Source organism: Labeo rohita, chromosome 10 (genome assembly GCF_022985175.1).
Source record: "Labeo rohita strain BAU-BD-2019 chromosome 10, IGBB_LRoh.1.0, whole genome shotgun sequence".
NCBI classification, from domain to species: Eukaryota; Metazoa; Chordata; class Actinopteri; order Cypriniformes; family Cyprinidae; genus Labeo; species Labeo rohita.
This window is the reverse complement of record NC_066878.1, coordinates 142,501-386,226: the sequence shown is the minus strand read 5'-3', so window position 1 is coordinate 386,226 and position 243,726 is coordinate 142,501. Positions and strand designations below refer to the sequence as shown.

At 35.0% G+C, this 243,726-nt stretch overlaps 13 protein-coding genes and 1 long non-coding RNA gene across 19 annotated transcripts; 7 read left to right on the top strand and 7 right to left on the bottom strand.

Moving 5' to 3' along the window:
* Nucleotides 1-366: 366 nt before the first annotated feature.
* dgcr2 (DiGeorge syndrome critical region gene 2) lies at nt 367-20,846 on the bottom strand. The gene is made up of 11 exons (XM_051121522.1): nt 20,406-20,846; nt 14,420-14,452; nt 14,030-14,152; nt 9,452-9,538; nt 8,758-8,968; nt 8,592-8,668; nt 6,641-6,823; nt 6,337-6,540; nt 4,168-4,320; nt 3,854-4,090; nt 367-1,948 (listed from the first exon to the last, which is right to left on the bottom strand). The coding sequence occupies exons 1-11, from the start codon at nt 20,479-20,481 to the stop codon at nt 1,710-1,712; spliced, it is 1,623 nt and encodes a 540-aa protein (XP_050977479.1). The 5' UTR covers nt 20,482-20,846; the 3' UTR covers nt 367-1,709.
* A 3,514-nt stretch (nt 20,847-24,360) lies between these two features.
* ess2 (ess-2 splicing factor homolog) lies at nt 24,361-31,664 on the bottom strand. The gene is made up of 10 exons (XM_051121319.1): nt 31,235-31,664; nt 30,740-30,908; nt 29,923-30,012; nt 28,510-28,679; nt 28,306-28,423; nt 28,042-28,172; nt 27,841-27,943; nt 27,518-27,627; nt 27,211-27,326; nt 24,361-25,018 (listed from the first exon to the last, which is right to left on the bottom strand). Exons 1-10 carry the CDS (start codon nt 31,358-31,360, stop codon nt 24,736-24,738), a joined length of 1,416 nt encoding a protein of 471 aa, XP_050977276.1. The 5' UTR covers nt 31,361-31,664; the 3' UTR covers nt 24,361-24,735.
* A 132-nt stretch (nt 31,665-31,796) lies between these two features.
* Nucleotides 31,797-43,203, bottom strand: stambpa (STAM binding protein a). The gene is made up of 10 exons (XM_051121320.1): nt 43,056-43,203; nt 42,340-42,554; nt 39,296-39,371; nt 39,092-39,187; nt 38,643-39,006; nt 38,423-38,547; nt 36,515-36,652; nt 36,309-36,421; nt 36,118-36,217; nt 31,797-33,790 (listed from the first exon to the last, which is right to left on the bottom strand). Exons 2-10 carry the CDS (start codon nt 42,540-42,542, stop codon nt 33,734-33,736), a joined length of 1,272 nt encoding a protein of 423 aa, XP_050977277.1. The 5' UTR covers nt 42,543-42,554; nt 43,056-43,203; the 3' UTR covers nt 31,797-33,733.
* Nucleotides 43,204-45,352: 2,149 nt separating this feature from the next.
* On the bottom strand, nt 45,353-48,971 carry dusp11 (dual specificity phosphatase 11 (RNA/RNP complex 1-interacting)). The gene is made up of 10 exons (XM_051120298.1): nt 48,876-48,971; nt 48,524-48,581; nt 48,359-48,434; nt 48,152-48,283; nt 47,851-47,974; nt 46,813-46,873; nt 46,652-46,698; nt 46,495-46,570; nt 46,125-46,289; nt 45,353-46,042 (listed from the first exon to the last, which is right to left on the bottom strand). The coding sequence occupies exons 2-10, from the start codon at nt 48,556-48,558 to the stop codon at nt 45,745-45,747; spliced, it is 1,014 nt and encodes a 337-aa protein (XP_050976255.1). The 5' UTR covers nt 48,559-48,581; nt 48,876-48,971; the 3' UTR covers nt 45,353-45,744.
* A 4,958-nt stretch (nt 48,972-53,929) lies between these two features.
* Nucleotides 53,930-56,770, top strand: LOC127171575 (caspase-3-like). The gene is made up of 4 exons (XM_051120299.1): nt 53,930-54,194; nt 54,570-54,733; nt 55,959-56,091; nt 56,182-56,770. The coding sequence occupies exons 1-4, from the start codon at nt 53,975-53,977 to the stop codon at nt 56,499-56,501; spliced, it is 837 nt and encodes a 278-aa protein (XP_050976256.1). The 5' UTR covers nt 53,930-53,974; the 3' UTR covers nt 56,502-56,770.
* Nucleotides 56,771-63,955: 7,185 nt separating this feature from the next.
* On the top strand, nt 63,956-68,092 carry LOC127171577 (caspase-7-like). Of its 2 annotated transcripts, XM_051120301.1 has the most exons (5): nt 63,956-64,302; nt 64,401-64,592; nt 65,388-65,551; nt 66,444-66,576; nt 66,667-68,092. In XM_051120301.1, the coding sequence occupies exons 2-5, from the start codon at nt 64,412-64,414 to the stop codon at nt 66,984-66,986; spliced, it is 798 nt and encodes a 265-aa protein (XP_050976258.1). In that variant the 5' UTR covers nt 63,956-64,302; nt 64,401-64,411; the 3' UTR covers nt 66,987-68,092. The 2 variants fall into 2 exon arrangements, with proteins under 2 accessions (XP_050976258.1, XP_050976257.1); XM_051120300.1 differs by having other exon boundaries at nt 63,956-64,592.
* A 4,931-nt stretch (nt 68,093-73,023) lies between these two features.
* Nucleotides 73,024-108,369, bottom strand: tcf7l1a (transcription factor 7 like 1a). The gene is made up of 12 exons (XM_051121724.1): nt 107,614-108,369; nt 107,447-107,519; nt 107,235-107,362; nt 87,018-87,101; nt 80,029-80,164; nt 79,717-79,819; nt 79,487-79,570; nt 76,769-76,912; nt 76,519-76,678; nt 75,954-76,061; nt 75,771-75,822; nt 73,024-73,942 (listed from the first exon to the last, which is right to left on the bottom strand). Exons 1-12 carry the CDS (start codon nt 107,797-107,799, stop codon nt 73,482-73,484), a joined length of 1,719 nt encoding a protein of 572 aa, XP_050977681.1. The 5' UTR covers nt 107,800-108,369; the 3' UTR covers nt 73,024-73,481.
* A 13,317-nt stretch (nt 108,370-121,686) lies between these two features.
* On the bottom strand, nt 121,687-141,715 carry LOC127172334 (uncharacterized). The gene is made up of 3 exons (XR_007828620.1): nt 141,305-141,715; nt 140,184-140,412; nt 121,687-122,198 (listed from the first exon to the last, which is right to left on the bottom strand). It is a non-coding gene; the product is annotated as an uncharacterized LOC127172334 (long non-coding RNA).
* A 2,029-nt stretch (nt 141,716-143,744) lies between these two features.
* dbnla (drebrin-like a) lies at nt 143,745-151,907 on the top strand. The gene is made up of 15 exons (XM_051121875.1): nt 143,745-144,034; nt 144,358-144,413; nt 144,563-144,675; nt 145,695-145,769; nt 145,847-145,993; nt 146,079-146,156; nt 146,248-146,399; nt 147,275-147,329; nt 147,413-147,487; nt 149,375-149,480; nt 149,601-149,777; nt 149,888-149,950; nt 150,037-150,149; nt 150,237-150,321; nt 151,452-151,907. The coding sequence occupies exons 1-15, from the start codon at nt 143,952-143,954 to the stop codon at nt 151,586-151,588; spliced, it is 1,515 nt and encodes a 504-aa protein (XP_050977832.1). The 5' UTR covers nt 143,745-143,951; the 3' UTR covers nt 151,589-151,907.
* A 1,224-nt stretch (nt 151,908-153,131) lies between these two features.
* LOC127172557 (cytochrome c oxidase subunit 5B, mitochondrial) lies at nt 153,132-156,104 on the top strand. The gene is made up of 4 exons (XM_051121876.1): nt 153,132-153,288; nt 153,631-153,701; nt 155,586-155,685; nt 155,772-156,104. Exons 1-4 carry the CDS (start codon nt 153,192-153,194, stop codon nt 155,882-155,884), a joined length of 381 nt encoding a protein of 126 aa, XP_050977833.1. The 5' UTR covers nt 153,132-153,191; the 3' UTR covers nt 155,885-156,104.
* Nucleotides 156,105-181,175: 25,071 nt separating this feature from the next.
* npy8ar (neuropeptide Y receptor Y8a) lies at nt 181,176-195,216 on the top strand. Of its 3 annotated transcripts, XM_051120259.1 has the most exons (4): nt 181,176-181,241; nt 182,169-182,486; nt 182,583-182,647; nt 193,279-195,216. In XM_051120259.1, the coding sequence occupies exon 4, from the start codon at nt 193,387-193,389 to the stop codon at nt 194,521-194,523; it is 1,137 nt and encodes a 378-aa protein (XP_050976216.1). In that variant the 5' UTR covers nt 181,176-181,241; nt 182,169-182,486; nt 182,583-182,647; nt 193,279-193,386; the 3' UTR covers nt 194,524-195,216. The 3 variants fall into 3 exon arrangements, 2 of the variants coding, with proteins under 2 accessions (XP_050976216.1, XP_050976217.1); XM_051120260.1 differs by lacking the exon at nt 182,583-182,647; XR_007828530.1 differs by lacking the exons at nt 181,176-181,241; nt 193,279-195,216 and adding an exon at nt 185,328-185,964 and having other exon boundaries at nt 182,182-182,486.
* A 9,638-nt stretch (nt 195,217-204,854) lies between these two features.
* marchf5l (membrane-associated ring finger (C3HC4) 5, like) lies at nt 204,855-212,521 on the bottom strand. Of its 3 annotated transcripts, none has more exons than XM_051121874.1 (7): nt 212,408-212,521; nt 210,270-210,369; nt 209,987-210,189; nt 208,351-208,481; nt 208,093-208,276; nt 205,555-205,721; nt 204,855-205,480 (listed from the first exon to the last, which is right to left on the bottom strand). In XM_051121874.1, exons 2-7 carry the CDS (start codon nt 210,296-210,298, stop codon nt 205,319-205,321), a joined length of 876 nt encoding a protein of 291 aa, XP_050977831.1. In that variant the 5' UTR covers nt 210,299-210,369; nt 212,408-212,521; the 3' UTR covers nt 204,855-205,318. The 3 variants fall into 3 exon arrangements, with proteins under 3 accessions (XP_050977831.1, XP_050977829.1, XP_050977830.1); XM_051121872.1 differs by having other exon boundaries at nt 204,856-205,480; nt 210,270-210,388; XM_051121873.1 differs by having other exon boundaries at nt 204,856-205,480; nt 210,270-210,385.
* A 402-nt stretch (nt 212,522-212,923) lies between these two features.
* On the top strand, nt 212,924-220,598 carry actr1b (actin related protein 1B). The gene is made up of 11 exons (XM_051121061.1): nt 212,924-213,131; nt 214,013-214,077; nt 214,478-214,553; nt 214,775-214,900; nt 216,370-216,494; nt 216,580-216,796; nt 216,904-216,996; nt 217,276-217,450; nt 217,533-217,594; nt 217,676-217,716; nt 218,965-220,598. Exons 1-11 carry the CDS (start codon nt 213,084-213,086, stop codon nt 219,065-219,067), a joined length of 1,131 nt encoding a protein of 376 aa, XP_050977018.1. The 5' UTR covers nt 212,924-213,083; the 3' UTR covers nt 219,068-220,598.
* Nucleotides 220,599-222,278: 1,680 nt separating this feature from the next.
* On the top strand, nt 222,279-229,475 carry kctd9b (potassium channel tetramerization domain containing 9b). The gene is made up of 12 exons (XM_051120231.1): nt 222,279-222,491; nt 222,593-222,714; nt 222,810-222,853; nt 222,944-223,043; nt 224,449-224,504; nt 224,613-224,741; nt 226,250-226,317; nt 226,412-226,507; nt 226,579-226,728; nt 228,475-228,580; nt 228,662-228,795; nt 228,888-229,475. Exons 1-12 carry the CDS (start codon nt 222,444-222,446, stop codon nt 229,002-229,004), a joined length of 1,170 nt encoding a protein of 389 aa, XP_050976188.1. The 5' UTR covers nt 222,279-222,443; the 3' UTR covers nt 229,005-229,475.
* The last annotated feature ends 14,251 nt before the right edge of the window (nt 229,476-243,726 follow it).

Sequence of the window (243,726 nt, the reverse complement as noted above, 5' to 3'; positions counted from 1 at the left end):
TTCTTTGATGAATAGAAAGTTCAGAAGAACAGCATTTATCTGAAATAAAAATCTTTTGCAACATTATAAATGCCTTTATCATCCCTTGTGATCAATTTAAAGCATCCTTGCAAAATAAAAGTATTCATTTCTAAAATTTCTTTTCTTAAAAGAAGTAGTAAAAATTACACGACTCCAAGCTTTTAAATCGTATAGTGTATAATGAAAAAAAAAAAAATTAATTAATTAAAAAAACAACTATACATATATATATATATATATATATATATATATATATATATATATATATTTTTTTTTATATAACCCATCAAATCGTATAGAATAATGAAAAAAAAAATTAATTAAAAAAACAACTGAAAAAAAAAAAATCAAAGAATCCTGAAAAAAAAAAAAATGTACTCACCTGTTTTAAATATTGATAATAATTTAAATGTTTATTGAACAGCAAATCAGCATATTAGAATGATTTTTGAAGGATCATGTGACACTGAAGACTGGAGTAATGATGCTGAAAATTCAGCTTTGATCACAGAAATAAATTACATTTTCAAATATATCCAAATAGAAAGCAGTTATTTTAAATAGTAAAAATATTTCACAATATTACTGCTTTTGCTGTATTTGGATCAAATAAATACAGGCTTGGTGAGCAGAAAAGACTTCTTTAAAATCCATTAAAAAATCTCACTGTTCAAAAACTTTTGACTGGTAGTGTATGCAAGTCATTTTTGTAATGATTTTATTTATTTTCAGCATTAAGGGCATGAATAAATGAGATTTTGAGGTTTGAAATATTGTGGACCACTGAACATTTTTGTAGTTTTGGTATATTTGAGTTACATGAAAGTAATGTCATGATGCAAAAAAATACATGGTTCAATAAGCTTCTAAGCAAAATATAATATAATTTTTTTTTCTGTTGGTGAAAATGGGTCAATTCTTCACAGCTTTTCAGAGATTCACCCTTTTAGACTTGAGCAAATGTGACACTGATCACCAAAATGAGTTTTCGACAAAGTTCACCTCCCAAAAGAACCTCAAACGCTTTTAGGTTGGTGATGACATTCTTTTCCAAAAAACGAGGCGATGGATTAGCATCGCCGTACCACAGCAGGACGCTTAAAAACGGCTGAAACAAACTCGTACCTCCATCTAAAAGAATCAAATGTTTTTTTTCTTCGTTTTTTTGAGTTTGTGCTACTGATCCGACAGACAGAAAATGTAAAAACCAGACATCACAGAACTCCAGATAGTAACATCGTACCGCTCGCGTCCAAACGGATCCGACAGGTGGACGGCCACCCGAGAAAGGACCCTGAAGGGTCAGTTTGGACAGAGCAGTAATGAGTCAAGGAAAAATTGCTTCTTTGTGCCAGGAAACACAATTCCAGTGAGAGAACGTCAGGTTGTCTTGATTACACCACTAAGGCCTAAAAAGTCTTTTCATCAACCGCTTCATTCGTTCAGAGTGTGGTGATCGACACATGCCAGTGTAAACCTCTGAGAGAGGTGCTCTATCGGCCCAGTCGATGGCCGACGCAAGTATTTACATGTGACGCTCGAGCTGAAAAACCGCTGAATAAAAACCCAAAACAAGCGTCTTTTCGTTCGTGTCTGAAGTCTTTGCTCTGAACAGGAAACCGTCCTCGAGTCCAACATTTAGTAAAGCGCTCAGTCTGGACACGTACCCTAGGATCCTATGATGTGCCCTACACCACGGTGCTCAGCGAGGGGCCGCTGCAGTCTGCGGTGGAGCTCTGCATGATGCTGCTCTCTGATTCGCTGGGGGTGTCCGGAGACACAAGAAGGGTGCTGCTGTCGATGGAGTCCTCGCGCTCTTCTAGGGGCGGCGGTGGCGGGGCGGGGAGCGCCGGCTCGGGGAAATCCCTCTGGAGAGAGTCGGACGTCCCGCTCATGTGACCAGTCGCGAGCGAAACCCCGGTCCGTCCTGGAGGGAGAACAGGAGGTAAATGAAGGGTCGTCCAAAACCTTTTTTGGATTTGTGCTGATGTCCAGTGTTTTCTATTATTAACAAACTAAAACTATAAAAAATTGTTTTTGTTAATGTAAAAGTAAAATTCTAAAATAATTTTAAGTTGAAGTACCAAAATCATTAAAAGTAAAAAAAAAAAAAAAAAAAAAAAAAAAAAAAAAATATATATATATATATATATATATATATATATATATATATATATATATATATATATATATATATATATATAAACATATAAAATGTATAAATAAATAAATAAAATAAAAAAAATATTATATTATATATATATATATATATATATATATATATATATATGTATTTTTTTATTTTATTTATTTATACATTTATATGTATATATATGTATATATATATATATATATATATATATATATATATAAAGGAAAATATATATAAAATATAAAAGAGAGAGAGAGTAGTTTAATTAATAGTACTAAAAGAAAGAAAAGATATACATTTATTTACAAATACATATAATTTATTAATAAACAGTAATTGTAAAATTCAAAAAAATTATTTTATGTAAAATTATTTTATTAAAAAAAAAATATATATATATATAGACACACACACACACACACACATATATATATATATATATATATATATATATATATATATATATATATATATATATATATATATATATATATATATATATATATACATACACATATATATACATATATATATATATACATATATACATACATATATACACACACACACATATATATATAGAGAGAGAGAGAGAGAAAAAAGAAAAATACAATATAACAACTAAAAATTCTAAATGATGCCCTGCCAACAAACTGAAGTTAATTAGTTTATTTACCCATAACTAAAAAAAGAAAACATATATAATTTATTTATTTATATATATATATGCATGCGTGCATGTATGTATAAATATATAAGATAAAAGAAGAAAAAGATATATAAAATCTAAAAAATATAAAAATTTAAATTTCACAATTTTTATTTTAATTATAAATGTTGCCTTGCCAAAAAAATAAAATTAATTTCTTTAATTACTAAAATAAAAATAAATCAAAGCTAAATAGAAATATATAAAAAACATTTTTAACAAAATATGCATATATGCATATATATATATATATATATATATATATATATATATATATATATACACACATACATATACATACATATATATATATATAAAATTTAATTATGTATATTTTATATATTTATTTTAAGTTTTTATTTTAATTTTAGTTTTAAGTTTTACTTATTTATGTTATCTGTTATTTATGTGTTATGTTATTCAAAATGTTGCCTTGCCAAAAAACAGAAATTAATTACTTTATTTACTAAAACTGAAAAGACTAACAAACATTTTTAAAATAATTTTCATAAAAAAGGTAATTCATTTTTAATTATTAAAATGAGCAATATTCGAGCACTCAAGATATTTACATTCAATTTCAATAGTTTGATCAATAGTTTATCAACACTTTTTAAGTACTGAATGCAATATAGTATTTGCAATTGATATTCCTCTCGACCTTTATCACCACATAGTATTTTGGGGGGAAAACACTGCAGAATCCATTCTGATTTTGCTTTATTTTCAAAAGCTCCATATGAAGTTTCCTTACAATTTGGGCATAAGTGGGAATATCTGAATGTAGGATGAACATAATATCCTTGTCTATATAAGCAGCTCACCAGGTTATGGATCAGAGCTCTACAATGCGATCCATAAAGACTTTAAAAATATTAACCGAAGATTATAAATGAATAAATTACATGCATATTTTATAAAAAGGATCTAAAAACACAGCGTCACTGTTATGAATCTTTGTAAAGACATACCAAGGTCCATGTAGAGGATGCTGTCTGGATTAATGGAGGCCTCATATGGAGGAGGAGGGTCATCGGGGTGGTGGATATCTGGGTATTTGTAAGCAGCATAAGGGGGCGGAGGCTCCTGGAAGTGGAACGCTCCACCTTCACCATCATCAGAGAGGTGCAGAGGCGTCAGGCCCGTCCCGAACGCATCCGGCCCGTAGTCAAAGCCAGGGACCCTCCGACCCAGATTAAAATGATGCACTGTGAAAGACAGCGATGATTCAGAAAAACATAACTTTAATATGTGATAATAACCAGATGATTGCACAGGGCCTTACGGTTTCCTCCAATGAGCGTTTCGATGCGTTCCCGTCGCCGCTGCCTCAGTCTGTGCACCATGAAGAGCAGCAGCGAGAGGATGAGGAAGGATGAGATGCAGCTCACGATGAGCCTCATGCCGCTGGCCATAGAGTCAAACAGGCTGCTGCCGTCTGAAAACAACACAAATGAGATTTACCTCCATCAGATCACAACCTGACACTAGAGATGTGTGAGATTGAAATTATACTGTTGACTGCACACTGACAAGTATAAATGTGACCCTGGACCACAAAACCAGTCTTAAGTAGCACGGGTGTATTTGTAGCAATAGCCAACAATACACTGCATTGGTCAAAATGATCGATTTTTCTTTTATGCCAAAAATCATTAGGATATTAAGCAAAGATCATGTTCCATGAAGATATTTTGTAAATTTCCTACCGTAAATATATCAAAACTTAAATTTTGATTAGTAATATGCATTGCTAAGAACTTCATTTGGACCACTTTAAAGGCGATTTTCTCAATATTTAGATTTTTTTGCACCATCAGATTCAAGATTTTCAAATAGTCTCGGCCAAATATTTTTCTATACTAACAAACCATACATCGATGGAAAGCTTATTTATTCAGTTTTCAGATGATGTATAAACCTCAATTTAAAAAAATTGATCCTTATGAGTTTTGTGGTCCAGGGTCACATATTACTGACAATTTATTAAAATATATATATTTTTTATAAAATAAAATTAATCTGACAAACAAGTTTAAGCTAAAGTACTAAAAATAAAAAAAATTGCTTTAAAATAAAATGGAAAAAATACCATATAAAAGCTAATTCAATATATTAATAAATACTATAATAGCATAGAAATAATACTTAAAATAATACAATTCTATTTTCTTAAATCATTTAGAACTGAGCATAACTACAAAAACAAATGCATTACTAAAAAAAATCCCTTGTTTCCCAGGCCTTTAAAAAAATATTATTATTATTATTATTATTTCTTTTATATTTTAAATTTCCGGGAATTTGCCACACAAATTAGCAACACACGGGTGAAGTGCTCAAGAGATTCACAATTGATTTAAATAGTTGATTTTAGAATTTGTTCATTTTTAACCTTAAATTTAGAACTAAATGTTGGCAACTTTCAGTTGAAAATAAGTTAAATTTGAAGTATTAAAAAATAAAAAATATTAGGTGAAGTATTGAAAGTATGAAAAACTAAAACAGAAATAATAATTCAAAGCACATAGTAATAATGAAAAAAGTAAAAATTACAATTAAAAAAAGAAATAAAAATTACAATTACTAAACCTTAAACTAAATTAAAATAAAAACAGGAAATACAAAATAAAAGCCAACTTTGCAGAACTAAAATAAAATATAAACGTTACATGTATTTAAAAAAAAAAACTTTTTGTAAAAAATTTTTGCCTCTACAACTAATAAAATTTTATATAAAATAAAAATAAAATTTCAAATAACAATAGGTTGAAATACAATTAAAACTGAAAAATATAAATTAAAGTACATAAAAAGTACTAAAATATAAAATAAAGACAAACTACAAAAACAAAAGTTATTTTATAAGATTTGCCAAACAAAGCTCAAATACTCAAATCAAGTGCTCAACAGATTCACAACTTTCAATAGTTTGTAGCATTTATAAGCTAATGATGTTGTTCTCTAATGTAAAATGGTTATAAGTAATTTGACTACCTGTAGCAATACATGCAATATTGAATGAAATATAGGACAAAAATAATACAATTATAGCACTACTATGTGTGTGTTTGCACGCTGTATTGCTAATTAAATCGTATTAGTCTATATACATATCTACATTATACTGATTATACTAACTAATGACAACCACACTTTCAACATTACAATTAAAAAAAAACACTATGGGAAAAAAAAACTGTAAATAATCTAAGAAACAAATATATTTTGTGCTAAAATTTGTATAAAAATGTAAAATAATGGTAGTTTGTCGTCCAAATATATCAGGAGACTCTAACTTTACAATAAGATAAAGCAGAGTAGCTCCACCTAGTGTTGAGATTTGGGTACTTCACATATCTGTCCACTTATCTTTAACTGTAATACAGGTTACATTCAATACACAAAACGCACAAACAGTTCACACTATGATTTGGAGAGACTGTGACAGTACCGGGATCCAAGCAGGTGAACTTGCAGCACTCTTTAGGGTCCTTGCGGAAATGCTGGCAGCCCTGCGGTCGCTCACACAGGGCGGCCACACACATCTCCGGCTCGCCGTCGTGGCACGTGCAGCTCAGACACGGGTCGTCCCCTTTAGGTGTGAAATAATAGCCCTCGTTCACCACGTTGTCTTTGATGTCCACACACGTTTGTCCTGTGGAAGAAACGTATGAGTTTATTAGTACTAACCTAAACAAAACTCGAGACTGCTGTCAAACAGGGCTCTTCTGTTAATATCATGCTGCTGGACGTACTTCTCTTGCAGAGGAAGGGGAATTTTTTGTAGCAGTTTTCAGCATGCCAGCTGTGCAAGCCCCGCTCGTTCATGCTTTTGATCTGAAAGCGCTGCAGCTGGGCGCAGAACACGTTATCCTGGGTTGGGTTCGCCTCGCCAAAACTAGCCAGACCCTCTGGAGGCAAAAACACCTGCATGGATCCTGTGAGGATCAGACAGACGGATGAGGAAACAGTTCAAAACGCCCACAGATGTGACAAATAAATATAAAAATGTAAATGATTAAGTTAAAGAAACAGTTAAAGTAAGTTAAAAGTTCTTTTGTTATTTGAAATCAGTATTATTTTTAACTGAAACTAGAAGTAAACTATTAAAAATCATTTTTGTTCATTTTTAACATTGAACTTTAACATAAAAATGATTAAAAAATATATTTTTTAAAACTTCTAAATAAAGTTTAATTTACAAAAACCACTGGACTTACAAACATACTTAAAAACACAAGACGTTTCAGTGTTCATCCAAACACCTTCATCGGTTGTTTGGTGTACAGGAAGTAACTCTGGCAATTTATAAACACAAAGAAGTCACATGATCTAAACCACATGACAGATGTTAGTCCAATTGTGTGCCAGAGAAGATGGTGCTCCAGCAGCTTAAACTGGTGTCCAGTTTAAACTGGTTTATTCAAAGAAGAATCTTCACAGACATATTTTTTTAAAAGAACAAAATTACCTTAAACTAAATTAAAATGAAAATTGAAAATACAAAATAAAAGCCAACTTAGCAGAACTAAAAGAAAATATAAATATTAGATTAAAATTAGCTTGAAAAAGTAGAACGTTTTGTAAAATTCAGAAATGTTGCCTGTGCAACTAATAGCAACACAATAAGTTTAAGTAATACAGTTATTAAAACTGAAAAATAAACATTAAAAGTACATAATATATTTCTAAAATATAAACAAAATAATATATAAAATTATATAATATATAAAAAAATATAAAAAGGTATATACATCTTTTTTCAAAATATGAAAAACAAAAGTATTAAAAGTATGAAGTGTTAAAACTAAAACAGAAACAAAAACATTTCTAAAAAACAAAATAATTTTAAATTAGAAAGTAGAAAGTTTTGTAAAATTCAGAAATGTTGCCTCTGCAAGTAAAAGCAATACAATAAGTTATATATTTCCAAAATATAAATATAATATAGTATATCAAATAAAATTATAATATATAAATTATAATTAAAATTAATATATAAAATAAACTTAAGACTGAAAATATAAAATAAAAGGTATATATATTTTTCCAAAATATTAATAAAAACAAAAGTTAAAACTAAAACAGAAAGCAAAATTTAAGAATAGTAATAATGATAAAAAATAAAATAAAAATTACAATAAAAATTCTTTAAAATGACAACTAAACCTTAAACTAAAAAATGAAAACTGAAAATACAAAATAAAAGCCAACTTAGCAGAACTAAAATAAAATATAAATATTAAAGTAAAACGGTTAAAATTCTGTAAAAAAAAATGTATATTCATATATTCCTTACAGAAAGAGTTATGTTGAATTAATGAATCGATCTATCCATTTCATAAAACTAGTCTGAATGATTCGTTCATGGTTTTTGAGTCACTGATTCAATTCACTGATTCAAAGATCCAGTCACAATTAACAGCCTACTAGATCATTTTCAGTGAATAACAACTTCAAATTCACTCTGTTCTTCACACTAAAGCCTGGAATATACTACATGACTTTCCCCCCGATTTTCCAATGATTTACAGTCTGGAAAAGATTTTACAAGTCATGTAGTGTATTCCAGCCTTAAGTTACGATAAGACTTTGTCAGACCTAAAATACAGCAAAAAACTTAATAGGACTACTTCTTCTTTGACATTAGGGTGAGTTTCTTAGTTCCCTGTTTTTCTTAAAAAAATTATGAGATTAAAAACCAACCTTTATACGCCACTTCCCAACGGCCCTCGAGCGAATGATTCTGGTTGGTAATCACATACTGATATCCCACCCAGAACCTGCAACCACAGGTGAAGAACATTCACAGCGTTGAGAACTCAAAAATGTAAAACCAAATCACTTCCTCAGAAAACCGATTCACACTCACTTGCACTGGTCCTTTCGCTCGCACACTTTCTCGTCAAAGTCCACCTCGATCTTGAGGATGAACTGCAGCTCTTCATTGGTGCCGAACGTCGCGAGTGAACCGTTGACTTTCTGACAGGTTTCCACCGCCTGCCAGTAGTTCTCACTCCTCAGGTAGACTTTATAACAGCTGGCTGTCTTTTCATAGTGGTGCCAGCCGCTCGGACACTTCCCTGTGTTTGGAGTGGGAATTATATTATTTGAAAACATCATAATTTAACCATAATAAGCTTTTTGAATGGTATTTTCTTTCTCACACCACCCTACTGTTGTGTTCTATTACATCCATTCCAAATAAATAAATTAAAAAATAAATCAATTAATTAATATTTATTTTACAATTAAAAAAAAACACCAGTAAAAACAGTAATGTTGTGAAATATTATTGCAATTGAAAATAACTATTTTACATTTCAATATATTTTAAAATGTAATTTATTCCTGTGATGCAAAGCTGAATTTTCAGCATCATTACTCCAGTCTTCAGTCACATGATTCTTCAGAAGTCATTCTAATATACTGATTTGAGTGTCGATTTTGTAACGTTTTATGTGATTGCACATGGAAGGAAAATGTTGACATAGTAATGCAATATGAGCACATCTTCACAGCATATTAAGAGTGTGAGTGTTTTAAGAGATCAGGAAGGCTCTTACTATTAAAGCGCACTGGTTGAGCAACTCCCATGACGTCCTCCACCGGCTCAAAACCGTTGCTGTAACGATACCGTTCCTCCTTTATTGCTGCAAGAGAGCGAAACAAGGAATATCTTGAATATGGCCAAAATATACTAGACTGAAGCATAAATCATCAGTGCAAATGCGGAATTTGCAACCCTGGACCACAAAACCAGTCATAAGTAGCATAGGTATATTTGTAGCAACAGCCAAAAATACATTGTATGGGTCAAAATTATTGATTTTATGCCACAGATCATTAGGATATTAAGTAAAGATCATGTTCCATGAAGATATTTTGTAAATTTCCTACCATAAATATATCAAAAGTTAATTTTTGATTAGTAATGTGCGTTAAGAACTTTTCATTTTTAACGAAGTCTCTTCTGCTCACCAAGCCTGCATTTATTTGATCAAAGTACAGCAAAAACAGTAGAAAATGTGAAATATTTTACTATTTAAAATAGCTGCTTTCTATCTGAATATATTAATTTATTCCTGTGATTTCAAAGCTGAATTTTTAGCATCATTACTCCAGACACATGATCCTTCAGAAATCATTCTAATATTCTGATTTGCTGCTCAAAAAACATTTATTATTATTATTATTATGTTGAAAACAGCTGAGTAGCATTTACTTAAAAAGAAAGTTTAGATGAACAGCATTTATCTGAAACAGAAATCTTTTGTAACATTATAAAAGTCACTTTTGATCAAATTTAAAGCATCCTCGCCAAATAAAATGATTAATTTCTATAATTAGATAGATTATAGAGATCCAGGATAGATAGATAAAATTATTCATTCCCCCAATTATAGTGTATAATATTACAAAAGCTTTTCATTTCAGATAAAGGCTGATCTTTGGATCTGTCTGTTCATCAAAGAACCCTGAAAAATGTGCTTAACTGTTTTAAATATTGCTAATAATAACAATCATAATAAAAATGTTTCTTGAACAGCAAATCAGCATATTAGAATGATTTCTGAAGGATCATGTGACACTGATGCTGAATGACGCTGAAATTCTCGCTTTGATCACAGGAATAAATTACATTTTAAAATATAATCGAATGAAAAGCAGTTCTTTTAAACAGTAAAATATTTCAAAATTTTACTGTTTTTGCTGTATTTTGAAGAAAAAAAAAATGCAGGCTTGGTGAGCAGGAAAGTCTTTTTTAAAAATCTTACTGTTCAAAAACACCTTTGACTGGTAGTGAGATATAATACATATATATTTTTTCATAAACCTTTTTGGTATTTTATCCACATTTGATGTCTAATATAAAATCTGGGCCCTGAACCAAAAGCAGTTGAGTATCACTGTAAGCTGTGTAAGTAAAACAACATGCTTTCAAGGAAATAATGACACTAAAACCCTAATCCACAGTGGACAGAAGGGAAACGGAGTGGCAGCAGGTCTGCTAACATAAAAACAGTTTCTAAGAATCTTATTAAACCACGTTCTCATTTCCTGAAAGGAGGAGCACTAAATCCGACAACCAAACAAGAATTAAAGTAAGACTGCATATCCGTCAAGAAATGTGCCAACACCTCCTGAGAACATCGGCTCGATTACAGCGATGTCAGCAAGGGGCAGTGCAATTACAAGCATGAAATGAGTATAAAGCCCTGCAGTGTTTTGTGTCCACTAGTGATTACAGCTTCAGTGAACATGGCAGGGGCTAGACAAAGAGTTCCAGGTAATATAGCTTAAAAAAAAAAAAAAAAAAAAAACAGATAGCTTAATTTTTTTTTTTTTGGATTTTGATGATATGTAATCTTGATATTTTTGTGTTATGCTCTGAAATGGCTTAAAATGTGATATTTTTCAGTCAGAAGAACCGTCATTTTTAACGACCCACTGAACAGCCACAAAAATTGCTCCATAACATTAACAAGAATTATAACACTGTTTTAAAAAAAACAACAACAAGAACATAAAAATGAAAAAGAACAAAAAAATTACTAAAATGTAAACTAAAGAAAAAATTAAAATAAATAAATAATAAATAAAAGCAAATTTATACTTAAATACTATAATAATTTTTATTATAAATACTATAATAAAAAAAAACTTTAAAAAAAAAAAGTTTTTGGTTCTCATCTTAATAATGGGATGGACTTGGAATATATTTATGTGCATGTGTGTTTTTAATATTCTAATAAAATATTAGTAAGAATACCAATGTAACTACAAAAAATTATTATATTTTAAAAATATTTTTACAACAAAAACAACAACTACATAATAATATTTTAATTATTTATTATATAAATAATAAATAATTATTATTATATATAATAATTAATTTATTATTTATTATATATAATAATATTTTTATATATTTTTATTAATAATATGTTTAATATTTATTATTATTATTATTATTATTATTATTATTATTATTATTATTACTTACAATTATTATAATTATTATTACTACTACTACTACTAATAATAATTACATTATTATTATTATTATTATTATTATTTATTATTTCAATATTATTCAATTTCAATTATTTACTTCAAGATATCAATACATACCATAATAAAACCTAAAAATAAAATCTTAGTTCTCATTTTAAATAGTAATGGGATGGACTTGGTATACATGTATGTATGTGTGTGTGTGTGTGTGTGTGTGTTTTGTTTAATATTTTAATATAATAATAGTAATAATACCAATATTACTACTAAAAATAATTATTATATTTAAAAAATGTTTTAACAACAAAAATAACAACAACTACATAATAAAATAATAATTATTAATAATTATATTATTATTATTATTAATAGTATTATTATATTTACTTCAATTATTTAATTCAAAATATCAATAAATATCAAATCAAAAAACCTAAAAAACATATTTTTAAATAATAATGGGATGGACTCGGTGTGTGTCTGTGTGTGTGTGTGTGTTTTAATATTATATTCTAATAATAATAGTAATAACAATGTTACTATTAAAATAAATTATTATATTTAAAAAATATTTTTACAACAAAAACAACAACTACATAATAAAATAATAATAATAATAATAATTATTATTATTATTATTATTATTATTACTATTATTATTATTTCAATATTATTTAATTTCAATTTTTTAATTCAAAATATCAAAAAATACTATCATGAAACCTAAATCTTAGTTCTCATTTTAAATAATAATAGGATGGACTTGTACATGTATACATATGTATGTATGCGTGTGTGTGTTTAATATTTTAATATAATTATAGTAATAATACCAATGTTGCAACTAAAAATAATTATTATATTTAAAAATATTTTTACAACAAAAACAACAGCTACTACATAATCAAATAATTATTATTAATAATTATATAATAATAATAATTATTATTATTATTATTTCAATATTATTTCATTTTAAATGTAATAAATACCATCATAAAACCTAAAAAACTTCTTCGTCCTCATTTTAAATAATAATGGGATGGACTAAGAATATATGTATGTGAGTGTGTTTTTAATATTTTAATATAATAATATTAATAATAATACCAATGTTACTACTACAAATAATAATAATTATATATATATATATATATATATATTTTTTTTTTTTTTTTTTGTATTATTATTTTTTTTAATATATATATTTTTACAACAACAACAACAACATAACTATTATTATAAATAATTATTATTGTTATTGTTATTATTATTATTATCGTTATTATTTTTTCAATATTATTCAACTTCTATATTTATATAATTATTAATACACGTATTTGTTTTATAGATGTGTATCAAAACAAGTTCATTTTTGCTACAGAATGACATGGCTTTAGTTGAACAATGTTTTTATTTAACTTCAGTCACGTATTCAGCATACATTCATCAGCCCTACTGGACAACGCAGAAGAAATATGAAATGGCACCTTGCCAAAAGTTTACTTATTTTATCTCCTGCTACTGAAAGTGTCACTGAAAAGTTTATGAGACTGCGAAGCACATAATAAATTAGAGGATAAGATACGAAGACCAATCATTTGATAAAAACCGACAAGATTAAAATCATGTCACCATCTCAAAAAAAAAAAAAAAAAAAAAAAAAATATCCCAGCTTACAGGCTGACATACAACCGCTTCCTGATTAACAAACAACCACTTCCTGATTAACATACAACTACTTCCTGATTGTCTGCCAACACGACCAACACAAAGCCACTTATCCTTAGCATTTATGGGTATTTTCTCCAACATTCATGTGCTCGGGGTGTGATTCTGATCAGCAGTGCTTGAAGGAGCTCCAAGACACAGATCACATGCTCAGAAAATCCGCTCTGTAATGCCTGTTATCCTGTTCAGGAAGCAGACTCTGAGCACCGTGTCTCACTCTGAGGTTAAGACACTGAAACGACAGCACACAGGCAAAACAAAGCAAAATCTAGCTGGCAAAGTCACAGCACAAAACTAAAAAAGTCGGAAGTGAAACCGTTCCTCATAAGCACAAGTGTGTTTTTAAAGTGTATTGCACAAGAATGTGGCTGTGTGTGTGTGTGCGAACTTACTAGGGCAATCTATCTCATCGCTTTTGTCATCACACGCCGTCCATCCATCGCACTGCCAGGACAGAGGGATGCACTGCATTTTTCCGCTCCGGCAGGCAAACTGGCCAGGACTGCAGCGCAGATCTGAAACACAGACAACGCACTGAGTCAAACTAATCTAGAAAAGAACCTGCAGCTTAGGCTCCATTATGTGTGATTACATACAATCACGATTTATTATGCAACAGGAAAAGTCTCCAAATTTAGATGAAGAGCCGTTCCACAGCATCAAGGACATCAGTGTCAATGTCAGGCTTAGCTAAATGAGACTCCAACAGGGTCAAAGTGTCAAACCAAACCAGCTGGAAACCCTCAAGATAATTGGTAAGAATTCCAAGGATCGCAGCTTACCTGACAACAGTCTGGCCAGAGCGAGCCGTGGACCTGCGGGGGGGAGAGACGGGGAGATTTAGTGATTTCAGTAATATAACATTACCTAATCTCTTAAAGGCTCAAGAGACAGTCTGTCTCCCTGTTATCTGGGTATAAATAACAACAGATAGCACAGGTACACCTACATTTGCAAACAAAAGCCAAAGTAAGTGACCAGAAAGTCCTTGTGGATTTATTTTGTTCAAATGCGATCTTTGCTAAGGGTCTAAAACTTTTACATCAAGAAAGCAAAGCTGATTTTAGGAATAGTAAAAATGCAGACAAAATATAAATTCATATTAATGTTCAGGTACAAAAACAAAAACTAACAAAAAGTATAATAATACATACTATGCTATGTTAAATTAAACATGTAAAATAACACACACATTAATAATACACATACTAAAACTAACAATAATAAAATTTGCATTAAACCATAAAAAGATTCCAATATTTTATTCAATTTAATAACAATAACTTGATATATTAATTACATTTATATGATACATTGCATATACAGTATTACAAATAATGCTAATTTACTACATTTATATTGTAAAATAAATTATATAATAATAATAAAGTAAATGTACAATGCATTTAATGCAATGCAAATAAATGTATATTTAATAACAATAATACATACATCATAAAAAATTCTAATATTTAATTCAATTTAATAACAATAATTTGAAATATTTATTACATTAATATGATACATTACATTAAATATATAAAATAATAATTATTATTATTATAATTAATATTACGTAATGCTCATTTATTACATTTATATTATACAACAAACTTTATAATAATTGTAGAATGCATTTAATATATAATAAATATACAAATAAATATATTTATTAATAATAATAATAATAATAATAATAATAATAATAATAATACATATTTCTTTATATATTACATTATATTTCATATACATAAAATTTGTATTAAAAGATAAAAGGATTAATATTTAATAATATATAAAATTGAAATTTTTTATATATTTCTTACATTTATGATTCACTACAATAAATATATAAAATATTAATAATAATAATAATAATTACTATTATAAATAATAATTTATTACATTTATATTATACAATAATTTCAATGATTTCAATTTAATAACAATAATTTGCTATATTTATCATTGTTTATACAAATAAAAATTACATTATGCTACATTACAGTAAATTTATAAAATAATAATTATATTATTATTATTATATTAATACTCATTTATTACATGTATATTACACATATACAGTATATAATAATAATAATTAAATTTGTATTAAACCATAAAGACTAATATTTCATTAAATTTAATAATATATTTAATATATTTACTACATTTATGATACATTACATTAAATATATCAAACACTGATAATAATAATAATTATTATTATAAATAATTTATTACATTTATATTATACAATAAACTATATAATAATGATAAATGTATAATATATTTAGTGCATTATAATAAATATAAAATAAATGTACATTTAATAATAACAACAACAACAATAATAATAATAATAATACATTTAACTTTATATTTTATGTAATAAATGATATATACATAATTTATTGCATTATACTTCATATACATTAGAATTGTTTTAAATATAAATTATTTATTTAATACAAATTTGATTAATTACTTCGGCCTGTATATGTGTGTGTGACCCAGGTATTCCCTATGTTGGATAATAAAACCTGAAATATTTTACAATGTGGAGACAAAATTTTGGTCCCCGTGAGCAATCTTGTTTAAGGGTTAAGGTTTAGGGAACAGAATATATGGTTTACAGTATAAAAACCATTATGTATATGGAGAATCCTCATTAAAACACATAAACCTGGCACCTGTGTGTTTGTGTGTGTATCCTTTTATACATAAATAAAAGCCATCTAATATATATAGTATAAAATAATGTCTGTTATTTCTCAATTAGCTCAATCTTCCAATCTCTTGAGAAGACGAGGCAAGCTACAAACAAACTAATTATATTTTTGAAGAGTGCTTCTTGGGAGGTCCAGACATTCAGACATTCAATCAATCACCTGCCCAACCCTTGAGTCTAAAGTTATCCTTAAACAAACACACCAACACTGAGATGCATTCAGTGTGTTCTCTACTGGTCTGCACGATCTGCACCACATTCACCACTACAGACAGAAAGACCATTGTGAACAGGTGAACACCCATTTGACTGCTAAAAACCTTCCAGTGATCACCAAAATAGTGCAAATAACCCATTTGGGTAGTTAACAAATACTTAAACTTTTCAACATTAAGATTTTAGGTTAAAATGCACATGTAGAGGAATATACACGGTTCGCTGTCCTACTTTTGTACATGTTTTTCTACTTTTGTACTGTTCTAATTTTGCACACGTGTCTGTTGCATGCATCACTCTGAGTTTGTCATGTAGTAAAAAGACTTCTAGGTCAATATTAAAGATATGCAAGAGCCTCCTTTAATGCTAACATCACAGCGATCGTGTGTAATATTATGCACTTTTAACAAGAGCACACACTGAGATTAAACACCAGCTGTGGGTTTATTCAATGAGATTCCACATGGAGACAGACCAACCCATCCTGCCCTCAAAAACAAGTGCAGACGGGGCACATAACCTGGGCTTCCCCATGGAAATTAAACACAGAAAAGCACATCACAGACCATTAACCCAAATACTGCCCTATTTATTTGATCCACTGGGTTTCTATGCATCACCTTATATCAATAGGATTAATAACCTCCCGTCAAACAGAGAATATCACAACAGACACCACCAGGACGCCAGCGCTCTAATGTTTCTCCTTCCAGAGCTTCTGCTTGATCTGTCTGCTCCCGTATCGAACTGTGGCCTACCAGAAACACTACATTGACTGCAAATGGTTGGAATGTATGGCAAGTTGTTTAAAAATGTATTCCTTAAACCTACAAGCATCTATTTTAATGTACTTGTATTTTTTATTACCAGAAATCAAGTGGTGACCCGTAACTTTAGATTTTCGAAAACCTACACACATCTTTCAGTTCCACTAGCAACTACTGTTGTCAAAAGTGCCGACTTCGGTACCAATTGGTACTGAAATTTTTAAAATGTGATGATACCAGCATTTCCAGTGAGCATTTTGAGCGTTGTTGAGCGGATCGTAGCCAATCACAGACATAGCTGTTGAACATGTGAACACAATGGCCAATCAGATGTATTTAAGAATCTGCTCAGCAGCGCTCAAAATGCTTGCAGGAAATGCTGGTATCATCACTTTTTTAAATTTCAGTATGACTGGTACCGAAGTTGGTATTTTTGACAAGTAACTAGTAACCTTTTATTGCATACGAGTACTTGTTTTATTGCTATTAGTCACTATCCCAACAGTTACAAGTAACAATTACACTGCTACTAGTAATGAGTAACTAATATTATTATTTACTGTATCGGAGTCTGTGAATCTGTCATATCAATGATTCACTTCGAACTAGCATTTTAATAGTTATTAACAGTGTTGGGGCTAACGCATTACAAGTAACGCGGGTTACGTAATAATATTACTTTTTTCAAGTAACTAGTAAAGTAACGCATTACCTTTGAATTTCTAAGAAAATATCTGAGTTACTTTTTTCCCCATTTATTGACTGACAAGTCTCCTGTCGGGAAATTGGAAGTAAACATGATATTACTGTATTCTAGACTAAATGTGAACATGCATTAATTCATTTCACTCATAAAAAAACAGATTCAGTTTTCCTCAAAATGAATAAAAACAGTGAAATGCAAACTCAGAATATGACGCAACCCTGCAATTATTAAATATGTTAAATAAAACAAATATCCTTTATGTATTTAATCCCATTTTATTAACCTGTGTCTTTGCTGCTGATCTTCGATGATGCAATTCAACCATAGTAATAAGCAAAAATTACTTTAGATAAAACTAACATTTGCTTTATTATTTTTTTTTTTAATAGCTGAAGAGTTATCTCCTGCATAAATTAACTTTTCTTTCAGCCTGAGGTTGACTTTTGGTGTAAAAGGGCTTTTACATTAAAATTGTTTTATATTAAAAACAAAGAAGCAAGCCCTGCCCAGATTTAAAAAGTAACGCAAAAGTAACGTAACACATTACTTTCCATAAAAAGTAACTAAGTAATGTGATTAGTTACTTTTTTCAGGGAGTAACGCAAAATTGTAATGCAATACTTTTAAAAGAAACATTCCCCAACACTGGTTATTAATACTTATTTCAGCTTTAATATAGCACTTATTTAGGGGGTGCTTACAACACCATTTTCATCTAAAACAGAATATTTTTATTTACACGACAATGGCATTTTGGGGGACTGAATTGTAAACTTTTTAAAACAGGTTTTAAAGTGCAAGTTTTGAAAACAATAATGTTACCATCTCCATATATACTACAAAAATACAAATCGGTATATACAGTGACATCATTCGCATTACATATTTACACATGCGTTCAGATGCACACTGTTTCTTTACACAGCAACATCGCCAACTACTGGCCTGGCATACGCAATGCAGAACTTCTAGTTGTTTTTGTGGATTTGTGTAAACAGGGATTGGTTTGACAACAGTGTCATCTGTTAGTTTTTAAAAATGTTTTTAGTGCATTGTTAGATATTATTAGATACTTGGTAGACACTAGAACCCATTCCTGAGACCCTGTATCTAATGTTACTAGTAACACTTTTTATTCCACTAGTATTTCATATGTACTGACTTGTCAGAATGGCTGCTGTGTAGTGAAATTACTATACTTGCTAGTAAGATTAAAAATATAACTAGTAGCAACTAGAATACACACTAGAAATGTAATATATAGGTACTAGTGGCTGTTTAACAGAGTTTGGGATAACAAAGTGCGACAATGCCTGGCAACTTTTGTAGGAGCTTTGGTTCCGTAAGTATTTTTCCCATTTAATTTTTCCATAGAGATTTTTTTAAGTCTTTGTTAAGAGTTATAAGCCCTGAACCAAACTAACCACCAACGAGGTTAATCACAACATTACAAACTTTGATTTGAAGCAAAAAGTACTTGAAAATCAGACAAAAGGACAAAGTCTCAAGACTGCGTACTTAACGGCTTTAATGAGGTAAACAACTACAATCCCATGAAGCATTGCGAATGGGAAACGAAATGAAAAAACAATAAAGAAATTAGGTGCTTTTGATTTCAAGATGCTTATAAAGAAAGAGAAAGAGAAAGAGAGAAGGGCATCTCTGATTGGTCTCAGAATCATGACTAATATAGCTTTTCCATCAGGAATTTATTTTAAAAACAAGCTGAAATAATGTGGGTTAATGGAATATGCTTTTGTTAAAGCCATCAGTTAACAACCAAGATGTGTTTTTCAATTTAATGTTAAGTGAATTTTTCTATCAGGACTAGTAAAACTGGAATAGGCACGAGCAACACATACCAGCTGTAAGTAAACAATTGGGTTCACCACAGATAGGAAAACATTGCAATTTGTTACAACTAACAGTGTAATAGACAGTGGGATTTAGTGACTAGAAGCATGGGAATATGTAAACAAGTAATGCATAACAAACATATACTATATAGTTTTAAAGAATAAATATAAATCCAGCTTGCCACATGGTATGCAATATAAAAGGCTTAAAGCTAGTAACAGATATAGATACTATGTATCTTTCGGGAGTAAATGTTATAAAAGCTTGCCTTATGGAACGTAATAAAAGGCGTAAAGCTTCATAAGACACAATAATAAACGATAACACAGTTAAAGTTACAGGCCCCGACGGCCTGCGAAAGAGCCTCTGCAGCTCAGCGCCTGTTCATCCCCCTCATGACCGAATATAAGCCAAGCTGCAAGCCTTTACCAGCCCAGACTGCAGCAAAGACACCGTTTTAGCAAATGCATTAATTAAAGCAATAGCATTACCTGTCCGTGATGGATCTGTTATTGTCAGAATGAAGAGGAGAAGCACAAAACCACCGCTGTCAGCCTTCGGCAACATTTATCCTCCATTCATAGTATCTTACACCGGAGAAAATGTGCGAGAGAAAATGCAGTTAAAGCACCAGCCGCCGATGTTGAGAGATAAATCACACCGAACCGCCGATTTCCGTTTGCCGTTTGTATTCCGTCGATCAGAAATAAGCTTTGACACTCGGATGTGTTGATTTCAGTTGGCTAAGATCAGGATATAGTGTCATATTCCATGGCTGTTTCCTCTGGCTCGGGCTTAGGACGGATATAAAACAAGATGGCTCCGCCACCGTCCCATCAAAACAATCCCAACCATGTTCTCCAGCCCACAGACTGGAGGAGGAGGCGCTTAATCAGCCCCTCATAATAATACATGCATGACATTTCCTTCATATTTCACTGTTCACACGGATGTGTCATGGAATATTACACGCTGCTAAGTAAAAGCGTTTTGAGCGTCACATGACTAAGATATAAAATCTAGTTAATACGATATGGTATATATATATATAATTTACAACATTAAATTGACAGTAAAGACATTTATAATGCTGCATCTCTGTTGTTCTCTGAGCATCCTAACGGAAGTTAGAATCCATCATGACGGCGCTCATAAGTTATACAAATGAAATGGAATAGTAAATAAAACAAGGATTACTACAGTGCACTTTATGAGAAGATACTACTTAAGTATTTACAAAATTTGCAAAATGTTTGGGTTTGCACTTACATAACGATTTGGTCAGTTACCCGGATGCGCGGCCATATTGGCGATACTCGGATGTAAACAGCAGCATGGATTGCTCAGTTAATGTGCTACTGAATATGTTGTTCTGCTAATTTATGCTGTCTAAACCATTGGAAAATGCGTGGAAGCTGGCAAATCATTTAGATAAGGCATCACAGACATAAATGTTGAACATGTGAACACAATGGCCAATCAGATGTATTTAAGAATCTGCTCAGCAGCGCTCAAAATGCTTGCAGGAAATGCTGGTATCGTCACCTTTTATAAATTTCAGTACGACTGGTACCGAAGTTGGTATTTTTGACAAGTAGCTAGTAACCTTTTATTGCATACGAGTACTTGTTTTATTGCTATTAGTCACTATCCCAACAGTTGCAAGTAACAATTACACTGCTACTAGTAATGAGTAACTAATATTATTATTTACTGTATCGGAGTCTGTGGGCATATCAATGATTCACTTCGAACTAGCATTACAAGTAACGTGAGTTACGTAATAATATTACTTTTTTCAAGAAACTAGTAAAGTAACGCATTACTTTTGAATTTCTAAGAAAATATCTGAATTACTTAGATATTGCCAGTTACTTTTTTCCCCATTTATTAACTGACAAGACTCCTGTCGGGAAATTGGGAGTAAACATGATGTTATATATATATATATATAATTTACAACATTAAATTGAACTAAAGTGACAGTAAAGACATTTATAATGCTCCATCTCTGTTCTCTGAGCATCCTAATGGAAGTTAGAATCCATCATGGCGGCGCTCATAAGTTACTTCGGAAAAACAGACATACAAATGAAATGGAATAGTAAATAAAACAAGGATTACTACAGTGCACTTTATAAGAAGATACTACTTAAGTATTTACAAAATGTCATGTTTGGGTTTGCACTTACATAACGATTTGGTGAGTTACCCGGATGCGCGGCCATACTGGCGATACTCGGATGTAAACAACAGCATGGATTGCTCAGTTAATCTGCTACTGAATACATTGTTCTGCTAATTTATGCTGTCTAAACCATTGGAAAATGTGTGGAAGCTGGTAAATCATTTAGAGAAGGACTTAATAGACAGGAAAGGGTGCAATATTTTGACAAACTAAAGTTAATAGGTTGTAAAGATACATACGTGCAGTTTTAATTAAGATATTAGCCTAATATTTCACCTACCTGACCGGATATTATAAGAACAAACTTGAATGTTGTCAAGATTCTTGCCCTGGAAATCCTGCTTCAGTTTGGCCAACTTCAAATGTTTTTTTGTTCCTCGGCTTTTTGCACTCTTCTTCTTGATTTGTTATGACTTTTGGCAGTCTATAGTACTCCAAATATTTTTTCCAGGTCCCATCAATTAGCACAACCTCAAACATGACAATAATTGACCATTTTTAGCAGCAATAATCAGCAAAATATGCAAGTTTTGTTTGGTTCAGCAGCATTGTTTACATTCAGTGCCGCCAATATGGCCAACTGATGACACACAGTTAAAAGAAAGCACTTTATTGCCGTTTCTTTGTAATTATTTGTGAAATTTACTAGTGATTTGTAAATGAAAACTGTTCCAAAGTAAATCCTACACCGTTTTTTTTTTTCTTTTCAGTTTAACATCCTGCAGCAAACAAGGTATTCAGTTGACTTAACACAAATTGAGCACACCTTGTTGTCATACTCTGGTAAATTGTCACAAAACTTTCATTTATGGGTTTTTCTGAAAATGTAAATAGTAAAACAATTATGAAACACTTGTTTTGTTTTGGCCAACATGGATTTTATACAATGACAACATATAAAAATTGCAATTGAAAAACAGAAATTACAAAAATTATATATATATGTATATATATATAATTTACAACATTAAATTGAACTAAAGTGACAGTAAAGACATTTATAATGCTCCATCTCTGTTCTCTGAGCATCCTAACGGAAGTTAGAATCCATCATGGCGGCGCTCATAAGTTACTTCGGAAAAACAGACATACAAATGAAATGGAATAGTAAATAAAACAAGGATTACTAGAGCGCGCTTTATGAGAAGATACTACTTAAGTATTTAGAAAATGTCATGTTTGGGTTTGCACTCACATAACGATTTGGTCAGTTACCCGGATGCGCAGCCATACTGGCGATACTCGGATGTAAACAACAGCATGGATTGCACAGTTAATGTGCTACTGAATACATTGTTCTGGTAATTTATACTGTCTAAACCATTGGAAAATGTGTGGAAGCCGGTAAATCATTTAGAGAAGGACTTAATAAACAGGAAAGGGTGCAATATTTTGACAAACTAAAGTTAATAGGTGGTAAAGATACATACGTGCAGTATTAAGATATTTCACCTACCTGACCGGATATCATAAGAACAAACTTGAATATTGTCAAGATTCTTGCCCTGGAAATCCTGCTTCAGTTTGGCCAACTTCAAATGCTTTTTTGTTCCTCAGACAGTTTTTTCCACTCTTCTCCTTGATTTGTTATGACTTTTGGTAGTTTATAGTACTCCAAATATTTTTCCAGGTCCCATCAATTAGCACAACCTCAAACATGACAATAATTTACTATTTTTAGCAGACAATAATCAGCAAAATATGCAAGTTTTGTTTTGGTTAAGCGCCATTGTTTACATTCATATGGCCAACTGATGACACACAGTTAAAAGAAAGCACTTTATTGCCATTTCTTTGTAATTATTTGTGAAATTTACTAGTGATTTGTAAATGAAAACTGTTCCAAAGTAAATCCTACACTGTTTTTTTTTTTTTTTTTTTTTCAGTTTAACATCTTGCAGCAAGCAAGGTATTCAGTTGACTTAACACAAATTGAGCACACCTTGTTGTCATACTAAGTGGTAAACTGTCACAGAACTTTCACACAAATGTAAATAGTAAAACAATTATGAAACACTTGTTTTGTTTTGGCCAACATGGATTTTATACAATGACAACATAAAAATTGTGATTGAAAAACAGAAATGACAAAAATATGTCCAACAATTATGCAGAAGTGTTTCTACATCATATAATGTGTGAGTCCAGTCTTGACAAAATGAAATTATTTCCTTGTGTCAAACACTGCAATCATAGATTGTGTAGAGTAAGTATTCTGTGAGTCCATCCTTCAATCCAAAGATTGATTCAACAATTGAATTGGGTAAAATATGGATAGTGAAATAATACACACAAATCTGTAGAACTCCTTTTTATTGGGCTCATGAGATCTTGCAAGATGTCTTCAACATCATAAAAGATGCTCAAGCTTTAGGAGGACTGAATCAGCTTTGTTCAAAACAAATCAAGAGTAGGACAGATCTGAATGGATCAAATGATTCACCTGATTTTATCAGCTGATATGCATGAAGCTGAAAAGCTACATATATCTTACCTAAATTAAAAACATAAAATAAAAAGTAAAAAAAAAAAAAAGATAACTAGTCCAGTTTCACAGATGTAGAAAAACTGTAATTACAAAAAATAAATATCTGACCGTGCCCATGTTAAGAGTTTTTGTGAAGTCTTTAGTTTCAGAAGTAATCTGAGGCTTTCCTCCTCTTGGGCAGCTGGAGGAGGTTGTCTGTGATGGAGGCCGGGTCCTGTGTGGCCGGTGTTCTGGCTTTCCCGGGTGTTGGTGTGCTGGAGGGAGTGGCGGGGCCTCCGAGAGGCGTTTTAGAGCCCATGCTTCTGTGCGCAGGCGACGGGGTATAGCTCGCCCTCAGGGCTTTATCTGTGTATTTGCTGGATGATCTGTTTACTAGACGCTGAAGGGCAGGAGACAGCGCCGCAGGACTCAGTCCCTTTGGAGTGAGGCTGCAATACACAGAAATAATCAGTTAGTACACAACATAAATGCAGTTCTGAATAACACTTTGAAAACTATTATCAAAATAAAGATATTTTGGTTTCTAATTTTCATGTTTAAACCAAACTTTTTTCTTTTTTTAAGGTACAGAGATGAACATGGCTATTTTTTCAAACTGTCAATGTCAACACACTGTTTTATAGTAAAAATTCAGTGGATCTCAGAAGTCTGAAATAGAGGTCGACCAATATTTTCACAAATAAAGAAATTGGTAACAATGTAGGAAGTTATTACTGAAACCACCAGTGAGCTCAGTAATCATGTGCTTAGGCACTGACATTCTCAGCTGTCCAAAACAGAACAGAAAAAATTAACGCCCAATGGCAATATTTAAAAATATGCCAAATAACAACCAATATAATTAGCTTGGCAATATATCAGTCAGCGCAATGGCGCTGATTAATAGAAAGTTCACAAGAACAGCATTTATCTGGAATAGAAATCTTTTGTAACATTATAAATGTCTTTATCATCACTTTTGATCAATTTAAAGGAGAAGTCCACTTCCAGAACAACAATTTACAAATAATTCACTCACTCCCCTGTCATCCAAGATGTTCATGTCTTTCTGTCTTCAGTCATAACAAAATTATGGTTTTTGAGGAAAACATTTCAGGATTTTTCTCCATATAATGGACTTCATTGGTGCCCTGATTTTGAACTTCCAAAATGTAGTTTAAATGCAGCTTCAAAGGGCTCTAAACGATCCCAGCTGAGGAAGAAGGATCTTATCTAGCAAAACGATTTGTCATTTTTTTCAGAAAAAAAGATCTGTATACTTCAAGCACAAAAGCTCGCGTAGCACAGGCTCTGGGATGCGTGTCCACACCGCTACGTAATATTGAATCACGCTGAAAGGTCACGTGGAACGTAAGCGGAACTACAGACCCAGTGTTTACAAAGCGAACGACTAAGCAAAGACTAAGGAAGTGCAAGTAAGTCAAACGCTGTTTACAAACAAAAAGGTACAATGGCGTCAGACAATTCTGAAGTTGTAGAAGAAAATGAGTTTTTCGCCATACTCTACCTTTTAGAGTCGGAGTACACAGACGATGAACTTAGACGTGATTCGTAGTGTCGTGGACGCGCATCCCAGAGCCTGTGCTACACCAGCTTTTGTGCTTAAAGTATACAAATTAAAAAAAAAAAAAATGACCGATTGTTTGGCTAGATAAGATCCTTCTTCCTCGGCTGGGATCATTTAGAGCCCTTTAAAGCTGCATTTAAACTACATTTTGGAAGTTCAAATTCGGGGCACCAATGAAGTCCATTATATGGAGAAAAATCCTGAAATGTTTTCCTCAAAAACCATAATTTCTTTATGACTGAAGACAGAAAGACATGAACATCTTGGATGACAAGGGGGTGAGTACATTATTTGTAAATTGTTGTTATAGAAAGGACTTTCTCCTTTAAAGCAACCTTGTTAAATAAAAGTATTAATTTCTATACTTTCTTTCTCAAAAAAAAAAACAAAAAAACTAACAAGCTTTTGAATGGTATAGTGTATAATTACACCATTTTTATTTTATTTCAGATAAATGCTGATATTTGGATCTTTCTACTCACTTTCTATTCATCAAATCCTGAAAAAAGTTCAACTGTTTTCAATATTGATAATAATAACAATTATAATGTTTCTTCAACAGCAAATCATTAGAATGATTTCTGAAGGATCATGTGACACTAAAAACTGAATGATGCTGAAAACTCAGCTTTGATCACATGAATAAATTATATTTTAAAATATATTTAAATAGAAAGCAGTTATTTTAAATAAGACAAATATTTCAAAATATTACCGCTTTTGCTGTATTTTGGTTTAAATAAATGCAGGCTTAGTGAGCAGAGGAGACTACTTTAAAAACATTAAAAATCTTACTGTTCAAAAACTTTTGACTGGTAGTGTATTAACACTTTAAAATACTTTTATATAAATACGTTGAGTGCTGCAGTTATTAAACCAAAATAACCAAAAAATTTTTTTTCAATTCAACTTTTCACTTAAATTGGTATCCTGATAATATATTTAAAATGCTTATATACAGCATTTTTATTATTAATTATAACAATGCTGTTTAACCTAGAAACAAATGTGAAATACAAGCATATTTCATAATCTCAAACTCCTTTTCTTTACCTTGCGAGGTTTTCAGTGACTTTGCGCAGCGCCTCCTGTTTCTTAGCTCTGTTTTTTGCTGCAGCCTCATTGGCCATTTTCAATCCCAGTCGCTCTCTTCTCCCAGGCTCTGGAATCTGGAAAACATCAATAAAAATAGCCATTCATTATTTTTATTGAAATGCTAGACAATAAATGTTACACACAGCACACACTACCATGTAACGCACATTAGATTTTTTTTTATTATATAAAATTGGGTATCAATAAAACACAAATATACTGTGTGAATGAAACCATTGACATGCTAATTAGAAATAAACTGGACCTTGAATGATGGGCCGTGACTTCTCTCCACAAGTGGTGTATCCGAGCCATCCAGACGAAACGGAGTGCTTTCGATCTCACCCCACGTCATCAGAGGAGACTCTGCAACACCTTAAAAACAAACAAGCCACTCAGGAAAACATGTCTCCAAACTGTTCTTCCTTACATTTTAAAAAATATATTATATCGTTTTTTTCACACAAATATAAATTGCACAACAATTATAATAAAAGGTATGAATTTCTTTCTAAAACTAAAACTCTTTTTTTTTTCTTCCCCTCAATGAGCAAATATCAATAAATCAATAAAAACAGTGGCACTCACCAGGAGCAGGGGAGGCTTCTCCTTCAAATCCGTAGCCATTTACTTTAGGGGATTCGTGAGGCAAGAGCTCTTTGCCATCTGGACCAACTTTGCCTTGTTTAAACTAAACAGGAGGCAGAGCAGAAAAATATGCAGTTAGTTTTATCATATTTCATAAAAGTTAATTATATCTGACCAATAAGATGCAGAGGTCAGGGTTACCTGTGCATTGAGTGCAGCAGCTTGCTGGATTTGCGATTTGTTTAGGGCTTTACAGAAGGGGTCAGCATTAAACCGTGTGTTCTTGTACAGGACCTCCCGTGGCTTCTTGAACAGAGTGTCATCTTTTTCACCTTTTGGGGAAAAAAAATACGCAATTCAAATAATTACCCTTCTCTATTCATAATCAAGTTATTAACAGTTTACATGCCTCAGAAAGTATTATGTAATAATACATAGCTGTAGATCGTCAGGGGGAAACTTTACCTTCAGGGTAGTACATGAGAGCATTTTTGGCCTTGTATTGCCACGTTTCCACTCCTGCCTTGGTGCACTCAAGTGCCTGTTTCTCTGTGGATGGCAGAGCGAGGTTCTGCTCATGCCTCTTTAAATGATAGAACAATAAACATTGTCAGAACTCAAAGCAAAACAAAAACTCAATAATATGCAGAAGCTATTATTGTACTATACCTCTTTGAATTCATTTTCTGCCTCATAGAGCCACGCATGCCTCAGCTTGTCCTTGTCCTCAGCAAGCTCCATTATCTGCTCAAAGGATGCGTTGTCCTCACTCGTGTTTTTAGCGAGAAAGCGGTCCAGGGATGGAAGATCCTTCTCCTCTGCTTTTTCACCATCTTTTCCTGAAACATAACAGAATGCATGTAGCATCTTTCAAATTCCAAAAATGAGATTTAAAGATCCAAAATCCCCCCTGTAGAAAACTGTGAAAACTAATAAGAAAGAAAAATTAAACAAGAATTTTGAAATGCTAATACGCACATTTTTGCATACACTAGCAGTCAAAACTTTTTGAACAGTAAGATTTTTGATGTTTTTTTTTTAAAGATGTCTCTTCTGCTCACAAAGCCTGCATTTATTTGATCCAAAGTACAGCAAAAACAGTGACCTTTTGAAATATTTTTACTATTTTTTAAAATGTAATTTATTAATGTGATCAAAGCTAAATTTTCAGCATCATTACTCCAGTCTTCAGTGTCATATGATCCTTAAGAAATTATTCTATTATGCTCATATCAAGAAACATTTTTTTAAATTATTATCAATATTTAAAACAGTTCAGTACATTTTTTCAGGATTCTTTGATGAATAGAAAGATCAGCATTTATCTGAAATAAAAAGCGTTTGTATAATTACACAAGTTTACAGTATAATTTATTTATTTTTTTTGATAATGATTACAATCCTTTAAATTTATCAAAAGTTATGATAAAGACATTTATCATTTCAATTTTAAAACTGATTGTTTATAATGTTACAAAATATTTCTATTTCAGATAAATGCTGTTCTTAACTTTCTATTCATCAAAGAAACCTGAAAAATTCTACTCTTTCTACTGTTTTTAACATGATAATAAAAATAATAATAATAATAATAATAATAATGTTTTTTTTTTATAATATATTCTAATAGTACGCAGTTATTTTAAATAGTAAAAATATTTCACAATTTTACATTTTTTTCTGTACTTTAGATCAAATAAATGCTGGCTTGGTGAGCAGAAGAGACTAAGGATTTTTCTAAAGCAAGCAGTGCCATCTGCTGTCCAAAACTAAGCTCAGAATTAATTTGAGAAAGAATCTCGATGTGTTCGGAAAATCTCGAAACAATGCTGAATCATTTCTCGATCTTGAATCATTTCACATTGCAACGATTTATCATCCCATCCCTAGTGTGTAATTAGTGCCTTGTTTGCATATTTAAATTAAAAAAATACAATAATACAAAACAACTTTCATAATATACTTTCATTAATCAAATGCGTATGTGATGATATCTACTAGTTACATTTTTATTCCTTCATCACCTCTGGTGTCTTGCCATAAGGACTTATACTGGAACAAAATTTAGCAGCGGTCACTTACCATCCTCTTTCGCTGCTCTGTGTTTGCTCTGTGAACACGAGGGAGATGCACTTCGACCATCTGGGGTCTCAAATGTTGAGGGAGTCGTGTCTTAATGAGAACAAAATGATGTAAAAAAACATTCAAGATGTAGATGAAAAATTTAGCATTACATTTAGCATTACATCACTACCTCACCAACAGATCCTCTGATGGGTGCCAAGAGAATGAGTCCAAACAGCTGATAAAAACATCACAATAATCCTGAAGTAATTAATGTCCAGTGAAGTGAAAAGCTATATGTAGCAAATACATTACAAAGGCGGTTTAACTTTAAACCATCGCTTCTGGACAAAATACCAGTGCATAATCCATACTAATGCTTCCTCCATTAAAACAAAAAAATCCATCCTCTGTTGTTCTCTCACATCAAAACCCACTGGCACATTTGTTTAGAACTGTTTTAGATCATTTTTGCTTGTAAACAGTGATTGATCTGTGCATGTTTCTTTCCTGATTCAGACAAGGTGACTTTTTCACTGGAGAAATCAACATGGTCTTGCATTTTAGCCAGAAGCAAGAGTTTGAAGTTTAAACTGTCTTAATGATAGATTTGTTTCTTACAAACATACAGCTTTTTCGCTTCACAAGACATTAACTGATGGAGTTGTGTGGATTACTTGTGGATCATTGTGATGTATTTATCAGCTATTTGGACTCTCATTCTGACGGCACCCATTCACCACAAATCCATCCATTATAAATTTTCAGTAAATTTTCATTTTTGCTAAATTATGCCTTTACATATTAATCACAAATAGTAAGAAACATCACTCACAGGGAACATAGGTGCGTGGGGTGTATTTAGCCATCGCAGACCCGTATTTGATGGCGATCTCCCTCATCCGCTCCAGATCTCCATTCTCCTCCGCCTCCAGATAATCCTTCTGCGCTTGAAGTTTGGAGACATCTGGGAAAAAGTCCCTCTGGATGATCTTCTCCAAACTCTTTGTTTGATAAAATTGTGACAGGCATGTTTGTCATTAGCAAATCAAGACAGAAGAAATTAAGCATATACAAGCGTGTTGTTTACAGGTGACACATGAAACTCAATCAGCTGTTTCTGTGTAACACACTATGTTGAAAAACGGAGGTTTGGTATTTTGTGTAAACTCTGTGTTGTACAAAGCCAAAATCAAACAAGTGTATTCAAAGAACACATTTCAAAACACATGAGCATTGAAACTTAATTAAGATAATGATTAAGTAAAGTACAATGAATTATATCAGGGAAACCCTGTTGTAAATAGCACATAGGTAAATAGTACATTACCTCTATATATTCTTCTTCATCGAGAATCTTCCTCTTCGGTTTCTTAGTGTCATTCACATGATTGCTGACAGCAACTGTAGTATCATCAGATTTCACAATCAAAGCTTTCTCTTTGGACTCTGTCATATTTCTATTTTAATGTGACAAAACTGTTTATACAGTGATTTCAAGTCCAATTGCGTAAGACGTTGTTTACGTTAGCTTGTACGCTAAGTACTCTTTTTTTCTCTAACGAAATCCCATTAAGATGTGTTTAAACGTATTTCTGGCCTATTTTAATGATATCTCGCGATAAATGTTAATTTTAACCACCACTTAGTTAAAAATAATGACCGAAAATCCATGTAGCAACAGCAGCTGAACGCAGCTGTATCGCACGCAGGAACAACGTCGTCTTCTTCGCATCATTTCCGCTGTGAACCAGAGTGACTCTCCATCGCCACCTATTGACTAGCGATCGACTTTGGCAATTGTTTTGGCACTGTACATGAACTTTAATGACTTAATCAGCTTAACGTTTCTAGTACACGTAAACACTCAAATAGCACATCACCTCAGTGAACATGGTAAGCAATAAACACATTGTTTATTTGCAGTCCATAAGTGCCATGAAAGAAATGCTAGCCTTTAACAATTAAAACAAGACACCACAGGTGAACAAGGTACGCATTGAAACTAATAGATGCTTAAATGTGTATTTTGGAAGTCTGAAAGAAGACTTAGGGGTCTTAAAAGGAATGGTTTTCCCTGTAGTGTCTTGCCTTAGCAGATAAAATTCAAGTGAGGATATGTTTGCATTTAACTATGTATTAAAAGCTTCAGAGTCTGCAAAAATGAACCATGTGATTACAGAAAATTCTATACATTAAGTCTAACAACACTTTTAATGTTATATAAATCATCAGAGATCAGTTTGGCTGAAAGAACGTTAAAATTAATATGTCTTTGCTCCCTATAATCTTCATGATAACAGTCTGATACATATCAAAGTAGCTATTTTTTGTAAGAGATTAACAAAATCAGTCAGATGTAAAGAACTAGTAATTGCACTGTGACGTGCTATGCTAAATACAGAAGCCAGTTTGTTTGAAACTGGTTGTAATGGCGTACAATGATGTTTTAGTCAATATAAAGATGTGAAACATCTTTAGTATGAGCAGAAACAGAGATAAAAACGACTGCATATTTAAATAAAATATAACAGCAGTGTAGTATTAAGAGGATGGCTTATGTGATCCTGCACATGAACCATATTATTAAGCCTTGAGTGTTTTAAAACAGCAAAACATGGAATGGCAAAAGACAACGTTGCAAAGAATCATTTTCTTGTTAGTATTGGAAAATCTTTTTTTTTTTTTTAACAGTAAACTGAAATATTTATAGGCATTTATACACTACCAGTCAAAAGTTTTTGAACATTAAGATTTTTAATGTTTTTAAAGAAGTCTCTTCTGCTCACCAAGCCTGCATTTATTTGATCCAAGGTGAAAACAGTAAAATGTTTAAATATTTTTACTATTTAAAATAACGTTTTTCTATTTGAATATATTTTAAAATGTAATTTATTCCTGATTTAAAAGCTGAATTTTTAGCATCATTACTCCAGCTACATGATCCTTCAGAAATCATTCTAATGTTCTGATTCAACATCACTTTTGATCAAACCTTGCTAGATAAAAGTGTTAATTTCTTTAATTTTATTTAATCAATTTTCTCCCCCAAAAACTACTGACTCTACGCTTTTAAATGGTATAGTGTATAATGTTACAAAAGCTTTATATTTCAAATAAATGCTGATCTTTGGCTCTTTCTATTCATCAAAGAATCCTGGAAAAAATGTACTCAACTGTTTTAAATATTGATAATAATAATCAGCATATTAGAATGATTTCTGAAGGATCATGTGACACTGAAGACTGGAGTAATGATGCTGAAAATGTAGCTTTGATCACAAGAATAAATTACACTTTCAAATATATTCAAATAGAAAACAGTTATTTTAAATAGTAAAAATATTTAATTTTTTTTCCGTTTTTGCTTTGGATCAAATAAATCCAGGACTGGTGAGCAGAAAAGACTTCTTTAAAAAACATTAAAAATTGTACTGTTCAAAAACTTATGACTGGTAGAGTAGATGAAGTGTGTAATTTCTGCAACATCAAATAGAATTAACTTGGTTTAAACAAATGGATGCTCACAGAAGCCATGCATTTCTATTTTTCCATTATGCTTTCTTGAGGTTACAACTTTTATTTTTGCAAATCCATTTGATGCTGCTAGAGCTAGAAACTACACACCTCAACTTTAAGTGCCTATTGGTCACATTTGGATATTACAGAATTAAACTAATAAATATAGACTGCTAAATTGCGATAACAGAGGCCCAGTGTCTTTGTAGCAATGTTCAGCACAGAACCTTTTCGGACCATTAGGAGCTTCTTGGCAAGTCGCTGTGAGGTCAGGAGCAAAGGCACGTATTTTGAAGCAGCAGCGATTAAATCACCGCAAATCCATCATGGTCACACTTCCGTCTGTGATGGTAACGTGTTGACTAGCCTGAGCACAAAACACAGATGCAAAACCTTCATTATTGTGCATGTAAGGTTAAAGGACACAGCAGATCATTCACATGCTGGCCATTCAAGATGTAGGTGAGTTTGCTTCTTCATCAAAATACACTACCGTTCAAAAGTTTGGGGTCAGTACATTTTTATTGTTTCTTTTTTTTTTTCCTTTTTTTTTTTTAAGAAATTAATACTTTTATTCACCAAGGATGTATTAAGTTAATAATTAAAAGTTTATTAAAAGTTAATAATAAATAATTTACATTGTCATAAAATATTTATATTTTGAATAAACACTGTACTTTTTAAACTTGTTATTCATGAAAGAATCCTGAAAAAAAATATATATATATATATATATATATATATATATATTTGGCAGCACAACTGTTGATATTATCCAACATGGATCATTCTAATAATAAATCCGCATATTAGAATGATTTCTGAAGGATCATGTGACACTTAAGACTGGAGTAACAGCTGATAAAAATTCAGCTTTTCATCACAGGAATAAATTCTATTTTAAAGTATGTTAAAATAAAAAACATTATTTTATATTGTAAAAACATTTTGCAATATTACTGGGTTTTTTTCTATATTTTTAATCAAACAAATGCAGCCTTGATGAGCATAAGAGACTTCTTTAAAGACTATTACAAGTCTTACTGACCCCAAACTTTTGAACGGTAGTGTAGATTTGGAGAAATGTAGCATTCTATCACTTGCTCACCAGTGGGTCCTCTGCAGTGAATGGGTGCCGTCAGAATGAGAGTCCAAACAGCTGATAAAAACATCACAATAATCCACAAATAATTCACACCACTCCAGTCCATCAATTAACATTTCATGACATGAAAAACTGCCTGTTTGTAAGAAACAAATCCATCATTAAGTCCTCTATAACATTGCTTTCTCCAGTAAAAAAAAAGTAATCTAATCTGAATCAGGAGAGAAATATGCACAAATCAAGCCCCGTTTACAATCAAAAATCAATCAAATACAGCTCTAAACAAATTTCTCTGTGGATTTTGATGTGAAAGGACAATAGAAGGTGGACTTTTTTACTAGAGGAAGCATTATTATGGTTATTTTGGTCACTGTTTAAAGTTAGAACACCCTAACGATGGATTTGTTTACAAACATGCTTGTACAAACAAGTTTTTGCTTCATGAGACACTAACTGATGGACTTGAGCTGTGTGGATTACTTGTGGATTATTGTGATGTTTTTATCAGCTGTCTGGACTCTCATTCTGATGGCACCCATTCACTGCAGAAGATGTAAGAGCAAGTGATGTAATGCTAAATTTCTCCAAATCTGTTCCAATAAAGAAACAAACTTATCTTAACTACCAGTCAAAAGTTTTTGAACAGTAAGATTTTTAATGTTTTTTTTAAAAGAGGTCTCTTCTGCTCACCAAGCCTGCATTTATTTGATCCGAAGTACAGCAAAAACAGTAAAATTTTGAAATATTTTAACTCTTTAAAATAACTGTTTTCTTTTTAAATATATTTTAAAGTGTAATTTATTTATTTCTTATTTATTTCTGTGATTAAAGCTACATTTTCAGCATCATTACTCTAGTCTTTAGTGCCAGATGATCCTTCAGAAATCAGTCTAATATGCTGATTTGCTGTTCAAAAAAACATTTTTTCTATTTTTATTATTATCAATATTTTGAACAGTTGAGTACTTTTTTACATTTGATGATTAGAAAGATCCAAAGACCAACATGAAATAAAAAGTTTTTGTAACACTACACACTATAGTATTCAAAAGCTATAACACTTTTATTTGGCAAGTAAGTTTTACACTGATCAAAAGTGATGATAAAGACATTTATAATGTTACAAAAGATTTCTATTTCAGATTTCGGATAGTCCTTCTGAACTGTCTATTCATCAAAGAAACCTGAAAATTAAACCGTTTTCAACATAATAACAATAATAAATGTTTTTTGAGCATCAAATCAGAATATTAGAATGATTTCTAAAAGATCATGTGACTGGAGTAATGTTGCTAAAAATTCAGCTTTGAAATCAAAGGAATAAATCACATTTTAAAATATTCAAAAAGAAAGCAGGTATTTTAAATGGTAAAAACATTTCGCAATATTACTGCTTTTGCTGTACTTTAAATCAAATAAATGCAGGCTTGGTGAGCAGAAGAGACTTCTTTAAAAAACATTAAAAATCTTACTGTTCAAAAACTTTTGACTGGTGGTGTATACCTTTTAATTTTTTTGGCTAAGCTATTCTTTTAAGTATTTAAGTTTAATATTTAGAGTTCACAAATCACTGACAAAGCATCACTCACAGAGAAGAGTGGCGGCTCCCTTGGATGTGGGTGGAATCCTCTTTGTTTACAGGAACAGATCTCGTCCATCCCATAGTCTGTCAGCCGAAAGTAGCCAGTCCTGAAGCATAAGTTATCACACTGTTATTGTTCCGTTTTACCTCCTAACTATCACTTAAACTAAATAACACAGTGTATAGCTAAAAACATACTCATTAAATTTAGGTGAGCACACAATGGCTATGGACTCTGGAAGCATGATTTGATAAGAGCAATGTGTGTGCAGGTCCACACTGGATAAAAAGGCCGTCTGCGTCGGGTGGGTCTTATAGAGAAAAAGAGAGACTGATTATTCTCTAGGTACGTAATTACAGTGATACTATTAATAAAGGCATGAAAAAGGCAGAAAAGATCATACATGAATCCAGCCCAGTGTAATGAGATCATTCTGATCCTGGATTAGGAAAAGTTCCTCCTCGTTCTCGGTGTCACAGTAATCGGGTCCCCCACACTGCTTGGGCACAATCACGTGTGTCACTGTGAAGGCGTTCTTCATCTGTGGACGAAAACAAACAAACTGTTTTGTGATTTCCTCATCATAATACAAATTTACTACAAATCTGTGTTATTAAGGTTGCACAAGTTATAGTCAAGAGGTAGTAAGTGAGATTTACATACACTTCCATTTAAATGTTTGGGAAGATTTTTTTAAAAAAAGAAATTAATATTTTTAATCAGCAGGAATGAATTAAATCGAACTAAAATTACAGTTAAGTTAATCAACCATTATAATGTTCTAAAGATTTCATTTCAAATAAATGCTTTTCTTTTGAACTTTCTATTCATTAGAGAATCCTGAATTTTTTTATCATGGTTTTTACAAAAACATCAAGCAGCAAAAACTGTTTTTTAACCTTGATAATAATAAGAACGATTATTAATAATTGAGCGCCAGTCATAATAGAGCAGCAAATCAGCATATTAGAATGATTTCTGAAGGATCATGTGATGATGCTGAAAATGACATTAATAATTCACATAGAAAACAGTTATTTTAAATGTGATATTTCAGAAGATTACTGTTTTTACTTTATTTTTGATCAAATAAATGGAGCCTTACTGAGCATAAGAGACATTTAAAAAAAATTCTAACAGCCCCAATTTTATTTTATTATTACTTTATAAAGGTAGTACAACACCTACTACCTTATGTATAAAAACTAATAAAAATTCAATTCTTTAAATGAATTATATTATAATAAACTAGTGCTAACTTATATTGTTATTAGTAAATTATTGAAACATTATGACAGTATCTTTTGTATTATCTCTAATTTATGTTATTAAAAATTATGGTATTAAGTAATTTTTTTCTCTGAATTAAAATATCCAGATTAGTACATAAACCATCCAAAGGCATTATGTGAATGACAAATTGGGGGTACAATCTGCTTTTTGTTTTGGGGAGAAAAAAACTTTTAAAAATGTATTGGTCGAAAAATAGGCTTTATTTTCTTCACGCAAAATATAAATACAATTCTTTATTTTCATAACAGTAAAGTCTTTATTTTCTTCACGCAAAACACAAATATACACTACCAGTCAAAAGTTTTTTGATTGATTGAAAAGATTTATGTTTTTTAAAGAAGTCTCTTCTGCTCACTAAGCCTGCATTTATTTGATCCAGAATACAGCAAAATCAGTAATATTGTGATATATTTTTACTATTTAAAATAACTGTTTTCTATTTGAATATATTTTTAAATATAATTTATTCTTGTGATCAAAGCTAAATTTTCAGCATCATTATTCCAGTCACATGATCCTTCAAAAATCATTCTAAAATTCTGATTTGCGGCTCAAAAGACATTTATTATTATTATTATTATTGTTATTATTATTATTATTATTATTATTATTATTATTATGTTGAAAACAGCGGAGTAGAATTCTTTGATGAATACAAAGTTCAGAAGAACAGCATTTATCTGAAATAGAATTTTTTTGTAACATTACATAAACAGATAAATACACAAAAAATTAATATAAATACATAAAAAGTTATTATAATATCAGTTTTGATCAATTTAAAGCATCCTTGCTAAATAAAAAATATTAATTTCTATAACCTTTTTGTATTGTAAAAAAAAAAAAATGGTGAAAAAATAGGCTTTATTTTCTTCAGAATTCTTTATTTTCTTAATAAAATCTAATTGTTATGAAAAAAAATGAATGAAATATAAACAGGTTTTATTTTCTTTTTTCTTTAGATTTCGACTGAAATATAGTCTCAGTCTGCTTATGTCTGAAAATGTTTTGCACGTACCAGCTTGCCACAGAGAATCCCACAGGTCTCCACAGCCCGTGCTGTGTTGGCATCTGCTAGTTTTAAAAACCTTTGGCACAGCTCGGCGGGCACAAAGAGCTGCCGCAAGCCGTTTACCAACGCACCTAGGAAAACACATATAATCTCAGCTTAATGACTGGACAATAGTAATGCTTGTAGGTCAGCAATTAATAAGTTAGTGGAAACTGAGAGGCCTTACTGTGTCCTGCACTGACTGAAACACTCGGCTTCAGTGAGCGGTCAAACGCTGGGAGGGATGAAGGTTGAGAGACATGGTTCGGGGTTCCTCCGGGGGTCGTCGGCGGTGAAAATGAGGCCTGTGGAGGTCCTTGTACATCAGGCACCAGGAGATCTCTGGGAGAGGTGGGCGACACGGGGACGCTGAACTCCTGCACGATGCGCTGGCGCTCCTTCTCCAGCGCCTGTCTGCGGATCATCTCCTCGAAGGCGCTTAACTGCTCTTGCTCGCGCTGACGCTGCTGCTGCTCGGCCAGTCTTTGCTTCTCGGCCTCCAGCTCCCGCTGCTTGGCCACTTCTCGAGCCTGGGCCTCATCCTCCACTCGCTGCCAGAAGTCACACATCGTCAGTAAATACATACACCAACACTTGAATTAGTTTGTAGGAACCATTTAAGAAAAATGTGCCCACCTTTCGAACGAGATATTCGGCGTGGTCTTTGTCGTACTGCTTGAGAAGCAGCTTTTTCAGTTCCTCAGCTTTCGGAAAAGCAACTTCTTTTAATTTCTAACATGGAAAAATAAGGTATATATATTAGCTTGAGATATTCGCTCATATTTTGCATGCTTCATGAAGCTTTTAGCTTTCTTCAGGCAGAGGAAAATCACAACTTACCCTCATCGTTTCTTTCTTCTCAGGAATGTTGGCGGTTTTATATTCACGGTGTCTAGGAAGTTTTTCAATAAACAACCTAAAAGGAAGTAAAATGCAGGAACGTTATGTATTATTTTCAAAATATTATCTTTTAATAATAATATTTTAAACATACGCTACCAGTCAAAAGTGTTTGAATAGTAAGATTTAAAATTTTTTTTTAAGAAGTCTCTTTTGCTCAGCAAGCCTGCATTTATTCGATCCAAAATAAAGAAAAAACATTAACATTTTGAATTATTTTTACTATTTAATATAACTGTTTTCTATTTGAATATATTTTAAAATGGAATTTATTCTTGTGATTTCAAAGCTGAATCATTACTCCAGTCACATGATCCTTTTGAAATCATTCTAATATTCTGATTTGCTGCTCAAAAAACATTTATTATTATGTTGAAAACAGCTGAGTAGGATTTTTTCAGGTTTCTTTGATGAATAGAAAGTTCAGAAGAACAGCATTTATCCTAACATTATAAATGTCTTTATCATCACTTTTAATCAATTTAAAGCATCCTTAATGTATTAATTTCTATCATTTCTCCCCAAATATTGATAATAATAATAATAAGCATATTAGAATGATTTCTGAAGGATCATGTGACACTGAAGACTGGAGTAATGATGCAGAAAATTTAGCTTTGATCACAGGAATAAATTACATTTTAAAATATATTCCAATAGAAAGCAGTTAATTTAAATAGTAAAAATATTTCAGAAAAACTGTATTTTGGATCAAATAAATACAGGCTTGGTGAGCAGAAGAGACTTCTTTAAAAAACATTACAAATCTCACTGTTCAAAAACTTTTGTAGTGTAGTGTGGTAGTGTATTAATTACTTCTATATTATAATATATAATATTATTATATTAAATTATTTCAATTTTTATTCAGATTATTTTTATTACATTTAGTCTTGATTTTAATAAATGTTTAATTTATTATCATATACATAATAATTTATTTTTTAATCATTTAATTTTGATGTGTATTTAATGTTTATTTCTAATAAATGAATAAATAGCAAAATCACTCATTTACACGTCATCAATCTTGTTTTGAATTAGGGTTGCAAAAATTGCAAATCTCATAAAATAAACAGAAATACTGTAAACATAAAACATTTCGTTTGACTCCTGACATTAACGATCAATATTCTATAACGGTTAAGCACCTCTTTTCACTTATCAGTAGCTTAAAAGAAAAAAAAAAAATTTATATATATATATATATATATATATATACAGTGGGTACGGAAAGTATTCAGACCCCCTTAAATTTTTCACTCTTTGTTATATTGCAGCCATTTGCTAAAATCATTTAAGTTCATTTTTTTTCCTCATTAATGTACACACAGCAGCCAATATTGACAGAAAAACACAGAATTGTTGACATTTTTGCAGATTTATTAAAAAAGAAAAACTGAAATATCACATGGTCCTAAGTATTCAGACCCTTTGCTGTGACACTCATATATTTAACTCAGGTGCTGTCCATTTCTTCTGATCATCCTTGAGATGGTTCTACACCTTCATTTGAGTCCAGCTGTGTTTGATTATACTGATTGGACTTGATTAGGAAAGCCACACACCTGTCTATATAAGACCTTACAGCTCACAGTGCATGTCAGAGCAAATGAGAATCATGAGGTCAAAGGAACTGCCTGAAGAGCTCAGAGACAGAATTGTGGCAAGGCACAGATCTGGCCAAGGTTACAAAAAAATTTCTGCTGCACTTAAGGTTCCTAAGAGCACAGTGGCCTCCATAATCCTTAAATGGAAGACGTTTGGGACGACCAGAACCCTTCCTAGAGCTGGCCGTCCGGCCAAACTGAGCTACCGGGGGAGAAAAGCCTTGGTGAGAGAGGTAAAGAAGAACCAAAGATCACTGTGGCTGGGCTCCAGAGATGCAGTCGGGAGATGGGAGAAAGCTGTAGAAAGTCAACCATCACTGCAGCCCTCCACCAGTCAGGGCTTTATGGCAGAGTGGCCCGACGGAAGCCTCTCCTCAGTGCAAGACACATGAAAGCCCGCATGGAGTTTGCTAAAAAACACCTGAAGGACTCCAAGATGGTGAGAAATAAGATTCTCTGGTCTGATGAGACCAAGATAGAACTTTTTGGCCTTAATTCTAAGCGGTATGTGTGGAGAAAACCAGGCACTGCTCATCACCTGTCCAATACAGTCCCAACAGTGAAGCATGGTGGTGGCAGCATCATGCTGTGGGGGTGTTTTTCAGCTGCAGGGACAGGACGACTGGTTGCAATCGAGGAAAGATGAATGCGGCCAAGTACAGGGATATCCTGGACGAAAACCTTCTCCAGAGTGCTCAGGACCTCAGACTGGGCCGAAGGTTTACCTTCCAACAAGACAATGACCCTAAGCACACAGCTAAAATAACGAAGGAGTGGCTTCACAACAACTCCGTGACTGTTCTTGAATGGCCCAGCCAGAGCCCTGACTTAAACCCAATTGAGCATCTCTGGAGAGACCTAAAAATGGCTGTCCACCAATGTTTACCATCCAACCTGACAGAACTGGAGAGGATCTGCAAGGAGGAATGGCAGAGGATTCCCAAATCCAGGTGTGAAAAACTTGTTGCATCTTTCCCAAAAAGACTCATGGCTGTATTAGATCAAAAGGGTGCTTCTACTAAATACTGAGCAAAGGGTCTGAATACTTAGGACCATGTGATATTTCAGTGTTTCTTTTTTAATAAATCTGCAAAAATGTCAACAATTTTGTGTTTTTCTGTCAATATGGGGTGCTGTGTGTACATTAATAAGGAAAAAAAATGAACTTAAATGATTTTAGCAAATGGCTGCATAATTTAAGGGGGTCTGAGTACTTTCCGTACCCACTGTATATATTGACTTTAATAGGCCCTATTTTGTACTCCACTAATGGAAATTTTCCATCAGGAAAGTGAACATGTGAATCTGATATGTGCAATCAATAAGCAACCTGCCAAGCATTTGGCACTTCCAGGCTGTTCTTGCTGTACTTACGTGATGTACTTATTGTATAGAATAAACGCATGCTCGACATTCCCCTCCTCTGCATAGATGTTGGCCATTCGGATGATTTCCATCCCCGAGCGGAAGTACCGGCGGGGCGGCACGTCCTCGCTGACGTCCACAGAGCTGCCCAGCTTGGTGAGAGCACGGACCCTCTCCTCAGACGACAGACTGCAGTCATTGTGGTCAGACATGATGTCTCCTGCCTGCAAATGAATAATAAAACACTTTCAATGCTGAGTTTACACTGTCTGTATGCTGACTACAAAAACTCCTACTTTGGGTGGTGCTATTTCTATGTAAGGTTAATGACATCACATGGACACTTTAAAATGTCTTAAGTCACTGCATTAGACATCAAAAGATGAAATGAAGTGTGAGCTAATGTAAAATGCAAATGGCCTTTTCTCAGAACTGGAACAGTTAAAACAAATGTTACTTGATAAAACAAATGTTACTTGGTTTGACACTTTTTGATTTTTAGACATTGCTAAAAAGTCCAAATACTTGTTAAGGCCTTATGTAATTTATATATGTGTACAGTTATACAATAATATGCATTATATGTAAATAAGCAGTCGAGATTTTTACTCGACTTTAACATTTAACTTTAAATGAGTGTGGTGACACCCACTATTGACAGGCCAACCAGCAACAAACAATGTTGGCAAGATAACTCTCGCGTTAAGGTTAAATAACTTTCCTACCTGATTTCACCGCACTCCTTTACGCTTTCAATGACGCTTTGATGTTTTTATTTCATATGTTTTCGTCATATTTTGACATTGTGAAAACAAAGCTTGGTGTGTTCACATTAACTGTAATATCATAACACTTCCTGCATCGTATGGAAAGACCCCGCCCACTATAGTCAGCTGACGGTGAAGTCATGCCTCGGATTGACCAATCGCGAAGCACTTCTAAGTATATTTTTAGAGATCCGTGCTTCTATCACTATGTTAAAACGTATATTTTCCGTCAGCATGAAACAACTCGAATTTATGTACCGTTACAATAATATTAATGCTGTTGCTTTGTTTTATATTTTTACACCGAAAGGCATTGTTTTGTATCTATTAAATCAAATATTCCCTCATATTTGTTGTTTGATTTTTAAATAAAGATAAAAAAATGGAAGATTAAATTACACCAGTGTTACAAATCCTAGTTGTAGATGTTAGAAATGTTTTTTTTAAAGAAGTCTCTTCTGCTCACCAAGCCTGCATTTATTTGATCCAAAATACAGCAAAAACAGTAATATTGTGAAATATTTTTACTATTTAAAATAACTGCTTTCTATTTGAATATATTTTAAAATGTAATTTATTCCTGTGATCAAATCTAGATTTTTAGCACCATTATTCCAGTCTTCAGTGTCACATGATCCTTCAGAAATCATTCTGATATGCTGATTTGCTGTTCAAGGAACATTTTTATTATTATTATCAATATTTAAAACAGTTGATTAATTTTTTTTCCAGGACTACTTGATGAAGATCCAAAGATCAGCATTCATCTGAAATAAAAAGCTTTTGTAACATTATACACTAGGACTATACCATTTAAAAGCTTAGAGTCAGTATTTTTATTTTATTTTAGCAGGATGCTTTAAATTGATCAAATGTGATGATAAAGACATTTATAATGTTACAAAAGAGTTCTATTTCAGATAAATGCTGTTCTTTAGAACTCTCAAAGAAACCTGAAAAAATTCTACTCAGCTGTTTTCAACATAATAATAAATGTTTTTTGAGTCGCAAATCAGAATATTAGATTGTTTTCTGAAGGATCATGTGACTGGAGTAATGATGCCAAAAATTCAGCTTTGAAATCACAGGAATAAATTACATTTTAAAATATATTTAAATAGAAAACAGTTATTTTAAATAGTAAAAAAAAACACACACACACACACACATATACATATACACACACACACACACACACATATATACATATGTGTGTGTGTGTGTGTGTGTGTGTGTGTGACCCTGGACACAAAACCAGTCCTAAGTCGCTGGGGTATATTTGTAGCAATAGCCAAATATACACTGTATGGGACAAAATGATTGATTTTTCTTTTATGCCAAAAATCATTAGCATATTAAGTCAAGATCATGTTCCATGAAGACATTTTGTAAAATTCCTACTGTAAATACTGTAAATATATCAATACTTAATTTTTGATTAGTAAGAACTTCATTTGGACACCTTTAAAGGTGATTTTCTCAATCTTTAGATTTTTTGCACCATCAGATTCCAGATTTTAAATAGTTGTGTCTCGGCCAAATATTGTTCAATCATAGCAAGCTTATTTATTCAGCTTTCAGATGATGTATAAATCTCAATGTCGAAAAATTGACCCTTATGACTAGTTTTGTGGTCCATATATATATATATATATATATATATATATACACACAAACATATATATATATAATATATATATATATATAACTTTGGGGTGGGTTCACAAATCTTTTGAACTTTGTAGCATGAATCGCAAATCATTTGATTTAGATCGGAACTTCAGACCAGGTTCGCGAATCTTTTGAACTTTGGACTGTGAATTGTGAATCATTTGATTTAGATCGGAACTTTAGCGTGTATCCGAAAACTTATTTTCTGATTTCTTTCCTTTTTTAATTAAACAGTACAGTTCATCAAACCATTAAGGCGGTACAGTTATAAAAACTAAAGAAAGAAAGTTAAAAGGAAAAAAAAAAAAAAGTAGTCTAATAAATTTTCACCTTAAGAGAACACATAGAATGAATATAGTTTTCATTGCTATAGGATTAACAGACCTTTAGATAGTTTCCATATACTTGTGTAGATCAACTTTGAATAAAGAAAAGAAAGATTTAGAGCCAGCAAAATTCTGTTCATGTATGTGAAATCTGCCCTTTCACAGTTGTGGTGACCAGACATCTGCTACTTATTAATAGATAGTTTTCTGAAACCACAAAAAAGTTAGCATAATTACAAGCGATTGTGCAGATAAACCTTTTATTTCAGTTGATCTCAACCTTGGTTCTCTCAGATCACCAAGAATATAAGTAGACTGGTAGCCTAAATAATAGACTATACATCAGCCAGAATATTTCAACTGATAAAAAAAGAAATAAAAAATGTTTAAAATAGATAATAAAACAACTGTAATTGCACTTGCAATGGTGTTTAGTATTTCACTTCATTTAAAACTAAAGGCATGATAGATCAGCAGCACTTATGTGTGAGAATTATGTTTTGCTGGATAAAATGACCTAATAACAGATACCCATCACAAAACGTAGTAGTACCATTGTCAGCCAGCAAAGTCTAATAAAACAGTCAACCTCTGTAGGAGACCAAATCCATTTATTCCACCAAAGGAAAAGTCCAGAGGTCTCCTCTGTCTCAGCGAGGAGTCCTATCATGTGGACCTCTCCTATGTCTATATCGATGTTTTCGGTGAGACCCCGGCGGTCTTGTGAATCCCTCTGGAGGAGCGCGTGGCTTGTGGTATGGCTCACCAAACCTGTATGAGGGAAGTGGAGGTGGATAATGCCCGAAGTGGAATCCTCTGACACCCTGGTTGGGAAAGCAGGGTCCCACTGGTCTCATTTCCTGTGGTGGATGAGGAATCAAGGGCGGACGGAAAAACTGGGGCTCAGGTGGTCCGAACCAAGTCATAATGTTCTTCTGTTGAAACGGTCTGAGAAGAAATTGGGAGAATGTGTAAAGAAACAGCTTTCATCCACTAAGAAAGACCATTTTGACTAATGATTTGATCTTACAGAAACTGATTCTGGGGTTCCCTGTGCCATTGGTGAGGTCCTTGTCCATTTAAAGGAGGATCATGGTTATGCTGTTCCCTTCGATGATGAGGAGGAGCATCATCTCGTGGCTCGTTTGCAAGTCCCTGGGTTGGTTCTTGGTCTGGTTCCTCCATTCCCTCATTACTGCATGCAAAATTGTTATTAAAAGTTATTCTTATGTCTACGTTCTAAAAATCAGCAGTGTACCACAACCTGAATGGGGTCACACTGAAAAGGTATAAACTGTCAATCTATCAAACAGGGTTTTCAGCAGCTTCGATCATTGGTAATTTCTGAAATATGACACAGTTGGCTTTACAGGGCTCTGATGACGTATAGAAGAGCTCACCTTCTCTTGGGCCCCTTCGTCAGGTCGTCAAGATAGTTTTGCCTCTCAATTGAATGTCCCCTTGACTCATTGAATACTTGGAAGAAATCAGAGCATTCAAATAAACATACCTAAAAGCATGCAAATACATATGATAAGTATAAGCGAATATACTTACAATTTATTGCATTTTGGGGGTTCATCCCATCAACATCGATTAGGTATCTATGACACAGTATTTAACAGTGACAACTGCTGGATGCACTAGCTTATTAAAAGACAAAATTAATGGATCATGAATGTGGAAAACAAGCAAATAAAAAAAGTAATTTTACTCACCGACATATTAAATATCCTGTGCGGTTCAAACCATGCGTGCAATGAACACCAATCAGCTTCTCTGTTACAAAAAAGCCAGTATTTTTATTAAACAAACTCCAGCTGAACTTAATATGAAACACTGTTTGCAACCTAATTTACTTCTGTAATGACATATTCTCAAGGAAATAGGATATTCAAAATTAGGATGGGACATTGTCTTTTGAATAACATGCACTGATGAATTGTTCGCGAATCATTTGCTTTCAAACAGCACTTTGGAATTTCGGAAATTTGAACTTTGGAGCATGAATCGCAAATTATTTGATTTAAATCGGAACTTCAGAACTTCAAAATCATTTGATTTTGATTGGAATATCAGGGCGGTGTGTGAATCTTTTGATTCCTATCTGAAGTGTGGAGTGGGTGCGCAAATTTTTCAAATCAGAACTTCACAAATTTGAACTTTAGAGCACGAATTGCGAACCATTTGATTTAGACTAGAAATTAAGAGCAGGTTCTCAAATGCTTAGAACTTTGAAGTGCATATATCATAAACCATTTCATTTAGATTGGAACTTCGGAGTGGGTTTTAAACAGTACAACACACCAAACCTTTAAGCTTACCATTACAGTACTAAAAACTAAATAAACAATACAGACAATAAAGAAAGTATACACACATAAATGTGTTGCCAGGTTAAAAAAAAAAAAACATATTTAAATAAATTCACACCAATATACATCCTAATTAACCAGGAACATGTACATTACTGCCTACAAATTTTTGGGGTCAAAAAAAAAAATTAAAACTTTTATTCATCAAGGATGCTTTAAAGCAATCAAAAGTGCCATTTATAATGTTACATAATGTTAAGCTTTCTATTTCTAATAAATGCTGTTCTTTTGAATGATCTACTCATCAAGGAATTGCATCATTGTAATATTTCACAATTTGTCCATTTTTACTGGATCTTTTATCTAATTTATTTGCCTTGATGAGCATAAAAAAACTTCTTTCAGGTAGGTTTCACATTAATTTGATTAACTATAACTCACCGTTGTTTTCATTGTCACGCAGAAAATGTCTGACGGCCTTCTTGAAGCTGAGAATCGTGGCATCGTTCGGCACTTCATGCCCTGCTGTGAAGATCTTCAGGTGGTACAATGTGTTTGGCAAATCCTGACACAAACACAGTCACACATTATTAGGCAATCAGTACCACAACTTCCCCTCCGCCCTGATAAAAACTCATCAAGCTCTAATCTTGTCAAGCTGGATTCTCCAGTAGGGAGGAGAGGTTTAAACATTCATTAAGAAAAAAAATGATTAGCTATTTATTTATGCTTTAATTCCTACCTCTACTTTGTAGTAGCGAGTTGTGAAGGTCAGATCGATGATGAGACCCAGTTCTTGTCCTTCCTTCTCCAACATGCCCACAAGATCAAACGGTCCAAAGGCTTCAGACTGGGTTAAATGATATCTGAAAGACTACAACAGAAAGTACTGGAATTAAATCAAAGCTCACATGCACAACAGGTGGAGGATTTGTGAATGTCTTCAAACCTGTTTTAAGGGAACTTTAAAGGCAATGAAGCGAGTTCCAGGGATCCGTTTACCAAGTGGTGTATAGTCTGTCCATCTAAAGGAAGACATACAACTTTAGCAAACAATCTTTAGAGCTTTACTTCAGTTAATGAACCTTATGAAGTCAAACAGAACAAAACTAACCTGTCAGGAACGGCATTTTTCTTTTTTGCAGGCATGTCTTCACAGCAGCTGCTTTGGCCTTTGCAAAACACAGAATAACGTTGACATTAACTCTGACAGTAAGCAGAATTCGTACAAATACTAAATATGAACTATTTATTAATTAGTCTGATCACGTGTCAGTTATGAAAGTTACATATATCAGAATCAGACACTGGTTTCACTTTCAGCTATTACCAAAACCAATTTTTATTAACAGGTTTAGCCTTAAACAGTCAATTTAAACGTGTTCACGCCCCGCGTTCCGTCACAACAGATATTATAAATAAACATAATAAAGAAAGAAACATTTCAGTGAAAAGTAGACCGGTACCTCAGGGAGAGTCTCCCACTTCCACGTTACCGACAACAAATGCGTGCCCGGTTCCTCTGACGTAATTCATCTCCACGGGAACTGCGGGCTTTGCTGCGGCCCTCAGGCCGGGAGGTAAAACAGCAACCTAACCACAACTGAAGCGCTCTATACGGAGTGCGTATTGCCTTTGAAATATTTTTGTGTAACAGCCGCTAACTATATAACATGACAGTTGTCTACCAGTTATTAAAATGTCAAGCGGTGTTTACACCAAGTACAATAAATCCGGTCTTACCCGCGCCCAGCTATTTTAGCTGTACAAAACATTTCGTTTTGTTGCTTGATATTTTGCAAATTAGTGTGTCTTACCATATTATTTAATGTATTATCTTAATTATGAGCACACTGGTTTGTAGTGCAAACCGTTTTACTGGCTACTGCACGTTGTTATTGTTCTCGTTAACGGACCGGAAGTCTCACCCATTACTTTGGCGCTGAAGAAAATAATCGAAAAGTAAAGATAATCGTTCTAATAAGAGTCCAAAAGAAACAGAACAATGTCACTGACATCACATTTAGAACTAGATAAAAAAGTTTGTCAAGAACAGAAAAAAGCTGGAACAGAAAATTTAAAAACGTTTGAAAAGTTTGAAAAGTTTATAAAGTTTAAAAAGTTTAAGAAGTTTTAAAAAGTTTTAAGTTTGATGGTTTTCAGTCTAAAATATTTTGAATTCTAAAGTAGTTTTAAAAGGTTAACGTTTGGATGTTTTGAAGGCAATACAGTCTGTCAGAGATAGATAGATAGAATGTTTTTAGCATGTTATTAACATGATTAACATGTGACTAGCATGATGTTATAATGATTAGCAAGGTACTAGCATGTTGTTAGCATGCTTATAGGATTATTAGCAAGTTACTAGCGTTTTACTAGCATGGTGCTAACATAATTAGCAAGTTACTAGCATGTTGTTAGCATGATTAGCAAGTTACTAGCATGATTAGCAAGTTGCTAGCATGTTTCTAGCAAGATTAGCAAGTTAGTAGCATGTTGCTAGCATGATTGTAGCATGATTAGCATGTTGTTATCATGTTATTAGCATGATTAGCAAGTTACTAGCATGTTACTAGCATGATTAGCAAGTTACTAGCATGCTGGTAGCATGTTTCTAGCATGACTAACAAGTTACTAACATGTTGTTAGCATGATTAGCAAGTTACTAGCATGATTAGCAAGTTGCTAGCATGTTTCTAGCATGATTAGCAAAGTTGCTAGCATGTTTCTAGCAAGATTAGCAAGTTAGTAGCATGTTGCTAGCATGACTAGCAAGTTACTAGCATGTTGCTTGCATGATTAGCAAGTTACTAGCATGATTCTGGTTGCTAGGCATAGATAGAGTTTGAATGAGTTTAAATGGATTAGAAATACAGTACATAGAAGGGAAGTTTGATTGAGTCTCAAAGGATTCTGGCAGTTTTGACAGTTGGAATTTGAAAAGTGTTGGCTCATTTGAACATTCCGTCAATGTAAGTCTATGGGATTTTTCCCAGTTTTCATCGTCATTTTTAGGAAAACTGTAAGTCCGATCAGTTAGAAAAGATATAGCACACTCGGTCGGATCAGTCTGAAGATCTGGGCTGAGTTTGGAGTTTGTAGAGTTAAAGCTCTAGGAGGAGTTAGTGTCGACAGATTTAGTCTCAGAAGAAAATAGCATATCAGTAAGTTGGCTTTCTCAAGCCAACTTAATGATAGAAACACTGACAGACAATCATACATTTAAAGCGGCAGATGGCATAGAACTGCCAAAGAACTACCGCTGGTGTAAACAGGCTTTTTATACATAAAACAAAAAACAAATAAAACATGTTTAAGTGTATAAAAGCTTATACCACACACTTTATCTCTCAAATGCTTTCAATGGACTAATAAATGAATCATTATATTAATATAACTAAATTTACTTTCACACTGTTTAGAATGCAAACATGGAGTAGCTAAATGACTTTGAACATTATTTTGAGTACTTAAAAATTAGTAAACACTAGCCTGAGTAAGCTTTAACTATTTGAATACTGTCAATAGAGGGTTTGCACTTACGTCACGGTTTGGTCAGTTACCCGGATGGGCGGCCATATTGGTGATACTCAGATGTAAACAACAGCATGGATTGTACGGTTAATGTAGTATTGAATATGTTGTTCTGCTAATTCATGCCATCTAAACCATTGGAAAATGTGTGGAAGCTGCTAAATCATATAGAGAAGGACTTAGTAAGCCAGAAAGGTGCAATATTTTGACAAACTAAAGTTAATATGTGGTAAAAGATACGTACAAGCAGTATTAATTAAGATATTAGCATGTGGAGAACATTTCACCTGCCTGAGCGGAAATGATAAGAACAAACAAATGTTGTCAGTATTCTTGCCCTGGAGATCCTAGTTCAGTTTGGTCAACCACAAATGCCTTTTGCACTCTTCTCCTTGATTTGTTATAACTTTTGGCAGTCTATAGTACTCCAAATGTTTTTCCTGGTCCGACCGATTAGTACAGCCCAAAACATGACAATAATTGACCATTTTTAGCAGCAATAATCAGCAAAATATGCTAATTTTGTTCGGTTCAGTGGCACTGTTTACGTTCAGTGCCACCAATATGGCCGACAGGTGACAAACTGAACAATATCACTGACGTCAATTTTTTCTAGGTGACAAATGATAAAAACACTGACAGACAATCATGCATAGAACTGCATAAAAGAAACCGAATAAAAAAGAAACTGGACGTTTAACATTGATGTGGACATGAATAAAGTTATCATTGATGTGAATGGGCTTTTCTTATACATAATAACAAATAAAAATATTTAAAGGGGTGTAAATGAGATTCCAGACATATCGTTATCATAATAGCTTATACTGCTCAATTTATGTCTTGAATGCTTTTAATTGAGTAATGAATAATTCATATATATTAATATAGGCCTACCTACATTTTTCACAACGCAAACATGAATGTACACAGTAGCCTAAGTAAACTTTTAACTATTTGAAAGCTGTCTTTGAATGGCAGACAAACCAGGAATTGAACTCTTACACACCAGGAAACACTTTGGTATTTCTTAGGTAGACAGACATGTAAAGTACGGACCTAGATTTTATGAGGAAAGGAATGTTTCTTTGGAGCTGTCCATAATTCCACATGTAAACTTATGACTAGCCTATTTGCCTATAGATGTAATAATTTTTTTTTTTTTTTTTTTGACTTTGGTTGGTTTCAAATCTCATAGGCCTACACTTTATTTGTTATAGGCCTAATATCTGTTGGCCAATACAATGCTTATTTTTGCATATTCACTTTTGATAACTGTTCAGTTCAGATGAGTTGTTCTGAAGTTGTTCTGAACATTATATAACAACTGCAATGCAAAATGAAACCCACAGACAGTAGGAATTAGATTCCTTTATAGCTACCAGGAAAGATTTGTGTAGATGTTAGATAAGAGTAAGGAAGTCTGAGACAAGGAGAATGCAGTGTGAAATTATCAAATTACCATACGTTCTTCTAAAGATAGGCTATGTGTGCCAGCAAACCACACATAGCCATTTTATTCTAGTTGCAAACTCCAGATTATGTCTTTCAGTTGGACTAAATCTAATATTTAAAAAAAAAAATTGAGCTAAGATAAAAATGAGAGTGGGACTAGTAGTCAGACACAATGACTTTTTTAACATCACATTTTTGTCATATCTGTTACAGTTTTTTGTCATATTTTACTTAACTAAGTTGTCATGTGTTTTGTATGTTGTAAATTCATGTATTCTAAGTTGGCCAAATCAAAACAAAGTAAAAGTGTTTTATATAATTATTTTTAAATGGTCAAAAACCACATAATTAATCAATTAATATATGTAATTTATATATATAATATATAATAGTTTAATGCAACTCCCCACACTGTAAAAAACTATTTGTTTAGTCTATTTAAAATAATGTGTTACCTGGCTGCCTTAAAATTTAAAGTTTAGTCAACTCAAAAACGTTTAGTCAACTTGAAATGTTAAGTTGTACTAAGTGACAACTTGGATATTTGAGTTGACTCAACCTAAATTTAAAAAGTCAGAATCAGAATCAGAATTAGCTTTATTTGCCAAGTGTGCGCAAACACACAAGGAATTTGTTGTGGTTTTTTAAAGTGCTTCTGGTACATACATGCATATCTGACATGAGAACAGAGAAAACATTTAAATAAAATAAAAACTTAAAATAAATAATAATGTGTATGAATCTGGAACAGAAGATTTATGTACAGATTAGTGCATTATTACTCTATATAGTGCATTATTACTCTATATAGCCGTATACATAAGAGATGTGCATGTGTATTTACATAATAATACTACAGAAAGAGACAATAATTAAGATGGAGAAAGAAATACAGAAATGAAAGTCCAGCTTTTAAGTTTAACAAACCAAATTTTTTTGATTAATTAATTAAAATATCTAAGTTGTCACTTAGTACAACTTGACATTTCAAGTTAACTGAACTTATTTGAATTAACTTAAAATTTAAGGCAGCAGGGTAACAAATTATGTTACGTTGACTCAACAAATTGTTTTTGTTTTGTTTTTTTCAGTGCATTGTGACAGTTTACCCTATATAGAGTTATAATATGTTTTGGTCAGTAAAATTAGAAATTGCTAGTCATTTTCACGAATAATTACAAAGAAAATGGTTTTAACAGTGAATTAAACATAAAAGGACTTAAATTATATTTTCTTGTAAAACATACTCCAATAATCTATTATTGATTTGAACTGAAATTCACCTGACTGCTTCCTCACAAAAAAACTTTTAGAGGAAAAAGCACCTGAAAGGTTTATGGCCTTTTAGGTTAGCAGACATCAAAGTATTTGAGAGTCTGGAGGTTGTATAATCACAAACGTGATGACACAAAGGTATTGCCTAAGTGCAATATTCTCCACAAAGGGGAAGTGACTTTATGCAAATAAGGGCTGGTCTAGAGTATATATGCAGGCAGGTTCCTTAGAGAGCTTATTCCAGCTTATGCTGATACAATCTGATCACACTGAAATTCAGAGTTTGACTAAAGAGAAGATCATGTCTTTTTGTAAATTGCCTTTCACAGCTGACAAGACTGTGAAGAACAGGGCGTTGATAGTGTCTGTGGAGAACTTCTATAAAGATGCAGGTCTGAGGAAGAGGAACGGGGTGAAGAGAGACACTCGAAGACTTCACAAAATCCTCAGCAAGCTCGGCTTCTCTGTGCAAATCAGAATGGACATTGAAGCGGATGAGATCTATAAAGCATTTAAAGCAGGTATGAGCGATATACTGATGTTTTCTCTAGTAAAATCAAAATTTGTTGTTTTATATCTGCAGTGACATTTTCATGTTATCTATTAAGAGCACATCTAAAAACATTACTTAAAGTAATGTTTAACAGCAACCACAGATTAAAATGCAATTTGACCTCTTATTTTAACCCAGTTATTTTATTATTTATTTTTTTTTATAGTTTGATTCCATGAGTCAATGGGTTTGCATGGAAATTGTTTGCACGCCATTATGAATCAGTCCTGACGTTATAATGACTGCAGATAATTACAGTAGCCTACATTTTTTATAGAAACGGCAGAAATGAAACTTGCCCAATCCATTCAAACTACTCACTAATGCTGTTCTCCATCCTTAGAGAGCAAGAAGACGGTCAAAGACTGTTTTGTGGGCATCATATCCAGTCATGGTGAGGAGGGTGTTGTGTTTGGCGCTGACGGATGTGCTGTGAAACTAGCCGAGATCTACAGCTACTTTGGAGGCCCTTCAATGGCAGACAAGAGCAAACTCTTCCTGATTCAGGTACATTTTTTTGAAAACTTCATCAGAAAAAAGTCATCAGAATGGTACTAAACTACAGTTGAGGTCAAACATTTATATACATCTTGCAGAATCTGCAAAATGTTAATTATTTTACCAAAATAAGAGGGATCTTACATAATACATGTTATTTTTATTTAGTACTGACCTGAATAATATACTTCACATGAAAGACAAAAAATAATAGTTGAATTTATAAAAATTACCCATTTGAAAGTTTACATACACTTGATTCTTAATTCTATTGTTGCCTGAATGATCCACAGCTGTGTTTTTATTTAGTAATAGTTGATCATGAGTCCCTTGTTTGTCCTGAACAGTTAAACTGCCTGCTGTTCTTCAGAAAACTCCTTCGGGTCCCACAAATACTTAGGTTTTTCAGCATTTTTGTGTATTTGAACCCTTTCCAATAATAACCGTATGATTTTGAGATCCATCTTTTCACAACCGAGGGACTCGTATGCAACTATTACAGAAGGTTCAAACATCACTGATGCTTCAGAAGGAAACACAATGCATTAAGAGCCAGGGATGAAAACTTTTGAACAGAGTGAAAATGTGTACATTTTGCTTATTTTGCCTAAATATCTTTTTTGCCCTTCAGAAGCTACAGAAGATACTTTCATGTTTGCCAGAAGACAAAATAAGTTAAATTTACCCTGTTCTTCAAATTTAAAAAGTTGTCACCCCTCTTAACAAATATCACTGAACCGCAAAAAAAAAAAAAAAAAAAAAAAACACTGGATCATTAAGGTAACAACACAAGCGTATGTAAACTTTTGAAACATTTTTTGGTGAAATATCTTATTCAGGTCAGTACTAAATAAACAATAACATGCATTTTTTGTGATCCCTCTTATTTTGGTAAAATATTTAACATTTTCTAGATTCTAAAAGGGGGGGTGTAAACTTTTGACCTCAACTGTAATAACCCTGGTGAACCAACAAAAAAATCAGACATTATTTGAAAAATGTCTAAAAAATGGTTTCACTTGTACTTGTCATCAAAAATGACCACCCTAGAAAACTAAGGAGAAATATGACAATATAACAATTTTTAGGTTTTCTCCCACAGTTGTAATAAACTTACTGAACATGTACTCATCAAAAAAATACATGCATTGAGTTGACATTATTAAGTCATTTCACCTCTATATTATCTTAAAGCTAGTGATTTGTTATTGAATGTTAACTTTCTTCTCTTTAGGCTTGTCGTGGACATGAGTTGGATGGAGGTGTGGAGGTGGAGGCAGACTCTTCATTCTCAGAGGAAGACGACGGCATGTCTGAGCTGTTTTCCATTCCTAATGACACAGCAGTCATGTACGCCACATCTCCAGGTGTGATTTACAACCTCCATCACATTATTTGCATAGTTTGTAAAGTCACAAAAACTTCAGTTTCCTCACTCCCACTCATTTGTTTGACAGGTTACGGTGCATTCATGCATCCTCTGGGCTCGGTGTTGATTCAAACCCTTTGCGATTTGCTAGAAAATGAAGGAGGTCCAGATCTGGAGATCACAAGACTTCTGACTCGACTAAACTATAAGGTGGCCTACAACTTTGAATCGAGAGGGAAAGCTTTGGGTGGCAAAAAGCAGATGCCGTGTTTTGTGACCCGCTTTACCAGAGAGGTTTACCCGTTCATGGACAGAAAGATGGCAGCAGCAGAAGATTTGAGCTTGAGTTTTGCAGCAACGCAGCTTATCGATGAACCCAGAAGGACACGGACGAGCTCCATCAGCTGAAGATCACTGAACAGAGACTGACTGCAAAGAATATGTGAAAACTGATTGATGTTAGATATCATATCATCTCATTTGATGAGATAACATAGCAACACGAAAAGTTGCAATGGTAATAGGAAGTGAGGTGTGAGGAAACATAAGGAATTTTCTTGCGTTTACTACTTCCTTTTATTTATTTTCCTAAAGTAAAACAGCATATTAATATTTTGTTTTATTTGAAAATTGAAAACATTTAGTATTAAAAAATATATGAAAAAATCTAAATAAAGTGTTTGTTTGTATTATATGTGATATTCAAATAAAAACTAAATTGGACAATTCTCGAGGCTCAGTCTCTTACCAGGGTTGTAAATTAACGAGGGCTTGTGGCAAAAATGCCACGAAAATGAACTTCAGTGCCCCTTAAAAAAAGCTGTTTTGTGCAGTGTTGAGCTTTACAAACAATCAAACGCATTTCTGTTGGATTTAGGAATGCATTGGCCAATCAGAGGCGCTTAGATTTGCCAGAGCGGAAAACGCAAATTCCCTCATCATAAACAACCCAAACAACATGATGTAAATAAAAGATTAATTTCGTAGCTTCAGTGATTATAACAGGAGTTTTTGCTAAACTTGTGCTAGACTATGCTAACATCATGGTCTGACATGAACGGGTTGTCTGTGAAGCCAGATTGTGACGTGCCCAAAACAAAACAGTTTTATACTGTTTTCTATATCGATATCAATAACCATTATTACAACATAAAGAGCAGTAATCTACAATAATGATTTCTGTCATAATATTGCAGTCCTATGAGCTCCTGCTTTTTACATGTAAAATTTAGATACAATTTTAGTATTGTTAACAACAGTTTAAAAATACTGATTCAAATAATTCGGGAAATATAAGTATTTGACATTAATGACATCAAAGTATGGTTTTATAATTAAAAAATGCCCTTACTAATGTAAAAAATGCTCCTGGAAATCATTTTCAGGAGGCAAATATTGCCCCTTACTGGAAAAATTTATTTATGACCACGATATGAACTCTGTAGCAACAGCAATTTAATGAAATTTCTGAGAAACACTTGCATTATGATACTCCTAATCCTGCTGAACATACTTAAAACGAAAGTCAAACCCTTTCTATGACTCTGGTTACGTCATATTCATACTTTGCCTCTGATATATTTACTGCACTCCAAGGTGTGAGTGTTTATTACACACTCTGTACTTTTGCAAGTTCTCATATGATGTTAGTTGACTGCCAATCCAGACATGCAGGATTTCAACATGGCCTGTTGGTCACAAACACTAATGCCAGGTTTCATTTAACTCTGTGTAGAGTGATGACTATTATTCGTACTTGTTAGCTGTTCGGTATGTTAACTGCATGGCTTAAAATAGTTTTTAGTCATACTTTACACTCAGATGCTCTTTTACTAATTTATAATGACTGAAAAACAAGTTTGAACATTTCGGCTCCTCATGATGAGACACAGAAGTTGTTGAAAATTGTACAGTAATCTGAACTAATAAAAGTAAGAGTGAAAATGAGATACTACATAAATGAAAGAATCATTGGGAAACAGTAAATGAACATCTGGTATGTGAATAACACAGACCGATATGCAGAAAAGTGTCTGGTGATTCTCTACCTACCGGAACTTCCAGAATGACACTGCAGTGCTTATCTATGAGCATCTTTACCTGAGCGACGTGCAGATTTTTACAGTACTGAAGTACTGTTGACGTGAAGGATCAGAATGTGCTGCACCAAGAGGACTTTATCAACAGTAACAGACATCACAGCTAACAAAAAGTCTGCATGAAGTCTACCTACAGTTTTACAATCATAAAGGATAAGCAAGTACTGATAAACATCTAAAGGCCAACAAAGTTCAGCAGACATCAAAATAATGTTTATTGCATCATAAAATTAACACTTTTTGATGACAGTTTAAATAATGCAGTGAGGAAAAAATAGCTATAAATTAGTCTAGAAATTAGGCGTAAAATGCGTAAGGGACATTCTGGGTGAAATCGCTCAATTAGAAGTGCCAGTACTTACGTAGAAACTTATTCATAGGAGCCTGAGAAAAATGCTTATTTTAAAGAAAAATGTCAGATGGATTTAGAGGCTTTTGCATCTGAAATGATATATATATATATATATAATCAATCATATATATAAATATATACATACAGTGTTGGGGAAAGATACTTTTAAAAGTAATGCATTACAATTTTGCGTTACTCCCTGAAAAAGTAACTAATTACATTACTTAGTTACTTTTTATGGAAAGTAATGTGTTACGTTACTTTTGCGTTACTTTTTAAATCTGGGTGGGGCTTGCTTCTTTGTTTTTAATATAAAACAATTCCAGTGTAAAAGCCCTTTTACACCGAAAGTGAAATGAATTCACATCAGGCTAAAAGAAAAGTTAATTTATGCAGGAGATCACTCTTCAGATATAAAAAAAAATGGAGCACAAATGTTAGTTTATCTAAAGTAATTTTTGCTCATTACTATGGTTGAATTGCATCATCGAAGGGCAGTAGCAAAGACACTGGTTAATAAAATGTGATTCAGTACATAAAGGATATTTGTATTGTTTAACATATTTAATTATTGCAGGGTTGCCTCATATTCTGAGTTTGCATTTCACTGTTTTATTAATTTTGAGGAATACTGAATCTGTTTTTTTGTGAGTGAGATGAATTAATGCATGTTCACATTTAGTCTAGAATACAGTAATATCATGTTTACTCCCAATTTACCGACAGGAGACTTGTCAATCAGTAAATGGGGAAAAAAGTAACTGGCATTACTTATTTGAAAAAGTAACTCAGATATCTTCTTAGAAATTCAAAAGTAATGCGTTACTTTACTAGTACTTTTTATGGAAAGTAATGTGTTACGTTACTTTTGCGTTACTTTTTAAATCTGGGCAGAGCTTGCTTCTTTGTTTTTAATATAAAACAGTTCTAATGTAAAAGCCCTTTCACACCAAAAGTGAAATGAATTCACCTCAGACTGATAGAAAAGTTAATTGATGCAGGAGATCACTCTTCAGCTATAAAAAAAATGAAGCACAAATGTTAGTTTATCTAAAGTAATTTTTGCTCATTAGTATGGTTGAATTGCATCATCGAAGTGCAGTAGCAAAGACACTGGTTAATAAAGTGGGACTAAATACATAAAGGATATCTGTATTGTTTAACATATTTAATTATTGCAGGGTTGAGTCATATTCTGAGTTTGCATTTGTCACGCTAGTATGCAAATGGTGTGGTGGTAGATCCAGGGAGAGGCCAGGAAACGGAAGTGCAAACAAAACACTTTATTTAACGAAAGGCAACCACAAAAACCAGGAGCAAAACAAACACGAAGTAACGTTAACGACGGACAATGGGAGTGAGCAAACACAGACTATAAATACAAGGAAACAGGGGAGTGGTCACAAACGAGATAATGAGGGGAAGTACAAATATGGGCAGGACAATACCAAAAGAACTAAAACCTAAGGGGGGAAAACCTAGACTAAACCAAAAACACAAGAAACACAAGGGAAAAACACTAGGAAAACCAAGACAAAACAGAACACAAGCCTGACATTACCCCCCCCTCTTACAAGGCGCGACTCGCGCCGTAGCACACACTGGGGTGGGAGGGTGGGCGCTCTGGAGGCCGGTAGGTAGGGACACAGGAGACACCGGATATAGGGACGGCCTCCAGGGCGGATCAGGGAGCTCAGGGGGCCATGGCCAAGCACACAGTTCATTTGGCCATGGCGGGTCTGGGGATTCAGGGAGCCATGGCCAAGCACACAGTCCTTGTGGCCATGGCGGGTCCAGGGGTTCGGGAAGCCATGGCCGGGTAAACAGTTCAGGAGGCCATGGCTGAACCGGGAAGTAGCCCCCCAAAAAATTTTCTTAGGGGATTTTATGGTTCTGACAGCCCTAGGGAGTGCTGGATAAGGTGCTGGCTCAGGAGGGCGCGCTGGAGGAAGAGCGCGCGCAGACTCTGGAGGGCGCGCTGGAGGAGGAGCGCGCGCAGACTCTGGAGGGCGCGCTGGAGGAGGAGCGCGCGCAGACGCTGGAGGGCGCGCTGGAGGAGGAGCGCGCGCAGACGCTGGAGGGCGCGCTGACGGAGGAGCCGACTCAGGAGGGCCCGCTGACTCAGGAGGGCGCGCTGACTCAGGAGGGCGCGCAAGAGGATGCTCAGGCACATGAGATGCACCAAGAACTAGACTTGACTCGGCCAACGCAGCTGCAGTGTGACTTTGCTCAGGAATCACAGCTGTAACTTGACCTGACTCAGAAACTTGACTTGATTCGGGAAACACAGCTGCAGCTTGACTTGATTCGGGAAACACAGCCGCAGCTTGACTTGATTCGGGAAACACAGCCGCAGCTTGACTTGATTCGGGAAACACAGCCGCAGCTTGACTTGATTCGGGAAAAACACAGCCGCCGTTTGACTTGATTCGGGAAACACAGCCGCCGCTTGACTTGATTCGGGAAACACAGCCGCCGTTTGACTTGATTCGGGAAACACAGCCGCCGCTTGACTTGATTCGGGAAACACAGCCGCCGTTTGACTTGATTCGGGAAACAGCCGCCGCTTGACTTGATTCGGGAAACACAGCCGCCGCTTGACTTGATTCGGGAAACACAGCCGCCGCTTGACTTGATTCGGGAAACACAGCCGCCGCTTGACTTGATTCGGGAAACACAGCCGCCGCTTGACTTGATTCAGCCGCTTGACTTGATTCAGCCGCTTGACTTGATTCAGCCGCTTGACTTGATTCAGCCGCTTGACTTGATTCAGCCGCTTGACTTGATTCAGCCGCTTGACTTGATTCAGCCGCTTGACTTGATTCAGCCGCTTGACTTGATTCAGCCGCTTGACTTGATTCAGCCGCTTGACTTGATTCAGCCGCTTGACTTGATTCAGCCGCTTGACTTGATTCAGCCGCTTGACTTGACTCAGCCGCTTGACTTGACTCAGCCGCTTGACTTGACTCAGCCGCTTGACTTGACTCAGCCGCTTGACTTGACTCAGCCGCTTGACTTGACTCAGCCGCTTGACTTGACTCAGCCGCTCTTGACTCAGCCGCTTGACTTGACTCAGCCGCTTGACTTGACTCAGGAAGTGCCAAAGGAGACGTGGGCTCTGAAGGAAGCTCTTGAGGTGAGGGCCCTGGACGGCTGGACGACCCCAGCGGAGACTCTGGAGGGCTGGGCGTCTCCAGTGGAGACACTGGATGAGCAGGCTCTGTGCGAGTGGTCGCTTGAGGGCGCTCTGGCGGGTCAGTGAGCTTGGGTGCGGCGGCCATCTTGGCCAGGAGCTCAGTCTTGGCGGCCATCTTGGCCGGAGGCTCAGTCTTGGCGGCCATCTTGGCCGGGGGCTCAGTCTTGGCGGCCATCTTGGCCGGGGGCTCAGTCTTGGCGGCCATCTTGCGTGCAGACTCTGGCGTGGCGACAGCCATCTTGCATGCAGACCCTGGAAGCGTAGCTGCAACTTGACTTGACTCAGGAATAACAGCCGTAACGTGCTTGAGCGCCCTTTTAGCTGCCCATACAGTCATTAGGGGAGAATCCAACAGGTGGGTCCTCAAGACCACAGTAGGCATCCGAGCGCTGGCCGCGGGAGGCGGCGTCCGAGCGCTGGCCGCGACCGCGGCTGGAAGGGGGTGGTGAGGCAGGCGGTCCGAATCGTTAGTGCGGCATGTGGGGGCTCCCGGCATGGTGTTTACTGACACGACGCGGCGTGCTTGCGAGTGAGTTGGATGATGGAACCCCGGAGATTGTTCGACTTCAAAGTCGGATCCATTTAAATAAAGTACTACATTAACCAGTTCGATCAGGGGATAATCACCAGCATGGAGATCGCAACGGATAATGCCTTCATCCAACCCCATCAAAAAACAAGCACCCAAAGCTGCGTCGTGCCAGCTTAGCTGGTTTGCTAACTCTAGGAATTCCTCCACATACCGCTCTAACTCTCGTCCGCCTTGCCTCAAACGCCATAGCTTATCCTCCGAATTCATGCTTTTAGGTCCGTCGTTCTGTCACGCTAGTATGCAAATGGTGTGGTGGTAGATCCAGGGAGAGGCCAGGAAACGGAAGTGCAAACAAAACACTTTATTTAATGAAAGGCAACCACAAAAACCAGGAGCAAAACAAACACGAAGTAACGTTAACGACGGACAATGGGAGTGAGCAAACACAGACTATAAATACAAGGAAACAGGGGAGTGGTCACAAACGAGATAATGAGGGGAAGTACAAATATGGGCAGGACAATACCAAAAGAACTAAAACCTAAGGGGGGAAAACCTAGACTAAACCAAAAACACAAGAAACACAAGGGAAAAACACTAGGAAAACCAAGACAAAACAGAACACAAGCCTGACAGCATTTTACTGTTTTATTCATTTCAAGGAATACTGAATCTGTTTTTTCGTGAGTGAGATGAATTGTTCATGTTCACATTTAGTCTAGAATACAGAAATATCATGTTTACTCCCAATTTCCTGACAGGAGACTTGTCAATCAATAAATGGGGAAAAAAGTAACTGCTGTTACTTATTTGAAAAAGTAACTCAGATATCTTCTTAGAAATTCAAAAGTAATGCGTTACTTTACTAGTTAAAAAGTAATATTATTATGTAACTCGCGTTACTTGTAATGCGTTACCCCCAACACTATATATATAAAATGAAAATGAAAATCTTGATGAGCTCTTTCTACTGGCAAAAGTATCCTGTCGTCCGTGACTGTACAAATTCTTATTATGAACGATTAAAATCAGTACACAATATCAGATCAAATATGGTAATTTTTTTGTTTTGGCCCTCCTGTAAAGTTGGTGAAATGTCGGTTACGCCGTACTGGTTCTCACCCCCCGAATAATAATTTTTTATAATTTCACTAGGAGGCGCATGTGAGAAATTAAACTCTGAGACCATCAAATTTCATTTCTCTATTTTTTCCCTCTTGCTCTGTTTTTTTTTAAATATTTAAATCTGCTGATGACAAAAAGCGGCTCCTAACAAAAAAACTAGAACGTCCGCTTTTTATAAAATATTTAAAATCGCCAAATAACGTAACACGTACCACGTGACAGCACCATTTACACTATGTTCTTCTTTAGCAGTGGTCTAAACAACAATTAACATTTTAATATGAAAACTGGCACTGAGAAATTTGAAAAGCTATTGACACAAAGAAAACACAAAATACGAAAAGCACGTCATCCTTTTTTATGCTTAATATCACCGTGTCCTTTAGGCTTCCCAGTAGTACAGTAGCTGCAGTACAGAAATTCTGTGGAAAGCACGTGATTGCAGAACTAATTTGTTGCTGACAGTGTGCTGAGTTGTAAATCATGCTGTCTGTTCAATCTTACTCGGAACAAATAAAGGTGTGTGATCTCACCCAAAAAGCTTTTGTCATCTATCTTAAAAGGTAAAGCAAGTAGAAACTAATATTCAGCTTATATTATTTGGCAGAGATTTACAAATCAGATGTGTGTATTTTTATCACTTATCAATTTCAACTTATATCCTCAGTTACTGACACACCACTGCTGGTAAATTGGAACATAAACTCACCTACAAATGCAGTACATTACCTTTTTATTTGCTCAAGTTGCAGCTTCTGATTTGTCAGGGAGCTGCCAGTGTTGCCTACACCAGACTGACGACAGAAAACGCTGGGAGGAAACTCCATATATGACCTAACAGACGTGCAATAAGCCTCATAAAAGCTGAACTCACCTATTATATGACGTTCAGACAAACTCATAATGTAGGCTCTCCTTATTCTCACACAGATTGTATTGCATTAGACCTCTGTGTTAGACATAAGAGAGGTAAAGATGTTTTCTTGTAAAATTCCTTTCACAGCAAACAAGAGAATGAAGAACAGGGCGTTGATAGTGTCTGTGGAGAACTTCTATCCAGGTGCAGGTCTGGGCAAGAGGAAAGGTGCGAAGAAAGACACTCAAAGACTTCACAAAATCCTTAGCAAGCTCGGTTTCTCTGTGGACATCAGAATGGACATCGAGGCAGAAGAGATCTATGAAGCATTTAAAGCAGGTAATGATATTGTTTAGACTAATAAGGAAAAAAGTTCAAGATGCTTTCTTTCTCTCAAATTTCTTAAAAACACATTACATAAGGTTATTTATTGGTGTCAAAGTACTATGCTTGTTAATAGCACTGTCCCAATTTATCAGCAAGCACAGATTAAACATTTTATCTCTGGCACAAGCTCTAACTTGATGAAAAACAACTTCATTTTAATACATAAACTTTGCAGAATCTGCAAAATGCAATTATTTTACCTGTTCAAAAGTTTACATATTCTTAATACTGTGTTGTTACCTGAATGATCCACAGCTGTGTTTTTGTTTAGTGATAGTTGTTCATGAGTCCCTTGTTTGTCCTGACTATTTAAACTGCCCGCTGAAAAATCCTTCAGGATTCACAATTTTTTTGGTTTTTCAGCATTTTTTATGTATTTGAACCCTTTCCAGCAATGACTGTATGATTTTGAGATACATCTTTTCACACCGAGGACAACTGAGGGACTCATATGCAACTATTACAGAAGGTTCAAATGCTCACTGAAGCTCCAGAAGGAAAAAAACAGGCATTAAGAGTTGGGGGGGTGAAAACTTTTGAACAGAATAAAGATGTGTACATTTTTCTTTTTTTGCCTAAATATCTTTTTTCATTTAGTAGTGCCCTTTAAATGCTACGGTAGATACTTACGTTTCCCAAAAGACAAAATCAGACGTTCCGTTGAATTATTAGGACATAATGCACACCTGAGGTGGTGATTACTTTCACATCACTAACTTTAACTAATTCTTTATTCTTCATCCTTAGAGAGCAAGAAAACAGTCAAAGACTGTTTTGTGGGCATCATATCCAGTCATGGTGAGGAGGGTGTTGTGTTTGGCGCTGATGGATGTGCTGTTAAACTGGCTGAGATCTACACCTGCTTTGGAGGCCCTTCAATGGCAGACAAGAGCAAACTCTTCCTGATTCAGGTACATTTTGTGAAAAGTTTCTCACAGACAAACTCCTGTGACCTTTTTTTACTTCTATTCTTGCATAAGAGCCTGAGCTTCACTACTTTAGAATTCCTTTGACTCTCTGATACTGTTTGGTCATTTTATGCCTAAAAAGAATTTGTGTTTTGAATTTTACTTTTTTTTTTTTAACTTTGTGATGTTTGTGATGACTGTCATGAACACACAAAAAATTTGAAGACAAGACTTTAAAAAAAACAGTCACACTTTAAAGTTCACGAGTGCCTTAGGAAATAAAAGGAAAATAGAGGGTTTGCACTTACGTCACGATTTGGTCAGTTACCCGGATGCATGGCCATATTGGTGATACTTAGATGTAAACAACGGCATGGGTTGTACAGTTAATGTACTACTGAATACGTTGTTCTGCTAATTTATGCTGCCTAAACCATGGAAAATGTGTGGAAGCTGCTAAATCATATAGAGAAGAACTTAGCAAGCAGGAAAGGATGCAATATTTTGACTGTTTTGTTGCACTCTTCTTCATTTGTTATAACTTTTGGCAGTCTATAGTATTATAAATGTTTTTTCTGCTCCGACAGATTAGTACAGCCCAAAATATGACAATAATTGACCATTTTCAGCAGCAATAATCAGCAAAATATGAGTTTTGTTCGGTTCAGTGGCATTGTTTACATTTAGTACCACCAATATGGATTGATTAACACTATAGGAAATATACAGCATTTTTGGATTTCTCTCTGCTTATTGCATGACTGTTCACCAAATAAATACATGCATGGTTGTAAAATGTTGATTTGAGTTATTTAATTTTACCTGTACACTTTTCTCAAAGCTTGTAACTTGTTGCAGATTATAACTGAATGATTATCATAACTCTGGTGTTCAGGCTTGTCGTGGACATGAGTTGGATGGAGGTGTGGAGGTGGAGGCAGACTCTTCATTCTCAGAGAAAGACGACGGCATGTCTGAGCTGTTTTCCATTCCTAATGACACAGCAGTCATGTACGCCACATCTCCAGGTGTGATTTATTAACTCCATCACATTATTTGCATAGTTTGTAAAGTCACAAAAACTTCAGTTTCCTCACTCCCACTCATTTGTTTGACAGGTTACGGTGCATTCATGCATCCTGCGGGGTCGGAGATGATTCAAACTTTTTGTGATTTGCTAGAAGAGGAAGGAGGTCCAGATCTGGAGATCACAAGACTTCTGACTCGACTAAACTATAAGGTGGCCTACAACTTTGAAGCGAGAGGGAAACTGTTTGGTGGCAAAAAGCAGATGCCGTGTTTTGTGACCCGCTTTACCAGAGAGGTTTACCCGTTCATGGACAGAAAGATGGCAGCAGCAGAAGATTTGAGCTTGAGTTTTGCAGCAACGCAGCTTATCGATGAACCCAGAAGGACACGGACGAGCTCCATCAGCTGAAGATCACTGAACAGAGACTGACTGCAAAGAATATGTGGAGAAACTGCTTCATCTTAACTCTTTTATAACATCTCTCAAAGTATCTCACAGGAGACTGATAATAAATCAAGTGACGTCATGTCACGTAAAGTTGCATGTCCAGCAGGAAGTGAGTGGTTGGGAAAGTTGCATGTGACATGTTGTCTTAGCACTCCATTTATGTGTCATGTGTTTTTGTTATTGCTACCTCATTTTATATATATATATAAATATATATATATATATATACGTATGTATATATATATAGTTTACTTACTCTCAATATACAATACTGTTCAAAAGTGTGAGGTCATTACAAGTTTTTACTGCGTTTGAAATATTCTATATATATATATATATATATATATATATATATATGTCAAACGATTAATCGTGATTAATCACATGCAAAATAAAAGTTTGAGTTTGCCTAACTAATATATGTGTGTGTACTGTGTGTAATTATTATGTATATATAAATACACACAAATTAATGTATATATTTAAGAGAAATATGTTATGCACAAAATATTTTTATTTGTACATAATACAAATTATAATAAATGCATGTACATGAATGTGTTAGTATTTATATACATAATAATTACAAACAGTGCACATATATGTCAGGCAAACTCTAACTTTCATTTTGTATGCGATGAATCAGGATTAATCGTTTGACAGCCCTAAAAAAAAAAAATGAATATATACATAATTTTTTTTTTTTTGTTGTTGTCACATGAATCTTCAGAAATCATTCTAATATCCTGCTTTAGTGTTCAAGAGTCATCTTTTATTATTATCAACCATGATACTTTTTTTCAGGATTCTTTGATGAGTGGAAAATTCAAAATGATAGTATTTATTCGAAACAGAAATCTTTTGTAACATAATTGACGTCTTCACTGTCACTTTTTATCTATTCAGTGTGTGCTTGCTAAAAAAAAGTATTAATTTCTGTCAAAATAACAAATTCAAATGTACATTCAAATGTTTGAGTCTAAAATAAAACTGGAAGAAAGGTTAGCTGTCTGTGACTCAGACTGTGTAATCATCATCACCCTTTGCCCCTGCTATATTTACTGTAACTGAAGGGTGTGTACAGGATATTTCTAAATAAATGAATGAATGAAATCACATGAATTAACGTGAAGTGACAGCAGGCCCACACATGCAGGATTTCATCAGCGCACACGGCCTGGTGAGCACAAATGCTGATCCAGAATCTGTATGAATGTATTAACCTGAACTGACTGTTGTAGGTGCCCATTGTGACAATTCACCTCGTGACAACATGCCACGCTACACCGAAAGTAAAAATGTTTTCAGTTAACTGTATATTTCGCTGGATAACCTCGATGAAAATGCCAAGACTTCAAAATAAAACCTACCGTGACAAACACGCCCAGGAGTGTGTGACAACTAGCCCCGGTTACCTCTAAATATGTCAGGCTTCATTTCAGTGAATCAGAGCAAGTGTGTTATAAAGACAACATCGCCCTCTAGTGACAGAACGCCGTTACCTGTACTGATCGACACCAATATGATACTTATATCAGCCACTAGAGGGCAGTGTCGTTGTACTCTAATATTCATTTCCCAATCAAGTTACCACTTAAAAGAACGCATTGTCCAAATGTAACGTTTTTTTCTTGTTGGATATCTATCTATCTATCTATCTATCTATCTATCTATCTATCTATCTATCTATCTATCTATCTATCTATCTATCTATCTATCTATCTATTTTGCTGGATCCACCCTAGTAAAAAAGCAATAGATTTAACATGCATTTATTTTATACTCAGTATAGTTTAAGTCTAACATATTTACTGACATATCACTTAAGACTTACTGATATAAAAATGGTAAAACTGCATTTGGAGTACTATTTGTGCACAATGCACATTTCTTAATATTAAGCCTAAAATATGTTTTAATGTCACTATTTATGAGTGTTGTATGATCTTTAAATAACATCAGTCTCTAAATGCAAAACATGTAAAGTAAAATATACCTGCAATAGTTCCACTTAAGTATACTTTTAGTATCTTTAGTTGGATCTAAGAACTAATTCCGCACAATTAAAGTGCATTAAATACAAAATTTGTGGTTCCAATTTAACAGACTTAAAATATACCAGTTTAGTATAGCCTACAAAAAGCACAGTTGCAGGGTTTTTTTGTTAAGTACATAATATGTAAATGTATTTATAGTATACTTAACATGAAATAAATGTATTTTACATTTTAGCATATTTATTATTCACTAAGGCAACCATTCATTTATTCATTAATTAAGTTGGCTTGAAAAAGCCAACTTACTGATATTGTGTTTAAACTTCTTCTTCTTCTTCTTCTTCTTCTTCTGAGACCCTTTTTTAAAAAGTATCTCCTCCTAGAGCTTTTAAGCTACAGCCACCAAACTCGGCCCAGACCTGCAGACTGGTCTGACTCGGTTGCTATATCTTTTCTAACTGATCCAGCTTACTTACCTTGCTAATCATGCTAGAATCATGCTAGTGACATGCTAATCATGTTAGAAACATGATAACAACATGCTAATCATGCTAGCAACTTGCTAATCATGCTAGAATCATGCTAGTAACATGCTAATCATATTAGAAACATGCTAGTAACATGCTAGTAACATGTTAAACATGCTAGCAACATGCTAATAACTTGCTAATCATGGTAACAACATGATAGTAACACCATAGCAATCACCCTGAGTACCCTAGCAACCGCCTAGCAACACCTTAGCAACCACCCTGGGTACCCTAGCAACCGCCTAGCAACACCTTAGCAACCACCCCCGGGTACCCCAGCAACCGCATAGCAACACCCTAGCAAACACCCTGAGTACCCTAGCAACCGCCTAGCAACAACTTAGTAACCATCCCAGGAAGCAGAGGAACTGCATAGCAACACCCTAGCAACCACCCTGAATACCTTAGCAACCGCCTAACAACACATTAGCAACCACCCCAGGTAGCATAGCAACCACCTAGCAACTTAAATAGCAACCACCCTGAGTACTCTAGCAACCGCTTAGCAACACCTTAGCAACCAGCCTGAGTACCCTAGCAACCTCCTAGCAACACCCTAGCAACCGCCCTGGATACCCTAGTAACCACATAGCAACACCCTAGCAACCACGCTGAGTACCCTAGCAACCACATAGTAACACCTTAGCAACCAGCCTGAGTACCCTAGCAACCGCCTAGCAACACCATAGCAACCGCCCTGGATACCCTAGCAACCGCTTGGCAACATCTTAGCAACCAGCCTGATTACCCTAGCAACCGCCTAGCAACACCCTAGCAACCGCCTAGCAACACCTTAGCAACCACCCTGGGTACCCTAGCAACCGCCTAGCAACACCTTAGCAACTACCCCGGGTACCCTAGCAACCACATAGTAACACTTTGGCAACCACCCTGCGTACCCTAGTAACTGCCTAGCAACACCTTAGCAACCACCACAGGTACCCTAGCAACCACCCTTTGTAACCTAGCAACCACACAGCAACACCATATCTGTTTTTCTAATAGACTATTGCCTTCAAAACATTCAGACTTTAATCTTTCAAACTATTTTAAACTGAAAACAGTCAAACTTAACTTAAAACTTTTAAAACTTTCTGACTAGGCTTTTTCAAGCCAACGTAAAGTTTGTCTACGAACTTTACTATCTAGTTCATCCATTTAAGTAGATCGTAGCGCAAACGCTACATCGCATATATATTATAGTTTATTGACACTGTGGATTTGTTATTTAATATCTAATGTTCGTTCATATGTGGCACGCATTAACTTATGAAGTTAGATAATGAAATAAATTAAACGATACGTCTTGGTTTTACCATCTGATCATTGGATCACATAACTACCTACAAAACAAAATTAAGGAGCCAATTTCATAACACAAAACGCAGCTTTGCAAAACACTGACTGTATGCAACTTAAAGCCATTCTTAGCACCTCAAGTGTTTCCTGGTCAACTGTCCATTCGTCTGGAATGTCATTTTTACTCACCACAACAACCACAAATGAACTGTCATGGTCATCTCGTAATTATGGACTTCAGCAGTTTCCTTGAGAGAGCGGGCTCAAATAAGCAATGCTAAGGCATTCTTACATAGTTAAGGCTGCTGTACCTGCTCTAAATGTTGTGTAAAGATATGCTTCACAACAGCCAAAAAAAATTATGCCTGCTCTGACCCACCTCAGCCTCTAGTATAAATATCCAGTTAAAATTGCAGTGTACATTTATTTCAGTCCGAGCTGCCACTTATGAAGCGGTTCTTTTCCACATTTGCCGTGTAAATTTGATACTGAGTGACGAGAAGATCATATAGGACACCATCAGTTAAAAGATTAATGATATAGAGAGGGTTTGCACTTACGTCGCGATTTGGTCAGTTACCCGGATGCGCGGCCGTACTGGCGATACTCGGATGTAAACAACAGCATGGATTGTACGATTACTGTACTACTGAATACGTTTTTCTGCTAATTTATGCTGTCTAAAACACGGAGAAACGCGTGGAAGCTGATAAATCATATGAAGAAGGACTTAGTAACAGAAAAAGGTGCAATAATTTGACAAACTAAAGTTAATATTTGGTAAACATACATACAATTAGTATTAATTAAGATATTAATATTTCACCTACCTGACTGATAAGAACAAATGATAAGAACAAACACGAATGTTATCAAAATTCTTGGCTTGGAAATCCTGGTTCAGTTTGGCCAACCACAAACGCCTTTTGTTCCCCACTCTTCTCCTTGATGTGTTATAACTTGTGGCAGTCTATAGTATGCCAAAATGTCTTTCAGCCCAAAACATGACAATCATTGACTATTTTCAGCAGCAAAAATCAGCTAAATATGCAGGTTTCATTCAGTTCTGTGGCATTGTTTACGTTCTGTGCCGCCAACATGGCCGATTGATGACTATTCTCATCATGTTCACTTACCATTCACATTTTAAGACCTAAAATTCGACATTTAATGAACTGAGAAGATTCTGCAAATTGGTCTCCAGATATCTAGACGGTGAAAGTGAAGTTAACGTCTATATGCTCAAGCTAACACACACTTAGCTTTACGTTTGCCATCCCTGGAACGCGTTTATGTGTGTTAAGCTGAATTAGTGGGTCACTCCGTCTCCTCCGTGAGACCTAATTGCTCCTTCCTGGCAGCCGTCGGCATCCCAGGGGCCACCGAATCCCGTAACCTACCTTCCATGCCGTTTGCTAATTGAAATAGCTAATGAGATCTCACAGGACTGACTTTCCAAGCCTCTTCGTTAAAAAACAGTGGCAGAGTGTCAAAACACATATAATTGTGCTGTAAACGTGTGGAAATATTTAATTCTGGACGCGGCTTTTACAATTTTGTGACCGAGTTTGCAATCTTGCTTATTTACGGCCTTCTGAAAACAATATGTTCCCGTGTCCTCATCATCATCACAAAGCTCACTTTAAATCATTAGAACATTTGGTTACATTTTCATCTTACAAGCCTGTCAATAAAGAAAACCACAGAGTAATCAAATAACGTCTGTTTTAAACACCATTTGCCAGATAACCACAGTATTAAAAAAAGTCATTTCTAGTTTTCAATTTTTTCTTTGCAGTGAGCACAGTAAAATCAAAAACATAATTTAAAAAAGGTGAATTTTGATTTCATCTTTAATGTTTTTCATTATTCTGTTCTCCCAGAGTATTTTAACCATAGTGTGCAACAACACTTTGAGAACATTTTTCTTTGAGAAGCTGCATTTTACGCAACAATGAATTATGTAATTTAGTTTGTGCACATCATGAGTGCCAGCATTTCACACACACACACACACACACACACACACACCACTTGACGAGCTCTAATTAGATAAATGAACACTGTCATTGTGTGATACTGGCTCTATTCAGAAGATCTATGTTGGATTATTCAGCCAGTCATCACATGCAGCATCTTCACCCCCACAAAAAACACAAAACAGTCTTTAGAAATAACTTGAGGTTTATTAGCTATGGAGTCTTAGGAGAGTCACACACACAAGGTTAGGAACAGGGTGAGGTGGTACCAAAAGAAAGAAAAATAAAAGAAAAAAGGGAGAGAATGCAGTAATGAAAAATCAAACTCCTAACTACCATTAGATTGAATTGAACTAAAACTACGAATTGTATTTTGTCAAGTACGGCTTAAAAAAACAAAGAGAAACCTTTATACATTTGTCTTTTATACAAGTAGCAACATTGGAGAATCACGTTGGAAAAAGGCAATTTACAAAAAATACATTTTTGTTTCAAAGAGAAAAGCAAAATAGAGGGGTGGTCAAATATTGACCAATAATTATTCCTTTTCATTCTATCTTAAAAACTTGGTCTAGTATCTATAAAAATGTAAAAAAAACAAAAAAACAAAGCAATATACAGGTGTAAAAAGTTCGTTGTTTTGTTTTCCATTCACTCCACTGATTTGGTGACCAGAGAGAGAGGTTGTGTCTGCAGCAAGGCGTGATGGGAATGTAGGGCTGCCTGGTGAAAAGGCGAAGACGGAGAGAGCAGGGAAGGAGGCAGGGTGGTGAACGGGATGGGGCGGGACAGGAGGGCCGCCGACTGGCTGTGGAGAGAGATGCTCGGATGGGTGGAGGTGGACGAGGACGAGGAAGTGGAGCTGGAGCCCGAGGCTTTCCCTGGCAGGGGGAAGTGGGGGTGGTGGGCTCTGCCTTCCGGTTTGGTGGTGAGGGACAGGGGTTGAGCCTGCTCTGAGTGAGTGGCCGCAGGGGCTGCCGGCGATGCCAGGGCTGCGGACGGCGTGGCGGGAGAGTCCAGCATGCTGCCGTGAGAGGAGGTAGGGCTGTCACACATTTTCTCGGACGGCAGGTACGGCATGCACTGCTTCTTGGGCTGGGGCGAGAAGTTACCTGCAGATGAGGGTGAAACAGGGTTAAATAAATTCCCAAACAGTCTGTTAACAAACAGGGAATGAAAACCCAATATCCATTATGATGATAATTACACTATTGTAATTAAATTGAACTGCGTTATGACGTTCATAAAAGTGAAATGTTGATACATGTTAAAATAAGTGTTACTGTTAACTAAATTAAAAATGTTTTTATTAATTGAAATAGATGACAGATAGATAGATAGATAGAGATAGATAAAATAAAACAACGACAAACTAAAAGAATGACAGAATGAATGACAGAACAACATAATGAATGAATGATAGATAGATGATAGATAGATAGATAGAAAGAATGAAAGAATGGCAGAACGATAGATACACTGACAGAACCACATAATGAAAGATGATGATAGATGATAGATAGATAAGATAGATAAAATAAAAGAACGATAAACTGAAAGAACGACAGCATGAAAGAACGACAGAACAATAGATAGAATGATAGAACGACATAATGAAAGAATGATGGATAGAATGAAAGAACAATAGAATGAAATAACGACAGAATGAAAGAACGACAGATCAATAGATAAAATGACAGAACCACATAATGAAAGATAGATAGATACATACATGGATATAGATAGACAAAATAAAAGAACAATAAATTGAAAGAACGACAGAATGAAAAGGACAGTACAACAGATAAAATGACAGAACAACAACAATGAAGGAATAACAGATGATAGATAGATAGATAGATAGATAGAATGATTGAAAGAACAACAGAACAGTAGATAAAATGACAGAACCACAATGATAGATAGATAGATAGAATGAAACAACGATAGACTAAAAAAAAAGACAGAATGAAAGAAAGAGAACATAAAGAATGATAGATAGATGAAAGATAGATAGATAGAATGAAAGAACAGAACGATAGATAAAATGACAGAACCACATAATGAAAGATGATAGATAGATAGATAGATAGATAGATAAAAAATAACAATAAATTGAAAGAACGATAAATTGAAAAAAATGACAAAATAGATAAAATGACAGAACAACATAAAAGAATGACAGACAGATAGATAGAATGAAAGAACGACAGACTGAAATAACAGAATGAAAGAACAACAGAACAATAGATAAAAAGACAGAACCACATAATGAAAGATAGATAGACAGATAGAGATAGATAAAAGAATGATACAAAATAAAAGAATGATAAATTGAAAGAACAACAGAATGAAAACGAAAGAACACATAAAATGACAGAACAACAATGAAAGAATAATAGATAGATAGACAGACTAAAAGAATGACAGAATAATAGATAAAACAACAAAACGACAAAGAAAGACAGATTGAAAGAACAGAATGACAGATAGAATGAAAAAGCAATAGATTAAAAGAATGATAGAATGAAAGAACGACAGAATGAAACTGACTGAAAGAATGATAGATAGATATATAGACAGACAGAAAGGTTTTTATAGAAATACAAAAACAATGACTAAAAAAAAAATCTACTAAAAGTAACTCCCATTTTCTCCCAAAATACTTCAAACACACACACACAGAAAAAAGAAAGCCATGCCGATTTGGCAAAACAGAGTAAGTAAATTGCTTGAAAAACAACAAAAAACTTCCAGTTAAGAAGAAAAAAAAGCCAAAATGTTCATCATCTAGCTTCTAATGTCAAAATGTAACTGAACACGATCCATGAGCTGAGTGATCGGACCAACAGGGATGGTGGGGGGAAAAGAAGCTTAAGTTCAGTGAAAGATCATGCATATAGAAAATTAGAAGAAATACAGATGGCCAGTGACACTTACTCTCTTGTGGGGAATCAGGTTTATTGTCTCTCTTCCGTTTCTTTCTCTTTCCCTGCAGACAGACATGATTTGGAGCAAATTAGATGTGTTTGATTAAGCAAAACCCCCCTGGCTGCCAAAAACAATGGAGGAATCCAAACCCCACATGATTTGCGTTAAACTCTACGTTCTTGGCTCACTTACGTAGTTGTCTCGCGCAGACCAGCCCGGATAAAGCTGAGAGTGCAGCTGCCGTTCTTTCCTGGCGAGTTCGTAGTATTTGGCCTGTTCCTCACGTGAAAGAGAGTGCCACTGCGGAATAAAAGAACATACGGTCAAATTTCCCTTCTTTTCTCATTCCTTTCTTTTTTTCATTCCTTAAAGGGATAGCTCACCCAAAAATGCACATTTTGGTCATTTACTCACCCTCATGTCATTTCAAACCCAAATGAGTTTATTTCTCATGGACAAAAGAAAATAATTTCAGGAGCATGTAAGTCATTTGGACCACTTTTATTATGCTTTGCATCCTTTTTTGATGCTTGATAGCTTCAATGAGTATTTGTTGTAATTGCACGGAATAGAGCGCTATCTTTAGCACTATCTTCAGAATATCTCCCTTTTGTGCTTCATATGGCTTTGGAATGACATGAGGGTGAGTAAATGATGCCAATTTCTCATTTTTGCCGAACTGTTCCTTTAAGACAAGATGAAGAGAAACACACTAATGCGTCTCAGCTCCTTTCGTAATGGAGTTGTAAGCGCTCACCCTCCTGCCCAGGATCTGGTTGATGGCTGCGCTCTCTTTCAGGGTGCATTCGGCCACTACTTTGGCCCTCATTTCCTTCATGTAGAGCATAAAGGCATTTAGGGGCTTCTTGATGTGAGGCTTCTTCTCTTCCTCTTTCTTCACAGGCACAGAGGGCTTTCTGTATGAAGGCAGATGGATGTAAAGACGACGTCAGTCAGAGAAGAGTAGAGAAATGGCTGTGAGAGAGTAATGGAGGAGAGAGACTCACCCGTGTGTCGAGTTGCTGCCGTTGTCGGCGCTGGGCTCCTGTTTGATGGCAGGCGACACAATGGCAGGGTGAGGGATGCCCGTCTGGTGCAGGCCATGAGGAGGATGAGGCACCATGTGAGGAGAGAAACGACTGGATACCAGACTAGAGAGAGAGAAAGACAGATTCACAGTCAGTAATAGGCAGTAATTAAAAAAACGATACATCAGGTATTGAAGGTATAGATACGGATAGAATGGTAGATGGATCAGTAGACAGATACAATGATAGACAAAACAAGAGATGATAAAAACAAGAGGTAGAAAATGACAAACAGAGACAGAGACTGAGAAAAAAAGAATGATAGACAAATAGAGCAACAGACAGAAAGACAGAAGGATAAATGGAATGATAGAAGGATAGAATAAGGGATAGACAAAGATAGAACAAAGGAAAGACGGATAAAAGGATAGACAGCATGATAAATGCATAGGAACTTTAAAAAGAATGAAATAACAGCAGATGGAACAGACAGAACAATAGATAGAACAATAGATAGAAAGAACGACAGAATGACAGAGAGATAGATAGATAGATGATGGATAGAAAGATAGATGATAGATATATAGATAAAATGAATGACAGACTGAACGACAGAATGATAGATAGATAGACAGTAAATAATGATAGAAAGAACGATAGATATAGAAATGATAGAATGATAGAAAGATAATGATAAGGCGATAGACAGAACGATAGACAAAATGAAAGACTTAACAGAATGATAGAACGATAGAATAATAGATAGAACAGAACGATAGAACGATAGAATAATAGAACGACAGAATAATAGATAGAACGATAGAATGATAGATAGATGACAGATAGATAGATCAATATCTAGACAGGCAGAACGACAATGATAGATAGATATCTAGACAGAACGACAATGACAGAACGATAGAAAGAATGATAGATAGATACAGAATGATAGAAAGATAAAATGAACGACAGACAAAATGACAGACTGAATGACAGAATAATATAGATAGATAGATAGATATCTAGACAGAACGTCAGAATGATAGAACGATAGAAGGATAGAAAGAATGATAGATAGATAGATATAGAATGATAGATAGATACAGAATGACAGAAAGATAAAATGAACGATAGACAAAATGACAGACTGAAAGACAGAATTACAGATAGATAGATAAACAGGAGGATAAAACGAACAAACAACTGATAGAATGATAGAATGACAGAACAATAGATAAACAGGAGGATAAAATGAACAAACAACTGATAGAATGATAGAATGACAGAACAATAGATAGTTAATATGAACGACAGAATGATAGAACAGAATGACAGATAGACAGATGGAATGAAAGAATGATAGATATATAGAATGATAGAATGACAGATAGATAAAATGAACCATAGAATGATAGACAGAATGACATATATAGATAGATAGATAGATAGATACATAGAACAATATCCGACAGAATGATAGAATGATAGAACGACAGTAAGAATGATTGATAGATAGATGACAGATAAAATGAAAAATGATAGATGGAACAAACGATAGAACAACAGATTGACAGACTGATAGATAAAAAAAAAATGTATAGAACGATAGAATCAAGGATAGACAGAATGAAGGACAGAAATAAGGACAAACTGAAGGATAGGAAAGGATAGAACAAAGGATAGACAGAGCTATAGAAAGAAGGAAAGATGGATAAACAGAGAATGATAGAATGACAGAACGAAAGATAGATAGATAGATGGATATATATAAACAGAATGACAGACAGATAGACTGATGACACTGTGTAGGAGCAACTATCCTAGCAAGAAAAATCTTCTACTCTAGGCTTTCAGATTCATAACTGCTAACACAATAGCTGTATTGTCATTTTCACAGATGAGGGGGGAAAAAAAACAGGGTTCCAATCTGTGATTTGCACACTCTTGTTAAACGCATACTTCCACTGGACTACAGCACTTCACTGTGCCACAAAATGCAAAGGCAGAAAAAGATCTCTCTCTTACTACAGACCAACAAAAGGTGCACAGTCATAAGATAACCATTAAAAAGCAGCCGTGGGAGATTAGAAGACAGCAAGATTTCATGCTGACATGCGAAAACTGAACTCATCCAGCAAACTAAGGAAATTTTAAAGTATTATCTGAATGGAAAGAATAAGATAAAATCATGCATTAGAGAAGTTTCTATTCAGCAAGAGTTTCAGGAAGTGCTACTTTCATATAATAGCGAGCAAATCTAAAGTGATACGGTACAAAGTGGATGGAAAAAATAAAGGTATAGCATGGAATAACTAACACTGTAGGTGCATAGAGGTTTTATTTAACGGGAATAAGCTTGGTTGGATTCTCGTTCAGAAGGGATGTTTGCATAATTTCACAATTATTGCAATTATTTTATCTAAACGAGATAAACCAAACTGTGTTGCACTTAAAAAAAAAAAAAAAAAAAAAAAAAAAAAATACTTCCTCTCTGGAACATGGCACAAGGTTGAAAGAGAGGTATCGAGGCACCATTATTGGGCAAAAACATACATCAGCCATTTCCTGTACTAACTCTTCTCTGAGCCTTCTGGGAGGATTTGCGCTGTCTGCATCTCACGTCTATTAATAGATACGAGTCTAGCTTCAAATCAGCATGTTGGTGCAGAAAGGAAGGTCTTGCCCTCTGTTACATACCTAGACATGGAGGCGTTCATGGCGAGTGCAGGGTAGGGGTGTCTGAAGCCCCCAGGAGGGATGGAGTACATATGTTGGCCTTGCCTGGAGATAGAAGCAAAATCAGGGACACGCAGATGCTCTTTTAGCTAGAAGAGCTTTTAAAAATAGCAACAAACTTCATTAAGCCATCTGCATGGGTAAAATAAGGCTGATGTTATGTATTTTAAGGCCACAGGGTTCAGACTTACTGAGGAACCAGCCATCCTAGAGGGTGAGGGATCTGTCCAACTGCCCCAGGAGAAAGAGGGTAATACGGGGACAGCTCTGAAGGGTGAGGGGTCCTTGGTATGCCTGAAGAAACAATAATCGATTATGAAAACTGAAGACAAATATTAACACAGACTGCAGTTCCATTTAGTGCCACTAGTGGTGCCAAAATGACATGCTTCGTTTGCAACTACGTCTATCCCCATATTATTGCAAGAAACCCCATCTAAACAAGTCATGACTCAGAGATTCTGAATTGTACTACTTCCTTGTAGTTTGCTGGTGGCGCTTACCTGTCTTTGGGTCAAGAATTTCTGGTGAGAGGTGGGAAGGAGGCGTCCCAGGGGAGAAGTGTTCATTGCTGTAGGTGATCAGTGGCGTAAGGGGATGAACATGATGGGGGTGTTGTACGACTGGCACCTTATTGGACTGAAAAACAAAATGAGAACAAGAGGTAAGGGAGTGGGGACTGAAACGAGTGCATGTTTAAACAACCAAAAAGCCAACCGAAAGAAGAAAATATCCATTAGGCCTCATTACTTGTGAATGGCGCCAGGGAGTTTTAAAGAACAATGGGTCTCGGCAGCAGAGTTTACTTTTCCCTACTTCTCCCAAAGGAAAATAAACACCAGTTGGGCATTTGACCGGCAGCATGGAGAGTGGGAGAAATCACACCTAACACCCCTAGCAGAAAGCATTTCTCTCGCTTAGCATACTAGCAACAAGGAGATGATGTTTCCAGCTGCCACTCGCCATTAACTGGCCTGACATGTGAAGGGAAGTGTCAAGGATCTTGTTTGCTACACCTGCCACAAGAGGCGGCCAAAGGTGGCACACCTGTTGTAACAAACCTTTTAGTGCATCTCTTGGCAAGGTGGGAATAGTTTAACAGATCAGGACGAATTTTGAGAGAGCTAAGGCAGCACAATTTTGGAAACCTCCTAGAAAAGCTACCATTCTACAGAGCTTAGCACCAACTCTAAATAAACACACTTTAACCAGCTAATCTGGGTCTTCAGGATTGCTTAAAATCTTGTTGGATCAAGATTGGAACTGAACTTTTAAGGAAGGCAACCCTCCATGAGCAGGGTTGGCTACCCCAGCGCTAGGCTAACGTGATTACCCTTGAGTTATAACCTGATGATTTGGAGTGTTGCAAAGACATGAATGCAAATGCTAAGCAAAACAAGCTCAATTCCATGTTTTTGAGTTCCCGCAAGCGGCACGTTACAATAAGCATTAGCAAATCTCTAGAGATGGTCCTCAGTGCAGAACACAAGATCCAGGGGGCGACATTGGATCCACATCCAACTCCTTCCACCTTACATATCCGTAAGCCTACCCATCTCCACCCCTAAAACTACCCGTCTCCACTCCCTGATGCCTAAACCTACCAATCTCCACCCCTAAATCGACTTGTCTCCACTCCCTGATGCCTAAACCTACCTATCTTCACCCCTAAAACTACCCGTCTCCACTCCCTGATGCCTAAACATACCCATCTCCACCCCTAAACCTACCTGTCTCCACTCCCTGATGCCTAAACCTACATGTCTCCACTCCCTGATGCCTAAACCTACCCATCTCCACCCCTAAACTCACTCGTCTCCACTCCTTGAAGACTAAACCTACCCATCTTCACCCCTAAACCTACCCGTCTCCACTCCCTGATGCCTAAACCTACCCATCTTCACTCCCTAATGCCTAAACCTACCAATCTCCACCCCTAAATCCACTTGTCTCCACTCCCTGATGCCTAAACCTACCCATCTCCACCCCTAAACCTACTAGTCCCCACTCCCTGATGCCTAAACCTACCCATCTCCACCCCTTGGATGTGGATGTAACCTCGCCCCCTGGATCTTGTGTACTGCAATGAGGGGCTACTGAATCTCTACGTTGGTTAACCTGAAAGAGAAAACTGAAATGTCAAGTTTGAAGAGAATTTCTACCATCCCGCTGAATACTGGAGGAACCTATATTAGCATATAATTTATTCTACCATCCCGCTGAATACTGGAGGAACCAGAACCCTGACCACATAAATACACCAGTAGGACTATAATAATATCAGAAGCAGGACTGCTGTGATGTGTACACAAGCCAATGCAAGGTGGTGAGCCGTAGACTGAATGGGGCACTTGTTGGCCCAGGACGTCACAAGGGAGCGAGAGTGGAGAATGCCGTCTTGTTTCCTCCATGCTAACCTTCCCCCCACCTCTATGTAGGCAGTGGGTTTGACCTCTGCTCCAACCAGCACTCTGTGAACATGAACAAGGCTTGTATTGAGACAAGACTGGCTCTCGTTTCCCACAGTCCAAACACATCCAGATCTCTGGGTTGCCTCTCTATTCCTTGCCTTCCATCTATCTGTCTGACTGTCCGTTTCTGTGTTTGTACATAATTTAGCATTGCATTAGCCAAGACAAGCTGCGTTTGACTTCTGGAAACCCTGCAAGGTGCATCGAATGATTATTTTAAAGATCTGTCAGCAGGTTGACTGAGAAAGAAAGGTAGAGGACAACTAGCACCGTTCCTCTAAGTTGGTGTTTGTCCACTGCACTTTGATATTAGCTGTTGAGGCTCATGATCTCTCTCTGCTGTGCCAAGAATTTCCGCTGTGTCAACACACCAGCCGTTTTGCATCCGACACCAACATTTTAAGCGTAGACTGCCGCCAGATTGGGCCCCTCACCCATTACAATCGGACTGGATGGGACCAGTTGACTCCAAGCATCCCAAGGATCCATATCAACACTTGGTCAAGTCCTCCTGTTTGTTATTTAAGTGGGCTCTTTCCTTCTTTCTAGGAGAAAGGAAGTGTCCACCAGATTAAGGACTGGGGAGAACACAGTATCACCAGAGTCACTGGGTTCAGTAACATTAGGACAACGACACAGCAACAACAGCACTTTCTCAGTCTAGCGTTCAGGTTGCAATATGCAGGAATCCACCTTTAGATGGCAGACCTGGGTTGTGTTGTCTGTCAACAAGTACCTGGATCTTTTTACCTTTTGTTCAAACAAGTCCTGCAGTTCATCAAGGGCGAAGCCTGCTAAATCTCCTTAAATCCACTTTTGTAAATTGGTCTGTAGGAGGGGAAGATGCCTGACCAGCGCAACAGTGAAAAACAGCTGACAAAACACCTCACCAAACAGAAAAAGTGAGTCATTGTGTAAACATTGTTCCACCTTTTGTATCACACAGTAAAATTACTGGGACTCTGGAGTTCTCAAGCACATATTTACCAATTGTGCTAGGTCAGTCTTTCATTCAACAGCTATTAAGTTCTAGCTAAAGTTAAAACAATGTTAGCCAAACATTGCACCTTTTTGAACTAGTTCTTTGGAGCGACTCTCCACAAGGAAGTGTTGCAGCCATTTGAAAATGACACAACTGTACAAAACAAAGTGCAGGGTCAGCGGTCTACACCTGCTGATTAATCTGTTGCTCTTCTCCACCCGCTAGCAAAGGAACCCGCCCAAAGACGACTTCTGGTGCCACCACATGGAGCTGTTAAAACTGGAGCTCTGCTAAAACAAGCACATTGTGGAGTAAGAAGCAAATGTGGCCTGTTGTTTTTTTTTCTTTTGGCTTCACCTCCTTCATCTCTTACTTGAGTTACTGAGCAAACAGGCGTTTGAGCAAGAGGGATCAAGACACAATGAACTGCTTTAGCAGTGGAAGAATAAGAGGCTAAATACGGATTCAAATGAAGGATAATAGTGCAGAGGAAAGGACAAGCCAAAACTAGCAGTACGAGCCTAACAGTATGATCCCTAACAATAAGGCGCAATTTACAATTATCGCCATCTCCGTTTACAGATACATGCCTTTGAATTAAATTTTAGCATCGTTGACAACTATTTTCTGGGTTTTTAGCAATCAGCATTTTTACATCCAGACAATGTAAATGGAGGCCACAACAGCATTAATAAAAAAAACTTAAAATCACATGATGCAACCATCTGGTTTTTGCATGAACAATCAACACGCATTGCGCTTTTCCCATCATGTCTTGACTAAGACACATCAATTGTCAATGTCATTAAGCAGGCAATTTAAATGGAATTTCCATTTGTAATCTAATTTTTGAAAACAATTTAGAAAATGGCTTGTGAACTCATGACTAATGCCTGGTAAGACTTTATTAGTTTATAATAAATTATTTAAACCATAATTTCTTGACTAGACCTAATGTGCAAGCATGCTTTCAAAACAGACACTAGCTAAAGTACTGGCTAGCCAAGTGTGACTGCTGCGTCGGCTGTTGCTAATATAAGTGTTTGCTAAACACGGTGACTTAAATGTAGGTTTTAAGAGCCAGGTTTTGCACTTGTGATATCATTGTGAGATTATTTTGTATCAGATACAAGACTCTAAGTGCATACAACTTAACTTGCCATGTTTTTTTATACTGTGAAGTCTGAGGATTGGCATCAAATTTCAGAAAAATCAAAAAAGCTACAGAACATTTAGTTAATACCTAGAGATCAAACTTATTTGCTACTATGTTACAGCACCATGATATATATGAATATGGAAATTGAATCGTACCATGGTATTGCCATTTGATACATGAGTCACGGTAGTGACTTTTTCTGTATGATTCTGACTGAAAAAAACAAATCTCACACACCGCTTACAAAGGGCTTGACAAGTCTGAAGTTCCCACAATGCCTCTCACATCACCTGCCCCTGTGTTCTGGTTTGATGTATTATTCATGCGGCCTGGGTCCAGATGCATTGTATGGAAGGCGATGTGAAGAGGTGGGCTCGGTGCTGCAATATCACACTTGCACACATTCAGAGGGATGCCAATGGAATGCTAAACAAACCTGGTTTCTGAATAATTGAGCCTTTCGGACCGCTCTGGCTCACCCTATTAGCATGTGTGCCTTCTGGACCCAATCTGTGCAGCCACAGAAATGGTTTCCACAGGTCACTCACGCCCTCTCGGCAGCCTGGTGCGATTTCAACAGCCCCTGCCATTCATTAGAAACACAATAAACCCTCTAGCATGTCACCTAAATTATTTACTGACTCTAATTAATCCTCCGATCACAAGAGATTCACCCAGATCTGCATGCCAGAAATTAATCCCTGATGCCAATATCTAATGAGGAAGCGAAGTCTGTTTTCCTAACGGGAGAACAGTAGCATTCAGTATTTCTACATTCTCTAAAGCCAACACAATACTGAGTGTTAAAGCAAAGTCAGCATCAACAGGCTTCAGTGGTCAACTCATCTCCGTATAATTGGATTGAAATCCCCCCGCTACATATTTGCAGTCTGTCTAGAGTCCCCAAGCTTGATAATAGGTGCTTTATGAAACACATGCTAAGTAAATAAAGACAAAACACCAGACACAACAGGCCCAGTGTACCGGTATTATTACCAGGTCATCGTAATCTTTGCCCTGAGAACTTTAAATTGGATTCTCGTTTAGACAAGACTGACCCAAAGGTCTGTTTGGGAATCTCTTGGGCAAACGCTCTAATCTTTCAGCTCGGACCACAGTCAGTGATCACTTTGTCACCGTGGCAGAACCTCAATCGTTCTGAGCTGACAATCTCCATGTTTGGAGGGTGAAAAAAAAAAAAAAAACGTGTCTCCGGAATGGATTAGCTGCCATTTGGAGCGAGCATTCCTGAGGTTCTCCGCCATGGTGTCTGGAAAGGGTGAAGCAGGTCAAAAGTTGGGTCGCATGAGTGGCCGGAGGGGGTGGAACGGCATGAAAATAAGTCTGTTGCTTGTTGACACTTAGAACGACAAGCTTAAGCCCTTGGCCTAAGCCAGGCTTCGGCTAAAAGCTAGTCATGCTTGTGTGGGAAAGATGTTTCCAGTTGTTCGTAGCGAAAGAAGTTATGCAGGACACCAATGTACCTTTGCTCTTAAAGAATTAGTTCACTTCCAGAATTAAAACTTTCTGATAATTCATTCACCCAAATGTCATCCAAGATGTTCACAACTTGCTTTCTTCAGTCAAAAAGAAATGAAGGTTTTTGAGGAAAACACTCCAGGATTTTTCTCCATATAGTGGACTTCAATGTGGACCAACGAGTTGAAGATCCAAATCTCAGTTTTAATGCAGCTTCTACACGATCTCAGATGAGGAACAAGGGTCCGATCTAGCAAAACACATCATGTAGTCACGTTGGAAAGGTCATGCATGACGTAGGTGGAAATACCAACCCAGTGTTTACAAACCAAACGCCCTTTACAAAAAAAGGTAAAACAAACATGTCGGACGATTATGAGTTGGAGGAGAAAATAAGATGGAGTTTTTCACCCTAAACTATCTTTCTGAACCAAAGTATAAAGACAAAGAACTAACTGCATGTGAACGTTCCAACGTGATTACGTAATGCATGCAGTCACAGACGTGCATCGCAGAGCTAGTGCAAGATGAGCATTTGTGACCCTGGACCACAAAACCCCTCAAAAGGGTCAAGTTTTTTTTAATTGAGATTTATACATCATCTTAAAGCTGAATAAATAATTCCATTGATATATGGTTTGTTAGGATAGGACAATATTTGGCTGTGATACAACTATTTAAAAATCTGGAATTAAAAAATTTAAATATTGAGAAAATCACTTTTAAAGTTGTCCAAATGAAGTTCTTATGCATATTACTAATCAAAAATGAAAAGTTTGATATATTTACGGTAGGAAATTTACAAAATATCTTCATGGAACATGATCTTTACTTAATATCCTAATGATTTTTGCCATTAAAGAAAAATCGATAATGTTGACCCATACAACGTATTGTTGGCTTTTGCTACAAATATACTTGTGTGACTTATGACTGGTTTTGTGGTCCAGGATTACATTTGTGGTTAAAAAGCATTATTACTTGGCTGGGATCATGTAGAGCCCTTTGAAGCTGCATTGTAACTGCAACTTGAACCTTCAAGCCATTGGCTCCCATTGAAGTCCACTACATGGAGAAAAATCCTGGAAAGTTTTCCTCAAAAACCTCTCTTTTCGACTGAAGAAAGAAAGACATGAACATCTTATTCTGGAAGTAAACTAACCCTTTAACCCAAGTCAAACCAACCTATTCAGTTAAATACCAATATATACATTTTATTGTTGGCTTAATGGTTTCAGAACAAAATGTTCAAAGCATTTGCCTTCTAAAGATGCATATCATACAAGAGCACAACATAAGAATGGACAATTTTAGTCAAGGTTAGTCTAAACCCAACTTGTCATATGATCTTCTTGATTGCATTGTGAACTACATAGAATATGAAGATGCTGATGAACTTACTAAGTGCCCTGGTGTTGGTGATCTGGAGTCCTTAAGGGCTGCCGTCCCGGGAACATCAAGAAGCGGCCATTTCATTTGTAGATACTGCAAGAGACAAAAGAGAAAGTCAAAAACAAGAAAACAAAAAAAGCTGCATAACCAAAAGCAAGTCTTTGAATTAAAGGAATATTTGAAGTTAAATAAACGTTTGCCACTTGCACCTTCATGTTAAACACTTGGATGAAAAGTATATGAAGCTACAATCCTAAAAATAAAGGTGCTTTAAAAGGTTCTTCACAGCGATGCCATAGCATAGAAGAACCATTTTGCTTCCACAAAGAACAATTCAGTCAAAGGTTCTTTAAAAAACCACCTCTTATCTTTTTATAATCTGAAGAACCTTCTTTCGCCAAAAAGAACCTTTTGTGAAACAGAAAGGTTCTTCAGATGTGAAAAGTTCTTAATGGAACCATTTAGACAAAAAAAAGAATCTATGGCATGGTGAAGCACCTATATTTACAGTTATGTACAGTTGACCGAAGTATTTCTGTAGACATGCATTTAACCTGGAATATTCATTTAAAACAGAACGGAATGGAAGAAATCAATTAAATGGACCTCTGAGTCATCCACAGATTCCAGCGATCCAGCTGTTCTTTGTCTTAATTCATTTGAAAGCTGTGGAGATGAACTCAGAGTGCTGTTTAGCACCTGGGAGCATTAGCTGGAACAGTTTGGGGGGGCCGAGACAGGAGCAGTCGGGCCCAAGGGAGGGGGCGAAACGTGAAAGTTAAATATGATTTGGACTGCAGGCCCCAGCATAGTAAATGCCCAGCTGGATGGATAATATGTGTGTATGTTAGTAAGAGCAACAGCTGGGAGGAAGTCCCATAACGCACTGGAAGAGGCCTTACAGAATGCACAGAGCAGAGATCTGCCTCTCTCTAATTCTGCCCCTTTATAAATCAATGGAGAACGAAAATGCAACGCAGGGCGAGCGTGGTATGCAATGATGAATGACTGAACTTCCTATACAGAGGGAGACGTTTATTGTGAAAGGCCTCGTAGCTCAGTGCGCGCGTGTCAAAGTTTGATGCCTTTCAGCTTTTCTGGGGCCCCTCGCATTCAGCGCTTATGATTTTCAGGAGCAATTTATAAAATGTAGTTTTTTTATCCCTTCGCGGAGCTTCCCCGCCTGGCTCGGTCATCTGGTTTGTGTAGAAGTCAAACCGTATCAGATGTTCCTGTGGAGTCATCGTTCGCGTATCTAAGCTCTTGAGTCTAGGGGCTGAAAGCATCTGCGGTTATAGTGAACACATATACCTCAAGAACTCTTTTCACAAACCAAATTTATAGTTCTACTTAAGGGCCAACACAAATGTAGGCAAATCCTTATACATCAATGTCCAAGCATATATACTACGGGTGGGCTACATGATCAAAATCTTACAATCGTGGTAACAGAATATCAAAATAAGGGTATTTTCGCCTGAAATACGATTCCCTGATGCAGAAAACGCAGACGGAAACGCGGAATCCAGTCATAAAAATGGAATTTACAGTTTACCGTGGAATGTCACGGAATTTATCAAAGTTTGGACTAATCTATAAAAGGCAGGTCATTACACTTAAACCAAAGCATGGTGTGGACCAGTATCTGTAAATATCAAGTCGCAAAAAGACTAATTAAATATGAATCCCGCATGTTCTGCGTGTCTACCGGTCTGAATGAATGAATAAACGGAACAGAAGCTCGCGGTGATTTCAGCGTCTGCCGTCTCATCAAATGAGGACATAAATACATGAACAATATCTACAAAACTGCTTTGTGAGTCACTATATTAACATTTTCGCCGTTTCATTTGACTGAAACTAGCATCATATCATATACAGACAGAAACACATGACAAACTGTCAAAATAAACGTTTGTTTAACTTGAAGCCCTTGTGCCAGAAATAGGTCTATATTACTATTATTTAGTAGAATGTACTCGATAAAGAAATAAAGAAATAATCACATAATATTTCTTCCATATTTAAATTGGAATAGTAAATCCCATTTATTTGCCAAAAATAAAATGTGTTTAATTTTCATTAATTAAAAGAGAAATTAAATCAATATTTTATGCCTTTCATCTAATAATCAAGAAAAAAAAAATGTAGATACACAAAATAATTTCTAAGGGGGAAAAACATTTTATAACACTATTATAAGAATAAATGCAAGTTTTTTATGCATTCAAATAATTAGACATGCTAAAACAATTAACAATAAAACATAAAGTGAGAAAAATTTTTAAATGTAATTTTTGTTAAACTTTTAATAAACCTATGTTAAATTGTATAAGTTTCATGATTTTAATTAATTAGACATGATTTCTGATTAATAAAATTCAGCCTAACAATTAAAAAAGGAGTCCAGAAAAATTAAAACAGAAAAAAAAAGTCAACACTAAACAACAAAATCTCATTTTGCACAACCCAAATGTGTTCTAAAATCAACCTTTATGGCACATTTGGGGTTAATAAGGCTTTGTTTCTCCCTTTTTAACTTCATTCATCACAAGCGGAATTGTTGTGAGGAAGTTTGGATAAGACAGTGGGCTAAAAATGGAAAAGACATTATGGTCCGGCGGACGGGGTTGCTGGGTTTGGTGGTGCGGAAAACAAAAGTAGTTTATGAGCAGGGACTGGTACGGTTTCCTTACAGCTGGCAGGATGAGCCGAGACCTTGTGGCCTGTTTAGTAAAGATGTTGGGTTCACTTTCACCTTCCATTGTTTGTAGTAGAGTTGATAAATGACAACTGCAAGTTGGTCAGACAATCAAAATGAATGTGCTTAAAGGGACAGTTCACCCAAACATAAACTCACCCTACCTAATGTTGTTGCTCCACTGACAAAAACTCACTCATGCAGCTTTGATATGAGGGTGAGTAGCCTAAATAATGACATCTTCAGGTGAACGATCCCTTTAAGTCTGTGGTCGGGCTTTTTAGAGGGCATCTGCGAATGGTTTTTGAGAGGAGCCACTCTGAGGAACGTCTAGTTCTTGTCGGGAGGCCTTACCCTGTTTCTGGTATTTGCAGCTGCAGTTAAAGTGGACGGATGACTGAAAAAATACAATCTACCTTCCTGATCGTAACCGCCATCACCTGACTGAAAACTTAACATACTATCTTGAAATATAATCTCAGTTTTGCCTTCCCACACAAACTCACAGACTACCGGGCTGCAGGGACCTGTGCCCTGCTTTTTTGGAGACACAAAGGGAGATCGGCCAAAGTAAACAGTCTTGGGGTCGGGGGATTTGTATTTGAAAGCCATAACTCTAGGAGCAGATGCTTAGCAATATGCAACATTGACGTCTTGTGGAGAGGAGAAAAGAAATGGTGCACAGACACGAAAGCCTCAAAACGCATGTCAAATTTCAGAGATGACCTGCTAAGCATAATGGTAAATCAAAGCTTCACTAAGAAAATCAACAAAAACACACACACACAAAAAAAAATACTATGTAAAAAAGGCAATGTCGTCTTTATTTGTTTTTAAAATGCATTTTTAAATTGTATCAATATTTAAATTTTCTTAATATTGACATTCACAGAAAAAAAAAAAAAAAAAGAAACTGTTTATTCATGACACCAGTAAAAAAAATTTATCTGTCTGGAATAAAGTAATAAAATAATAAAATTAAATAAAAAAATAAAATAAAGTAATAAATGTTTACCTAAAATGGCCAAGCATTAGTAGATTAACATGTCTTGCTAATATTAAAATATAAAATAAAAAAAAGTTTTTTTCTGACACCAATCATCTTAAAACAGCCAAATATTAGCAGATTAATATGTCTGGCTAACATTAAAAAATAAAATAAAATAAAATAAAAATGTTTATTCTTGATAGTAATAAAATAAATAAAAGAAAAGAAAAAAAAAATAAAATAAAATAAATATAAAATAAAAGCTTTACTTAAAATGGCCAAACATTAGCAGATTAATATGTGTGGTTAATATTAATATATAAAATTAAAAAAAGTTGATTAATACCAATAATCTTAAAACGGCCAATTATTAGCAGATTATGATGTCTGGTTAATATTAAAAAATAAAATAAAATAAAAAACATAAAATAAAATAATTAAATTAATGTTTACTTAAAATAGCCAAACATTAGCAGATTAATATGTCTGGCTAATATTAATATATAAAATAAAACAAAAGTTTATTTTTAATAACAATAATCGTAAAACAGCCAAATATTATCAGATTAATATGTCAGGTTAATATATATAAAAAAAATAATAATAATAAAATAAAATAACAAAATCAAAATGTTTATTCTTGATACCAATAACCTTAAACTGGCCAAACATTAAAATATTAATCTGTCTTGATAAAATAAAACTAAATAAAATAAAAATTAAAATTAAATTAAATTAAATGTTTATTTTTGATATCAATAATATTAAAATGGTCAAATATGAGCAAATTAAGATATCTGGGAAATAGCAAAACAAAACACAAAACAAAATATTTAAAATATTTAAAATACAATGAATTATGAAAACAAATATTGAATTATAAAAAATGAGTGCCATATTGCCTTGGGCAGGCTAAGACAGAAAACATACTTTAAACCAACTTCATAAATACACCTGGAGTGAGTTTGTAGCTGTCTACCTGCTGTCAAGAGGTCACAGAGAAAGACTGAAATGTTGCTTAAATGCTTTCTGCGCAGCCGAGCGTAGATGATGGGAATCTCTAACAGCATTATGACAACTTAAAACTTCATGAATATCAATCCTGACAGTCATACACTAGACGAAATGAAGCCTTCTGTCAAAACAAACAGAAGAAGACACCTCTTTAAGGAGATATCTGGAAGCCTCAACATGTGTTGCAGCAACCGCAAGCCTCGTTCTGGATCGCGGGGATTCGAAGCGTTGCACCTCAAACCACAAAATAGCACAACGTTCTTGAAAAAGGAAAAGAAAAAACAAATCCGGAGTGGGGCGGAGCCAAGTAGGTCATGTCAATCATTCAAAGCATGGCCTACATTTCTGCCTGATGTTTCCACCATTCACACACACCCTCCAGTAGAATGGAGCAGAAAGCTGGTGGTGCACAAAGGAATCCATTACATCTCAGCATCAGAACAGTTAAGCCAGACAAAAGGGTCAGGATTACGAGCATGTATGCCTATAGGGCAGCGGCCTGATGCGGCCAGAGGGGTCTGACATCACCTGACTCATTTATTTATGCGAACGACACCTCTCGCTGCTCTTTTCACTGCCGCCAGCGGGAAAGACAATAGAGGCGGCGGTTTCCAGCCCTCCCTCACCGCAGGTCGGCATTCAGGCCTATTGTTTGTTTAAGAGCCACGAGAGTTTCCGATAATTAAGTGAACAATTCATAGGCAAACGACACCGCTATCTGTGCTAATTGGAAATTAATTTGCGGGGAAAGGACGGGGATTGTCGACCGCCTCCAAATATGAACGGGAGATCAAGATGAGAAGAAAACAACAACTTTGAACAACAAAAACAAACAATGTTAATAAGCAAAAAATGAAGTCATTATGAACTCTGATTTACGAGATTAAACTCGGAGGAGGAGGAGAGGCTCATTAAAGGAGACTTATCTTATTACAGAAACAAAAAGCGATTGGACTGCAGAAATGTAACCAACAAATCACCTATTCATCCACCGATCACATTAGGAAGTAATTCAACAAGGTTCTGGGAACTTCTAGGTACAACGGATCAGCAGACGCTCATTTTGTTACAGGAATTGGATACACACAGCCACAGCATAAAACTAATTTGACCCCAATTATAGAAATCCCTTGAAAGAAAATAGTAGTCATTTTAGGACAAAAAAAAAATCATTGGTATTGAGGGTGCACAATATTATTATTGTTATGATGTATTACTATCAGAATATATTATTCAGTTTGATCATTTACGGGTTTTCTGTGTTGATAAATAAGATGGTTAGAACTGGAAATAATCTTAAATATTAAATAAAAGTATAAAAACAGAAATATTCCTGTCATCAGTCTCATTTGTTCAACATAGGAGATTAATTCAAAAGATTAATGAACATTAAACAAACAGACAAAAAATATATAATATTAGTCACTATAATGATTATACAACCCATTTTTTTTAATTAAATATGAAGAATCAGTGTAGAATTTAAACTGTATCCTATTTTTCATTTTCATTTACAATCCATTCACTGAAAATTTTGTTGGAAATTCAACAATTTAAAGGAAAAGTTAGGTTACAAAATTACTATTAAAATAAAAAGTTACCAAAAACTATTCTATTTAAAGAATGTAAATTCTAAATTAACATTAATAAAAACACATTTATAATACTAGTCACTATAATGATTATACAGTCCATATTTTTAATTAAATACCAAATGTTAAATTAATTATGAACTCTTAAAAAGTGTAGAATTTAAACAGTATGCTATTTTTCTATGCCATTTACAATCCATTAAATTCTCTGCTATTGGTACTGAACATTTAGTGCATTCCTACAATTTAAAGGAATGGTTAGGTTACAAAATTACTATTAAAGTAATTTTTACTTTAATACTAAGCAAAAAGTCAAAAGAGAATGTAATTTCAAGATTGACTTAAAAAAAAAAAATTAAGAAACATTAAACAAACAAACAAACAAAAAATGTATAATATGAGTCAATATAACTATGATACAGTCTGTTTTATTAATTAAATATCAACTGCCAAATTAATTATTTATTTAATATTTATTTAATAATTAATTTTTTTTATTAAACATTAATAAAAAAAAAAAAAACGCATTTATAATATTAGTCACCATAATGATTATACAGTCCATATTTTTAATTAAATATCAACTTTCAAATTAATTATCAATTATAGAATTTAAACAGTATCCTATTTTTCTATGCCATTTATAATCCATTAAATTCTCTGCTGCTGGTATTGAAAATGTAAAAATTAAATGCATCTCCACATAATTTAAACGAATAGTTAGGCCAAGTAAAAAGTCACCAAAACCTATTTTATTTAAAGAAAGTAAATTCTAGATTGACTTTTAAAAAGATTAAGAAACATTAAACAGACAAAAAAAATGTATAATATGAGTCACTATAACTATGATTTGACTTTTGAAAAGATTAATAAACATTAATTAAAAAGAAAAAAACACATTTATAATATTAGTCACTATAATGATTATACAGTCCATATTTTTAGTTAAATACCAACTGTCAAATGAATTATCAACTTTTAAATAGTATAGAATTTAAATCGTATCCTATTTTTCTATGCCATTTATAATCCAATAAATTATCTGCTATTGGTATTGAAAATTTAGAAATTCTCATTCCTACAATTTACTGAAGTAGAAAGTCACCAAAAACTATTTTATTTACAGAATGTAAATTCTAGATTGACTTACAGATTAATACAAAAAAAAAAAATCCATTAAATTATCTGCTATTGGTACTGGAAATTCTGCATCCATACAATTTAATTAATATTGAACAATTTTATTTACAGAATGTAAATTCTAGATTGATGTTTGAAAAGATTCATAGTTATTAAACATTATAGCACAATAAAAAACACTTATAATATTAGTCACTACAATGATTATACAGTCCATGTGTTTAAATTAAATATCACTGCCAAATTAATTATCAACACTTAAATAGTGTAGAATTAAATGGCATAGAAAAATAGGATACTGTTTAAATTACTTGCTATTGATATTGAAAATTTAGTTAGAAATTCAATGCACCCTTACAACTTAAAGGAATAGTTACAAAAGTACCATTTAAGTAAAAAGTCACCAAAATCTACTTTATTTAAAGAATTCAAGATTCATAAAGATTAATAAACACTAAACATTAATAAAAAAAAAAAAAAAATTTTCAAAATTAGTCACTATAATGATCAACAATAAATAAATAACAACTGTAAATAATCAACTAATCAAATATCAACTGTCAAATTAATCAACAGTGTAGAATTTAAACAGTATTCTATTTTTCTATGCCATTTCCTATTATCTTCTATTAGTATGGAAAATATAGGTCGGAATTCAGTGCATCCTTACAATTTCAAGGAATAGTTCACCCAAAATGTGTCATTATTTACTCACCCTCAAAACCCTTATGCTGAACAAAAAAGATGATTTTTTTAAGAACCAGTTGTTGGGTCACCACTGACTTCCATAATACAACAGAGACCATCAACTGTTTGATTACCAGCATTCTTCAAAATATCTTCTTTTTTGTTCAACATACAGAAACTCATGCAGGTTTGGAACGCCATGAGGGTGAGTAAATGATGACAAACCTTTCATTTTTGGGTGAACTATCCCTTTAAAACTAACGAAACCTTCCCAATCGACCGCAAATCATCCTAATGCAATGAAGCGCTTATTTGTGGTTTGTTCCTGTAGTTCAGCAGCGCTGGCTGACCTGCCTACATTAGCTGCGTTAAAGTGCCTCTTTTCATCAAGCCAGTGGCTTCCACACAGAACCGGGCTTCAGCCTCAACAGGAAAGACTCATGACTGACAGTTGCTCTCCGAGTTCCCATGGATACTATTGTGACCTCACTGATAACACTACTCCCTCCATTCACTGCCTACTTAAAGAACTGGTTCAGAGGTCAGCCATCCGGAGACCAGGGGTTTCCATGGCAATGCGGCTCATTTAGGGACGGCAACAGAGACCAAGTTTGCATTCACCAACCGTCCCGGTTGCAGGAAAGGAAAACTACCTTCGGGAGACACCTTCACTTTCTGATTTTTCATGAAACACGCTTTAGATGTGCGTAACACGTTGATGTCTTTTTAATAATCTCAACAGAAAGGCACAAACAAAGTTTGACAATGCGAGGAATAAGAGTGTTATTGTGGCGCAGGACAAAACAGTAGGTCAAATAAAACCCAACACATAATTACGACCACGAGAAAGTAATAAGCTGTCTGTTGGGAGCTCTGTTTTTCTGCAAAGGCAAAATGCAGCCACCCTCCTTAAAGTCAATTACAAGTCAGTTATGCGGTTTCCAGTATTTCGGTATCTGGTTACAACACTGCAGTCCAAACTATACCCAGGTTTACGATGAACAGCCTGGGCTTGTTAACCCACAAGCAGCCAAGAGGGATAACAAAGCCACTTTATAACCCAAAAGAGCTTGCTGTAGTAATCCACAACTTTGTAGGCATCCAGTTTGTGATAATAACTATATTTTGCAGTAATAAGTAAACTGAGCAACAACAGTGCAGGCTGTAAATATTTGAATAGACTAAATGATACATAGCATATGCATATAAAATCAGTGAATGGTGCATTGGTCCTAAAGATAAAGTAAAATAAAGAAACCTTCATCCTTTTCTCAAATGCTAAGTGCATAATGAAGACAAAGAGCTTATTGTGTTCTCTTGGTAGACTACCTCCCCCCAGCGCACACACACGCACACACCAACTCAAACTTCACCCCTTCCCCAATATACCCCTCCTGCTAAAACACAAGTCTAACTGGCGTCAAAAAAAATCATGTCACCCGATTGCAACAGAACTGGAAAATCTTTAAACAGCAGCCATCTTTAAACAGCGGATTTGTTGACAAGCTCTCCTTCGTATGGAGAACTTGAGGCACAACACATAAACAGGGTTATTTTTTATAACCTGTTGGCTGTTAAGTATAAAACTTGAATCTACCACAGAGAGGCCTGGGGGAACGTCGTGCATAGCTCTCTGCAATTAAACGCAGGAGAGGAAATAATGCAAATGCTTGCGAAATTGCACTAAATGGCTAAAGCGTTATCTTTAGCTCATTAACAACTGCTGTTGTGCAATAACAGTCCAGGGGGGCGATACGGAGGCATGACACGCCGTACCTGCGACGTACAGCCCTGACTTACAACTGTGACCGCCCTGCCTAATTTTGAAAACTCTCTGCCTTGTCAAACCAGTTCCCTCCTGCAAACAATTAGTGCCGGACCACGTACCGCCGGAGCGTGTGTGCGCGTCTGGAAGCGCAGGAGGCGAAGGAGTGAAAGACGGAGAGGGAAAGAAGGGGGGAGAGAAAGAGTGAGGAGAGTGGAAGGGGGCTTGGAGTGCAATTATAGTGGGAATTTATGGCCTGAGAAACAATTTATAAATCACAGTGCATGGGCTAACACAATCCAGATTTCACTGCTTGCAGCTGTAACCAGTTCTAAAGTACACACAGCGTGTTTGTGTGGTTTTTCACGAGGCTGGGTCTAGGAGCCGGGCGGCTAGGGGAACGCACCGTCGACTTTGGCCGTGACAAACTGTGGGAGTGTTTCAGAGAGAGTGAGATGCGATGCTAGGAATTGTTTACAATTGCAAGAGAACAGTATAAAACCTAAACAACGTGCTAACCGGCGCCTGCGTTGCAAATTGAAAACATGAATATTGAATATGAGCGTCATACTGTAACTTAATGTCACCAAATGGAAGAGGAGTTGTGGTTGACAACAATGTCAACAATGTCAACACTTACGCCCCCAGACTTCAACATTTTACCAAACCAAAACTCATTCTCTATATTGAGTTTCCTATAAACTTGCTGATTTTGGTAACCACTGCAACTTCCATGTCACTCATTTCCACTAACTGAGGAGTGCAACATCAACAATGGTAGAGGACATAATTGTTGGAAAGGTTACCACTTTCAACAAGTCTCCTACAGTCCGTCCTCAAAACTTTCAAACATTTATATCCCATAATTTTGGTGACATTATAGTAAAAAAAAACTCATTCTCCATTTTGGGCTACTTGTCAAAAGTAATTACCTTTTCAACAGTTACTTCTTCTAACGAGTTTTGGTTAGAGGGTGTAACAGTTTGAAAAGTTACCAAAGTTCTAATAGATAGAGTGACGTAACCGTTGGGAAAGTTACCAAAATTCTAATAGTTAGAGGGCATAACCGTTGGAAAAGTTACCAAAGTTAGAATGTAATTAGAGGACGTAACCGTCAGAAAAGTGTCCAAAGTTATAATAATTAGAGGATGTAATCTTGGAAAAGTTACCAAAGTTATAACAGTTACAGGATGTAATCTTGAAAAAGTTCTAACAGTTATAGGATGTAACAGCTGGAAAAGTTAGCAAAGTTCTGATAGTTAGAGGATGTAACTGTTGGAAAAGTTACCAAAGTTATAATAGTTAGAGGACGTAATTTTGGAAAAGTTACCAAAGTTCTAACAGTTAGAGGACATAACTGTTGGTAAAGTTACCACAGTTCTAAAAGTTATAGGATGTAAAAGCTGGAAAAGTTACCAAAGTTCTGACAGTTTGAGGATGTAACCATTAGAAAAGTTACCTGAGTTATAATAGCTAAAGGACACAACCACTGGAAAAGTTACCAAAGTTCTTATATTTAGAGGGCGTAACAGTTGGAAAAGATTCCAAAGTTCTAAGAGTTATAGGACGTAACAGCCAAAAAAAGTTAGTCCTCTAACTATTAGAAAAGATACCAAAGTTCTAATAGTTAGAGGACACAACCACAGGAAAAGTTACCAAAATTCTAATATTTAAAAGACGTAACAGTTGGAAAACTTACCGTAGTTCTGACAGTTAGAGGATGGAACAGCTGGAAAAGTTACCAAAGTTACAGTTACAACTTTTCCAACCTTTTTCCCCAACCCAAACAGGGACCACCTGGTAACAATTACAATTGCTGTGTCACCAATTTCCACAAGGTTATAAGAAACCCAAATTGGAGTACGAGTTTTGGTTGACTGCAACAACAAAGGTAGAGGATGTAACTGTTAACCATTTTTGACAATTCTTTAAGTAATGACCAATTTGAAATGTTATAGATTCAGAAAATCTAATGGAAACCTACAGTTACGTTGGACAGAAAGTGTATATCCCCTAACTTAAAAATAAGGCTTGAAACTGTTGAAATGGTAATCCCTTTTAAAGAGTTTACAAGAAAGCTAAAACCTAGAATGAGTTTTGGTCAACATAAAGGAACTAAAAGACGTAACCGTTGGACAAGTTTATAAGTCACACAAAAGTAAAAAGTCCAGAAAAGAAAAAAAATAAGTGCACTCCTGTTCAGTCGATTACAATGAGGTACTCATCTGGAGAAATGAGGAAGGCTCAGGGGGTTTTCACAAGCCCTCAACTGCGCCTCTGGGTCCAAACTGCAGCTGTGCGCGGGGAGGGGCGGCCCATGCCCTGACCGACAAGGCCCAGCTGGATAAGACATACACTCTCACGTACAAACAAAAAAGCATGCGCGCACACACACAAAAGCTTGTGGTCCAGTGTGAACATGTCATGTGACAATAGAGCCGCTCTCAACCTTGTGGTCAGGGTGAGAGCTGTAGAAGCGCCGTGTCTGTGACGGACCCCCCAACGGCACACAATACGCATTCTCCTCCAATCACACGGCTGCTCTTTTGTGCCAGCGGTTATGTCACTTCCACTCCACCAATCTGAATGAGCCAGACTGTGGCGGGCCAATGAATGTCTGGAGCCAAAAGAACTGGAGCAAGGTTTTGTTTTGTTCTTCTTTTCTAATTAATCATCACGCCACGGACCATCGTTTTTGGGAGGAAGTGAGCGGCAGGGTGTGTGCGAGACGCTACATGTTGTCTGACAGCTCTGACTAACTCCTAATGGAGAGTTTAGAGGGGAAAGGGAGGGAAAAAGCTGCCAGGCCCGGAGTGCGACCACGACCCCCCTACTGGAATCTGGGAACTTTGGTGCCCACTCAACTGTGAGTCACGTCAACAGGCTGTGAACCTTGACCTCTCACCCCTAACTGAAACAATGTGAAGATGTATCTCACTGTCAAACGCACTGGAAAAACGACCCATCTCCATTTAGGAGCCAGGGAAACAACTTCCCACAAAATTTCAGCAGCCGTCGTGTTTGAATAAGATTCCCAGACCGACAACAAATCCAGCATTTTGACAACCATAAGCCTGGCCAATTGAACGCCAATTATGGCGTTAAACTTCTCGAAGATTTGTCAGCCGTCCACTTTGTTTACGTGACATTTCTTGAATGCGTGCGCTTGCAATGGCTGATGTCTTAGGGATTACGACTACGCCGCTGCAAAGTGAAGTGTTTTGTGGATCTACCGTGTAGCTCTCAGTCGCCACCCTCTAGGCTTTTGTTCAGCCTTTCAGAGCCATACTGAACGACTGAAAGGCCCCTATTCATAAAAGCTCCCATACACTCCCTGCCGCCTCGGCCAAGAGTCACTATAGAACATCCCTCATTTCACACGAGAATCGGGGCCGCCTGCCCACCCCCAAGCCCCTGCCCACAAAGAGCTTCTCCACCGATGACTCCCAAGATGGGGAAAGGCGCTCAATATGGGCGAAGCTTACGGCTGACACCATCACAATAATACATACACTCACTGCTAATGCCAGCAACGCCCTTCAGTGTTTGGACAATTATTTGTGGGCTTAACTGCTGTTTTGAAGATACTGAACTTAAATCTTTTTTTGGAACATGTCGATACTAGCAAATCCCTAAAATTTTGACACTTGTCAGGTCCTTGTCAGGTCCGTCCACCAATAAGCATTGTCAAGAGATAAAAAAAAGATGCACTCTTCCTGATAAAACCATAATTACAATTTGTATATTGTGACTTATAAACAATGCAAATGAAAATCTATTCAATTTTGTCTAAATAAATTCAATTGTTCGCTTGTGTACTGGCTTTACGCCATGTCAGTAACAAGGTAAATAATAAGATATAAAATTTACAAAATTATATAAGACATTTATATAATTTAATACAAAACTAAAATTCTAAAATGTGTTCAGATGCTATATTTAAATGCTACAAGTGATTTGAATATCACAACATTTGTTAAAGTTTACATTTAACACTTATCAAATTATTCACATTTTTAAAATTAACTTAAAAATAAATTTAAGTAAGCATTGCATGACAAAATGTGAAAATAAGACAAGCACTATTAAATCAGCAATATACATAAAATAAATAAATAAATATCTCATGATGGTAATCAAAATGTTAAAAGACATGACCAATATATGGCTCAAAAAAAAGGTTTAGGCATAAAAACGGTAAGCGTAACACTAACTTGTTAAAAAAAAAAAAAAAGAGTTTTCAGTTTAATTTAATTGCATTTTGCTTTTGTTTTTCTGAGCAAAAAATAAATATCATATTTTGCCCTAACTTTCAGAAGACACCCACTAAAATGTCAACATAATAAAATTGAATATTTTAATAATACAAATAATTTTTATATATTTTAATATTTATATTTATATAGTGCATACCTAAAATTATTTGCATTATAAAAATTGCATAAAATAAGGCCAGAAACATACTTTAAGCAAACATGTGAACGCAGATGCTTCTAGCTACGCATGTGAATTTCACAAAGCATGACAGTGTTTGAATCAGCCCTTAAAAACTCCACACCAGCCAGTCTCTTATTTATCAGGTTTTGTAAGTCAGAAGACACACATTCTTTGTGCTAAAGGTAACATTAGGTGGAAAAAGACAGCAGTAATTAAAAGCACGCCACGATAACCATATCACAAGCAACTGATCACATAAGGAATTAGCAGAAAACACACCTCACCCTACAAGAAAATCCTGATGCTGCTGATATCAGATCTCCCGTGGCCTTTTCAGCCTGGCATGAAGCAGCGGGCACAACAAGGCCATGTGAGACCGTCGAGGGCTGCGATGAGATAACGCGTTATCGCTGTGTTCACGTGCTCCAACTAAGCCAACAGGACGAGCAAACACACACACACACACACACACACACACACACACACACTACCTGGCCGCATGCCCACTTTCTCACCCACCTGGCACCCTCATCCCCACAGCTCGCTTGGTTTCTTTCCCATAATGCTTTACCCCTAACTACCCCCCTGCACCCCGCTCTCTCCCGCCCTCCCTCCCCCTCCCGAGGCCCCAGGAAGCTCTGACTGCGAGGTAATAACTGAAAACAGCTGTTAAAAATACCAGACTGATGAAGCCTGAAGCCCCCCCACCCCCTTAAACTTTATCCCCGGCACAATCAAGTTTTATTAGCATAGAGTGATGCATGAAGTCAGTACGCAGCTCTGAGCGAGAGCTCGCTGGTTTTTGTGACCAAAACAGGGAGGCGGGGGTGAAATTCACTGCAGGACATGCAAGCAAACATGAAGTGGGTTTTGATGAGCATTGACCACTGCCAGCACAATCTTATCAATGGAGAATGACGTCAGCAACTCACACACACTCACTAAAACCAACACTCCAATGAGGCTTCAGTCTGTTTTGCCTCAGACAAAAAACGTTATATTGCTCCCAACGGAGCAAGTCCATAAAAGATCAGGCTAACTGCATCCATTTTAGATTCCTGATTTGTCTTCGGACACTTGAAATCATTTTGATTCACAGCCCAGAGTTTCCTAAATACTTTCAAGTCCCACAAGGACAAAGGAAAAGATTACTTCACAACGAAGAAAAAATAAACACATCTATATATTGAGATGTATATAAAAAAGAAAACATAATGGCCTGCCATTGGTTATTAAAATAAAAAGCCCTGCCCTAAAACTCACGCCATTGGCTGAAGCTGTGCTGCTATGTCGGGCTGGTCAAAATGTTTAACAAACAAGCCAATGTTTTTGATAGTGCCACCGTGTTTACACATTTCATTAATTTAAAAACTGCTTATTTACGATCTTTTAAATAATAATAATAATAATAATAATAATAATAATAATAAAATAAATAAAATTGTTGTTTCCAGGACTTTTTAAGCATAAGTAACAGGCAAATTATTATAAAAAACAGTAATAAAATAAATCACAGATGCATTACGATACGGAGCAGTTCCGCTTCATTTCAATAAAAAAACAAAATAATTAAAACCACTGTGTAATGACGGCGCTCTTGCTATCTACACCATTCTGTAAACACCATGCCATACGAAGATAATTGGCCAAAGAGATAAAACTATTGCAAAATACTGCAAATTCAGAATGATTCCATGCAGCCAGCGCAGGACGTGATATGATCAACAGGAAAGAGATCTGCGTTACGGCCTTGGGAACAGCTCCCTGCATTCCTTTATCTACTTCCTGTAGCATTTCTTCAGCCCCTGTGGTTCGCCCTCACGTACAGATTCATAAACCGCTCTCCTTTCAGGAGGAACGTCCGTAAATTAAGTCTTTATTTTGCCTTGTTCGAAGAAAAAAAAACAAAACAGACGTCTAGAACGACGCCAAGCTTGTGTGGAAAACCAGAAGAGGAAAATAATGTTTGGCTTGACATTTCTTTCTTTCTCAGTCAATAATCAAGTTACCAGAAAGGGTCTTCGGTGGAACGCGTCCAACGGCGGGAAGGTTTTTTTAAACGGTCGCCTCTTGATGAAGTAGTAACATTAAAAGGGGAAAAAGGAGAATTGGTTTACGTCTCATGCAATTCCTGGCTTCCTAACAAGACGCAGCATTCATAGTGCACGCAGCAGAAGAGAGACCGAAATATTTCTAAATTAATTTGGATTTGTTTAGTTTATCCTTACAGAAGGAAATAAAAAAAAAACATAACACATTAAGTCGGGATAAAATTGTAAAGCTGTGTTTATTTGGTCATTTGCGCAAACATTCGTACACCGGTTTTCAGGTTTCCTGAACCGTCTTGCTCTACAGGAATGCTGTCTTAACTTAAAGGCCTGGACAATGTCCCCTCTGTAGCTGAAGACGGGGAGGTGGGACAGGCCGGAGGGGGGTGCCTGGTTTCTCTCTCACCATCTACCCCCACCCCGTCTCTGAGTGCTGAGTGTGTGGAAAAGGCTTGGGCTGTTGACAGGGCCGCTCTCCTGAGCACTGTTTGTTTATGTAAAATGAGGCCCTCTCGTATGCAGGACAATTCCTCTGTTTACTTTATATTGTCCCGTAGGTCTTAAAATACCATCGTAAGGCAGAGAGTTTAAAGAGTGGAAGAAAGATAGAGGGGAAGAGAATGCCAGTCAAAAAGAGACGACGTGCTGCAACAGCGCAGCTATGCGATCGAGGGCTTGCCACTTACTCGCTAGTACGACTTCGTGCAATAAGTGCACTTAAGTTTAATTAATTTCGCAGGTTAGCTTGGCTTGACCCCAAAGGAAGTGGATACACAAGTGTGAAGTGCTTCAACAATGACACTTTGCTTTCAAACTGTGCAGATTCGCACCTTTTTTGCATTGTTGCTGTTTGCGGCACCTAGATTTCCAAGGACAATAAGATTAAAGTTTTAATAATTGTTCTAATTCTATGTTAATGTTTCCGGAATCACCTTCAGAACTTTTTTTGTCCGGTTGAAGAATGACATAAACATGGGTAGCCAATCAAAAACCACCCACTGGCCACTCTGCAAACAGAGCTATCTGTATTGAGAAAGCCAACTTACTGAAACGCTATTTAAACTTATTATTATTCATCAGTGACTACATTCATTTTCTGACTCTAATTCCTCCTTAGAGCTTTAATTTTACAACCACCAAACTCAGCCCAGATCTTCAGACTGATCTGACTTAATGTGCTATATCTTTTCTAACTGATTGCATTTACGGATATCATAAAACTGAAGATTAAAAATCATAAAAGAAATGTTTAGATGCCCCAAGACTATTCAAACCCTAACTGTCCAAATTCACATTTAAACTCCCAGAAGAGGATTCAAAATCATAAACATTCCACAGGCTTACACTGATGGAATGTTCAGAAGAGCTGAGACTTTTCAAACTCCAACTGTTGAAATTCAAATTTAAACTCCCAAACAAGATTTAAAAAAAAATCATAAACATTCCATAGACTTACATAAACGGAATGCTCGGATGAGCAGAGGCTTTTCAAACTCCAACTGTCAAAATTCAAATTTAAACTCCCAGAAGAAGAACAAAATTCATAAAAATTCCATGGACTTCCACTGACGGAATGTTCAGATGAGTGAAGACTTTCAAACTCATGTCAAAATTCTAATTTAAACTCCCATCCAAACTCCAATAAGTTAGTAGTTTGTAACTTTTAAAACTTTTTTAAAACATTCTTGTCCTGCTTTCTCAAGTCAACTTCTTTATTTAGTTATAATTATCGTTCTTGGTGTGAACAGACCTTAACAACTTGATTTTTGCAACAGTAATTTTATCAATGATTAAAGAATAGGCATTCAGAATCCATCCGTTAGCCAACCTGCTAATATAGCTATTATAGCTGCTAGTCTTGCAAAGTCAGCTTTACATGGATTAAGCTAGCAAAAAATGTTAGCAACAGCACCTAAAAAACATTATCAGACCAAGTTAATAAACAAAACACAGTCACACCAACAAAACCAAGTAAGAAAATCAAACAAGATTAGCCTCACAGCGCTAACAACAATATACTGACTCATCTAGATACAAAAGCACTGGACTTTTACCCTGCTGTTTACACTGACAAGAACATAATTAAATCAATTAAGAACCATTATTAAATAAGGAAGTGATAATTAGCAAACAAAGAGCAATAGGGACGTTGAAGACTACAAAAGTGCTGAATTAGCATTTGCGAAAAGAGGACATTGTGGAAGATAAAACCTTAAGCAACTTTAACCTGAGGTCAAAGCAAACCTTGTTAAACTGACTAACTCATTTAAGGAAAAGTATCTAAAGGTTCTTTATAACAGAAAGAAGGAAGCAAAACCCTCTAAAAGAAGACCTTTTCCAAACTAAAACAAAAAATAAAGAAAATAAAGCTCCCTCAAAAAAAAAATCGTAGCATAGCAGGTTGTGTTTACATTGAAAATCCTGTGCCAACAGTTACTGTAAACAATTTTCAGCTTCGGTTCAGTAACATTACATGTTTTTTTCCCCCCCCCTCATAGACTGAGTGGCGCTTCACAAACTTTTGTGCGCTAAAACTATACACAACCTTGCTATTGTACACGGCTGAATCAGTTGCCTTCGGGCTCACTCACACACACACTAGCAAACCAGAAGTCAGATGTTATTATCCATCTTATCTACTAGAATCACAGTCACTCTTTGTTACAGCTGTTAAAGGTAACCTGTTTTCCTTAGTCAAACCACTCATGCGACAGCAGCCATTCTCTGGCTAATGCTATTTGACAAGTTGAAAAAAACCATTGTGCTGGAAACAAGCAAACCTAATACCACATCTAATATCCAAGTGTATGACCAAGAGATTCATGCATTCTCATGAGTTAGCAGCACAATGAACACAATGAACAAATGTTTATCGCCACAGGCTCGCTGAAATTTTTCCACAATGACATGTTAGCCTGCGTTCGCATGCCTCATCACTTATACATTGACACGGCGACTTTAGAAAGCAACAGGCAAACACTGTGCGAAAAAAAACACACTCCAGATATCCTTCAATGGAGCTAAATGGAGGAAGGCAAACATATGCAGCAATTTGCCTGCGATTCAGACACCTCGGTGGGGGCCTGCTGCTCAGGTAGCCAAACCGCCCCCCTAGGTGAAGATGTCATTAAGATAATGGGCATCCAGTAGAGACCTCCGATAGGGCCGTCAAGCGGTAACTAATGATAACAATAGTCGCCTAACAGCCCTCTAATTGAAAGACAGTTTCACTGATGGGGAAGAACTTATCTAGAAAATCTCGATGTGCCTCGAATGAACTCAAAGGTCTGTATGACATAAGCCATAAAACCATGCAATCAGAACCCTCCTGCTTCGATATCTATGCGCCCAGTCGTAAATTCGACTCTCTAACCGGGCAACATCCTATCACGCAACAACAAAAGGAGTGAAGACACATTCCTGACACCAAAAGCTGGATGAATCCTATCTGCCTGGGCTTGCCTCCAGTTTGTCGCCTGTTATGATAATACAAAATTAATTGTGCAGACATCTCACTGCGAAAAGTCCATTTTCGTGCCATTGGAGGCAGCGAATAAAGGCTTCTTTTGTGCTCGGGTGAGCCCAAGTAAATGACTTATTGTGCAATGCATCAGAATGGCCTCCTAATACATGCATGCTCAAGACTCAACAAGTGGTAACAAACAACGGTAAACTCCTGGAACACAAAGCTTGGCTAGTTTTTGAGGCTTAAAAGAGACTCTTAACGCAAAAAGTCAAACAAAGAGGAGAATGTGGCGCATTGAAACGCGAGTTTTTTTGCAGCCGAAAAATTTACGGAGCGCGGCGTGACGTCATGAGGGTGATAGTTGCGTTTAAAGTGAAATGGCACGTACCGTTCGTGTGCTGGGAGATAGCGATCCGTTGGAGAGGTATGGATTCGTAATATCTGGGATCATAAGAAACGGATAACCAGCGTAAGGGGGTCCCTTGAAAAATCCTCCATCTTGTTGTCGTCTCAAAGCTTTAGGGGCGACAACAAATGAATTATTACTATGCACAAATCACTAACACAAACACAAGGAATACATCTCCGCTGTTTTTTTACCTTCCGCAAAGTGTTCTCTTTGTTTCTCATAACTTTCTAGTTCTGGTCTGGCTCGAGGACGCCTGTCTGTTTGCTTGCATTTAGGAAATAAAGCATCGGTTTAGTTTTACACACTTACATGCATGCATCAGTGTACTAAAATGATAGCACGGAGTTGTTTTGCTTACTTCGGAGTCTGACGAGCTGCTGTTGTTCTCGGACTCGTTCACTAGGGAAGATTTCACCTCGTCCAGATCTCTCTCCGACGACACATTCTCTGATATTTTCTCCTCTTGCTCACCCTCATCTTTGAAGGAAATAAGTTCATCATTTGCTCCTAGGTCATCTCCACCTCCTCCGTTTAACTGAGGCATGTTGGCACTTCAAAAACCCAAAAGTCTGATTAAAACGAAACTTTCTTCTCTCAGCAAGAGCTGTAATCCGAACTAACCCCAAATCTTACAAGCGCGATTGTGCCGAGGCTAGAAAAAACAAGACGTTCCCAGTTTTCCCATGATCAGATCAGCAAGCCTGTGTGGGTTGTTGTGGATTGGGGTTTTCTTCCTACAAAACCACACTGAACTAAACCCCCAAAACAGTCCACGGGCATCATTTAATATCCATTCGCGTGGCTGGAATCTTCCGATAGTCCTGCAGAGATCGGAAAGTCATGCACGAAAAAAGTTTCGCGAAACAAAGGTGTGGAGACAAAGTTTCAGCCAGTCCAGTTGCTTGAGAGTTTCTCTTCCAAACGCGCAAATCTCTCCGTGTCAGCGTGTCAATCCCATGGTTTGATTGAAGGCCCACAACCGTCCCGACTGTATGTTTAATATTTATAATTCGGCTCCGGTGACAGACTCGAATGTGGATAAAGAAACATTTGTATCCCTGGATGATAGAAGTGGACTGGGGCAGAAGGAAGGAACACCCTCATCAGAACGAAGGAGGAGGAGTCTGAGATGTAAACCGACACTCTATTCAGACGACAAACCCCCTTAAAGAGACAGTCAACTCTTCTCAAAGAGAGACCTCCAGGATTCAAACAAATAAACTTTATTACAACAACAGCAACCACATACTACTACTACTACTACTATTATTATGATACATATACATCTATCTTTCTATCTATATAACGCATACATCTATGTATATTTTTATCTATCTATCTATCTATCTATCTAATGTATATATTTTTATCTATTGAATATATTATCATCTATGTAATGTATATATTTTCTTCTATCTATCATATGCATATATATTCTATCTATATAACATATTTCATCTATCATATGCATATATATTCTATCTATATAACATATGTATATATTTTATCTATCTATTTATGTAATATATATATTTTTATCTATTGAATATATTATCATCTATGTTATGTATATATTTTCATCTATCTATCATATACATATATATTCTATCTATATAACATGTATATATTTCATCTATCTATCATATACATATATATTCTATCTATATAACATGTATATATTTCATCTATCTATCCACTGTATGTATATACTTTATCTATATAACATATGTATACATTTTATCTATCTATCTATCTATCATATACATATATATTCTATCTATATAACATGTATTTCATCTATCTATCCAATGTATGTATATACTTTATCTATCTATATAACATATGTATATATTTATCTATCTATCTATCATATGCATATATATTCTATCTATATAACGTATATACTTTATCTATCATATGCATATATATTATATCTATATAACATATATTTCATCTATCTATCTATCTATCATATACATATATATTCTATCTATATAACATGTATATATTTCATCTATCCAATGTATGTATATACTTTATCTATCTATATAACATGTATATATTTTATCTATCTTTCTATCTATATATCTATCTGTCATATACATATATATTCTATCTATATAACATGTATATATTTCATCTATCTATATAATGTATATACTTTATCTATCTATCTATCTATCTATCATAAGCATATATATTCGATCTATATAACGTATATATTTTATCTATCATATGCATATATATTCTATCTATATAACATGTATATATTTCATCTAATGTATGTATATATTTTATCTATCTATATAACATGTATATATTTTTATCTATCATCTATCATATGCAAATATATTCTATCTATATAACATGTATATATTTTATCTATCTAATGTATGTATATATTTTATCTATCTATATAACATGTATATATTTTTGTATCTATCTATATCGTATGCATATACATTCTATCTATAACATGTATACATTTCATTTATCTATATAACATATGTATATATTTTTATCTAAAGTATGTATTTTTATATCGTATATATTTTTGTATCTATCTATATCATATGCAAATATATTCTATCTATCTGCCCAGTATCTACCCAATATCAAGACTCAATAATAATTATGAAAATCAATAGTTTAAATGTTTATTATTTAAAATATTTGTAATCAGATGATCTCAGATGTAGTCTGATTATAAAAATCATTTGTTCAGATGTTGCAGGAACTCAAAGGCCACCTCAGCCCACGTCTTGTTTTGTGCGGGTAGATTACAATATGGGACATTTTCCATGTTGGAGGATAAATAGGGGAGGAGGTGGTTGTTGGAAATAGACAACAAAACTTCATATAGAAACATACAGTTTTACCAAGCTTGATCTGATTTAAAACTGGTTGAACTACTTGATGGTTGAGCTAAACCTGCATGTACTTCAGAGACTTTCAGACTTAAAACAGTGATTCTTTTAAAGGTTTGCTTTAAACCAAATCAGGTTTTGAACAGACTGTTTTTTTAAGGGTCTCAGTCCAGGTTCACCTGTGGATTCTCTCTCCCACAGGTGGTTTAAGACTATATTGTGAGCCAAACGTCTCTTTATCTGAACATGCAATCTACAATCTTTGTTGGTTTGTCTCCTATTGAACTCTATTAAGCTTCTATTTTTCACTCTTGTGTGGTTTTCTATATCCTCCTGCACATCCAGAGCATTCACTGCCTCTGGTGCTCCTCTCAAGGGGCCGCTGGTGAGAGCAGCGCAAAAACTCCGGACTGTGTCCATGTTTGTTTTTTCCATCAACACGGATGGCCTTTTACATGTAGTGCATGGCCAAGTCAGCCGTCCATAAATCATTCAGCGGCAGTCCGATTGAAATGAATATGAAAGTGCTGGGAGAGTCAGATGTAGATTCTCAGGTGGAGAGAGAGAGAAACCAAGAGAATGAATAATTCAAATGCTGATATATTAAATCATATGAGCAATGAATTATTGACATGTTGACTTTGTGGTTATCAGCGACATGGGAATTTCACTCCCAGATTTCCTCTCTGTTGGCCAAGGATAAATAACACATCTTCAGCGCCATCTCTGCATCCAACCAAAAAATTTGAATAGATTTGAAACCAAATAAATAAAACGAGAGGGGTTAATCAAATCGAGCACTGGGAACAGGTGCGTGTAGAACAGTTTTGTGAGTCTTGAATGACTGGCAGAACTTCAGAATATAATATACTGGCTCCTATATACCCACTGAAAAAAATATTTCAAAATATGCACACTGAATAAAGGTGAAAATATTAATATTGAATGTTTTAATTTCCAAATGATAAATATATTTTTAAATACAACCTTAAACAAATATGTATATGTATATATATATGTGTGTGTGTGTGTGTATTAAACATTATTAAATGATTTAATAAGATTTAGAGATAAGATTTAAGATTTAGTTTCCCTTCCCAAATATACATATTTTTAAAATTCAAAATATATATACATAAATTAATACCATAATGATTTAAAATTATATTTACATGCATATATTTTCACTACATCGTAAGTTCTGCACTTATATTTCCTTATATATATATATATATATAGAGAGAGAGAGAGAGAGAGAGAGGAAGTTATTTACTTATATGTCCTTATTTATACATATCTAGACATATTTCAATTGCCAAGATTAAAATTGCTAGTAAATTTCATAAAAAAGCCACAATTAAATGTGAAGTTATTTCCCTTCCCAAGATAAATATTTAAGAAAAATCTAAAATAATAATACTAGCCTAATAATAATAAATAAATAAATAAATAAATACATACATACATAAAAAAATATTGATTTAAAACATATTTACATTAATATATTTTCAGTACATTTTAGGTTAAAACTTTACTTACATTTTCTTTTTTTCTTACATTGTTCTATGTAAGTTTTTATTAAATATATATTGCTAGATTTCTGTATGTATATGTGTGTGTGTATATATATATATATATATATACTACAATATTTCCTTAATTATAGATAACTACACATATTTAAATTAAAATTGTCCTAAGACTGAAATTGCTAGTAAATTTAATAAAAAAGCCACATAACACATTAAATGTGAAAAGTTATTTCCCTTTCCCAAGAGATATATATATATATATATATATATAAATAAAAAATAATAATAAATAGATAAATAAAAATATTGATTTAAAATGTATTTACATTAAATATATATATATATATATATATATATATAATATATACCTAATTATTCTCCATTATTTTCTATATATTTATTTAAACAAATTGTATGTATGCATGTATATATATATATATATATATATATATAATGTTTTAGTTAGTAATATTTCCTTATTTATAGATATCTACACATATTTATATTGTCCTAATACTGAAATTGCTAGTAAATTTCACAAAAAAAGGCACATTAAACGTGAAATTATCAAGCAGAAAGTGTGAAATAGTATCTTGTAAAACATCCTCCACTAATCTTGATTTACAACTTTAGAAATATCTTTTTTTTTTTTTTTTTTTTTTTTGCATTTGCATGCATTTTGTTGTCACAATTTGCACTATTTCATACACTGGTGCTGATCTCATCTGAAACTATCCAACACAATGAACATCCAATATTCTCCGGACAATACGGTGGCGTGTCGTTCCGTGCGCTTTAAAGGCAATGTGGTAATATCAATTACGTTTGATGATCAAAGATGAGTGCATTAGTGCAAAGCAAGAAAGCACTTCATTTCAAGATCAAATATGTTCCTCATTTCAATCAGGGTCACATCTCTTTTTCGAGAGAAGCTGGACTCCCCCTGATACAGCGCCACCACGGCACCATCGCTTTCATCATCTCAGGCTTAAAAGAGAAATACTCTGCCACTGCACACTCAGGGTTAACCGTGGACGTCTTTTCACAACATCAAAGAGCAGGGGAAGGAGAAGTGCATCTCCTTGATTAAGCCACATCTTCTCTCGTCTCTGAAAGTACCAAAAAAAATAACAACTTGCCATTAATGCATCCGTCCTCTAAGAAGACGGGCCGGGCGAAGATTTCCCTCCTCTAATCACGAGAACTAAAGGCAAATCTGCCTCATGCGCATGAATATTGCATTACCTGCCATTTCTTCTCCCTCTCATCCTACCCTACTTTTTTTGTGCCACAAAATTCGGTCGCTTTCATGTTTTAACACCTTATTTCTGTCCTTTTGTTGTGTAATCAAAGCAAAATGAGAAGTGATGAGCCGAATCAGCACTGTATTAAATCAACCAAAGACGTGAGAGAGATTCTCGGTTTTGTAGGGCCGGCAAAATTCATTTCCCACCAGCAAACTGTTGACTGTTATATTCTGAATAATCCAGGAGAAAAATGAGGAACTAGTTCCTATTTTAAGACAATCTGAAACAAAGCTTTCCCTCATTCTGCACATGTGAGAGGTCAATCCTGGGTTCACCGCTAGCTTCTTCTGCTTTCATCTTCTGTGACCCGTCCTGAGAATGACATTCGCAGACAATTCATAATCAACTTTCACATGATATAACGTTGTAGCATTATTAGTGGTCTTTGTTAAGAGAAGCATAACTATTTTTTGCTTATACTAAGGGTTAGTGATTTCAACAAACCACTAACCCTAAGTTTCCCATGTGTATAGATATATGAAGAACTCATCGGCCAAAAACACATAACTCAGTTTTTAAAAATAATGTTTTCTCATTCTGCATTCCAATTAATCTCAATCAAACTGCAGTTGGGTTATCTGAATTAAGTAAAAAAACAAAACAAAAACAAAACAGCTAACACAATAAAACAATAAAAACATGATAACATAGATTCATGATTTTTGAAAATTAATATATATATATATATCACTGAAAATATATTTACGCAAATCTGTTTATTTCTATATATCTTTTAAAAAAACTACCCAATATTTTAAGATCTAAAATTTAAAATAATAACAAATATATATTGTTATACATTTCTATATTTTTAATACATTTTAGTTGCTTACATTTGCTCATTTTATATATATTTATTAAATCTAAATATACTTATATCCTCCATTTGCTTAAAAAAATTAAGATTATTATAAAATTTAACAGGTATATTTATGCTAATTTATTTATTTCTATACATCTTAAAAAAGTACCCTATATTTTAAGATTTAAAATGTATCTCCTTCCCCAGATATATTTTCAAAAAAATTCTAAATACACCCCCCCCCCCCAAAAAAGAACTAATAATAATTTTAAAATATATTTACATAAAAATATATTTTCAATACATTTTGGTGGTTTAAATTTCCTTCTTTTATATATATTTATTAAATGTAAATATACTTATATTGTCCATTTCCTTAAAAAATTAAGACTATTATAAAATTTAACAGGTATTTTCTTGCCACAGAAAATATACACTGACCAAAATTATAAACACAACGCTTTTGTTTTTGCCCCCATTTTTCATTAGCTGAACTCAAAGATCTAAGACTTTTTCTATGTACACAAAAGACCAATTTCTCTCAAATATTGCTCACAAATCTGTCTAAATCTGTGTTAGTGAGCACTTCTCCTTTGCCGAGATAATCCATCCACCTCACAGGTGTGGCATATCAAGATGCTGATTAGACAGCGTGATTATTGCACAGGTGTGCCTTAGGCTGGCCACAATAAAAGGCCACAATGTGCAGTTTTATCACACAGCACAATGCCACAGATGTCGCAAGTTTTGAGGGAGCGTGCAATTGGCATGCTGACTGCAGGAATGTCCATCAGAGCTGTTGCCCATGAATTGAATGTTCATTTCTCTACCATAAGCTGTCTTCAAAGACGTTTCAGAGAATTTGGCAGTACATCCGACCGGCCTCACAACCGCAGACCACGTGTAACCACACCAGCCCAGGACCTCCACATCCAGCATCTTCACCTCCAAGACCATCTGAGACCAGCCACCCGGACAGCTGCTACAATAATCGGTTTACATAACCAAAGAATTTCTGCACAAACTGTCAGAAACCATCTCAGGGAAGCTCATCTGCATGCTCGTTGTCCTCATCGGGGTCTCGACCTGACTGCGTTCGACTGCAGTAACTGACTTGAGTGGGCAAATGCTCACATTCGATGGCGTCTGGCACTTTGGAGAGGTGTTCTCTTCACGGATGAATCCTGGTTTTCACTCTACAGGGCAGATGGCAGACAGCGTGTATGGGGTTGTGTGGGTGAGCGGTTTGCTGATGTCAACATTGTGGATCGAGTGGCCCATGGTGGTGGTGGGGTTATGGTATGGGCAGGTGTATGTTATGGACAACGAACACAAGTGCATTTTATTGATGGCACTTTGAATGATATGAGATACCGTGACAAGATCCTGAGGCCCATTGTTTTGCCATTCATCCACGACCATCACCTCATGCTGCAGCATGATAATGCACGGAGCCATGTTGCAAGAATCTGTACACAATTCCTGGAAGCTGAAAACATCCCAGTTCTGGCATGGCCAGCATACTCACCGGACACATCGCCCATTGAGCATGTTTGGGATGCTCTGGATCGGCGTATACGACAGCACGTTCCAGTTACTGACAATATCCAGCAACTTTGCACAGCCATTGAAGAGTAGTGGACCAACATTCCACAGGCCACAATCAACAACCTGATCAACTCTATGCAAAGGAGATGTGTTGCACTGCGTGAGGCAAATGGTGGTCACACCAGATACTGACTGGTTTTCAGACCCCCCTGGACCCTCCCAATACAGGAAAACTGCACATTTTAGAGTGGCCTTTTATTGTGGCCAGCCTAAGGCACACCTGTGCAATAATCATGCTGTCTAATCAGCATCCTGATATGCCACACCTGAGAGGTGGATGGATTATCTCGGCAAAGGAGAAGTGCTCACTAACACAGATTTAGACAGATTTGTGAACAATATTTGAGAGAAATAGGCCTTTTGTGTACATAGAAAAAGTCTTAGATCTTTGAGTTCAGCTCATGAAAAATGGGAGCAAAAACAAAAGTGTTACGTTAATAATTTTGGTCAGTGTATTTATGCAAATCAATTATTTCTACATCTTAAAACATTTACCCTATATTTTAAGATTTAAAATGTATATCCTTCTCCAGATATATTTTCAAAAAAATTCAATATACTAAATAACTAATAAACTGCTAATATTAATTTTAAGATATATTTACATAAATATCTTTTTTTTTAAATATATTTTAGGTGCTTATATTTCCTCATTTTTATATTTATTAAATATACATTTATATTGTCCATTTGCGAAAAAAATAAGATTATTATAAAATATAAAACGGTTATTTTCTTGTCACAGATATATATATTTTAAAAATGTATAACTTTTTTAAAAATATATATATTTACATATTTTAAAAACTACGTTTTGCATTTTATTTTTGAATGGTAGTGTATATAATGGGTACAAATTGTACGTACAGGCAAGAATAGAGACTTTCTGACTTGGCTGTGTTTTCAAATGGATTACATTGGAGTTACACTGCTGTTTTGTTTTCTGCTTGGTTTTTTGCTGTTTATGGCCATTGATTCCTACTACTGAAAGTACAGATTCAATAGTTTAAACAGAGACATTGTGTACCCATTAAAACATCATTACCACCAATGAGAGCTGTTTGTCACTCAGGACATGTCCCGTCATGCAAAATCCATGAAAGCAACTGTAAAAGACAGCAGAAAAAGATGCAAATGCTCTGGGCGTGAGCTAAAGCCCTCACACACGTGTTGAACCTCCCTTTTGACACAATTACCTTCACTTTCTAAGCAGGCCTCCAGACTCCGGGCCAATGTATAATTAACACAATAAAACTTTCAACAGCACGTGGGAACAGGCACATTTTTATACGAGCCATAAATAATAGAGTGCCGTTTCACCTGGACAGGATGTAAAAAGCTTAAGCTGTAAAACACACAAAAACAGCTAGGATGCAAAAGGGAACTATATTCATACCATCTGTGGATGCCGCAGTATAATAGTATAATATTTTACGGTTACGACACATTCTCGCTTTGCAAGGAAGATGTAGGTGTTTGCGTAATCACAGAGTATTTAGGTAACACTATTTTGAGATGTTTAGAGGCTCTGAATGGCACGCCAGACATGACGACATTAGTTGCAAAAGTATGAACGTGGCGTTTTTCTAAGAAAAGTTTGCCAACCAACCGATTGCAGGTTAGTTAAAATTTAAAAGTCCCTTTTCAAAAACCATTTCACTTTCATAAGACAGAACATAATTTCATATAAAACAGCATACTTAATTTCATATTAAATTTTAAAATTAAGTGATGTTAGTGCTTTTACATCTCTGTGAATTGGTCATAGCTTTAAAAAATGTCATGTGGTGCGACCATGATTTATATTGAAAGTAATTTGTTTTCTAAACATGCTTAATATTTTTTTAGATGTTCTCAGTAATTAAAGTGATTAGTAAATAATGGTCTCATATTTTTGTTTTATAATTTCAGTTGCCTTCTTAAATGTAGTTAGCTGACTATTTTTTTTTGTAAATTGCATAAAACTGATAAAAATGTTTTTAAAAAAACCATTCACTTAAGCATGCTGTAGCAGTGTTTCATATTTCAACCACTGAAATTATATATTTTATTTTAATACAGTTATTCCTATTATTGGTCGCTACATATGATGAGTGGTCGCTCCAAATGATGCAAAGGCCTTATATCATTAAAAATCTATTTAGAGATGTGTGAAAAGTGTACCACATGGCATTAGCTGTAGGCATTTCTTTAGCCCCAGTTATTTCTGAACTTTGCTCAATCTTGGCTGCTCAGTTGACCCTTCGCTACCTGGGAGTTTAATTAACAGGCGATCTGACCAATCATAACACCAAATACGCCGTTTTGTCCATCCAACAAACCAGACAGGAGAGTAGAAAATATTTGAACGTGAAAAATGGTGTGTACTGACATCTTTTCACGGGTGAAACAAGATACCTTCTGATGTTCATTAATGTTTATTTCGTGTTATAACTAGTAAAGATGAAAAGATGATCGATTCAGGTGCCGCTTGACCTGAGGAGCTACAGCGATCCGTCAGGACACATTAAAGAGCCACAAAACAGTATTTGTTGTTTGAATTTTAAAATTTGAACACGTACACTTTGTTTCATACCAAAAGTAACCAGCTCTGTTTTGTATGTTGTCGTGTTGTCAGTGTCCTCTTTGCTTTTTGATGTATTTTTCACTGCATGAGAACATGATGTGTGGCATAAAAGTGCCATGGTTTGTCGGACATAGCAACAGTAACTGAGGGGGGCGGGTTTTTGCGATGGGTCAATTTAAAGTAGCGGGCGGTTGCTGGCTTAGGTTCTGAGATGAAAGCATGAAAATCTTTCTTACAGTAGAAAATGAAATCTGAAGTTTGTGCTTGAATGCAGGATCAGAATTGGCGAGCATTTATTTTACTTAGCTTGGCAGTGGAATCTGATAAAATATCTTAAAATAGTTATTAATGATAAATTATATAATATTTTATTATTTTATTACGCAATTGCATAATTACCAAACTAAAATTATATGCTCGAAATTCTTTTTTTTTTCATATTGTACAAAGATTAAACATAAACTGTCTAAAATGATCCAAACTGCATAAAAATCTGTTCCACATTATACTAAAATAAAGTATTTTATGTATATAAACCATCAGTTGAATATAAAAGCACAAAACTTGCCAATCTGGGACATAAATCTATAATGGAAAACACTTTGAAGTGGTCACACCACATGGTATTTGGTCACACCACATGATACTTCAAATTCAGTCAAAATTTACAAGCACAGAATTGGCCACCTAAACAGAACAAGCTAGCTTCTCACAAAAGATCACTATGAAATTTATAATAAAAATGAATACTTGTAGAAATAGCTCAATATTCATTGTTTTCATTTTTTTTGAAGTCATACTACATGATATCCTAATGTGGTCACTACATACCAGCTGTTAAAAAGGTTTTTTTTTTTCCCTAAATTTGAAAGAGAGTTACAAACCTGCTTGAAAACCTTCAAATTGCTATATGATGCAAAGTCTTATCTTTAAATTAATTTACATAGAAGTCCCAAAAAGGTAGTTTCTTGATGGTCGCACCACATGATCATCGGACAAAGTTTGTTTGTATATTATGATGGAAATATAAATACAAATTCTTAGCAATTTTATACAAGGTTACAAAGCACTTTGGAAATCATGCCAAATAGTGCAGAAAATTAATCTAAATAAATTCAGATTATACAACAGTTACAGTTAAACTGATAAAACAGCAGTTATGGCTGGACAGTCGCACCAAATGATATTTTGACGCTTTTGAATAGCAGAAAAATTACAAATAACTAATCTTTTTTGAAAAGTTAAAATGGGTCCATACATAAGAGAGGTACTTCATATATATGGCATCTTTGTACCATTTTAAACATTTTTCAACTAAAAAAAAATTCAATCGGACAGAAAATGTAGGCGTCACGTCACTCACCCATATATATATATATATATATATATATATATATATATATATATATACACACACACACACACACAGGTAAATAGATATTTATAAAATAAATTAACAATATTACTAAATATATTGTACTTGTTATTTAATCACTTGTTATTTTTGTTTCAGTAATTAATAGAAAATTATATCAAATATCTTTAAATATTTTAACTAAATGTCATTTTATTTATTAAATATAAATATAAAGATAATAAATATATAGAAAAAATAAATATATAGATCAATTTGCTGAACATTTTCTGAATCTGTGGGTTAAAGTTGAATTTTACAGTGGTCTGTTTCTCATGTGGTCTACTTTGAATTGGATTATAATGTTTTTGGAATGCTAAGCCTTATTAAAACAATTAGTCATGATATCAGATTGTTTTCGCTTCAGTACTCTTTACTAAACCCATGTACCACTTGGTGCCTTTTTAACTGTGCCCGACTCTACAGATACCCACAAAAACTCATCTCCATGCTAGTCTAAGATGGTTTATGCTGGTCTAGTTGGTGAATCAGCATATTAAAAGCTTACACTATTCAACCAGGATGGCAAAAGTACTGTCATGCTGGCTAAACTAGTTAGTATGCTGGTGTAAAGAGTATTGGTCAGCAGTTAAAGTGCACTGCAATGGCTTCATTTTAATCCACTTGTACAGAGGTGGGTAAAGTCCAAATTGGTTGTTGAAAGTAGATTAAAACCTTTCTTTTTAGAGGAACTGGGTTAGCATAAACCCTCATACACCCCTGTTCTGGCAGAAAAATCCAGAATACAAGGAGAATATGCAAATTTACATTATATTTAATTACATATTTAAAAATGTTCTAAATATTCTAAATATTCAAATATAATAACAGAATTCAAATAAAATTGCAAAATGTATTAATTATTTTTTATGTATTAATAATTTTTTATGTACTCATTTAAATTACCTTCACAAATATATTATATAATTTATATTAATATTAAATATATGTATATGTATATGTATATATATATATATATATATATATATATATATATATATATGTATGTATATATATATATATATATATATATGTATATATATATGTATATATATATATATATATATATACGGTATATATTTTAAATGTAAAAAATAATTACACAGTTTAATTTAAATTTAATTTTTTAAACTATTGCAAATAGTTTTAGAGATTTAAGTGTTTTAAGTAGTTAAAAAATTCATTTAATAAAAATTAAAGCTAAATACATTATACATATACATATGAAATATTACAGTTTATTTACATATTTTGATTATAAGTTAAATGTAAATCCTTTTTTTTACCATTTATTATTGAAATATTTTAATTTATATTTATTAACATATATTTAGAAAATATTTTATAGATTATGTAAGTGTATTAACTATTTAAAACAAACATTTATTTTATTACAACTCTATTGAAAATACTTATATAAGTATTTAAAAATGTAAAAATTAAGATAAAAATAAGTACACACACACACACACACACACACACACACACACACACACACACACACACACACACATCTACCTAAAATACTTACATATCTAAGTATTTTCAATGTAGTTTCAATGTATATATATATATACATATAAAAATATTAAACTTAATAGAATTTAAATGTAAATGATTTTTTTTTTTACCATTTATTATTGGAAATATTTTAATTTATATTCATATATATAAATGTATATTTATAAAATAATATTTTTATAGATTATATAAGTAATATTAACTATTTAAAACAAACCTTTTTATTGAAACTCTATTGAAAATAAGTACATTATATATACACACATATATAGAAACTACTGAAAATACTTATATATGCATTTTAAATTTTAAAAATGAATTTCACTAAAATTAAAAATATGTACATTATATATACACACACACACACACATATATATAAACTACCTAAAATACTTAAGTATAAGTATTTTCAATAGTTTCAATGTATATATAAAGTATTTAACTTTATAGAATTTAAATGTAAATGATTGTTTTTACATGTATTATTTAAATATTGCAATCTATATTTATAAAATATTTCTGTTTATAGATTATATTTTAAATTATAATAATTGAAATTATTTTACTCTACTGAAAGTACCTTAATATATGTATTTTAAGTCGTTTAGAAACTAATTTTACTTTTTTAACATTTATTATTTAAAATTTGTGATTTATATTTATAAATATATATAATTATAAACTGTTTAATTTTTATATATGCACAGTAAATAATGATTTAAAGCAAACTTTAGTTATATTACACAATGTATTTTAATTCAATTTCAATATATAATTAGAGAGAATTGTAATTAAACAGAAGTGAACATTAAACACCATCAAGCCTCTTCCTTTTCTCATAATGACGCATAATTTCAATATTTTTACTCTCCTGTCAACGTCACTGCAGCCATTCAAAAATATATTTGCATAATATGTTTTGGTTCACACACTCTGCTTTCAGTTATGCACAGTTTTGTGCACAGCAGAAGTATGTGCGACCAGCTGGTGGAAACTCGAACCCACACTCAGTTATCTCCACTGGCATCTGCACTACTTCCTCTAGCCACGCTCGGCCGGGGAAGAATTCACCCTTTGTCCTCACCGATGTGGGCCTCACATGAATCCAGCGTCTCCAGTGGTAGATATCCTCATTAAAGATCCTGAGATGGATGTCATGTTGTGGCTTGGAGACTTTCCTCATCTGGGCCGTAGACAGAAACATTCTCCAGCGAAGAGAGAAGCGCTGTAGGTGCCTCGATTCAACAGATGTGTTTGCCTTAAACGTCCATTACCATGACCAGATGATATGGCTGCTTTCAAGCGATGGTGGTCTGTTTGGTGTAACTGTGAAAAAATAATGAGATTACAATATGATTACATCTGTTTTACATAAGTGTTAGGACAAAAATAGATTACAAATCCAGGTTATTTTGGCTATTCCTGTATTATTTTTATGTGCTAGCTCATAAAACGCACAAAAATAAAACTGCAATACAATCTGCATTAAACATCCATGAAAAGCCCCCTCCTGTTCACACCGCAGCACACTTCTGGGCGTGGAGGAGACGCGAACATTATTTCAGCTTTTCTGTACAGGCACTAGTAAAAACTCTAATGAGACGGAGCAAGTCAGCACAATATGACTTCCATTGTTCCGTTTTATTTTAGCTGTTAAAACATTAGGGCGTTGCACACATAAAAACGCAACATAAATCTGAAATACTATCCTTTGGTCCAAAATGACAGTTGTGGTCATGAAAGGAACATTATGTATTTCAAAATGAGATCTTCTTAATGTATCAACTGTTTCTTCACACACTATTTCTTTTAGTTAGTTGTGTGTGTTTGATTTACTAAAAAGTTCCAGTTCATGAGGGTCATTTGTTTGGGAATCAAACTACACTGCTTGCACTGTATGTTTTTGATTCAGTAAAAAGAACTGATTCATTAGAGTCATTCATTCGTAAGTCTGGTTTTGCTGTATTTTTTGATTCACTGAAAAGAACCGGTTCATAAGTGTCATTCATTTGGGAATCAGACTACACTGCTTGGCCTGCATTTTTTTCATTTTCTAAAAAGAACTGATTCATTAGAGTCATTCATTTGAGAATTGGACTACACAGGTTTTACTCTCTATTCTTTATTCACTGAAAAGAACCTGTTCATAAGAGTCATTTGTTCAGGGAGTCAGACTACACTGGTTGCACAGTATGTTTTTGATTCAGTAAAAAGAACGGATTCATTAGAGTCATTCATTCAGGAGTCAGTCTGGTTTTGCTGTAGTTTTTGATTCACTTAAAAGAACCAGTTCATAAAAGTAATTCGTTTTGGAACCAGACTACACTGGTTGTCCTGTATGTTTTTGATTCAGTAAAAAGCACTGATTCATTGAAGACATTCATTTGTCAGTCAGCCTGGTTTTGTTGTATTTTTTGATTTACTGAAAAGAGTCGGCTCATAAGAGTCATTTGTTTGGGAATCAGACTACACTGGTTGCGCTGTATGCTTTTGATTCAGTAAAAAAGAACGGATTCATTAGAGTCATTCACTGGGAAGTCAGCCTGGTTTCGTTGTATTTTTTGATTCACAGAAAATAACTGGTTCATAAGCGTCATTCGTTTGGGAATCAGACTACACTGCTTGCGCTGTATGCTTTTGACTCATTAAAAAGAACTGATTCATTAGAGTCATTCATTTGGGAGTCGGCCTGGTTTTGCTGTATTTTTTTATTCATTTTAAAAGAATTGGTTCATAAGAGTCATTTGTATGGGAATCAGACTACATGGTTTGTGCTGTACGTTTTTGATTCAGTAAAAAGAACCGATTCATTACAATCATTCATTTGGGAGTCAGTCTGGTTTAACTGTTCTTTTTAAATCACTGAAAATAGTCAGCTCATAAGAGTCATTCGTTTGGGAATCAGACTACACTGGTTGTGCTATATGTTTCTGATTCAGTAAAAAAAAAAATATTAGAGTCATTAATTTGGGAGTCAGCCTGGTTTTGCTGTATTTTTTTTAAAAGAACTGTTTCATAAGAGTAATTCCTGCAGGAATCTGACTATGTTGGTTGTGCTGTTTGTTTTTGATTCAGTAAAAAAAAAAAAAAAAACAGTTTAATTAATTCAGGAATTAGACTATACTGATTTTACTCTATGCTGTTTATTAATTGAAAAGAACCAGTTCATAAGAGTCATTTGTTTGGGAATAAGGCTAGATTGGTTGCACAGTATGTTTTTAATTTAGTAAAAAGAACGGATTCATTAGAGTCATGCATTTGGGAGTCAGACCCGTTTTGCTGTATTTTTCTGATTCACTGAAAAGAACCGGTTCAGAAGAGTCATTCGTTTGGGAATCAGACTACACTGGTTGCACTCTATGTTTTTAATTCGGCAAAAAGAACCAATTCATTAGAGTCATTCATTTTGGGAATCACGCGGGTTTTGCTGTATTTTTTCATTCAGTGAAAAGCGCTGGCTCACAAACAGGTGCAAGTCAGCACAATATGACTTCCATTGTTCCGTTTTATTTTAGCTGTTAAACCATTAGGGCGTTGCACACATAAAAACGCAACATAAATCTGAAATACTATCCTTTGGTCCAAAACGACAGTTGTGGTCATGAAAGGAACATTATGTATTTCAAAATGAGATCTTCTTAATATATCATCTGTTTCTTCTTGGGAATCAGACTACACTGCTTGGCCTGCATTTTTTTCATTTTCTAAAAAGAACTGATTCATTAGAGTCATTGATTTGAGACTTGGACTACACTGGTTTTACTCTCTATTCCTTATTCACTGAAAAGAACCTGTTCATAAGAGTCATTTGTTCAGGGAGTCAGACTACACTGGTTGCACAGTATGTTTTTGATTCAGTAAAAAGAACGGATTCATTAGAGTCATTCATTCGGGAGTCAGTCTGGTTTAACCAGACTGACTCATAAACATCACTGATTTGGGAATCAGACACTGGTTGCACTGTACATTTTTGAGTCACTAAAAAGAACCGATTCATTAGAGTCGTTTATTTGAGAACTGGACTACTCTGGTAGTGAATGACTCCGTTCGTGTCATTTATTCAGGAATCAGACTACATTGATAGTCTTGTAAAAAGAACCAATTCATTTGAGTCAGAACCAGCTCATAAGAGTCATTCATTGAGGAATCGAGCTACATACGCAGTATATTTTTGATCCAGTAAAAAGAATCATTAATTAGAGTCACTTGTTTGAGAATTGGACTACACTGTCCGTTTCATGCAGTATATTCAGTGGTGGTGTTGCAGGGTTGTTGAATAAGTATTGCAGGAATCAGAGTGTTTTGTCATCTTACAATGCACATTTGAAAATCATTAACTGAACCAAATATTAAAAAATTGAACAGATTCTGAAAACTCATGAATTATATAAGAGCAACCACTGAGAAAACAATCATGCATAATGTATGAAGACAACAACGCTTGATTTATTATCTTAAGTACTTGGGAATTTGCAACATATTTCTTGATAGAAATTGTCCTAAAGCTCTCAAATGCTTGTCAGATTAGAACAGATGACATTTTGCAATCCCAAAAGCACATTAATATATGCACCAGAGTAGATCTGACTGGTTATCATCGCATGTGCCCCACTGGGAAAATTATGTTCTCTAGCATGAGATGCATCTCTAGACAGATTGGCACCATGCAACCGACACTTGACATTCAAATAATGCTCTTCAGGCATATTCATGTTGCCACAACATCACACAAATATTGCAAAAGCGCCACATGTGGAGTCCTTATGCCCGATAAATTCAGAGCACTGATTTTAATAATAGCTGCTAACACATCGCTCACTCAGGCCTGGGCCGAGAATCATTAACTACACCTGATCAAATGTGTTTGCAGAAGCAGACATGCTTTTCCTGTTCAGGAGACAGCAGTGCTGATAGTATGACATATCAGATTGCTTATCACACACTTAGTTGAGTAACATCTAATCAAAGGTATGGATCTGTGTTTTTAGGAACCATTAAAGTATGCAAGTCATGCAAACGGTCTGTTTCATATTATTGTAGATATTTCTGTACTTGTACGAACACAGAGGATCCGTGCACAGCCAATGCAGCTGCAGTTCGCCGCTTTAACACAAACCCACAGCTGCTTAGAAACATTGTGAGAAGAGAATGTTAATCCTTAAGGGTATTTTTTCCTCACAATCTTTCTGCAGCCTACGAGAAGATGGAATAACATGGGGTGATTAATTTATACAGAGTCATAATGTCCTTTTTCCTGGTTTGGCCAGGAGATTTTCATATTCCGGGTTGTTTTCCAATATCTGTGAGACAGGAATAGCATGCAGACTTTTTTTAACCCACATTTTAGGGGAAAATCTATTAAATTATGTGCACTGAAGTCATTCACCCAACATAATTGCACAATAAACACTTTCAAGTCTCCTTATTTTATCAGCTTGTTCAAAAGTATAAAAATAACACTTAATTTCAACACTTAATACTTCATTTTTACTCTCCCCATGAGTGAGAAAGAGTAAACCAGTCAAAAGTAAGATTTTTCATGTTTTTTTTTTAAAGGAGAAGTCCACTTCCAGAACAACAATTTACTAATAATTTACTCACCCCCTTGTCAACCAAGATGTTCATGTCTTTCTGTCTTCAGTTGTAAAGAAATTATGGTTTTTGAGGAAAACATTCCAGCATTTTTCTCCATATAATGGACTTCAATTGTGCCCCCGATTTTGAACTTCCAAAATGTAGTTTAAACGCAGCTTCAAAGAGCTCTAAATGATCCCTGCCGAGGAAGAAGGGTCTTATCTAGCGAAACGATCTGGCCGTTTTTTTCGAAAAATAAAAATTTGTATACTTTTTAAGCACAAAAGCATGTGTAGCACAGGCTCTCGGATGCGCTCCCACGGGTCGTTCTTGAACGATTCGTTCATTTTGAACGAATCTTTAATGTGACTCGCGAAGAACGAGTCGTCTCGGTGAGTGATTTGTTCAATTGCACATGCACAACATCCTATTAGGTTCTGTACTGGAATTAGTTCACCTGTTTCGTTTTTCGTTTCTATTTCCTTTTCGGGTTTTTCGAGTCGTTCGTTCATCTTATGGGGCTGTCACGTGATGCTGTATGTAATGACTCGGAAAAAGATTTGTTCATTTTGCTGAACAAGACTCAAAGGTCCGAGTCGGTAAAATGATACGAACTTCCCATCACTACTACGAATCACGTCTAAGTTCACTGACTGTGTACTCTGGCTAAAAAAGGTAGAGAATGGCGAAAAACTCCATCTTATTTTCTCTTACAACTTCAGAATCGACATTGTTGTACCTTTTTGTTTGTAAACAGCGTTTGACTTACTTGCACTTTCTTAGTCTTTGCACGTTTGCTTTGTAAACACTGGGTCTGTGGTTCCGCCTACATTCGGCGTGACCTTTCGACAAGATTCAATAGTACGTAGCGTCGTGAACGCGCATCCCAGAACCTGTGCTGCATGACCTTTTGTGATTAAAAAGTATACACATTTTTATTTTCGGAAAAAAATGACAGATCATTTCGCTAGATAAGACCCTTCTTCCTCGGCTGGGATCGTTTAAAGACCTTTGAAGCTGCATTTAAACTACATTTTGGAAGTTCAAAATCGGGGGCACAATTGAAGTCCATTATATGAAGAAAAATCCTGAAATGCTTTAGTCAAAAAACAATTTCTTTACGACTAAAGACAGAAAGACATGAACATCGTGGATGACAAGGGGGTGAGTAAATTATTAGTAAATTGTTGTTCTGGAAGTGGACTTCTCCTTTAAGTCTCTTCTGCTCACCAAGCCTGCATTTATTTGATCCAAAGTACAGCAAAAACAGTAAAATGTTGAAATGCATTTACTATTTAAAATAACTGTTTTCTATATGCACATTTCAAAATGTAATTTATTCCTGTCATTTTAAAGCTGATTTTTTGGCATCATTACTCCAGTCACATGATCCTTCAGATATTATTATAATATTGTAATTTGCTGCGCATAAAACATTTATTATTATTATTATTATTATGTTGAAAAAAGCAGAGTAGAATTTTGCCAGGTTTAAAAAAAAAAAAAAAAAAAAAAAAAGAATCTGAAGGATCATGTGACACTGAAGACTGGAGTAATAATGCTGAAAATTTAGCTTTGATCACAGGATTTTAAACATATCATTTTAAAATATATTCAAATAGAAATCAGTGATTTTAAACAGTAAAAATATTTCACAATATTATTGCTTTTGCTGTATTTTGGATCAATTAAATGCAGGCTTGGTGAGCAGATGACAATTCTTTAAAAATCTTACTGTTCAGAAACTTTTGACTGGTAGTGTATATGCATTATAAATAAAATATTTTTATTTTAAATGTAAAAAAATGTAATAAATGGAAAAATATGTTTGTTTTGATAACTTTTATAGCTACACTAGCATATAGATGACATTAAAGCTAAAGATGTGGACTAAAGGGCACAAAACTAATTTAAACATGGTCAAAAGTGATAAATGGAGCTGAGAGTATACACTTACACTGCTAGCTAAAAGCATTAACACATTAGCTTAAATATTTAAAGTCGCCATGAAATTAAAATTAACCCTGTTTTCTAAATACATTAAAAATCTAATTATGAACAAATAATCTGTGTGTGTGTTTATTTGTGCTTTAAATATGTTTAATCTCCAACCTCCAATCATTTCGTCTGCTTAAACCCAGCCCCTGCAAGTTTACATTCACTTGCCTCCACCTAAATGCCACGCCCACATCTTAACATCCAATCAACAATTGGAACTTTGTAAATTATGACCATTCAAATACTCTGGAAATCTTTATTCTGATTTCTTTATTTATTTTGCCCAAGAGATCCAGTAATGTTGAGTTTCCAGGGCCCCAATGAGCATTTACAGATAAGATAAAATGTGCAACCCCAAACGCAACACAGAATCCCAGAATCAACGCTAAAACTTTGCATTTTTGCAGTTAGAGGCATCATGCAGTTTGGCAGCAATGATTAATTGTTTTCTGCAACGTCTGTTGTGCTAATTTCTCGGCGGTCGTATATCTTGAGAGCCAAAGTGTCAAATCCGTGTGAGTTTTAGGCACTGGAAGCGCACAGGCATATGGAAATTTTGACAAAACTCACATCTGGAATGTTACATTGAGTAATTCGCTCGCTGTCACAAAAAGTGCATCCAAATAGGGAGGATAACCACATACCAAAACAGGCAGTGACATTAACCTAGACTCCAAGCCAACAGCGAAAGACAAAGATTGATGGAACATTTTGGAGCTATTAAAATCTTTGTGGTTTCACTCGTTGATGACTAAACACAGAAGGAAGAGCCCACTTGGGCAAAAAAAAATTTGGTTCCTAAAAGCAAATATAAGACAAAGCCTTTATCATAGACTCATTTGCTCAACGAAAAGGAAGGTGCTAATTACGGCAGGCACCGACAGCGATACCAATCTCTAAATCCGAGTAAGGAAGGGTGTAGAGCAAAGAGCGACTTATTTGTTGACATGACATGGCTGCAATTAGGTTGAATAATTAGCTCGGCACAGCCCAGTTTTCAATAGCTTTAATATATGTGACCATTAAACTAAAATTAGCCATTTTATGCAGCCTGTACGCAGCTGATCTTGACTAATGACTGTTCATTGACTAATAAATTATTTTAAGATCAGCCTACGCAGTGGCGTCATTACAATTTCTTTTGCCATTTCTATACTGCACACATTTTTATAGTTGATTTCAGGAAATGAAAACTCAAATGAGCTATAGGAGATATGACTGTAAAGCCATAACATCTTGCTTTAGGCATACAATTAATCATAGAGTTGCACATGGAAGAGTCACAGCTAGAGCATGTCAGCTTATGTTCAGCATAACTGCGATCAAATCTGTTGTATGCATCTTTAAAGCCATCACAACCAAAAAGCAGTGCTGGGTAGTAACTGATTACATGTAACCTGGATTATATAATTAGATTCCAAATGCTAAGTACTTAGATTACATTTTAATACTCATAATCAGATTACTAACTAATTCATCATGTAATATCTGTAACAGACTACAATTTGTAAGTAATCTACCCAGCACCAGTACACACAAAAAAAGGCCCATTAAAGCACAGGTTATTCCTTTCTAACTTAAAACTATCTGAATTTAGTGAAACTTTGGACCCGTTTGTCTTTATCTCCCTATTGTGACCTCTCACCCGTGCTCTATCCATGTAACTCCAAGAGGCTATTAACCTTTAACCCCATGCAGTGGTGAAAGCTCTCAGTCCCAGCGTGCAGCGGCTGCTGAGTGCCCATTGTATATAAATACAAACCCTCTGTTTCCCCGTTTATCCCAGCGGAGGTCATAGTCATATCCCTTTCTCTCCATTTGCTGACCTTACGTTCCAGTGGGCTAAACTTGTGGCACTAGCAGAGAGACGACTCAAACTAGCTTAACTGCAATGTCTGGCTTATAATGATGTGCATTTTGATACGAAGATTAAAACCGGTCTCAAAAATGGAAATACAAGTTTCCCATGTGCCACAACTGTAAATGAATCTGAAACTAGTTACAAACTTTTTTAAAGTGATTGGCTTAATTGGTTCCTTACTGGTCATTCCTGTGTCTAAAATAATAGATAATTAACTCTTGCAAAACTAAGGTTGTGTGTTTAATTCCCAGAAAATGCACAAACTGCTTTGGATTAAAAATGTATATTTGCAAAGTACATTAATGTAAACATATCGAAATGGCAACTATGAGAGCAACATCATCTAAACCACTCAAAATGCCTTAAAGGGGTCATCGGATGCCCATTTTCCACAAGTTGATATAATTCTTTAGGGTCCTAATGAAAAGTCTATAACATACTTTGGTTAAAAATTCTCAATGGTTGTGTAAAACAACACCCTTTTTACCTTGCCAAAATCAGCTCTGCAAATATCATCCTGTTCTAGTCGAGGCTGCTTTAAATGTTAATGAGCTCTGCTTGCCCAGCCCCTCTCTTCTCTCTGTGGAGTGACGAGCCTGTTTACTTTAGCCGCATTTAGCCATGTTTACCCGCTAAACTTGCTAACTAGCATGTTATTAGGAAAGGTGATTTCAGATATTCATAAAAAACCCTTATACTCACTTCTGCTGTAGGTGAAGCCGGATCACGAATGATTCGCGCGAACATAGACGCATTTATGTAGATCGGGAGGCGCATTCCATTCACAAACAAATGTAATCCACTGCATCTTTAGCAGCTCAGATATCAGGAGTAAATGATGACCACTATGTTCATTATTACATCCAGCAACACAACACCTCAATCACTCAATCAGAGATATTCTTGTCTAACTTACATCCCTGCTCTAGCATCGAAACAATAGAGGTTGGACTGTTACAGCTGATCTGAGGTAAGATACTCATGTCAATTAACTATCATATGAGCGGCCTCTCTCGGTGTGACGCCACACCGACAGGCATCTGAGAATGGCTTGATCTCTCAGAAATGCCTCAATAACAGCATAGCAACGCACTAAACTACTCAGAATGCCTCAGTAACGGCATAGCAACGCACTAAACCACTCGGAATGCCTCAGTAACGGCATAGCAACAGACTAAACCACTCGGAATGCCTCAGTAACGGCATAGCAACAGACTAAACCACTCGGAATGCCTCAGTAACAACATAGCAACAGACTAAACCACTCGGAATGCCTCAGTAACAACATAGCAACAGACTAAACCACTCAGAATGCCTCAGTAACAGCATAGCAACAGACTAAACCACTCGGAATGCCTCAGTAACAACATAGCAACAGACTAAACCACTCAGAATGCCTCAGTAACAGCATAGCAACAGACTAAACCACTCAGAATGCCTCAGTAAATACATAGCAATAGACTAAACCACTCAGAATGCCTCAGTAACAGCATAGCAACAGACTAAACCACTGAGAATGCCTCAGTAACAGCATAGCAACAGACTAAACCACTCAGAATGCCTCAGTAACAGCATAGCAACAGACTAAACCACTGAGAATGCCTCAGTAACAGCATAGCAACGCACTAAACAACTCAGAATGCCTCAGTAACAACATAGCAGCAGACTAAACCACTGAGAATGCCTCAGTAACAGCATAGCAACGCACTAAACAACTCAGAATGCCTCAGTAACAGCATCAAAAACAAGCTTTTTTTAACAGCATTTGGACATAAGAAACAAGTTTTAAGAGCCTGTTGTTGTCAAACTTCATTGGTGTTTTTTTTAAATATGAAATTTAATCGTGAGCTTAGTGAACAGTTTTGGAGAATGCCTTAGCTAAACCATTCAGAATGCCTTAGCAATGGCATAGCAATGCACTAAACCACTCAGAATGCTTTAGCAATGGCATAGTAATGAACTAAGCTACTCAGAATGCCTTAGCAACGGCATAGCAATACACTAAACCACTCAGAATGCAGCTAGCTCCTGCTTAGCACCAGCAAATGACCAGCTTAAACCAGCTCACGACCAGCACGTGACCAGCTAAGGACCATCTTAATCCAGCTCAAACCATGAGCCATGATTCAAAACATACCTAACCAACATTTGCTGTTTTTTTCAACAGGGTAGCAATACACTACAACCACTCAGAATGTCACAGCAACAAATTTAAACCATTCAGTATGTCTTAGCATCAGCATAGTAACCACTAAATTCACTCAGAATGCCATAGCTACATCTTAACAACACAGTTTAAAAAGAACATGAAAAACCTTAATATTGATCATAAATCACTTATATATGCAAGAAAATCTAGTTTCGATTCTAGTTAATTTGAAACTAGTCACTAACTTTCACATAGACAGGCTCTAACAGACATATTTTATTGTAGTAGCATCACTGCAGTTGACATGTAAAACTTTAATAACTGGCTGCAGCCAAATATTAATAATAATAATAAATGGCATCTGTCTAGCAATATATTTGCAGACATCAGTTCCCAGGAGAATATTTATAAGCCTGTTAGTGTACAAGCCAGTGTCTGTGTGATGACCGCCCACCCCTCGCAAACAGGAAGTGAAAACCGGATTGGAATTATGTGGACTGTAGCAGTTGGTTGGAACGCCTGAGTCTGGGGCCCCACGAGCTCCACGGGCTCTTTGTGTGCATATTCAGCTCTTCCATTCGGCCTTCAGACTGGCAGTGAACAAGGAAAGACTAAACCAGTCACAAAGCTTTTAATTCGTCAAGGACTTTTGGGATACGAGATTGAATCACACAGTTAGATTACGAATTGGATGATCTCATCCAATCAGTACTGGATAGTACCCGATTACATGTAATCTAAATTACGTAATCAGATTCCAGAAATTACGTACTTTATTTTACAGTATTTTATTTTGCTCATAATCGGACTAGCTTAATGGTTAGTTTTATAGCAAGTTATGTAAAAAAGTAATCTGAATGTAATCTAAAAAGTAGTCAGAATACATTATCTAAAATGAGTAACCTAGATTTCAATACTAACTATATTTTCAATTGTAATCTTAAAAAGACTACACTTTGCAAGTAATCTGCCCAGCCCTGCAGCCAATCCTGACAAAGAAAGATAAAAAAAAAAAATCGGAATAAATCCCCATCGTTGTCTCTCATTTTTGTCTGTCAGCAATCAGCGGGCTAATTTGATGAGACAAGCATATAGCGCAAAGACATTCTATCTCCCATTATAACTCTCGACGTTTCTCTCCAACCACGCCATATATCAGTCCAAAAGGAAATCCCTCTTTTGTTCCTCAAGGAAACCGAGAGAAGGGGTGAGGCGGAAGGATGTGTCACAGTATTTCAAACAGCTGGAGAGCGCCTGCCGAAACTGCTGTGTGATAAACCTGTTTGGATAGCACCGGCCACTTGTTGTGTCAGATCTCCTGAAGAAAGCCACCGATCAAGTGGGTTCCTCACGATGTCGTAAAGGAACAAATGCTCTCCAGAAAGACTGTAGAGTGGATTTAGGCCGCTAAACAGTCTTGTCTAATGGAAGTATAGGATCTGACTTTGATTTCTGTTTGAACCAGAGGCTAATGATTAAGGGAACGGAGGAGTCCTGGTGTGCTGGATGCTGTTTGCACTGACTAATGGATGGGAGGGGAAAGGTTCAGACTAATTGCCACCATGTTGAGCTCCCTGGGGAATCAATGGGTCAGTCCAACAATGGACAAGAGGTCTGACCACCAGCACACTTAAGACTTGATTTGATTTATCCCCACATTAGATTATGCCCTCTGAGACCAGAAAAAAATGTCCCTCTGGACAATAATCACTAACCAGAACCACATTACACCACAATTATGAGTCAGACCTTTTCTTTTCTAAGTCTAATATGTGACCCTGGACCACAAAACCAGTCATAAGTCGCATCGGGTATATTTGTAGCAATAGCCAACAATACATTGTATGGGTCAAAATGATAGATTTCTCTTTTATGCAAAAAATCATTAGGAAATTAAGTAAAGATCATATTCCATGAAGATATTTTGTACGTTTCCTAATGTAAATATATCAAAACTTAATTTTGGATTTGTAATATGCATTGCTAAAAACTTCTTCGGACAACTTTAAAGGTGATTTTCTCAATCTTTTGATTTTTTTGCACCCTCAGATTTTCAAATAGCTGTATCTCAGCCAAATATTATCCTATCCTAACAAACCAGTCATCAGTGGAAAGCTTTACCAAAATTGACCCTTATGCCTGGTTTTGTGGTCCAAGGTCACAAATATGACTTCGTCATTACTTTGTTAAAACATAAAGAATCTGAAGTAACTATTAATACTATTTGTTAAATACTATTGAATTAAATGTTAGATGTAATTCTTTCATTTCATTCATTATTTTCCATTAAAATTACATTTTTAACATTTATCAGAGCCATTTTTGCAGGATACCTCGAAATTAACAGTCCTCTCGTGTAGGACATGTGGACAGCAGAGGTGTTATCTGAGGTGTTTGGCTTTACCGTGCCATCAGTTTGCTTCTGTTTTGGCCAGCCTAGTGTGGAAAGGAAATGAGGTACTATTAGGACACAAACTCTCACCGTAAAAAGCAGTCACTCTGTCAAAAAAAGCCTCTTCTCAGCACACTAAATAGACCATTAAACGGTGTGGGGACCGTGCTAACCACAGTCAAAGCAAACAATGTCGTTTAGACCACCGCAACCCACAGGTTGTAAAAGTCCCCTGTGAAATGTGTCAGAGCGAATCGAGGTGAAGTTTACACCTCAGGAGTGCACATCAAAATTGTGTGATACAGTCACAGCTGAAGGCCTCCTCAGTGACCTCTCACAATGTCTGATTACAGGCAAATCATAGTAGCTGAACAATAATACTGCCAGTGGAAGAAAAACTATTAGTTATATTCACAATGCATTCTCTGAAAAGAGTTGAGGTCATAAGTTTACATACACCTTGCAGAATCTGCAAAATGTTAATTATTTTACCAAAGTAAGAGGGATCATACAAAATGCATGTTATTTTTTTATTTAGTACTGACTTGAACAAGATATTTCACATAAAAGACGTTTACGTATAGTACACAAAAACAGTACACAGAAAGTTTACTTACACTTGATTCTTAATACTGTGTTGTTACCTGAATGATTCACAGCTGTTTTTTTTTTTTGAACAGTTGTTCATGAGTCCCTTGTTTGTCCTGAAAGTTAAACTGTCTGCTGTTCTTCAGAAAAAATCTTCAGGTCCCACAAATTCTTTGGTTTTTCAGCATTTTTGTGTATTTGAACCCTTTCCAACAATGACTGTATGATTTTGAGATCCATCTTTTCACACTGAGGACAACTGAGGGACTCATATGCAACTATTACAGAAGGTTTAAATGCTCACTGATGCTCCAGAAGGAAAAACAAAACATTAAGAGCCAGGGGTGAAAACTTTTGAACAGAATGAAGATATGTACATTTTTCATATTTTGGCTAAATATCTTTTTTTTTTTTTAATTTAGTACTGCCCTTCAGAAACTACAGAACTACAGATACTTTAATGTTTCCCAGAAGACAAAAAAGTTAAATTTACCCTAATCTTCAAATTCAAAAAGTTTTCACCCCCTGGCTCTTAATGCATAGTTTTTACTTCCGAAGCATCAGTGAATGTTTGAATCTTCTGTAATAGTTGCATATTGAGTCCCTCAGTTGTCCTCAGTGTGAAAAGATGGGTCTCAAAATCATAGTCATTGTTGGAAAGGTTTCAAATACACAAAAAAGCTGAAAAACCAAATAATTTGTGGGACTGGGACCTGTAGGATTTTTATATAATATATTTATATTAGCAGTACAACAAATTCATAATATATACAAACGTTAAAGTTTAAATAAGTGATATTTTTTCACATTTTATGAGAATGAGTTTTTTGGGTTTAATTGTGATGAAAAAAAATGTCAAAAAGGATTTCATACATATAGTAGTTAACATTTGAAGTAGATCAAAACCTTTCATCAAAGTTGTTCTAAAACAAAAACAATACCCGTTCTTGTCTTGGGATGAACTTTTTCGATCCACTTCAAATGTTGACTATTGCATGTATATATATCTATATCTATATATATTTATGTATCTTTATATATATATATTTACAACAATTTACAACACAATTTACAAATAAGATGGTTTTACTTTTTAATTAATTATTTACCAAATACATGACGCATGTGTTGTTGAATGAAATCTAAATTTTCAAAATAAAATATGAACATGTAAATAAATGAAATAATAATTATAAAATAAATAATTTTTTTACAAAATAAAAAATTGTTTTCATAGCATTTTAAGCATTTCATAACCAACTCACTAACTCACATAATTTACTTCAATATAACTTACAGCAAGTAGCCTACAACAAATACTAATATAATCAAAATATAAAAAAAAACTTTCCTATTTAAGTAATAAAACAATATTTTTTCACATTTAAATGACAATAAGACTTAGTTTTGCATTAGAATAAAGTGAAATAGGTGTAAATGTGCTTAATTACCATGAAAATAATGTCACATTATGCCAAAATAATGTACATGAATGACTTCTTAAGTGCAATTTACATTTTCACCATGAATTAAAAATATTTGTATAGCATTTTTAGCCTTTTACAAGGCTGTCTTATTAAAGCATTTTTTTTTTTACTGTATACGGTAAGTTAACTCACTAAACTTAAAATCAAAACCAATATAACTTAATGGCAACAAATACTATCATAATATACAAAACTTTACTTAAATAATTTTTAATAATGATTAATTATTGAAAATATAGTCAGTAAGTTTTTTATGCTAAATGTAATAAATTATTTAACATACACATAAATTAAATACATGTATTTTTAAAGCATTTTTAGCATTTAAAATGCTGTCGTGTTAAGCATGTAATTTACTTTATTGTGAATAAACCAACTCACTAATGCATTTTTAAACATTTCCATTAAAATTACTAACAAATTCTATTATTTGTCTAGTAGAAATGGGCACGTGTGCACGATCATTAACAACGACGGACAGATTACATGCTCAATGCAAACGCACGCTATGCACTTGACTCCAATGAATTTATGTGCAGGAAGCAGCGTGAACTCCAGATGAAGTGCTACACGCCACATTATCAATAACTCACTCTGAAGCCCGTCTCACTGTTTCCTGCTGAATGGTTTACATTTTTCTCAGATGACCAGCTCACGGCCGAGGTAATTAGAGCAGGCCAGCTGTATTGTGCTACGAAGCGCTAGCAGCTGTCCCGGAGCAATGGACACTCATTACCGCCAGCCTTCATCATCTGTCAAAAAGCAATATTAAGACAGGCTTTACTGGCATGATAAACAAAGGTTTACATGGCCGAAGCATTAATAAACATTACATGCCCACAATGTACACAATCAAGCGCCTCTCTCGCTGTGTTTGGGCTGCACGTGCGGGTGGGACGGGGGTCTGGCACCATCCGGCTCAGGGCCAGCATGCTGCGCTCCGGCCTGTGAATAAATGTGCGCATTGCTCATTCAAGCCTGACAGCAAGGGGTCTGGAACCCACCGAGCCGCTCGGCTGAAAGGAAGGTGTGAGAAAGAATGTTAATGGCTCTTAATTAAGGATGGCTCTGATAAGGAGGTGCGCTGAGCTTGGGGGTTTGATTACCGGGCCTGGAGAGATGTTTGCACCTGAGGAGCATTTCATCGATTGGCCTGGCAGGGGGGACTCACTAGTTTGCCATTCATTTACTAACATGATGTGTATCAAATCAGATGCTAATGGGACTGTGTGCGTGTCCGTGGGAGAAGTTAACAGTTAGAGGGGGTGGGCGATTATTTATTCTAAACGTTTGAGTGGGGAACAGGCACAAACAATCACACATTAAACCAAAAAAAGCCCTCAGGCCATGAGGCCGTTGTACGTTTACAGCGACACGCTGATGAAAATTCAAACTAAAAGTCCCAAAAGAGCCAGTCTGACATCAGGCAGGACTAAAAGTGGGAAAAATGTGATTGAAAAACATTTCAATTAGGCTTCTTTCTCAGTTGTATGTTATACGATCCAGCAGTTGACTGCTAATGTTGACTCACAGTCTTAAACCAGTCTGGAGGAAATGGACCGCAAAGCTGTGTTTGCACAGCAGATAATGCAAGTCCTAATTTAGAAAATCCCAAAAAAGGGTTATAAGGGCAAAACACGTCTCGACATGAGCAATATTTAGGACAATCTAATCAAAACAGGAGGATCTGAACAGAAAATGTTGGAATCATTACTTAAAAAAAAACAAAAACATTGTTTAAGCATTACTTTAACAAACAAAAAATAATAATAATTGATTTAATAACATAATTTTCTCATTTTATACTAGTTTCCTATTTTTATTTTTCATTTCATTTTGAGGTGAAACTGGGGTGATTTGCAAAAGCATTTTGTAAGAAATTGTAAAAAATAAATAAATAAATAAATAAATAAATTTCACGTATAAATTAAAAGGACAGAGAGAAATATATGTGTATATATATAAAATAAAATATTATAATTAAATATTATGTATATAACAAAATATTATATATTAATTTTTTAATTATATATATATATATATATATATATATAAAAAAAAGAAAGAAAATTGAAAAATTATATATATAATTTTTCAATTTTCTTTCTTTTTATATATATATATATATATATATATATATATATATATTTAGAAAAGAACCAGTTGTCACTCAGAAATGCTAGTAAATGTCACTTCATTTCAATGACACAGCAAGTGTCACATTTAATTAAATGCCAAATTTTTAAGTAAAAAGTAGAAACAGTATTTTCTTGTAAAATGTACTCCAATATATACTTTTATTTAATACTTAAAAAATCCACAGTAATTGTGTATATAATATAATATAATAATATCTACCTTTTTTAAAATAATATAACAGCTAAATATGACCTGGATAGTTTTTAACAAGATCTTTTGTTAAAATACAGATTATAATATAATATAATATAATATAATATAATATAATATAATATAATATAATATAATATAATATAATACCTTCCTTTTTTTAACAGCAAAATATTTATTTTAGGGTGAAATATGACCTGTATAGTAGAAATATAGACAGTAAAAATTAATATAATATAATATAATATAATATAACATAATATAATGTAATATAATATAATATAATAATGCCTACCTTTTTTTTAATAATATAATATAGCAGCAAAATATGTCTTCTGGGGAGAAATACGACCTGGATAGTTTTTTCACAAGATCTTCTGTAAGACTACAGACAGTAAAAATGATAGACAGTAAAGCTATTTTATCATGTTATCAAATATCACCATGCTACCAAATCACATCCTTTACAAGTTTTATGAGATTCACTCATGCAAAACATTTGCATTCGTGCAAGCATCCAGTATTTGCTTTAAACTGACAATAATCACAATGTGTATGCAATATTTGAGCCTGTTGAGCTCAAAAGTGAAAAAGTGAGAAAGTGAAACCCGATTACAGTTTCAAGGACAGGCAATTAATTTTGATTATGAGGGATTGGCCTCAAGGGAGAAATCTCAGAGATCTGTGAGGCACATGGCTTAGTAATGCTGAGTGTGTGTGTGGAGAGAAAGAGAGAAAGACTGGGGGTTGATCGTAAACTCAAACCTTGACACTAGCCTAACCATGACACAGGAGCTGCGGCCCTCCCAGCCCCACGGCCGAGCCCTCGGGGCCCCGCTCCCATTACGATCTCGCACTCAATTGTCTGCTGTGTGTGAGAGGGCTCAGGGGGCAGATGCACTCTATATCATACCTGTCAACAGGCGCGCTTAGCACAGACCTGCGTGCACGTACACACACATACACACTCTCGCACGGCCGGGACTGCAACACGACACCGACTGCGAAACTGGGTCATCTTAGCCAGAGACAAAGACTCTGGAGCTGACAGCGGGAGTTGAAATCTGCCCAAAAGGCATTGGTAGTGCCATATCACGAACAGCCGGACGCTGGGAGGGGACATTATGATACCAGTGACCGCTCTGTGAAAGAAAAAAAACAGTGTGTTACTCAAATCACGTAAATGGGAATCTGCTATTGAAACTCTCAGTGTATGCTGACGTTATAGAGAGGCGCAGGTTCCCCTTTCACATCAAACTCAGCGTTGTTAATCATCTGTTTTTTGCCTTCGTGTGAGAAAATCTGCGTCTAATTCATTCAAATATGATCTTGGCTCAAACTGCACATGCGGTCACAGAAAATAGCGGGATTTAATTGCACACATATGATTTTCTCTGGCAGATTAATTAATGTGGTTGAAATTGCGAGGTATATACTGATTCAAATCCTTCGAGAAGACTGAACACTGAAGTTAATTTGTTTCAAATGTAGTGTAAACTAATAGATTTGAAGACCTAATGAGTAAAACATGTGGGTTTCCCTTAAATTTCTTTTCATAATGTGGCTGAAGATTTTCCCTCTACAAACTATTCCCATTTTTTTCTCTCTATTTTGTTACAATAAGCCAACCATTGCATAACAAGTCTTGTAGCATTATCAAATGAGGGGCCAAAAGTTATGAGAATGGCGACATCCTGCGGTCAAACTAATAACTGCAGCTATTGTTTCAGAGCCAAGATACACTAAACAAATTAATAAATAAATAATTACATGTACAAATAACACTAATACAATGACATACAACTATACTTTCTCAAATACCTATTACAATATATACTGAGGAATTTAACGTTCACTTCAATGGTATGGGGAGACTGTACGGTTTCAAATGATTTCATATTGAAGTCACAAACTAAATTGCAGTAGTCAAGCTATCTAAAAGATACAGACTTGATCATAATCCACAATGTTTCCAGCTAGCATATATTTTGAGGTCCAGCTTGTCGTATTAATGGTGTTTACTAGTTGGCTCACCTGAATATGCCCGTAGATTTGTGTTGGAGGTCTTCGACGTGAAAAACAGTTATCCTTAGACTGGAAATATGGATAATTTATTTGTGGACGTCATACTTTTTTCGCTCTTTTCAGTTAATCTCATCAAACTAGCGAGCTAAACCAGCTAACAGTGCCATGTAAACAAGGTACAACACGCTGGAACCGATCCGAGTGATTCAAACTCAAACTTTTCACTTCATTCACTTTAAGTGTTCACTAGCAAAAACCAGTTAAAAAAAAAGCTATTCATTTTAAAATTTCTGACATCGCTTGTCATGATTTTAAGAAGCAGTTAGTGACGGGTGAAACGGAGCTTGAAACTTCGCTGCATGATTCACTGTTTCGAAGCGCTCCGAACGGATCATTTTATTAAGATCGGGACTTGAAAGCCCATATCGCGAATCATTTGATTATTTAGATCGGAACTTCGGAGCGGAATCGCAAATCATTTGATTCTGAACGAAGCTTCGTATACGGCATCGCGAATCATTTGATTTAGATCGGAACTTCTGAGCGGGTTCGCGAATTTTTTGTTTCAAATCGGAACGTCGAGCCAGTGAACAACAGGACAGTACAATTACAGACAATTACAAAAAAAAAAAAAAAAAAAAAAAAAAAATATATATATATATATATATATACACACACACACAGATTTGTTGCCGGGGTAACAAACAAAGAAAAAAACAGGGTTATACAATTACGTCTTAGGATGACACAAAGGATGAATACAGAGATACAGTTTTCATAGCTTTCAAATTAGCAGAACTTTGGATAGTTTCTATATACTTATCCAAGTCCACTTTGAACACAGAAAAAAGAGGTTTAGAGCCAGTAAACTTTTGTTTATGAATGTAAAATTTAGCTAACAGAAAACATAAATTAATTATGTAATATTTTCCTGTATTCTCCTTAGAATATTCAAATAATCCAAACAAAGCATCTTTAAAACAAAATGAGAAGTCACTTACAAAATAAGATTGGATAAACACCAAAAAGTCAGACCAAAATTTCTCTGTGTGGGTGCATTGCCAAAACAAATGAATTAAGACAAAAACTGCAGTTCACTTCAATGTCAGGCTTATATTTCCTAAGAAAGACTTTAGTCGGGTAACATTTGCGAATCAGCTTAAATGTCATCTCTTTTACTTTATTGGTAAGCAGATACTTATGAGGCAAGGTCCATACTTTCTCCCAAGGCGTATAAAAACCAGTAGTTTTTATGTAAAATTTAGCTAGCAGGAAACACAGATTAAGTGATATTTTCCATATTCTTATTCGAGCGGTAAAAAATCTGCCAACATTTCTGTGTGGGTACATTGCCAAAACAAGTGATCGGAATGACATTACTCCAATGTCTGACTTATAATAAACTTTTCGTGAAATTTTCGTGAAAGATTAATCTGTTGCGTGACCTCTTCAACTGTTTAGTTTCCAAAGCGCTCGAAACGTTATGCTGGCGACACCTGCTGGTCAAAACTCTGCAAATGCAACGAAAACAAAGTTTAAACATGTACAGTGTCATCTTTTACAAATGAAAAATGCTTGTAACAAATCACCAAACACCAATAAATATGCAATGCATGCATAAAGGTTAATAAACAAAATTTGATTTACATCATTCACGAAATGTTTTATTTCTGAAACGTTTTAGTTATACGTTTATACATTTTTGGAATGTGACAAAAACCCAACCTTTCATTCAAGTAAGAGAAACGAAAATGGGGGAAATCTTATTATGAATGTAATGTTTTTGACACCGTTTTATTCAATAGGGCCTACTTTTTCAGTTTGTCAAGATGACAGCTATAAAGCCTAATGATATGTTGAATTTTGCACTCAATTCACTTTTGCAAGCTTAAATGAATGTTTACCATGACACTGGTCACTATTTCAGACCGTCCTGTTTCTCTTGTTCTGTCAGTCTATACTCTGAAGGAAAGCTGAAGCTTTGCCTTAGCCTATGCTTAAAGTGACTGCAAAAAATGTGATTTTACTAGTTCAACTAGTTCCCGTCTAAGGGCTGTGCGGACCGCCCTTACACTGATCAACAGCTACGAACGTGCGATTCGCGAACAAACGGTTCTTTTGAACAGTGATTCAGTCCAAACGATTGTTTACAAAATTACTTTTGGTTCAGTAAAGCTGTGATGTCTTAACAACACTACTGCTCATACTGTTAACAATAGGCTAATGGAGGAACATGTCACAACGACACCAAAAAATGAAACAAAATGTCGCGTTTGGAATATTTTTAACTAAAAAGTATCTGTGAATCATTTTAACTGATTCAATGAAACCGATTCGCTAAAACGATTCACAATGCTGATATATTTATGCTAGAAAGACAGAAGTATTTTCTCAGTAATATATTATATCTAACAACATAAAATATATTCTATTTTTGCTTCCTTAACAAATATTTAAGGGATATTTGACTGCGTGGAAAATACTCGTTCTCTCCCTTCCTCGTTTCAATTCCCAAAAAAACTCGCTAAACCAGATTTCACGGGACAGGTGCGTTTTTTAAACGGCAGAAGACGGTCCACTGAAAGAGGAAGACAGTGTTATGATTATATCTCCATTAAAAGTTCTCCACAAGTTTGTGCAAGTTTCATGACCCACTATGGCAGTAAACTTGAGTAAAAACGGACCCGCGCTTACAAACGCATATAATGAGGTGGTGAACGGGAAAACGGGCACAGACTGGTAAGTCTTACTACAGCATAGCCTACTATCGAAACTGGATGAATGAATGATATTTTCTAACGTGCTAATGACATTTTAACATGATAAATTCCTATAGTGTAGCTTTAAATTGAGGTTCTTTAGGATAACATGCAAATTACTTTTTAAGAAATCCGAGTGTTACATAACTAGTGCTCTAAAGGAATTATTGGTTACTTATTGTGTAATTTTTGTATGATTTTCCATGTTATAAATGTTTGTCGTCATTTGCAGTGATTATCTTAAGTCATTTTTTTGTAACAGAAGGATCCTGCATACAAATAAACCATGTTTGTTGATTATAGGGTGTTGTTCACCTATGAAGGAAACAGTAATGACATTCGGGTTGCAGGCAAGGGAGGTGAGTGAATTTGTTTTAATAAGACTTAAAAGAATGCAGGTACGAATGCCAATAGAGTGATGTCATTCTTTTTTTTTTTGTCTTATTTGATGAGTCAGCAGCGCTTGGCGATTACAAATGCTTGTGTGTTTTCTCTGAATGTGCCACAGATGGTGGGCTTGAAGAAATGGTGGATGAACTGAACAGCGGTAAAGTCATGTACGCCTTCTGTAGAGTGTTGGACCCCAGCTCTGGAGTTCCCAAGTTTGTGCTCATCAACTGGGTACGAAAAAAAAAAATGTCCAAAACTAAATGTATTGATGAGAACTAGCCTACTTTATTATGTAAAGTGAAAAAACAAAAATTCTGTCATCATCGATTACTCACGTTCCAAAGTAGACTTTGGTTAATCTTCACAACACAAATTAAGATTTGAAAGAAACCCGAGAAGTTTCTGTTCCTCCCTTGAAATTCCAGGGAACTAAAACCAAGATCCAAAAAGGTCATAAAGGCACCATCAAATAAAAATTAGGTATATAAATTTTATACAGTTGAGGTTAAAAGTTTACATCCCCCTTTCAGAATCTGCAACATGTTAATTATTTCACCAAAACAAGGATTGCAAAATGCATGTTATTAAGTACTGACTTAATAAACTTTTTTCCATATAAAAGATGTTTAAATATAGCCCAGAAGAGGAAATAATAGTTGGATTTATAAAATTGACCTCTTCAAAAGTTTACATCCCCTTGATTCTTAATACTGTGTTGTTACCTGAATGATCCACAGTTGTATTTTTTTGTTTAGTGATAGTTGTTCATGAGTCTCTAGTTTGTCCTGAACAGTTAAACTACCCCACAATTTTTTTGGTTTTCCAGCATTTTTGTGTATTTGAACCCTTTCCAACAATGACTATGACTTATTAAATTTGAAGATCAAAATTGAACTTATTTTGTCTTCTGGGAAACATGTAACTATCATCTGTAGTCTCTGAAGGTCAGTACTAAATGAAAAAAAAAGATAATTAGGTAAAATAAGAAAAATGTACACATCTCCATTTTTTTTCAAAAGTTTTCACCCCCCCGGCTCTTAATGCATTGTTTTGTCTTCTGGAGCATCAGTGAGTGTTTGAACCTTCTGTAATAGTTTCATATGAGTCCCTAAGTTGTCCTCAGTGTGAAAAAGATGGATCTCAAAATCATACAGTCATTGTTGGAAAAGGTTCAAATACACAAACATGCTGAAAATCCAAATACTCTGTGGGAAAATAATTTTCATCTTTGTGTTTTTATTTGGTTTCAGACCGGCGAGGGAGTCAAGGATATTAGAAAGGGTGTTTGCGCCAATCATGTTCACTCAATGGCCAATTTTCTGAGGGTGAGTGTAAGATGCAGCTATTATAATTCTCAATTTTCATTTTGTAGTAGGGTCATGTAATGTGTATTTTCTTAAAGGGTGCCCATGTGACTATCAACGCTCGATCGGATGATGATGTTGAACCCGCTGCCATCATGGAGAAGGTGGCCAAGGGCTCAGGCGCCAACTACCATGTCCACAAAGAATCAAAGCAGAACAATAATTATGAGCCTCCTGGACGTGTGGTGAGTAAAGCGATGCGTCCTTATTTCATATTTATAGAGGCTTTAAATGTCTGCTTGTTTGCCTACTCCAGTGTGTTTGTTCCAGGGTTCTGTTTATAAAAAGGTCAGCGCATTACATGAAATCCAAGGAACGGAAAGAGAAAACTTCTGGGCTCAGGCTGAGGTGAGGAAACGCCAAGGTAAAACACAATGCCTTTTATCTGCTCGTCTGCTCTTTGTTGTCTTGACATGTTCTCTACCATCTCCATTATCAGCAAGATGAAAAGAACCGCCGACAGGAGGAGCGCAGGAAGGCAAATGAGGAGAGGCAGCGTGTGGAGAAAGAACGGAGGGAGCAGGAAGCTCGAGAGGCAGAAGAACGAGAACGAAGGCGGAGGGAGAGAGAGAAAGAGATCGACCAACAGAGGCGAGTGATTTTCTGATATTATCAAATAGTATATACACTACCGTTCAAAAGTTTGGGACCAGAAATATATTTACATTCTTATTCAGCAAGGACACATTAATCTGATCAAAAGTGACAGCAAAGACCTTTATAATGTTACAAAAGATTTGTATTTTAAATAATGCTGTTCTTTTGAACTTTCAAAAAATGATTTTCCACAAAAATATTAAGCAGCACAGCTGTTTTCACCATATGTTTTCAGCAAATCAGCATATTAGAATGATTTCTGAAATATCATGTGACACTGAAGACTGGAGTAATGATGCTGAAAATTCAGCTTTTTTAAGTAGAAAGAGTGGAAGCTTAAATGAGTCTAAATTGATTAGAAATAGTACATAGAAGGGAAGCTTGATTGAGCCTCAAGGGATTCTGGGAGTTTGAAAAGTGTTGGCTCATTTGAACAGTCCGTCAATGTAAGTCTATGGGATTTTTGGTGGTTTTGATAGTCTGGTTTACGAAAACTGTAAGCCGGATCAGTCTGAAAAGATATAGCACACTGAGACAGACCAGTCTGAAGGTCTGGGCCGAGTTTGGTGGTTCTAGCTTGAAAGCTCTAGGAGGAGATAGATACCGAAATTTGGCTCAGAAGAAGAATAATAATCTTAAATAGTAGATCAGTAAATTGGCTTTCTCAAGCCAACTTAATAATATAATAATAATATTTTACAGTTTTACCATATTTCAGATTAAATAAATGCAGCCTTACTGCTCTTTCAAAAACATGAATAAATCATACTGACCTCAAACTTTTGAACGGTAGTGTATATAGTTTACAAAAATGGACAAGCTTTGGTTTTATGTGCTGGCTAAATAACTTCCTATTTGGTGTCTCACAGGGTTTTTGAAAAGAAACAAGAGGCAGACAATAAAGAACAGGAGCAGAGGAAATGGGTAAAAATATGATTTTTTAACATTATAAGATCACATTTAATATATCATGTTAGTCACTCTTGATTACCTCACTTGTTGTTAAGGAGAAAGAGCAGGAGGAACACCAGTCTCCAGTCAAAGCAGGAATATTGCGATCTCAGTCTGTGCAGAAGGCCAACGTGAGTTCACCTTTGATGAATCTAAATAAATACAGCACAACTGTGAGCGCCCACACTAAGAGTGTGTCCTTGGATCTCAAAGTATATTTCCTATTGATTTTCTCCGAAAAAACTCTTTAGTAAAGTGTTCTAAGCAATGTACAAAACCTCAGAGATGAATCACTGGTTTGACGCAAAAAGTGCCAAAAATTAATCACTGATGAAAATCAGACCATTTTTAATAATCGAATGAACTAAACTTCCCACAAAGCATTGTAAATTATCGTTCAAAAAATATATATTTTAAAGTTTTAATGTGAAAGAGTCATGCTTATCAGGTATACCATATAATGAAAGTACAGTAAAAATGTAATATTTTGAAATATTACATTTTTTTCTATTTTAATATTTCTGAATATTTATTCAATCTTGTGTCACATGATTCTTCAGAAATCATTCCAATATTCTGATTTGCTGCTCATGAAACATTTAAACAGTTGTGCTGTTTCATATTTTTCTAGTACATTCAAATTAGATTATTTTTAAAAACCGTGATGCATTTTTTCAGGATTCTTTGATGAATAAAAAATTCTAAGAACATTTGAAATAATTAGTGACAGACATTATAAATGTCTTTACTGTCACTTTTGATCAATTTATCACATCCTTCCTGGATTAAAGTATTAATTTCTTACACATTATCATTAAAAAACAAGTTTTTTAAGGCATTAGTTCACTTCCGGAATAAAAAATTCCGGATAATTTACTCACCTCCATGTCTTCCAAGATGTTCATGTCTTTCTTCAGTCGAGAAGAAATTAAGGTTTTTGAGGAAAACATTTCAGGATTTTTCTCCATATAGTGGACTTGTGTGGTGGCCAATGGTTTGAAACATCAAAATTGCAGTTTCAGTGCAGCTTAAAATGGCTCTACACAATCCCAGCCAAGAAATAAGGGTCTTATCTAGTGAAAACAGTTGGTTGTTTTCTTAAAAAAACAATATTTAACCACAAATACTCATCTTGCACTAGCTCTGCAATGCACATGTGCGTCTTCACGCATTATGTAATCAAGTTGGAAAAGTCACGCGTGGTAAGTTCTTCGCCTAGGGATGGGCGATATCTTATCATTTGCGATATACCGGTAAAAATTTTCTCCACAATAAGAGTTAGTCTTTCCACAGTTTTGCATGTGTATGAGCCTGTTTATAAATCTGTTGTCCAACAAAGATATCATTTATTGATATGCTTTTCTCCAAATTAACTTACAAAGAAGTCCACTTATAGAACAAAAATTGACAGATAATGTACTCACCCCTTGTCATCCAAGATGTTCATGTCTTTCTTTCTTCAGCTGTAAAGAAATTATGTTTTTTGAAGGAAACATTTCAGGATTTTTCTCCTTATAATGGTCTGATATGGTGCCCCGAGTTTGAACTTCCAAAATCCAGTTTAAATGCGGCTTCAAACGATCCCAAATGCGGTTGTAAACGATCCCAGCCGAGGAAGAAGGGTCTTATCTAGCGAAACGATCTGTTATTTTCATAAAAATAATACAATTTATATACTTTTTAATGTTTTTCTTGCTCTGCCTGAACTCTGTGTATTCTGGCTCAAGACAGTTAGGGTATGTCGAAAAACTATCGTATTTTCTCCCTCAACTTCAAAAATCATTTCAAAATCATCCTACATCACTGCAGAAGTAGCGACTCAGTCGTTGCAAAGTGAACATGCAAAGAAGATCAAACACCCTTTAAAAATGAGTAAATTATCAGGACATTTTTATTCTGGAAGTGAACTAATGCTTCATGGAAAACGAATGGGATTTTACTTGTTGAAGTGTAAGTAAGTAGGAAAGACCATAAAAGAAATGAAAGACATAAAAATAGCATATTCTACCTTTTCTTAGGAGGCGGCCTCCATCATCTCTCAGCGCTCCATCAATCCCAGGGAGCTGTTCTTGCAGAAGGAGAGAAGTTTTGACAACAGTGCACCTTCTTCCACCTCCAGACCTGGTAAAGAAAACTGTCCAACAACTCATCAGAAGAACTTCTGACAAAACCTCATATATAAAACATGCACCCAGTCCTGAGCCTTTTATCCTAAAATTCAGAAATTCATGCCTATTCCTTCAGGTCAGCTGAGAAGCCCATTTTTATCCCAGCAAGCAGTCAGTGCAGAGTACCCTCCCAATGAAAGCAGGTCTCAGCCCTTATCTCCAGTTCGCCCTGCGGCAGCTGCCTCGGTGTCACATGTACCAGCTCCAGTCTCTCCTGTGCACGAAACTTCGACTTTCTCTGTAAAGAAAGAAGGTGAATAAAAGCAACAATCATTTTCCTTGTTTTTTACTATTTTAATATTAATTTAAGTATTAACATTATATAACAGTTAAATAATAAATTGCATTATTTCTGTCTTTTAGACCCCTTCTCTTATGATCCATTTGAATCTCAACAAGCCGAGGGTTCGGAGGATGAATGGGATGGTGTGTGTTCTCTCTATAATGCTTATTAATGTCAGTCAGTGTTATAATTATATCTGAAATCTGATTTACTACATATCCTGGTGCAGATTCAGGTGAGGAGGGATCGAGCCCTAATCCTGGGAAGCAGCAAAGTTATGATGTAAACAACATCTACACAAACGTCCCAACGCATGAAAGTCTCTATGAGAATGTTAGCCAGGTTTGTTCCTTGTCTTGTCATCTAAAATCTTGCTTCCATGACATAAGAATGTCACATAAATGCCATTATTTATCCTATAATTTGAAGGATTTCCAAACCCATGCTGATGAAGAAGAAGAGACAGGCGAAAATCAGAACATCTGTGCAAGAGCACTTTATGACTACCAAGCTTGTGAGTGGTGATATTACCGAAGGAGTTTATTTTAATAATAAATTAATTATATATAAATATTTAAAAAAATGTTTTTTTGCATTATTTAAATATTATTTAATTTTATACAGTACCAGTCAAAAGTTTTTGAACAGTAAGATTTTTAATGTTTTTTAAAGAAGTCTCCTGTGCTCACCAAGCCTGCATTTATTTCATCCAAAGTACAGCAAATTTTTGAAATATTTTTACTATTTAAAATAACTGCTTTCTATTTGAATATTTTTTAAATTGTAATTTATTCCTGTGATCAAAGCTTAATTTTCAGCATCATTACTCCAGTCTTCAGTGTCACATGATCCTTCAGAAATCATTCTAATATGCTGACTTGCTGTTCAAGAAACTTTTATCATCAATTACTGTCAATTACTATTATCATCATCAATATTTAAAACTGTTGAGTACTTTTTTTAAGGATTCTTTGATGAATAGAAAGATCCAAAGATCAGCATTTATCTGAAATAAAAAGGTATTTAGACTTTTATCTGCTTTAATTAGATCAAAAGTGATGATTAAGACATTTATAATATTACAAAAGATTTCTATTTTAGATAAATGCTGTTCTTCTGAACTTTCTATTCTTTAAAGAAACCTGAAAAAATTCTGCTCAGCTGTTTTCAACATAATAATACTAATACTAATAATAATAATAATGTTTTTTTGAGCAGCAAATCAGAATATTAGAATGATTTCTGAAGGATCATGTGACTGGAGTAATGATGCTAAAAATGCAGCTTTGAAATCACAGGAATAAATTACATTTTAAAATATATTCAAATAGAAAATAGTTATTTTAAATAGTAAAAATATTTTAAAATGTTACTGTTTTTGCTGTACTCTGGATTAAATAAATGCAGGCTTGGTGAGCAAAAGAGACTTCTTTAAAAAACATAAAAAACTTTTGACTAGTAATGTATATATAAAATATTCTGTATATTTATAAAATTCAAATTGACAGTACAGCAAGGCTTGATTAACACGTTTGTAAATTTTAAAAATGAATGATTTTACATTATTTCATACACTCTTATTATGAAGATGTGGCATTAAAAACGTATCAATTCATGCACTGTATTTTCTTCTTTCCCATTTAGCGGATGACACAGAGATCACCTTTGACCCGGATGATATTATCTCAGGGATCGAGATGATAGATGAGGGCTGGTGGAGGGGTTATGGTCCTGACGGTCACTACGGAATGTTTCCTGCTAATTATGTTGAGCTTCTTTAAGTCTGCAGTAACCAATCAGATGAAATATCATGTGGAAAAATTGATTGTGATTTGTTAGTGCGCTAGAATGATATTACTGGGTGTTTGGAAAATCTGCTTTTTTACTTGCTCCAAATTATTTTCAATAAAAGTTTGTTCTTTTCATGTTGATTCAAATAAGGCAGTCAAACAAAGCACAGAAAATAAAATCCAGCATTGTAATAAAATGAAAACATTCACAAAAACGTATTTGCTAGTTTTTTAACAAACACGTACCATGGTACAGTTAATAAAAGGAAAGTACTGAGAAAGTACCATGGTATAGTTAGCCTACAGACTTACACTACCAGTCAACATTTATTTAACGGTAAGATTTTTTATGTGTTTTAAACTGTAAAATTTTGAAATATTTTTACAATTTAAAATAACTGTTTTCTATTTGAATATTATTTTTTATGTAATTCATTCCTGTGATTTCAAAGCTAGATTTTTAGCATCCACTCACATGATCCTTCAGAAATCATTCTAATATTCTGATTTGTGGCTCAAAAAACATTTATTATTATGTATATTATTTTTTTTCAGGTTTCTTTGATAAATAGAAAGTTCAGAAAAACAGCATTTATCTGAAATAGCAGTTTTTTGTAACATTATAAATGTCTTCATCACCACTTTTGACCAATTTAAAGCATCCTTGCTAAATAAAATTATTAATTTAATATTTCACACTATAACAGCGTTTGCTGTATATTGGATCATAGAAATGCTGGCTTGGTGAGCAGAAGAGAATTCTTTGAAAAAATCTTAAAATCTAATTTCTTTGACTGGTAGTGTACATATGTGACCCTGGACCACAAAACCAGTCTTAATTCGCTGGGGTATATTTGTAGCAATAGCCAAAAAAACATCGTATAGGTCAAAATTATTGATTTTTCTTTTACACCAAAAATCATTAGGAAATTAAGTAAAGATCATGTTTCATGAAGATATTTAGTAAAATTCGTACTGTAAATATATCAAAACTTAATTTTTGATTAGTAATATGCATTAGTAAGAGCTTCATTTTGACAACTTTAAAGGTGATTATCTCAATATTTAGATTTTTTTGCACCCTCAGATTCCATTTATTCAAATAGTTGTATCTCGGCCAAATATTGTCCTATAACAAACATCAATGAAAAGCTTGTTTATTCAGCTTTCAGATGATGTATAAAGCTCAATTTCAAAAAATTGATCCTTGTGACTGGTTTTGTGGTCCAGGGTCACATATCAGATAATAAGATACGAATGAATACTATTAATAATTAATGGTTTTTACAAGGTATTCTGTACTAAGAATTTGGCTTCAAATAAACAAATAACATTTACTGTAAAATGTTTTTTTTTTTTAAGATTTTACAGCAGTAATAGCAATTGTACTTACTGTGGCCAAAATAACAATTACAACAGAACATTTTTGTAAGAATAAGGCCTTTTCTGTCCAAAATCCATCGTCATTCACTTCACATCGGAGGGTATGGAATACATAAGTTGCTGACGTCTAACTCACGCGACGCGATGGTTACATAAACGCCTCTTCGACGTCATCAGCCCGATTCTGGTAGTTTTTGGGGAAGAGGAAGACATGGCCGCAAGGTTACTGCTGAGAAGCGCCGTCCGGGCCGCAACGACTTGCAGGGCCTCTCCAGCAGTCGCTCTGAGCCGAGGAATGGCAGCGGGAGGTCAGTCTTTTATCTCGGGGTGTTTTTAATAACCGAAACGCGCCGCAGCATCATTTGTGAGGCAGTTTGAACGCGTGCCAAGGACGCGATGCCTTCCGCGGAGGTCGATGCGTTTACCGCGTCGGAAGTCAAAATGGGAAAACATTGTTTAGTTATTATTTCTCGTGTGAAATTTTAAGAGATTGTGTTTATTTATTATTTCAATGTGTATTGTTGCGATATAGCCTATTGGTTTAATTTTAAAGAGAAAATACAAATGCGTTATATCGACTATTAGCAGTGTACAGAAATGGACAGATGTGGTCAAAATGAGAAATCATAATAAAAAGTTTATTCATGCAGGTATTCCCACTGACGAGGAGCAAGCAACTGGACTGGAGAAGAAGATTATGAATGCTATGAAAACAGGCACAGTATGTATTATGATATGTTGCATCAAACTTGCATCAAATATTGGTTACATTGCAAGAAAAAAAATTCACCCAAAAATGAAATTCTGTCTTTATTTACTCACCCTCAAGTTACATGTAATGTAATGTTGTGTAATTTAATTACAAAATAAATGCAACTGTCATCTGTTACTGAGAAAAAAAAAAGTGTAATTAAATTAGTTATTAAACGTTAACAGTTACAAAGTGGGTTACATATAAGTACTACTTGTATTAATATTTACTATTTTTTGTTACAATTTTAAAGATGTACTACTGGTTTAAATGTTTAAATATGATTAAAAGTTTAAAACATTTGTTAGAAATTTAGGTGCTTAAACTTCTTGAAGTACTTGAATTTGTCTTTTCAAATTTAAGGCCTGGAAAACCCTTAAAATAGCAATATTTGTAAAGAGGTACTTGGAAAAAGTGCTTGAATCATTGAAAGACAGTATGAAATGTTTTGTAGAAATGATTTTTTTTTTTTTTTTTTTTTTTTTTTTTTTTTTAAGCATAAGCATATATCTTTTCACACAGTTAAAAAAAAATATACTTTTTTTGCTTATTTCAGTTCGTGTCATAAAAATAGTGAGCTAATGTTGTGTAAACATGGCGGAAGATTTAAAAAGAGGAACCGATGAACTGAATCAATTGAGTCATTTACACTGCAACCGCTCTGATTGATTCAAACTCGTGACTTTGATTGTCACTTCCAGCGATTCACTAGCAAAAGCCAGATCAAATTAAAAGAGCCATTCGTTTTTGAATTTCGACATCACTTGTAATGATTTAAAAAGCATGTGGGTGAAACGGAGCTATTCGAAACTCTGAATCAGTTAAATCATTGTGTCGCAAAATGATTCAGTGTTTTGAAGCGCTCCAATCGCATAGCATATCACGAGTCACTCGTTTCAGATCAGGACTTTAAGTCTTGTACAGCGAATCATTTGATTCAGATGGACCTTTGGAGTGGGTTCGCAAATCATTTGACTTTTGGGACTTTGAATCGTGAATCATTTGATTCAGATCGGAATGCGTATCAAATGATTCTAAATATGCAAAGTTCCGATCTAAGTTAAATGATTCGCGATTCGTGCTCCCGAGTCGTGATCTGAAATGATGGTTCGAAATGATTGTTGAGGTTAGGACTTTGGAGTATGGATCGCGAATAATTTGATTCAGATCGGGATTTCAGAGGGGTTTTGTGAATCTTTTTTTATTTTCGTAAACCGTAGAAAACATCAAACAATTAAGGCAGAACAGTTATACAAACAAGACAAAGAAAAAGGAAAAAAAGTATTAACTAATACAAATCCATTTTGTTATAGTAAAAGTGTAGTATACTTTGTAACACTTCAGTACTAATACTTTGCATGTGCTTTTTATCAGTATATTTTTTATTTATTTTTAAAGAAGACTTTTTTTTAATAAGTGAGATCTCTGTAACTGCAACATAATTGCAATAGTTACACTACTTGTTGTACAGAGATTCTAGTCCTATAAAGGACATTTCAAATGAATTTCAGGGTATACATTTTAATACCTCATGATCTCCTTGAGAATCGAACCCATGACCTTGTTGTTGCCAATGACATGCTCTACATAGGTTCTAGTCCTTTAAAGGACATTGCAAACAAATTCCAGGGTATACATTCTATAAGGTCATTGTTTTTCTTCCCAGGGATTTAAACCCATGACCTTGCCAATAACATGCTATACAGGGTTTCTAGGGCTTTAAAGGACATTTCAAACAAATCCCAGGATATATGTTGCATGAGGTCATGAACCTATGACCTTGGTGTTACAGGGATTCTAGTCCTTTAAACAGACTCTATAAATTGACTGATTTCATGTTCTTCTGTCTCCCAGGATCCTTACAGCGTGCTGAAGCCCAAGAAGTATGCCGGGTCAAAGTCAGACCCCCATCTTGTACCTTCCATCACCAACAAAAGAATCGTTGGCTGTGTCTGTAAGTCAAAACTCTTGAGTCCACGTACTTAATTTTACAGTTTTAGTTAGAGGTTGTGTTAAACGTGTGTATGTGTGTCTGTCCAGGTGAGGAGGACAACACCGCTATCGTGTGGTTCTGGCTCCATGAGGGTGAAGCCCAGCGTTGTCCTTCATGCGGCTCTCATTACAAGCTAGTGCCTCATGATCTTCCTCACTGATCCCGCTGCCTCCACCACAGCGTCGTATCCTAAAATTCCAGAGACGTTGTGACCTCATTCATGTTTGTCTTTTTGCAAAGAAGTACAGGAGCTGTAACCTGTCCTCCTGGTGTGGGACACAATCATTTAACAATTCCAAAAAAATAACAGTTTACTTAAATTATTGGAGTGTACTTTTTGCGTTTGGTCAGGTTACACCTAATAAACATGCTTACTCTGACTTTGACTCTTGTGTTTTAATTCAAGTTCATTAAATTCTGATTAAAAGTCTGGATTTTACTAAATTTGTTTCTCATGATCTTAATATTTTAATTCAATGATTGAAATTAGTTTTGAAGACAAACATAAATTGTGCTATGTGTATGAATTTCTTTACAAAATAATATTTTAATTTGAATAATAGGTAAATTAATAATAGTAAAAAAATAGTAGTAATAAAAGTGTGTCCAAGCCAGTGTTATTTTAGTATTATATATGTACTATTATAGTGTAAATTAATTTTGAGTTGGCTTTTATTTTAATTTTTTCACTTTTCATTCTAATTTTAGTTAAGCAATTTTGTAGCAATGTAATTTCACTCTGTGCTTTTGTCAACTTTATTATTATTTTTTTTATATATATATTGCTATAATTTAGATTTAATTAATTTTCCAGTTTAAGTCATTTTAAAACTTCAACCTTTTTAATTTGAGTTAGTTGCCAAGGCATAATTTCTAATTTTTTAAATAAATAACATTTCTCCATTTTGTATTTTATTTCAATAAATAGGATGTTTTATTTTATTATTATTATTAAAAACCACATGGTTTATAACTGGCATTTTAATCAATTTTATATAAAATGTCTTTTTTGGCCTTGGCTTCTTATTGGTTAATGGTGTTTTTTTTATTTTATTTGTATTGCACTTTTATTATTTGCAAAGGTTGTTGTTGTTTCGTGACTTATAGCTTTCATTTATTTTTGTGTTTTTATTAAACAGCCCAAATCCTTTCATATATGGTTTGCCATAAAGGTGTCCGAACTCCCAATAGTAAGTTCGCCTGGTTGTTACTGTATTTGTACTTTCTTCCTGTGTCCACAAGGGGTCATTTGTTTGTAAAAATAAGAAAAAAGCCTTTGGGAAGAAAGCAAACATAGGCGTCATAAAACCAGATTATTATCACACTTTATTATTTCTGTATTGCTTCAAATGTCTAACATACAACTACAGTATTTTATTAAATAATCTGTTTATGAGTTTAATAATATTATGAAGTGTCTATATAATTTACGTATTATTTCATACAGTGTTACGTCTTACAATCTGCTACCGCACAACACATTTTCAATATATTGTATTTCAAGCGTTATATTTCAATGTTATTTATATATTAGTGTTAATTATTCTGGTCATTAAAATGCAGATTGCACATTATTAATTTGTGATACAGCTGTAAGTCAAGGCTAATATTCTGTCTTTCAGAATGGCTGAGCAAATTGGCTTTTATGTCTGCTCTTCATATGACAAAAAAACACAACATTTTAGTGTTGATTGCCTAATGGTTATTAGCATAATGGAATTCATCAACATGATTTCCAAGCTGCCGTTTCAGCCTCTCTCCTGTTTACCGCACCTACCTACAGTATGTTAATCGTTTCATAAGCATTGCAGGCACACGTCACTTTGTTTATCGCTTTGAAAGTCATTATAATCAATGCATCAAGAGATTTTTTTCACAAATGTGAAAAATGCCCTTAGTGGGTCATTTATGCCTCTTGTTTTTTCATTTCACTGACAAGAAAAACTGAAAGTGAGATGCTATGTGCAATTTGCACATAATTGCCAACATTTGCTGAGGCAGACTGTGAAAGCGAGGAAATGCAACACAGAGACATTTGAGGGAGATATTATATCCTGTGAATTGCTCTATTGAGCTGTTAAACATTGTGCCACTGTGAAGAAAAATTTTACTGCATATATTTTGCTTTTTTCCCCACAAGAGTGTCTTCCAGAACTGGTAGTCATTTATATTTGCAGTTTAAAGGTACAGTTCACACAAAAATAAAGGTTTGCTGAAAATGTTCTCACCCCCAGGCCATCCAAGATGTAGATGAGTTTGTTTCTATCAGAACAGATTCAGAGAAATTTAACATTACATCACTTGCTCACCAATGGATCCTCTGCAGTGAATGGGTGCCGTCAGAATGAGAGTCCAAACAGTTAAAAAAAAAAACATCACAATAATCCAGTAGTAATGTAACCACTCCAGTCCATCAGTTAAGGGAGAAGTCCACTTCCAGAACAACAATTTACAAATAATGTACTCACCCCCTTGTCATCCAAGATGTTCATATCTTTCTTTCTTCAGTTGTAAAGAAATTATGGTTTTTGAGGAAAACATTTCAGAATTTTTCTTCATATAATGGACTTCAATTGTGCCCCCGATTTTGAACTTCCAAAATGTAGTTTAAATGCAGCTTTAAAAGGCTCTAAACAATCCCAGCTGAGGAAGAAGGGTCTTATCTAGCGAAACGATCAGTCCTTTTTTTTTTTGAAAAATAAACATTTGTATACTTTTTAAGCACAAAAGCTCGTGTAGCACAGGCTCTGGGATACGCGTTCACAACGCTACGTACTATTGAATCACATCGAAAGGTCACATGGAACTACAGACCCAGTGTTTACAATGCGAACGCGCAAAGACTAACAAAGTGCAAGTAAGTCAAACGCTGTTTACAAACAAAAAGCTACAATGATGTCGGACGATTCTGATGGGAAGTTCAGATCATTTTACCGACTCGTACATTTGAGTCTCGTTCAGCAAAAAAAAAAAAAAAAAAAAATCTTTTTTCGAGTCATTTCAGCAAAATATAATAAAAATGTTACACGTTACTTCCCTAACACATCTACTGCTTACACAAATGTTAATCACACTACAAACAAGACAAAACTCTAATGCTATAAAAAAAAAAAAAAAATAAGATTAATTCATTGTTTACCTGGTCTTTAGTCTATGATTAGCTCACCTCACCTCTTATCTGACAAGTTTTTGGGTTTGTCGTTCGTTCATCACGTGACAGCACCATAAGATGAACAAACGACTCGAAAAACCCGAACACTCTAAACAGGTGAACTAATTTCAGTACAGAACCTAATAGGATGTTGTGCATGCACGACTGAACAAATCACTCCCCGAGACGACTTGTTCTTCCCGAGTCACATTAAAGATCCGTTCAAAATGAACAAATCATTCAAGAATGCGCATCCCAGAGCCTGTGCTACAAAAACTTTTGTGCTTACAAAGTATACAAATTTTTATTTTTCAAAAAAAATGACTGATCGTTTTGCTAGATAAGACCCTTCTTCCTCAGCTGGGATTGTTTAGAGCCTTTTGAAGCTGCATTTAAACTACATTTTGGAAGTTCAAAATCAGGGGCACAATTGAAGTCCATTATATGAAGAAAAATTCTGAAATGTTTTCCTCAAAAACCATAATTTCTTTACAACTGAAGACAGAAAGACATGAACATCTTGGATGACCAGTGGGTGAGTAAATTATTTGTAAATTGTTGTCCTGGAAGTGGACTTCTCCTTTAATGTCTTAATGTAAATGACGCAAAAAGATGCACTTTTGTTAGAAACAAATCCATCATTAAGATGTTTTTAACTTCAAACCACTGCTTCTGGCCAAAATATGAGTCTATATTCCATGATAACACTTCATTCAGTGAAAAAGTCCATCTCCTGTCATCCTCTCATTAAAATTAAAATCCACCAAGATATTTGATTAGAACTGTTGTGTACTGTTTTCACTGTTTTAAACAGTGCCTGGTCTGTGCATATTTCTCTCCTAATTCAGATGAGACAACCTTATCACTGTAAAAAGCAATCTTATGGATAGAGAACTCACAAACAATTGTTTAAAGTTAAAAATGCCATTATGATGGTTTTGTATCTTACAAACGTGCTGGTTTCACTTCAGAAGACAGTAACTGATGGACTGGAGTGGTGTGGATTATTGTGATGTTTTTATCAGATGTCTGGACTCTCATTCTGACGGCACCCATTCACTGCAGAGGATCCACTGGTGAGTAAGTGATGTGATGCTACATTTCTCCAAATCTGTTCTGATGAACAAACAAACTCATCTACATCTTAGATGGCCTGAAAGTGAGTAATTTTCAGCAAATTATCATTTTTGGGTAGACTATCCCTTTAAATAAGTTTAAAAACGTGCTTACTTTTGCACATAACAGAATTCTACTTATGTTAGGGTGAAAGGTAACAGTGTCGCTGAACTGTACAAAAAGGGGCTGTTGAGAAAAGTTAAAAGGCAAGGCAACATGATGCGCTGAGATTTTTCAGTTCACTCAACAACTGTCTTAATAAATTATTCATGCTGCAATGCACGCTGGGTGCTCACAAACCCTCAGCAAACCAGCAACTGTTTTGTTTGTTCAGATCTCGCAGACAACAACCAGACTTGTTAGAACAATATTTGGTAGAACATGTGTTTTTATGTAGATTGTATGCAAAGTAAATCCTGGGCTGTGTTGGAATATTTGCTACATACTGTGCAGTATTCAGTGCAGTAAATAAAACAGCATCCATTATTTCACACTAAATGTTTTTATTAGTAGCATGATAAATTGACCGTGACCACACTACATTTGTCACATGACCTCATCGTATTGCATGCAATTAATTCAGCGACTGATGGTCAGTTATTATTTTATTTTGTATTTTTTTGTGTAAATGCTGTAAAATTGGTGGTCCAATGTAAAAATGACAAGAAAGGTCAATGGAAACGGAAGGTAAAGTCAAGCACAAAAAAATGGGCGTGGGCATTAGTACATTTTGTGGGTCTGGCTTTCGGTCTCATCTGCGTCCAGCTATTTTTAGCTGTATGAAACAGCTCGTTTTGCTGCTTGGTATTGCAAACTGGTGTCTTACCTAGGGGTGTGTGATATATACTGTCTGCGATAATATCGTAATTGTTGTTTTAACGATGTTCATTTTGACATTATCAAGTATTTTGCAAAAACTATTCAAAACATCTACAGTGAGTGCATGCATTACGTGAAGTCTAGTGCACATTAGTGTGTTCACTGCATGATTCAGTCTATTAAAAAATACAATTAGAATGATCACAAATTCAAGACATGGGGACATAAAATGTATAGATTTATTCCACTTCATATAGTTAATCAATATCACATGAAGAGTGCCGTTTTCCTCTCCCAAAAGAATTAAGAGACTTAAGTTTTAGACACCATATTGCCTGTTTTTGCTCTATTTCACTAACAAAAATCATTCCAAACACAGCCACACCACTGTTTTGCGTCTCTGAGCAACATGACGGTGTTTCGTTACTGAATGATTCAACCGTTTATAAATGATTCGGTTAAATCTCAATGGCTCACTTATTAACTGTGACTTACTGACACCTACTGGTGGTTTAAAGTGTCTTTTTTATTATCTAAATAACTTCAAATATCAGTATTGACCGTTTTATGTTTAAAATATCAAAACATTATTTATGCATTTGTAACTGCAGCTGAAATGCATTCATGGCCTGCATTAAACAGTGTGTAAATACATCTTAATGCCACTTCAGGGTCGAACTCTGCGCTCAAGCCGAGCCTCGGGTTCGAGCCTCCATTAAGGACAGCAAGCCAAGTTTGTTTACCATTGCCCATTAGGACTGGATAGGCAGGTGAACTCGTGAAATGCCCATAAAAGGTAAAAATCTGTTTAAACTTATTAGAAAAGACCCATTTCTATCAGTGTGAAGTGACCACTATATAGAATATGAAGAATATAAAAAAAGTTGTCAGTTGAGTCAGTTGTCGATGGTAGTCCTTAAAACACCAGTACAATAACACACTCAGCAAATTAATGTCTAATTATCGTTATTGATAAAATCCCAGAAAATATTGAGATATTTTTGTCAATATCGTACACCCCTAGTCTTACCATATTATTTTAATGTATAACATTGAACACACTGGTTAGTGGTGCAAACAGTTTTAGCGTTTACTGTGCATTGTTATTCTTGTTATTTCCCTATAGTGGATAATGCACAAGAAGTCTCACCCATAGGCTTACTTCTGTGTTGGCGAAAATGTGGATAACAGTGGCTTCCAACCACATTCCTGGAGCCCCCCCAACACTGCACATTTTGCATCTCTCCTTTGTCTGACACACCCATTTCCGGTCTTGGAGTCTCTACTAATGAGCTGAGGAGCTGAATCAGGTGTGTTTGATTAAGGAGACATGGAAAACATGCAGTGCTAAGGGGGCTCCAGGAATGTAAGTACATTCACGCCATGTCGAAATTACCATAATTACGAAGTTTCAACTTGTAAAAAGGGTTCACGTCCTCGTAGAACCCGTAATTACACCTGATAAACTGGGAATTCTCTGAGAGTTATTGCTGCGTTCACGCCATATCGTAATTACCGCAATTTCGAGATGACAACATGTGACATTCTACTCTGAGCTGTTCACGTCCTCAGACTCGGAATTATGCTTTTCTATGGCAACACTATCAACGCCTAAACAGAGCCTACATTGGTCAGGTGGTACAGCGGTCATGTTGTACTGTTACTGTTTCCAAGATTCTTAAGTTCTGAATGGATCTGATGGATACTTTACTGTCCCATGAGGCTACAGAAGCGGAATTGTGAATTTCAGTGAATCGAAACAACTGACACTGGTCACATGACAATGACAACATGATGAATGGATGTATGTCACTCATTCATATTATATAGAACATACGCTGCATCTGAAATCCATCTGAAATCAAATACATCCCCATTATAAAGTATCCAAAAATAGTATGCCAACAGTGTAGTTGTGTCGGAATTCTTAGTTTTCGAAAAATAGTAGACAAAAATTATTCACAATCCAAACCAGTAAGGCCTTCATTCATCTTCAGAATCCAAATTAAGATATTTTCTATGAAATCTGACAGCAATGCAACTGACACGTTCAAGACCCAGAAAGGTAGTAAGGACATCATTAAAATAGTCCATGTGACCATGTGAACGTTTTCGAAGACTGAAACGGAAGAGAAGAAATTGTTGAATAAAGTCGTGTGTTGTGAATTTTCCTCTGGAGCTCAAATTTTTCAACTTGCGTGGAAGATGGGATTGAGGCAAATATTGTTCGTTTGCGGCAAACGCGTCACGCATTTCATGTCATTCTCACCACCTGCCATGATTTACGCATCTGCAAAATGTCTGTTAACCCAGATAGCACACATACATCTGCAAGATGTCTGTTAAAGATCTCTTGATCTGGAAAGCATCTGCTGTGTACAAACATTTGACAGACGTTTGTAAGACGTCAGTTTTACATACATTCTAAATCATAAACATCTTAAAGATATCTAATAGACGTCTATTTGACATCTGATAGGAAACATTCTATAGATGTATTACAGATGAGCAAACACACTAAAAAAAATGTATCTTCCAGATGTAAATACAGACGTCAAATAGACATCTCTGTGATGTCTGTGTTTGTATGTAATCTACTTGCATGAATAATTAAATTCACTTTTTGGTATTAACACACCAGACTTTTTTTTTTAAACTTTTTTAATCACCATGAACAGAAGAACCTGAAACAGAATGTGATTTTCTAGCTGTCGCAAAGCACACTTCGCATATGGAAAATGTAATACCCAGATAGCACATGTACGACTGCAGGATGTCCGTTAAAGATCACCTGATCTGGAGGGCATCATCATAAACTCATATAATCATAAACATCTTAAAGACATCTAATAGATGTCTATTTGACATCTGATAGGAAACATCCTAAAGACGTATTGCAGATGAGCAAACACTGTAAAAAAAATACATCTTCCAGATGTAAATGCAGACGTCAAATAGATATCTCTGTGATGTATGTGTGCTATCAGAGTAGGTTACGTGAGTATTTTGTGTCGTAATATCCAACTATGCACAATGCACAGCACGCAGAATTTACGTAAAACAGTATGGTCAAAATCTAATTCCTAATTACAGTGTACTAGCATTTTTACAATCTTTTCAATTTCCCATGCAACTTAAGTTAAAGTTATGCTTATGTTTTTTAATGGATGAAAGGATCTCGAGGTCAGAAGTGAACTATCTTCCGTTTATCCTTTTAGTGGCGTCATCTACATAATGTGACCGTCCTTGCAGTGTCTACTCGTTGAATAGAGTTCCAATGACGGGCGACCCGTGACACGTAATGAAAGTGACGAGAGATGTAATGAGATAAATGAGGACGTTTTGCCCCCTCTAACGGGTTGCCTATCACATCTGGCTGAAGATGATTGAATAATACCGCTCAGTACTCTTGAAGGACCCGGTATGTTCCCACAAAATAACTGAAAAAGCCAAAGCTCCGGGCGGTCCGCGCATGTTGTGAGATTACAGAGAGATGAAGATGAAATTATGTGAATGTCGAGTGGATGTACGTTTAATGTCCTTCCCTTCTCTTTTAAATGTTTTTAACATCTCTTCTTGACTTGTTAGAGTATAAGAGCTTGTCTTTAAATATTCTCTGAGAAAGTGTTGAGCGATATTGGCATTCTAACAAGTGAAAAAGACGATTTCAGGAAGACAAGGAAGCATTAGTCATGTCTAGCGTTTCACAAGTGCATCAACAAGGTTGTTCTTTGTGATTCGAGCAACTGCGTTCAATATGATGACGGTAATGTTATATAATAGTGCTTCCAGAGCCATGCTAACAACAGGTGCACAGTCTCACAGAGAATACATGTGTTTCCTGAGGATATACTGCGACTGGATGTTTCATATCCTCGGATGTACATCGTTTTTGATAGGCTAGACTTCTCTGAGTTATTAATATTTTAATAGCTGTATTGTTTTCAAGCCAAAAATGGCTCTTAGTCTAGTCATCTCTGCTGTTCAGTTCTCCACTCCTGTTCTGCATTTCTCAGCGGGCCGAGAAAACAACTGTGGAAGGGGAGAATTTTAAGGAAGGATGGATTTGAATGTACCCGAGGAGACCAGCCAAAGACATTTGGCAGGCGGGGTCCGTCACACAAGGGCACGAGAGACACACAACGCATCTCAGGACAATAGTCTATGATTAGCACTGTGCTTATCTGCGCAACGCCGCCTGCCATTAGTGTGCTGCAGGGGCGCTGTCTCCATAGCAACCAATCTGCCTGAAGTCCAGACCCCAGTTGTGTTTGTCAAAGATCCACTCAGAAACCTCTATTCACTGTTTTCTGCCTTGAAAGCCCATTTAAGGTTATTATGACCGTTGTAGGTGGTGGGGGTGATCGCATAGATCTCAGCATGGCTGTAAAACCTCACATTGACGCAGAAGATTAATTAACCGGTGTGACCCGCGCGCGAACACTTGGACGTGAACCTCACTTGTAGTCAGACACCTGCCACTTGATGTTTTCTGACCCGGCGATGAACGGAAGGTGGAATTGTGTGCGCATTTCTGCACTGACGCATGTTATCGACAAAATAAAAAAAGGCAAAAGGTCTATTAGCTGGGATAATTCAGTTACCGCATTTGCTATTGCTAATAGCAGTTAGTTAGAGACCCTTAAGCACAAGTGTTAAACTTTGGCATGTAGCTCAACCCACAACATTTATGCAATCCACCTTATTTTTCCCGTAAGATCAGGAACAACCATTTGTAAATTTTATGAGTCTGGGTTTCGGTCTTACCTGCATCCAGCTATTTTTAGCTATACAAAACAGCTCATTTTGCTGCTTGATAATAAAATTTTTACAGTTTACTGCATGTTGTTGTTGTTCTTGCTATTTTCCTAAAGCGGCTAATGAACCGGAAGTCTTTTAAACCACTTAGATGTATGATTTTAACCTGGCAGATGATACAATGAAAAATCCCATAGCCTTAGGGACCTGAGGCATATCTGGAGAACAGATATCATAGAGATTTCGGCATAATGAGCAAGTACTCAGAACACCATAGCAACTGCAACTGCAAAATGTTATAATCACACAGAACATGTACGTAACCATGTTGCAACACACTGAAACCCATTTAGTTCACCTTAGCAACTACATAGAAGCAGTGCGTTTAGAAAAGGGGCCTGTCGAAATATACCCCAAAGCCTAGAAAGCCTAAATGAAAATTCAAAACTTCTCAAAACCTGGTCAGCACATGTGACAGACGATTCTAAACAAGCATGCAAAGTTTTAGGGACATTGGACCACAGCTGGTGCTTTAACAGTCATAAACATTAAAACTGAGATGTTTTTGATGAAATCTGAGAGCCTTCTGACCCTGCATAGACACAACGCAACTGACACATTTAAGGCCCAGAAAAGTAGTAAGGGCATCGTTAAAATAGTCCACCGAGATACGGAAGAGAAGAAATTGTTGAATAAAGTCGTTTATTAGTCATTTATTATTAGGGTTCAAGCACGTAACACTGAAACCCTGTTATAATTGTTAGAATGGCCAAGGATGGGCAAACCCAATGTAAAACTGATTGCGCAGACCAATCCGTTAGTCATAGAGACTTGAAATTTGGAGGGATGGTAGTACTCACACCGTCTACAACGCCACCAAGACTCGCTACAATGATCAAAAGTACAAAATCACTCATAACTCCTAAACCCCTTGTCGCAGGCTCCAGTGTGCAAAATTTTGGGGTATTTAGCTTTTTTTTGAAAACCTAGTTTTGCTAACTAGTCCTAGGTTTTTCACCTGATCGGAACCAAACCAGTGCAGGAAGATTCCAATAATGAATATCAATAATTGTTGCAAAGGGATGCTAAAACATTCGAAAAGGGTAGTGCTGCCTTTACTAAAATGCTGTAACTTTTGATCAGATTGAGGTATCTTTGCCAAACTCACAACTTGTATGTAAGAGCTGAATCTGAGGTCACGTGAAAAAAGTCGCAGAGCTTGGCCACTTGATGGTGCTATAAAAGGGAAAAAACATAAAAACGGCCGTAACTACGCAACTGTTTGTTATATCGACATGAAAATTAGTACGCACAGTCTTGGTCCAAAGTCCCACAAGTGCCTATAAGGACATTTGTGTATCTCACAAATAAAAGGGCCGCCATAGGCTGGTGAACTTGCATGTATTAAGACAAGCATGTATTAGACAAGGTTGATCAAAGGGTAAATCGGAATGAAACTTGGTGGGCCTATTTGACTTATGGCCCTAAAGGTATGTGAGAAAATGTAAAGAAATCGCCCACTGGAGGGCAATATCGCATTTTTTAAGGCCGTACTTTTGCAAACTAGTCCTGGGTTTTTCACTCAATCTGGTAAAAACAACTGCAGTACAATTCTCTGAATTCTCTAGGTCAATAAATTTTTAAAAAAGGTTGAAATTTACCCTTTGGGAAGCTATAACAGGGTCATTTAGAAAAGGGGCCTGTCCAAATATACCCAAAAGCCTATAAAGCATAAACAAAAACTCAAAACTTCACAAAACTTGGTGAGCACATGCGACAGGTGATTCTAAACAAGCATGCACTGTTTTAGGGAGATCGAACCACAGCTGGTGCTATAACAGTCATAAACATTAAATAACATCATATTTCTATTTGCCAAAAATAGCTTTGAACATGTCAGTTGTGTTGCTGTCTATGCTGGGACAGAAAGCTCTCGGATTTCATCTTAATTTGTGTTCTGAAGATGAACAGAGGTCTTACAGGTTTGGAATGACATGAGGGTGAGTAATTAATGACAGAATTTACATTTTTGGGTGAACTATCCCTTTAATTCAATTATATCATAAGTAACTAATTAGATTACAAAAAATTAAAAGTAATCTCTTACTTTTTCAAGAGAAAAGTAATTAAATTACAGTCATTAATTACTTAGTATTGCATTGCACCCTGCACTATTTTAGCTAATGCTGTTTTGAAAAGTGCATGGTCATCACACACCATTCATGTCTTCTCTTGCTGTGCATTGATTGTTTCGTCTCTTCATATTCTCACCCAGATCTCGACAGCACAGCTGCGGTGCTGGCTGGTGCTTGACTTGCACCCTGGTTGAGTCATCTCAAATTAAAGCACATTCTGCTCGGATGCTCCAAAAATGAGGATTATCAAATGCAGACTCACAGCCTGTCTCCTGCTCTGAGGGCACCTGGGTCTTTTTGCAAACAACTTTGCTTAGGGAGAGCCTATTCAGACACATCTGGTCTGCTGAGGAGTTCTGATAAAGACCAGTGTGATTTCAAAGGGAGATAAAACCCCTGAGAATTGCAGTGCGCTGAAAGACTCGGCAGCTCTCTTTACCCCCGGGGTGACTTCAGCCCGGGCACCCGCTGCCACACCATTATGACAGGAGATTCTTTATAATTGCCCATTCCAGAAATGGCAGATAAGGTGTGTGATACGAATTGATCGGACAACTTGAAATTTGATTGGAAAACTTGCTAGAAAAAGAATTTTGTCACATTTGATAGAAGACATTTTTAAGCCAATCATCACATCACAATGTGAATCTATTCAGAATTTTGCACCTCAACTTCTTGATATTTTTTTTCTCTTCTTTAATTGGCATTTTAAAAAATCCTAAATCTAATGAGAAGTCATTCTTTTTAATTATCTGCAATATTTTATTTTGACTTTTTAATATGATCGCTTAAATAAATCTTTCATAGTGGTCACATGAGATTCGCAAGAAGGATTTTATAAAAACCTGTAACTGATTGATTTATGTTAAAGCATTTTACTTTAAATGTAAAAAAGAAAAAAAAAAATATTATGAGTTTATCATATAATTTTCTCGACAATTGCTTTCATAAGAATAAAAACTTGTGGTAAAATATTAATTGATGGTAAAATATCAGTATTATCTTATGGTAAAATATAAATTTGTCGACTAATTATATTAACAAACAAAATTATATTATTATACGAATTACTAAAAACAGAAATAGAAATACTAAAAGTCAGCCCTGTTACCATCATATTTTCCCTTTTTTTAAAAAAAATGAAATATTCCATAAATAAAAAAAATATCATAATGACATAATTCTCTGTAGTTTTACAATTTAAGGTCTCATCTTTTACTGATATATAGTTTTTTAAAGAAAGAAGATTATGCTTGCCAAGACTACATTTATTTGATCAAAAATAAAGTAAAAACAGTCATATTTAATATATTTTAAAATTTAAATTATTCTTGTAAATTATATTTTAAATGCAATCTTGTGATGGAAAGAAATTAGCAGCATTTAAATGTAATTAAAAAAAATACTAACTCAAAATGCATTTTTTTTATTATAAATAATAATAAATATTATATTATATATATATATATTTTTTCTTTACATTTATCATTTCATTTTCCCCACAACTGCTTAAATAAAACATATTAACTTATGTTAAAATATTAACTTAATGGTCTTGTTGACTAAACATGACTAGAATTTAGCTTGTAAAACTTGGACGATGTCATTATGATTTTATGATATGATTTATTTATAGAACATTAAATTACTTTTAAAGGGGAAATATGATGGTAACAGGGTTGACTTTTAGTCTATTTAATAATATATTGTTCTAGCTAAAATCTAAATATATACAGAGATAGAGTAAAGACAGAATACATGGCAATGCATTTTTACAGATTTTGTTAAAAATGGTAAAAAAAAAAAAATATTCATGGTAAAACATTTTACTTTAAATGTGAAGTGTGTACTGTGAATTCATCATTTAATTAGTTAAAATATTAACTAATATTAACTTGTTGATTAAATCTGCAATTTTTAACCCTTCAAAATGAGTCTTTTTTTAACTTTACATATTTAAAATCTCTTTTTAGAAGTTTGCTTCATCATGACATCCAAGAAGTAAAAAACGTGCTCACTGAGCTGAGAAAAATATCAGCCTTATAATTTCATTTTTGCTGTCAGATAGGGGTCAACAGAATGACCATTTCTTTGTGGCTAATTTGAATGCTACATTTTTATCGAAAGCACACTCGAGCACTTGCTGACCTTTTCTTTGAAGAGGTTAAATGGATTCTACATGAATGATCACATTAGGAGGGAAATAAAAAGGGAATTACCTTTTAAAGAGATAGTTCACACAAAAATGAAAATTCTGTAATCATTTACTCACCCTCATGTCATTCCAAAACCGCATGACTTTTTTTTAGTCTCCAGAACATAAGGGGGGAAAAAAAAGGTTTTTCTACCCATACAGCAGAAGTCAATGGGTGCCAAAACTGTCTGGTTACATACGTGACCATGGACCACAAAACCAGTCATAAGGGTCAATTTTATGAAATTGAGATTTACACATTATCTGAAAGCTGAATAAATAAGCTTTCCATTGAAGTATGTTTGTTAGGACAGGACAATATTTGGCCAAGATACAACAGTTTGAAAACCTGGAATCTGAGGGTGCAAAAAAAAAAAAAAATCAAAATATTGAGAAAACCGCCTTTAAATTTTTTGAGTACTTTGTAAAATAAAAGTCCATAATCCATAAAAATTGACTGTTTTTTCTTGAAAATTGTGCTTGATCTGTGCATATTTCTCTCCTGATTCAAACGAAAAACAACCTTTTCACTGGAGAAAGCAATGGATAGAGGACTCATTTAAAGTTAAAAATGTCTTAATGATGGATTTGTTTCTTACAAACATCATACTGATTGCTTCTGTAATATTCTGATGTTTTTATCAGCTGTCTGGACTCTCATTCTGACAGCACCTATTCACTGCAGAGGATGCATTGGTGAGCAAGTGATGTAATGCTAAATGTCTCCAAATCTGTTCTGATGAAAAAACTCATCTACATTTTGCATGGCCTGAGGGTAAGTAAATTCTTATCAAATTTTAATTTTTGGGTGCACTGTTCCTTTAAGGCTACAGTACACTTTTGAAATGTGGCTTTAAAAACAGCCGGTCAAATATTGTACAGTTGTGACCTCATCCGCTGGCACCGTGGGGCAGTGTTGGTTGCTAATGTCGTATTTGTGTCGGTGTGACACCATGGGACCAGTGTGCCAGGGCTGGATCCCCTCCCACTCCACTGGCAAGCAGTCCTCCATCATCTTCTGCCATCTGGCCTTTGATTAGATCACCACAGTTATTTTTTTTTATTACAGTCTTTGCTTTCCTACTGAGCCTGAATGCAACTACCATCTTTTTTATATCCCCTTTCAGATGATATTGTCCAGCACCGCGGGACTGTTAATCTACTGGCTGGGCTTGTGTATAAAACCCGTGAAATAAATCATGTGGCTTAATGTGACATCTGACAGGATGCAAGCGACTCTGAATGCTCTTGGTTTTCGGCAGTGCAAAGACTTTTGAAAGGTTGAAATTTACACAGGCTGCCCAGTATGTGAATAAAATGGACAACATTCATACAAATGTTTAGGGGTAAACACACATAAACTGTTCATCTGAAGTGACACAGCAGGGGCAAAAGTGATCTCTGATTAATTATGCGGCTTGTATTGAGCTTGTAGCAGAAATGACAATGCATGAGAGGACTGCACACAGTCTGTCAGACTCAATACATCTCAGCTCTAGTGCTTATTACATTTATTCATAGTGGAAAGACATAAGGGTCATTACACAACATTACACAACGGGTGCCATCCTTCCCCAACTTCTCTTTACTGTATCAACATTTTAAACAAAATATGTAGAAATGTTGTCTTCGTCTGTATTTTAGGTTTTAGCTAGAATAATATATTATTTAAAAAACAACAACAACAACAACAACAAACACTAAAAGTCAACCCTGCTATCATTTTTGCCCCTTTTAAATTTATGAAATATTTTAATAAAAAAAAAAATAAATGAAAAAAAAACAAAAACAAAAACAAAACAAAACAAAAACAAACAAAAAAAAAAAAAACACTTGACATCATGCTCTCTTCAGGTTTTACAATTTAAAGTCTCCTCTTTTATATATTATGCTTATCAACTTTTAACGTGTTGTTAACATGTTTTAGCATTATGTGCGCAGTTGGGTGGTTGGAACTCAGCTGGCCTAATTCTTCGGTTAGAAAGAACTGGAGCTACTCCAGAGTGAACCTATCCAATCTCTATGTTTATTAATTTGTGTGGATATGTACAAAATGTGGTTTCTGTCAGATAACAAAATAAATATGATAAATATACATGTAATATTATGCAATGACATAGACAAAAAGATAAAACAGTACAATCTATATAAACTATATAATTGTCTGAGGCAATAGGAAACAAAACTAAACAAGAGCTTTTTTCACCTATGAGCACAAAATGCAGCTTTAATAAACAGACCGGGGCTGCTGCTGCTTGCCAGCGGTGTCAAATTACATTATGTGCGTGTTGTTTTAGCGCTCCCGTGTGCTCGTTATAATAGTTATTAATATGCCGATAAAAGCCTGAATAAGTATTTACATCAACACACATGACAAGCAAGGCTCTTATAAAAAATCAATTAGCATCTTAATTTACAAACAACTGAATTATTCGTCAAATACGTGAGCATTACGGCTACTGTATTGTTACTGACGCAATAATTTTCCTGAGGTAAAATAAACTGAATTACGCTATGACACGCTCTGAAACACATCAATGATAAGAAATATTGTTACTTATGGAGTTATTAACGCACAGCAATACCACACAAGAAAAAAAAAAAACTTTAAAGGAATAAACAAATCCAGGGAAGCTCCGTGTTGCTCTTCTATGCTGGATCTGACGAAACTGAAAACTTTTTGCATACAGGAGACAAGTCTGGACAAGTTCGACTCGCGCATGCCTAAGGCAGGGAATTTTGTACACATTATTAGCATGTTGTTAGCATGATTAGCAAACATGTTTTAATGTGATTAGCGTGTTTTTAACGTAATTAGCACATTGCTAACACATTTAAACAAGATTAGCATGTTGCTAGCATGTTTTTAGCATGATTAGCTCATTACTAGCATGTTTTAGCATGATTATATGTTGTTTTTATTGTGATTAGTAAGTTGTTAGATTGTTTTAGCATAATTAGCATGTCTAGAATGTCGTTAGCATATTTTTGGCATGATTAGCATGTTGTTAGCATGATTAGCAAACATGTTTTAATGTGATTAGCATGTTTTTAAGGTAATTAGCACATTTTTAACACGTTTAAACAAGATTAGCATGTCGCTAGCATGTTTTTAGCATGATTAGCTCATTACTAGCATGTTTTAGCATGATTATATGTTGTTTTTATTGTGATTAGTAAGTTGTTAGATTGTTTTAGCATAATTAGCATGTCTAGAATGTCGTTAGCATATTTTTTAGCATGATTAGCATGTTGCTAACACGTTTTAACGTGATTACCATGTTTTAACATTATCAGCATGTTGTTTAGCATGTTTTTAGCATGATTAACACATTGCTAACTTTTTTTATCATGATTAGCATGTTGTAGGCATGTTTTTGTAACGATTAGCATGTTAACATGTCTTAGCATGATGAGCATGTTGTTAACATGTCTTAGCATGTTGTTAACATGTCTTAGCATGTTGTTAACATCATGCTAGCAGGTTTTAGTAAGATTCTAGTATGTTTACATGCTAATACAGTTAACATGCTATAAGCATGATGTTACCATGCAATTATCTTGTCTTAACACTTAGGTCACCATTAATGTTTTAACACTTAGCTAGGTGATGCTAACATGACATAGCATGTTAAACATGTTGTTCACATGTTGTAAGCATGTTTTAACTTTAGCAAGTTGTTAATGTGTTAAAATGTTTTAGCATGATTAGCATGTTGCTATCATGTTTTTAATGGAATTAGCATATTTGCTAGTATGTTAGCATGATTAGCATGTTGCTAACATTTTAACATGACTAACGTGTTGTTAACACGATTAGCATGTTGCTAGCTTTATTTTAGTATTATTAGCATATTATTAGCATTTAGTAAAGAACAGTAAAGAAATAGCTAAAAAACATTTTCAGTTCATTCATACTTAAATAATCATATTAACATGCTGATTTGCTGCTAAAGAAACATTTTATTTTTATTTTTATCTATTCATATTTTTAACGATGACAACAGTTGTGCTGCTTAATGTTTTTCCCGATTTTTTGAGGATTATGAAATAAAAATAAAAGCATTAAAATAGATTTTTTCCCTATTAATGTACTGTCACTTTTAATCAGTTTAATGCATCCTTAGTGAATAAAACTATTGCTTATATTTTAGATTAGAAAAAAAAAAAATCAACCCTGTTACAATCATGTTTTCACCTTTTAAAAAACGAAATATTCCATAAATTAAAAAAAAAAGAAGAAAGAAATCTCCTCTTTTTTTTATTAGTCTATATATATATTTTTTTTAAATGTTTGTTAGTAGGGAGCGACCTTAAATGTCATCCCTGATACTGTTTTATATATATATAACTGCACAATAATGTCCCAACATATATTGAAATGTACTTTTTTTTTTTTAGCTTAAACTGGCACAGTGCAATGTATTATTAACACAGTGGCAGGTTTACAATCACACAAAAATGTACTTTACTGAAATACAGCTGGAAAAGACGTGACGTGTGGCTGAGTATGGTGACCCATACTCATAAATTTAAATTTGTGCTCTGCATTTAACCCATCCAAATGCACAACACGCAACAGTGAGTAGTGAACAAACATGCACACACACACCATGAACACACACCTGTGGGCAGCCAATGCCAATTCACTCCCCCACCTACAATCCCTGCCAGACCTGAGACCCGAACCCGCGACCTTCGGGCTACAAGTTTGACTCTCTAACCATTAGGCCCAGCTGGGCCCGACTGCTGTGTGTCATTAAAGGGGTCAGCGGATGCAAAGTTCACTTTTACAAGTTGTTTGAACATTAATGTGTGTTGGCAGTGTATGTACACATCTGCACTATAATGATGAAAATACATGCAGTGGTTTTTAATGAATTTAATGTAAAAATAATATCCCCTTTTTCAAATTGAGCCATTCTCAGATGCCTGTCTGTGTGGCGTCACACCAACAGAGGCTGCTTCCACGATAGTTGATTGACATGAGCGTCCTACCTCAGATCAGCTGTAACAGTCCCACCTCCATTGTTTCGATGCCAAAGCAGGGATGTAAGTTAGACAACAATATCTCCGATTGAGCGATTGAGGTGTTGTGTTGCTGGATGTAATAATGAACATAGTGGTCGTCATTTACTCCCGACATCTGAGCTGCTGAAGATGCAGTGGATTTGTTTGTGAAGAGAATGCGCCTCCCGATCTACAGAAATGTGTCTATGTTTCTGCAAATCATTCGTGATCCAGCTTCACCTACAGCAGAAGTGAGTATAAGGTTTTTTTTTAAATGAATCTCTGCAATCACCTTTCCTAATAACGTGCTAGTTAGCAAATTTTACCGCTAAACACGCTAAATGCAGATAAAGTAAACAGGCTCATCACCCCACAGAGAGGAGAGAGGGGTGGGGCGAGCAGAGCTTATTAACATTTAAAGGAACAATCCATGAATGGGTTGATTTTTGCAGAGCTCATTTTGACAAGGTAAAAATGGTGTCGTTTTACACTACCATTGAGAATTTTTAAGCAAAGTATATTAGAGACTTTTCATTAAGACCCTAAGGAATAATATCAACTTGTGGAAAATAGGCATCCAATGACCCATTTAAGACCCCGTTGTGCTGTCGTTCTGCATTATCGTTCTCCATTTAGGATTTCCTCACCCAAACATAGGCCTCTACAAACCAAATGTAGTACAAACAGTGAAGCGCATGCTGAGGAAGAATGAGAGAGCCACTCAGGGATTCTTATGTAAATGTCAGAGACACTCTGTACTTATCATCAGGTCACAATACTAGGCTAGGTGACGTATAGGGATACTCCAGTGAAATGCCATCCCACATTATGGCTCCACATACTAAACTACTGACCATTTGAAATCATTCAGTGTGGTATTGCTTCCAGCGTTCATGCAAAATGCAGGAATGGGTGATTTTTTGTTTTAGTGTTTGGCCAAGCAATTTTTTGACCATGCGGTCAAAGAAAGCACAAGAAGCTTACAGATCGGTTCACTCACCAAAATGTGTTTTCAGTGGAAGACCCTTGAGAGAGCCGCAAATGTCACATTTATGCATTTTTTAAGAGGCTTTTCTTACATGTTGTTTTCTCTTGAGTTTTATTCTTATACATGCAGCAGAGAAAAAACAATACCAAAAGACTTCTTCTTCTTTACAACAGATATTTAGATGTGTTGTGAATGTATGATCTGGTCGTATCTTTCAGTGATGATTACTAAAATGAAAAAACGAGCACTGGATGTCATCAGAGGCTTAGTGAGCTCATTTCAGCAGAGTCACAGAGAGATTTTCCCGGGATTTCCTCAAGAAGTGTTTATGGCTTTTAAGCTTTTCATCACTTAAGGCTCAAAATTGGGATGCTTTCAATTCTCAAGTGCCAAATGAAGGCACTATAAGCTTCAACAAAATATAAGTGGCATCCTTTCACTTGATCACATAACTATTTAAATGAATAATAAATTAGCTGACAAACATATTTTGTCTTCATTATTCTAACAGTTAATTGTACGTAACCGGGGCTAGTTGTCACATAAAGATCCAGCCAACAGGGTATATTTTCAAAATGTTCTGGAAAGGTTCTCTCAAAATTCTGAACAAATATTCTTTCAGTAATGTTAACAGAGTGTGTTTTGGTCTTTTTTAATAACGTTTTTATATGTTACTACTTGTTGCAGAATGTTCGGAACATTCAAAGAACATTCAAAAGTAACGTTTCAATACTGTTTGGAAAATTATAAAAAAGAATGTTCCCTCAACGCTCGCATAATGAAAAAACACTTTTGAAACATTTGTGAGAAACTGGACTTTTCTTGTTCAGTGGTTTAATTTGTATGCTGAGTTCAAACACTTATACTCCAAACTAAATAACATAACAGCTTTCCAAATGTAGTTAATATGAGTTTATCAGCATTTGTCTTCGTTATTTTTTCTGTCACAGAACCGCGGGGCTAGTTGTCATACGAATAAGGGCTGAATCCCATTAACGTTTTAGTGAAACGTTACTTTTTGTGTTGGTTTCAAACACCTAAACTGACGTCCTCTAAACTAATGTTACAATATTATTAAATAAGATGTTAGATTAAAAACCTGAACACAATTAAGCAACATATTAAAGCAAACGTATGTCGTTTTGTGCATTTTTGCGACTATGGAGCCCTCTGCAGTTGAGTGAATGGAATTCACTGTTGTATAAATATCATTAAATATCTGTACACGTCTGTTTGTTGCTAAAGTAAAGCAAATTGCCCTTTTTGCGGAATTTCATACCTGCTCACCAAACCTACAGACTCCCAGAACCGACCTTTACCATCAGAATGATTTATAAGATGATATTTCAAATATATATATATATATATTTTCATATATATATAGGCCTACAGTTAGCAAGATCCAACCATAAAATTAACATTACAATGAAATTTTAAGGTTTGAAATGTTGTAGTACAGTTTATTCTGTTGACCAAAATAACTACTTTTTGTGTTACCTTTACATTTTTGCTCCTTTTATTCATTATTTTGTGCGTTATCCACCTTTTTTTTCTCGACGCAAAAGTATATGGGGGATACTTACGGTTCATTGGCTAAATAAGAAGAATAACAACGTGCAGTAAATGTTAAAACTGTTTGTGACTGTGACTAATTGTGACTACGTCCCATAAGGGCATTTTTCCATAGAAATGATGAATGAAACATAGCTTTCGTTGCTGCTAAGACTTACGTGTCTATACAGAAAATAAACCTACTCTGAGACATATTCCCTAGATTAAATATCTACTTTCAAAGATGAGAAGAAAACAACACCTTGAACATCCTTTGCTCAAAACAGTGGCGTCGCCTGCTTTTCTAGTGCACACTGCTCGGGTTCTGCACTTTAAAGTGCCTTTTGCTCCTTTAGTACCTCTGAAAGTAGTAGCGAGAACCTTATTTGCATTTCAACAGCATGGGTTGAGTATCTTAAAGACCAAAAACCAAGTAAAACATTTCGTCCCCCTGCATGGTTTCTTGTATATGACGCTCTTTATGTCCCGAATATGCCCAAAATAGCATAGACCTCTGCAGTAAATCATAGGCAAGAACCAGTGAAGTGAGTTTAATATTTTCCATGCTCGGTTCACACGTCAAGGTCTAGCCATCATCACCGACTGCAACGCACCTGCCACCGCAGTGACTCAAACTCCCACCGCACATCTAATCAAACATTCGGTTAGGCAGCAGACAGCCTGCTCGTTGTGATTTCTCTTTCTATTTTTCCTGAGATGAAAAAGCGTTATTCGTAATGACAGCTTCTTCTCTGTCCTGCCTTCGTTGTCTTGCGTGCTCTGCTCCTTTTATTATCTTCTGTCTGCAGTCCTTTTCCCAGGGCCTGAAAACTCATTATACACCCAAATTGATGTGATTACCAGTTCTCAACAATACACCGGTGGAAATTCCTTGGATTTCATTTGTTTTTAAATCATACTGTCATGTTCGAATGGAGCCTGTGGAATTAATTTTGACCTTTAATTGTGTCAAGGAACAAAACGTCAAAAAAAACAATAATCTAGTCCGCATAGTACATGTGTTTGACTACCTAATCTTTGACGAATTCACTTCTACTAAAGCTTCAACTACTGGAGACGTAGTGAGTGAAGGTTATATTTTGTGTGGATGGTTATGACATTCTCACTGAACATTCAGTGGACTAAAAATACTTTTCATCTCCCCAGCTTCCTTTCTCAAAGATTTCTGTACAGTATTTTTCTTTTTCTTAATGGCAATTGCAGGTCTCATGGTTGAATGAAAAACAGTTTCATTATAACTGTAAAATAACCTTAAATTGTATTTTTTATTTTTTGAAAAACGTCTGGTTGGAGAAAATCTACAGTCCTACAATTTTTTTTTTTACCTAATCTTAAAATGACTGTTGCTTAAAAGGAGAAGTCCACTTCCAGAACAACAATTCACAAATAATTTACTCACACCCTTGTCATCTAAGATGTTCATGTCTTTCTGTCTTCAGTTGTGAAGAAATAATGGACTTCATTGGTGCCCCAATTTTTAACTTCCAAAATGTAGTTTAAATGCAGCTTCAAAGGGCTCTAAACGATCCCAGCCATGGAAGAAGGGTCTTATCTAGCGAAATGATTGGTCATTTTTTTGGAAAATGAAAATTTGTATACATTTAAGCACAAAAGCTCATGTAGCACAGGCTCTGGGATGCACGTTCACGTACTATTGAATCACGTCGAAAGGTCATGCGGACCGTAGGCGGAACCACAGACCCAGTGTTTAAAAAGCGAATGCGCAAAGACTAAGAAAGTGCAAGTAAGTTTGGATATAAAACTTTCAGGTGACACTCAACTCATTTCTCCGTCACTGTAAGTTACCGAAACCACAAATTAAAGAACGCAGCACACGGTAGACGCACATTTGTGGCTCTCTCATACTGTATGACGTGATGGACAACTAGTTCTCCAGTCCTGTTCCGTTCACACAGCGCGAGTGTGCCAAGAATGCGGTTGTGAGTCCTGAAAATTTACAGGTGTGAGTTTGGTTATAGAATACGGTTGTCACACCTGTAAATAACCATACTGTGTGTGTAACCATATTAAGGACTCAGGCCACATTCACACAGCAACAGAATACGATTGTCGACACCGTATTTGAGTCCTTAATACAATAATATCAATATACGGTTAATATCAAGCAGCAAAACAAGTGGTTTTGTACAGCTAAAAATAGCTGGACACAGACTGGAAGCCTGACCCATAAAATTTACAAATGGCTGCGCCCATTCTCACGGGAACTGAAAATGTTTGTCAAAACAAAAGCAGCTGGAAGCAGCCATCATGTAGGACGCCATTTTCTTTCTATGGTAGGAAAAAAAAAACATAAGCCCAACGTAATAACGTATAGAGGGTTTGCACTTACGTCATAGTTTGGTCAGTTACTCGAGATGATACTCGAATGTAAACAACAGCATGGATTGCATAGTTAATGGACTACTGAATACATTGTTCTGCTAATTTATGCTCTCTAAACCATGAAAAAATGTGTGGATCATATAAAATCATATAGTGAAGGGCTTAGTAAGCAGGATAGGGCACAATATTTTGACAAACTAAAGTTAATAGATGGTAAAGATACATATGAGCAGTATTAATTAAGATATTAGTCTATATTTCACCTACCTGACCAGAAATGATAAAAACAAACACGAATGTTGTCAAGATTCTTGCCCTGGAGATCCTGGTTCACTTTGCCAACCACAAACGCCTTTTGTTCCTCAGACAGTTTTTTTGCACTCTTCTCCTTGATTTGTTATAACTTTTGGCAGTCTATAGTAGTCCATATGTTTTTCTTGATCCGACCTATTAGTACAGCCCAAAACATGTGTAACATGGTGTTTGGGTTTTGTTTCATGTTCATGTTTTCATGTCTTTTATTTTGTATTTGATTCTTGCTGTTTGTGTCTTGCTTCCCTTGCCCTCTTGTATTCCTGCTATTGGTTCCTTGGTTCAATGAGTCATGTTCTCATTGGTTGTTCTAGTCATGTGTCTGTTTGCGCATTGGTTGGTTTGTGTCATGTGACCTTCATTGTTTGCTATAAGTAGCCCTCATGTTCTCTTGTATTGATGTTGTAACCTGTTGTTGGTGAGTCTGTGTTTCTGTTTCAAGCCAAGTCTGTTTATGTCAAGTTTGTCAAGTCAAGTCACATCTATGTTTGGATTATGTTTGCATTTTGGATTTCACGTCTGCGTAAATAAAGCTGCACTTGGGTTTATTCACAACTCGCCTTTAGTGGATCACTCTTTACAACATGACAGTAATTTTCAGCAGCAATCCCTGGTGAAAAAACCAGCATATGCTGGTAGGATTTGATGCTGGTTTGAGCTGGTCCTTAACTGGTTCATGCTGGTCCTTGACCAGCAACATGACCAGCTTAAACCAGCTAAGGACCAGCATAGACCAGCAAAGGACCAGTTTAAACGAGCATCAAAACCTACCTAACCAGCATATGCTGTTTTTTTCACCAGGGATAATCAGGGATAAGTTCTGTTTCCTTTAGTTTTGCCATTTGTTTATGTTCAGTGCCGCCAAAATTGATGGCGCGTTGTGAAAACACTCTATTGATATTCATAATCTTGTTTTAGACATTGTTTCTGAATGCGGAAATAATGCCTGACTTTTAACCAGACGGATGCTTTGTGTTTCCGGTCTCCAGTGTTTCTAATCAAATTAGCATATATTCCAAGCTGATAATCAAATGTTAAACCTATAGAGTATGGGAACGTGATGTCAGCAACGCACGGCATTCTGGGACTTTTGGACACGGACACTACAGTCTACACTAGGTAATAGTGGAGGCAGATGTTCAAATTTATATTGTACATTTAAAAACACATTAGAATTTAAGTCCAGGAAAACTTATTGCACTTCATCCCTTAATGAAATTAGGGCGATATGATATATGAATATATACAATTCGTAATGGCGGCACTCATTGTTTACTCAGGGAAAAAAAAGTCTATGGACCTTTCTCACATTTCCTGGTTTCTCATAGCGGAAGTCGTCATAGTGGGGTAAAATCCGAGAGCAGTGAATGGGAGAGTACCACAAATATATTTTTAGCATTCCCATTTGCTCAAATAGCAAAAGACAAACTAAACGATAGTGTCTTCACGACGTTCAATCAAAGGAAAAAAATTGAGCTAGACTGATATCGGCAATCAGAAGAGAGAACAATGTCAAATTTACCGTCTCTCTCATAGACACGGCATTAAACGCCTAGTTTTTTTTGTAACTTGATGAAAAGGTGATACAATACAAAGTATAGTGTTATAAATGTACATGCATGTTTTTAAAAATCAAAATATAAATAACTTTAAAGGATTTATGATGATGATAACCGTTGAAACGCGTCATCACAGGCTTGGGAAAAAGGTCCATACAAAAAAAAAAAAAAAACGTTAGAACGCTTTTTGAAAAGCTGCATAATCACGCGAAGTGTTCTGTTTACTTGACAGTTACACTAACATAATAAATAAACTATTTGTAGAAATAATATAGGCGCTTTTTTAAACACGTGAAAACAACGTTTATTCTGAGAGTCGTTATGTATCCTTTTTACAGGTAATTTCAGACATCATTATTTATTAGTGCTACAGCCATGTAGGCTAAATTTCAAAATCTAAATGCACTTATTTTAATGAATAAATAATTTCACTGTGACTTATCAATTAGCCCTAATTAACAGTTTTATTAATTAACCTTTCTTACAGCATGCTTCGCTATCAAGCCCTTTTTCTGAGAGCTCCAAACAACAACCAATCGAGTGATGAGCCAAAGGTGCCCGTGAAATCTGCGAGCGAGGGGGAGGATGACACCAGTATTCACATCCACGCAAAGTTTCCCAGCATTTCATCTCGACACTTTCTGCCCATCTGTACGGCTGAAGTCCCATCCAGAGAATCAGACAGCTGCTGCTGCTGCTGATGTTAGAACTGGGAGTTTCAGCATCCTTCTCCTCCGTCATTATTTGAGTTCGGGCTCTCCACTGCACTGTCGGCATCAGCGCCGGAGAAAACACAGCTTTACTGGTAAGATCGCCTTGTAGATGGTGAAAATGTCGTGCTGTTCAGGGTTAGAAATAACATAAACTGTGTTTTGTCTATGTTGTGTGAACATCTGAGCAGATTTGTGACGTGAACACAGTTTAAAGGCGTCTAAAGGAATTTCTAGGATTCCTCGCATTTCTGTGGTGAGTAGTTATGCAACTGATTTTCATAATCTGAATCTTGGCATGTGATATAAAATATGTTAGCTAAAAAAATAACCCTAAAAAAGCTGAATCCTTAAGATATTTTAAAGAAACTTATGCTTATTAAAAAGTCAAGTATCTGAGCATAAAGTCAGCTGGTGCTTATGGTGATATCCGTTGATGAAAATTATAACTGAAAGGAGGTCAGAGTGTTTTCACCTTTTCCACCAAGTTGGATTTTGAGACTTGATAGAATGATCTAGTTGACAGCTGAACGTGATGTGGAAATGGTAATTCTGGGAAAGAATAATCAGAAAATGCACCCGAGATTTCCTCAAGTGGGATTTAAGATATGTGATTGTCAGTGTGCATTGAAATTCTGTAATCTCTGAAGATAATGTCTGCTTCTTGTCAAGACTAGACACAAGGGTTGTTCGGTTATGCAGCCTGAGAGACACATGATTAAGGATAAATGTGAGGATGAGAGGTAGGCTATGTTATTGCACTTTATATAGATTTATACGATTTCCGCCCTTGTGGAGCATTTATTGCAGTGTCTCCCTCCTGGCGGTTTGATCGACAGGTGTGAAAGGATCTCAAGGTAATGGTGATTATGGTTTCCTTTTCTCTTAAAGCAGACCATTACTTATTTCCAGGAGACTATATCTTGATTCAGATAGACCCTTCAGACATAGTGGGGTGCAGATGTCATCTAGTAATAAGTCCTTCTAAGATTAGTTTTGAGACATCACTACCCCTTGCATTATTCAGGACTGGGTTCAAGGGTTTGTACTTGACCATAGGGATTGTTCGGTTGTAATCTTAGTTGTTATATGAGCAATACATAGTATTAAGCTGCATTTTGTAGAAGATTTCATACACAGGATGGAAGACCGGTAATTATTGTAACCTATTTAGAAATAAAAATCTGCATAATAGCAACAGATGGGCATAGATGTTTAAGTTTATGTAGTTTCAAATGGAAGTCTGGGTCTGGTGGTGATTCTGAGCAACTGGTGAACTGTTGAACCAGGTTGTGTGTGTGTGTGTGTGTGTGTGTGTGTGTGTATGTGTGTATATATATATATATATATATATATATATATATATATATATATATATATATATATATATATATATATATATATATATATATATATATATATATACACACACACACACACACACACACACACGTGAAGGGGATCATCATCTGTACTGACCGTAAAAATGACCTGGCAGCCAAGTTACAGAAAAACTACTCAGCACCTGGGTAACAAATAATATATATTAACCCAATAAATATATATAACCCAATAAAATGACCCAACAAGCTGAACCCAGCATTTGGGTTAAAAAAAAAAAAATAACCCAGCATTTTTAGAGTGCACAAAACTACCCAGCACCTGGGTAAAAATGTTAAAAATTACCCAATAAAATGCCCCAACAAGCTGAACCCAGCATTTGGGTTAAAAAAAATAACCCAGCAATATTTTTAGAGTGCACAAAAACTACAAAGGACCTGGGTAAAAATGTTAAATAACCCAATAAAATGACCCAACAAGCTAAACCCAGCATTTGGGTTAAAAAATAACCCAGCGTTTTTTGAGTGCACAAAAATGACCCAGCGGCTGGACAAAAATATAAAAAATAAACAAAGTGACCCAGCAAGCTGAACCCAGCATTTGGGTTAAAAAAAATAACCCAGCATTTTTAGACTGCACAAAAACTACCCAGCACCTGGGTAAAAATCTTAAAAATAACCCAATAAAATGACCCAACAAGCTGAACCCAGCATTTGGGTTAAAAAATAACCCAGCATTTTTATACTGCACAAAAACTACCCAGCACCTGGGTAAAAATCTTAAAAATAACCCAATAAAATGACCCAACAAGCTGAACCCAGCATTTGGGTTAAAAAATAACCCAGCATTTTTATACTGCACAAAAACTACCCAGCACCTGGGTAAAAATCTTAAAAATAACCCAATAAAATGACCCAACAAGCTGAACCCAGCATTTGGGTTAAAAAATAACCCAGCATTTTTATACTGCACAAAAACTACCCAGCAGCTGGGCAAACATTTTAAAAATAACCCAATAAAATGGCCCAACAAGATGAACATAACATTTGGGTTAAAAAAAAATAACCCAGCATTTTTTAGAGTGCACAAAAACTACCCAGCAGCTGGCTAAAAATCTCAAAAATGACCCAATAAAATGATCCAACAGGCTGAACCCAGCATTTGGGTTCAAAAATAAACCATCATTTTTAGACTGTAACATTTTTAGACTGCATATCAGTGGAAAAAATAATGCTAAATGCAAAATTGAGATAAAATTGATGCTTAAATTGAGGTAGCAAAATAAATGGCCATGTCAGCTTTTAAAAGGGAGAAGAAATACCTTGAATATCTTTTGCTCTTGACGCCAAAGGCTCCACTTTGTGTCATTTAGAAGAAGTTAGTCAAACTAAGTTTTGCATTATAATTATATTATATAAGATTATATTACATGTGTCGTACAAAGTGATTTCAAGTTCGGTTCATTTGTGTTCAATTTGAAATCTGCATCTTGCAACAAAACCATTCGAGAACCGTTGCAATATACATTATAACATGTATTTCTGCAGACCTTTCTGTAGCTCATTGATTGTTCATGTGCCTTTCATATTTTCCAGCAGAGGATGAGGAGGTTCAAGGTGAAAAGACAAGTCTTTACGTGCACAGTGTTGAGGGAGTTCTCAACGGGCAGAGATCATACATATGTCTGTCTGATGTGAAACCGCATTAGCCTGTGAGGGGAAGCTTCCCAACCTAAAAAGGTGCTGATGAAAACATCAAAGGTCACTGGATGGATGTAATACATTTTGATGGATTGTCAAACTTCATCAGTCGGATGAAGATGACGTGTCTAGAAAGCACTAGTTTTTTTATGACTCTTGTGTTATGCTTATCGGTCCCCCGGTGCATTTTGAACACCCGTCTCCTAAGGAGCGAGGTGACACCGTGAGATTCTTTAAAGGACACCCCGCGGCAATTACACAGAGGACGGGCTGAAGTTTGAGATGGTGGCTGGTGTGAGTTTTTACTACAGCCCCGTGGCTCAAAATCTGACATTTTAACAATGTTCCGAAAAGCTTGCCACAGATTTTTAGTCTTTATGATTCCTTTTGGTGAAAGATACACAGCAAAAATGCATCTTAAACTGAAAAGATTCAGTCAAAAATGAAAATCCAGTCATTTACTCACTCTCATGTCATTTCAAACCTTTATTTGCTTTCAGCTGTGGGTGAATGCTGATACTGTTCTTTTCAATATGTAATGGAATACATATATATATATATATATATATATATATATATATATATATATATATATATATATATATATATATATATATATATATATATATATATATGTGTGTGTGTGTGTATATATGTATGTATATGTATATGTATGGTGACTTTCTTAAATCAAAATACAATAATAATAAAATGTAATTTATTCCTGTGATGCAAAGCTGAAGTTCCAGCATCATTAATTTAGTCTTTAGTGTCACGTGATCCTTCAGAAATCATTTTAATACGCTGAAAACAGTTGTGCGTTTTTTCAGGATTATTTTATGAAAAAAAAACAATTAAAAGAACAACATTTATTTCAAATATTTTTTTGCATTTTTTTTATTAACATTAAAATGTCTTTACTGTCACTTTAGATCAATTGAAGAGATCCACTGAATGCATCAACTGAGTGCAGTTACTTATCCCAAAATTTGAATGGTGGTTTATATACACACACAAACTTAGTTTCGTGTGCATATGTACACACATTTTAAGGATATATAGTGAAAGTAAATAGTGACTTGGTTTGTGGGCGAGTAAATGGCAGAATTTTCATTTTTGTGAACTGGAACTGAAATATTTTAGCATAGCTTTATACTTTCTTTCCTGCTCTTTTCATGTCCTCCCACATAATAGACTACACTGGAGCCGTAGAGCAGCTGTTATACAGCCCTGATTTTCCGATAAATTGACTTGTCTCTGTGTAGCTGGTCTGCCCAGATGGATTTGAACCACATCGCCTCGGGCCACTTTGAGGTATTTCAGCAGGGCTATTACCTTTGGTGTGCATCCTGTGTAGTGAATTGCCCTTCCACCATCCTATAGGGAGACTCATAATTATGGTAACTCGGCAGTGTACTTCAGAACTGATGTAAATCCACTACAGCAGAGAGCCATGCTTTTCCTCTTTAGTCAGAGATGCTGAGGACTTCTCTGGCCATGAACCTGCATCCATAACACTGTCTTTCAGCTGCCATATGCAGCATTTCATTGTCCCTTTGCCGAAGGTCAAAAGAGAGAGCTCATTCCAAAGAAAGGGAGAGATAATTTCCAGCTATCCAAGGTTGTTGAAATGTGTAATTGCTGTTTGTGTAAAGAACAGCATCAGTGGAAATGGGTTTGTGTGGTTATCAGAATAGCTCAGGGATATACTACTCAATCAGAATGTGATTCCATCCCTGACAGCTAGAGTAGATTTATTATTTACAAAGATTACAGTGGAAAATATTAGATTTTTTTTTTTTTAAATCTAGATGTCTCTAGGTAGAGACCAGAGTTCTCAATGAATGCAAATCTGAGGGATTTCTTAATTCGTATTACCATCAATCAGGTGAAAATTGAGCAATTTGTCATAAGTTCTGAAGGCATAGCACAGTGTGGGTGTTTTGGGCCAGTTGGGATGTTCAGATAAAAAGATCAATGTTTTTATATGCTATTTGAGAAAATCAACCTGCAACTGGTGTTAAAATAGTTTTCACTCAGAAATGGTTAGTAAATTTCACAAATAATTACAAAGAAACAGCATGCGACACACTGAATTAAATATGAAATTTGAAGTATTTTCTTTTAAAACATACTTCAATATTCTTTTTGTTCATGACTTAGAAAAATCATTTTTATAGCATAGATGTCACTCATGTCATTCCAAACCTCTCGGACTGTTTTTGTTCTGCGAAACACAAAAGATATTTTCAAAGCCATTGGACACCATTGACATTGTATGAAAAACATTGTACCCAAAATCATCAAATGATAACAGAATATTTATATTTCGCAAGCTATTCCTTTAAAGGTGCTGTATGTAGTTGTTTGACTGTACTAAAGTGTAAAAACACCATAATATATTTGCGGATATTCAGAAAACATGTTAAGTTCACATACTTGTATCTCTGTAGGGCCCTATTTTTTCCCAAATTCCGTTTGTTTTTTCTGTTTACATTTTTATGGTTTTTTTTTTTTTTTTTTTTTTACAACAGAAAATCATGTCTAATTAATTTAAATCATGAAACTTACACAATTTAACAGCATTTTTTTAAGAGTTTAAGAAAAATTACAATTTGTATGGCCCAGTGAAATACATTTTTTTTTTTTTTTTTTTTTCTTCTCCAATTCAGTGTTGTTTTTACCAAATTCTGTCTTCCTTTAATTTTCTTGATTCCATTTGAATGGTTTCTTTAAATTTAAATTTATTTATATATATATATATATATATATATATATATATATATATATATATATATATATATATATATATATCATTATATATCATTATTTTATTTTGTTCTTTCCCCCCCCCAGAAATACTGTGTGGTGTATTTACACTTCTAGTAAATAAATTCTGGTAAATAATTTTTCTTGGAAATTATCCCTAAAAAATAATGTTGTAATAATAGTTTTAGTAGTAGTAGTAGTATCATTAGATTAAGTAGTATATTTCTGTCACAGTTTCTTCAAGTTAAACTGAACTTTTATTTTGATGGGTTGCTGTAAAGACCTTTAAGTTTTTGTTTGTATATGATATGATGAAACCGCACATCTTTGTCATTCATTCACTAAATAGTCTTTTTGTGGCTTAATATTCACAGACAATAGTCCATATTGAGTTTTAATTTAAGTGTACTGTAAATTACATTTTTATGACTGGATTCTGCAATTCCGTCTGCGTTTTCTGCATCGCGGAAATCATAGCTCCCTATATCTCCGAAAAACAATGCTAAGGCCAGTTATTGTAATTTGAAATGTGGGTTCTGTGTCGGAAAGTCTATTTTTGTTTTGGTCTGTGTGACTCCGCCCACTTACAGATTACCCAATACAGCCTGGGTTGCCAGTTTGCAGAAAACACAGCTCTGCAGCAGTGGAAGCCAGCAAAGCAACTAGGTCGGAGAGTGCAGATTCCACCCAACCTAAAAAGCCTCAGCATCCATCTAAAAAGCTTTATGATCACAGGTATATTAAAACGCAGATAAATCAAGGTTTGTCGCCTTCCAGTGTCACTTGCACTCGTGTTGCGTGTCCTCAATCTGGCAACCCGCGTGGGCGCTGAGTCTGAGGTACATACTGCACCTTTAAGATTAGATTGGAGTATTTTAAAAGAGAAAAAAATTAAACACTTCAAGAAGACATTCATCTTAAGACCGAAGGAAAGGTTTGATTAGGTTTGATTGCGCACATTATTTGTTGACTCAACAGTACCATCAAGAGTCTGTTTAATCAGAGGTTGTGATAAGCCTGGCATATCTCAAGGTCATTATAAAGCTGTCAATTATCCAAGTGACTCACAGCCGCTAATATGAGTCAAATAGCATTCTAATGTCTGCGAGCACAATAAAGTACCAATAAAAAGGTTGCCGAAAAAGCATTAATATTCTCCTGGAGAAGCACGATTCTTCTCTCAGTAATACTAGTTGTCTGACCAAAGTGTTTGATAGCGGTAGTTGCTCTCAGCTTATTAGCTGCCTGTCAAGAAACTTCCAGCAACAGTGAGAATGACAGGATCCAAATCATGAGCAACAAGCTAATGAACTACTGGGGCTTCTGTCAAAAGAGTCAAACTCTTCAAGGTTAATGGAAGAAGAAAGCACTTTGGCACAATTTACTCGTTGTTTTCTGACCTGTCTATTGGATCTGACCTTGCTGACTAATTCAGCAGCTTACAAATAATGATAAATGCCCCGTTGCATATTTTGGCTTCCTGTGAGAAGAGTTTTACATAAGCTTCAAACAAAAATGGCTTGAAAAATTGGCTTAATTTTTCACCATTTTATGCTATATTTCAGGTCTTCTTGTTTAGCATGGGAGGTTGCCATTCAGTTTTATTATATGAAGAAGACCAGCTTTGAATTTCTTTTCGTGTTTGACAGAAGAAAAAAATTCCAGAGGTTTGCAAATGACATGAAGCTGAATAATGACGGAATCTTCTCTTTCCTTAAAATGTTCTTTTTGACCTCAGCTTGATTTAAATATCTGCTGGAAACGCTGAAATTCATTTGCCTTCGTTTTTGTCTTTTCGGTTTATTCATTTCCTCAGTTCTTTTTATCTCAAATGACAATGAGCATTTGATTTGCACAAGGAGTGAATCTCTGTGAGCGGTTATGAAAGCATGTCGCTCAGACTTGTCTCTGTGATATGAAAATTAGATGATTAATTTAGTTCTGCCTTATATAATTTCACACACTCCCTTAAATTCTTGAGTCACCCTCCCTCACCACACACACAAACCTCCAATGCTGCTGCCTCTGATATATGCCATTATATCTCAGCGTGTCAGTGCTGTGGTAATGTGATACTTTGTATCCTCTGAAGGACACATCTATCAGAGCTATCGTATATCAGATGTATTATGTTCCATATATGACCTCTTAGAATCTTAGAATGCTTTTTTGTGTTAGTGACTTCTTCTGCACATTTTATTTTGCATTTGCATACGCATTTTTAACAATAGTTTTAATGGTTTAGCCAGTTTAAACAGTTGAACAGATCTAGATAAATAGAAAAAATATTTAAATTCTCACTGCCAGTTATGATGTCAAATTTGCATACATTGCATTTTAATATATGTGCATATTCAATATACTGAATTGTGATGGCTTATTAATGTGAAACATTATTCTTATCCCATAGACTTGCATTACATGCGAGATCCAAGCCATATTTCGGGTCCAAAATAGACATTTGGGGGTGGATTCTTTAGACGGACCACCTAGAAACACCCTAGCAACCACTCAGAACACTTCAGCAACTGCATTGTGACACCCTGTCATCCAGTAACCACCTGTCAACCATCCAAAGCATCTAGCAATGGCCTAGCATTCAGTCAGAACACTTCAGCTACTGCATAACAGTGCCCTGGCAACCACTCCAAACATCCAGCAGACACATAGCAACACCTTAGCAACCACTTAGAACACAATAGTTACCACATACAATGCTCTGGCAACCACTCAAAACATCCAGATACCACAGAGTAACACCTTAGCAACCCCTTAGAACACATTAGTTACCACAACCACTCAAAACATCTAGCAGCCACATACACTGTAAAAAATAAAAACACAATTTGTTGTGTCAGCTTAAAATAATTTGTTACCCTGCTGCCTTAAAATTTTAAGTTCAGTCAACTTAAAATAAGTTTATTCAACTTGAAATGTTAAGTTGCACTAAGTAACAACTTAGATATTTGTGTTTGCTAAACTTAACAGATGGGTAAGTAACCCAGCTGCCTTAAAATTTTAAGTTGATTCAACTCATATCTAAGTTGTCGCTTAGTATAATTTAACATTTCAAGTTGAATAAACTTTTTTTTTGAGTTGACTGAACTTAATTTTAAGGCAGACAGGTTACAAATTATTTTAAGTTGACTCAACAAAATTGTTTTTTACAGTGTAGCAACACCTTAGCAACCACTTAAAACTCTTTAATGACCAGATAACAATGCACTGGCAATCACTAGAAGCATCTAGAAACCACATAGCAACACCTTAGAAACTGCTTAAATCACATTAGTTATCACATAAAAATGCACTGCAACCACTCAAAACATCCAGCAGCCACATAGCAACACTTTAGCAACCACTTAGAAGACTTTAATTACCACATAACAATGCACTGGCAACCACACCAAACATCTAGCAACCACACAGCATCAACACCCAAGGAACCACTCAGAACACTCTGGCAGCCACATCTCAAAAAACGTCTTGCACTGGCCTAGCAACCACTTAAAACGCTTTAGCTGCCGCATAAAAATACCCTGGCAACCAAATCATCTGTCAGACATCTAGACCACTCAGAATACTCTAGTAACCACCTGGCAACCACCCAAAACATCTAGCAATCTACTTTACCAATTTAGCTACTGCATAGCAATGCCCTGGCAACCACTCAGAGCACCATAGTTTTGTATTGGAAAGTTTTTCCATGGGAAAGTACCACTCTCTCTTTTTTTTTTTTTTTTTTTTTTTTTTTCCCCCCAAAAATATTTTATGCAAAACTGAAGCACTCTTTTGCTTTCTTAAAAGCACTGGGAATTCATTTACAAAAATGCTAATTGTAGAGGTCCTCTTTAAAAGATTACATGTAATAAATGATGCTCTTTAGAGCTGTGAAGGATTGAAACTGTGGAGTAGATAATCTCAGTAAGGCAATCCCTGAATCAGCTTCCCACTCCATGTGAGATGAATGACGTAATAAGCTGGTGTGAAACTCCTGACAGTTGGTTTGGAGGAGAGAGAGAGGATATTAGCAGTGGCTTAATTACAACACTTACTCAATCCAGAAACTCAGAGTGGCCGGCGCGAGGAACAAATTACCCAAAGTGACTGCGGGAGTAAAATATTTGATACATTTGCCAATCTGTATGCATTACAGGAGTCAAGTGAAGTCAAGTTAGATGCAGTGCTTACTCAATCAAGTATGGGGAGTAATAGGATGATAGGGAAGGAAATAGTTAGGATCTTAAATTACTTATCCATACTAAGCAAACATTTGGTTCTGGAGGACCCATGTCCTGCAGAGTTTAGCTCCAACTTGCCTGAGGGAATTGCCTAGTAAGAGCTTGATTAGCTGGTTCAGGTGTGTCTAATTGGGGTTGGAACTAAACTCTGCAGGACACTGGCCTTCCAGGACCCACCCTTTGGGCACCCCTGTACTAAACAAAAACATTTCAAATTTAGGTAACACTATTGTAAAGTACCATTTATTAAAACTAAACTGTTTAACCGAACTGATCAGTTCTAGTATTTTATTGAAGATCCTAGATTCCCTTCAGACTGACTGAGGTTGACAAGGTAAACCTGTCAAGTAAATGCAGCTTCGGCAGCTTTTAAATCTGTAGTTCGTCATATGATTATTTTTATTACTTTTATCACATAAAAGCCATATTAGGACAAAGAAAAGAGGACTCAGAGATAAAAGGGATAAAGAGAGAATTCTACTGAGAGAGACCTCCATCTGTCAGCTTAACGGACAGGATGACCTGTCAACATCCCGAGGGAGTTTTTGCAAAGAGTATTAGTTGAGTTCACGCCGTTATTAGAGCAGAATGAATCGTGTGTTTTGGTGGACATGCTCTTGAGCTATTAGGTGAAAATACTTAAGACAGATTTGCAGTGTTTCCTCCTTAAACAAGATGCTTGTGGTCAGATTTCAAGTCTACAAACATCCATTGGATTAAGGGGGCTTAACCTTTCCAAGAGACTCACTTGCAGAATTAAATCCTTCCCCATTAAATCCCTCCCAACATATTGTCCATTTTAATGCCGGCTAACAGTCATGCTCTTTTTCCTCCAGGTCAACCAACTGGCCGTCTGGAAATAAATGGAAGGAGCTAAACAATGAGTCGATTTTCATCTGCTGTTTAACGGTTTTGTGAACACCTAGCAAACAACTTTGGGACTTATGGAGGCCTCTGTGAACTCGGACAACATCAGTAACACCTCAGCTGGTTTAGGCCAGAGAACATGGGTAGAGTCCAACGTGTGCCCTCCCTCTGTAAGTGGCACGACTCTTCTGATTGTAGCCTACAGCACCGTTATTGCGGTGGGATTGGTAGGCAACACTTGTCTGGTCTTCATTATCTCCAGACAGAAAGAGATGAGAAACGTCACCAACATCCTCATCGCCAACCTCTCCTGCTCTGACATCCTCATGTGTGTGGTGTGCCTACCCGTGACGGTCATCTACACGCTCATGGACCATTGGATCCTTGGCGAGACGCTGTGCAAGGTCACGCCGTTCGTGCAATGCATGTCTGTCACGGTTTCTATCTTCTCGCTGGTCCTCATCGCACTGGAGCGGCATCAACTTATCATCCACCCCACGGGCTGGACGCCTGCCGCAGGCCATTCGTACCTGGCCGTCGCAGTCACCTGGATGGTGGCCTGCTTCATTTCCCTACCTTTCCTGTCATTTAACATCCTCACTAACGCCCCGTTCCAGAACCTCAGCCTTCCGTTCAACCCGTTCAGCGACCATGTGATTTGCATGGAGCTCTGGCCGTCTGAACGCAACCGTTTAGCGTACACCACCTCGCTTCTGTTATTCCAATATTGCCTCCCCCTGCTTCTCATTCTGCTCTGCTACTTGCGCATATTCCTGCGTCTACGCAGACGGAAGGACATGGTGGAGCAAGCCACCGAGGCCAGGCAGAGGAAGGCGCGGGGCGCTCAGCGTGTCAACGCCATGTTGGTCGTAATCGTGGTCGCTTTCGCTCTCTGCTGGCTCCCGCTCAATGTCTTCAACACCATCTTTGACTGGTACCACCAGGCACTTCCTTCGTGCCAGCACGACGTCATCTTCTCGGCCTGCCACCTCACGGCAATGGCGTCCACCTGTGTGAACCCGGTGGTGTACGGCTTCCTCAACACCAACTTCCAGAAGGAGCTGAAGGCGACGCTTCAGCGGTGCAATTGTGGCTTGGGCGTTCCGGAGACCTACGAGAGCTTCCCGCTCTCGACGGTGGCCACCGACGTCACCAAGGTGCCGTCCATGCAGCGGGGCTCTCTGATGAGAACGGAACAGTGCGCTCACTGCTGAAGAGACGGCATGGGAAGAATGAGGGGAGGGGTTGAGGATGAGCTGGCACTGTTTCCATGGAGATGTGGAATTGCTATGTGGGTTTCTGCATCAGTTCATACCCAAGAGATCTAAAAACAACCTCAACCCACTGTTGCCGTGCTTTCTGGGGTCCAGGTCTGGAACGCGGTGTGATGTTTTGTTAACGACGGCTAGGGTAGTCCTGGCGTCATTTCTGTCTCTGTGTATGGGATAAATATTCCATCAAGAATGTGACTGACACTTTCAAGCTGTTGTGTTAGGAGAGGAAGGACTGATTTTGTTTGAAACAGAAGTTGTTGTTATAATGAAAGTACTTCTCATGGACAATTCTTTGAGTTATTCATTAAAATCATGGTAGCAGGGAGTCGGTATCCTCACCAAAGTATTTCTGGTTTTGTTGTTGCAGGTGTCGTTGTATTGAATTGTACCTATTACTATTTGTGTTGCTTTGGTGAGACCGCTTGCGCTGCATTTTATCTTTGAATCGTGCCTCTGTAATATTGGGAAGCATATTAGATATTTGAGCATTGGTGTTAGCTTAACAACACATCCATCTTCTGCTACAATAGATACATGACTACTGTGCCAATGGCATTTTGGTATTACATATTTGTGACCCTTGACCACAAAACCAGTAATAAGGGTCAGTTTTTTGAGATTGAGATTTATGCATCACCTGAAAGGTGAATAAATAAGCTCTCCTTTGATGTATGGTTTGTAAGGATAGGACAATATTTTGGCTGAAAATCTGGAATCTGAGGGTGCAAAAAAAATCTAAATATTAAGAAAATTGCCTTTGAAGTTGTCCAAATTAACTTCTTAGCAACGAATATTATTAATCAAAAATTAAGGAAATGTACAAAATATCTTCATGGAACATGGATTCTTTACTTAATATCCTAATGATTTTTGGCATAAAAGAAAAATCGATCATTTCGACCCATACAATGTATTTTTGCCTATTGCTACAAATATACCCGTGCTACTTAAGACTGGTTTTGTGTCACATTTTCTTGATGATTGAAGTCGAAGCGAAGTTAAGTTTCTAACAAAAGTGTTTGGTGTTGATGTTCTTGTTGCCTTATAAATGGTAGTTCTGAAAGCGCAAATAAATTTGGACAAATGACATCCATGTAATGTCACTGATTGTTTCTCTTGTTCGTCTTCACTCAGTGGCGTCATTGGTAATTATGCTGCATGCTTTTCCGCTCATTACTGAAGATGAAGTCATTTGCATATACAGCAGGTGTGTTTGTATTACCGATGCATGAGCCAGTTAATGCATGTTTATAGAAAGATCTTTTGTGTAGAAAACATTCCACCTCAGGCATCACCTTTTTGATGCCCGTCAAGGTACTAGACTAGGCAATTTGTCTGACTTGTAGTTTTAAAATGGCAACAGCTTAACTGCTCTTCAATCACAGACGCAAGAGTGAAAATGTTTTACTGCATTCCTGTGGTGATGGAAAACATGGGGAAGATCATTTAACAATCTAAAGTGACTTTCAAGGTATTTGTTTTATCACTTCATGCACTCCTTAAAGGGTTACTCCACCCCAAAATGAAAATGTTGTCATTAATCACTTACCCCCACCCCATGCCATTCCAAACCCGTAAAAGCTTTGTTTGGAATGACAAATTAAGATATTTTTGATTGCATTCTGACAGCTCTCTGCACCTTCCATAGACCGCAATGTAATTAACACGATCAATGTCCAGAAACATAGCAAGGTGATCGGTAAAATAATCCATCCAACATCAGGGGTTCAACTGTAGAAAACAAAAATAACGACTTTATTCAACAATTCGTCACCTCCGCATCACCCTAGCGCCATTTTTGAGAGTATCCACAGTGTATGCTGTTCTGTGTCAGCCACACAAAGCGTAAATAAATGTAGAAAACGTATCCGCGTGGCGCAGCTGACACAGAACAGCATACGCTGTTTGCGTTCCGTGGATACTCTCCAGAGCTCTCAGAATGCATCAAAAATATCTTAATTTTTGTTCCGAAGAGGAACAAAGCTTTTACAGGTTTGGAATGACATGGGGGTAAGTGATTAATGACACAATTTTCATTTTGGGGTGGAGCAACCCTTTAAGAATTGAACCCAATCTGTTTAATCTACAGGTATGTTTTTCTATAAAGATGATAGCAAAAATTAAAAATCAGGGGAAGATCATTAAAGAGAATATAAATTTTGATACATTGGATGTTATATATTTACAATCTAACAACTGTAAAATTTGAGAAAGATTGAAGAAATTGAGAAAAAAACAAAACAAAAAACAATAAAAAACAGGGAGAATCATTCACATCAATACTTATTTTGTCTTATTTGACATGTTTAAAAGTGATTTGAATCCAGATGAATATTGAGGTTTGTTTTCAGTAATGAATTACTCTTGATTTTGAGTGAAATGTGACCTAAACAAATTCTTGATAGGTTTCATGTGACTTGACGTAAAAAAAATAAAACCCTTAAAATAAAAACAATGGGTAAAACACAATTTTTATTTCAATATAGTATTTAGGTTTTACTGTGTAAAAAAAAAAAAAAAAAAAAAAAAGTAGGGAAAAGTTCAAGTGAACACGTTCTCTTTAAGCAAAATTCTTTTTTTCCCTTTGATTTTTGGGTGAAATGTGACCTTGAAGGATTAGTTCGCTTCCAGAATGAAAATTTCCTGATAATTAAATTTACTCACCCCTACGTAATCCAAAATGTTCATGTCTTTCTTTCTTTTTAAAATTAAGATTTTTGAGGAAAACAACCCAGGATTTTTCTCCATATTTTGTACTTCAATGGTGGCCAACGGGTTGAAGGTCCAAATTGAAGTTTCAATGCAGCTTCAAAGGGCTCTACACAATCCCAGCTGAGGAATAAGGGTCTTACCTAGTGAAACGATCAGCCATTTTCTAAGAAAAACACCAATTTAAATACTTTTTAATCACAAATGCTCATCTTGCACTAGCTCAACCTCACGCATTACATAATCATGCACTCGTGACGTAGGTGGAAGTACCCACCCAGTGTTTACAAAGCGAACGTGCAAAGTCAAACACATTTTACAAAAAAAGGTAAAACAATGATGTCGGACGATTTTTAAGTTGGAGGAGAAAATGAGATGGAGTTTATCGCCCCCACCTTACCTTTTTGAATCGAAGTACACAGACAAAGAGCTAATCATGCGTGACCTTTCCAACGTGATTTCACAATGTGTAAAGACACGCATTTGTAGTTAAAAAGTATTCAAATTCGTATTGTTTTAAAGGAGAAATCCACTTCCAGAACAACAATTCACAAATAATTTACTCACCCCTTTGTCATGCAAGATGTTCATGTCTTTCTGTCTTCAGTCGTAAAGAAATTATGGTTTTTGAGGAAAGCATTTCAGGATTTTTCTCCATATAATGGACTTCATTGGTGCCCCGATTTTGAACTTCCAAAATGTAGTTTAAATGCAGCTTCAAAGGGCTCTAAACGATCCCAGCCAAGGAAGAAGGGTCTTATCTAGCGAAACGATTGGTCATTTTTTTTCAGAAAATAAAAATTAATATACTTTTTAAGCACAAAAGCTTGTGTAGCACAGGCACCGGAATGCCTTTCGACGTGATTCACAATGCTTCGTACTATTGAATCATGTCGAATGGTCACGCCAAACTATAGACCCTGCGCAAAGACTAAGAAAGTGCAAGTAAGTCAAACGCTGTTTACAAACAAAAAGGTACAACGATGTCAGACGATTCTGAAGTTGTAGGAGAAAATAAGATGAAGTTTTTCGCCATTCTCTAGCTTTTTGAGCTGGAGTACACAGACGATGAACTTAGATGTGATTCGTAGTAGTGATGGGAAGTTCGGATCATTTTACTGACTTGGACCTTTGAGTTTCGTTAAGCAAAATTAACGAATCTGTTTTCGAGTCATTTGGTTCATTTTAGTAAAATATAATTAAAATGTTACGTGTTAATTCCCTAACACATCTACTGCTTACACAAACTTTGATCACACTACAAACAAGACAAAACTATAATGCTATAAGAAAAGATTAATTCATTGTTTACCTGGGTCTTTAGTCTATGATTAGTTCACCTCACCTCTTATCTGACAAGTTTTCGGGTTTGAGTCATTCGTTCATAACATAACAGCCCCATAAGATGAACGAACGACTCGAAAAAACCCGAAGATTTGAAATGGGTGAAGACTCAGAATAAACTAATCTTTCAAGAACGACCCATTACTAGTTCGTAGCATCATGAACATTCATCCCAGAGCCTCTGCTACATGAGCTTTTGTGCTTAAAAGGTATACAAATTTTTATTTTTCAAAAAAAATTACAGATCGTTTCACTAGATAAGACCCTTCTTCCTCAGCTGAGATCATTCAGGGCCCTTTGAAGCTGCATTTAAACTACATTTTGGAAGTTCAAAATCAGGGGCACAATTGAAGTCCATTATATGAAGAAAAATGCTTTCCTCAAAAACCATAATTTCTTTACGACTGAAAACAAAGACATGAACATCTTGGATGACAAGGGGGTGAGTAAATTATCTGTAAATTGTTGTTCTGGAAGTGGACTTCTCCTTTAATAAAATGACAGATTGCTTCACTAGATAAGACTCTTATTCATTGGCTGGGATCGTGTAGAGACCTTTGAAGCTGCATTAAAATTGCAGTTTGTTTGGACCTTCAAACTGTTGCCTGCCATTGAAGTCTACTATATGGAAAAAAAAATCCTGAAAGCTTAATTTCTTTGCGACGGAAGACAGACAGACATGAACATCTTGGATGACATGGGAGTGAGTAAATTATCAGGAAATTTTCAGTCTGGAAGTGAACTTCTCCTTTAACATGTTCCTGTAAGGTTTTGTGTGACTTAACACACAAAATCATTTTTTAAACTCCTATAATGATAGACAACTGGAAAAAAAAACATATACAAGTTCATGGAAGCTCACTGGTCAAAAGCGACATCTTGCATTTTGTCACAGAGTGGTTTCATTATGCCAGATCATGCTGCTCTTCAATGTGCTGTCCGTGACATGACATCCCAGGTGTTAAAATCACATCCATTCTTCCGTGAACAGAGTCCAGGTCAAGGAGTCCTATTCGAAGGTGTTACTAATCTCAGGTCGCTTGATTTGTTGTCTCACGCGTCCCATTTCTTTTCACCGCAGCCGCGGTTTTCTATTAGAGGAGATGAAACGTGTGGCACACAGATAAAAGCTTTTAACCTAACCTTGTTTTCTCATTCTTGATAAGATGCACTTATTTTAAATTGCCATTGATTTCCAGCATGTCAGAAAGTGAAGTGTTTGAAGACAATCCTCTATTGGTTCGGTACATTTTTTTGTAGGCCGAAACCTCAGGGGACGCACCAGCAAAAAAAGAGCTTTGAGATTATAGAAAACAGATAATCATCATTTGTCCAGAGGGATTGCCATCTCCTCTCTGTTTTATAATTCTCACCGCAGTTTATTAGCTCGCTGTGGGTTATCTGCAGCGCTCTAATCAAAAATGACTCCCTCTTGCGTTATATTTATTCAAACGTCATCTAAGGACGCCTGGCGGCTTTGATGTGTACAGCTTGATATGACAGAATCTCCCCTATAGTCTTTCTTCAATTAGATTTACTTGCAAATGCAGCACATTTTGAGAGTCTCTGATGTTTGAGGCCATAAGTTTTGTTTTTCTATCATATTATCACAGTTAAAGGGATAGCTTACTCAAAAATGAAAATTCCGTCATTCATTACTCACCTTCATGTTGTTCCAAAACCATAAGACCTTTGTTCATCTTTAGAACACAAATTAAGATATTTTGGATGAAATCCAAGAGCTTTCTGATGCTGCAGACAGCAATGCAACTACCACGTTCAAGGCCCAGAACGGTAGTAAGGACATTGTTAAAATAGTCCATGTGACATCAGTGGTTCAACCTTAATTTTATGAAGCTACAAGAATACTTCTTGTGTGCGAAGAAAACAAAAATGACTTTGTTCAACAATTTCTTCTCTTCCGTGTCAGTCTTCAACATGCGTTCACAAGTGTATCGCGCATGCAAAATTTTTGTTTTCTTTGCTTACCAAAACGATTCCTGTAGTTTTATAAAATTACGCTGATCTACTGATGTCACATGGACTATTTTAACAATGTCCTTACTACCTTTTTGGGCCTTGAACATGTCAGATGTTTTGCTGTCTATGGAGCATCAGAAAGTTTTCTGATTTCATCAAAAATATCTTAATTTTGTTCTGAAGATGAACAAAGGTCTCACGTTGGAACATTGAGGTTAAATAATTCATTTAGATCTTAACAAACAAAAGCCCTTAATCACATCCTCCTCTTGGAAGTGACGTTATTTTGGAGGGAAAACCACCGTTTGAGAATCGGTAAGTATTAGCAATAGTTTTGATGAATTCTGTGATGTTACTTGCCTTGATATGACAGAATCTCCCCTGTAGTCTGTTTCGTGGTATTAAGTTTTAATTTGTATCACATTTGATATTACAAAAATCAAATTTATAAGATAATACAGTCCTAATACAAGCTAGCTTTCTGTCCTTGAACACTGTGTTACATGCTAACTGGCTAACGTTAGTTTTGTATTTCCATGCCGATATTCTTGCTTGTGTGAATTACAAAGTCATATTTTAAGTTAAAGTGTCTAATCTTGACCAGAAACTTGTTCTGTAAGACTGATATGCTCTTTTATAGAAATACTTAGTTATTACAAAAGGTACCACAGAACAAATTGAATAACACGTCTTTTCCTCTGATTCTGCTGTGTATGTCTTTCCATAGACATTTTGTAGTACAATTTTAAAGTGGATGAAAAGTAACATATATGTCTATCATTATAGTTGTTTTTTACTCAATATGTACATTTGAAGTCGCCGCCTGATTATATATTTTACATAGCAGCTGGATATAGCCGCAATATTTTATGCTATTCTTGCAAATGGAGTGTCTCTTTTTATGTTCCTTTGCTTATTACTCCACAATATGGCTCAAAGTACATTTCTATTCATCTGAAGCATCAAGACAGACCACTAAAAAAAATAACTAAATAAAACAAAAAAATAAAATGGGTTCTGCTTCAAGGCTGTGACATGATTCTCGGATGTTATTTGCATGTTAATGCATCTATGATTTAGCCATCCAAAAATCCTTTAATTTCATATTTGGCCAAATTGCTTTAAAATTAAGGCATTTATTTGCAGCTTTCTGTAATGAAATACTAATAAAAAACGTTTGTTTACGCGTACTACTACTTCGGATGTTTATATCCCGTAAATGGCAGATGAATTGTGGGATTTCCTGCGTCACAAACGTTACGTTCCACTGTACATTTGGCAGCTTCAACAAAGCCTGTCTGCCGTGGTTATATTTGCCGGAGATGTTTAAAAGTGGGCGACAACAATCCCAGGGGACTGTTTTAGATGCTGTGTGAATTAAGTTGAGAGCTGCTCCAGTTCTACGCCTGTGAGCAGGGGTGTATTTTTAAACCCAAATGAAGTCATCTTGGGTGAGCCGATTGCGCTCCCTCTGCCGTCTTTTCTCCCAGCCAGCCGTTTACCATCTGCAAACTTTTGCATTATTCATAGTTTTTCCCCTATTCGTTCTCGAAATAAAGAAATAAGAGATCAGAAGCGGGCCAGATTATTTATGGGGTGCCTTTCCTCAGCCTTGTCTTTGCCATTCCTTCAAAGGGCCTGCCGGAGAGCACAGAGGGTGTGATGCCGCTCCGCTGACAGCAGGTAATGAAGGGCTCTGCCAAACATGCCGGTGGGGAGCGGGAAAATTCCGCCTGTCTCCTCACCCCCTGTGACTAGATAATTAACACTTCTGTTTAAGATAAACATTGTTAATTAAAGGTATAGTTCACCCAAAAATGAACAGTTTGTTTCTTCATGGCAACAGATGACAGGTTTAGTATTAACGTTGCATCAGTATTAACGTGTACGTAGTATTAACGTGTTTTCACGACGCGTCATCAGTCGGCCATATTGGCGGCACTTAACGTAAACAATGCCACTGAACCGAACCAAACGCCCAATTTTCGCTGATTATTCCTGCTGAAAATGGTCAATCATTGTCATGTTTTGGGCTGTACTAATCGTTCAGACTGGGAAACATTTGGAGTATGACAGACTGCCTAAAGTTATAACAAATTAAGGAAAAGAGTGCAAAAGACAGTCTGAGGAACAAAAGGCATTTGTGGTTGGTCAAACTGAACAAGGAATTCCAGAATCTTGACAACATTCGTGTTTGTTCTTATCATTTCCGGTCAGGTAGGTGAAATATTAGGCTAATATCTTAATTAATACTGCTCGTATGTATCTTTACCACCTGTTAACTTTAGTTTGTCAAAATATTGCGCCCTTTCCTGCTTACTAAGTCCTTCTTTATATGTGACCCTGGACCACAAAACCAGTCATAAGTGTAAATTACTCGTAAGTGAGATTTATACATCATAAATAAGCTTTCCACTGGTGTATGGTTTGTTAGGTTAGGACAATATTTGGCTGAGATACAACAATTTGAAAATCTGGAATCTGATGGTGCAAAAAAATCCAAATATTGAGAAAATCGCCTTTGAGGTTGGCCAAATGAAGTTTATAGCAATGCATATTACTAATCAAAAATTAGGTTTTAATATATTTACAGTAGGAAATTTACAAAATATCTTCATGGAACATGATCTTTACTTAATATCCTAATGATTTTTGGCATAAAAGAAAAATTGATAAATTTGACCCATCCAATGTGTTTTTGGCTATTGCTACAAATATACCCGTGCAACACAAGGTTTTGTGGTCCAGGGTCACATATGATTTAGCAGCTTACACACATTTTTTCTGTGGTTCAGACAGCATAAGTTATCAAAACAACGTATTTAGTAGTACATTAACTGTGCAATCTATGCTGTTGTTTACATCCAAGTATCTCTAATATGGCTGCGCATCCAGGTAACTGACCAAACCGTGATGCAAGCGCAAACCCTCTGTGGAACCTCTGCAGTGAATGGGTGCCGTCAGAATGAGAGTCCAAACATCTGATAAAAACAATAATCCACAAGTAATCCACACCAGTCCAGTTCACCAATTAACCTTTTGTAACGTGAAAGCTGTGTGTTTGTAAGAAACAAATACATCATTACGGTGTTTCATGTTTAAACTGTTACTTTTGGACAAAATAACAGGTTATAATCCACAACAATGCTTCCTAATCCATCGTCTGTTGTCCTCTCACATAAAAATCCTCTGAACTGGACAACTGTTTTAGACTGTTATTGCTAATAAATAGTGTTGCCTGTGCATATTTCTCTCCTGATTCGGAAGCAACAACTTTTTTACTATATTATGGTAAAATATTGTAGCTAGAAGCAATGACTTTAGGTTGAAATTGCAGTGATGGTTTTATTTCTTACAAACATGCCACTTTTCACATCACAAGACATTAATTGATGGACTGGAGTGATGTGGAGTATTTGTGATTTATTGTGATGTTTTTATCAGCCGTTTGCACTCTCATTCCGACGGCACCCATTCACTGCAGAGGACCCATTGGTGAGCAAGTTTATTCCTTTAAAATATCAATATTCTTTCTCAGAAAATTATAAGCAGTTTTTGGTTGCACTGTTAAATTATTTTCATGACAAAAATCTCATGACACTGACAAAATATGCTAAAAAAAATCATGACTTTTATTTGACTATTTCTATGCTAGTTTTACAATTAAAATTTTATAACAGTAATTTAATATTTGTTGACACTTTGCCATAAGGTTCCATTTAACTATATTTAATGCATTAAGTAACACTAACAATGAGCATAAATTTGTTACAGTTTATTATTCTTTGTTAATGATAGCTCAGGGGTGGCGAACTCCGGTCCTGGAGAGCCGCAGCCTGGCAGAGTTCAGCTCCAACCCTAATTAAAACGCACCTGCCTGTTGCTTTCTAGTAACCCTTCAGACCTTGAATAAAAACTATGCGGGGCTGCAGCTCTCCAGGACCGACGTTCGCCACCCCGTGATAGCTAATAAAATTAAAGCTGTTCATTGTTATGTCCATGTAAGCTCAGGGATTAACTAAGGTCCAATAAATGTTTCTTGTTATATATATATATATATATATATATAAATAAAACAAAACAAAACTGAATTTGGGTGGAAAATACATTTAACATTTCTTAACAATACAAATTTGATGCACAAAACAACTTCATAGCCCTAAATAGACAAATTAAAATACGTTATATATTTTTTTATTCTTTTTTTTTTATTTTTGCAGTGAAATGGTCTTGATGTTTCTTTGCAGGTTGAAAAAGTTACTGTAAACCACCATCAAGTTTCTGAGTTTATTATCCTTTATTTGTCATTGCCTTTAAAGAGCCAGTGCTTATTATTTTCAGTCAGAATCAATGAACTCATTCTCAAAATGTTTACATGATTCTGCTGGTACATTTACAGCCTCAATGACAATGTCTTCATCAGAGATATCAGTGCACAGTGCAGGTACCAGCTTTGCATTGGCGCCATCTACGTGTGTGTTTTGCTATTACAGGCACTTCAACACTCCCAACAGTTTCTCACAGATGAAAGAATTTCAGTCATCCTTGCATTTTAATAACACATAACGTGTTTGTGCTGATTTAGAGCCAAGTGAAGCTGAAAATTATGTCTTTAAACATCTGTAAATATGTCTCTTTTTTGTTTATTCAGAGAATCCTATATACTACAGTGCATTTGTTGATTTCCTCAAGTGCATCGTCTTCATTCATTGCTACTGTCTTCGTTGTCATCCTCAAAAGTGCCGTCTGCTCGTCCCTCGGGCTCTGGGTAATTCAGGATGTGTCTGTTGGCCTGGATGAGGTACTGCTGCTGTTTGAAATACACTTTCAGTACTCCCTTGATCACCACGAAGGCAATGCCACCCTAGAAGAGGAAAACTGGGTTAGGATTCACACTTCCAGGTTGTACGATAGACACTCGGCACGAGCGACTCTCACCAGGATGGTTCGCTGCAGGTTTGACGTGACCCTGCGGAACAGGAGGCGTCCCACTAGATTAGCGATGGAGGGGAAGATGAGGGCGCCGCACAGGGTGCGAGATACAGAGAGATGGTCTCCTCCGTAACTGCCCTCCGCTGGGACACGGGGCAGAGGACGGCCCATACCTGGACAAAGAAATCAGATTTTTTTTGCTTCAAAAATTATGCTTTTTTTAATATTTTATTATTAGCTTACACTTACGGTATGACTGTGAGAAAGTATCATAAATTCTAAGGTGGTTTAAAGGAAGTTTACTCCAAAAAAAAAAAAAAAAGAGCAATCCACCATGGAAGGAAACATTCTTATTTTGCACCAGTTTTTATTTTTATATTTTCAGCTTTTATTTTAAATGTAAAAAAAAGCTTTATTCATGTGCTTTTGTCATTTTTATTCATTTTCTTATGTTCTTTACGTTAATTTCCGTTTTAAACATGTTAGTACTTAAAGGAATACATTTTTTATATTACCAGTTTTTATTTTCATTTTAGTCATTTTGTTGTGTGCTTTTTATTTATTAGTATTTTTTTAGTTTCTTTAGTTTGTAGTTTGTTTTAGTAATTGTAGTATTTCAAAAAATGAGCTTTTATTTGTTTTCATTGTAATTGTAAAGTTTTAGTCATTTTGTTAAGTACTTTTTAATTATTATTAATATTTTAAATTATATTTACCTGTAGTTTGTATGTTTTAATTGTAGTAATTTTAGTATTTCAACAAATGATAACACTTTATTTTGATAGTCCACTTTAGACATTCTACTAACAGTAAGTAACTTTGCAACTGCATGTCAACTAGTCATTAGAGTATTAGTAGACTTTCTGCTTAATATATTCTGAAACTCTTCTAAACTTTGCAAGTATGTCAACTTTTTCTACTAACCCTAAACCTAACCTAACAGTCTGCTCTGAGAGTTAGTATACACGTAGTTGCAAATTCACGAGAATTAGTTGACATGTAGTTGCAAAGCTACTTATAGTTAGTAGAATGTCTAAAATGGACTATCAAAATAAAGTGTAACCGTGCTTTTGACTTATTTTTTAACAATTATATTTAGCTTTAGTTTGAAGTTTTTTTTTAGCTTTAGGTATTTTAGTTTTTCAGCAAATTAACTTATTTTTAATTTGTCAGTTTTTATGGTAATTTTAGTTTTGTAATTTTGTTATGTGCTTTTCAATTATTTTTTTTTTTAATTATATGTAGCTTTAGATTGTATTTTTGAATTTTAGTAATTTTAGTATTTCAACAAATTAGCTTTTAAAAATGTCAGTTTTCATTGTAATTTTAGTTTACATTTTAGTCATTTTGTTATGTGCTTTTTATTTATTATTATTTAAAAAAAATTTATTTAGCTTTAGTTTGTAGTTTTTTTTAGTTTTAGTAATTTTAGAATTTCAACAAATTAGCTTTTATTTTTAATTTTGTAGTTTTCATTGAAATTGCTTTTAGACATTTTGTTATGTGCTTTTTAATTATTATAATTTTTTTTAATTATATTTAGCTTTAGTTAGTAGTAGTTTTTTTATTTTAGTAACTAGTTTTTTTTTTTTAACAAATTAGCTTTTTTATTTTTCAGTTATAGTAACTTTAGTTTGTTTTAGTCATTTTGTTACATGCTTTTCAATTATGCTATTTTTTAAATAGCATAACTGAGCTTTAGCTTGTAGTGTGTTTTTTTTTTAGTAATTTTAGTTTGTAGTTTGTTTTAGTAATTGTAGTATTTCAAAAAATGAGCTTTTATTTGTTTTCATTGTAATTTTAAAGTTTTAGTCATTTTGTTAAGTGCTTTTTAATTATTATTAGCTTTAGCTTGTAGTGTTTTTTTTTTAGTAATTTTAGTATTTCAACAAATTAGCTTTTATTTGTAACTTTTTTAGTTTGTTCTTTTGTCATTTTTAATAGTTTTTGTTTTATTAAAAACAATTACATTTAACTTAATTTGCATTTAATTTTTTGTCATTTTAATACTTCAGTGAATTTGCTTTTATGTTTAGTTTTCATTTTAATTTTTTTAATATGATTATTAATTATTAATTGACATTTTTTTATTTCAATTTTTAAAAGTTTTTATTTACTTTTTTAGCTTTCATTTTAGTTTTAGGTTAATTTATATACTATTATAGTAAAATAAAAAACAGAATATTAGTTTTAGTGATTGTTGTACACTTTTGTCATTGTATTAGCTTTTATTTATTAGTTTTTTTTTATTACATCTAGCTTGAACTGATTTTTATTTCAGTTGTAGAAATATCAGTACTTCCTGAATTTGCTTTTAGAAATATATTTCAGTTTCCATTTTAATTTTAGTTTAAGCTGTATTCATTTACTTTACTCATTTCAATTTTTAATTTTTAACAATTAACCATTTATTTTTTAATAATTTTGTTTTCATTTTAAGTTTAATTTAAAAGTTGTATTAAGATTTTTAATTGTTTTAAATTTAGTTAACAATAATAACACTGGGATGAACTATTCCCAAGTTTAACCCCATTTTTCACATACCAGGCACAAGCCCGCTGAAGATCTGAAGCTTAGATGAGTGTCGTTGCCAAAGCCGCACCACGTAATCCTCCCAGCGAATCATTTTTCCCAGTACCAGCATGACGGGGATGGTGGGTAAACCCATGAGCAGGAAGAGAGGATCTGCACGCTCCATCACATCCAGACCTTTCTTATGACCCACCACCTGAAAACAGAGAAGAAAAAGTGTCCAAAAAAGCCCTGGAGAGCCAAGCTTCTCTCATCTTGTCTTTAACACACCTGCATAACCGTGACGGCACCGTAAGTGACGGCCGACCAATAAACAGTGCCCACCACAACTCCAGCAGCGGCAAACGGACTGGCCCTGGACAGAGCTCTGTCAACCTGCTGGAGGAAGTACACCAAAGGCCCTGGACAAGAGACAAAACCACACACTTAACACTTCCCTATTAAATTAACAGAATAACAGCCAAACAGAATGTCAAAATATCTGTCATTAGTAAAGCCCACGCAGAATCTGGCCACTTGGGTCACATTTTCTGAGCTAATTTGTAAAAAATTAAATACGTGATCATTTTAAATTGTAAAGTTTAGCTACAAAACAAGTGACAAACTTATTATGTATGATTATTTTTATACTATTACATTAATTAAAATTTCGAATTTGCTTTTATTTTTATATTTTCATTTTAGTTTTAGTCATTTTGTATATTTCTGTATTTTTATATTATTGTATTTCTGAGCTTGGTTATTTTTTTTCCCATTTTTTGTATTAGTTTCTTTTTTAAGTTTTATTTTATTTTATTTTATTTCATTTTAGTACTTCAACTTACACTTATTTCATTTCAGTTAGCTGCAAAATCAACATTTATAATTTTAAGCATTTTTATTAGTTGTTTTTAATATTTCTGTTTAGCTTATTTATTTATTTTTTTCTGTTCTTTTATTATTATTATTATTACTATTATTACTATTTAATTCTAATTAATAATTTTAGTACTTCAACTTACACTTTTTGCCTTTTTATTAGTTTTATTTTTAATATTTCTGTTTAGCTTTAGTTTATTTTTATTTCTGTTTTAATAATTTTAGTACTCATTTATTTATTTATTTTAATAATTCTGATTACTTTTTGGACCTTTTTATATTTCTGGTAAGAATTTATTTTATTTTATTTTATTTTTAAGTATATGTGTGTATTATTATGATTATGATTATGATTATTACTTAGCTTAAAGTTTTTTATTTTCCTTTTTTTTTTTTTTTAGCATTTATTCGTTTTGTTTTATTAAGCTTTATTTTTATTATAATTTTAGTTAATCATTTTAGTACTTTAACTTACACTTATTTCATTTCAGTTAGTTCCAAAAGCAAGATTTCTATTTTATTTATTTTTTTTCTTAGTTTTTGTTTTTTCTATTTATTTTTATTTAGCTTTAATTTACTTTTATTTCTGCTTTAGTTTTAATAATTTCAGTACTTTGATTTTATTTTAGTTATCTGCCAAAACAACATTTTTAATTTTCATATCATTTTTAAAAATAATTTTTATTCATTTTTGGACTTTTTTTTTCATCATATTTCTATATAGCTTTAATTTAGTTTTAGTAATATTGGCTTTTTTATTTCTGTTAGTTGCCAGTTTATGTAATATTTACATTTAAATTTATTTAAACTTTGTTTCAGTCAATAAAATTATTTTTAATAATTTTAGTTAACAATAACAACACTACTGCAAAGCAGAGCTGAGAGTACTCTTATCAGGAGCTAATTATCCCAAATATTTAATGACCAGCCACTGAACTGGTGCATTATAAGTATGCAATAATATGAGAATCCATTAAAAAACACAACAAAAGAGAAAAAAGATCTCAGTCCAATTTCCCTTCCAAAAAGGTGAATTGCAAATACCCACCCATTTTGGGGAAAACTATCCGGTATTCGGTGCCACACTGTGGGCAGCTGACGGCTCCTCCGCTGTTTCCTTTCTGTTTTTCGTCCAGCCATCGCTGTAAGCAAGACTGATGGATCCACTTGGTGCAGCCTTTACACCGGCACGGGCTGACCCATTCTGCAGCCCGATCCTCCTTCTCCGTAGCAAAACAAACCCAGCAGTGCCTGTCATGGGACAACAGATTATCAGTGACCATTAGTTCTAATAACCAGTATGGTGATTCACAGTTAATAAAGAAACTTACTTCTCTGGAGGTTCATCTACACAGGCCATCTTGTGTCAGGTTCGATCCACGGGCTCCAGCTCAACCATGAGTGAGCCAGAGCAGGCTCAATGTACAACACCTGTTAAATAACACTTCTGCTGTAAATAAATAAATACATAAATAAATATAGATAATATGTCTGCTCTTATACTTTGGTGATCAGCACTATATTTGTTAAAGGGATTACAAAATAATTCACTACAAAATGTTTTTATTATCGCAATATAGGCAGGGCTCTCAAGTCTCACGCCTTCACCCAGTTCACACGCTCTCACGCCATACCTTGCATTTCTCACGCTAAAACGTGAGGGATAACTTGTCCCGCTATATACTGTTAATGGACGAGGCGCAGGCTTGCAGGAGGAGTTCATAACTGTCTTGACAGTTAAATGCCACCTACCAGCAAATATCATAAATTCGAATTTTTTGTTTTCGGGTAAGTTACGTGATCCCGCTTCAGTCACGTTCGTCACTCGGCAACATGGACGTGCACACATGGGACGTTGCCATTTGTATTTACTAAAAACTAACAAAATAAATGCAGTAGGTAACCCATTCTTCTGTTTTTTTTCTTCTTCATTTTACGATTTCTGGACGAAATCACTTGCCTGTGTGATCAAAGATAGTGAGAGCTGATGTTGGGGAATAGCCCTATAGTCAAATTCATCAGAATCAGAATGCAAAAATTATTAGCTCTCCAACAGCTTTAACTAAATTTTGGCTACTGGAAACTAAGGAAAGGGCTAGATAATTGGTAAATCTGATAAAAACAGACAAATTTATCAAAACTGATTACTTTTCTTAATTTCTAACTAATGTTTTCAACTGTAACCTTACAGTAGCACTCAAGACTAATTACTATCAGACTTACAAAATCCTTCCTCACTTGAATTAAGATTATAATAATTTAATTTTAAAGCACAGCCACCACAAAATCAGACTTTAGCACCTAGGTTAGGTTAAATACAGATTTAAAATCAAAAGATATAGTTTAACAGCTATGATACCCTTTTTATAATCAAATCCTTGCATAGCTTTTTCTAACAATGGAAAAAAAAGCATATACATAAACCCAAATATGGAAATAAATGCATGTGTCCCATTTTGTGTCCTAAACTTCTGAAACATTTTGTCTCATATTTTAGAGCAGTCAATGCAATTTGGGAAAGAAATTAATCAAATCTGTGTGAAAATATTCAGACGTAATCCCTTTGTGATTTTCATAAGTAACTGTAATTTAACTATACATTGATTCTCAGCAACTGTAACCGATTAGTTACAATTATTTTGTAATTAAATGATGTAATTCCATTACATGTAACTAGTTACTAGTTAAGTTTGAGCCCCTACCACTGTCATCAAAGCATCAATATGTGCAACAAACACTTGCAAAACAAAATGCCATTCATAAGCTGAAATATGTGCTTTCTCTCTCTCACACAGACACAGCTTGACATGCTCAGGACAGGTTCTGCAATACTGTATGTGTAGGTCTACAGTATGTACTTTGAGCACTGGCTCATTTGGGGCCAAATTTGGGGCCAAATTTCTTTTGATTTTTAATGCATTTGTATTTTTGAAATATACATGACATTTTATTTTATTTTGTAGGAATTTTTATGACTTTAATCAAAATTAACAGTTGTTATAGTTTCTATTTTGTGCTGGTCAATTTTGAACAATAGATAAAATTTAACTTCTAGCAAAAACCGGAGAGAATTGTGTGGGGCCGAGGGGCTCCTCTCCCAACAGATATAATCTCACTCCAAACTTTTTCTAAAACTTGAGAGCCCTGTATAGGATATGGTATGATACATAACAATTACATTACATCTGTCTTTGTATAAAAGATGCAGAGTACATGTTTTTCATATTACTATTTGCGTTTTTGACTTGTTAATCAGTCCCTAGTCACGTATGAATGTCATGTCAGTAGACGTTTCTCACTTAACAAATAGAAATTTAATTTCTGTTTGAATTCAACTCTATATTCACTTGGAATGACTCGCATTCAAATAACCAAACATTCAAGTTTGTTTAAGTTTTAACAGCTATAAACATACCGAAATTTGTGACTCGGGTAACATTTTTAACCGCATTCAAATGTAGATTCTCACCTGAAGATGTTTTGTAGATGTAAACGTTACTAATATGCGTTTAGTTTATATCTCCGGGTGATTTGACACTTTCAATTTCTCCGAGGACAGAACAACAACCTTATGAGGAACAACTTCCGGATAAGCCACTTCCGTATGTCAAAATAAACGTCCCTAAAATGTCTAAGAATGCTTCGTTTGATGTGTTTAACCACTATTTATTTATTTATATGTATTAATAATTGAGCATACAAAAATGAACTAAAAGGTAAACTAACTGTATTGGATAATTGTTAAATAAGCAAATGTAATTATGTTTTTAAAATTATTTTAAAAACGATAATCTAAAAAAACGAGGACTTAAATACATGTATCTCTAATTATATTTGAAAATAACATATAAATACATATATAAAATTACACACTTTTTCATCGCAATCATAGAACCGTCTAGGAGGTTGTCGAACGGCGCCTGCGATCTAAATGACTATTGGCTTAATGAGCTGTCACTCATCCTCTAGTTACGTGTGTTTGATTGGCTCCCTCCACAGTGCGGTTCGGTTGACGCATCACCGCTCAGCCTGTGGTTATACTGCCAAGCAGCGACGGTTATTTTTTATTTACATGAACAGAAAATCGTAAACGGTGCTTCTTGCGAACGTGTCGACCGAAAAACGCACCAAAGCGCAGGCTGAACATGGAGTCGTACGATATTATAGCTAACCAGCCGGTTGTGATTGATAATGTGAGTATGATGTCAGCAGCCCTCCACACCCAGTCTGTGCTAAGAGGCTAAAGCTAATGCCATTGTGCCAAAACCTGCGCTAGCCGGCCAGTGCTAAATGAGATGTGTTTAGAATTTTATTTATTTGGATAATAATGTCCACAGTCTGATGCACGCCTTATTAAAGCAAAACAGTGTATGTGTCTTAATTTCGTTATCTCGAAGCATTAGCTGCCCAGAATGATGCATCGCTACAAAGCTGATTTGTCATTCATATCATTGATGCTTTGAATTAGTCTCTCAGACTTTTAATAAATGATGCCACGTTGTACATATTTATGAAATGCTGCAAGATGCATGGTTGTCAAAGAGTATCTGTCAGATAAAACCCTGTATTTGAGCTGGAGTTGTTATTGTTGCTAAGATGGCTGGCTGTGACCCCGCCTTATATATACAGACACATTTTTAGTATGAAATATTTATTATAAGTTAGAAAATGGATTTTAATGAAAGCCAAAAGGTTAAAGCTATAGGTGGAGAACTACTAAGCATCAGATGTTAATCAGAATTAAGATGGGAGATCTCAAAGCCTGAATGTGTCACTTTGACAGCTTGCTGAAATGCTGAAAACTTAAATTTAAGTGATGTTTAGTGAAACATCAGGGTGTTTTCTTACAGTGCGACTCTTCAGAAGTCCATAGCTGGTTGGATTTCTTGTACCTCCCTCCAGCTCTGTCTCATGACTCAAGAACAAACAAGGAGGGATCAGATCATTAGATGAATCATTTTACAACACATCCAGTGTTTAAGCTTTTATAGTTCAAGTTTATTTTAAACCACCTCCCTGAACAATTGTAGGCCATAATGTACTTTTTTAACTTACTTTACAATTTCACTTTCAGGGGTCTGGAGTTATTAAGGCTGGTTTTGCAGGAGATCAAATCCCTAAATACTGTTTCCCAAATTAGTAAGTAACCATTTTTGTGATATTACTATATTGGAGTAACTTTCAAAAGTTTGGGGTCATGTGATCATGTGAGACTGAACACTGGAGTTATGATGCTGAAAATTCAGCTTTGCATCACAGGACTAAATTACATTTTAAAATGCATTTAAATAGAAAACAGTTGTTTTAAATTTGCAATAATATTACTGCTTTTACTGTAAATTTGGTGAAATAAACAGCGTGGGTGAGCATAAGAGACTTCTTTAAAAAAAAACAATTTTAAGGTAAATTTTGTTTACTTATGATCATATTATGCATTTTGCCTCAAAATAAACACTGCCATTTGTTAGTGAAAATGTAATATTAGTATGTAATGTGTTGTGAATGTGATGTGATTTTAACTAGTGTGGTTTATTTCTAGTGTGGGGCGGCCCAAGCATGTCCGGGTGATGGCTGGTGCCCTTGAGGGCGATCTTTTCATTGGACCCAAAGCTGAGGTAAATCTTTTTATTTCAGTTGAAGAATTTTTCCCCTTATATTTAAAGGCAATTTGATGTTCACAATACAGTCAGCTTCCATGTGCCACAGTATTCAGCCAATAATAACATTGGCTAGGACTTGTTTTAACTTGTGATGTTATTGGTTAATAATATGTTATTTATGTGTGTTGGAATAAATTAAAGACATACAGTTTTTTTTATTTTTGTACTATATTCAGGAGCACAGGGGGCTGCTGTCTGTCCGCTATCCTATGGAACATGGTATTGTGAAAGACTGGAATGACATGGAGCGCATCTGGCAGTACGTTTACTCGAAGGAACAGCTGCAGACCTTCTCCGAGGAGGTGAGGATTTACGTGGTCTTCATTATGCTCATTAATCTTGCACCAGTGATTTTAGTATTATTTAAATATGATTTTTTAAAATATATTTTATATGTTATATATTTATATACTATTTTTTTTTACTAATTATTTTGAATTATAATTTATTTTTATCTTTCTATTTAGCTTTAAATTTAATATTAGTACTTCAGCCTGGAGTTATTTATTTCAGTTAGTTTCCACAGCAGCATTTTAAATCAAACTTTTTTTTAATTCAATTTTAGTGTTTTTAGTCTATTTTATTTACATGTTTATATGTATATGTAATTTTTGCATAATTACAGTAGTTACTGACCCTAAATCAATCACTAACTCTATAGTGAGTGTTTTTATTCATTAATATTATTTAGTAGTTTTTTGTCTAAGTATATTGAAGCAACGTCACCTGAAAGTGTAACCTTACACTACCAGTCAAAAGTTTTTGAACAGTAAGATCATTAGTTTTTTTTTTAATAGAATATTCTTCTGCTCACCAAACCTGCATTTGTTTGATCCAAAATACAGCAAAAGGAGTAATATTGTGAAATATTTTTACTATTTAAAATTACTGCTTTCTACTTGAATATATTTTAAAATGTAATTTATTCCAGTGATCAAAGCAAAATTTTCAACATCATTACTTCAGTCTTCAGTGTCACATGATCCTTAAGAAATCATTCTAATATGCTGATTTGCTGTTCAAGAAACATTTTGTATTATTATATCAATATTTAAAACAGTCGAGTACATTTTCTCTCAGGATTCTTTAATGAATAGAAAGATCCAAAGATCAGCATTTATCTGAAATAAAAAGCTTTTGTAACATTATAAATCAGTATTTTTTTTTTCCTTTTTTTGGGAAAGAAATTATGGAAATTAATACTTTTATTTAGCAAGGATGCTTTAAATTGATCAAAGGTGATAATAAAGACATTTATAATGTTACAAAAGATTTTGTTTTTCAGATAAATGCTGTTCTTCTGAACTTTCTATTCATCAAAGAAACCTGAAAACAATTCTACTTAGCTGTTTTCAACATAATAATAATAAATGTTTTTGAACAGCAAATCAGAATATTAGAATGATTTCTGAAGGATTGTGTGACTGGAGTAATGATGCTAAAAATTCAGCTTTGAAATCACAGAAATAAATTACATTTTAAAATATATTCAAATAGAAAGCAGTTATTTTAAATAGTAAAAATATTTAACAAATTTTATTGTTTTGCTGTACTTTGGATCAAATAAATTCAGGCTTGGTGAACAAAAGAGACTTCTTTAAAAAAAAAACATAATAAATATCTCAAACTGTTCAAAAACTTTTGACTGGTTGTGTATATTTACATTTTTCTCCGCTTCATTACAGTTACCATTTTCTTTTTATTTAAATATCCATTAACAACACTGTCTTGCACTGTATTTTTCTGACTTGTATGTTTTTGTGTCTCACAGCATCCTGTACTGTTGACCGAAGCACCGTTGAACCCCAGTAAAAATCGTGAACGTGCGGCTGAGGTGTTCTTCGAGACCTTCAACGTGCCTGCGCTGTTCATCTCCATGCAGGCTGTGCTCAGTTTGTGAGTTAATCGCTTTGAATTTCATTCTTCCTGATATCACACTTCTTATTCCCTTTGTCATGCAAACACGTTTCCTGTCTGACAGATACGCCACAGGCCGAACCACAGGTGTGGTCCTGGACGCCGGTGATGGTGTGACACACGCTGTCCCCATATACGAGGGATTCGCCATTCCACATTCCATCATGCGCGTGGACATCGCCGGACGTGACGTCTCCCGATACCTCCGCCTCCTCCTGCGCAAGGAAGGCTATGATTTCCACACTTCTGCAGAGTTTGAGGTCGTGCGCACCATCAAGGAGGTATGAGACCGGTTCATATCTGGATTTATGACATGTTCTTTGCAACTCCTTGATGGAAATTATAATTCAGATATGAAAGGATTAATAAATGCTGTTTTGTTTTCCAGAGAGCCTGCTACCTTTCCCTCAACCCTCAGAAGGATGAAACTCTAGAAACTGAAAAAGCACAATACACACTCCCCGACGGAAGCACTCTAGATGTAAGAATGAGATTGCTTGTGTATGTTAGTGCATGTTAGTGTATGATAATATGGGATAAAATTACACTTCATATCCTGGTTTTATTGACATTCAGTGGAGAAGCAGTTCAGGTTCTTCAGCTCAGAACCTTCCATAATGCGGCATACTTTTCTTCTTTGGAATAAAGTGCACTGATAACTTGCTCATGATGGCACAATATTGTGTGTTAAGAAAGTAGATAGTTAATTTTAATTTCAGATTGAGTTGATGTGTTACTCACAGCTGTTTGTCGCCTGCAGATCGGCCCAGCGCGATTCAGGGCTCCAGAGCTTCTCTTCAGGCCTGATCTGATTGGAGACGAGAGCGAGGGTATTCATGAGGTGCTGGCCTTCGCCATTCAGAAGTCAGACATGGATCTGCGACGCACGCTCTTCTCTAACATAGTGCTGTCCGGTGGCTCAACACTTCTGAAAGGTAGAGAGATGAGATCTGTTGAAAGCATCTTTCAGTTCTACATCCAGTGACAGAACTGAAACACTATCTTTTTTCCTTGCAGGTTTTGGAGACCGGTTGTTAAGCGAAGTGAAGAAACTTGCGCCCAAAGATGTTAAAATTAAGGTGACTCTGCCACATCTAAGAAATGCTAACTTGGTGTGAGAATTATTTGGTTTTAAATATTTATTTTTCTTGTTGTTTCAGATATCTGCACCACAGGAGAGACTTTATTCAACATGGATAGGGTAAGAACAAAGTATATGTAGGGCTATGTAACATGTAAAAAAAAGGTTGCATTGCTTTTTTTTTTTTTTTTTTTTAAGAAATTAATACTCAGAAAGGATGCATTAGATTGATCAAAAGTGACAGTAAAGACTTCTAATGTTACAAAAGATTTATATTTAAAAATATTTAAAGTTCATGTTCCTCGAAAAGAATCCTAAACAAAAAAAGATCACTGTTTCAGGGTTTTTTTTAAGAAATTAATATTTTTATTTAGAAAGGATGCTTTAGATTGATCCAAAGTGACAGTAAAGACATTTTTAATGTTACAAAAGATTTATATTTAAAAATGTTGTTCTTTTAAAGTTCATGTTTCTCAAAAAGAATCCTAGAAAAAAAATCACTTTTTTTTTTTTTTTTAAGAAATAATTATCAATGTTTCAGGGTTTTTTTTTTTTTTTTTTTTTTAAAGAAATTAATATTTTTATTCAGAAAGGATGCTTTAGATTGATCCAAAGTGACAGTAAAGACATTTTTAATGTTACAAAAGATTATATTCTAAGACCAATATTGTTTTTGTTTTTTTTAAGTTAATGTTCCTCAAAAGGAATCCTGAAAAAAATTATCACTGTTTCAGGGTTTTCAGTTGGAACAGTTTTGTTAACTGATTTGAAGCTTGAATAAATACAGTAAAATAAAATTTTAAAAAATTTGATATTTTTAAATAAATGTATTAGAAGTTTAAACTAAGCAAAAATTACAAATGTCAACTTGACAATTGATTGAAATAAGTTTAAGTTGAAGCACTAAAATTGCTAACTAAAACTGAAATAAAATTAAATTAAATGTAAAAAATTAAATTTTCAAACTAATAAAAATGACAAGCAAATACCAAAATGACAAAAATAACAAGCAAGTACCAAAATGACAAAAATTGAACTAAAATATAACTGAAATAAACTTAAAATTAATAAAACGAAAGAAAAAAAGAAATTAGATAATCACATCACGGCAGTAAATTACATTTTTAAATAAATTGAAATAAAATGTTCAAATTTTAGATATTTCACAGTATTAGTGTTTTACTTTATTTTTCATTAAACAAATCCAGTCTTCAATCCATGCTTCATGGTGGACTGCTTTCAAAAATATATATATATGTATTTCTTTTTTAACCAACCCTGAACTTTTTAAATGTTAGTGTATGTTTTTAAAAGTGTTTTGATGTATTTTATGGAGTTTTCATGTATTTTCCCTTATTCTTTGTTTAGGGGATCTATCCTGGCTTCACTCGACACCTTTAAGAAGATGTGGGTCTCCAAGAAGGAATACGAGGAAGATCGCGCCCGTGCCATCCACCGAAAAACATTTTAATGGGGTCTAAGGCCAGCGGCCTCCCTCATCTCTGCGGTTTCACATCCCTCTCCTCTCTCGCTTGGCCTCCCTCTGTTTCCCTCCCTCTTTCCCTCCCTACCCGTCCCGACAGCAAACCTGCCGGGCATCCCATCCGCAGCTAAGGCATGCCTTCCGTGTCCCCTGCCCACAGCTCTCGTTCGGGGCACCTGACGAGCGTCACTGGGGCAGGATGCGACCGGGCATCCCTTGCCCGTTCCGCACCCATCAAACACCGAAAAAAGGCTTTTCAGGGCATCAGTCAATACTGTTAACTATTGTTTCGTTTAAAGCCAATGCTTCAATTCAGCGCTTAGATATTTATTACACTATTTACCCGGCCCTGTATGATATTGTCATATCTATTCTAATGAAACATGAAGGTGAATGTTTTACTCTGTTGTAAGAAATTTCATTCCAGAACCGAAGAGATCGATCATTTTCTTTAAATGTCGCAGATGTCAGCGTAGTATTTTTATTCTTAGTTTTTTTGACGACCGCATACGATAGAAAAAGACATCGCTCACCACTACAACAATTCACTGTAAAGGACACTACTGTGTTTCCTGTCTGTGTCCCTCCCCTTGACCGTCTCGAGGCTGAAACCACTTTTTAGCTCAAGGGAACTAAATAATGTATACTGAAATACAAAGTACACGGTAGGTAGCTAGATTTATCGCTGCTTGAAATGTCGACAAGTGTTATTATTAGTATACAGCACATTTTAACATGGAATTATCGGTTTATGGGGCGCTTTAAGGAACATTTTCGAGTTGTTTACTGTCTTTTTGTTGAAATGTTGCTCTTAGAATTATGTTTGTCAGCTTTAAGTTGTAAAGCATAATTGTTACCGCACAAACATTGACTTGATGCGAACATTATCCCGTTCGAGTTACGTTTTTCCCCTGAGCATTTCCCATGATCCTCATATTAACTCGAGCTGTTGACTGAAGCTTTAATGAAGTCGTCCAGTGAGTTTTACGTGGCCATGAAGACGTCTCATTATTGTGGCACGATTTCGATGTAAATTCAGACTCTCCCCCGAATTCCAGATTAGTGCATGAAATCAACAGAACGACTGAGATTGTGTGTTATTTCATTGTAAATCTCATCGACGTGGACATTGAAGGCAGAGGGTGGCCGAATGGATTTAGAAGCTCTTCTGGCACTAGTATTTCTGTAGTGTTTGTTGAAAGAGAGCTGCTCTCTAATGGGATGATGGGGTAGCAGGGTTGCGTTTAAGTCCAGTTTTGTCCAACCGAAGATTCGCCTTACTCCAGTGTCGTCATTGGAAAGTCAGAGCATCTTGGTTGTCTTTTCTTTTTAAAGATATAGAAATATCATCATAAGCCTTGTGTACAGTGGATTGCTATTCAAACTGTTAAAAAAAAAAAAAAAAACAAAAAATAAACGACAAAAAAGGACTAAAATGTACAAACCTGTTTCTTCAATTGTTGCTTTTTCTTTTAATTTTGTAAATTCAGTATGATAAATAAATTAATGCTGTCTGAAATTAGCTTCTGTGTGTGTTATATAAACACAAATAGCAATGTAAGTGCTTGTCTGCTTGTGCATTGTTGCTGATGTTGTTAACAGTGGTTTTCAAGACTGCTGACGTTTGGTCACATTTACTGGGTGTTACATCCAGAAACTCATTTTTGTTTCAAATGTAAGTGTAGAGGTCTGTGAATCTACTATATTAATAACATGTTAGAGTTATTTCCTATTGTAGATTGTAAACTGTCATTTTAGGAAAGATTTTCAAACATTTTCTTCATGGCTCAGAAAGCCGAATTCTCTATTAAGCTCCATTCAAAGCTTTTTTTTTCCGTCTTAGAGACAGAAACACGCGAAATATATAATCTGTTCAATCAATCCAGTTAATTAGTACCTGACGTACAAATATTTTTTTTTTTATTATTATTATTGCAGTTTTTAGAACAAAAAAACCATACAAGGGCAATTACATAATACATAAACTAAAAAAATACAACATTAAACAAATTAAAAAAAAAGAAAAAAAAGGGGAAACAATATAAAATTAAAATAAGGAAAGCAGTAACATCACATATCCATAATCAAGTACAAATAGTTATAAATTATTCAAGAAAAAAATATATTTAAGGCTTTGAAGTAATTTACCGTTTTTTTGCTTTGCTATTTTTTGTTTCTTTTAATGTACACAGTTAGTGACCAATTTCTATTTTAAAATGAGTAAAATTAGTTTTTTTCACTGCCCATTTACATTTATGAATAAAAAACTTTCCATATATAATGAGTAAATTCACAATATACCAAATTTTGAAGTCAGCAGTATACTCATAAAAAAATAAAATATCCTTTTCTTTGAGTTGTAATTCCATATTAATACTTTGTTTAACAAAAAACAAAAACAAAAAACAAATCACACCAAAACAATTTTGTATAAATACAATCATAAAATAAATGGACAATACTCTCATTTTCCTTTTTACAGAAAACGCACTTTAAGTCAATGTCTTTACAAAACTTTGCAATTACCTGTTTTACAGGATAAATACAATGAACTATCTTGAATGATACCTGTCTAATTTTATTAGTGATACAAAAACGTCTAGAGATCTTAAAGGTTTCTTTCCAGTTGACATCTTGAAATTGTGTTCTCCAAAAACCAATGGCTAAAGGAACACTAGAAATTTGGCAAATCTTTCTAAGATAATTATTATTACATTTTTTTTTCTTTTATATTTATACCTTTCAATTTAAGACAGAAATCAACATTTGGTTTTTCATCTATATCATTTACTAATAATTTCCTAAGTTCTGAGGGAATGGCATTAATTACCATCACATACTCCTTTACAGGTATATGAAATGAAAACAAATAAAAATAAAACGGTGTTAAAATACATCAAGTAATCAAACGACTCTGATTCGGCCATCATGGCCAGCGCTGAGAAAAGTAACAAGTATCACGTGATCAGGTCACCATCGAATAGCTTCACAAGCGGTCTTGACAGTATTTTTTTTTTATAAAACAACGACATGAGAGAAATATTCAGAAACCACTGAAATGTAAATCCACAGTACGAAAAAAAAAACAAAATAATTATTTATTTCCATCGTACCTGTCCAATCAGAGACGAATTTCGTTATTTTAACCCCGCCCACCTCGGTCCTCTGTTGTTTCGAGATTCCGTTGTTGCATCTCTATGGAATTGCCCGACCGCGCTCTATTTTCAAAGCCTCTGATTGGCTGCGGTAATGACGGAAGTAAACAGTCTTTTGCTATAGTCGGAAATGCTTTGATGATTTACAGTAACGTGGAGTTTAAAAACAATAAAAACAGACACTGAGGAGTCACATTACAAGCTCGGATATGAGAAGAGTCACGCTGTTTGTAAATGGAACCTCACACAATGGCAAGGTGAGTGTGTTTTGTTATCTATTGTCTTGCTAATATAGCATTAAATGTATGTTTGCTGAATAAATGGCATGGTGCTGCTCCTTTCATGACTTTTACATCAGGTGGTGGCAGTTTATGGTACTCTAGCTGATCTACTGTCAGTTGCAAGCACAAAATTTGGAATTAAAGCTTCCAACATATACAATGGGAAAGGAGGTCTTATAGATGACATAGCCCTCATCAGGTAAGAACAATAGCTAGTTATCTTATGCATAAAACGTGTTTATTTACATGTGTACAATATCATAAACATAAAACATTGGTGTTTCTCTGGTACAGGGATGATGATGTCCTCTATATATCGGAAGGAGATTCTTTTGTTGGTGGGTTTGACATTATAACTTGGATTTGGTGTGTGCTTCTCTTCTGTCTTCAGTTGGCTTAATCAGTCTTAATTTATTAATGTCCTACAGATCCACCAAATAATCTAGAGAGTCCGCATGAGTTTCATTCCTGGGCACACACAGATTGGATCACCCTCAATGTAGGAGGACGACGGTTCACAACCACACGGTGATGATAAAACAGATCACACTAATCTAATAAACTGTAATCCATCATATTTAACCATTTTTTTGGCATTATTTTCAAGACACGTAAGCACACATATTTCGTTTTCATTATTATATTGTGAAATAATATATATGATTTAAATGTAATTCTTTAAATATATAAATTTTTTATGTAAATAATAGTACAATTAATCAATATAAATAATATATACTGCTCAAAAGTTTGGGATCAGTAAGACTTGTAATGTTTTTTTTAAAAGAAGTCTCTTAAGATCATCAAGACTACATTTATTTGATCAAAAATACAGAAAAAAAAACCCAATAATATTGCAAAATGTTATTACAATATAAAATAATGGCTTTTATTTGAATATACTTTAAAATATAATTTATACCTATGATGCAAAGCTGAATTTTCATCAGCCGTTACTCCAGTCTTAAGTGTCACATAATCCTTCAGAAATCATTATAATATACTGATTTTATTATCAATGCTGGAGACACTTGTGTTGCTTAATATTTTTTTTGAACCTGTGATACTTTTTTTAAGATTCTTTTAAATAGAAATCTTTTCTAACAATATACAATATACTGTAAAAAAGTTTGGGGTCAGTACATTTTATTTTTTATTTTTTTGGGAAGAAATTAATATTATTTTTTCACCAAGGATGTGTTAAATTAATAAAAAGTGAGTGTAGATTTACATTGTTAGAAAAGATTTATATGTTGAATAAATGCTGTTCTTTTTAACTTGTTATTTATAATCCATAATCTAAACCATCATAATCAACTTTTTTGGCATTATTTTCATGACAGTAAGCACAAATATTTTATTCTTATTATTATATGGTGAAATAATTAATATCATTTTAATGTAGTTTTTAAATATATTATTTTGTATGTAAATAACAGTAAAATTGATCAACATAAATAATACATTATTACATATAATATTTTTTTTTATAATATTAGTTGACATGCCTAATTAATTATTTATTTATTTTTTTAAAATCTTTTACTTATTACAGTGTTGAACAGAACATTTATTTTTGTGTTGAAATGTAAAAAACAATATAAGTGAATTTGATTTAAAAATAATTTAAAAAATTAAAAATTACATTTTTGTTTGTGTACATTACAAAAATGTAATACATTGAAATTTAATATAGTTAGATATAATGCAGAATTTACTTCTGGCCCTTTGTATTAAAAAATGTGCAATAAAAGGACTTTTTTTTGAGTGGGGGTGCTTAATTGTAAAAGATGTTTTTTATGTCAAATATTATTTATTTTTGTATTTTTTGATGTATTTAATTTTTTTGTGACATTCATTTACTCCACTTATTTCATCCACAACTGTGCTTTGTGATAAAGCTAACACTTCAACATTTTTTTGTGGTTGTTAGGAGCACTTTGGTCAAAGAACCGGAGAGCATGTTGGCTCACATGTTCAGAGACAAGGGTGAGGACCGAACCGATGCCTTTTCTGTCTAATGTTTAAAGCGTTGTGCATGTGCTGCCTTACTGCTTTTATTCATGCTGCACTTTTTCTTCTGTCATTTCCTGGCAGATGTTTGGGGAAACAAACAGGACGAGCAAGGGGCGTATCTCATTGATCGGAGCCCAGATTACTTTGAGCCAATATTAAATTACCTGAGACACGGACAGCTCATAATCAATGACGGCATCAATCTGCTGGGTAAGACAGTAGAGACATGTAGCATTTTATGTGTTTCCTAAGGGTTGTTACCGAAAACCATCATAATTTAGTTTTCCAAAAGCATTTTCTTCCCTCTTTCTGATGTGTGTGTGTGTGTATATGAAGAGTTCAGATGCAAAAGCCTCTAAATCCATCTGACGTATTTCTTTAAAATGAGCTTTTCTTTCTGGCTACTTTGTGTAGGTTTCTATGTAAGTACTGGTACTTCTGATTGTGCTGATGCTGGAATTTAGTGAGTTTAAAGTAAAAGTATTTGATGGATGTATACTATGTGTCAGGAGCATTCACTCAGTAACATTATCTCATTTTTGACCGAGATGGCTTTTAGCTCGTTTTGCATATGAACTCTTCATATATATATATATATATATATATATATATATACACAGATGTCATGGTTCGGTACGTACCTCAATTTGAGGGTCATGGTTTAATACGATTTCGGTACAAAAGAAAAAAAATCTACTATGCTAGGTTTCTTTTCATTTATTTTACACAGACAGTAGTACAAATTACAATTTTTTTCCATCTACATGTGAAAATACTAAATATTATGTCAAATTTCTGTCATATATAGGCTATAAAATCTACAGTACATATATACATACAAGGAGTAAATACTTGAAATATATTTAATTTAGTTAACTGTTAGACAAGGGAAAAAAACATGAGAGTTTCAGTTCAGTTTTGTGACAGAAAGGAAAGGCAAATGTCAGAAAGCGACATTCTCTTTGTTTTTTGTATATGTTAATTTTGCTGGTATGAGGACAGTTGAAGTAATCGCGCCGGCCCACAAAACACATCAGTTCCAGGCGTCTAGCATTGCTAACTGGAAAACGCAGTTGGTACTTTATCAAAATGAAACACAGTGGACCAAACATCAGCTTGCCCGCCTCACTGTGTCACCGTTAGAACGCGACTGAAGTACAAAGTCTATAATTTACGTAATAAATAATAGTTAAGCATTTGGGTGCATCGCAAATATGGAAATATTATGGAATATTTGGATTTGTGCCGAATGAGAGAGGTAAGATACAAGAGCACAAAGCTCCATTTTGCAGACAGTTGAGTGCACAAGCCTTTAAAGTATACTATGTCAGTGATACTTCAGAATCAGCACATGGTCACTGTCTAGTGGGCTTTGTTTTCGAGTGCGCAACTCCTGGCACTCCTAGCAAACAGAGTTACGTTACTGCAGGATCCCCCTTCTGAATTGAGGGTGAATTGCCTGTATTCACTGTAAGGCCTCATGCACCGAACCGAGATGCCCGTACCGTGAAGGTTCGGTATGAATACATGTATCGTTACACCCCTTATATGTATATGTGTGTGTGTATATATATATATACACATATATTTTGGTACTGTACCTTTAATATTTTTGTGTGTATTTGTAACTGACGTTCTAATATGTGAATGAGCTCTGTTATGATTGGCTAAGCTCTTTGCATATGAAATGAGCACCTGTGGAACATTATTTTATGCAGGCGTACTTGAAGAAGCTCGTTTCTTTGGAATTGAACGTCTTGCTGAGCAGCTTGAAGGTGTTATTAAGGTAAAAATAACATGCTAATGAAGTTACATAAAGGTGAAAAAGTGACTCGTTTAATATGGAGATCAGTAACAATGGCTGTTTTGTCCTGTTTCAGAATTCCCAGCCTCCTGAAGATCACTCGCCAATCTCCCGCAAAGAGTTTGTGCGTTTTCTGCTTGCCACTCCAACTAAGTCTGAACTTAGATGTCAGGTAGGAAGCAGCTGAATATTTGCACTTTTTTTTTTTTAATGCATTATTTTAATGTGAACTGTTTCTCCTAGGGCCTGAATTTTAGTGGGGCGGATCTCTCTCGTCTTGATCTCCGTTACATTAACTTCAAGATGGCCAACCTCAGCCGCTGTAACCTCACACACGCCAACCTCTGTGGTACCAACCTGGAGAGAGCAGACCTATCAAATGCCAATCTAGATGTAAGGATGTACCTGTCAGGGACATGCCTGTATCATATTTCACCCCAAAATCAAAATTATGTTTTTCTTAAAGAAAAGTAGACCTATTTTTTGGACTATGAGGATTTATTTAATTTTATTTAATTTTATTTACATTATTTTAATTAAGTAAGCAAGATCTCATTACTGTAATGTGAAATAAAAGTTATATTATTTAAATTTGATTTTAAAATATTTAAAATATTTACACTACTGTGTAAAAGTTTGGGGTTTATTTGATTATTTATTAATATACTTTAAAATGTATTTTCTTCCTATTATTATTATTATTATTATTATTATTATTATTATTAATGTTGAAAACAGTTTTGCAGCTCAATATTTTTGTGAAAATTGTGATACATGTTTTTCAGGATTCTTTAAGAAACCTTTTAATTGATTTAATTATTTTAATTAATTTAATTTAATTTAATTGGATTGTTTTTACATTATTTTAATTAAAGCAGGCATTACTGTAATATAAAATAAAAGTTATAATATTTAAATTTGATTTTAAAATGATATTTAAAATATTTGCACTTATGTGTAAAAGTTTGGGATTTATTTGATTTAATTTTTTTTTTTTTTTAATTAATTTAATATATTTTAAAATGTATTTTCTTCCTGAGATGGCAATGCTTGATTCTAAAAATTAATTCTTAATTCTAAAACATTTGTTTGCAGCTTAATATTTTTGTGAAACCCGTGATGCATTTTTTAGGATTCTTTAAGGAATCTTTGATTGATTTTATTTTTTAATTTAATTTAATTTAATTTTAATTAAATAAATTAAATAAAGTAGGCAAGATCTCATTACTATAATGTAAAATAAAAGTTATATTATTTACATTTTTTTCTAAATAATGTTTAAAATATTTACACTACTGTGTAGAAGTTTGGGTTCTATTTAGTCAAAAATAATAATTATATAATTATAATTTAATATATTTTAAAATGTATTTTACTAAAATGGCAAACCTTGATTCTAAGAATTCTTAATTCTAAAACATTTTTTTGATTATCAACGTTAAAAAATTGTTTTCATTTTTTTTTATTTTGTTAATTAAATAATTTCTTTATTTTATTATTTAATTTTATTCTTATTATATATATATTTTTCCTTTTACATTTATTTAAATAAAGTAAGCAAGGGCTCATTACTGTAATGTAAAATAAATGTAAAATAAAAGTTATATTATTTACATTTGGTTTTTAAATAATATGTGTAAAAATGTGGGTCCTATTTGGTCAAACATAATTATATAATTATAATTTAATATATTTTAAAATGTATTTTTCCCTGAAATGGCAAAGCTTGATTCTAAGAGTTAATTCTTCATTTTAAAACTTTTTTTTTTAATTATTATCAATGTTGAAAACAGTTTTGCAGCTTAATATTTTTGTGAAAACTGTGGTACATTTTTTTTTCAGGATTCTTTCAGGAATTGTTTGTAACATGTCTTTACTTTCAAGTGTAATCAATTTAATGCTTCCTTGCCGAATGATTAAAGTATTAAAAGACTGACCTGACTTTTGAACAGTAGTATATATTAATCATGGTATTGCTTGTCATCATTTAAATTATATATATATATTGTATTACAAATATATTCTACTATATTGCAAAAAATCAAATTCATTCACCCACTCACACTAACTGCACCATTTCATTGTAGCATTTATGTCTATCTGTGACACTGATTTGGTCTTTTTGCATGTGTTTTCCAGGGTGCCAATTTACAGGGCGTGAAAATGCTTTGTACCAATGCAGAAGGGGCGTCTCTCAAAGGCTGTAATTTTGAAGATCCCGCAGGACTCAAAGCAAATCTAGAGGGTAAAATGAGCACGCTTGACTTCTCCTTCTCTTAATATTATCTCTTATTCCCAGTACATAATGCCTGTCATTTCCTCCTAGGAGCCAATCTGAAAGGGGTGGATATGGAGGGCAGTCAAATGACGGGTATAAACCTCCGCGTGGCCACGCTGAAGAACGCCAAACTCAAGAACTGTAACCTGCGGGGGGCCACGCTGGCAGGAACCGATCTGGAGGTGAGAAAACATCAGTTTCGTTTCACAATCGTTCTGTATAGTTTGTCATGTCGTCTTGCGTTTTTCACTTCTATGTTTTTTTTGTCAAACAGAACTGTGATCTGTCCGGCTGTGACCTTCAGGAAGCAAACCTGCGGGGCTCCAATGTAAAAGGAGCCATTTTTGAGGAGATGCTGACGCCGCTGCACATGTCACAGAGTGTCAGATAGCCTCCTTCAGTAAGAACGCAGCCTCTTCACAGAGCAGCTTTAATTAAAAACCTACCTGCAAACTTAATGACTGTCATGTGACCTTATGCCTGTTGATATTATCTGTTGATCTGCTGCCTACTGTTGACCCAAGAACATTTATTTTGATGTATTGCATTATTATGGATGGTCTTTGCTACATTTCTAATGCAAAATATGAATTGTTTTGTTTTTTTTATGTGATTTGCAAATTTTCTGCATTGCATTGTATATTTGTGCCATGCTTCTATATGTATCACTGCTGGTCTGTGAACTGATCGTCTGATATTTGTGTTTTTGCATCTGATTCTGATTTAGGAATGTGGCTGTTCTGCGAATGTGCAATTTTATACCTTTTCATACGTGCCGATTTTACACAGTTTTGCTGTGCTGCATGCAGAACCTGCTAGTTTAATGTCACCAGCCCTGTTAAGAACCAATAAAGTCAAACACTGGAGACTGAAAGGACTTTTATGCTTTTTTTTTCCAATCCCAAATGCAATGCACTTTTAGAACACATTGTTTATTTGTTGGCCATTTATTTATTTATTTTATTTTGTTTACTTTTTTTTAATCATATTTTATTTTAATCTCATTAAATGAAATAAAAGTTATATTATGTAGAGGGTTATAACTGTTGTTAAGTTAAAACTACCTAAACTAAATTGTTTTAACCAAAATAAATAAATAAATAAATAAACTAAAATAATACACTTAAAATAAAATAACAAAATAAAATTTGACATTTTATTTCAGTTAGTTGGCAAGGCATTTAAAAAGTAATAAATAATAAAATAAAAAATTAAATACAAATAAAATAATTAAATGAAAAGATAAATTAAAAAGTAAATATTTTATTTCAGCTAGTTGCCAATGCATTATAAACGGTAAATAAAATAAAAAATAAAATAATACATTTAAAATAAAATAAAAAAGTAAATATTTCAGTTAGTTGCCAAGGCATTATAATAATTAAATAAAATAGTTAAACATTTAATTTACCAATAAAAAAGTAATCATTTTATTTCAGCTAGCTGCCAAGGCATTATAAAGAGTAAATAATATATATATATATTTTTTAATAAAAATAATAAATAATAAAATAAAAAGTAAACAGTTTATTTCAGCGAGTTGCCAAGGTATTATTTCTAATTTTTTTTTAGCTGAACTGAAAGCACTAAAATTACTAGTACTAAAGCTTAAAAAAAAAAAATAATAATAAAATAAAATAAAATAAAATAATACAATACAATACAATAAATACAATAATATAAACATTTTATTTCAGCTAGTTGCCAAGGCATTATTTGCCATTTTCTTTTAATGTTTAAGTTCTTTTAGTTTAACTTGTAGCACTAAAATTACTAGAACTAGAGCTTAAAAATAAATAAATAAAATAATAAAATAAAATAAGATAACATAATATAACATAACATAAAATAAATTAAAAGAAAAGAAAAAATTAAAAAGTTAACAATTTTATTTAAGCTAGTTTTCAAGGCATTATTTCTCTCTTTTTTAGTTTAACTTGAAGCACTAAAATTACTAGTACTACAGCTTAAAATAATAATAAAAAATAATAATTAAAATAAAATATAAAATAAAATACATCAAAAAAATAAGATAACATAACATAAAATAAATTAAAAGTAAAGAAAAAGTTAATTTTATTTAAGCTAGTTTTCAGGGCATTATTTCTCTCTTTTTTAGTTTAACTTGAAGCACTAAAATTACTAGTACTAGAGCTTAAAATAATAATAAATAAATAATTAAAATAAAATATAAAATAAAATACATAAAAAAAAATAAATAAAATTAAATAAAATAAGAAAGAGTAAGAAAAAGAAAAAGTAAACAATTTATTTCAGCTAGTTGCCAAGGCATTATTTCTCATTTTCTTTTAGTCTGACTTGAAGCACTTAAATTACTAGAACTAGAGGTTACACTGAAAAAGAATAATGAAAACTATATAGACAGATTTAAAAAAAAAAAACTAATAAAATAACAAATTTTAATTAAAATGAAAATGAAAACAGAAAATCTAATAAATAATGTATTATTTACTAGAAATACTTATTATAATACTATATAAAGAATACCAGAATAATAATGATTATTTAAATTGCATTAAAATATTAAAAATATTTATATATTATGTTATTTGTTGTCATGACTTAAATAATGCTGATTAAATCCTCAAATGCATTACAGTAATGAGAATTTGTGGACAGTTTTGTTTGACGTTTCATCATTTGAGTCACATATTATAAAGTATATAGAGACAAAGTATTATTTTTGTTTTAATAAATGATAACGTCAAGTGATGAATATGAAATATAAGTTTACTCGATACGTGTATGTTATATATTAGTCATAAAAACAATCGGTTTGGTAGTACACCACTGAAATCATCATGATGCTTGAACAAATATCCTGTCAGGACATCAAGCCACCAGCAGGGGCAGCATTGTCTATACAACAACACCCAGAAAGTGTGTTGATGACACGTGTTGTCATCCACAGCTTCTGTGAACAGCTTCAGCTCATCCATGACGGTCAGTAGCTCATCACAGCAGATAAGTACTGTAGCAGACCGTGAAATCTGTTCACCAGGATGCGCTGCCACAGTGATTGATTGGACCTGAGTGTGTGGAAAAAACATCTACAGGAGCAGATGAGCCCTGCTGCTGCCTCAAGTCCCTGTGGTAGTAAACATCTGCCCGGCAATTAGGTATAAATATTATTTACACATGTACAACACTATGAGAGATGCCAATTTACATTAATAGTTTTACCAATTTTCAGAATTCCATATCAATGCGCCATGTTAAGTTGCACGTCACCTGTAAACAGTCGACAGCTAACGAACTAGATTACTTGGCGGAGGAATTGTCTATAGTGTTCAAAAATGTTCAGAAATACTACAAATGCTTCTGATAGCACCTAACAACACCATTTAAAGAAACAGGAAATGAACGTACTAAACATTCTGCCAGCTGTTCACCTTTATGCTGTTCAACACTGGACTTTTTCCTCTTTTTTTTCCCCCATACAATGACAGTGAATGAGGACAGGATCTGTCAAGCTCCAAAATGACTAAAAATGTACCATTAAGTATTTGGTTAGGCTTATTGGACATGTACCATGGTAATTCCATGGTGTTCTTTAAAATATTCTCAGTAGAGTGCTGCAGGGATGATGTGTTTTTATAGGCCAAAACCTGGAAATGAGTTAGCATTTCAGCATCCCAGTCAATGGGTTTTTGGTTAAATGCCCAAAACAAGGCCAGTGGTTCACATAAGCTCAAGATACTTTTATGTTTTATGCTATATGATGGAAAATACAGCAGTAATACTCTTTAAAGTTTTACGTGTCTTAAAAATGCAAACAAGTGGCTGAATGGGCCTAAACGTCATCACACTAAACAGGTAAACTCATGCTTGCAGAGCCTTTTTGTGTTTATAATCACACTCTTATTTTTAATAAAGACTGAAAGAGATGTTGGAAACTTAATAGTGGACTGTGTTGTAGTTTAGTAATGCTACTACAGGTGCTTACGGTTCAGGTCAAAAGTTTTCATACACTTTGTAGAATCTGCAAAATGTTAATTGAGGGAACATACAAAATGCATGCATTATTTCATGTTACTTCAGAAAAATCTCACAAATTCTTTGGTTTTTCAGCATTTTTGTCTATTCAGACCCTTTCCAACTGTATGATTTTGAGATTCATCTTTTCACACTGAGGACAACTGAAGGACTCATATGCAGCTATTACAGAAGATTCAAAAGCTCACTGATGCTTCAGAAAGAAACACAATGTATTAAGATCCAGGGGGTGGAACCTTTTTAATTTGAACTTATTTTGTCCTCTGGGAAACATGTAAGTATTTTGTGTAGCTTCTGAAGGGCAGTACTTAATAAATAAAGTATGATATTTAGGCAAAATTAGAAAAATGTTTACATCTTCATTCTGTTCAAAAGTTTACACCCTATCTAAACTATCACTAAACAAAAAACAAAAATAAAAACAGCTGTGGAGCATTCAATTAACAACACAGTATTAAAAATCAAGTGTATATAAACTTTTGAAAGGGGTCATTTGTTTAAAATTCAACTATTATTTTCTCTTGTGGACTGTATGTAATTGTCTTTTATGTAAAATGTCTTATTCAGGTCAGTACTAAATTAAAAACAGCATGCATTTTGTATGATCCTTCTTAATTTGGTAAAAAAAAATATTTAACATTTTGCATGTTCTGCAAGGTGTATGTAAACTTTTGACCTTTGAACTGTATATTTAGGCTTTAACATACATAAAGGTGGTGTTCATTTGTTCAATTGTCATGAAGAATCTTAAACTTTTGTTGGTCACAAAGCTTATTTTCTGCAATAATCCATCCAAAAAGTCAGTGGAAAAATCCTGTTGGCTTTTTGTCAAGAGAACTATGGTGATGCTAACTTTCGTTTGGCCTACAAACATATGTCATCGCTGCAGCAATCATGTATGAGTATGGTAATCATTCAGCTAGTGCTGCTGTTATTTCAGGTGCTTCACTTTTGGGATACTTACAAGTGACATTTTGTTTGGACTAGATAATCGTTGATATTGTGGTTTGCGGTTTGGACTCGGACCTTTGCAAGTTATTTTAGCACCATATTTCCAATGAACTTCAAAGAAGTGAGAGCAACATCCTGCATTTTGCAGTTAAAGCTTATTTGCAATGCTTTTACTTGCATGTCCAGTCACATTGCATGTGTGAATCTTGAAGACTCATTTGTGGCTCAAATATTTTCTTTGGCTTTTCAAATAAAGTCGCGACCTCAGAAATGGCACACGGTCTGTCGTTCCTGTTTTTCAAAGCGCCCACACGTTCACCTCCTCTCTTCCATTCCCTCAGTGTCTTGTGTGAAGGTATGAGTGTTCGTTTGTCCTCCTCACATGGACGGTCCTCACGACCGGCTGCAGTAGCCGGCCCACACTCGCCTACACGCACATGTGGCCCTTCCTCCCGCCCACTTCCTCTACCCACAGGCCCGCCAGCGTCCGGCCCAGGGACGGTCTGACCCGAGAACTCCCCACTCCTTTTCCTGTGAGCCCCAGCGGGGACGACCGCAGAGTTATTAGACCTAATGGCCATCTGGGTTGCATTAAAGACGGGCCTGTGTTGTATGTTGGCTGCAGAAAAGATCTACCACTGTTTCTGTTTTTAAGTCACCAGGGAGCATTTTAGCAAACCCCAGAATGATGCAACAACACTTCATTTATCATCTAAGTACAGTTGGGTTTTCTGTGGCATGAAAGCATCAGAAAATGTGTGAAATGCCTGCGGCAATTAAACGCAGGTCATTTCATACCTGTGGTTGCGATGTTTGGTTATGGTAATACAGGAGTAAAGGTGCCTATTTAGTAGCACAAGGAAGCCTTACTTTCTACATCCACTGCCTTTCTGTGTAAAACTAACACAGAATCTCACAGAGACACATCCAGGTCATTTACACTATATCATTTAAACATTAGGGGTACATACTTGTGAAAGAAGTCTCTTATGCTCACCAAGGCTGCATTTTTTTTAAATCAACAATACAGTAAAATCAGTAATACTGGGAAATATTACTAGAATTCCTAATGACTGTGAATTTATTTTAAAATGTAATTTATTCCTGTGATGTAAAGCTGAATTTTCAGCATCATTACTCCAGTCTTCATTGTCACATAATTCTTCAGAAATAATTCTAATATGCCGATTTGCTGCTCGAGTAACGTTTCTTTTATATTATCAATGTTTACATGTAATAATTTTTAAAAATTTGTAGCGATTGCAAATAGATGTAAGCCTGTTTCTGCCACTGAATAAAAAATAAAAAAGTTATTGCGACTTTATATCTCACAATTCTGACTTTTTCCACGAATTGCATGAATTAACAACAGAATTGCATGATATAAACAATTGTGAGAAATAAAGTCAGAATTTTGAGATTAAAAACTCGCAATTGTGACTTTTTTTCTCGCAATTACACATTTGTATCTTGCAATTGTGACTTTTTTCTCACAACTGCAAGTTTGTATCTTGCAACTCTGACTTTTCTCTTGCAATTGCAAGTTTGTACCTCACAATTCTGACATTTTTCCCACAATTGCAATTTTGTATCTCACAATTCAGACTTTTTTTCTCATAATTGCAAGTTTTTATCTCGCAATTCTGACTTTTTTCTCACAATTCAGAGTTTGTACCTCGCAACCCTGACGAAATTTTTATTGCAGTTGCGATTTTCTATCTTGCAATTCGGACATTTTTATTGCAATTGTGATTTTGTGTCTTGCAATTCTGAGATTTTTATTGAAATTGCAAGTTTTTATTTCGCAATTCTGACTTTTTTCTCACAATTCAGTTTGTACCTCGCAATCCTGACAAGATTTTTATTGCAATTGCGATTTTCTGTCTTGCAATTCTGAGATTTTTATTGCAGTTGTGATTTTGTGTCTTGCAATTCTGAGATTTTTATTGAAATTGCAATTTTGTATCTCACAATTCAGACTTTTTTTCTCACAAATGCAAGTTTGTATCTCGCAATTCTGACTTTTTTCTCACAGTTACAAGTTCCTGTCTCGCAATTGGCTTTTTTCTTGCAATTGCAAGTTTGTACCTCACAATTCTGACATTTTTATTGCGATTGCGATTTTGTATCTTGCAATTCTGACTTTTTTCTCACAATTTTGAGATTGAATCTTGCAATTCTGACTTTTCTCACAATTTTTAGTTTGTACCTCACAATTCTTACAAACGTGCAATTGCAATAAAAATGTATCTCACATTTCAGGTTTTTTCTCGCAGTTGCAGTCGCAGTCGCAGTTCAAAGTCAAAGTTGAGGTGTAAAAGGCACCATTTATACAGCATCAGCTGACCAACATGCTTTAAAACATATCATAAAAGACATCAATCAAAATATAAATTATATTTATAATTATTATACAAATATCTTACAACATTATTATATTTTTATAAAATATTTAATAATTATTTAATCATATGATTTATTCTTGCAATTTATTATTATTTATCATTCATAATTATTATTTATTAATCCTCATTTGAGGAGTAAAATGTGCCTAATTGTTATGAAACAAATGTCGCAGTGCAAATTGTTTAATGTTTCTAAAAATAGGCTTTATGCAACAGTGTAATTTGCTTTTTTTTTGTTTTTTTTGGATTGACATGTGACCTTGTCATGTTTTTTTGTTTCTTGAGATGCACCCACACGCTCTCACCAGCACACAAGGCCCGATGTGCCAATGGGCAAAATTACACAATCCCTGGTGTAATAAAAGCACATCATAAACCCACCCATTGTTTCTTTTACTGTGGCCACAGTTGCATAATGTGCTAAATATACATCTTCTTTTTTCAAACTAATAGTTTAAAAAGATTGTAGACTTAAAAACAGACCAGCTAGCCTCTGCTGGTGGATGTTATAACTACATTATCTGGAGCAAAAAGCATTTTCTCCACTGGCTGCCATTCAAAATAGCTGTAACAAAACAAATTGATGTCAAAACAAGACACTTATCAGATATTTTCCTTCAGATATTATGAATCATCACACACATCAGAGCTGGAGTGAGTCTGTGTGTGTGTTCATTTTTATGGGTGACACTGATCAGTCTTGCTGAGGAAACCACACACGTGTGTTTTTGGAGATGTAGAGGCATGGTGGAGAGTCGGCAGGCCTTTTGTCGGCACCTGGAGCCCATCCAGACGTGTGGTCGTGGGGGTTCGGTGCGGAGAAAAGAGAGAAACACATCTGGAGCTTGTGGCTCGTGGCGCCACATTGGGCCTCAGAGAGGAGATGAGAGGGCAGGGCTTCTGAAACATGCTTTTATTAAAGAAACATTCATAAATCATCTCTGATTAATTTAGACAATGCTCTGGGTTTTAACTCGCCATTCTTTTACAGAGCAACAGTCTGAATCGATGCCAGACTTTTACAGGAAACCTCATCACAGCCTCAAAGGGCCTTTATGGCATAATCAGGAATTATGCTATTGAATGAATAACGTCTGATAGCTGAAGTTGGTATATGGCACTTTTGTTTGATCTAATATAGCCATGGCCAAAAGTGCAGAAAAAATACTGTGAAAATACCTATTGATATTTGTATTAAAATAACTGCATATATCACAGAAACTTTACGAAACTTGAAAGCCACTGGTCACTGTATGCTTTAATTTTATGGAAACAAGCAGCATGAATATTCTAACTTTTAATTCTGTTTCCAGGAAGAAATAACATCATAGTTTTGGAACGCCAAAAGGGTGTAAATGTTGACAAAATTTTTATTTTTAGCTTAACTGTTCCTTGAATAATGTTGCTGTCTGCTTTAACATTTTCTGACTGTATTCCAGGGGGCGCTGTAGAGCCCCTGTGCCACGCCCAGGTCTCAGTTTTTACGTCATCCTCATGACCGCAGATTCCAATGTGTGTGCCAATTTTCAAGACTTTCTGAGCATGCTAAGCCTTCAAAAAGCCCTGGATAGTCAAAAAAAACAATATAGCTGCAATATAGCTGCAAGCAGCAATGACGGGCCCGAGCCAATGGCAGCACCGCCAGTGCCATCAGAAAACAGGGCACAGAGGGCACGTGCATGTACAGTAACCCTCTGGCAGTCAATTTTAAGGGTTACAGTGAGTTATATCTTGACTTTTTGGTTATTTTGTGTTAATTGTAATCATTTTGAGTCATCTTAAGGCCCTCTTGGAGGTTTTAAGTACACTAATTGAGAACCACTGATTTAAAGTGTTATTGCATGCATTACAAAAATATTTCCGAATGTATCTCTCAAATGTTTTGAGGTGATATTCTACCCATGTAAACAGGTTCAGAAGCTGAGTGACCAGCTAGAAACCATGCAGTCAGATCTTGGACGAACTTCAGCAATCTGTCTCCTGACTTGAGGAAATGAAGTCCACCACTTCGGATATCCTGAATTTGACACATGTCTGTATATGCGGCCGTGAATGTTGACGTAGCGTGGCATGTGTGTTTTCAGCTGTCCTCCACACCCCCGTCAGCAGAGCTGCTTCCTGTGTGGAGGGCGAGGGGGGCTGCCAGTGTTTATGCCCTACCGAGGCTGCGGTGTATTTGTTTGCTCCAGGATCCCGCAGAGCATTCGCTCACTCCTCGAACAATAAACATTGGTGATTGCTGACGAAGGCCCTGGTCCTGGCTTCTCCAGCCTCGGTGATTTAGAGGTGCCCGGTGGTCTACCGATGTATCCCTGCCTATGGCACAGAGACGTAAGTGTAAATACTCTCAGTTTGGACCTTGTATACACACACATTGTAACATCAAACTGTATGTGGACGGAGTTTGCTTTGTGTCGGGTGGTCAGAGGCGCCGTTATGCCCCGTTTGCATGCAAATGAATCATATGGGGCGTCCCACAGTGGAGAAAACACCCACATAGGGGGTTTATTTGATCATTGAGCCTTAGTTTTTGAAACAGGATGTTTTGTCATGTACAGTGTGTGTATATACGCTATATATTTATGATATGTTGCTTTCAAACTGCATAGGGAAAAAAACAGTGAACTGATAGCAGAAACTATAGGATGTATATAAAAATGTGTGAATTTTTTTAAAGATAGGAAAGAAAGTCACAAATAAGATCTGTTTAATATCTCCAATGTTTCTCCTAGACTGTGGGATTAAATAGAAAGCACATTGAGACTTTACATCTCCTCAGATTATTATTTTGGAAAAAAAAAAAAGACTTGCGTTTTTCCTCTAAATAAATCTTAATGTATCAAATGAAAGGGATAGCTCACTCAAAAATGAAAATTACCCCATGATTTACTCACCCTCAAGCCATCCTCGGTGTAGAAGACTTTCTTCCTTCAGACGAATTCAAAATTTCCTGACTCTTCCAAGCTTTATAATGGCAGTGAATGGGTGTTGAGATTTTGAAGTCCAAAAAGTGCATCCATCCATCATAAAAAAAGTACTCCACACGGCTCCAGTAATTTAATAAAGGCCTTTTGAAATGAATTGATGTGTTTTTGTAAGAAACGATAGACCGCTTATGCCATACCTACGTCCTACGTCATCCACTGTGAACGTGCGTATGACAGAAGATAGAGATAAAGCTTGAAAGAGCCAGGACATTTTTTAATATAACTCTGATTGTATTCATCTGAAAGAAGAAAGTCATGTACACCTAGGATGCTTGAGGGTGAGAAAATCATGGGGTCATTTTCATTTTTGGGTGATCTGTCCCTTTAAGAAAGATTTGCAAAAATGCAAAAATTCAGAATCATGTTCTTCCTAGACAAAATTGTTCAACCTGCCATCCAAAAATGATAATTCTGTTATTAATTTTTCATCCTCATGTTGTTCCAAACCTGTATGACTTTTTTCTTTCTGCAGAACACCAAAGACGTTCTGAAGAAGAATGATAAAAACCCAACTATTTCAGTTCTCATTGACTTCCATAGTATTTTTGTCCATGCAAAGGAAGTCAGTAGGAACTGAAACAGTTTGGTTATCAACATTCTTCCAAGAAATGATGACACAAAAGCACAACTGAGAACTTCATTAAGTCACCTGAGAAACCTTTGAAAAATGCCAATAATGGTTACTTTTACTTTAACTAATCTAAATTGTCACTTATTTAGCTCGAATCACGCTACAAACCATGTTTTTCTGGTTTTCTTGAACTAATCCACTCTTCTCTGACAGATCTTTCAGCGGTTGAGCTCATGTGGAGTGCACAGCAGCCTCAGTATGTGACTGATGGCACTCGCCACGGAATGAGGCAAGGTTAAAAATATGGAAATGTGGACGGCTCCTCGGCAAGCAGCCTGCCCGCCAGCTGCTCTCCCAGCCCATCAACATCTCCAAACCTCAGCCCCAGACCCCACCACAAACTCCAGCATCAACCCAGAGACACTCCCCGACCGGCCAGTGTTATTCACAACATCATTTTCATGCATCTCACCATCAAAAATGACAGAAAGCTGGAAAAAACAAGGGTACATTACAGCAATCTGTCCTCACCGCACAAGAAGCTCCTGTACTGCTAGAAGACGAAGAACAAGTGCTTCAGGTAGTGCTTTAGGTAGTCAAAATCCTCATGGGCTGCAAACAGTCATGTTCATAATGAGCATTTTGTTCAAATTTTCTTGTTTTTAAGAATTGTTAGATTGAGGCTTAAAGGAGAACTCCACTTCCAGAACAACAGTTCACAAATGATTTACTCACCCCCTTGTCATCCAAAATGTTCATGTCTTTCTGTCTTCAGTCATAAAGTGGTTTTTGAGGGAAGCATTTCAGGATTTTTCTCCATATAATGGTCTTCATTGGTGCCCCGATTTTGAACTTTCAAAATGTAGTTTAAATGCAGCTTCAAAGGGCTCTAAATGATACCAGTCGAGGAAGTAGGGTCTTATCTAGCGAAATGATCTGTCATCCGGGATGCACGTCCACGATGCTACAAATTAGTAACGGGTAGTTCTTGAACGATTCTTTCATATTGTACGAATCTTTAATGTGACTTGGGAAGAACGAGTCGTCTCGGGGAGTGATTCGTTCAGTCGTGCATGCACAACATCTTATTAGGTTCTGTACTGGAATTAGTTCGCCTGTTTTGAGTCTTTGGGTTTTTCGAGTCGTTTGTTCATCGTTCATCGAACGACTCAAGCCAAAACTTGTCAGATAAGAGTTGAGATGAGCTAATCATAGACTAAAGACCCAGGTAAACAATGAATTAATGTTTTCTGTTTCTTATAGCATTATAGTTTTGTCTTGCTTGTAGTGTGATCAACGTTTGTGTAAGCAGTAGATGTGTTAAGGAAGTAACATGCAACATTTTAATTATATTTTGCTAAAATGAACGAAATGACTCGAAAAAAGATACGAAGGTCGGTAAAATGATCCAAACTTCCCATCACTACTACGAATCACGTCTAAGTATATTGTCTATGTACTGAGTATGGCGAAAAACTCCATCTTATTTTCTACTACAACTTGAGAGGAGGACATTGTTGTACCTTTTTGTTAACTTTTGTAAACATCGTTTGACTTACTTGCACTTTCTTAGTCTTTGCGCATTTGCTTTGTACTACTGGGTCTGTAGTTTCACCTACGTTCCGCATGACCTTCCAACGTGATTCAGTAGTACGTAGCGTCGTGAACACGCATCCCAGAGCCTGTGCTACACAAGCTTTTGTGCTAAAAAAGTATAAAAAAATTTATTTTCCAAAAAAAAAAAAAAAAAAAAAAAAAAAAAAAAAAGACAGATCGTTTCGCTAGATAAGACCCTTCTTCCTCAGCTGGGATAGTTTAGAGCCCTTTGAAGCCACATTTAAACTACATTTTTGAAGTTCAAAATCGGGGCACCAATAAAGTCCATTACATGAAGAAAAATCCTAAAAATCTTTCCTCAAAAGCCATAATTTCTTCACGACTGAAGAAGGAAAGACAAGAACATTTTGTCTTGGCCAGATTGTTAAATTAGATAACAAAACACAGGATACACTGTAAAAAATAATAAACACAATTTGTTGAGTCAGCTTAAAATAATTTGTTACCCTGCTGCCTTAAAATTTTAAGTTCAGTCAACTAAAATAAGTTTATTCAACTTGAAATGTTAAGTTGTACTAAGTAACAACTTAGATATTTGTGTTTGCTAAACCTAACAGATGGGTAAGTAACCCAGCTGCCTTAAAATTTTAAGTTGTTTCAACTCAAATATCTAAGTTGTCACTTAGTATAATTTAACATTTCAAGTTAAATAAACTTATTTTAGTTGACTGAACTTACAATTTTAAGGCAGCCAGGTTAGAAATTATTTTAAGTTGACTCAACAAATTGTTTTTTACAGTGTATAGGGATCAGGGTCACGAAACATCAAGGTGCTTATTAGAAACAGTTATTTCAGTTATGCTTTAGTTTGGAAACCAATTCTCACTATTAACTAAGTATTAACTAATAAACTCCTAATTTGATGCTTGTTTATAGTTAATAAGATTAAATTTAGGTATGAGGTAGAATTAGGTGTTTTAAATATGGTCATGCAGAATAAAACATTAATATGTGACCCTGGAGCACAAAACCAGTCTTAGGTCGCTGGGGTATATTTGTAGCAATAGCCAAAAAACACATAGTATGGGTCAAAATTATCACTTTTTCTTTTATGCCAAAAATCATTAGGATATTAAAGTAAAGATCATGTTCCATGAAGATACTTTGTAAATTTCCAACCACAAATATATAACAAAAATAAATTTTTGATTAGTAATATGCATTGCTAAGAACTTCATTTGGACAACTTTAAAGGTGATTTTCTCAATATTTAGATATTTTTTGCACCCTCAGATTCCAGATTTTCTCTGTCAAATATTGTCATATCCCAACAAACCATACATCAATGGAAAGCTTATTTATTCAACTTTCAGATGACGTATAAACCTCAATTTAAAAAAAATATTAACCCTTATGACTGGTTTTGTGGTCCATATATGTATGCAAAAGTTGTTGAGCAAGACAAAATAATACCTATTATTTTCATTTATTAATTTATTTATTTTTCAATCAGTTAAACAATATTTACTAAAAAGCAGAAATCGGAAGTTTGGGAGTTTGTCTAATTTTCCAGTTACAGTATAATAATATTTTTAAACAGATTAATTTACTTGTGATGCAACATCATTTAAGATATGAAGAATTTTCTCGTATTTATAACTGAATCTTTTCCACTTATTTGAAGTATAAACTAGTTGAAAACAAGTGGACCAATTATGCAACAAAGCAACATTTAAAATACGTTTTGGACTGCATGCTAATTAACAACTTAGCGAAGTCGAAAAATCCTTTGTTTTGCAGGGAACCTGATCGTGTTTATATTGAATCGTTTATTTTTAGCATCCTGTGAATCTCACAGCATGACTAAATGCAAGGTCATAGAAAGAACTGGGCAACCGAACCCCTAGACAGCACAAAGCCGCACTTTGGCCACGGTCAGAAAGTACCAAAACAGACCGAACCGTGTCTCGTCTGTGCTGAATTCACAGCGCGACCGCAGACCTAGGTATTCGCTCGGCCTTTGTTCTTTAAGGTCCTGGTTTCATTTGTTGGTGCACCGCAGAGGGTTGTGAATATGCAATGATGCTAAACCACGCAAGCATGTAATTTTCAGAAAATCTGCAACCCTTGTGAACTTTGCAAGTAATGACAGGCTCTCAGATACTGAAAATACTGGATGCATTTCCCATTTAATGGACGATCCTGACAGAAGTGGCAACCGTTTACCACATGACCTCACCATTACTGCCTTTCTCGCTGTGTGGCCGTCCACTTCGCGCATTGTGATCTCACAGATCACGATATGACATGCAAGTACGTTCATCTTCATGCAAATGATAGCCTCTTGCACCATTCTGTGCTTTCCGTCGGAATTGTGTTTGCCGGATTGCTCCTTTGTGGCGATCTGGGTGTGGCGATGCTTTGCCCGGCAAAACCGCATTTTGCTTTCCTCGGCATCCATCACTGCCACTGTGGCATAAAGTTGCGCTAACACTTCCTAAATGCTGAGAGGACTAAACCAGGCACGTTTAAACGGTTCTAGGACTAGATTCAGGGGTATAAAACAACTAACAGACACCACAAACCTTGGAATTTGGATGTCATTTTCTGAAAGGAAAGTGGCAG

Excerpts from the sequence above, each read along its gene's own strand:
- dgcr2 (XM_051121522.1), bottom strand. The coding sequence starts at position 20,481 with ATGTTGCCGAAGGCTGACAGCGGTGGTTTTGTGCTTCTCCTCTTCATT. Across the intron at positions 14,453-20,405 it reads AACAGATCCATCACGGACAG|GTCCACGGCTCGCTCTGGCC; the intron begins GTAATGCTATTG and ends TCCCCCCCGCAG. Across the intron at positions 6,541-6,640 it reads CCCCTTCCTCTGCAAGAGAA|GACAAACGTGTGTGGACATC; the intron begins GTACGTCCAGCA and ends TTTCTTCCACAG.
- ess2 (XM_051121319.1), bottom strand. The coding sequence starts at position 31,360 with ATGACAGAGTCCAAAGAGAAAGCTTTGATTGTGAAATCTGATGATACT. Across the intron at positions 30,013-30,739 it reads CCCACGCACCTATGTTCCCT|ACACGACTCCCTCAACATTT; the intron begins GTGAGTGATGTT and ends GTTCTCATTAAG. Across the intron at positions 25,019-27,210 it reads GTCACTGAAAACCTCGCAAG|CCTCACTCCAAAGGGACTGA; the intron begins GTAAAGAAAAGG and ends TGTGTATTGCAG.
- stambpa (XM_051121320.1), bottom strand. The coding sequence starts at position 42,542 with ATGTCTGACCACAATGACTGCAGTCTGTCGTCTGAGGAGAGGGTCCGT. Across the intron at positions 39,372-42,339 it reads CTATACAATAAGTACATCAC|GTTGTTTATTGAAAAACTTC; the intron begins GTAAGTACAGCA and ends ACTTCCTTTTAG. Across the intron at positions 36,218-36,308 it reads TGCTCACCTAAATTTAATGA|GACTGGCTACTTTCGGCTGA; the intron begins GTATGTTTTTAG and ends CTTATGCTTCAG.
- dusp11 (XM_051120298.1), bottom strand. The coding sequence starts at position 48,558 with ATGCCTGCAAAAAAGAAAAATGCCGTTCCTGACAG. Across the intron at positions 46,290-46,494 it reads ACGAAGGGGCCCAAGAGAAG|TAATGAGGGAATGGAGGAAC; the intron begins GTGAGCTCTTCT and ends TTTTGCATGCAG. Across the intron at positions 46,043-46,124 it reads GAACCCCAGAATCAGTTTCT|ACCGTTTCAACAGAAGAACA; the intron begins GTAAGATCAAAT and ends ATTTCTTCTCAG.
- LOC127171575 (XM_051120299.1), top strand. The coding sequence starts at position 53,975 with ATGTCTTTTTGTAAATTGCCTTTCACAGCTGACAAGACTGTGAAGAAC. Across the intron at positions 54,195-54,569 it reads CTATAAAGCATTTAAAGCAG|AGAGCAAGAAGACGGTCAAA; the intron begins GTATGAGCGATA and ends CTCCATCCTTAG. Across the intron at positions 56,092-56,181 it reads CATGTACGCCACATCTCCAG|GTTACGGTGCATTCATGCAT; the intron begins GTGTGATTTACA and ends TTTGTTTGACAG.
- LOC127171577 (XM_051120300.1), top strand. The coding sequence starts at position 64,373 with ATGTTTTCTTGTAAAATTCCTTTCACAGCAAACAAGAGAATGAAGAAC. Across the intron at positions 65,552-66,443 it reads GCAAACTCTTCCTGATTCAG|GCTTGTCGTGGACATGAGTT; the intron begins GTACATTTTGTG and ends TCTGGTGTTCAG. Across the intron at positions 66,577-66,666 it reads CATGTACGCCACATCTCCAG|GTTACGGTGCATTCATGCAT; the intron begins GTGTGATTTATT and ends TTTGTTTGACAG.
- tcf7l1a (XM_051121724.1), bottom strand. The coding sequence starts at position 107,799 with ATGCCTCAGTTAAACGGAGGAGGTGGAGATGACCTAGGAGCAAATGAT. Across the intron at positions 107,520-107,613 it reads GCAGCTCGTCAGACTCCGAA|CAAACAGACAGGCGTCCTCG; the intron begins GTAAGCAAAACA and ends CCTAAATGCAAG. Across the intron at positions 79,820-80,028 it reads AATTCTTGACCCAAAGACAG|GCATACCAAGGACCCCTCAC; the intron begins GTAAGCGCCACC and ends TTGTTTCTTCAG.
- dbnla (XM_051121875.1), top strand. The coding sequence starts at position 143,952 with ATGGCAGTAAACTTGAGTAAAAACGGACCCGCGCTTACAAACGCATAT. Across the intron at positions 144,414-144,562 it reads TCGGGTTGCAGGCAAGGGAG|ATGGTGGGCTTGAAGAAATG; the intron begins GTGAGTGAATTT and ends AATGTGCCACAG. Across the intron at positions 150,150-150,236 it reads TCTATGAGAATGTTAGCCAG|GATTTCCAAACCCATGCTGA; the intron begins GTTTGTTCCTTG and ends TATAATTTGAAG.
- LOC127172557 (XM_051121876.1), top strand. The coding sequence starts at position 153,192 with ATGGCCGCAAGGTTACTGCTGAGAAGCGCCGTCCGGGCCGCAACGACT. Across the intron at positions 153,289-153,630 it reads CCGAGGAATGGCAGCGGGAG|GTATTCCCACTGACGAGGAG; the intron begins GTCAGTCTTTTA and ends TTATTCATGCAG. Across the intron at positions 153,702-155,585 it reads ATGCTATGAAAACAGGCACA|GATCCTTACAGCGTGCTGAA; the intron begins GTATGTATTATG and ends TCTGTCTCCCAG.
- npy8ar (XM_051120260.1), top strand. The coding sequence starts at position 193,387 with ATGGAGGCCTCTGTGAACTCGGACAACATCAGTAACACCTCAGCTGGT.
- marchf5l (XM_051121874.1), bottom strand. The coding sequence starts at position 210,298 with ATGGCCTGTGTAGATGAACCTCCAGAGAA. Across the intron at positions 208,482-209,986 it reads GATAGTTTTCCCCAAAATGG|GGCCTTTGGTGTACTTCCTC; the intron begins GTGGGTATTTGC and ends TCTCTTGTCCAG. Across the intron at positions 205,722-208,092 it reads CTTCAGCGGGCTTGTGCCTG|GTATGGGCCGTCCTCTGCCC; the intron begins GTATGTGAAAAA and ends TTCTTTGTCCAG.
- actr1b (XM_051121061.1), top strand. The coding sequence starts at position 213,084 with ATGGAGTCGTACGATATTATAGCTAACCAGCCGGTTGTGATTGATAAT. Across the intron at positions 217,451-217,532 it reads TGGCTCAACACTTCTGAAAG|GTTTTGGAGACCGGTTGTTA; the intron begins GTAGAGAGATGA and ends TTTTCCTTGCAG. Across the intron at positions 217,717-218,964 it reads CTTTATTCAACATGGATAGG|GGGATCTATCCTGGCTTCAC; the intron begins GTAAGAACAAAG and ends TTCTTTGTTTAG.
- kctd9b (XM_051120231.1), top strand. The coding sequence starts at position 222,444 with ATGAGAAGAGTCACGCTGTTTGTAAATGGAACCTCACACAATGGCAAG. Across the intron at positions 222,715-222,809 it reads GATGACATAGCCCTCATCAG|GGATGATGATGTCCTCTATA; the intron begins GTAAGAACAATA and ends TCTCTGGTACAG. Across the intron at positions 222,854-222,943 it reads GGAAGGAGATTCTTTTGTTG|ATCCACCAAATAATCTAGAG; the intron begins GTGGGTTTGACA and ends AATGTCCTACAG.